Source organism: Hemicordylus capensis, chromosome 2, assembly GCF_027244095.1.
Source record: "Hemicordylus capensis ecotype Gifberg chromosome 2, rHemCap1.1.pri, whole genome shotgun sequence".
NCBI classification, from domain to species: Eukaryota; Metazoa; Chordata; class Lepidosauria; order Squamata; family Cordylidae; genus Hemicordylus; species Hemicordylus capensis.
Window position 1 is genome coordinate 391271798 of NC_069658.1, and position 214237 is coordinate 391486034.

At 44.4% G+C, this 214237-nt stretch overlaps 1 protein-coding gene and 2 long non-coding RNA genes across 8 annotated transcripts; 1 reads left to right on the forward strand and 2 right to left on the reverse strand.

The window, feature by feature from the left end:
• Nucleotides 1–44637: 44637 nt before the first annotated feature.
• Nucleotides 44638–72115, reverse strand: LOC128343352 (uncharacterized). 2 transcript variants are annotated; one of them, XR_008315490.1, is made up of 6 exons: nucleotides 71904–72115; nucleotides 66668–66772; nucleotides 65982–66253; nucleotides 48140–48190; nucleotides 47721–47853; nucleotides 44638–46608 (listed from the first exon to the last, which is right to left on the reverse strand). It is a non-coding gene; the product is annotated as an uncharacterized LOC128343352 (long non-coding RNA). The 2 variants fall into 2 exon arrangements; XR_008315491.1 differs by lacking the exons at nucleotides 65982–66253; nucleotides 66668–66772; nucleotides 71904–72115 and adding an exon at nucleotides 55206–55466.
• A 14083-nt stretch (nucleotides 72116–86198) lies between these two features.
• CYGB (cytoglobin) lies at nucleotides 86199–189441 on the forward strand. 5 transcript variants are annotated; one of them, XM_053292266.1, is made up of 5 exons: nucleotides 86199–86383; nucleotides 93855–94016; nucleotides 139645–139876; nucleotides 147273–147436; nucleotides 186723–189441. In XM_053292266.1, the coding sequence occupies exons 2-5, from the start codon at nucleotides 93874–93876 to the stop codon at nucleotides 186775–186777; spliced, it is 594 nt and encodes a 197-aa protein (XP_053148241.1). In that variant the 5' UTR covers nucleotides 86199–86383; nucleotides 93855–93873; the 3' UTR covers nucleotides 186778–189441. The 5 variants fall into 5 exon arrangements, with proteins under 5 accessions (XP_053148241.1, XP_053148242.1, XP_053148240.1 ...); XM_053292267.1 differs by lacking the exon at nucleotides 86199–86383 and adding an exon at nucleotides 93397–93475; XM_053292265.1 differs by lacking the exon at nucleotides 86199–86383 and having other exon boundaries at nucleotides 93482–94016.
• Nucleotides 143560–212472, reverse strand: LOC128343353 (uncharacterized). The gene is made up of 3 exons (XR_008315492.1): nucleotides 212345–212472; nucleotides 184390–184464; nucleotides 143560–143673 (listed from the first exon to the last, which is right to left on the reverse strand). It is a non-coding gene; the product is annotated as an uncharacterized LOC128343353 (long non-coding RNA).
• Between the last annotated feature and the right edge of the window lie 1765 nt (nucleotides 212473–214237).

The window sequence follows — 214237 nt, forward strand, 5'->3', positions numbered from 1 at the left end:
GATGTGTTGTTGCATGGATGAATTTATAGACCAGAAATGGGAAATGAAAATGAGTGCTGGCAAAGTGAACGGTTTTCCATGTGTCTTCTTCATGTATATATACCATCCAACACTTGACAAAAGAAAACAGATTATCTGGTTGTATGCTATGTGAATGTTTGACAAACGAAATGAGTGGGCCTCTTCAATAGGATTTAATGGGGGTAGGGATAAGTACTGTATCCATTAAACTAAGTACAGTTGGAAGATGAGCTACTATAGATTGCAAAAATTGGACTGCTTAGCAGCTCGGTCACAAGTAACCTAAAGGATTATGGGCAGACATCTTGACAGCAATCATGGCAACTAGGAGCTGTAAGGTTAGCAAAAGATATCTCACTTTCCTTGCTTTCAAGAAGCAAGCAAACAGCATAACTTCAGGCACTCCTGGCAACAGATGCCTGCCTGCATTGTCACTTCTTTTCAACAAAAACAATTCCAGCAACTAAAAGTGTAGTGCAGCTTAAAGGTTTTAAATGTCTTCAGCTGCTTCTGTCCTTCCACATTTTCAAGCATTTTCCTTTTCCCCCACAGCTGTCATCTAAAACAGTCTCGCTGCTGAAGACAAGTGGGAGGGAGGGAAAGACATGCATCATGCGAGATGGCTGATCTTTTCTGGCATCTGTGTTTGTTTGTGAAGGAGAGGGGAATAACTCACAAGTGGCATCCTCCTCACTCTCCTCTCCCTCCCCCAGGAGATAATGCCCTAACAACCATCACTCAGCATAGCCATTTGGGGGAGAACAGCACTGCTCATTCATGTTGTTTGTTCCAAGAAATGCTCTCGAGGATTTGAATAAGAAATTTGCTTCTAGCTGGGTGCTTGGCTTTGGAGAATCCACAGATTTGTCCTCTGTTACCCTGTAATTAAAATCAGGCTGCTTCTCGATGCTTTCCTCGTGCCATGATCCCCCAAATGGTGGGCCACATTTGGCAGTGGTGGGTCATACAAGCTTTACAAATGGATGACTGGTCTTCCATCAGTAGACAGGGTTGGAGAGCTGGTGTGATAGCAAGCACCAGGATTGTCTCCTTTATTAAGCAGGGTTCACTTTTCTTTGCATTTGGATAGGTGTCTGCATGTGAGCACTGCTATAAGATATTCCCCTTAGGGGATGGAGCCATAGCTCAGTCATACAGCATCTGCTTGCATGAAAAAGGTCCTAGGTTCAAGCCCTTGCATCTCTAGGTAAGGCTGGGAGATACTTCTGCCTGGAATTTTGTAAAGTGTTGGGATTTTGCCATAGACATTGTCTCAGTTCTTTGTATGGGGCATGCTTCTCTATGTGAATGTCTCTTTGTACTGGCTTGCGGGGTGGAGTCATGGTTAGTCTGCTCCTTACTTGCTGTTTCAAATTCAAACTGAGAGGTTCACCCTCTCTCTGCATAAGAAACTGTTTATTGTTTCCTCAGCCTATGTTTAGTTACAAATAAATATCAAACTATTGTTTATCCGTTAAAGTTGTCTTCCTGTTCAGTTACTTATAGATAATTAATTACTCTGCAACATTGGTTTATGGGCCCAGTTGTGAAGCAATAAGTTGTGAGATAACAAAGAGTTTGTAGGCAAGAATGCTAGACAAGATGACTACTTTTGCATCTGTGGAGAGGCATTCCACTGTTGCTCAGTGAAACAAACTGCTCAGTGAAACAAAGGACAGAAAATGGTCCTTCAGAATGAAGATGTTCCTAAATACTCTTGGACTATCTTATGTTCTGGAGGAACAAAGACCAACAGAGAATGAAGAGAAACAGCAAGAATGGGATTCTGCAAACAAGCAAGCCATGGGATACATATCTTTGACTGTAAGTGATCAGTTAACCTATCATATAGAAGAGAAAAATACAGCAAGAGAGATTTCAGAAAGATTGAGGGAGGTCCTTCAACAAATAACAAATAATCAAGTTTCTCTTATGCTGAAGTTGTGTAATAAAAGATTCAAAGAGGGATAGAGTTTGCAAGAACACATATGCTCATTTTTTTTTAAATACTGAAAGAGTTGGAACTGCAGGAGATAAATATGACTGAACTAGCAAAAATTGGACTTTTGTTTAATCCATTGCCTAAACAATATGAGAATATTATCACATTTCTGCAAATTAATGAAAATGTGACTTTGAGTTTTGTGCAGGAGGGTATGCAAGAATTTGATTTGAAAAGGGAAATAGAAAGTAAGGAATCAGTTAAATGCTTCTCTGAGGGAAGGCAGGATGCCTCCTTGTCTTAAGGATGCAATTATTAGACCTCTTCTAAAGAAGCCTGCATTAGATTCTTCAGAGTTGAGCAACTATAAACCAATTTCCGATCTCCCATGGCTGGGCAAGGTAATTGAGAGGGTGGTAGCCTCTTAGCTCCAGGCGGTCTTGGAGGAAACTGATTATCTAGACCCATTTCAAACTGGTTTTCGGGTGGGCTATGGGGTGGAGACTGCCTTGGTCGGCCTGATGGATGATCTCCAATTGGGAATTGACAGAGGAAGTTGTTGGTCCTCTTGGATCTCTCAGCAGCTTTCGATACTATCGACCATAGTATCCTTCTGGAATGTCTGAGGGTATTGGGAGTTGGAGGCACTGTTTTACAGTGGTTCCGCTCCTACCTCTAGGACAGATTCCAGATGGTGTCGATTGGAGACTGTTGCTCTTCAAAATCTGAGCTTAAGTATTGTGTCCCTCAAGGCTCCATACTTTCTCCAGTGCTTTTTAACATCTACATGGAACCTCTGGGAGAGATCATCAGGGGATTTGGAGCTGGGTGTTACCAGTACGCAGATGACACCCAGATCTACTTCCCCATGTCAACTTCTTCAAGAGTTGGCATATCCTCCCTAAATGCCTGCCTGGAAGCAGTAATGGGCTGGATGAGAGAGAATAAACTCAAACTGAATCCAGATAAGATGGAGGTACTTGTTGTGAGGGGTCAGAATTCTAGAGGCAATTTTGATCTACCTGTTCTAGATGGGGTCACACTTCCCCAAAAGGAACAGGTTCACAGTCTGGGAGTACTTCTGGATCAATGTCTTTCCTTGGTTTCTCAGGTTGAGGCGGTGGCCAGGGGTGCTTTCTGTCAGCTTCGGCTGATACGCCAGCTGCGCCCATTTCTTGAGATCAATAACCTCAAAACAGTGGTACATTTGTTGATAACCTCCAGACTTGACTTCTGTAATGCGCTCTACGTGGGGCTGGCTGCCTTTGTACATAGTCCGGAAACTCCAGTTGGTTCAGAATGTGGCAGCCAGGTTGACCCAGATACCCTGGGTCATCTTGGAGAGACCACATTACTCCTCTGTTGATGGAGCTACACTGGCTGCCAATAGATTTCCAGGCAAAATACAAAGTGCTAGTTATAACTTACAAAGCTGTAAACGGCTTAGGCCCTGGGTATTTAAGAGAGCGTCTTCTTCGCTATGAGCCCCACCGCCCATTGAGGTCACTTGAGGAGGTCCGTCTCCAGTTGCCGCCAACTCGTTTGGTGCCTACACAGAGACGGGCCTTCTCGGCTGCTGCCCCAAGATTGTGGAATGCACTCCCTGCTGGGATACGAGCCTCCCCATCTCTGGCAATTTTTAAAAAACTTCTGAAAACACGTCTCTTCGACCAGGCTTTCTCAGCTTTTAAAAACTTGTTTTTAAATTGTTCTGACTATTTAATTGTTGTTTTATGAGGTTTTTAATTGTTAATTATTGTTTTATGCTTTTATAATTTTTGTTTTAATTATTAACTGATTTTAATGGTGTTTTAATGTAAACCGCCCTGAGCCTTTTGGAAGGGCAGTATAAAAGTTTTAATAATTAAATAAATAAATATCAAGCCTACAAAGTTGCTGATGGTAGGCAATGTTTTATATGTGGAAGCACCTTGCATTTAAGGAATGCATATTCTAATAAAAAGCAAAGGGAATATTCTAGGCAGAGAAAAGCAAATAAGACTAAATTCCAGAAAAATTGACTTTCTAACAAATAAACTTGCCTATGCAAAATTGAAAGCAATGAAAATAATGCTGAGAATGATGAAAAATTGTGCGCTGCAAAAGAAATCATCTGCAGGATTGAACCAAGTCAAAGTAGAAATAAAATATATTTAGGTAGTGGAGCTACTTCACATTTCTGCAATAATTTGCAAGATTTCTCTGAAATAAGTATGGACCATAAATGTCCTATATACCTTGCTAATGAGTAGCACATTTTTTCAGAAGGAAAAGGGACAGTTCATCTGAAGTGCAATCATGGTGTAAATAATATAAAAAACAGCCACAAGGCTTGGAAGTAGAGTTCTTTTCAAAAGGGACCACTGCCTTTTTTTCAGAGAGCTTTCATCAGAAAGCTTCTGATGAAAGGCATGTTGAGAGATGATGAACAGTATGAAATAGATTGCAAACGAGAGCAAGCTAATGTTGCAAATGAGTGTGCACATAAAGATTGCATGAGTTTATGGCATTGCTGATTTGGGCATTGAAGCTAGGAATGCATTTCAAAATTAGTAAAAGAACAATCGGCACGAAACCTACAAGTTAAAACATGCTAATCTGAAGTCAAATGCATTGAATGTGTTAAAGCAAAAGCAACAAGGGGCACGTATTCATCAACCACAGAAAGACAATCTAGTGAGGTTTTGGATTGGATTCATAGTGATATTTGTGGGCCCTTTCCAGTAAAGAATTTCTATTTCCTGACTTTCATAAATGGTTTTTCTCACTATACTTACACTTATAAGTGTAGGTGTTGCTAAAACTTCAAGAATATGTGGCTAGAGAAAGCAACACATTTGGAAGAAAAACCTAAGACTTTGTGCACTGATAATGGTGGGGAATATGCTGAGAAAGATATTGAGTAATACTTAAAAGAACAAGGAATTAAACGTGAGAACAATACCTTATACTCCAGAGAAAAATGGAGTAGCAGAGAGAATAGACATCCAACTAAAACTAAAGGAGTAACAGCCTTTGAACTTTGGAATGAGACAAAACCTAACTTAAAGCCTATTAGGGTATTTGGATGCAAAGCATCTATATATTTAATTCTTTTAGGCTTACCCATCGCTAATCCCATGCAGGGCAGCTCTCGCAAGAGAGCTGCCGATTTGTGACGGGGGACTGCGGAGGGCGGGGAGAGAAGTAGAGGCCTGGAGAATGGCTGGCCACGGGGTGGGTGGGTGGGAGACTGGTGGCTGGCAGGAGTGGCTGTGACCGGTGAGCAGGTCCAGCAGGCAGGCAGCCGCGAATGTTGGCTGCGAACAGCAGGTGGGACCGGCAGGTGGGCAGCTGCAGTGGCTGCAACCAGTAGGTGGGCAGCCGGAGTAGCTGTGACGACTCCAGTGGGCGGGCAGCCAGAGTGGCGAATGGTGGGTGGCCGAAGCGGCCATGAATGGCAAGTGGGCCCGGCAGATGGGTGGCTGCAGCAGCTACAACTGGTGGGAAGGCAGCCGCAGTGGCTACATCCAATGGGCGGGCCCAGCAGCTGGGCAGCTGGAGCGGCCGCAGGAGACCAAGCGGCTGCGAATGTCAGGAAAGAAGATGAGGGCAGGGGCAAAGAAGAAGGCGGCTGCAGGCGGGGGGAGAAGAATTGGGGCAGCTGGGAAGAATGTGGTGGGTGGGGGAAGGAAAAAAAAACAGTGAGGGATCAGCTAGTATGCATATATTTCTAAATAACTAAGAGGAGAATTAGACTGCAGAAGTGAAGAAGGAATATTCATAGGTTATGCACTGAGTAGCAAAAGCTACAGAATACTAGATTCTATCACAGAGACCACCAGACTGTTAGATGTGCACAGTGTTGCATATTTTGACGAGAAGCAAAAGCCAAATGCCAATGAGATGTCTGACTGTGACCTGGATTTTCCAATAAGTGAAGAGGCTGAACAGCAACCACAGCAACAAAATGAACAAATAATCATAGACTATGATATAATAGAGACTCAGTTGAGAAAAAGAAATTGAGATGGAACCAGAGAGATCCAATCAAGAAGGGGAGACTGACATGTAATAAGAAGTGAGACGCTCAAGCAGAATCAATAAAGGGGCCCCACCTAAAGATTGTCAATGGCAGCGGGAGCGGGGAGGGGGGGAGCCAGAGCCTACAGACTGACATAAAATTGAAGGCATGCCAGATTCAGAGACAGATAAATTGCTGCAATCAGGAGAATAGATTGCATCAGACTATAAAATAAAATGTGGGACTCAGAATTCAGGAATTCTGAGACAATGAGAAGGGGAATGTTGGGATTTTGCCATAGACATTAAGGCTACACAAAACTTACTTCCCCCCCAGATTATCCAGCATTGGTGCTGGGAAGCACGGACCACACTCCCACATGATCCACGCTGCTGCACACGTAAGTAATTACTCTGCAACAAGATGAAACAGTGGTCTGACTCTGTAGTCCCTATGATACTGGGCCCAGTGCTGGTGCAATCCCAGTACCAAGAGTGATCAAGAGGGGGTATTGAATGAAGCTGCTATATGATTACTAAATTGGGTATGAATTGAACTGAATGGAAAAAAAACCCACTTTTTAAAAATTTCTGTGTAGAATCCATTGTCCTAGGAATGTGTGGAATCCATTTCCTAGTAAATAATTTTGAAGAACACAATGTTTTCAATGAAACCATGAGCGAATGATTTTCAAGTGTAGATGCCATGAGGTCATTCACACAATCAAAAACTGTGTTCTACCTGGATTTGGGGGCTGTGTTTGCTCCTAAGTTTCAGTTGTGTGGAAGCAAGGTCGAGGAAAACCTGGGTGGAAGTGATTGTGTGGAAGCTAGGTGAAAAATCTGGGTAGCTTTTCCTCCTAAATTGCTTCCACACAACTGAAAATTGAGAGTGCACAGCTCCCAAACCCAGGTAGAATACAATTTTTGATTGTGCAATGACCTCCATGAGTCATAAGAAGCCAGTTCAGCTACTGACGTAATGTGCTCCTAATGAGCTTCAGAAGGCAGGCCACAGCATTCTGCTTCAGTTGCAGGCTTTGAACCACTATCAAGGAGACGGTGGATCACTGAGAGCATTGCTATAGTCTAACCTTGAAGTTGCAAAGGCACCAATGGTGTTTGTTAAGTCTGCATCTAAAAGAAAAAGAGATGCAGCCTTCTTACCTGGTGAAGCTAAGCTAGTAGAGCACATTCCTAGTCCCTGACACCAGGGTTGTGCATGGAGCTGCTTCAGGCAGTTCAGTTCAAATTCGAACTGAATTTGAACGGAACTGACGGTCCATGAGCTAGTTTATTAGAACCAGCTGGGGGTTCAATTTGTGCCATCGGGTTTGTGCACTCAGGTTTGATTTGAACCAACCTGGTTTGACTGGTTCCGCACACCTCTACCTGTCACAACTTGGGCATCAGTTTTTAGCAGTGATGTCAAGACTTTAAGTATGGCCTTCAGATAATCATTGCTCAAGTGTTGTTCAGATTCAGTTTTAATTGGCTGGCCTGCATCCAGTGCGTAATATGGTCAGATATACCTAACAACAGTGCCACAATAATCACGAGTGCTGCTGAGTATAGATACAGTTGAAAAAATGAGAAGGCAGCAGTGTCATTTGAGTGCCGTGCAAGAAGGCAAGAGGAAGGAGGGGGAGAGGGAGAGAGATGACTTGTTTTGCATGGTAAGGAAATACTGTGTTGCATGTGTACAGGAAGCCCAGGCTTAGCCAGGATAAAAGGGTCACCAGGGGCAAGCATTTAGGGTCATGTAAACATGATTGGAGTGCTGCCAACAGTCACTCTTGAGGATTCACCTACTCTGAATCCAGCCTAGGTGCCTTCCTATCCTATCTAAGTAGAGCTGGGTAATCTGTGAATTACAGGCCTTATAAATCCTCCCAAGCATTGTGTGTGCCTCAGAAGCTATTGTTAGGATTCTGAGAATCAAGTGTTCATGATGTTAAAAGCTGTACTAGTGCGAGAAGGGTAGGGGGAGAGAGGACATCTCCAGAGAGAGGGAGGGACAGGGAGAGGGAGGGACACCAAGAGAGGACAGAGAGAGATAGAGAGAGAGGACAGGGAGGGGGGGAGAGAGAAGAGAGAGAGAGAGAGAGGGGACACGGGGGTGGGGAGAGGACACCTCCAGAGAGAGGGAGGCACTGAGAGAAAGAGAGAGAGAGGACACACAGAGGATAGCAAGAGAGGGGGGGAGATGAAACCCAAAGGGGGGGGATACTGAGAGAGAGGACAGAGAGAGGGGGAAAGAACAGGGGGAGGGAGAGAGCGGACATCAAAATTCTACGTTCTGTATGGGAAGATCAGTAATGAGATGTTGAAAATCATCACAGCTGCTGTGAGAGAAATGGCATACTACTGATTTGGTTGTGGGCAGGAGTGTAGCAAGATTGCAAGTGTCCTGGGCAAAGATTTAAAGATGGCCCTCCTGGCTCCACTGCCCACCTGGTGGCCTTCGCCATCTCCTGGCCAGCCACTTTCACCACAACCATCCACTACGCCATTGCTGCCTGACTGGCCACCTTTGTCATCTCTGCCACCTTCACCACTGCCGCAGCTACCTGTTTCATGCCCACGCAGCCTAATAACATCATGGGCTGCATGAATGCCAGTGAGAACCTGCCTGCCTGCCTGCCTTGAAGGAGCTGTTTTTGCTGAGATTGGGGCGACTCTGCGCAGCTCAGTGGAGCAGCCGGTGGAGTACCTGGTGTGGGAGGAGTGTGTGGCAGGTGGCGCCCCGAGAACTACAGCTCCAGCCAGTCATCCCCCCTGCCACCCCGCTCAATTGTACTTACACTACATGCCTGGTTGAAGGTAAATCTAGGACGGTGCCTAGGAACAGGAGGACTTTGTGCTTGTGAAATAAGGGCTACTGCTTAAAACAAGAGTTGTTGAGGGGCAAACCAGGAAATACACCTATTGTACAACTGGAGCCTGTGTGCTTGATTTTTCAAATGTGAATTGTAGCTGCATGGATCGAGACTACAGCATACAGGGAGGGGGTTATTTAACCCTTTGCCCTCCCACAGTCCCATCAGTGGTCCCTCTAATTTTTTTCCTCTCTGTGTGGAATGAGTTTTATTCTGGGCGATAGAATCAAGGCACTGTGTGGGCACATGCATTCAGAGTAGGGCCTTCCTAAATCAACCTGAGTGGGTTCTAAAATTAACTGAGCTGAACTTCAGAAAACTTGTGAGCGTGCGCATGTGTGCACACCTTAGAGGGAACAGTGAGTCCCAATCTGAATCGGGAGGACCCCTCGTAGACGTTATTTAAGAAGGGGGGGCAATCCCCCATTGGTGCCTGTTTCCACACAGGATTGCCCTTTGGGCATACAAATGTAATTCTTGATTCTTTTAATCACTTGGAAGAGGAAACCAAAACAATAAATAAAGACAATAACAACCCGCAGAAAAACAAAGTGTATTCTTTCCTTGGGCTCGGAAAGGTTTTTAGATCAATGGCGTGAGCAGGGGAAAGCGACAAGTGGTGACAGTTTGGGGAAAACAAAAATGAAGGGAACGCTCTGACATTGTCAGGAAATCTGAAAGGCAGGTTCACAGTGGCACCGCCAGGCTTTTGTCTCCTTTTGTTTCTTTTAAATGTTTCTGAAAGAAAGAAGACTAATATTAGAGGATGGCTGGTTGGGATTATTATTTGAGGGAAGAGATGAATAGTTTAGGAGAGGCAGAGCCTTTATGGTGGTGGTGGTGGTGGTGGTGGGGGATGCCAAGAGGAGTCCCCATGGTTACTTCTCCAAGGGCCCCAGGCAGTTTGCTTTTAGTTGAAGCTAGAAGTAGCATATCTGCTCTGATAGACTGGGATGGGGACTCCACCTGGTGGGCAAGAACAGTTTGGATTTTCATTCTCTCCATGCTCTTCCTTCCTTTCACCTGCAGCAACCTAAGCGCTGTAATTAGAAGTATGCAAATTAATGAGCTAACCTGGGTTGTCTAGCCCAGGGGTTCTCAAGGTTGGGTCCTCCCCAGATGATATTGGACTTCAACTCCCATAATCCCCAGCCCCAGTGGCCTTTGGTTGGGGATTATGGGAGTTGAAATCCAATAACATCTGGGGACCCATCGTTGAGAATCCCAGGTCTAGCCCACACTGTTCTGAGCACAGAGCTTGTGATTTCTTGGCACCGAGCATGCCCTGCCCTGAATACAAAGAGTGCCCTGGTCACACAGCATCCTTCCCCATAAGGGAACCTACCAAACTTGATGGGATGCTGAACATAGCCGGTCCCTTCTCCTGAAATGCCATGGTTTAAAATGAGTGATGGAGGAGATACTGCTTAGCTTCCTTCATTTCTAAGCACCTTCTTGGTATTATTTCTATCCTGTATGGCTGCAGCAGCATCTCCATCAGTGGTACCAGCAGCAGTGATGGAGTGAGTTCCTTTATAAGAAAAACTGGCCATCTTGGTGCCTCTTGCCATGAAGCTGGAAGTCTCTTCCTTGGGCTCCATAAAGGTGCCATGTTTCTTCTTACGTATTTTTGTAAACAAAAATCCTCTAGGTGTGGGGGCAGCTCATTATGCTGTGGGGGGGGGGAACCTTTGGTTAGTAATGCTGACCATAGTAAAAATGGTCTGCTAGCCAAACAAACCTTCCTCTGAATCTACAGCTGCTGCTGCCTTCAGTGACTGGATTGCCTTTTCCCTCTCGTGGCTCCCAGAGACAGTGGCTTCACTGATGAATGGCCATCGCTTGCAAGAGCACATCTGGCTAAATAAATTAATCTTTAAGACACTCTGACTTGGATGGTACAAAGAGTTTGGTATTCCAGGCATTTCTGGAAAGGCATTCATCTGGTAAGAAAGGAAATAGGCCTGGGCTTTCATGAATGGAGGCAGGAAAATTCATCCATTCCCCACTCCCCCAACTCCAGTGAGCCGGGACCGTTCTCAACACCCAGTGCCACAAATGCAGAGCGTGTGCACTACAGGAAGTGTTTATTGGGCAACAACTCCCAGATTACTCGTGCAAGTGAACTACTCTGCACTTTTCAGAGTAAAGCAAAAGCCTCTGTTATAGGGATCAGCAACAGAGAGCTCTTGGACCAATTCAGTTCCCTTGAAGGATGCAGCCTGGCCTTGATGCCAATACAGAGGCAAAAGAGAAATTTGGAAGGACTGGCAGGTGGGTCAATGGAACTTACGTATAAGCTACTGAGCCACCTAAAGTGGCACAGTGGGGAAATGCTTGACTGATAAGCAGAAGGTTGCCGGTTTGAATCCCCACTGCTACTATATCATGCAGCCGTGATCTAGGAAGATGCTGAAAGGCATCATCTCATACTGCGCAGGAGGAGGCAATGGTAAACCCCTCCTGTATTCTACCAAAGACAGCCACAGGGCTATATGGGCGCCAGGAGTCAAAATTGACTCGATGGCAAACTTTACTGAGGGATGGGATCTTGGCCCACTGTCTTCTGCTCCATCTTCAAAGTGCTCTTCTGATCAAACTAATTGCTAACTAACTAGGTCTGTATCAGTAGTTTCATAACTGTTGTATCCTGCTATTTATGATAGCTTTTAGAAGCCCTGGTGAATAGTGGCCCCTTTTGGTGTACAGTGGCTCATTCCGTATGCTGTAGCTAGGGTTACCACTTTCCCCCTTACAGGGCTCCTGTGCTTTTAACAGTTGCATATCAGGCAGACGTTCAACTGATGAAGCTTTTCCTAACATGACACATCAGTTATGGGGAAAGCTTCAGTGTGATTCCACACACACACACACACACACACACACACACACACACACACACACACACACACACACGAAGCTGCCATATACTGAGTGAGACCCTTGGTCCATCTAGCTCAGTATTGTCTACACAAACTGCAAGCAGCTTCTCCAAGGTTTCAGGCAGATGTGTCTCTCAACGATGTCCTGGAGATGCCAGGCAGGGAACTTGGAGACAAGTTCCCACATCAGACAATAATTGAAAGCACAGGTGCTAGACAGGGAGAGAAACATGACATTCTTATCTGTAACATGTTTTAATTCCAAACTGTAAATCTTGTATATATTTCCTCCTCTATTCAAGCTGACAGACTGGAGTGATAGATCTTGTAAGTGTGCTGGAAGGGGTGGACTGGAAGCCATCTGAGGTCCTTATTATTCTGCTAGACAACATCCTCTCTTTTGCTAATATCCTACCCACATGGTGCTATCTGCTCTCCCATATCCTGTTAATTCCTTTTTCAATCTCTCTTTATTTTTCTTATAAATCTGTTCCATTCACATCCTCCCATCACCTCTAAATCATCCTTTTTCTTCCTAGTAACCTCTCTTACGTTCATCATCTCCCCCACCCCCGGCCCCGGCTCGCTTCCCAAATCAAAAGTGGCAGCTGTTTGATGTATAGCTTGCCACTCTGCGATGGTTCTCAATCTTTGTTTATCTAAAAAGCAAGACTATTAATGGCAAGTGAGTGGATTCCAAACTGAAGCAGAGCAGGTGGAGGAAAAGAGGCCAGCGGACAAGTCAGAGCAGGGGAAGGAGGGTGGGAGGCAGAGATGATTGATGGGGGGTATTGGTGGGGGTGATAAATAGACCCCAGAGAATGGCTGCCAGCAAGGCTATAGCCTGATGCACTGCGAGCAGATGTTGGGGGATCTTGGGTGGCTTTTCATCTCTGTTTCATAGCAGTACAATGTTCTTTATATTAGCAGGAGTGCAGAGAGACAGCAAAGATTCTATGGAATGTCGGAAAATTAGAGAAAACGTTTCTCCCTCCATTTCCACCTCACTTCAACACACACACACTACACACGGCACAGGCCTACTCTTGGGATTGTTTCTCAGGTCAGCTAACCCCAACCCTCCCCAGCCTTTTCCTGAGGCTGATCTGCCACCTTGCTCTCAGTTTCCTCTCTCTTGCCCTGCTCTGGTCTGCCTCATTTGCCGGTGCTTCGCCTTCAACAAACTTCAGCCACGATTGGTTAAGCACTGAACCACACCTAAGGGGAAAGGTTCTACAAGAAAGAAATATCAGCTACTGTGGGGTTTCTGAACCATCACTGCCATTTTAGACTGCACCACTTAGAGCTGCCAGCTGTTTTACTGGCCCTGCTTCTATATCTGACTGACAGAAATTAAGCAGGTGAAACTTTTTCTATTGCTATAGCTCCGTATGCTTCAACTGCATAATTTCTATGTTAAAAACATCAGAAATACAAACACGGGCCAGTAAAAACAATTTGTCAGGTATGTATGTATGTATGTATTTCTATGGTCAACATGATTTACAGCCCTCGTGACAGAAGGAAGACTGCATATCCACAAGCAGCCTTCAGCATCCCTCCACTGAAGGCTTCTTTCTGCAGGGGACTGGGTGCAAAGCTTTGCCTCTCTCCACTCCCTCAAAAGCCCTTTCCATTGAGGGATGTGTGACACTCAAACAGATTTATACAAGTCGAAAGGGCTTGCATACGTTCTTTCGAATTCAATGTAAAAATGGACGGGAAACATGCTCCTCCTTCCTCCTCTGCATCCAGTCCTCTGTGGAAAGGAGATTCAGTGCAGGAACGCTGAAGGCTTCTTGTGGACCCACAGCCCTCCTTCCACCACTGGAGTGCTGCGGATCATGTTGGCCATTATTATTACTATTATATTATTATTTTAAAACAGTCATCTCCTTTACAGCACTCAAGACAGCTTATAGTCTATTATATGTCTTGAATAATTTGTTTGTGCAAAATAAGGTCATACTTCCCGAAGACCTACAGATGTCAAATTTTGCATAAGCAATCCTGCCATGGAAATTAGATGAATGCACTACTTTATACACTGGAATATGTCTGGTGAACATTTAAGTAATATTTTTGTTAGGTTTTTTTTTTCTTGAAGAAATTCTGAATATCATACTTCCCAATCACCTACAGACACCAACTTTTGCACGAACAATCCTGTCTCTTACATTAGCTAGATGCACTACTTTTTACACCAGGATAGGTTTGGGGAAAGGTTTAAATTGCTTTTTGTAAAAAATTTTTTTTGAAGAAATTCTGAATATAATCATCATATTTTAACACCATATTTTGTTCTCAGCAGTTTTAACACTTAGTAATCAGATCAATAATTCCATAATGGCTTAATGCCCAAGAAAAGTAGAAGGTCTTTCTCAGATTCAAATTTACTACCATTTAAATTTACCACAAATGGTCATTATTCAATAAAATGAATAATGTTTGAAGTTGATATCCTAAAAATTTCAAACTGTTCTTTTATTTCCCTTTTGCAAGCACATTAATAAAACTTTCTATTACATATATTTAATTTCTTGAATTTTCCTATATGTGTAATCTACACAAAATGACTTTAACAGCACCAGCTAAAAAAAACCCCAGACAATCCAAATCAAAGGTGAAGCAGAAGGAAAACATTTTGTTCCCCTTCAGCAGGCCATTAAAGAGGAAGAATTGCTTACCTCTGATGGTAAAGTATAAATGGACAAGTTATCTAAATGGAGGGAAGTAAGATGTGGGGTCCCCCTGGGATCTGCCGTGGGACCACTGCCTTTTAATTTATTCATGATAAATTCATAAATGATCTAGAAATTGGGGTAAGCAGCGAGGATGCCACATTTGCAGATGATACCAAACTATTTAGGGAAGTGAAATCCAAAAGAGATTGTGAGGAGTTCCAAAAGGATCTCTCCAAAATGGGGGAGTGGGCAACAAAATGGCAAATGCGGTTCAATGTCAGCAAGTGTAAACCACTGCATTTTGGGGCAACCCCCCCCCCCAACTTCCCATAAAAACTGATGTGGTCTGAGCTGTAGGTGACTGACCAGGAGAGGGATACTGGGATCGTGGTAGACAGCTCATTGAAATTGTTGACTCAATGTGTGGCAGCTGTTTAAAAAAAAAAAGCCAATTCCATGCTTGGAATCTTTAGGAAAAGGACTGAAAATAAAACTGCTAATATTATAATGTCCTTATACAAATCTATGGTGAGGCCACATTTGGAGTACTGCATACAGTTTTGGTCACCATATCTTAAGAAGGACATTATAGAACTGGAAAAGGTGCAGAAGAGGGCAACCAAGATGATCAGGGGCCTGGAGCACCTTCCTTATGAGGCAAGGCTACAATACCTGGGGCTTTTTGGGATAGAAAAAAGATGACTGAGGGGAGACACGATAGAGGTCTATAAAATCATGCATGGTCTGGAGAAAGTGGATAGAGATTAAAAAATGTCCTATCCCAAAACTATAGGACCAGGGGTCATCCCATGAAATTGATTGCCAAGAAATTTAGGACTGACAAAAGGAAGTACTTTTTCACACGATGCATAATTAATCTTGGAATTCTCTTCCACAAGATGTGGTGACAGCCAACAACCTGGATGTCTTTAAGAGGGGTTTAGATAAATTCATGGAGGACAGGTCTAACAATGGCTACTAGTCTGAGGGCTATAGATCACCTCCAGCCTCAGAGGCACGATGCCTCTAAATACCAGTTGCAGGGGAGTAACAGCAGGAGAGAGGGCATGACCTCAACTCCTGCCTGTGGGCTTCCCAGAGGCATCTGGTGGGTCACTGTGTGAAACAGGATGTTGGACTAGATGGGTCTTAGGCCTGATTCAGCAGAGCTTTTCCTATGTTCTTATTCATTCCACAGCCTTGGGGCCATTGATGTGAAGTTCCTGTTTCCCACAGTGAAAATTCACATAAAGTTGGAACTCAATAGAGGGCCTTGAAGATGAGGAAGCCAGCATGGGATCTACATAAGAAAAGATATTCCATATCCTGCCAATTTCCAGTCTGCCATTTAGAGAAGCAGAGATCAGGATGGGGTTCCTTGCAATCACTGAATCAGCTCAAAGCCTTTTTAAGAAGCAACCTTGAGCTGTTAATCTGACACTGTAGCTCAAGTTGCATTTTCAGAGTCTCTGGGCTGGTTCACCCAAGAGCCCATCAATAAGCCTCCACTAATCAGAATCTTCTAGTGACTCTCAGTTATGACAATTGCTTCAGCCACCCATGGGGGCTTTCCCTTGGGAAGCTCTGTCAGTAATGCCACTCACCCTCCAGCAGTACCATCTTCTTGCCCAGCACTGAGGAACAAGGAAGCAGTCATAAAAGAGACGCCTCTAAGACTTCCTTGCTCCTCTGTGCTGCTTTTCCTTGAAGCAATAGCTGTCGGGGTGATAGCAGCTGTCAGAACCAATGACAGCTGCAGTCACCTGGAGGCTTCTGAGTCTGACCATGGGAAGACTCACTGATAGACTCCTGCATGAACTAGCCTCATCACAGATTTATGTTCTGGACTGCCCACAACTAGAAATGAAGTAGATACCAACCAGTTAACACACCAGACTGCTATGGGTTATGTGTGAAGTTTCTAGCTAGGTAGAGACACATCCCAAAGTAATGCCAGCCAAAAACCTACAATAAAATTACCCACTACCACCAAGGCAGTGAAGCAGAGCATTTTTCAGCACCTCTGGGCGAGGTGTGAATGGCTGTGCAAGGAGCATAAATGGTTTCAAAAAGAGCCACTGGGATAGATTCACACAGGCATACACAATACTTGACATCTTGATATGTTTTTAAATGAAAGGTGCTATATCAATGTAAAAATAAATACATCTTATCATTGGATAATTCTCCATGATTTTCAGCTATATTCAAAAGCATGAGATCTGAGGTGTCACCCTCTACACAAGGGGTGCACAACTCAAATGCCCTGGTGGGCCAAAACCAACCATGACTTGGTGTGTGGGGGCGGAGGTCAATTTTCAGCACACTAATTATTGCATTAAAATTAATTATTAAAAATATTAATGAAAGTAAGGGGGCAAAAGGCTGGAGTCAGGGGAAAAGGTGTGGGAAAAGAGGGAAGGTGTCAATGGGCTTCAGTCCAGGGATGAGGGACATCTGATCTCAAGCAGCATTGAGTTGCATTGAGTTGTCACTGCTCATCAGCAGACAGGCCAAGAGCTCTTCATGGCTCCTGCTGCAGGATATGCCTACCTGGGGGCCAGACATGGCCCCCTCAAGTTGTGCAGGACTACACAAAGGTATCTAGTTGAATCTTTTGTAAATTTCCACACAGATCTATTTCCCTAACATGATCTGCAGATCGCGTTGGTGGACTTGGTCTCCCTGCTCCTTCAGATCCATAAATACAGCACTGTTGATGTTGATCATGCTTCACCCATGACAGGCCCATTGCAAGTGGCTGGTGCTGGAAATAATCCAGCACAGATATTGAACAGAGCCCACAGGTTCTGTTTTCTGCCCACAGCTCTATCTGCATCTATCCAGCTCTTTTTGCCGGGTTTAGCAAATGAGAAGTGACTGAATTAATGACAGGGTTATGGAAACATCACAAGAAATCAGTCATTGAAAGTTTCAAGACAGTTAAAGACAGTTTTCAGTCAAGCACTGCTTGCTTTGAAATGTCTGGGAATTAAAAATAAGGGAAATGGACGGGAAAATCCCCTAGGGAACGTGCCACAGCCGTTCTAAATGATAATGTTTCATTCAACATTAAACAATGAGGCATTAAAGATTGCATTTGAAAGCACACGTCTGTGTTTGCTACAGCTTGTGGAGGGTGGGGAGCTGAAGGAGAATTCATAAATCTTCTTTGAATGCCCACTTGGGAATGGAACTGCAGACAAAATTAACAGTGTTTTGACAGCAATTTCTCCTCATTCTGCTGGAAGAGCTCTGGGGTTGGCCTTTCATAGGAGCTGGAGTGACAGAATATGCCGTTGCTTAGTGCTATGCCTGGTCTCTCTTTATCACATTTTGGGTGCTCTAGAGGTGTGCTTTAAGTGGACCTACAATTGCTGTTAAGCTACAGTGGTTAATCTATTGTGACTGAGGGCTTTCTTGCATTAGTGTGTAGGTAATCTACAGAATGGGTGAGCCTATCTTTCCTGTAGCTCTTCTGCAAATCAAACCAGGAGCTTCAGAAGATCTGCATTGTGCAGTCTGGGTTGAATGAAACCATGCTCTTCTATTTGCTAAGCAAGGGGTGTGTTCACACTTTGCTATATTGTGCACACAGAAAATGCCTCCTCAGTGGTAACAGTAAAGCACATCTACTGCAAACCTAAACTGATTTTAAACGGATTTCAAGTGTCTGTGGAACGATAATCTCGTCAGAGTGGAGAGATTATTGATAGGGTCTGTTTGTGGACATAATCAAGATTCAGAGCTTGTTATCCTGCAATAAGAACTCCTGTTTACATTCCAGGTTGTTTCATCCACAACCTTTTGCTTCATTCGGTATGTACCTCAATGTTTATCAGAGCCGCTGCTGAGTCTTTCTGCTAATGGCAATTTTTTATTCACTCCTTACAAATGTACAAATCAGACAGGCTAATAATGGATTCAGAGACTGTTATCCGAATTTGAATCACTGATCATGAAAACTGGTCCTCTGACATCAATAGCTGCCCTCAACACTGACATTTTGCAGGATTCTTTGGGAGCAGAGCTGCCAGGTTGCAGTCTGGAGGCTGCACCTGTACCTTAGCAACTTGGGAGTGAGGGTATGTTCCATCTACCCTGTGATCCTAGCCTGCTGCAAAAAGCAAAGCAGGACTGCAGATGTGTCAAGGGGTCAGGGGCCTAGTGCACCTTCCTTATGAGGCAAGGCTACAACACCTGGGGCTATTTAGTTTAGAAAAGCGACTGTGGGGAGACATGATAGAGGTCTGTAAAATCATGCAGGGTGTAGAGAAAGTGGATAGAGAGAAAATTCTCTCTCACACACACAACATTAGAAGCATGAAATTGGTTGCCAAGAAATGTAGGTCCAACCAACGGAAGTACTTCTTCACACAACGCATAATCAGCTTGTGGAATTCTCTGTCACAAGATGTGTTGTTGGCTACTAGTTTGGATGGCTTTAAGAGGGGTTTGGTTAACTTCATGGAAGAGAGGTCTATCAACAACTACTAGTCAGAGGGCTATAGGCCACCTCCAGCCTCAAAGGCAGGATGCCTTTGAATGCGAGTTGCAGGGGAGTAACAGCAGGAGAGAGGGCATGCCCTCAACTCCTGCCTGTAGGCTTCCAGTGGCATCTGGTGGGCCACTATGTGAAACAGGATGCTGGACTAGATGGACCTTGGGCCTGATCCAGCAGGGCTGTTCTCATGTTCTAAGGCTTTGGTGCCACAGAAGCCATGAATGCTGGTCTAAGACTGTCAATAAAACCTACCTACCATACTTGCTGTAATTGTCAGTTTCTTTTTTACCAGTGTAGATAGGTTTCTTCCTTATATCTAGAACTGGTAAAAGTGATTTACTGATCTCAGAACAATTAAAATCAGTGTTTGGGACCTGTGCAAACTCTACAGCTTGGATAGAATTGCTAAGATGGCATCGGTGCCCTTTGATATCAACCAGACCAGAGATGTTCCTAGAATTGCACATGGATGGTGATCTGGAATGTCTTTTGGAGAGCAAGATTCCTTAGCGAGTGAAATGACCTCTGGATGACAGCTGAGAGCACTGACCAGACAGGACACCCATGCTGCGTCTTAGCCTAGACTACGTATACGAGCCAAGTTACATACAGCATTTGTTCATTAGGGCAGTGATCCCACATTTCTGAGTAATCTTAAAAATTGTGGGCTGTTCCTGTTGGTGTTTCAGAATTAATGAAGACAAATTAGACATGGCTCAAACAGTGATAGTTATGAATGTACTCACCCCTTCTCTTTTATTCCACTTGAAATGAGGAGGTTTCAAACAGAGTGGAGATGATACAGTTCTGACAACAGGTATCATTTCAGAATTCAAACGGAAGGTTTTGAATTGCAAACGCCTTCCAATTTTACTTTTGAAATGTAACTTTCAAAGATACTTCTTTAAAAAACCAAGGGGACAACCCAATGAACCAGAACTGCACAAAAGCATGTCTGTGCCCTTGATGCAACTCCCATCCGTTTCAATAAAGCTTGTGTGCACACATTTGAACATATGAAGCTGCCTTCTGCCCAGTCTTGCTCAGTAGTGTCTGCATCAACTGGTGAGGGCTTCCCAGAGTTTCAGACAGGGGTCCCTGTGGTGTTTGGTCTGAGTCAGGGATGTACTCTATGTAAAGTTTACTTTCAGTTGTTTTTCACCTTAGATGATGTTAATGTGTGTGTGTGTGTGTGTGTGTGTGGTTTCTTTACCCTGATAACAGGGCTTTGCAGATGTGAGGAGGGCTTGTTACAGAAATCACTCAGTCAGATGTACTTTAAAACAGAACAAGAAGAATATTTATTTAAAGATGTTATCTGAGGCTTGTTTGTTTCACTACTGATTAGCAGGGCTGAAATCTTGCTTGGTTATAAAGTTGAGGATTTGAACTTCTCACAGCATTAGTTACTTTACGCACACTATACAAGGCTTTTCACCTTTGCACCCAGTTCCTTCCCAGGACTGTACTTCACAGTCTTTATTACAGACACATTCCTTTATTTTTTAGACTGCCTTATTTTTTGAGTCTCAGAGCAACTCCTCTTTGAGACTGTTCCTCCCCAGACCTGATTCCCCACTCCAATTGAACTTCACTTCCAGCTTCTGTCACTCTCTATGATGGACAGCTCCAAAGAGTTCTAAGCCAACATGCATAAAAGTAGTCCTGCACCATTTCATCACAGTCCTTCCCAGCCACACGTCGAGATGCCTGGGATCTTCTGCATGCAAAGCATGCACTCAAGTCACTGTGCTACACTCCTTTCCCCGAAGGGAGAATAGGAAAGTTTTGGATTATAACTGAAATTTTGCTGATATCTATTATGGCGATATTTATTTATTTATTTATTTATTTATTTATTTATTTATTTAGCACATTTTTATACTGCCCTAACCTAAGAACAATTTAAAACAAATAATAAACAATCAAAAATTTAAAAAGTTGAAAAGCTAAAAAGTTAAAAAGCTAAAAAGCTTGGGTAAAAAGATAAGTCTTTAGACCCCTTTTAAAAGCCACTAGAGATAAGGAGACTCTTATTCCCACGGGAAGTGCATTCCAAAGTCTTGGGGCAACAACAGAGAAGGCCCGTCCCTGGGTGGCCACCAAACAACATGAAGGTAGCCACAGACGAGCCTCCCCTGATGAACGTAGTGGATGATGGGGATCATGCAGAAGAAGACGCTCTCTTAAGTACCATGGGCCTAAGCTGTTTAGGGCTTTATAGGTTATAACCAGCACTTTGTATTTGCCCGGAAACTTATCGGCATCCAGTGCAACTCCTGTAATATAGCAGCGAGTGCAACTCCTGTAAGTATGAACTTGCTAAATTGTGTATTTTACACCTTGTTTTTCCTCCCATTTTTATGTTGGAAGTGATGGACTCTGCGCTGTCTCATGCCTCAGTGACAGAGGGGGGCAGATTAGTGAGTCAGAGGGTTAGAGGGGTCAAGACACTGGTCATCCCTTCTCTACTGCTCTGACACTATCCCTTTGATATGTAGGTTGCTACTCTCAGGGACTTCCTGCCTGCCTGCCTTGTCATCTTCCTCTTCCCCTTTCTTCTCCCTTGCAACACACATGCTTCTCTCTCCCTGCACCATGTGTGCAGAGATGCAGAAACCATCTCTCTCCATCCAGCTAGCTAGCTAGATTAGAGATCCTATCTCTCTACTTTACTATCTAGAATTGAGTTCACTAATAAAGACTCCTTATATTGATTGGAAACTATGAACAGGCTCCAAGTTTCTTTTACTCTCAACATACACGCATGCCTGGGCAGACTCTGCTGTGTTTTGCCTCTGTGCACTCTGCTGTTATAGAAAGGTATCTCTTACCAGAGAGAATTCCCAACATTTTAAACAAATAGCATTAAAAAAAAAAAACCAAACCCCTTAAATCCAACAGCTTTCCACACTGGAAAAGTGGAAAGAAATTTCAGATGGAAATAATATTAAATTTAAGAAAAATTACGAGCAAATCGAAGGTAGGGCAATTTGTATTTCCAAGGTCATTTCAGCTCTAGGGGTTCTCCACCAGAGTTTTTGCTGATTCCTGCAGAGTTCAAGGAGAGAGGAGTTTGACCTGCTTTGTTTGTCCTTACCAGCTCCTCTTTCTAGGAAATGCATCCAGAAATATTCATTTTACTTTGCCTAGTATTTCCCAGTTTATCCTCTAATTTCTTCAATCTCTGTTTCTCTCTTTGGCGCTTTCCAGATTACCTGTTCAGCAGTGGCAAAATGCTTTGGTTTGGGCAAATCACATTCAAAACATTATTTATTTATTTACATTTATATCCCACTCTTCTTCTGAGGAGCTCAGGGTGGTGTACATAATTATTTTTATCCTCACAACAACCCTGTGAAGTAGGTTGGGCTGAGAGATACATGACTGGCCCAGAGTCACCCAGTGAGTTTCATGGTTGAATGGGGATTTGAACTCGAGTCTTCCTGGTCCTAGTCCAACACTCTAACCACTACACTATGCTGGCTCTCCATAGCAAGATAGCAAAGCGCCCAGCAGGGGATGCAGTCTCACAAAAACTAACAACCAGAAAATTCAGCAAACTTTTTATGCCAGACATACAACGTTATAGCAACAAATCGCAGTGATTAAATCCGGAACAAGGCATTGGAAATGTGAATGGCACCCTACTGTCAGTGTAGGGACTGCGGTGTCACAACACAGGAAGTGCGGAAGCACACTTCAGATATACATCATGACCCCGTTGCAGGGTCTAATCTGGAAAGTGCCCTAGTTCTGCATCTCCACTTACACCATTGGTAATTGCTGCAGCATGGGGCTGTATCCATCTCCTAGATCCAGGTGTCACAACCTGTTTCTCATGTGTTCACGTGCTACTTTATCTTGTGGTCTCTTCACATGGAGGCTTCACAGTGCAAGATGGTTAGCAAGGCAAGCCTTCTGTGAATGCTATACCAGTCAGTGGTGTGATGTGGTAAGCTTGTCACTTGATTATTACTAGTTACAGACATTATGCTTGTCATACAAACTGCCAAAGATATATCATTCATTTCCTCTGCCGGCTGTGATCTCATCAACAACCAGTTGCTGCACACAAAGAGTCCCAGCTGGATTACTGGGTGGGTAGCCATGAGAGCTGCCAGACCAGCATTCTGATTGGTTATTGAGTCTTTCAGGACTGCCAGCTTCAGAGCTGTTCAGCAACTTTAGAAATCAGGTACTCTTGCATCATATAGCTCATGTTACTTGTATCATAGCATCTGCCTTTCAACAGTGATTCAGGCTGTTGTAGAACCTTGTTGCCCTGCTCCTTAATTCACAGCCTTGGTTTGTTGTTATAATAATAATAATAATAATAATAATAATAATAATAATAATATAAATAAATAAATAAATAAATACCGCCCTTCCAAAAATGGCTCAGGGTGGTTTACAAAGAGAAATAACAAATAAGATGGCTTCCTGTCCCCAAAGGGCTCACATTCTAAAAAGAAACATAAGACACACACCAGCAACAGTCACTGGAAGTACTGTGCTGGGGGTGGATAGGGCCAGTTACTCTCCCCCTGCTAAATAAAGAGAATCACCACATTAAAAGGTGCCTCTTTGCCCAGTTAGCAGGGGTAAATGTTATGTGTGCCCTCTCCTAAGATCTGACCTTCAGCTCTGTATACTGGCCTGGGGCTTCCATTTCCTTCTTGCGCTTCTTGGGCTCTGGTCCCTGATTCTCTGGCCTTTAACCTGCACCCATATTCTTTCTGGTTCTGCTCATTGCCTCACCTCTCCGTGAAATGCCCCTGTCAGACTCCAGTACTAGCTCTGCAGCCTGGCCTTTTTCCCTACCCAGAAGCCATCCGCAGTTTTCTACTTTTTGCCAGGGACTCGGCACCAGTACTGGCTCCTCACACTTCAATACCACTTTACTTTTAGAGACATCATCTAAATGGTTAATGGCTGCTGGAACCCATGGCTGTGCCTCTCCAGCCATCCCTATAAACAAGAGTACATATAAACCTTACACTCTTATTATAGTCACAAAGCATTTAGAGTTTCTCATTTAGTATAAACATTTTCATCTCCACTAGAGCATGAATAGCAGTAAATGGGAAAGTTAAAATGTTTGGGGCCAGTCATGGTCCTGGCGTCATTCCAGAAGATTTCCACAAGGTATACATTTCATTTCCTCCAGCTATAACTGTTTTGCCCCACCCCCACCCCTGAGGCATGAAATCCAACGCCGGCAATTCATTCTTTCATTCAAAATAATCTACCGCTGGGCCAGATTTTCATTTAGGGTAAAGTTCTGATGTTTTACACTAAGTTCCAGGCCTGTAGCCTCACTCTCTTCTTATTCTGCCTTCACATTCTGTGTGAGGGATTGTTGGCAGGGTACAATGGAGACCTCCAGTCAATGGCTGCCTTTTATTTAGCCATTTTGTCGGCTTTATCTAGCCAGAAAGACACAAATGAGCTCTGAAGCCTCACAGCAGCTCTTATGCAGAGTAAAGGGCAAAGGTCAGGAGGCTAGTCTTTCTCCTTGGCATATAGCCAGGTAAGTGGGTGTTCATGAGCATAATGAAGATTCTAATCAAGATATGAAATCGCTGGCAAACAAACGTACAGGGTTGGAAGCCATCTGGAAGTCCTGCCCTCAGCCTGTCACTCACACTCCCGCCCCGGTCTTCACACTTAGAGCAGCCTTCACCTGAAGAGACAGATGCTGTAAGCATGTCTGCCTCTGTATCTGTGATCAAGAGCCTGGAGCGCCCCAGTCTCCCAGTCATGGAAACAGAGGCAGGCACACTTACAGCTCATCTCTTCAGGTGAAGGTTGCTCTAAGTGTGAAGAGAGTGAGTGACAGCCTGGGGGTAAGACTTCCGACCTCCTTTCAGCCTTGTAAGCGTGTCCACTGGCATTCTCTCTGAACACTTAAACAGGGCTAGAGACAACTCCAGGTTTCAGGGGGTCCTCAGAAAACTGCCCTCCTCCATTCTGGGTGGCCCTGAGAGTCTGTATTTCTCTCTCCATCTACATAGACAGGTGTGGTTCTGGAGGGAATGGGAGATAGCAGGAGAGAGAGGGAAAGAGCCAGGCCCATAGCCAGCCTAAATGTTTTCTTGGGGCGGGGGAGCACACACAGAAAAAAACAGCAGTGCCAGGTTTTACCACCTTAGTTGTTCTCCATGACATTACAATATAGCATTTTAAAAATTATTTGTTTGCAAAAATGGGGGGGGGTGCACTGGCCCACTCACACACCCCCTGGCTATGGGCCTGGAAAGGGCAAACTGCTGCTGGCTTACTGGTGCAGCTGTTCTGGGGAGGTCAGCAGGCGCGTAACAATGATAGGGCAAGGGGAGACAGTTGTCTGGGGGCCCCACTGCCTGGAGGGGCACCCCAGAGGCACCTCATGTGACTCCCCATTGCCCCCTGCCCAGCCCCATAGCCTCTCAGCCACTTGCCCTCTTGGCCGTCTCTCCTGCTTGTTCTGCTGGCCCGCAATCGAAGCAGCAGGCAAGCTGCAAAGAGCTCCTTTTCTCCCGCCTCTCAGCTGATCGGCGGGTGGGCGGGGCTTCCACGGAGGCCTCCGTGTAGGCCGCAGTGAAGCCTGAACTCGAGTAGGGCCCAAGCAAGCCAGGAAGGAGGAGGCAGCCAGAGTGTTCTCTGCAGCAGAAGACCCCTTGCTGCCCTGCTTAACCCAGACCAGCATTTGCCAGGTAGAGTGTGAACTCCTTTTTGTGGTTACCTTTCCCGCCCCCCCCCCATATATAGGGATCTGCTTGCCATAGGGCTTGAATATGGGGGGTGGGGGGACCGAGAAGTCTCTGAATATTTATTTTGAAACAGCTTGGAAAATTTGCTGACTTAAAAAAACTGTCTAAAAAGTCCTATACGTGGCTTGTTTAATGGCAGAAAATTGCAAAAACTTCTGGAACAGTATTTTATTAATTTTATTTATTCATTCATTCATTTAGAAATGCACTTATGTTCAAGTTGTTTTGCAACCCAGAAGGTCTGAGTGAGAACTGTGAAGCATGTGTGGTGCTTTTATTTTATTTTTCTTGTGTGTGAACTGCTCCCCAATAACTTGCAGGGACTTCAGGGTAAATCTGGCCAACATGTGAATGCAGCACCTCCATTCCAGAGGAGAGGTGTGTTAAAGGGCTTTAAAAGCCTCCTGTGAAAAACCTCCTGCAATCAAACTTGACTGAATTTGTTCAGAATTCTGAGAAAACAAACATAGGCTCACACTGCATGGTTGAAAGTCTCCTTTGCTAATCTGCAGCGAGGGGCCCATTTTAATAATTCATCTTTCTAGTGTGTTCTAGGCATTAAAAGTAATACAAATGTATAGTACTCAATGTATATCACTATATATTGTGACGCGCGCGCGTGTGTGTGTATTCAGTGAAATGTATTTGCAGGCAGCATACTTATTTTGGAATATCAGACTTAAATCCTTGGGGGCCTGGGGTGTGCGGAGGCCCTGGACTTTGGGGGGGGGATTTTAAAATCTTGTCTCTGGGCCCACTCCAACCTTGCTACGCCCCTGGAGGTCAGGCAGATGCCTCTTCCAAAGGCACACTGCCCACTGCCTCTCATGAGGCATGCTGTGCAAGCAGCCAGCAATGGCAGTGTGCCCCTGAGGCTGATGACAAGGACGAAGACAGTGGCACTGAGACATGTGAGGTGGGTATGTGGCTGGCAAGGGGATAGGGTGCCATTAGCACTGCCTCCCACCCAGGGGTGGAGCTAGCGATGAGTACAGGGCAGTTCATTGCCATTCGTCTGAACAGCTGCTGCAAGCATGCTCAAGAGGAAAAGGCAATGGAGGGGGTGGAGAGCACATTCAGCCACCCCAGGAGTCCCCTAAAAGTGCTGCCTTAGGCAATTGTTATAAAGAAGTCTTCCCTCCACAGTTGTCCCTCACCAACCGTGAGGGTTCCGTTCCTGGAAACCCTTGCGACTGGCAAATTTGTGGTTGGAGAGCCATTGAAAACAATGGCAAACAGTGGATTAGGGGAATAGTGGTTGCAAAAAGACTGTAAAAAACAGGAAAGAAAATTGATAAAATCACCCCCCGACCCCTGGAAATGTCCCCCTGACCCTTGAAAATGACCCCTGACCTCCAGAAATGACCTCTCCAACCCCCCCAAAATCCCCTGGACCTCCCCAAATCCCCACAAATTGCCCCTGACCCCTAGAAATGACCCCTGAATCCCCAAAATGACCCCCCAAAACCATTTTTTAAAAAAACTTGCCAAAACTCAGATACTCAGGTTGCAGTGAGGGCAGTCACAATTTCCAAGTTGTGGATACTCAAGTCTGTGATTGGGAAAACCATGTTAGAGAGAGTTGACTGTACTCCTTTTCCTTTGCAATTAACAAAACATCTGGGAGGGCCAGCTTCAAAGCTAATTTCCCCATTGGCTTGAACCAAATCTGCAAGTCACATGAAACCCTGCCTTTAGAACTGATTGGCCAAGCATACCAAAACCTCTCCAAAAGCTTCACTCAAAACAAAAGTGAGGATCAGAAGTTGCCTATCCTGTGGGAATGCTGTGAATCTTCAAATGGATATGCAAGTATGCTGCCTGTCTGCCTTTCCAACAAGTCTTAGAGCTAGTTCAGCAAACTTCCAGCCATGCAGAGAAGTTATAATTCCCCTTTTGAATCTTATTTTATTTTCTAAATTGCCTATGCTCATTGATGCCTTTATCTCTCTAAAAATACCCGGTTTGTTTAAATGTTCTAAACCAGTCTGTAATGATAGTCAAGCTTGAGGGAGGACTAGGCCTCAATTAGAGTAACTGCTTGGAAGGAGGGCCTCTCCAAACAAGGAAGAAAGCCCAAGAGAATCAAATCCCTGTGGCCCAATCCAGAGTGAAGGGCAGGGTTTACTGGACAACAGCTTATAGAGAAGTAGGGAAGGGTGTGTAACAGTTCAGTTCTTCCCTAGAGGCCTCTCAGTGAGGTATGATCAGCAACTACTGTAAGAAAAAAAAAGGAGTCGTGGGCTGGGAATCAATTGGAAGTTCCTTACCTAGAAGTAAGTATGAATATAAATATGATGAATATTTATATACCACTTTTCAACAAAAGTTCCCAAAGCGATTTACATAGAAATAACTAACTAAAATTAAATAGCTAGATGCATCAGTGAATTTAGTTTTATCCAAGTGCTTGGATCTGACTGCGGATAAATTGTTAGCATTGGAAGAGGCTCAGAAATTAAGGCAACTGTCCACTTTTCCCATGTACTTTATAGAGAATCAATGTTTGTTGACTACAAAAATGGTGATAGCAATCTTTGAAGACATCACTTCCGTGAGTAGGAAAGTGGACCTATTAATGACATCTTCTAAAAATTTTATTCAGTAGTACTTGGCAAAGACAGACTCTGTAACTAACTAAATCCCCTGCTAACTCAGCAAAGACTCACCTTTTAAAAGTGTTGATTATCTTTATTGAGCAGGGGGAGAACACGTCCCTATCCAACCCCAGCATAGCATTCCTCCAGTGGCTGTTGCTGGTATCTATCTTGTGTTTCTTTTTAGATTGTGAGCCCTTTAAGAACAGGGAGCCATCTTTATTTATTTATTTTCATTTCTCTACATAAACAGCTTTGGGAACTTTTGTTGAAAAGTAGTGTGTAAATATTCATAGTAATCGTGCCCAGTTTCAGCGAGGCAGCAGGCTCAGATAAGCAATGAAAACAACCGGCTTGGATTTTGGCCAGCCTGCCACTGGAGATGGAAGAGCTGCAGTTACAAACTGTAACCAGACATTGCAATTTAAATCTTATACTTTATGTCTATCTGAATAATATTAACAGAAATTGGCACTTTCACAGAGAAATAATTTGTTACTTAAGCCGGCTCTTGAGATGTGGGCCTTAATTTATTGATCTCGTTACCACTAATTGATCTTGTTACCACCAATCGGCTACCTAGCCCTCCAGCAACAAAGAGAGTTTTGTTAACTTTTAATCAATCCACTAGTCCACATATGCTGTTAAAGCTGAAATCCTTCTTGCATGCATTCCAAATCACACCTGCTTGTGTGCTTCCGTAACATGCTTCCGTAACATGACTGTAAAGCCACTCTTCCATCAAGCTAGCTCGAATCTGATACCTCTGACTATAGATAAGCAGCCTAGCATGGACTCTGTTGCCATTTCTAATCAGTCCTCAGCCTTGTCAGAGGCTAGGGAAGAACGACATAAAAAGAAATCGGCTCTGGCCCACAGCCCAAAAAAGGATTTGAATGTTTCAGCGGAGGAATGTCTGATTGATTCCTTTGGAATATTGCCAAGAAATGAACAGGATGAGATTATAGGCAGGCTAGAAAGCCTCAAGAATACACTGATCTCCCTACGCTCTTTCACTGAACCACTCTCAGCATGTCTCTCTTCTAAAGAGAATTACTGTCAAAAGTGTACTATTGATGACCTACTATCGATACAAGAACCATGAGACTCTCCTTTCTCCACTCTGCTGCTGCGTGGTAGGGAGGGCCACTTGAGAGGAAGCCAAGGTGGGGGAGGTGGGGACAGCAGCAAGAGCTTCTTCTCTGAGCCTGCCTGCCTCTCGAATGACATATTGGGCCATTTTGGGCCCATTTTGGGCCTCCATGCATGTGTGGATGGTTAAAAGTAAAAAACAAAAATATTGAAGTGGCAGGGTGAGCACGGGACAGCAACAGGGCTCTGGGGCCCCCCCAAACATTTGGAGGCCCCCCAAGACAGGAGGCCATGGACCTAATCCCCAAGGTCCATGCTAAATCCGCCTCTGAACTTAATTTCTGGGGTGAGGGCCAGGAACTGTGATAGACTCCTTGAGGCGGATGCCAGCTAAGATGCTGGTTTGGTCCAACATTCAAAGTTCTCCATGTGGTATCCTCACTTCAATAAAAACAGATTGCAGTACCTACTCAACCTCACCAGTGCACCACTAAGGAAGGCATTTACCAGTTTATGTTTTCAAACTATGCCCTCAGCATATCTTGAGGGTAGATTTCACAGAGTTTCCATGGAACAGCATCTCTGCCCCTGTGGCCAGGTACAACATTAAACATTGCATCCTATACCACTCCTTTTACGGAGCAAAAAATAGAAAAAACACTGGGTCAGATTATTGATAAATTCACAGGTTCTGAAACAGAAGAATATATTAATTACTTGCTGGCAGATGTGTTTCTTTATGTTAGTTATCAAGTGGCCATTTTTGTTTTATTGCCTTTTAAAATTAGGAAGAGAACTCTGCCTGCTAGCCCTGCTACCCATCTGGCTAAGTTGTAGTTCCAGGACTAGTTCTCTCATTCGGGTTGTATCCATCAGAGTTGTAACTACAGTTAGGTATCTATATATTTATTTCTCCTAGGTGTACCTGTTGCTAATCCCATGTGTGGCAGCTCTCGCGAGAGTTCATGAGCAACTGCCGATTAGCGAAGGGATGGGGGAGAAAATAGGGATGCAGCCGCTGGCGGGCCGCCTGACCACCGGGAATTGGCAGGCAGGCAGGCAGGAGGGAGGAGGTGGCGGTGGACCAGCTTTCCAGCTGGCCCACCAGCCAGAAACCACAGGTGGGCGGGCAAAGAAGCAGGCTGCTCCTGTCAGTGGCCAGCCGGCCAGCAGGAACAGTCAGCAGTGGGAGCAGGCAGCGGTGGGCTGGCCTGGCCGCCAGGAGCAACAGAGGACAGTTGGCCAGGCCCACTGCTGGGAGCAGGCAGCAAGCAGGCCCATCTGCCAGGAATTGGTGGGCAGGAAGGTGGGAGGAGGTGGCAGGCCAGCTTTCCAGCTGGCCTACCAGCCAGAAACTGGGTGGGGTGGGGGTGGGGGGAGAAGTGGGCCGGCAGAGGTGCAGATGCAGCTCTGGTTTAAGATTTTTATCTCTTTTTATCTTTGTGTATGTTGTTTAGCTCTTTATGTTTTTTACTGTCTTATTATGTCTTATCTGTTTTTGTTTAAGCATGATGTATTAGCTATTATGTTTTATGCTTTGTGTGTTTTGACCTGTGTTTACAACTTACCAGCTATGGAGTATGACATTGTGATGTGAAGAGTATGGGAAGCACATGTTAGTTAAAACATGCTTCATTGATATGATATCTTTGATGTACAGCATAGTGTAAACATGCAGCTATATTTTCATCTTGGGGAGGTGGGAGGAAAGGGATAATCTTACATCTCCAGGAAACTTTTCAAACCTAATCTCTTTATTAATTAAGACATAAGTTTAGAATATCTCCAGAAACTACTCTTCCCACCCCAAACCCATCTTTATCGTTAATTACGTGATGTTCACAAACCAACACCTTCCCCATAGACAGAAAGGCATGCTTTGCTTTCTTTATATGAAGTTGGGGAAGGGAACATTTTCCTTCTTGTGTATTTACTTCTCTGGATAAAGTGTGGTGAGAAAATGAGAGGGGTCCTGAAGGAAAAGTCTATGTGGGAGAAGAGGCAGTTGTTTAAAAAGGAGGAGGAGGAGGATTCATTGTATTAAATTATAAGGCATTATTATCCACTGCTTTCCAAGGTCCAAGCTTGCTGTGTGGTCCTATGTCAAAGCATACATAAGCAAGATGAATAATCAGAATTATTCTGAGGAGGACTCAGCAAAGCATCTTCTTGGGCATGGTTTCCAGGTCTTGATATGAAACATTCTTTCCATCCACCCGCCTTTTCTCAGAGTAACATAAAACTGAAACAAGAACAGCTGAAGTGCTCCTTATTTAAACTTAGTCTTACAACAACCCCATTCAGGCATTACTGTAACTGTGTATCGTATACACAGTTACCTTTGGTATCTCCCCCCGTCACTGCCCACACGCACAGCATTCATGGTTGCGGAGGACAGGGTGATAGTTGGGGAGGGAGCAAGACTCGTCAGGGCCATTTGTACTTTGAACATTGTACACAGTTACAATAATGCCTGAATTGGATATCCTCTTGTTGCCAGTTACTTTTCATTTATGAGCGTTGCTTCTCATATCATATGTGAAAGGGATGATGAACAGCATGAGGTATGAGCTGGAGGTCCTTGGTTCATATCCCCAGTTCTGAAGGAAATACAGGATAAGGGACCAGACTTACAGGTAGCAAGAGGGGGAGTTGTGGTTTCTAAGGCAAGAAGCAGAATAAACAGAATCTCCCAGGGCAGACAGCAATGAGTTGGTATCAGGAAAAATGACAGGAAGTGTAGTCCGAAAGGCAGAAGAGCGGGCTGAAAGCTAGCTCTTGCAGTGACCCAACAACTTCTGTGAGGAAGCTCAGTCAGTACACACCTGCTGCCCCCAGTGGAATTCTGAAGCCACCTTCAGGCATTCAAATGAAGACAGGGAGAGGTGAAGGATATGATCAAGCTAGTGAGTCATGGCTCCTGGTGCCAACATGCTCCATGGCTATGCCTTTCTCTGCACTGGCAAGTAGTGGATGTGGGGAGACTGGGGGTTGTGGTAATGGAGCATGGTGGCATCAAGGGACGTGGCTAGCAGTGAGTTCCCATACACTTCTCCATGAGTTCATTTGAATGCCTGAAGTGGCACTGAGAACCCTTCCATCTCAAAGAACAATAATTTGGCCTGGTTTACATATACAACAGAATGAGGTGGAAGGACAGTACCATTTCAGATGGCAAGGATGACATCATTTTTTCAGATGGCCACATTTTTTCACTTAACTCACAGTGAGCAGCATTGCCTCTGAGAACAAGAAGCTTGGAGATTTGCTTAGTTCTTGTGGTGGAACCTATCAGACATGTGAGAGCCATTGGAGGTACAAGACATGTCTGAGCTCTGCTCCTTGAATAGATGACAGAAGTCTATTTGAAAGTATCTGGAGATCAATAGACACATTTCTAACTGAAGAAGCAAATGAAACCTTGCCTAAGTGCTGCAAGTCTCAGCCATTTGTCTCTTCCAGCATTCTGATAACTGTGTCATCACCCATTGGATTACTTTATATTGTTCAGCTATTTGTCTGCTTCAGCATTCTGATTTTTGTGTTATTACCCATTGGGATATTGTACACTGTATACTTCACTTATGTATATATTATCTTACCATTGATATTATAATATAATTGAACATCTATTAGGGATAATTCCATTTCAGATGGTAAGGGTAGGTGGAGGATAGCAGGGAGCCTGTAACAGGCTCCCTGCAAAGATAAAACAAGCATAGCAGGGAAACAGTCCTGTGCTTTGCTAGTTTTCTGCTTACAATGAGCTGCTGGTATTTTCTTTACATAGAAGAGCATTAAAAATATTCCCAGCAGTAGTCTAAAATTGTACCATCTGTTTTACCATAATATTGCATGGCACATGGAGATCCAGCCACCTTGGGTTCCTTGAAAGGTATAGCCAGTTAAAGTGGTTTATATTAATGGTGTAGACATAGCTTTAGAATCTATTTATGATACTTTAAAACCTCATAATTTAATAGCTAGTGAACTTAAATCTTTTAGGAAAGGGAAAGAACCCAAGGATTCGTTGGTATAATCAAAAGGAGGAAAAAAGAAAGAGGGGATGTATGTAAAATGAAGCCAATTTTTAATTTTAAAAATCCCATGGAGATTTTTTAAATTGCTGTATCACTGGTATTTTTCTACAGAGCTTCCTCAGATTTGAAGATGTGATGGCAATTGTCACATACTTGATCTGTGCCAAATTTGAGATGAATTGAACAGATGGTTTGGATGTTATACTTGAAAGAATGTTAAGATCTTTCAAAAACATTAACATGGGAAAGAACACTTTTTCCTCCTCATGTTATACTATACAGGCACCACTATGCCTATGTAATGAGCAATATAAGGCCTTAAATAATTTGTAATTTACTCATGTGTGTGGTAGTTCACTGGTAGTTCAGTTTGCATCACTGAACAGGGGAAGAGGACCTAGTGCTCCAAGCAATGGCAGGAGCACCAGTATTTGCTTGTATTTGTGGAGGTGCTTAGCTGCTAACTGAATAACAGAACCTAGTATAGGTGCAGTATGGATGACATGTAGTATGATATAGTATGGATGACATAACTAGCTCTCCTGCTATTACCTCCTGATGCCTTTTAGTAAGGATACAAGATAGCTTTCCTCTATTCAGTGGTGCTTTGTGATGGCAATAGGTAACCCACCAAGGAGCAGCCATATTAACTGCTTCTGCTGGCTGTTGTGATAACAGAATTTGGAGACATTCCCTTTTTCAGCCCTCTGCAACAGAGATGGGAGTGGCAGGATGAGCCAGCCTTACTGGAAGGTGAAGGTAACTGAGCGAATTGCAATGGCTGAAAACTCTTTTTTGTTCATAATTGTATTCTCATATTATATTCTCATTCATATATTTTATTTCCCTCACAGTCTCCATCATAGTTTTTAGAAAGCCAGTGAAATCTTGGCTCCTCCCCACCCACCCCAGCTTTTATAGGATTGTTTCTTTTGCTGCTGCTTTCTATTTTTTATTGTTATATTGTGCTTGTTTTCAATCTTTTTAATCAGATCTGTATTTTTATATTCTAGCGTAATATTTTAATCGTGTGATTTGTATAGTCTCATTTTAGCTTTTGTGTGAACTGACGAGATTGATTTAATGAAAGGTGGTATAGAAATTCAACAACAACAACAATAATTTTATTTAAACACACATAGATGGCAATGACTGGTGGATCAGCTATACCAAAATGCATGGAATTTCTAAGGAATTTATTTTTCTTTTAAATCCTTACAAAAACCCATTTTGGTACATTTAAAACTGTACTTGGATATTTAAAGGGCTTTTAAAATTATATTTTCATAGTTGTGATAGTGTCTCCTGGTTGTGATATTATCTCCTTGAAGAAAAGTACAGGCATGCCAAATGGATCAGAATTCATTTTGTATTTGTATTAAATTGTCTCTCTAAGCCTACTTGGTGAATGGTTGGTGTCTGCTGGATAAGTGGGTTCACCCTCTTGTCTAATTTCCTGAAAAGTATCGGATACCTTCCTGTGTTTAGTGCAGAGAAGGAAATGCAAGGAAAAACTGATAAAATTCTGACATGTCCTAGCAAGGATGCTTCTGAAGCCTTCATTCATGATAACCTCCATGTACATACACATTATTTGCAGAATGCAAAGTATTCCAAAGAAATTGCTTCCACTGTGGAGGCAAGAGCTGAATAGCCCTTTGACTCATAATAGAGCTGTAAACCTGCTTAGTCCTTAACTCTCCATGCTCGTGTACCTGCTCTCTGAAATAGTGATCAAATATTTTGTAGCTAAGGACAGCTATTTTCGAATATTCTGTGTAGTCTCCAAATTCTAAGCAGGCCTGATGTATGTTGAAGGAAGAGCCTGGTGGAATGCCAACAGTACTTTGTCTTACAGGCTCAATGGCATCGGTTTTGTTTTTCTCATGAAACTTGCCTGTGGTTTTGGCTGTTGGGGATGATGGGAAGATAGCACTATGGAGCAATTTCCTATTCCCACCCATCAAGGGCCTTGTGGGATGAACACAAATCTTAGTCCCAGACAGCAAGGGCTCAGAGTGGGCCAGGAACCCTTAGTCACATACTTCTTAAAACCAAATCCACCCACTATTAGCTCAGTTTCTGGCTACAGCTGATCAAAATAATACAGGACAAAAATTCCCCAAAGATCCACTTCATTATAAATCTGTGAACAGAGTACTGCTTTCTTCCAAATATTGGGAAAAAGTTGCTTCTGAAAAATGAACGTGGAACCTTGCATGGCTGGGGGTGGAGAATCAAGCATGTAGGGAACAAACACTTTTCTGCACTTGATTTGTGATCATACAGAGAGGACAACCAGAGCCATGTTGCAGATAAGAACATAAGAACAGGCTTGCTGGACCAGGCCCAAGGCATATCTAGACCTGCATCCTATTTCATAATGTGGCCCACCAGATGCCTCTGGGAAGCTCACAGGCAAGAAGTGAAATCATGCCCTCTCTCTTGCTGTTGCTCCCCTGCAACTGGTATTTAGAGGCATCTTGCCTCTGAGACTGGCCTATAGCCATCAGCCTTTTAAAGCCATCCAAGCTAGTGGCCATCACCACTTTTTGTTACCACTATTCAGCCTCATTTAAGATTTCTTTACTTCATGAGCTGAGCTTCAGTGAGCGGGGAGCATTTTAAAATCTTGTCTCTGGGCCCACTCCAACCTTGCTACACCCCCGTCTCCTGGTCAGTCACTGTTGTGGATTTCAGTACCCTAAATAGTTTAGTTGTTGGCTTCAGCACAGTGCTCTGGATCTCCACTGCCATGACTGTGATGCTTGCCTTTTTTCTTTTTTTAAAAGATGAATAAGGATAGGTGGGTACTGATCTTTGCTCTGGCAGTGACTAACCAGGTGAGTGCAATCAGAGCAAGGGTCCCAGCCAGTACAGATTCTCCTCCTTTGCCATGGGAGCATGAGCTCACAGCCTCACTGGACCAGCCAGCAGGACTTCACCTTGCCACCACTCACCCCATGGCTGGCCCAGCCACAAATTGAGCTATGTGCCACTTTCACAGCAGTGGGCAGGAGGAGGAGGGTGTGTAGGTAATGAGGAACACCCTCCCACTTGCCCATCCTCCCCACCACCACTACCACCTGCTAGTAGAGGTGGCGATGAGGAGGATGGACAAGCGGGTAGGTGTTCCTCATCATCCACCCACATGTCTTCCCACCCGTCCTCCTTCCTCACTGCTGCCAAGAGGTGGGTGGAAGTGGGGAGGGCAGGCACATGCTGCTTGTTGCCTGTCCACCCTCCTGCCCACCGCCTCGGTAGTGTTAATTGTGGTGGAGGCTGTGGCCAGGAGAGCACCCAGGCGGGCAACTGGCGTGGTGATGCACCCTTGCGGGCTTCGTTTGGGTCTCCCCTGAGCCTTGGGCTGGCCATGACTCACCCGTTCCAATGGGAAGGGCTTGATGACAATGGCTGTGAGTGATGGCCAGATTAAATTCCACACGTGGCCATGTGCACTCACACCCACCTCCAGACCTTCCCTCTTCCTGGTATGTGAGCGTGCATGTGTCTCACATATTCATAAGAAAAAGTTACCAAAGAAAAGCATAAAAATAAGTTGAGTATGGAAAAACTGAACGGGGCAAAGGAAGGAGGCTTTCTCTCCTCTTGTCCTGCAACAGATACCCCTGGCTCTAAGAAACTAGCCAGACCATTCCCCGCCCCCTGTTCAGTTGGCATCTTATGGGCAGAACAGAATGCCCCATAGCCTGGAGAACAAACCTGAAATGAATACATCTTGTAAGGTTTGCAAAAAAGCTTACAAAGATAAATGCTTTTGAATATGTAGAATATCAAATTAGACAGTGTAATGAATTTATGAAGTCTTTGTAATGTATAAATGTTTAAATTGCCACAATATGTCGTGTCTAAGCCAGAGGAAGCAATAACCACATACTTAAACCCAACGATTGTAGTGGGTTTAAGTATGATTAATTATATTGGATTGTAGCCCATAACTATAAAAATAAATGCCACTAAACAGAACTGGAGCACTGTTACCTTCCTTAAGGCCTCATAAGAAACAACTACATGTTTGGGATCAGATGTTAGGCAAGGGGAGTGCCCAAGTGCTAAGGAAATATGCATTTAGAGAGACTCAACAGAAACAATTGGCTTTCACACTTCATTCCCCCGCCCCCCGCGTCTATTTGTCAAACACTTCAGAAATTCTATGATTTTTTTCTGAATCCACAAAGATGGATACTTTGGTTTAATGAGCTCTTCTTTATTTATCATATTTTTATCATAGCTTAGTTCAGATATGAAGCTAATCTTGATATAATATTCCTGGGGCTATATCTAGTGTTTTGCTCCTCTCTCTCCTTTTAAAACAAATATTATTACAAATGCATAAATACAAAAATAAGAAAATGAATTAAAGATTATAAACAATTATTAATTATCCAATTGAAAGGTATTTATTGAACCTCATTTTCATGAAGTCCATAAAAGAAGTCAGGATGTCTCAAAGCTTTCTGAATATTGCTTGCCCTCTCTTACATGCAGGGATTCTCTTTGCCATTTCAGCAATTTTCTAGTTTTATATTGCCATTCAGTGGAGTAGTTCTGTGGATTTACACCATACATACGCTGCAATTTCTTTTTGATCACTGTTCATAAATTTCTTGTCCAAGAAAAACATTATTGGTTTTAAGGTACTGTATTACGGAATAATTTATCATCAGGTTGATGGTATAAAGGACCTTCTCACCACCCTGCAAAACACTCTAAATTTCAATAGCTACCAGATGTGATCAATCTATAGCAGATTTCTTACATATCTTCAATACTATTTTGTTCATGCAGATAGATAGATAGATAGATAGATAGATAGATCTATGCAGCAGATAAGAGTGTGAGAGACAACCACAAAATGCATAAGGTAGAGGGAAAGTGTTACGTTTTAAAAAATTGCGACATGGCATTAGTCCACAGGATTTAACTCCCCACACCACAGAATGCAAATGAGCCTTAATTGTCCTGCCTTTGCAGCCTTCCACTTCATATACACTGTTTCCCCTCAAAACCTATGATTGCCTTTTAAACTTGCTGGCTCTTTCCAATAGTCTATCTCTAATTAGGTACACCTTCTGTGTCCTTTTTTGCTTGTAATCAGCTGCAAAAATGGAAAAGGCCCCAACTGAGTAGCGACTTTGCTCCCTCTTGATGAGAAACATTATTTCCGGTCCAAGAAACATCATTAAGAAGAAGGAGCGGGGGTTGTAAAGACTTAATTAAATGCTGCAGGAGGAGCAAGAAAATCTTATTAAAAGAACTTTGTAGTCATTAAAGGCAAAATGTAAGTCCTGAGTTAAAGAAGTTAGGAAAATCCAGAAATTCAAAGGTAAACTTCTATCAATTCTCTGGCAGCTGGCTTCATTACTATTAACAATCTGTAACATTGCACCAAATTCGGTCCTGCCCACATCGCCTGTAGAGCATACTGTACAGTTTGTACTAGGAATTCAAAACTATCACGGAAAGTCCCTATCAGAGGCTATTTGAGTCTTCTCCAAAGATAATTTAGGGTCTGTAAATGGGGGCTTGTTGTGCTTCCGTTCTGGTGCCTTAGACCTAAACTGTAACCAACTTGCCAAAGCAAGAAAGAACAATGTTGCATTGTGGGATTTCCAATGATGATATAATTTCATGGGCTTTGTACTGCCTGTGGATGACCTGCACATCACCACAGCGGGGGTGAAGGTAAGAAAAGCCCTGCTGAGTCAGACTCAAGGCCCATCTAGTCCAGCATTCTGTTCCACACAGAGGCCCACCAGTTGCCTCTGGGAAGCCCCCAGGCAAGAGGTGACGACATGCCCTCGCTCCCTCCTGCAACTGGTATTCAGAGGCATCGTGCCTCTGAGGCTGGAGGTGACCTATAGCCACCAACTAGCCATTGATAGACCTGTCCTCCACAGATTTGTCCAAGCCCCTTTTAAAGTCATCCAAGCTAGTGGTCATCACCAGATTGCGTGGCAGAGAATTCCATAGATTAATTATGCACGGTGTGAAAAAGCTAGGGAGTACTGCTGGATCCGGCTCTGCTTTTGGATGTTCAGGTAGAGACGGTGGCCAGATGTGCTTTTGCACAGCTTTGGCTAGTTCGCCAGCTGAGTCCCTCTTTCAAGAAGGTAAATCAGGTCATGGTTGCCCATGCCTTAGTCACGTCATGGCTGGATTACTGCAATGTGCCCTACACGGGGCTGCTTCAGTTGGTGCAGAATGCAGCTGCCTCTGGAACAGCTCACTTGGAGTATATTATACCTATTCTGAAAGAACTGCACTGACTACCAATTTGCTTCAGGCTATTAAAGGTGCTGGTTTTGACCTTTCAAGCCCTAAACGTTTTGGGCCTTGGATGCCTGAAGGACCTCCTGCTACCAAGAGTTTCTGCCTGTTTGACAAGATCATCAATGAATGGGGGCTCTGCCCTGTGTGCCAATGGTGAAATTGGCTCGGGGCAGGGCCTTCTCAGTGATTATCCCCAGGCTTTGGAATGTTCTCCTGGCTGGCAGCCACACCTCAGCTTCCACCACAGTTTTTAGAAGACAAGTAAAGATGTGGCTATTCACCCAAGTTTTAATATGAGATTAGTTCTTCTTCTGGTGCCCTGTGTTGTGTATTATTGCTTTGTATAGGTTTTTGAATTTTTAAATACAGATCATTTTAATATGTATATTAATAGCTGTGCTTTCTGTATTTTAATGGTGTATTGTTTTAACTATATTGTAAACCACTTTGAGATTATTTTAATGAAAAGAGGTATACAGTTTAAACCGAATGATAAAGACTGGAGGTGGCCTATAGCCATCAGCCCTAAGCTATTCAAGCTAGGGGCCATCACCACATCCAGTGGCAAAGAATTCCATAGATTAATTATGTGCTATGTGAAAAAGTACTTCCTTTTGTTGGTCCTAAATTTCATGGCAATCAGTTTCATTGGATGACCCCTGGTTCTAATGTTGTGTGAGAGGGAAAAACATTTCTTTGTCCACTCTCTCTACTCCATGCATAATTTTATACACCTCTAGCATGTCTCCCCCTAGTCGCCTCTTCCAAACTAAAAAGCCCCAGATGCTGTAGCCTTGCCTCATAAAGAAGGTGCTCCAGGCCCCTAATCAACTTGATTGTTCTCTTCTGCATCTTTTCCAGTTCTACAATGTCCTTCTGAAGATACAATGACCATAACTGTACATAGTATTCCAAATGTGGCTGCACCATAGTTTTGTATAAGGGCATTATAATATTAGCATTTTTTAATTTTCAATCCCCTTCCTAATGATTCCTAGCATGATTTGCCTGTTTCACAGCTGCCACACACTGAGATGACACTTTTAATGAGCTGCCCACCATGACCCCAAGATTTATTTCCTGGTCAGCCACTGACAGCTCAGACCCCATCAGCATATATGTGAAGCTGGGGTGTTTTGCTCCAATATGCATTACTTTACACTTGCTAACATTGAACCGCATTTGCCATTTTGTTGCCCACTGACCCTGTTTGCAGAGATCCTTTTGGAGCTCTTCACAATCTCTTTTGGATTCCACTACCCTAAATAGTTTAGTGTCATCTGCAAATTTGGCCACTTCACTGCTTACCCTAACTTCTAGATCATTTATGTACAAGTTAAAAAGCACTGGTCCCAGTACAGATCCTTGGGGGACCCCATTTCTTCCCTCAATTGTGAAAACTGTCCATTTATTCCTACCCTCTTTTTCCTGTCCTTCAACCAGTTACCAATCCACATCTGAATCTGTCCCCTTATCCCATGACTCTTAAGTTTACTCAAGAGGCTTTGGTAAGGAATTTTGTCAAAAGCTTTTTGGGAGTCCAAGTATATTATGTCTACCAGACCACCTTTTTCTACATGCCTGTTGACTCCAAAAGGTTAGTGAGGCAAGACATACCCTTGCAGAAGCCATGCTGGTTCTCCTTCAGCAAGGCTTGTTCTTCTATATGTTTAACAATAAATAACACAAGGGTGGTATGCATTCCTTCATCTACTTTTCTCCTCACCAAATGTTTTCTAAAAATTCTAAATTTTGGAAAAAATCAGACTTTTGCAACTGGAATAAATTTGGAAAATGAAGCCATTTTTACCCAAATCAAGCAAATAGACATTTTATTCTGATTAGGCAAACCTCAAGATTTTTCATACAGTGAAAGATGTGCATGCACGTGTGTGTGTGTGTGTGCGCGCGCACATGTGCGCACACATACAGAGCAATAACCCTGAACATTCATCTGCAAAAACACAGGCCAACATCCTGACTCAGTGTGCAACCACATGCTGGGAAGAAGCATCCCAGCTGTGGACACCTTCCTGGGTTCCAAAGAGGCTATTGCATCCTTATGAGGCCATGGTGGCATAACTCTGGCAGTATTGTCAAACGGGGAGAGGGATAGGAGGCTACTATCTACCAGAATAACTAGTTTGGGGGAGCAAAGGGGTGGCAAAGAACATTATTAGGGGAGTGAGGATTTTGCTATAGATTACATACTTATAGAGGTAAGCTAACTAATCTTGTTGGTTTATCTACCATATTAATAAAGTTTGCTTGGCATGTTTGAATTTATTCTGAAAATTGGTCAGATTTCTCTTAGAAAATACTGTCTTTATGGATTAGGTCGAATGTTCCAGCTTGCTTTCCAAGCTAGTTTTTAATTCCTGTCCAAGACCATGTGGCGAGAAATACTGAGGTGGGAACAGAGATAAGTTCCAGGCAGCTGAAATCTACAGGAGAGATGTCTTGCACCCACCTGCACACACAGAAGCTGTTCCCATGACCAAGAGAGATTGGGCTGAGGGAGCCTAGCCTGATTTCTCCTGGTCGTCTGCTGCCATGGGAGCCTTGTGGCTCCCGGCAGCAAATTACCAAAATTATCCGCCCCCGCCCCCACAACAAGGTTAGTGGAGTGAGTGTTCCGCTAAACCTGTTTAGTTGATCGCATGCTGCTGTGGCGTGGCTCTTCACCACGACAACACATGAGGAGACACCCGCCGGGAGGCTAAAACAAGCTTCCTGGGCCTGGGGGGTCTCTCCAGAATGCCCCACATGCTCGCATGGGGCATCCTGGAACTTCCGGGGGCTGGCTGGTCCCTGATCTCCATCGCCCCTGCCAGCTCTGTGATGGAGCCAGCAATCATGTGGGCAACTGATCCAGCCTCCCAGGGACAGCTCCCTGCCTGTTTGCGGGGAGAGTGGGCTAAACCTGCTCTCCTTGCACTAACCCTAACGGCGCTTCACACCAATTGTGTGAAGCACCCCATGGTCTCATCCAGCCCAGTTTCTGGCCTGGAAGGAAGCTAAGAGGTTGTCCTGGCTCCTGGGAGGCTGGAGGAATCTCCTATCTACCTGGCTGTGCTGGCTTCTGCTGCCTGTTCTGGGACAGAGGAGTGAATGAGGCTTCTTTACACAATGGGAACTGTTAAAAACAATTCAAGCTACAGGGCCATAATATACTATGACTGTATTAGCTGACACTTTGCTGTAAAGTTCCAGTCTGGTGGATGGGGGAACAAAAGGGGAAGTGGGAAATATTTTTTTGAGGGAGCACCCTCTATCCCATAGAGCCATCCGTGTGGCTTTCAGGTGGCAACAGAGCACCAGTTTGGAAAGTGGGATAGAAAGGAAGAAGGGGAACACGAGTTTGGATATCAGATGATGTGGGAGAAGGGGTCAGTGGAAGGGCAGTAGCAAGGGAATTCATCTCAGACTCAGATTAAAATATGAGCTTGAGAAGAATTCATGGATTATAATGCTTGGTTTGCCTCATATTAGAGGCGAGAATTATGCGCTCCCGAGACTCCTGTCCAAGTGTTGAAATACAAGTTATTAATGGCATCACTAGTAAGGATGGGTTGCGCTGTCCGTAGGAGTTATAGAGTTTAGAGCATATAATGTGTGGCATTACATGCAACACAAAGCAAACACATTTGAACTGCCAAGTCACTGAGGGGTAGGGGGAGGGACACCACCTGAGAACAGCCATTCAGTGTGGATGGAAATGTTTATGCACTTCCAACCCCACCCCACTTCTGCATTCTCAAGCTCCCTCTCCTGAAGCAACCTTTTCTGTTCAAAAAGAGCTGCTGGGCTTCAGCTACATGGACTTTTACTTTAAAGTTTGATCCTTCGAGGTAAGGAAAGCATAGCTGTTATATGTGCAGATAGAGAGGGCAGGACAAAGAGCTGAAGATCCTTCTTGGCAATCTCCTTCAGCTAGGATTAAACTGCGATAACATCAGTTATACAAAGGAACATAGCAAAAATACACATTGTGGGGAAGGTGGTGGTGAAGAAAACAACATACAGCTTCGGGTTTCTCTTTCTCAGTCAGATTGTAACATATTCAGTAATCCAAAAACCTTCGGTTTAAGATGAGAATTAAAATGCTTTACATTTTCACCCATGCACTAAAAAGAATGGAATTGTAAGTTAAGGTGCCCATCTGGATAAGCTATAAGCATTATAGACTTTGTACAGTCTATAAGCTATAAAGACTTTGTACAGATAAACTTTATAGCCATATAGGCTATATAGGCTCTGTACAGTCTGGTATATTATGCTGGCTTTAGAAATGAGGCTCCATGGACCCACACTTTGCCTAGAGGTTTAAAAAATTATGTATGGTTTTGGGGTTTTGGTTTGGCTCTTCATGGTACTATGTATTATATAGTTTGATATGTGAGTTCTTCATTCTCTCACACAACACTAGAACCAGGAATCATCCCATGAAACTGATTGCCAGGAAATTAGGACTGACAAGAGGAAGTACTTTATCAAAAAGTGCATAATTAATCTATGGAATTCTCTGCCATGGGATGTGGTGATGGCCACCAACTTGGATGACTTTAAGGCAAGGCATCTGGTGAGCCACTGTGTGAAACAGGGTGCTGGACTAGATAGGCCTTAGGTCTGATCTAGGCACGGAGCCTGACCGCCAGCAGCCTGTCTGCATCCACGGCGGTGGCCCCACTGACCCCGCCCCCCGCGCCTGACGTCAGACACGGGGGCATGGTCTGGCTCCTGAACGGAGCCTTGAGGTTCCGTTCGGGAGTTGGAGTTCAACTCCCGAAGGGGCCACACGTCCCCTTTGGGAGCTAAACTAAGGCTGGCACTGTGAACACAGCACAGCCAGGAGCAGCTTAGCAGGGAAGAGACGCTCCTGGCTGCACTGTGAATGCAGCACCAGCCTTAGTTTAGCTACCAAAGCGACGTGTGGCCTCCTCTCAGGAACTGAACCAGCACCCCCGTGTCTGACATCAGTCTGACATCAGGTGCGGGGGGCATGTCGGGGTCACGTGGTGAGGCCCCTGATTGGGTGCGGCCCGGGTTCTTTGAACCCATTGGCTCAATGGTGGCTCCGCCCCTGGTCTGATCCAGCAAGGCTGTTCTGACCCCACTTTTCTTCTCTGAATTCTTATGATTCAAATCCTTTCTCTGTTACTGAAATCTTTCTAGCAAAGCTGGGTTCATGAGAGGGAGAAGATGGATGTTAACAGTTTTAGAGTGGGGAGGAGGGGATTTGGGAAGTTCCCTTACCACATTCTGGATCAGTTATACCCTATTATCTCCTGGGACAAGCTCTATAGAAGCTAGGTCTGCAAGGTTCAGTTTGAACCAGGAAAAAGCCAGCTGTGCAGGGATGCTGTCTGGCTAGCACCCATGCCATCTCCAGCAAACCTCACCACTGCTCCAAAGCAACTCTTTTTAAAATGTTTGTAAGGTGTTTTTTTTAAAAAAAAAAGATGAAGAGATGTGCATGTTCCACTTAATATTTGTGACATATAAATGCAAGAACCCACTTGAAGCATGAGGGATAAAGGATGGAATGGTGGCTGAAACATCACCTGACTAGCTGATAAGTTTGCTTCTCATGCAAACTGTGAAGTTAGGTTCACAATACAGGTTAAGAGCCCACTGTGGCTGTTACTTAAACACAACGGCCGACATCCTGGCTAATGAAGCACTAGTGCTATGTAAGATGTGCCAGTGCTGCTGATGGCTTTGACTTATGCAACACTGGCCGTAGCATGGGGGGAGGTGAATTTTGAAGACCTCCCCTTGCCCTGGGAGCACTTTGTGCCTCCCTAAAATATGTCCCTCTTTTCAGGTGGCACAGAGGGCTTCTGGGCAAAGGCGAGGTCACAGAAACTTGCTCCTGCTGCAAGTGTTGGTGCTGCATTTGTTGGAAACTCAATGCTACCACCAGCACACCTCACAGAAGCAGCAGCAGTGTTCAATTGGTCAAGATGTTGGCCACTGTTTTGTATTATTTGGCAGCACTTTTCGTCCATGGAAGTTATATACCTCATGCATAACAATTAAGCAGTGATCCTTCTTTCCTCCAGGCAGGGAAGCTGAGGCTCCGAGCCAACCAAGAATAACTGGAGTTCTTCTCTTGCAAACCAGGATTGGAAACTAGGGTCAAACCTTGGTTTCCATTCCTGGATTGCAGGGCAAGTGCAAATCATTATTTGATGGTCTGGATGAAGCAGCAAACTGTGTTATGCTTCCAATCAGGAAAGGAGGAAGGCAGTTGCCACACACGATCTGGAGAGTCCAGCCAGGTTCATTTATAACACAAACATGTGGTTTGGCATTAGGTCTGAACTGCTCCACTTTATCATGGTCACATAATCAGTTTACGGCGTAATCAAAAATTAACCCAGGCAATGAAATCCTCAGGGTGATCAACTAGTTATGGGGCTTGCTGTTGATGCAATTACTCCATAGGTACAGGAACTGGTTATGGGATCAAAGCTGCTGGCATCTTTTTTCTTCATTAGCATCTTTGTTCAAAAAAAATTTTTAAAGAAAGAAAAGTAAAGCATGTCGCTCCCTAAAGGCAGGAAATGGAAAATCCCTCCTGGGTGCCTCTTCTCACAACTTTGTAATAGCATCACATGCCGAGGTTTTCATGCAATTTCTTAGGGACATCATGAAGCTGACCTCCACCAGGCTGCATGCCATCTCTTCTCAGTGACTGTGCTGCTTTCAAAGAGCCACTTTCCTACTCCCCACTGGGAAAGGTGGCCTTGGTTTCAGGAAGTTTATTCAAATATAGCCAGTTGTCTTGATCAATTCCCCCCGCCCTTGGACTGTGCCCATAGTTAGCCTGAAGTTAAACATTTCTCCAGGCATGCTGAGGCTTTGGCATCATCAGGGCTTTTGGCCTGATCAGAGAGATGATCTAGTGGACCTGAAATGCAAAGCAAAATGAGGAGATTATTCAGTTTCAGGCAATCTGTGGAAACAGACATAATTCTGAGAAATATTTCTACAAGGCTAGGCCAAGCCGTAGTGTGTTCTAGCTTAAACTGCCAAGAACTTGGCCTGACAGCAAAGGAATAATATCCTGTTGTACTAATATACATTTCCTTTAGCATCCAGCTCTAGCTACTGTTAATGCTTTTGGGGTCATGCCCGATATGGCTGTTTTTATGTTGCAGATATTAACTGTAATGTACAAATTAAAAATGCAGTTCTCTCACTTGTGAAGGAAAATAATAAGGAAAAACAGTACTGCCTAGAATTCTTTCCTAGACTCTAGTAACTGCCTACTCTATAGAGGTTCTAGGAAAATGGGATTCTACTAACACTTTTGGTTAAGGCAGATACTCTTTACTGATTATTGATTAAGGATAATTAATCAGTAAGTCAATCAATGACAGGCTTGTTCAATGCTTTAATTCTGTTATCTGAACAAAAATTTGATTTTGCTGATGGAGAATGGTTAAGAAAATAATCAAGATATCACAGAAAAGGGGACCTCTTTCCCAGGAAAGGTGCACACGGCCATCCATTCCTCTGAAGAGCAACTATTTTAATATGTGCTGGCTTGGCTTTTCCAAAAGGGATAAATTACCTGAGAAGTTATTGCCTCTTTTTTGCTTGCAGAATTTTGATGCTGATTAATGACATGCTGTTTCATTACTGATTAATATACCCTTTACTGATTAATATACCCTACGTAGCTTGGTTATCTAAGGGAGGACCATTTGCATGTGGAAAGTTCCAGGTTCAGTCCTTGGCATCTCAGGTGGAAGGTGATGTTGGGAGAGATCTGAGAATCTACATAACTGCTGATAATCAGAGTAGACAACACTGGGATAAATGGACAATGGTCTGACTTCATATACAGCAGCTTCCTATATTTGATAAGGCCAATATTAGAAATGTCTGAAGAACTTCATAGAGAGAAAGAGAAAAGTTCTTCATAATCTGCACTCCATGTATCCTGTTATCATCTTGCAGCCCCTCTAATCTTCCTCCTAATAACCTCCCAGCTCGACCTTGTCTCTGCACACTCACTGTGATATTACAAAAGGGTGATGAATGTTTCAGCAACTGATGCCAGTATGCAGTGCAGCTCTTATGATTTCTCTTCCACTCATTTCTGGTTTGACTGCTTCCCGCAGGAATCAGAGCTTACTTGCTGGTTTCCCTAAACACAACACAACACAACACAACACAACACACAATATTGCTTACAGTCATTGTAGCCTCTTCAGCTGGACCATTTGCCTTTCCACACCATTTGATCTCATCTGAATGACTGCATAATGTTTATAAATGGCTGAAGTTCTACATCATTATCTTTAAATATTTTTGATGCTACTAATAGCAATTGTTGCATTCTAATAAAAAGTTAACTCTGAGCATCTAGAATGTCACCTGAGCAAAACCCACTAAAATGAATGAGATGTGTGCAAATACATCTCAAGTGTTACCTTGTGGAGAATTCTGATCCATCCTCCTGTTTGCTTTCCTCTGTTCTCTCCCTGAAATATATAAACAAAGCATTATCATTTCTTATGAACACATCTTCTCAGCAGCAACCAGAAACAACCTTTTCCTATTTCCCGGTGGGGGGAGGATTTTAATAGGTTTAGATTTATGTAAAATTCTGTCAGTTAAGTGCATTTGAAAATCCCAGCCATAGAATAGATTCTGTATAATTGTAAATAGTCTAGATTATAGGGTTGATGGATTATTTTCCTTTTTAAAAGTTTCTTCCCTTTTTGCAATAAAGTTAAAGTATATAGGCATAATCGAAGATGATGATAATATACATAATTATAACGAAAGAAAGAAAGAGAAAGAATCCCTTAACAGAGCTTAACATAATAGGATACAACCAATGCAGTAGAGGAAAAGAAGGGTTTAAAACAACAACCTTCTTCAAGGATATTTGACTTAGGTTTCAAAGCATAAATTGTTCATTGAAGTTTGACGAAATTGCTAAGAATTCTTCTTCTTTACCTTGATGATGAAAAAGAACCCAGTTCAAATGCAGAGAAAGAACACATATCAGTAATCCAAAATTGTAATTCAGGAGTAAATTTGTCCTTCCAGAGTTGTATTATAATCCTTTGGCAACACCCCAAGCACAAAGAATCCACAATTCCTGATTTAGTGCTAAATTCCATATGCTGGGGATGTACCTCAACAAAACATGAACATCCTTAATGGACAATGATAACTGCAACATCATATTGACTACTTCATGAATTTCAAACCAAAACAGTGTGATAACCAGACATGACCAAACCATATGTGTAAGTGTAGCGTTATACAAATTACACCTCCAACACATAGCAGTCTGCAACCATCCCTTATTAAACATTCTCTGAGGTGTCCAATAGACATGGAAGAAAAGGTTTCTGCTGTATTAGCAACATTTTAAGATCTAAAAAGGCATGTTTCAATGCCTTCAATGTGACCCACCATTGATTTAATAAAATAGGGTATTCAAGGTCATTATTCCAAAGATCTCAAATATAATCAATATCAATCTTATCAATGTCATTAAGTTTCTGATAGAGCAAGATTACAGGCTTAGGTACATCTAATAAACATTCTAAATCTATGTATAAAGATGGAATTTCAGAAGCTGCAATTGCATCAGGACCAAAGAGCTGTGACATTAAATGCTTTAGCTGGATAAACTGCCAGCTAGCATTTGAAGGTATATCAACCTCAGCTCTCAAAGTGTCAAAGGATTAAAAAAAAAAGCTTCAGAAGATATTAATTGATCTAATGTAATGATGTTGTGAGAGGCCCAGTTAGCCCAATAAAAAAGACTTACGAGCAATCTTCAAACTGGGATTCACCTACAATGTAAGCTTTTCATGCTGAAAAGGATCAAAGCCATGTCTTGAACTCAGGATTCTCCATATGTGCCTTGTCACTTTGACTACCAGTAGTGACCCAGATCCATGAACAAATAAGGAACTGAGCAACTGCCAAGTTTTCAGTGGGGTCAAATAGTAATTCTTGAGCTGTGCCCAAGGTGTAGCTGAGACCTAGGACTCATTGTTCCAGCCTAAAACTGAAGATAAAATAAATGCCCAATGATAAGCCTGAAAATGTGGGAAATTATATTTGCCTTCTTCAATAGATATTATAGATATTTGAAGTTTACGGAGTGAAAATCTGGGTGGGTGGTCTTGCCATGAGAGGTCATTGACTAATTTATAAACTTTAATATATATATATAAGCTTTGGCATTAGATTTATCTTAACCACATTTATTTTGTCCCAAATATTCAACAGGATCATGGCCCACTGATCTAAGTCATTTTTCATTTGAACCAAAAATTTGAAACAAATTAACTTTACTAATTGAGAAATTAGTACTACTACCAATTTACTAAATGAGAAATTAGGAGATTACTATACCTAAATAGAAAAACAACAACAACTCTGGGCACCACTTAAAAATCCCATAGCCTACACTCATCAGGAAAATCTATAGAGCCCAAAGGCATCAAATCCAATTCACCCCAATTTATGGAATAACTGGATCAATTACCAAACTTTTGAACCACGGAAATAAGATTGGGAATTGAGACCGCTCGGTTATCAATAAAGCTCGGTTATCAATATTAACTGCATATAAAATCAACGTGCTCATTTCAACCATGTAATACCCTTTATATTATCCAAGTCTTTAATAGCACAAGCCAGGGGTTCTAATGCCATATTGGAAAAAAGAGGAGATAGAGGACATCCCTGGTGTGTGCCCCATTCTATCCTAATTAAAGGGGATAATATCTCTTTGGTGATAACTCATGAATAGGGAAACCTGTATAGTATAATAGCCCAAGGCAAAACATTTGGGGGAAAGTCAAATTTGATCAAAACATATTTCAAGAACCCCAGATGGACCATATCAAATATCTTCTCCAAGCCCAAAGAAATTATAGCAGCCAGGTCTTGCCTCTCCAAGGATAGAGCAAATACATCAACAATCAACAATCTAATGTTGTCTGATCCTTGATGACCAGATATAAATCCAGTCTGAGCAGGATGAATAATGGTAGGAAGCAGAGGCGTATCTAGGGAAAATAGCGCCTAGGGCAAGCAGTGAAATTGTGCCCCCTGTCCAAACATCTGACACCCGTCTTTCAGATAACTTTACCATAATATCAGCTGAAAAATACAAGTCAAGCTCATTAATCTTTTAATATTTCAAAAACTATTTAGCAGTGGATGTAGCCAGACCAAAAAATGCTGGGAAACTACAAATTTCAGTATGCTGGGGCTCATGAAATACCCCAATACTATGTGGAGGTGTACTTGGAAAACTAAACAGAAGTGCCTGTCTAATTCTCTACTATGCATTGTAGCATCACTATTACATAAGTTTTAAAAATAAATGGAGAATTTGACTTTTCCCAGATACAGTGATGGCAGAACTGACAGAATAAATTTCAGGAAATAGGCAACAGGGATGGCATCATACCAGAGTAAGCAAAAGGAAGAAAGGAGAGATGGCACAACAATTTATTGCTGCGATAATCCTGATGGGTCTCAAGGAAGAACCTCTTCCTAGGGGCTGAGGGGATGTACACAAGAAAAGATGGAAGACTTCTCTGTGACGGGTAGCTGTTGTAAGAAGAAATTTCAGGGGGAAACTTGAAATCCACAATTGGCTATAATATGTCTCTTTTTTAAAAGAAAGAAAAGGCATATAAAGACTTGACTAAAGAAAAGGAAGTGCAACACCAAAGATTTTTGTGGCTGGAGCAGGAACTGGTAGCAGAGAGTAAAAGAACGCAGCTAAATTCTGAAAGATGGTAAACGAAGGCTTCATAGGGGTAGGGTAATGCCAAAAACAAAGGGGAAATGGAACCTTGTGCTGCACCACAGTTTTCTGGGTGCACAGGGGAGGAGGCAGCGCCATACTGTGTGCTGAAAGCATAGCTTGATGTCCCCTATCACACCAGCATTAATTGAACACATTGGAAGTAGTCCTTCTTTGTGCCAAATTGCCTCATAATCCCTTCCTCTCCACAGATGAGCTTGGCTGCTATGTATCAAAGAATCGCAAATGACTCATTATGGGTCTGTGGCTAATGCATATTGAAATCAATGGGAGGTGAAACTCCTGGGGCAAAGACATTTCCCATTGTCTTTAATGATCCAGTGTAAAGTTGGGAATCCATCAGAAGTAACCAATAACCACCCATTCCTATCAGTCTTCTGAAAGGAGTTTCCTTGTGTTGAGGAGTTGTCCTCTCTTCCATTTCTTTACTAACTTTACTAAGCATAAGGGCAAACTTGATACCCTTTAAACTCTTGATGGAAATATTTCAGAAGCATTTAAAAGCAGCATAAAATTTAAACAGATTACTTCAGTGGGTTCTGTCTTTCTTACTTAGCTTGGATAGCATTACTGAGCAGGGTAATTCTAGAGTTTTTTTGTTCAGGGCCTTTCAGAAGTCCAAAATGGTGCTGCCCACACAGGTATCCAAGTGAACCTGGAGCAACTCTAGCCCAGGCATCCGTGTCTTACGTGGGCATCAGGTAGAATTCAGCATCGTGAGAGAGAACAACCAATCGTGTCTGTTTTTAAAACATAAAACGTTCAAGACTGAGGAGAAGGGGACATTCTCTCCTTTGGGATGAGGAGCAATCAACACATTGCAAGTCAAAATGACTGCAAAGAGGCAGGACTTGGAGAAAAGCCATTTCAGGAGAGCTGTTCATTTTTCAGGTCAATTCAAATTAAGGACAGCAGGAAGAATATCAGATTTTCAGCTTCCAAAGAGTAGATTCATTGTTTGTCATTGAAAATGAATCCATTCTCATTTGCTACCAGAGAATCTACACTCAGAACACCTCTGAAACAACAATATCCAGTACCCCATGGGCTTGTAGGTATGGGGTGGTTGGCACCCTATGTGTACTATGCCACTACTCACTCTGGGCCACCCCATTGCCCCCCAAGTGGTGTTATGGGGCTTCTGAAACCCCCATTATTCCCTATGGGGGGAAAGCTTAAAGATGTGCAAACCAGAAATTCTTTAAAAATCAGCCCTTTGCCAAATTCCTTTGAAATGTGGGTGGTAGCAGGCACCCATTGGGGAACTACCACCCGACCCACTCTTCTGCCCCCCAAACCCCCTTTTTGCCCCGAATCTGCCCCAAAGACATGCCAACTTCAGTAATTCTTTAAAAAATCAGCCCTTTGCCCAATTCTTTTGAAATCTGGGTAGTAGCTTCTTTGCACCCATTGGGCACTACCATGCACCACAACCCACCCTGGGCCACCCTGGTGCCACCCCTGGGGAGTTCTAACTAAGGCTGCTGTAATCCTCATTATTCTCTATGGGAAAAATCTTAAAGATGCATGAAGTTCAAAAATCATTTAAAAATCAGCCCTTTGCCCAATTCCTTTAAAATATGGGTAGTAGCTTCCTTGCACCCATTTATTTATTTTTTTATTTATTATTGTTGGATTTATATACCGCCTTTCATTAAAAACCACCCCAAGGTGGTTTACAAAAGTTTAAAAAATACAATAAAATGACAGTAAAAACAATTAAGCTAAAATATAAAACAAATCTAATTTAAAAACTATAAAATACATGCATAAAAACTATAAATGGATAAAAACACATTGAAGCAGCAATAGAAACAGTCATGTAAAAGCCTGGATAAAAAGCCAAGATTTAAGAAGCTTTCTAAAAACTGTGATGGAGTCCGAGGAGCGAATGGCCACCGGGAGAGCATTCCAAAGTCTGGGGGCAGCAACAGAGAAGGCCCTGTCCCAAGTGCACGACAGCCGAGCCTCCTTCATTGTCGGCACCCAGAGCAGAGCCCCCTCAGATGACCTTGTCAAGCGTGCAGCAACCCTTGGGAGCAGGAAGTCCCTCAAGTACCCCAGGCCTAAACCATTAAGGGCTTTAAAGGTCAAAACCGGCTCCTTGAATTGGACCCGGAAACAAACTGGCAGCCAGTGCAGCTCTTTCAGGATGGGTGTGATGCTCCCACTGGGCAGCTTGAGATTAAACCCTAGCTGCTGCGTTTTGCACTAGCTGCAGTTTCCAGATATTCTTCAAGGGCAGTCCCACATAGTTACAGTAATCCAGCCGTGACGTGACTAAGGCATGGGTAACCGTGGCCAGATCTGCCTTCTCGAGAAAGGGACGCAGCCAGCGCACTAGCCGAAGCCGTGCAAAGGCACCCTTGGCCACCGTCTCCACCTGAGCTTCCAAAAGCAGAGCCGGGTCCAGTAGTACCCCCAAGCTGCGTATTTGCTCCTTCAAGCGGAGTGCAACCCCATCCAGAACCGGTAAAATCTCCTCATCCCAATTGGCTCTCCTACTGACCAACAGTACCTCCATCTTGTCTGGATTCAATTTCAGTTTATTAGCCCACATCCAACCCATCACAGCCTCCAGCCTCCGATTCAGGACATCCACCGCCTCCCTAGGATCAGATGACAAGGAGAGATAGAGCTGAGTGTCATACGCATATTGCTGACAACTCAGTCCAGGTCCCTGGATGACCTCTCCCAGTGGCTTCATGTAGATGTTAAACAGCATGGGGGACTACCACCCACCACACCCCACTCTGGGCCACCCTGGTGCCCGCCACATAGAACTATAAGGTTGCTAGAATCCCCATTATTCCCTATGGGAAAAATCTTAAAGATGCGTAAACTTCAAAATTCTTTAACAATCACTCCTTTGCCCAATTTCTTTGAAATTAGGGTGGTAGCTTCCACCCATTGGGCACTATCACCTCCCCCTTTTGGCCATGTGACCCTTTTTTATCCAAATTGATTTGGATTTGGAGTCAGAAAATTTGGGTACAAATCAAATCAGGGGTGATTTGGGGGGGCAGATTTGGACTCAAAAGAAATTGGGGTGTGTTTCAATTCGGGTACAAATCGAAACAAAAAACTGATTCGTGCACACCCCTATTGAGTACTCCCACTGAAATTAAGAGGACTGGTCAAGGAAACTTGTCCCAATAATTTCAGTAAGACTGCTTATGAGTAACTTAGTGTGGATGTGAGCCAGTGATTGGTCTAGCCTGTCTCCCTAACTGTAACACTTAAATTTGTGGGTAACATTTACACACAGTGTGTAACTGTAATATTGACATCTGTGCGCGCACACACACACACACACACACCCCTCTGTGGGGTGCCAGAGCTGAAAGTTTGCAACAGAAGGGGTACACTTGTTTTTTAAAAGGTTAGGAACCCCTGCTCTATGACCACAGTACAAGACAGGTGGCAACATATATCTTGTGTCTCTACCAATTGTTATTTACATGTACACAGTACAATGAGAAGATGTAACTGTAAAATGAAGTAGGGATACATTTGGAGAAACAAGGATTAATCTGTGAACTTAAAATTGGAGTAAGAAAATGGAAAGATTATTGCAGAAAGTCAGGAAAAAGCAGAGAGCAAGTAGGATCAAACAGAACCCATTCAAAGGAATAGGTGTGACATTTGAACACAAATCTTGATGGATGGGGGAGGAGTTGACAAACCTAAAGGTTTGCTGTGGGAGGAAGGAAAGAGGAGAGGACACTGTTGCTATGCACGACCGAGTATATCCCCCTGCAGTGCTCAGCCAGGCTTTGTGCCTAGTGGTACAGTTAATATATTTGTGGTGGCTAGGCTTTCGGGGCCTCAGGCATCGAGAGCACAGTGTAGTCAATTGTGCCAATTGTGTCAGTCCGACAGGCATGTCGGAGTCCAATTACCCTCTGCCAGGCACTGTTGGCAGGAGTTCTACAACAACAGAAGAAGACTCCACCAGTTGGAACTCTGACTGAGATGCCTGTTGTCATCATGGAATTTTGTCAGAGTTCCAAAATCTCTCTCAAAACCCTCCCTTGCCCTGGCCTTTCCTGCCTCTCCTTCCCCTCTTCTCCCTTCCCCTCCTTTCCCTGGGAGCTGGGTGGGGGCAAGGGACAGACTGCCTTGCTACCTGTTCCTCTCAGAACAAGAACTGAACTATCTGCTTGCTTTGCTGGGAGAGGCTTGGGTTTAAAATACAAGATTCCCTCCTGCCCATTTTAGCTGTCCTCTGGGTGGCCCAGGTAATCCTAGAAGCAGCTGGGATGCTCAGGCACCATGCAGGATAGCTTTTGTTCTCAAATCCTTTTGTCCTCAGATCGTGAAGGCACTATGTGTGAGCCAGCCTTGCCCATGCACAGTTAGGGATATGGACAAGCACATCCCACTCCTTCTTCCAGTGTACCATACATAGATGTAATATTTGGGTGGTTTGAACAAGCCCCACCCCCACGATTAGGAGAAGGGGAACAGTGTGCCAGAATGGGGAGAGAGAGGTGCTCATTCATATCCCATAATGGGTGCTCTGCTTAACTGCCTGGCCATCCTTCAAAACAATTTACTTAACTGTGTGACATATAGAGAACTATGTATCTACTGCATGGAGCTTTCCCAGACAGTAGACTTTACCATGGGTTTACTGCGAGGCTTTACTTTAGTTAGGAACATAGGAAGCTGCCATATACTGAGTCAGACCATTGGTCTATCTAGCTCAGTATTGTCTTTACAGACTGGCAGTGGCTTCTCCAAGGTTACAGGCAGGAATCTCTCTTAGCCCTATCTTAGAGATGCTTCCAGGGAGGGAACTTGGAACCTAGATGCTCTTCCCAGAGCGGCTCCATCCCCTGAGGGGAATATCTTGTAGTGCTCACACTTCTAGTCTCCCTTTCATATGCAACCAGGGCGGACCCTGCTTAGCTAAGGGGACAAGTCATGCTTGCTACCACAAGACCAGCTCTCCTCCCACTGTCCTCCTAGGTGGAGGACAGTTCAAAGTTGCCCCCCCCCAAAAAAACCCAAAGCAAAAAGTAGATTTTATTTTACCCTGGATATAAATCGGGCTGCACTCTAATGCACAATGAAAATCCCAAATTGTATGTGAAGTGCTCCCTGATAGCTCTCAGAGACTTTGGAATACGTTGGGCTGATATGTGAATGCGCAGTCTCCATTCTGGAGGAGATGCGAACTAAAAGCCAGGTGTAAAAAAACTCCATAGAGAGTCTGTCCCCAGTTTTGTTTACATGCTGTTTGTGATTTGAAAAAGACTCTTCTACCAACTCATTTTATAATGATCGTTGTATGTTTGACCCTGGCAACTTTGATGTCGACTTTGTCTGAAGTTTGCCATCTCTTGCTGTGTTTTGCCCATTCAAAAAATGCATGCAGGCTGATGATGAAATGGAACCCAGCTGCACATTTGACCTCATGTATGTGTACACAAACAGGTCAGAGCCTGAACAAGTTCTGAACCCCACCTGTGCCTCACCTGCCACTACCACTGCCCCACTGCACACAGCCACAGGGAGGCTATTCCCACGATCAGGCAAAATTGGGCTAGGGTAGCCTAGCCCGATCTCACCTGACTGTGAGAACCACCGGGCTCGCAGGTGAGCCCAGTGGCGTCCAAGCGGTTAACTTGCTTAAGTAACCCTCCCCTAAGCCCAGGTTAGCGGAGCGAGTGCTCTGCTAACCCAAGCTCTACGATTGTGAGTTGCTGCGGCGCGGCTCCGCACTGTGGCAACTCACGAGTAGACCCCCGACCAGGAGGCTTAAAAGCAGCCTCCCGGCTTGTGGGTCTCTCCAGCATGCCCTGTGCGCTCACGCAGGGCATGCTGGACCTAACCCGATCCCCCCAGCCCCCGCCGGCTCCGTAACGGAGCCGGCAGTTGTGTGGGCAGCTGGTTCGGCTGCCTGGAGCAGACTGACTGCTCATCTGCGGGGAGAACGGGCTTAGCCCACTCTCTCCGCAAACTCCACCCAGGCTCTTCTCACTGATTGTGAGAAGAGCCTCAGAGACTTCCAGGAGGATATAGGCTATCTCATGACCTGCCAGACTGAGGAACTCAGTTCCTCCTCTGTGGGCCTTTTGCAACATTTATGCCTCCTCCTCACTTAATATCCCAAGTTGCTGCTGCTGTGATTTCTTCTTAAATGAATGAAACTAACTAAGATGTTACACACAGTGCATTAGTAATGACTAGGACCCAGTTCTCTAGCCAGTGCAAACCACTGCTACCTCATTAGCAATGGCAAGTGACACTGATATAATCTCTCAGTTGAGCGACTTTGCCGACGTGCAAAATGAAAATTCTGGATAAACTGCTCGTCACTCTGTGGAACCCAAAGTGTGAGCCCTCCTAGATTTGCTTTGAATGGGACATGCTCTCATCTTATCCATGTTCAATTATCCCCAAGCACAATTATCCCCAATTTTAGACCAAAATTGGCAGAGGTAACATGGCTCTTTAAATGTCAATTTCACCTACTCACTTTCAGTCATACTCCAGGCTCAGCCGAAAAATAGATTTGCATGTCTGCAATGGAAAGTCATCACAGAGCCAGGACTCCTGTTTGCAGAGAAGAGCTGCACTCTCTGCAGAGGCGCCTTGTAATCAGGATTGCATTCTGCAGTGTCTTAAATGAACTGAAGTGACAGGTTTTCGTATTATTATTTTTAAACCTGTGCTTTTCTAGGCTTAGAAAATAGTTCTCTTTTTATGGCAGTTTCCCTCCTGAAGCAAATAAATCCATATTTTATTAGATCAGTGCAACTATGATTGTTTTAATGCTATTGCTGCTTTTATAGTGTTTTTATACTAGTTTTGTATTTTTGATATTATGCTTTATTGTTTTTAATTGTTTGCTTATTGTAAGCTGCCTTGTGCTTGTTCTAACATGGAAAGGAGGTATAGAAATTATTTTTAGGGCTGTATGAAGCAGCAGAAATTCAATCTGAGAGCTCCTTCAGTGCTTTCAGGCACTTTGATCTGTGCCTTTGGCTGAATATTATGTTTCAATTCAGCCTGATTTGGAGGGATCACTTCAATTCAGCTCCCAAGCCTCAGCCATAGATTATAATGGCAAACCACTAAAATGCCTATAATTTGTTCGTTTCTTGGCAGAATGTGATGCAAATTGCTTGGTTGATAGCACCTTCTGAGCACATGAAGTCATCAAAATGATAGACAAATTAGTCCAGGGGCTTTTGTGTTTTGTCTACCCCTTTTTGAGTTGCAACCAGAGGTGGATTAACGTAGTAAATCCCCACGTTTTTTAGGGCCCCGCATGCCTGGCTTCCAACTGGGAATTAAAGTTAAAACTTTACCTGTTTTATTTGGTCCATATTAGATAAAATATCCCTTTTCTGCTAAATGTGCCTTTTAAGAGAAGGCCCAGCACAGCATCTGTCCAGTGGCTGTTGCTGGTGCCTACCACATTTTTCTTTTTAGAGTGTGAGCCCTTTGGAGACAGAGAAGCATCTATCCACTGTTTATTTTTCTATGTAAACCACTTTGAGAATTTTGATTGAAAAACGGTATATAAATGTTCACTGTTGTTGTAGTAAGTGTGAGTTTGTGGCTTGGTCTCCCATACTCCAAAATATAGCAAATGAAAAAAATTGAATTACTTTACTATGCAAGTAAATAATTTACGTTTTAATATTTATGTGCATTAAAAAAATTTTTTTTAGGGCCCCTTTATAAGATATGCTACAGGCCCCGCACTGGCTTAATCCGGCCCTGGTTGCAACTGCAAAAACAATTATCTTATCCAGGGATTCTCAACGTTGGGTCCCCAGATGTTATTGGACTTCAGCTCCCATAATCCTCAACCCCAGTGGCCTTTAGTTGGGGATTATGGGAGTTGAAGTCCAATATCATCCGGGGACCCAACGTTGCGAATCCTTGCTCTGATCTATATTGATAATCAGTAAAATATTTATAACTGGGATAAAAATTCATGGGATTGTGCACTCCCTTGAGGGCATCATGCCTCCCAAATAGCAGATTAATAGGTACACATTTGTTTGTGTGTGTGTGTGTGTGTGTGTGTGTGTGCGCGCGCGCGCAAGGACACTTTCAAGTGTTAAAACTCTAAACTTCTAAAGTGCTGTGTTTTAAGCTGTACTTCCAGAGCCAAATAACTAGAGGACACACACACATCTTCTTGGCCATCAGCCATGATCCCTCTCTATGTCTTTCCATCCTCCTTCCTTTTGCTCTGGTTGACTCTCTGCTGCTGCTGCAATGCTGGTGCTGCTGAACCTTCCCAGGATGAGTCTTCCCTTCTTTGACTTGCCAAACATGGTTCTGCTTTGGAACCTACTCCCTACTGAAATAAGAGCTTCCCCATCTCTGACAATTTTTAAAATAATCTTTAAAGACACATTTGTTCACCCAGGCTTTTAATTAAATAGTGCTTTAATAGTTTTAACTTCATTTTAAAATATTGTTTTAAAGTTTTAAGTTCTTATAATGTTTTAACTTTTTGTTGTCATTTATTTTAACCAGTGTTTTAATTTGTCATTTATTTGTTTTAATTAATGTTTTAACTTTTTGTTTTCTTGTAAACCGCCCAGAGATGTAAGTTTTAGGCGGTATAAAAATATGTTAAAATAAAATAAAAGGGGCTGAAGCAAGGTTGATTTGCTCTGATTTAGACTCAACTGGTCAGCTGCCAATTTGGCCTGAACTGGTTTGCTTTGGACCTGATCCACCCAATGAAGCTGTTTAAAATGGTAGCTGGTGTCCCAGCCTACAGAGATCTGTGGTGCATGGAGAAACGCGAAGCATATGGGCAATGGGTGCATGGTTCTATGCCAAAGAGGAGAGCATCAATTGTCTGCAGGGACGGTAGGTCCATCCCTGCCTTCTCCCTTGCTGCCCTCCCTGCCCTTAGTATGGTAGTGTGTACAACCTTTATATGTGAATGTGGCAGATGCGTGTGTGAAAATAAGTGCATCATACAAGTCCATCATTTGGAAGTTAGCATTAGCTAATGGCGCAGTGGGGAAATGACTTGAATAGCAAGCCAGAGGTTGCCGTTTCGAATTCCCTGCTGGTACCTATATCAGGCAGCAGCGATATAGGAAGATGCTGAAAGGCACCATCTCATACTGCACAGGAGGAGGCAATGGTAAACCCCTCCTGTATTCTACTGCAGCTCACTAATGAATGTACATTTTGTGGCAAAACCAGGTTTGTTTGTGTTTAATGTGTGAAGTAGCCCTTGGTTGCAAGTTGTTCCAGAGGATGGCCATTGATAGGAACATAGGAAGCTGCCTTATACTGAGTAAGACCATTGGTCCATCTAGCTCAGTATTGTCTTCACAGACTGGCAGCAGCTTCTCCAAGATTGCAGGCAGGAGTCTCTCTCAGCCCTATCTTGGAGATGCTGCCAGGGAGGGAACTTGGAACCTTCTGCAAGCAAGCATGCAGATGCTGTTCCCAGAGCAGTCCCAACCCCTAAGGGAATATCTTACTGTGTTCACACATATAATCTCCCATTCAAATGAAAACCAGGGCAGACCTTGCTTAGCTTCGGGGACAATTCACACTTGCTGCTACAAGATCAGCTCTCCTCCCCAAGACTCCAAAGTTAGATAGGACTTCAAAGGAATTAGGCAAAATCATTCAGCATTCTGTATTCTCTGTTTTGATATTTTGCAACTTAGGCTATAATAATTTTGAATAGGGGAGAATCTACAAGCACTATAAAACCAAAGGATAATCTTGGTTAGGAGTTCTGTGGTATCATATTACAATTGTGATTATTTAATCATAATATTATAGAGTCTGTATTGATTGTTCGGAATTTGGAAACATCGTTATGCACCTTCCCAATAAATAAAATTAAATAAAATAAGTTTGAAAAGGAAAATGGGGCTTCATTCAGGCGAAGCTGTCATAATTGTCATGTGTCCCTATCCTGGCACTCTTAAAGAAACAGGTTCCTTTTCTGAATTACAAAACAGTATTATCCCCATCCACACTATGTCATGGGATGAAAACTTAGTGTCCAAGTGGCTGAGAGGCAGAGCATAGATATTAAAACAAATAATTTTTAAAAAATTAATCCCAACTCATACTGCACAAAAAGAATAGTTGCCAAGTACTGAAGAATCTTAAAAGGTAGCTGCTAAAAGTAGAATCCCATATTAGGATATGTTCCTAAGAGAGCCCTCACTATCTTTAGTGTGATCTCGAGGGTTTTTCTTGATGCTTTGGCACAGGAGCAAAGACATCACTGAACATTCCATGGTGTGTTGTTCAATGTCTTCCTCAATACAGCAGATATACTCTTGCTCACAGGGCCATTTTTATATCACTGGCAAAGTCCATTTATACTATTTATATGCAAGCCACAGCTTTATCCACCAGTCAAACAAGGGTTGGTAAGTATTAACTGCCAAATTGTTCTCATTAATTGTTCTAATTAATCAGTTTTATGGGATTGTCTCTGCTGCTGCCCTTTGTACTTTGTATTGCTTTTATGCTTGTGTTTTAATTTTTTAAATCAGATTCGTATTGTATTTTTAGCTTAATATTTTAATTGTGTCTTTTTTACAATCTTGTTTTTAAATTTTGCTGTAAACCGCCTTGGGATTGCTTTAATGAAAGGCAGTATACAAATTTAACCATCAATCAATAAATTAATTAGCCACTATTCTAATTTTCTTTTTTGTTCAGATATGTTATTGAAATAGGTGTAAAAGTGCAGACCACGTTGCCTCGACATTCCAAAAAAAGGACCATATGGTGTTTTTTTGGATATTTTAATCTGGTTTTTATATGTTTTAACTATTAAATTATTGGTTTGTTTTATGCTGCAAACCACCTAGAGACTTCAGTAGTGAGCGGTATACACATTAAATAAATAAATAAATATGAGTTTAAAATAAGTTGTTCTGATAAGTACTGGTCTGCCTACTTTCCTTTCACTATAATCTTAATTGATCATTACCATCCTCACAAGTTAGCCCCCTTCAGCCTTAAATGTTCACATGTCCGCCATCTTAAATTGGGGTGGATGACATTATCACAAACTACACTGTTGAGTTGTCCCTTTGTGTCACACACTACAACTTCACCAAATTTGATCCAAAATCAGTTAGGCAGTCCAGACGTTAGCCCACTTGTGCCTCAAACGTTCACACATCAACCATCTTGAATTGGGGTGGATGACATTATTACAAACTACACCTTTGAGCTGTCCCTATTTTCTACAGTTGTAGAAAATTTGGTTCAAATCAGTTAGGCGGTTCACAAGTTAACTCTCTTGTGCTTCAAATGTTCACTTGTCCACCATCTTGAATGGGTTGGATGATATCATCACAAACTATGCTGTTGAGTGTCCCTATGTGTCACTCACTACAACTGTTCCAAATATGGTTCAAATCAATTAGATGGTTTACAAATTAGCCCACTTGTGCCTCAGACATTTACATATCCACCATCTTGAATTGGGGTGGATGACATCATTACAGACTACACCACGGCAGCATCCCTATGTGTCACTCACTACAACTGTACCAAATTTGGTTCAAATCGGTTAGACGGTCCACAAGTTAGCCCACCTGCGCCTCAAACATTCATGCATCCACCATCTTGAACTGGAGTGGATGACATCATTACAAATTACACCATTGAGGCATCCCTACTGCTGTGTATGTACAGCTGTAGCAAATTTTGTTTAAAACGGTTAGATGGTTTACAAGTTTAGCCCACTTGGGCCTCAAATCCTCCTCCCCATCTCTGGAAACCCATCTTTTCACCCAAGCTTTCTCAGCTTCCTAAATTCTGGGGTTTTTAATATCTGGTCTATTTTAAAATTCAAAACCCCATTTGGGTTTTTTTAATCACTGTAATTGTTTGTTTTTTAAAAATGTTTTTAAATTGTTAATTGTTATATTGTTTTTTAATTTGTTTTAGCTTTTTACTGTTTTAGTGGTTTGTTTTAATTGGAAACCGCCCTGAGTCATTTTGGAAGGGCGGTATACAAATCAAAATCATAATCATAATCATAATCATAATACAAGTGTGCTGCATTAATAATGAACAGAGGGAAAATAACAAAAACAGAAGGAATAGAACTGCCCAATGGAAGCAAGATCAAGAACCTGGAAGAGAAAGAACCTTACAAATACTTGGGCATTCTCCAGGCTGATAACATAGCACACACTGAAGTTAAAAGAAAAATTGGAAGTGAATACATCAGGAGAGTTAGAAAAATCCTCAAGTCCAAACTCAATGGCAGGAACACCATACAAGCCATAAACACCTGGGCTATACCTGTTATCAGATACACTGCAGGAATAATAGACTGGACCCAGGCAGAGCTAGAGACGTTAGATAGTAAGACTAGGAAAATCATGACCATCAATCATGCTCTGCACCCCCACAGTGATGTCGATAGGCTCTACCTCCCTTGCAGCTCAGGTGGAAGAGGAATGCTGCAAGTCCATCAAACAGTAGAGGAGGAGAAAAGAGGCCTTGAAGAATATATCAAGGACAGTGAAGAAGATGCACTTCAAATGGTCCATAATGCGAAACTATTCAACACCAATGAAAGAAAGCAGGCCTACAAGAAAGAACAAGTCAAGAACCGAGCAGAAAAATGGAAAAATAAGCCACTGCATGGTCAATATTTGCACAATATAAGTGGAAAATCAGACATCACCAAGACCTGGCAATGGCTTAAGAATGGCAACTTGAAGAAAGAAACAGAGGGTTTAATACTGGCTGCACAAGAACAGGCACTAAGAACAAATGCATTAAGAGCAAAAGTTGAAAAATCCACCACAAACAGCAAGTGCCGCCTTTGTAAAGAAGCAGATGAAACCGTGGACCACCTAATCAGCTGTTGTAAAAAGATCACACAGACTGACTACAAAGAAAGGCATGACAAAGTAGCAGGGATGATACACTGGAACATCTGCAAAAAATACAAGCTACCTGTAGCCAAAGATTGGTGGGACCATAAAATTGAAAAAGTTGAAGAAAATGAAGATGCAAAAATATTATGGGACTTCCGACTACAAACAGACAAACATCTGCCACACAATACACCAGATATCACTGTAGTCGAGAAGAAAGAAAAACAAGTCAAAATAATCAACATAGCAATACCAGGGGATAGCAGAATAGAAGAAAAAGAAATAGAAAAAATCACAAAATACAAAGATCTACAAATTGAAATTGAAAGGCTGTGGCAGAAAAAGACCAAAATAATCCCAGTGGTAATTGGCGCCCTGGGTGCAGTTCCAAAAGACCTTGAAGAGCACCTCAACACCATAGGAGCCACAGAAATCACCATCAGCCAATTATAAAAAGCAGCTTTACTGGAAACAGCCTATATTCTGCGACGATATCTATAACAACTGACAATAAAATTCTGGCATCCCAGGTCCTTGGGAAGGACTCGATGTCTGGATAAAACAAACCAGTCAATGACACCTGTCTGACTGTGTAAACAAGAAATAATAAATGTTTATGTGTCCGCCATCTTGAATCGGGGTGGATGACATCATCACAAACTACGTGGTTGAGGTATCCCCGTGTGCCACTCACTACAACTGTACCTAATTTGGTTCATATTGGTCAAGGCATTGAGAAGTTAATAGGGGGATACTAACACACACAGGGAGGGACATATGGACTTATAAACACAATGCTGGGTGATCTCATAAGCTTACTTTCCTTAAGGAAAGTAGGCTAAAAATACAAAAGGGAATTAAAAGAGGACCATATGAATTTTAAAAAATACAAAAAGAATAAAGGGAAGGAAAAACATGTCCCTTACCTCAGGAGCCCCACCTCGGAGAACCACAGAACCCCAGTTATCTCTCACATTTGTCATATAACATATAAGCCCCACTATACCCAAGCCAACACTCACAGTCAGCTCCCTGAGATACACAATAATTCTTTTAAAAATTAACAGGTGTTAAAAGGCAACTACACCAGGGTTCAGATTACAAATCTGAGCACCCTGGTGATCCAAACTTTCCAGAAGCAGACTGAAGCGTCACTTGCTTTGGTTCGCATCACACCCTCCCAACCAAACCTCAAACCCTCTGCTGGTCATTCTCCCTGTCATGCACCGGCTTTTCAGTCGCACAAGAGAGCAGGAAGGACATACGGCTCGACTTTGTTGAAGAAGCGTCGGCGCAGCAGAAATGCCAGGGTGGAGATGACCAAGATGGTGGTGCACATGATCCTTCCCCCATTACCAAGGCAGGGGCATCGTTGGGCTATCTAGGGAGCATAAGGCAGAGTTGCTCCACCGCCCTCAGCCTGGCTCACCAATGCCTTGGGATGGGAACGAGGGATACAAAGCCACAGTGGGGGGGGGGGTCTGTTTTCTCGCCTGTCACCTGCAGGCTCTCATGACTGCTTTCAGAGGAGATTAGAGTAGGATCAGATGTAATTAAATGGGAAGGGAAATGAGGACACAAGTCTCCAACCTTAAGAGGGGAAAGAGGCCAGTCAGCTGGTGGACTGGGCATTTCCTCTTGTTGTTGTGCAATGGGCTTGGGGAGCATGTCCCCTTGTATTCTGTGCTCTCAGACGCAGATGGCAATCCTTCCTTCTCCTCTCTCCTGGGCATGCCTGAAAAAAGAACCCCACAGAGCTGGGGGCTTAGAATTCCAGGAGGGATGCTATGATACAGTTATCTTTCAGTCAGGGAAATTCCTTCTCTTTTGCAGGCTTGTGCTGTTACATAATAAAGAACCATCTGAAAAGAGAGGATAGGTGTATTTGTGAAAACCACTCATCTGGAATCTACTTCTCTGACAAAATTTCTTTGTTTCTGTCTCTGTTTTAGGGCTTCCTCCAACATTTGGTACACTAATTGCCACATTCCTGTATCTCTACTTGGATACGGGGCTTCCTCTCTTTCTGTCAGCACAGGACTTTAAAAATGAGCTTTGCTTTCCACTCCACACAATGCACTCTATTCTTTCCCCTTCTCTAATACCTCCCCTCCTCCCCTCTCCTCCCGATAATCTGTAAATCCCTCTGGGTTTGTGCCAGCCAGTTGATCTTTTAGACACTGTTTCACTGCCTTTCCTTGCCACTTCAACCCACCACCTTGGATTGGGGTTCTTCGATGAGAGAACAGGTTCTTCACACACCAATGGCATTTTACCTTTGTTAAGTAGGCACCCACTTTGTCCATCTCTGGCCAACATCCCTTCCCTTCCTTTGCTGCTTCTGCCATGCTTTCCTTAACAATCACTGCTGGAAGAATCAGCTGATGGGAAAACAACAGCAAATGTTTTCTTTTTGTCAGAGGAAGAATAAAATTCTAGATAATCTGCCATTTTCTGGTGCTGTAAGTGTCCAGTCCCATTATGGAAAATGTTCATGCAGAAATTAATGTGGGTACCAGCGTGCTGTGCTCGAATTAAATCAGTTGCAGCAAACTTGCCCACACACATGCCTAAAAAGGCTAAAATGATTACAAGTCTTGTTTTTTGCTTGGCCTGCATAGAGATTTAGGCAGGCTTAGGCATTTGGATGTCCTGTATAGATGCCCAGTTTGGGCCCCTCCCCCTTTCCTTCTTTCTCAGCACCTTGTATTGTTTCTTCTTTTCCTTCTTCCTCCACATTACCTTTCATTCCCGGACCTCATACCAGTTTCCATATCTCGGAACCACTTGCTCCTGCCTGTATATCCCCCTCCTCCTCCAAGAACAATGCTATCCCTTGACAGACTTCCCGTACAGATCTGACACCTAAGATAATTGCCCTTTTTGTTCAAAGGAGGAGGTGGTGGGAATTGCAAACAATAACCAAACAACAACAACTCTGGCTCTTTGAAATCAAAGGAACAAACTGCCACTCTCCCCCCTTAAGTAAATCTGCTTAAGACTCATGAACCTCTTCTTGTGTAAATTTACTTGAGGGAAGGAGTAGCATCTTCTCACTTGGATCTCAAAGGGCAGTGTGGTGGTGTGCTGCTTGAAGGGCACTGCAGGAAAGTCAATGAGGTGCTCATTGTTCCACTAGGAAAATCAGAAATAGTGGCCCAATCAGGCACCATTTATATCCTGGGACGTGTTGCATGTGGCTAGTGTGGCAAAGCACTGGAAAGAAGAGGGCCCTCTGTGGGAGCCATGAAGAAGGTTTTTCTCTTACAATGATGACAAAACAGTTCCTGCTTCTGCTCTGGATAGGAGTACAGGTGTAAATGGCTGGATAAGGCCCTGGGACAAAAGCTAAAATGGGCCCCTGCTCAACTTCTTTTCTTCCCCCACCAAGTTAGGGCTGAGAGAGATTCCTGCCTGAAACCTTGGAGAAGCTGCTGCCAGTCTGTGAAGACAATACTGAGCTAGATGGATGAATGGTCTGACTCAGTATATGGCAGCTTCCTATGTTCCTATGTTCCTAAGTATATCTATCCCAATTTCAAATCAGTGCAACTGTCAAGGTTTTCTCCATAGCCTGCAGTCGCCTGAATTTCCCTGGCTTTGCGGTTCTCCGTTTGTTCCTTGCAGTTTTGCATGAGTGTTGCTATCTCTTGGACTCTCTCCCCCTCACACAGCTTCTCACACCAATAAGGGGACAAATACACGTGTGTATTGCTAACTGGTTGAAGGACAAGAAACAGAGGGTAGGTATGAATGGAGAGTTTTCACAATGGAGGAAAGTAAGAAGTGGGGTCCCTCAGGGATCAGTACTGGGACCAATGCTCTTTAACTTTTTCATAAATGATCTAGATGTAGGGGTAAGCAGCGAGGTGGCCAAATTTGCAGATGATACCAAACTCTTTCGGGTAGTGAAATCCAAAACAGATTGGGAGGAGCACCAAAAGGATCTCTCCAAACTGGGTGAGTGGGCAACAAAATGGAAAATGTGGTTCAGTGTTGGCAAGTGTAAAGTGATGCACATTCGGACGAAAACCCCCGACTTGAAGTATACGTTGATGGGCTCTGAGCTGTCAGTGACAGACCAGGAGAGGGATCTTGGGGTTGTGGAGGACAGCTCATTTAACGTGTCAACTCAATGTGCGGCAGCTGTGAAAAAGGCCAATTCCATGCTAGGGATCATTAGGAAGGGGACTGAAAATAAAACTGCTAATATTATAATACCCCTATACAAAATGATGGTGCTGCCACACGTGGAATACTGTGTACAGTTCTGGTCACCACATCTAAAAAAGGACATTGTAGAACTGGAAAAGGTGCAGAAGAGGGCAACCAAGATGATCAGGGGCCTAGAGCACCTTTCTTATGAGGCAAGGCTACAACACCTGGGGCTATTAAGTTTGGAAAAAAGACTGCAGGGAAACATGATAGAGGTCTATAAAAATCATGCATGTTGTGGAGATAGTGCATAGAGAGAAATTCTTCTCCCTCCCATGTAACACTAGAACCAGGGGTCATCCCATGAAATTGCTAGGAAATTTAGGACCAGCAAACGGAGGTACTTTTTCACACAATGCATAATCAACTGTGGAATTCTCTGCCACCAGATGTGGTGACAGTCAACAACCTGGAAGGCTTTAAGAGGGGTTTGGATAACTTCATGGAGGAGAGGTCTATCAACAACTACTAGTTGGAGGGCTATAGGCCACCTCCAGCCCCAAAGGCAGGATGCCTCTGAGTACCAGTTGTAGGGGAGCAACAGCAGGAGAGAGGGCATGCCCTCAACTCCTGCCTGTGGCTTCCAGTGGCATCTGGTGAGCCACTGTGCGAAACAGGATGCTGGACTAGATGGGCCTTGGGCCTGATCCAGCAGGGCTGTTCTTATGTTCTTAATGGTCTGATTCAGTATAGCGCAGCTTGTAAGTTCTCACTTTCAATTGGCTTTATCTGGATTGTGGCCCAGAATGCTGGTGGGATTTCCAGATTTCAACTACAGCAGTGTTTGGGAATATCTGGTGCTTTTGATGATCCAGTTTCTGACACAACATAAACCCCAGGTTCCTGGAGACCCTGTAGCTGGCTAAGGTATAGTTTTAATCATTAAAAAAAAAAGTCACAGATGCTAACAAAATAGGGAAGAGGGGTTGGACATTGCTTGGAATGCAGAAAGCCAAACCCTTCATTCCACACTGGGCTGGACACATTCTAGAGGGATATGGATTTCTATATTTCTATCTTGTTGACATTCAATAAATTTAATCTTATGAAGTGCTTTGAGCCAGACTTGAGCATATCAATTTCAAACAGGCTTGACTGACACAGAGACACCCCAAGTTCAAAGGCACACACCATGTGAGCAGCCTAGCTAATGCTTCCTGCCCTAGACCTTGAAAGACCAAAGAGGGAATGGAAAGCCAGACTTAATGGCTTCTGAAGGCTTTTGCTTTTAAGATATGAATCAATGAATCTTTATAGGAGCATTAGGTACATGAGCTGAATGTGAAGTGGGGCCTGGCTTTGAACCTGAGCTAGGAGCCTTGACAGGACTTGCTTCAAGAGCCCGGGCCAAACACAAGATGACATGAATATCAGATCAGCCACCTGGCTCCTCAGCACTCCTCATGCCAGGTTCAGACCTGATTCATTAAAAACTAATATTGCAACAAAAAGAAACCTGTGAAAAGTGTCAGCTTGCTGCCAGTCTTTCCTTGCCAAGGTATATAACTTGGAAAAGAAAAATATTTACTGCCTTAATGGAATCAGGCTGGAATGAGGCTATGTGGGTCTGGATGCCAAATGGTCTTCTGATAACATGCGGTTGGGGGGTTGAAAACTGTCAGAGCCCCCAGTCCTCAGAGCGGTTGCCCTCCTAACATCCCAGTCTTAGTTTTCAGAACCTTTAAGTGAAGACCTTTACCATGGATCCATACTGGGAGAATGGAATGGAGGGGAGGGAACCCTGTCTGGCCCTGTTGCTGCCAGTCCTGAGATCCACGAGGGGTTCAGATGGCAGCTGCAGGAATGGGATGTGGCCTGCAGAAGGGCTGGCTCCTAGGACTGGATCCACTACCCTCCACAACCTTTTCAAAGCAGCCCTCCAGCAAAGCTGTTGCGGGACAGGGCTCTCTGCCTTTATGACAGATACGCAACAAGCAAACATTCAACAGGTACAGCTTTTCCTGCCATGGGGATGCCGCAATGCAGGAAAGCGTACCTGTTGGATTTTCTGCTCAGCATTTAAAGGCCCAAGAGCCTTGCAGATAAAAAGACAGCAACACTCGTTCACCCAGAATTTGGCTCTGAAAACAAGCCAAGCAGCAAGCCAGAGAGGTGTCATGAGGCCAGGGCCTGCCCCAACCCTCCCACCCCGGCACCTGAAGCCAGGCAGCGAGCTGCCATCCTCATCTGCCCCCGGATGCACAGAAGATGCTGCTCTTCCACCCAGCTCTGCCCCGCCTCCATTTTCCTGGCAGATACAAAGTGGACTGCTTTTGCCTTCCCCCAGCCCAGCTCGCCCCCTCCCAGCGGTCCACAAAGTGTGCCATTCTCCCCACCCAACCCTTGACTTACTTGGCACTGCTCTCCTCCTCCACTCCTGCCTCTAGTATTTTTGAAAGCCACAGGGGAAGGGAGTCGAAGGAAGAAGAGGGGAGGAGAGGAGAGGAAGGGGCTAGGCTAAAGGGGCATTCTCCTCCTTCTCCTCCTCGCCACCACTTCCTTCTGCCCCTCTGACTTCTGCAATGTCAAAGGTGGGAGCAGAGTGAAATGAGAGCAGGGGCTGCTGGTGCCACCTGAGGCAGCCACCCCACCCAGCCTCATTGGTGTGAGAAGCTGTGTGAGGGGGAGCGAGTCCAAGAGAGAGCGGCATTCATGCAAAACGTGCAAGGAAAAAAGGGAGGACCACAAAGCCAGGGAAATGCGGGCGACTGCAGGTTATGTAGGAGGGCAGCAGGACTGCAGTCATGCACAAAGTCATTTCCTGCAGTGGTGAAAATGGAGGATGTTCTGCAAGTGCACTTGATCTTTTTGGCACTGTGCTAAAGCTGGAAGGAGCTCCTGTCTGTCTGCAAAGCAGTTTGAAACTGACAAGACTCTGATCCCTTTGCTCCCTGACAAGCAGCAGGTCAGGCTCCTGTCATTTCCAATCCACTCTAGGCTCAGCCTTGGCAGAGCACGCTTGGGTTGCTTTTAAAGGGGGCAAGTTGTGGAGGCAAGAGACCCAGGAAGGAAAACACAGGGACATGGAGGTGAGAGATGCAGGGAACAGAGAGTGACAGCGATGGACAGGGGGCTTCATTAAAAATCCGCACAAGGCAGCGAGCGAGACAAACAAACAGAGTAGGAAGATCAAGACTGCAACAAGGAACGCTGAAGGGAAAGGGTAATGCATAGAAGGAACAGCAACAGAATGGGGAATAAGCCCAGGAAAACACGCACATTGAGTGCTACAGACACAAACATTGACCTTCAAAACCTCGGCTGCAAAAGTGTGTTTAGTATGTTAAATATACTAACATCATGTTGTTGGGCCAAGTGAAAAGATAGTAGTCATCTCTTTCTAGGTTTTCCAGTTGATGGTGAATATTAATTTCTTTCCTCACTAGCAAGCAATGACACTTCCGGTTAAGCTTTTTCTAAAGCCTTCTGTGGAAGGGCCTATGGAGTGGAGAGAGACATTGGAATTAGCTCACTGAAAGATGTGTTTGCTACATTTGCTACTAAAGAGCCTCAGCAGCTTGTCCTGATGGGTATGGTTGGCAGAGCCAGAAACAACTGTAGGGACCTCTAGGGGTGCTGCTGTTCCTTCAGAATTTAAGCTGCTTGGGAATAGGGATGTGCAAATCATTTTGACGTTGAAACGTTTCTACTCAAAATGGACCGTTTTGAGTGTCTCGACCTAGAAACAAAATGCCCTTTAAGCAAAGGGCCCGTTTTGAGCTCAGAACAAAAGAACCCTGTTTCAATTCAAAACGTTTTGACGTTTTGAGCATCATTTTGGAGGCCTTGCTCATTGGTTTTCTGGCACTGGCTTCTGATTGGCTTGTGATCTCCTTGCTTCTTGGTTGGCTTGTTATCATACAAATCAAGTGTGGTCATGGGCAGCTGTGCCCCCATTTGTTGGGGGAGGGGTAGCTGAAAGGGGGGAGTTTTGAAATGTAGGGATCCTATCTTATGACAGGCTGTTAAAATGTAGGATCCTATGGAGGTTTGGGGGAAAGGTTTAAAATTGGTTAAAAACTGCCTGCTTGCCCATTCCTTTTGTGGGTTGGTTGGTAGGTAACACCCATCATGCCCAACCCACTTTGGTGTCCCTAGGAGCTCCTCATGGGAACAATGGGGTGTTTCAAGTTTCCCCATTGTTCCCTATGGCAGAAGCGTTTGAAACATTTTTAGGTTTGTTTCACTGAAACAACCGGGTGAACCGCTGTTTCGATGAAATGTTTCGGCTATCTGTGTTTTGTTTCGAGCTTGAAACAAAATGTAAAGTTTGTTTAGTGTATATCCCTATTTGGGAACAGCATTACCTGCCTGTGTGTCAGCCTCCTTGCTACTTGCTCAGTCTGTACATTTGTAAATACTCCAGGCAAGATTCAGACTTAGTCAGTCATGACTAAGTATCATTGAAATCAATGTGACAAGTTAGTTATGACTCACTTCCCATTAATTTCGGCGGGACTTAGACATGAGTAACTTAGTCTTAGTCTCTACCACAATTTATGAGAAATAGCACCATAAGTCCACACTTCTCTCTCATGAAAGCCTGACCTGTAATTCTCTACTGCTCATGACAATGGGGAGGGTAAAGCATTACCATCCATGACATTCACATGGCCTTCCATCAGATTTCTCCTAGATTACTGAGTGTACACCTCCCCCCCGGCTTTTTGCTTAAAAACTGCTTGTCTAGTTTCAGATATAAACTTGCAAACACGCTAGCAATGACTGCTGATTGTCAAGTAGTATAAGATCACACACAATCTGTTATGTTCTTCAAACCTCACAGTTTTAAGCCACTGTCACAATTGTCATAATCCCCCACCTCCTCTGTTCTGCCATGAGGCCTCATTTGCTATCTATGAAGGGTTTGTGTCTTTTGCAGCAGTTTTTGTGGTGCTCTACTTATGGTACAATGTCTCTGGCCATCCCTCCAAAAAACATATGTTCAATGATAGTGAACATAACTACAAGGAACTGTGGCTTGACTTGGGGGATGAGGTACAAATAGTAATATTTGTCAGCAATCTCCACCATATAAAAAGAAATTTACCTTTAGAAGAGATCTCTGATTTCATTAAATTGTCTGTCAGTTACCATGAGAGCACTGGCAGGAGATCTCCCATCGAAAACAATTAGTGCTATGCTTTGTATGTGTTTTGCTTCAGCATTGTTGGCAGATGAATGTTGGATTTTCTGTCAGCAGAAGAGGTAACTTAAATTGAGGATATGCAGTTCTTCTTCCCTTTAATACCACTGCTGCAATTCCAGTCATAGCAACCGCAACACATTTTATTCCTTGTGCAGACAATATGTGTAACAAAGTTTGAGAAACAAACATTTTCCCACATCCCCCTAGAGCATCAAAAATATGCTTTTGCTCTATTGTCATGGCAATCAACTGCATGAAGGATTTCCCCAGTCCTTTCCAATTGCTCTGGATTTGCCTGTGCTTTTATAGACAGCCCAATGTGTGTTTTTATAGGCAATTCCGTCTCTTGTGCTGTTTTCTTCTCTGTTCATTGGATCCAATTTTGTTGGCTGGGTAACCCCACAGGCTCATTTGTTAAACCATGTGTTCTCAAGATGTCACATTTCTTTAAGTCTATCCTTCAAAGGCATTTTCCAGGAAGCATTCTCACAGTTTTGGGAAAATATTCTCACATTTTCAGTTTTCCCCACAGCTCACCTGTACATGTTTGTTTAAATGCACTGATATATGCAAAGACCTGCCTGAATTCAAAAGGTATGCTAAAAGATGCTCCTTCTTCCAGGGCCTTTTCCCATTCAGTATCTTCTGTCAAAAGACACCCCCCCCTTCCCCTTACTAGCTGACTCTTTCAGTGTTTCTAAAACGATGACCTCCTAGAGTTCTCTAGTCTTCAAATGACTTTGCATTTGAAATGTGAAGTAACAGAAATGTAAAATTGGTCAATATCTCTTGGAGGGTACAGTGTATATCCTTCCAACTACTTTGTCTACTTTTGCCTTATCATCTCTTCCTCCCCCCCACCCTTTTGGGGGGGCTGGGCTGCACAATTATATATGTAATCATTAGGTGTTTCCAGGTACTGGTAATCTTGTGTCCATGTCACAGTCATTTTTTTAAACTCCACATCTTCTCTCCTTGTCCTACATACTGCATTATGTTAATTAATTTTGGGTCATGATTTTAACATTTGGTTTTGTTTAGTTTTATTTCTAGATTGGCCACAGGCCGTAATAAATACAAAATATAATTCATGGAAACAGAACACTTATGTTTCAAATATTGAAGTGGGCGAAAGATGAGTGAAATATTTACTCTTTTAATATGGCCTCTGATGTGTCTGTTATCTCTCAGCCCGTTTCTTCATTACCTCCCCTCAAAACAATTTGTTGTTCTATTGGAAGAAGTAAAGAGAGTATTGGATATATCCATGCAAAGGGGAAGGGGAAGTGGGCGGAGGGGTGGGTGGAGTGTCTGTGGTCCATAAGAATACCATCACCCTTACGAGGGCCCCTGTAGACAGTTGACTTATTTTGAGTGCATTTTTGAGGCTGGGAACTAGGGAAAGATTGAGGATTCTGTTGGTGTACCATCCATCCCATTGCCCCCCGTTGCCCAGACTTGGTGGTGGAGTCTTGCAGACTTTTAATACTGGGGGACTTCAATATCCACTTTGAGGCTGACTTGTCTGGTGTGGCTCAGGAACTCATAGCAGCCATGACAACTATGGGCCTATCCCAATTAGTTTCAGGACCAATTCATTTTGCCAGCCACATGTTCAATTTAGTCTTTTGTTTGGATTGGGGGGGGGTGTTCTGTGTGTGGGGGATCCTGTGGTTTCCCCCTTTTCATGGACAGACCACTACCTGGATAAGGTCGGTCTCACAGCCACAATCTATCCCTGCAGGGGTGGTGGATGTATTAGGATGGTCTGCCTGAGAAGGCTGCTGGATCCAGTAAGATGCCAAAAAGGCTTGGAGGATTTTAAATACTAGAACTGCCAGTGATTCTGTCAATGCCCTGGTGGGAACTTGGAGTAGAGAACTCATCAGGGCAGTAGACATGATCTCTTCTAAGTGTTCCTTCTCCTATATAGAGGAGCTATGGGGCCTGAAGCAGCAAGGTAGGTGACTAGGACACAAGTGGAGGAGAATTCGACTCAAATCTGAAAGGACAAAGCATAGAGCCCATTTGAAGGTTTATGTGGTGGCGTTGCATGCGGCAAAAAACCAATTTTGGTCTGTGTGCATTGCATCTGCAGAGTTCAGCAGAGTTATCCTGGGTTGTGAGGAGTTTAATTCAAGCACTTTCTGTTTCGAATCAGTCCCCGGAGGAGGCTATGTTCTGCTGTAACAGTTTTAATGGGTTCTCTGTGGATAAAATATCTTTTATCCGGGCTGACTTGGACTCCACTCTTTCTGCAGAGTCTGTTAAGGGGGTGTCCAGTATTAAGGGGGTGTCCTCTTGTAGTATTAGATTGGATCAGTTTCAATCTGTGATGCCTGAGAACATGGACAAGCTACTTGGAGCGGTGTGGCCTACTACTTGTTCTCTGGATCCTTGCCCTACCTGGCTGTTTCTGTCTAGCTGGGAAATTGTTGGAGGTGTCCTGTTTATCATTAGCATCACTGAGGGAGGGTAGGGTGCTTCCTTGTTTGAACGAGGCAATGGTTAGACCGCTTCTTAAGAAGCCTTCCCTAGCTCCCTCAGCGATGGATAGTTATAGGCCAGTCTTCAACTTCTCATCGCTGGGCAAGGTGATTGAGAGAGTGGTGGCTAACCAGCTCCAGGTGGTTTTGGAGGAAACTGATTATCCAGACCCATTTCAAACTGGCTTTAGAGCAGGCTATGGGGTTAAGACAGCTTTGGTCGGCCTGATGGATGACCTTTACCACAAAGGGAATGTGTTGGTTCTTTTGGATCTCTCTGAAGTGTTGGATATTTATTTATTTATTTATCACATTTTTTACTGCCCCATCCAAAGGCTCTGAGTGGTGAACAAGAAGACCATTGACCATGGTATCCTTCTGGATCATCTGAGGAAATTAGGGATAGGAGGCTCTACTTTGCAGTGGTTCTGATCCTATCTCTCAGGTAGAATCCAGCTGGTGGAGCTTGGTGATGCTTGCTCTTTGAAACAGGAGCTATTATATGGAATCCCTCAGGGCTCCATTCTGTCACTAATGCTTTTTAATATCTACATGAAACCGCAAGGTGAGGTCATAAAGGAATTTGGTGCTGGATGTTACCAATATGCTGATGGTACCCAAATCTATTTCTCCTTGTCATCAATATCAGGAAATTCCATTAGCCCCTCAAATGCCTGCCTACAGCCAGTAATGGGTTGGATGAGGGATAATAAACCAAAGCTGAATACAAGCAAAACGGAGGTGCTCATTGTTGGAGGTCCTAACCTACCTCACAGGGTTATTGTTAGGACAAACATCACCATGTACTCTGCTCTGGGCTCCTTGGAAGAAGAGCGGGCTATAAATTTGAAAAATAATTAAAAATAATTAAAAATAATCTGCAAGACGGGACAGAACAATGTTACACTTCCCCAGAAAAAACCGCTGGATGAGATCATCAGGATATTTGGTGCAGGGTGTTATCAGTATGCTGAAGACACCCAAATCTATTTCTCCTTGTTGTTGTTGTCGTCATCATCATCATCATCATCATCATCATCATCATCATCATGAAATGGCAGTCATTTCCTAAATGCCTGCCTACAGGCAGTAATGGGCTGGATGGGGGGGCAACAAATTGATGCTGAATCCTATCAAGATGGAGATGCTGATTGTGGGGGATCAGAATTTGAGGGATGAATTAGAGCTTCCTGAGCTGGATGGAGTTACACTCCCCCAGAAGGAACAGGTACACAGCTTGGGAGTGCTCTTGGATCCATGTCTTACCCTGGTATCTCAGGTGGAGGCTATGGCCAGGAATGCTTTCCATCAGCTTCGGCTGATTTGATAGCTGCATCCATTCCTTGAAGGGAACAATCTTAAAACAGTGGTGCATCAGCTGGTAATCTCCAGGGTCGACTATTGCAATGGGCTATACAAGGGGCTGCCTTTGTACATAGCTTGGAAACTTAGGTTAGTTCAAAATACGGCAGCAAGATTGGTCTCTGGGGTAACCCAAAAAGATCATTGTATTTATTTATTTATTTATTTGAAATTTCTTATATACCACCTCCTCCAAAGACTCTAGGCAGTTGACAACAACAATACCAATACCAATTATTAATAATAATAAAATAAAGGGCAAACATCTGGTGGAACAGGTAGGTCTTAATAAGGGCCTTAAAAGCAGCTAGGGAGGGAGCTCAACAAATCTGGGGGGGAGTGTTCCAAAGAAGAGGAGCGGCTACAGAGAAGGCCCTCCCATGGGCCCAGGCACCACACACTACACCAGGGCCCAGGACACTAAGGAAGGTCAGCTGAGAACACCTCACAGGAAGGGATACAACTGGCCAAGAGAGTGTCACGCCCTTGATCTCCGACAGCGAGGAGGAAGGGGAAGCTGTCAACTTTCCTGCCGATTCAGGAGTGTCTGAGGGGCAGAGCCCGGCTGTCAGAGTTCAGGAAACGGCTGTGGTAGATCCAACTAATGCTTTAGAGCAGGCACAACAACCTGAGTCAGCAGAAAGCATAGGGACCAATCCGAAGGAGAGCTATGCAATGAAACACCACTGACTCCACAACAGCGCAGGATCACGCGGCGTAGGACGCAATTAGAGGCTGTTAGGAGGAGCAAACGCCTGTTGCTGAGGGCTGACAAGCCTTGAATTCCTACTAGCTGGGAGCTCTCGGCTTCCTCTATAAATCACATCTCCAGCCTCCTACTCATTGCTGAGAATCAACGTTCGTCAACATTCCTTGTCGACAGCGTTCAGCCAAGCCATATCCAATTTCAGCAGCTCCGCTTGCTTCGTGAACTTCCCTAGCAGCTGGCCACACCTTGACAGAGAGGCGATCCCGGAGATATACAGGTGCTAAGCCCATAAGGGCTTTTAAGTGAGAACCAGCACTTTGAATTGAACCCAGAAGTGAACAGGCAACCAGTGCAGCGAGCATAAAAGAGGTGTGATACTATCAAATCTACGGTCATCCATGAGGAGGTGGGCCACTGCATTCTGGACTAGTTGAAGCTTCTGGATCGTTTTCAAAGGCAGGTAGAGCTTTTGGTAGAGCATGTTACATCAATCCAAACAAGAAGTAACGAAGGCAAGAGTTACTGTTGCCAGGGCCTGCAGGTCGAGAAAAGGCTGTAACTGGTGAACCAGCCGAAGCTGGGCAAAGGCATCCCTGGCCACGGCCTCCATCTTCTGTTCAAGCAGGAGCCGCAAGTCCAGAAGGACCCCCAGATCATGAACCATCTCTCTCAAGGGAAGCGCAACCCTATCAAGAGATAAACTCACACACAGCAATTGGCCAGATCGCAAACGGAACAAGAGCAACTCGGTCTTGGAGGGATTGAGCCTGAGCTTGTTTGGGTCCATCCAGTTCCTGACAGCCTCCAGGCACTGAGCCAGCACATGGACGGCATCACCTGTTTGGCCAGGGGTAGAGATATAAAGCTGAGTATCATCAGCATATTGATGAAAACCTACCCCAAACCGATGGATGACCAGGCCCAGCGGCTTCATGTAGATGTTAGGAGTGTGCACGGTTCGGTCCGGGCACAATAGAAAAGACCGCCGGACCGGTCCGGAGGTCCGGATGGGCGGGGGACTGTTACTTTAAGCGGGGGTGGTGGTGGTAGAACTCCCCCCCCCCGCCACTCTTCCCGCTCCGGCGCTGGTCTTTTGAAAAATCTTCTTGGGGTGGCAGAGTTCCTCCTTGCCGCCCCTGCCCCCGTCGTTGTTTGTAAAGGCTTAAAAGAGACGGGTGCTAGCGGCGCGCATGCATCCTCCTCGGCGCACGCGCTCGTCTCTGACGCTGCCGCGCGCGCCGCATACATCATGGTGCGCGCGGCAGAGATAAGCGCGTGCACCAAGGAGGGCGCATGCGCGCCGCTAGCACTCGTCTCTTTTAAGCCTTTACAAACAACGATGGGGGCAGGGGCAGCAGGGAGGAACTCTGCTGCCCCAAGAAGATTTTTCAAAAGACCAGCGCCAGAGGGGGAAGAGCGGCGGGTGGGTGGGTGGGTAAGTACTACCACCCCCTGCTTAAAGTAACAGTCCCCCCCGTGCCAGACCGGGGGGGGACCGGACCATGCACACCCCTGGTAGATGTTAAAAAGAATGGGAACAAGGACCCAGCCCTGTGGAACCCCACAAGAAAGAGGCCAGGGAGCAGAAGACTCACCCCTAATCAACACCAACTGGAAATGCCCAGTGAGATAGGACCAGAACCACTGGAGAACAGTGCCCCCAAGGCCCAGCCCACTTAAGCACTCCAGAAGGATAGCATGGTCGATGGTATCGAAGGCCGCTGAGAGATCAAGGAGAACAAAGAGAGGTGAGCATCCCACATCAAGGTTACAATACAGGTAATCCAACAGGGTGACCAATGCCATTTCAGTGCTGTGCTGCGGCCTAAAACCTGATTGGCAAGGATCCAGGAAATCAGTTTCCTCCAGGACTCTCGTCAACTGAGCACACACCACCTTCTCCAAAATCTTACCAAGAAAAGGAAGATTGGAGATTAGACGATAGTTAACCAGATTATCAGGGTCAAGAGAAGGCTTCTTCAGAAGAGGGTAGACTACCACCTCTTTAAGGACTGAAAACAGGCATATTATGCTTGTTTTAAAACAGTTGCACTGGCTTCCAGTATGTTTCAGGGCAAAATACAAATTGCTGGTTATTATCTGAAAAAGCCCTGAATGGCTTTAAAGCCCAGATTACCTAGAAGAACAACTTCTTCTATATTATCCCCACTGCACGTTGAGGTCATCTGGAGAGGTCCGTCTTGCCACATCTGGTGGTGACTCAGAACTGGGTCTTCTCTGCCTCTATTCCTGGGCTGTGGAATGCACTCCCAGCAGAAGTTCATAGTTTGGGCTCATTGATGGCCTCCAAGAGAGCCCTGAAAATATATTTGTTTAGCCTGGCCTTCCAATGATTTTAAATTGTTCTTAAATGTTTTTAAACTGGTTTTAAATTTGTTTTTAAGCTGATTGTTTTAAATGGTTGTTTGTTTGTTTGTTTTTGGTTGTTGTGCACCACTCAGAGCCTTTGAATGGATAAGGTGGTATAGAAATGTAAGAAATACATAAATAAATAATAAATAAATATTCAAATATTCGGATAGCTTTAGTAGACTAAATATAATCTAGCTTTATTTTATTTTATCATGTTGGACACCATCTTTTCTGTTCTTGCTGATGTGGGCCCATGGATGTCTGGAGGGCAGGGCAAGAAGGGGCAATTGCCCCACTCTTGATCAAGCCAGTTCCCATTGAATTCAATGGGGCATACTCTGGCGGGGGGGCGGGGATATTGGATTGCTGGCTTTGCCCTCCCACTGGAAATGTTTTGCCCTTCCCCTGGGAAAAGTCCTGTGGATGCCCATGTGTGAGCCTTAAAGACTTTTAATGAATTTGAGTGTAAGAAACTATGCATCTTTCATCTGTATCCACAGATTTCTGCTGTGCTATGTTCAGTAGCATTTATCCATTTGCTTCTGGCAAAGAAGATGCACATTCAAATTTGGGTAAATTTTCAAAACTCTCTGGTAACTGCTAAATGTACTTTCTGGTTGGATTTCATGTAAAGTTGTTAAATTTTGTGTTAAATTAGATAACCTCAGGCACCACCTTCATCCAGCTGAACCCACCCAAGGATTAAAATCAGCATTGGGATCCTGATCTCTAAGTCCATTTTCATTGGTCATGATTGGCTGGTACCAGAGACAGGACCTCTCAGTGGTGGCACCACAGTTGTGGAATATAGGGAGAAGGCCTTTTCAGTGGTTGCACCCCATTTATGGAACAGCCAGCCTCCCCAGTGAAGTTTGCCTGGTGTCATCGCTTTGTTCTTTTAGACACCAGTCAAAGAATTTTTTGTTCACTCAGGCCTTTTAAATTTAGATTTTAAAATCTGATTTTTAAGACTGATTTCAAAAAATGTTTTTGCTTTGTATTGTATTTTGTATCCCCCACCCTTTTGATCTGTTGTGTTTTAATACATTACTAGCTGATCCAACACAGAACTTCTACACCCCTAGTTCTCCCTATCTCTCCTCCCTATCTTCATCCCTCCACCCCCACTTCAGCCCCAGTCTGTTCTCCCCCTCCCAGTCAGCCTTCCCTCGCTGGCCATCCTGGCCGGCACTTTCTAGTTCTTTCCGCCACCGTTTCCTCACTCTCCCCATCATTGCCACCATTGTTTTTGTGCTCTGAGGTTCAGAGTGTCAGACCAGATTATGGTGGGCTTCATTATTTTGTATGTGAGCCAGTAACCACCACCACACACACCCAGCCCTGCCTTCTTTTGGCAAAAAGAATCAAATGCAAGTTGTTGGTTTAATTTACCTAAACTGTCTAGCTAGTCAGTGACAAGACACAAAGTGCAGCTGTGTATTTCTTACCTTAGTTTGTGCATTCAAATTATGATGCCATCCTGAATTGTCATATCGGAAAGCTAATATATAATTGATCACAATATTGACTGCATAGATTCACTGACATTGGCCTTTCCTGCATTGCATTTGCAACACAACTCCAGTTTGTTGGTGGTAAGGAATCACATTCATTTTGGAATGAATAAAACATTGAACCAAATTGAGCTCTTTTGGTTCAAATTTCCTTCCTATTGAAATGAACACACCTCGTAACACATGGGTGCAAATGAGATTCATTTTCAGAATCTCATTTGCTACAGATTTTATGCTGTAGTTTCAGCTGTTTTCCATTCTATCAATCTGAATTTTATTCCTGTCTTCTGAGGTGTTAGTTTAGCTATCCCTTACAGTTTTGTATTATCTGCAGATCTGAAGAGGATTCTCTCCATTCTTTCATCTAAGTAATTGATAAAAATTCTACACAAGAATATCAGAACAGCCCTGCTGGATCAGACCTATCTAGTCCAGCATCATCTTTCACACAGTTGTCCACCAGATCCATCTAGGAAGCCCACAGGCAAGAGGTGAAGGCACAGCTTCTCTCCCACTGTTTCACCCCTGCAACTGGTATTCAGAGGCATCCTGCCTCTGAGCCTGGAGGCAGCCTATAGCCATCAAGACTAGTAGCCACCGATAGATTCATTGTCCTCCATGACTTTGTCTAATCCCCTTTTAAAGCCATCCAAGCTGGCGGCCATCATTACACCCTTTGGCAGAGAATTCCATAGATTAATTATACACTGGATGAGAAAGTACTTCCTCTTGTCAGAGCTAAATTTCCTGGCAATTTTGATGCCAGGAAAATTGCCAGTATCAGGCCCATGACAGAGTCCTGAGGTGCCCCACTTGAAACCAAACTCCAGTTTGAGGAGGAGCCATGGAGGAGCAGCCTATGAGTATGGTTTCCCAACAAATTGTGAATCCAGCTGATTTATCATCTCATCTGCATTTGATCAGTTTGCTAGCCAAAATATCATCGAGAAATTTATCAGATACTTTAATGAAATCAAGATAAATTACACCAGAGAATCCCCTACAATCAACCAAGCTAGTAACCTGATTTTAAAAAGTGATAAGATCAGTCTGCCAGGATTTGTTCTTGACAAATCCATGTTGGCTTCTATTAATCACTGCATTGTTATCAAGATGCTTACAGACTGATTGCTTTAGATGCTTACAGACTGATAATCTGTTCAGTATCTTCCTTGGTATCAAAATTATGCTGACTAGTTTATAATTTCCTGATCCTCTTTTTTACCATTTTGAAGACTGGGACAACATTAGCCCATCTCCAGTCTTCTGGCACCCTACCCATTCTCCACAATTTCTCAAAGATGATAGACAGACGTTCCAAGAGTATGTCAGCACATTCTTTTCATACCCTAGGATGGCTTAAACTCATTTAAAGCAGAATGACTTGTCAAGCTGGTTCTAAGGAGAAGGCAGAAGGGTGAACGGAAAAGTAGATATGACTATAGATACATTTCGTTAGGCAGTTTCTGATTGCAGAATGTAGAGTTTCATAGTGAGAAATAGCTGGACTCCTCCTGGTGGTAACACTTTATAATCAGCTCTGCATAACTGAATGAAAATACAAATCTTGCTAAATTAAAAAAGCAAAGAAAACTGGAAAGAATCCCAGTAGCTTCCCTAGAATTTAACCCATAAAGTGAATGACTGGAAATTTTCCCTCAAGCTAAGTATGTTGTGACAATACAGTATATACTTTGACCTATGTTAGTGGTTTGTTTGTTTTTTAAAGCAGTGACCTATATAATCCATAAAACTTTTGAAAAAACTAGGTCATGCGCCTTATTTGATAACAACAATGACAAAGAGGCACTGCCAACCTTGAGGATTTTATTTTCCCTGGCTGCATCAGCATGTTTGCCTTTAATGCATGCCAGCCCAATCCATGTCATTGACCAAGGCCAAAGTTCTTTTTTGTAACTTTATCAGCATTTCAGAATCACATTTGACTTTTTGAAAAATCCTCCTTTGTGCTGTGTGCTAAACTCTCAAACAAAACTGAAAACAGACGGCCAAATGGGAAAGTTACACAAAAATTAAATGTTCACAAATGCACTTCACAAAAAATGGAGAAAAGTCCTGTGCTCTCTAATACATTCAACCACAGTTTCCCCAAGGTTTGAACTAGCCAGCCCTAAATGTAATCTGAATTTTTGTTCATGACTGTTTAATTTTGGTTTTTCTCTTCAAAATATTCAGACTTCAAACATTAATATCTCTTAATACAGACATAGGCCATGTTTGGACATAATGCCAAACCAGAGGTAAACATGGCAGGAGTTTGAATTTGTGGTTGTCCAAATGCATGAAACTGTGGATTCCTCACTCAACTACGGGTCCATTTTCACTCCCAAATCTGAATTTGAATCTTCAGTTTGTAGTGAGTTTTGCTGTTGAAACCTGAGATTAGAAGGCAGCAAAGTGGGGTTCCATCATAGCTACATCAGGAACACATCTGTGGAAAACCCGGGTGTGGCAACCTTCCTGTGGGTCAGTCCATTAAAGTGAAAACATGTCACCTCACAAATCTAGTGTCTATGACTGTCCATTTCACCTAATCATCAACAGTGGGACTGGACTGAAATGAAAATGGGCATGTTCAGTTTTGTGCCCCCTGAACATACCCCTGGCTTGGATCAAACCCGAGTTGGTTCGGGGGTTCTAGGTTTAAAAAGCTTTTTTAAAAGACTCATTGCTGGGTCTGGGTCATCATCGCTGGCAGCTGTGGGAGGGTCTCTGCCCTCCCTCCCCCCGCTGGCCTTCTCCCACTCGAAAAAGGGCTGGTTCAGCCCATTTTCAGGCCATTCCAGCCTTTTCTCTGGTGGCAGTGGCCATTTGGGAGGCTACTGTGCATGCCCAATGGGCCTCTGCATGGCCAGGTCAAAAATGGCCAAAATGGCCACCACTACTGGAGGAAGGTCTGGAACAGCCAAAAAAACAGGATGAACTAGACCTTTTTGGAGCAGGAAAAGGCCAGCAGGGGGAGAGGGAGATGGCAGAGACCCCTGCCCACCCCACACCCCCCGGCTGCCACCACTGACCTGGACCTGGCCCCGGTGGTGAATCTTAAATTTAAAAACAAAAATCTTAGAACCCCCAAACTGGCTCTGAGCCGGTTTAAAACTGGATTGGCTCCAATCTGGCTCAGGAGGTTCATCCCAGTCAAGGGTGAGCCCTTGAGCTGGCCCGGTTCGATGGTAAACCAGCTCAATCTCAAGCTGGTTCGCACACTCCGTAAGCCATACTAGGGATGTGCAAACAGGTTTGAACCCCACCCCTCTGGTTTGGCTCAACCTCCGACCAACAACCCCCCCCCCCAGGCCACGACCCAGGCCATGCAGAGGCTTTGTGCACACCCCTAAGCCATACCTCATGAGTGGAGCCATCCAATGGGACTAAATGTACTATAGATGCTTATGCCCTTCTCCCAAGGACCACTCTCTCATGAGAGTGCCTGACCATGGAGACCATGGAGCCAAAGAGCTGTTGCTGCCAAGTCTTGTTGCTAGTTCCATGCAAGTCCCAGGGAAGGGCCCCTCAGCAACACCTTTCCCAGTCCCGGCATCCGCTGCAAAACAAGAGTGTGAGCACTCCCTCTGACAGTCTGGTCTCCCTGTAACACGTATCTATCCTCTCTCTCTCTCTCTCTCTCTCTCTCTCTCTCTCTCTCTCTGCCCCCCATGGCCATCTAGCTAACCAGGAATCACACAGTATCCTGCCCCAAGATGCCCCATGGAAGCCAGTTTACATACACCACAGTGCCGATATCAGCCTGGCCTGTTTAGCTCTGTTTGTAGGATCCATCCCTAGTCCATAGGTGGAACTGGGGGGGCAGGCAGGGCACATGCCCTAGGCGCCACTGAGGTGGGGGCGCCACGCCAGTCCCTCCCACCCCCACCCCATTGCTCACCTGCCCAGCCCCGGGGCCCCTCAGCCACTTGCCTCCAGCTCCGGCCTAGGATCGGCAACGAGGCCTAGGATCGGAGCAGCCTGCAAACTGCAGAGCTCTTCTCTCCCCGCCTCTCAGCTGATCGGCGGGTGGACGGGGCTTCCAGAGAGGCCTCCGAGTAGGCCTCCCTGAAGCCTGAACTCGGCAGGCCCCAGCAAGCCAGGAAGGAGGCTGGCAGAGCTCCCTGCAGCAGACCCTCCCTGCAGCAGACCAGACCATCCAGCACAGCTTTTGCAAGGTAGGCTGTGAATTGCTTGTTGTGGTTACCCCCGTATATAGGGATCTGCTTGCCATAGGGCTTTGATATGGGTGGTGGGGCGAGACTGAGAAGTCTCTGAATATTTAATTTAAAACAGACTGAAAAATGTGCTGGCTTTAAAAACAAAAACTATCTAAAAAGGCCTATAAGTGGCTTGTTTCATGTCAGAAAATTACAAACACTTCTGGAACAAATATTTATTTATTCATTCATTCTTTCATTCATTTATAAATGCACTTATGTTCAAGTTGTTTTGCAACCCAGAAGGTCTGAGTGAGAACTGTGAAGCATGTGTGGTGCTTTTATTTTATTTTATTTTTCTTGTGTGTGAACTGCTCCCCAGTAACTTGCAGGGACTTCAGGGTAAATCTGGCCAACATGTGAATGCAGCACCTCCATTCCAGAGGAGATGTGTGTTAAAGCGCTTTAAAAGCCTCGTGTGAAAAACCTCCTGGAATCAAACTTTACTGAATTTGTTCAGAATTCTGAGAAAACAAACATAGGCTCACCTTGCATGGTTGAAAGTCTCCTTTGCTAATCTGCAGCGAGGGGGCCATTTTAATAATTAGCGTTGCTAGTGTGTTCTAGGCATTAAAAGTAGCACAAATATGTAGTACTCAATGTATATCACTATATACTGTGAAGTGTGCATGTGTGTATTCAGTGAAATGTATTTCCAGGCAGCATACTTATTTTGAAATATCAGACTTAAATCCTTGGGGGCCTGGGGTGTGTGGAGGCCATGGACTTTTTAGGGGCTGGGGGCCCATTTTAAAATCTCATCTTGGCCCATTCCAACCTTGCTATGCCCCTGGCGGTCACTACACATGGGTTTCTGCACAACACCTGCACAGAAGAAACTTCTATGTAGAAAATGTGTCTCTTGTAAATTGACCCTGAATTTTCCATCCATGACTGGGATATTTGAGAGTTAGAGTCCATAAGAAAAGAACAGCACACTGCTTGTGACAGGAAGGGGCAAATTACAATGATTTCTTAGTCTGGCAGGGGCTGGTTTTGGCCCTGGCAGAACTTGGCTGTCTGCTCCTGTTGCAAATGCCTCTGTCTAGTGTGGCAAACTAATGTATCCTCCTCCCTCTTGGTGTCAAAGTAAGCACTGGTGTGGTCAATGCACATATACCCCATCATGAGCCAACAGTCATCATAAGACAAAGGCTGGCAGGAATCATTCACTGGTTTATAGACCCCCCCCCCGCCACCACCACCTTCTTCTTCCCCTATTTTGCTAGTGGCTATTTGGGCAGGTGATCCTCTAGGACAAAGTCATGTTTTTTAAAAAGAATGAGATGAGACAGAGAAAATGACACTTGGAATCCTTGCATAACTCCTGACTGTTGTTCTAAGTCTTTTACAGAGATGGCTCATGTTTTTAGGTTTTGTTCAACAACCATGTCTAGATGGTACAGTGTTCCTTTTAACAAGGATTTCCAGATATTGTTGACTACAAGTCCCATCATTCCTGTTTGGACAGGGGCGCAATTTCAGTGCTTGCCCTAGGCGCTATTTTCCCTAGTTACGCCTCTGCCCTAGTCTTTCCTAACTCTTCCCACCCGAAACCACTTGGATACATTAAGTGAATCAGACCCCTTGGAAGTCTGGAAGGGTTGAGTGAAGAGGGGAAGGTATGGAGGATGAATTCTATTTATTAACCAGAGATACTAGGAGTTCCACATGAGTGGGGTCCCCTATAGTTGGAAGGTCTACCTCATGAGAGACTCAGAATAAAGCAGGATATGAAACTAATCCAAAAGGTAAACCAAAGCAATACATAAGATCAGGAATAACTGCAATTTGGTCCTAGGTTAATAATATGTGTTAGTAGTAAACTACAAAAGATAAGAATATAAATAGGTATTTCAATAATAAAAGTTAATGATGCTGCATAAAATTTAATAAGGATTGTTTTAAAAGTCATAATACATTTCCTCATGCATATGCTGATGAGGTACTTGGTTCAAATATTGTAAAAGTCCTCAGACGTATGTTGACTGGATTGTGTCGTATTGTGATTCCAGGTGATATTGTCCTTATAGAGCTTTATAAAGTCTGACATATTTCGATTCAGTTTTCCTCAGTGACAGGGGCGTAACCATAACAGGGCAAGGGGAGACCGTTGTCTGGGGGCCCACTGCCTTGGGGGCCCCCCCAGAGACAAGTCATATGACTGACTCCCCCAGCCACCCACCCCCCCGGGCTTCCTTCTGTTGTATTCATCCTCCGAAATTGATGTGAGTATTAAGATCTGGAGCTACCAGAACAGCATGACTTTCTCTAGTACCATTAAATGACTTGCATCGTCCACAATTTACAAATACTTTAAAAAATTTATTTAGGATGATGTTCTATTGTGGCACATAGGAGAGAGAGAGAGAGAGAGAGAGAGAGAGAGAGAGAGAGAGAGAGAGAGATGGGGTGTGTGTGTGTGTATTTTACTATGCTTTTTGTTACCACTATTCAGCCTCATTTCAGATTTCTTTACTTCATGAGCTGAGCTTCAGTGGTGGGGGGTGCATTTTAAAATCTTGTCTCTGGGCCCACTCCAACCTTGCTACACCCCTGCTCAGTGACTTTCCAAGTATTGTTCTCATAAGGGCATAGCACCTCCAGACTCCTTTTGATCCAAGTAAATTTTCATACTGTTTTCAAGGTCCTTTTCTCAATCAGTGGCACCAAGTAACTTCTATATAGTGTTGTGCCCTTATTATAAAAGTTAGAAAAAATGAAAGCCACTTATCCAAATGTAGAAGCTTAAGTTAAGGTTCAAACATCTTATATAGAGTTTACAGGGCAATGAGGTGAACCACACTCATCCTCTTTTATCTATGATAAAAACTGAGGACATTTGAACCAAGTACCTAATCAGCATATGTATTATGACTTTTAAAGCAATCATTATTAAGTGTTAAACAATTTTATGCAGCATTATTTACCTTTATTATTATTATTAAAATACCTAATTATATTCTTAACTTTAGTAGTTTATATATTATTAACCTAGAACCAAATTGCAGTTTTTCCTACCTCATGAGTGTGCAGTCCACTGGATAGCTGAAGCACATGGTGCATTGTCCCCCCGCCCCGAAGGATCGACCCTCGCATGAGAGGGCTAACCCCCAGCCAGCAAGCTGGCATGGGTACAATAGTGTGTTGAGGATTCCTGGACTGCTTGGCCTGGGTCTGCAAATCCAAGAGCATCCTTTGTCACAGTGAACCAGACCCCAGGATCCTTTGCCTGCCCTCATATACACATTCCCTCCTAGGAAGTCAGTAAGGTCCCTTCCTGGAGTAACTGATAACTAGTCCTGGACTTTCCTCTGGTCCGGTACCTGGGATCCTCCCCCAGGATTCATTGGCACATCCCTAGTTCCCCCACCTCTATGTACATTTACACCACAAAATGAAAGCTACATCGCAATATAAACTCCATTGCAAACAATGCAAACCACCAAACCACCATCCTTTCACCTCAGTTTCTTGGTTGCTGTTGTCATTCTCTCCCCTGAGACCCCATTGCCAACTGCAAGTGCCCCTCACCACCCCCCAGTCTCAGTCATGGTTCTTGTGCGATACTATATCGCTGCAGAGCTCTTGCAAAGGGAGTGGTGCATGTGGTGTGAGGAAAGGGTTCAAATGTCTTTACCCTGCCAAGGGTGGGCAATTTATGCCGAAAAGGCACGTCCGTACTGAGCATGCCCCCTCAAAGATTGTGGCTAATGGTTGCCACTTTACTAGTGTCCTGACACCTTGCCCACAGTCTGGTGACATGAGTGGTATGGAGCTTGCTTCAGTGGACCAGGAAGAGGGAGGAGTTCCTCTGCCCAGAAGCTGGAGGTTGCCAGACCGTGGTTGATTGATCATCTGCGGCATGGTTCTTGGCTTCGCAGATTAACTGCGGCTTTGTCTACCAGAAGTTTCACACTGTGTCTGAATGGGACCATAATTTCACTTCATAAATGGCTACAAGATATCATGGATAGGTTTGTAACATATCCAGCTCTATTGTTTGTCAAAATGGCCCACACTGCAGCTGACAATTGGTGTGGGGCAAGTGTCCCACAAACAGCGGCTGGCTGGTATCCAGAACAGCATCATAATCTCTAAGCATATTACCTTAGTGAGCAATACTGATTCAGTGCAGATCTGGCCAGGGAGAGACCCCGGCCAAGGATATATACCTTAGTAATGCATATATATTCCACAGGGGTTTATATTCCAGACTCTATTGACATAAAATATAGTGAAAGCTTCTATGGAAATGGCTCTGACAGTTTAACTGTCAGACTTTAATGTAGGTACTTTCAATTCACCATATAGTTGGACTTGTAAAACCTAATAGATTATTTATAGAATAATAATAGAATATTTAAATTCCAATGTGGTTATCCCATTTTAAACACACAGTAGCCCTGTGTGTAGGTTAGGGTGAGAGGGATGCCCCAAATCTCACAGTGAGCTCTGAGGTTGCGTGGAGGTTTGCCCTCGGCTTTCCATTCTGGTGCAGATCCACACAACTACTCTTTATCAAGCTGTGATTAGATGACTGGACTTTCTGCATAGATAGTTTTCTGGTATTCATAGGAGAAAGTTTCATATTTTGTTAGGAACAAAATTCTAGTCCCTTCCAGAGGTTGTTGGCGCTAATGAAAAGAGGGAGAACGGAACCACATTAGCCCATGATAAGTGTCAAAGAGGGAGATTTCATAGAAGCAAAATGGCCATGAAGCGTAGGGATGTTGATCGCCAATGGTGCCAGCCCATGGCTTTTTAATACCTGAACCAGAGCACCAAATGGCACCCCAACCCATTCCCACCCTTCTCCTTTTCTTGATTAAAATTGTATCCTCACACACGCTTTCCTTTCTTCTTTCACATCTATCCCTCTTCCTTCTTGTTCTGTTGGGAAGGGAAGAGAAAAAGCAGCATGAGGCCATTTTGCCTTCCTTCCTCTGCAGACCATCCATGAGTGTGGGTGCTGGGTGGGCTGCCCCTGGGAACTGGCCCACCATCTACTACATGAAGCAGCTCATTGCAGGATGCTTCATGGCAGGCGGAAGCAAGAGGTGCCCATTTCAGATTTCAGTAGGATGTGGAACAGAAGGAGAGGCGAGAGGATTAAGTAGCAGGGAAGATTCTCAATAAGGTTTTAAGACCTACTTGTGGACATACCTAAACAAAGCAATGTATTTGTATAACCCTTATTGCTGTTATTCTAAAATATGACTATAGAATTTTTGATTTTGATTTTTTTAAAGCAACGGATTTTGTGCCAATGGCATGTATAGGCCTTTACATTGTTTATAACAATGGGCACCCTCAGTGCGTAGAACTAGACAATACATTGGCAAGACCTTTATAGGTGTTCCTGCAGAATAACCTTTTTTGTTCTGAAACTAGGTAGTGATTGGGAACATTCCCTCCTTTTTGGCCTCACTAAATGGCACCATTGAAGCCCATCCAAATTGGTCATGTTGACAAAGGTACATCTAGTTAATTTTGGAGCCTGGACCTAAATGCCTTTGGAGGCCCCCCTCCCCTGCAAATTAAGCATCATCATGCTCTGCCTGGTGACCACGATACCCAGGACAGACAAAAGAGGATTTGGGGGCCCCAAGGGGCTGTGGAGCCCCTGGACCTGGGCCCCAAAGTCCAGGAGTAAGAGCGCCTCTGCATGTTGAACTTATTTAGTGTTTATAACCTCTCTGCTTCTTGGCCCAGTACAATCAAGAAATGAAACTGGAACATAGAACATAGAAGTGCCATAATACCAAGTCCGTCCATTGGTCCATCTGGCTTAGTATTGTCTACACTGGCTGGAAGCAGCTCTCCAAGGTTTCAGGCAGGAGTCTTTCCCAGCCCTACCTAGAGATGTCAGGGACTGAACCTGACTGAAACCTTCTGCATGCAAAGCAAATGCTCTATCACTGAGCTACAATCTCATCCCCTAAATTGATCTAGAGTATCCAGGAGTAGCTATGCCTTCCCTAACCTTCCCTAACCTTAGAAAGAGAGATCCACTGAACATTTTTAGATAGCTGGATGTATGTAGCAAATGTGACCATCTCCTTGGGTATCACTTTTTATATCCCTCTGAAGGATTAATCATATTTACTTTAATGCTTATATATTCTCTCTCTCTCTCTCTCTCTCTCTCTCTCTCTCATATCCCACTTCAGTGTATTTTCTTGTACTTTCTGTTGTTACACACACATACATACACAGCATATTGACTGAACTTCAGGAACAATATTTCTAACCTGAATTAGTTGTACTGTCATACAAACAGATTGAACCAGACACAAAAAGCTACACAGCTTTCTTCATAGCGGCAAAAAGATGCATCTTTCTTTGCTCCTAATCCATTCTTTTACTCTTGCCAGGGGAAAAAAGTACTACCTAATCTTCAATCTAAATAACAAAAAAGGTCAATGAGTTAATACACCAATATGTTTCCTTCACAAATGCTTTAGACCAGATTATTCCTTCGCTATTTGATCCATAGACAAGATAAAGGGGGGACCTTTTATAATCAGAAACATTTCCTTGGAAGTAGGATATAATTCAGTGTAGAGATAAACATGTATTGAACAGAACCTTTTTTCTCTTCTCTCTATATACCCAGCAACTAAAAAAAATAAATGACACAGAGTAGCACCGTGGCAAGGGTTTTTGCTGCTGTTAAATAAAACAATTTCTTAAGTGTTGGAGGCGCGCGGCAGAGGGGGGGCAATCAAAAATCTCAGGCAGCTCAGCCAGCTGTTGGGATAAGTTTAACTATTCACTTCAGATGCTGCATTTTCTCAGAGCTGTTTACAAATGGTGAAAAAAAACAAAACCGGCAAGTCATAAAACACTCAGAGCAAGAGCTTTTGACACTCAAGAGTACCTCTATTAAATCTCTCTCTCTCTCTCTCTCTCTCTCTCTCTCTCTCTCTCTCTCTCTCACACACACACACACACACACACACACACGGAGGAGGGAGGAGGAGGAGGAGGAGGAAAGAAAAGGGAGGAGGCGAGGAAAGAGAAAAGTGAGCTCACATTCACACATTGGTAAGAGGCTGGTCTTGCAATGCCTTTGAATATTTTACTTTTAGTCAGTTTCCCTTCAGAGTCAAACACAGACACACACAAATGCTGAGCTGAAGTGAACCACAGCAATGGGCTCCACTGGAAGATCTAAAATCTGATCACACACAATCTCTCTCCCTGATTATCTCTATGACATACCTCTGTCTGTCTTTATAGACAGACATATACACACAGAGAGGGAGGCAGGAACACTATCAGCTACACCATCACTATAAACAGAACACCTTATCTCTTCTTGCTACACACAAACACACACACACAGACAGAGAAAGACAGAGAGAGAGAGATTGAAAGAGAGAGACTCACACATCTCTTTCTCCCCTCCTGGCTTCCCTGGAAGATTTTGCTGGCTGTTTTTCATGGAGAAAGTCCAAGGAGAAATGGAGATTGAGAGATGGGAAAGAAGCGAAGAGATGTCAGACGCAGAGAAAAAGGTGATTCAGGAGACATGGAGCAGCGTGTATGCGAACTGCGAGGACGTTGGGGTCTCCATACTGATCAGGTATTTACAATGGCACAGAAGAAGACAAAATTAAAGTAAAATTGATTGAGGGTTTGGGTGGCAGCAACTGTTTCCTTTCATGTATTGACTCGGATTGGAGATGATTTTGCTGCATTTTGGTTTCTAAATGTTCAAGAAGATAAACAGAGGGGGAAATACCTTTGTTATTATAGTTTGTGAGAATCAATATTTCAATCAGAAAGGGTCGCCTTGTTTTGTGTGCACAAAGTGGGGCTTGAGGAGGAAGGGACCGTTGTGTGGCATTCTGCTCAGTGGTTCCGACTTCACTCTTTGCTAATGGAATGATATATACACCAGATTCCTGGGTGAAATAATGCAACTTATGAGCCAAGATAAATCCCAAACAGGGCTGCCGAAGCTTGTCGGTGCCATCTGCTCATCAGCTGGGCTGCAGTGTCAGTATAAAAGCTGAAGTTGTCTCCTGGGGCTGGCCTGAACGTTGCCAGCTGGAGGGATGGAGTGAGACAAACACTGACAGGTAAATGAACACCGGGTGGAAAGTGGCTTTACTGTACTGGAAATGTCATGGTGAAATTGCCACACGGCAATGGATGGTGTGCGTCACAGGAATCTATCAGACAGGCAGGTGAAAGAATCAATGTGTTTATATGTGGCTATCCAGGTAGAGAGGCAAGAAGCTGAGACCTTCCGTTTTAAAATGGATCCGAGTTTGTATCCACGTGACCCACAAATAATTAAAGTCAGGTCCTTTTCCTTAGCTGATTGTAGTCCTATTTACTATAGTGGGGCTCCCTAACTGTAAATATATCCCCTTAAGTGCCCTGTGGATTGTGGCCTTCTTTTAGAATGTCCCTAAATATTTTTTTCAATATCTGCCTTGTTCTGTGTTTCTGAAACTCCGAGGACGACACAGCACAAATGCAAGGAAGGGACTGGCTCTTTTCTCACGGACAGAGAAGATCAGTGCAGGTGAGAGGAGGACCAGGCCTGGGCCAGGCAGAGGGTCAAAGATGGGGACAGCAACAACAAGCAATATGAATGGATTTACGGAACACTTTCTGGACTTGGATTTAGAACTCCAGTTCCAAACACAATATGACTGTCTGTCTTTTCCCCCAGTGAGTGTAATAGCGGATTCAGTCAGTGAGGAGAGGATTCTGATTGGGCGGCGGGCGGCAGGGGGGAGTGCAGCGGAGAAGGGTTATATTCCTGTCTCTGGTACTGCTGCTCCAATCTAATTTAATGCCCCCGCTGCTTTTATGCGTGTGTTTCTTAATCAGGAGATCCAATAAGAAATTTCCGGCATCACATGTAGTCTGGCTCTGAGAAGATAAGTGAACCCACACCCAGAAATGGCCAGTACCCTTTCCTTATTTATCTCTTCAGATTGACTTCCCTGCCCCCAACTGTAGTTTCAGCTATCTGAAACTTTGTGCAAGTTTAGAGTCCTTTAAGTAAGGCGAAAGGAAGGAGCTTGGGGTGTCATCAGTGTTCAGAGAAACTAGATAGATAGATAGATAGACAGACAGATAGATAGATAGATGATTTATTACAGTCTTTGACCAGTACAGAAGCAAGAAAAAGAAATTCAGAAAAACAAAGAGTATTTACTACAATCCAGGAGTATCTGAATTATCTAATGGGCTGAATTAGCCCAAGAATGGGGCAAGTTTAGGATATTCCACTTACAGCAACACACATTCATTCAAATACATACAGATGATTCATTCTCAGATTTCATGTTCTCTGAAGCTTTCCAGTGGATTTTTTTCTGTGCAAAACTGGAGTGGATGTTGTTAGGATGTACCCCTAAAGAACTCCAAGGCTGCAATCCTGCAGATTTGGGCTGTATAAATCCAGTTCACTACAATGAGATGTAAGGAGCACTCACCTTTATCTATATTTACAGGCAAACCCTGTTTGAAATCTTCTGGTGAGACTTTTTCTCTCAAAGATCTTCAGCAACTCCTATGAGATCTGAAGAGCTTAGTTTAGAGATGCATGACGTCCTCTGTTTTAAGGTCTGTCTCTTATTTTAAACAATTGTCCCAGCATTTCATAATGAATACTTGTTTCTGAATGTTCTATGGTGCTGCTAATCTTTGGAATATTGACCTACAAAGCCAAGTTTAGGCACACACTCAATCAGAGATATCCTTCCAACTCAGAATTGAAGACCTCTCAGAGTTCACATTCAAGTAGCTGTGTTCAGCTTTTAAGTAGAACAAAATGCCCATATATCCACATGTATCCCATGAATTCACACAACATGACTTTAGTAATTGGAATGAAATCTGTTGAGAACCTTCACTTTTTGTCCATGCTTTGCTAGGGTAGCCTATTGGACTAGGCGATCTATTAGGATCCTTCTATCATTTGTGTGATTCTGATTTCTAGCACTCTTGAGTGAAGAAAGACAGTGTGAAGTCAGGAAACCTCCTGATAGTTCTCTGCAAAGAATTCCCAGATTTCAGTTGGGTTTTCCATTTGTTTCTGTTGACTTGCAAGTATAAAACTAGCAAGTAACAAAATTAGCAATTCCCTTCTGTTAATTAAGGTGTATAGAATATATTATTCTTTGCTTTCATTGCTAAGGCACAGACTCTAATGGTTACAGCTTCAGGAAAACTAAAAGCTGTAAGCAAAAAATCTTAGAATTAGACCCACACTTGAGCACATCCAGCAAAATGGGCTAGATAGCCCATGTCTACACTGAGCAAAATCCTTCAGTTTTTCTGAGCGGTTTATTGTTACTGAATATTGATTATATTCTTGGTGCTGAATCAGTTGTGTGGAAACTCTGGGGCCAGAGCTGCGACCACTCAGAACTAATTTTAATCCAGGTGTATTCAGTAGTCACACAGCAAACACACAACAATATGGCAGCAAGTAGGTTTTTGGTAATCACTCCTCAAAACTGTAGATGATTGCTCTCCCATTCTCCACCTTGACATGATCTTACCACATACTTGGAGGACACATGCACACTATTAAGCTGTTTTTGTTTTGTATGGGGGGTTTTGCCAGTTAGTGTCCTTTGGTGATAAGAAATGGTTCAACTATATTGGAGAGGCACAATCTTTTATGGTCTAAGTTCCAACATTCTAGCTGACAGCACGGGGTTCCCTCTTTATGGAAGCACAAAAGCTCCTGGAGAATAGGCAGATGAAGTAAATATTAATAGTTCTTTGCAGACAGACAGACAGACAGACAGACAGATAGATAGATAGATAGATAGATAGATAGATAGATAGATAGATGCCTCACAGAGGTCAGCTTTTATTAAAGTTACACAACCATTTGGGTCATCAGTCATAAAATGTGTAATAGGTGACTTTTGATCCATTAGTCATAAAATACAAAACACACCACCTTGTTAAACTGGGGCAACCTTGTAATAGTTCTGCAGAGCCAGCAACTCCAGATCCTTAGATACTGGGTTCCTAGATTCCTATCAGAGCAGTTTGCTTTCACTGGTCTGAAGGCAGCTGCAGGTTATGTTGAACTAAGGTAATGTCAGCAACAGATCAATCTTCTATTGTGATATGACAGAGTGACATTACACACACAGATCCAATGACGACAAATTGAAGAAACCAAAAGTGGTGCCCTTTAGTAAGGAGAACTGTGCTTTCTTAGAGGGCAGCTAACAAATAAAGATGATGATGATGATGATGATGATGATGATGATGATGATGATGATGATGATGGTTGATGATTGTGGTCTACAAAACGGAAGTATCTGATCATAGTAAAATCATTGGACGATTTTTTTGCTATGTGCTGTGAGCAGTGAGGGGTTGTTGCCCTGTGCAGTGCACTTGTCTACCTAAGCTCTAAAGATTCTTAAGGAGTGGCAGAGGGAATGCTAAGGATGTGCAAAGTCCACCCTCTTATTTCCTCAGGGTTTTCTACTTTGCCTTCCCACACTCTTAGATAGTCATGGAATGTCTAGGATAGCTTGCTTGTCTGAAAAACTTCTGAAAAACGTACGAGAGAATCTTCTCTGCGCTCCACTCCAAAACAGCAGTTATGCAAACTGATGTGCATTACAGAGTGGGCCAGAGCATGCATTTGAACATATACAATATCAATATCAACAGAAATGTACAAGACTGCTGGTTGTGCAACAATTTCCATTCCATTTTGTGCTGTGGTTTGTGGCATGAGTAAATGCACACTTTGAAAAAGGGAGAAGAGCAAAGTTGGATGTGCAAGAACATGCACATAGATCATCCCAAAAAGAGCCAGCTGCAGGCTAACCAGAATCTTATTTTGCTTGTTTTTGATGCACATTAAGCTTTACCCATATATGCCCCAATCCAGCTCAGCTGCTTGCACTTACATGACTAGTTGCACTAGAGAGACATCAGAATGGTGTGCACTAGTGTGCATTTCACTTTATTTTATTATTTTCATTATTTAGCATATTTGTATACCACCTCAAACTTGCATCTCTGGGTGTTTTACAATAAAAACAACACTGAGAGTAATGCAGTGCCAACAGCATTTGTATTTGGATGCACATTCCAATACAAATTCTAATGTGCATTGAGCCTGTTTATCCCCCCTCTCCAGTTTGCACAAGAATTTGCTCATCCAGTTACTGTTTTTCCCCCATCAGAAGAAAATAAATTGGAAAGAATCAGACATAAGGAAGGATCAGAATAATTGCCTGCAACAGTTGTACAACCACCATATTGATGTTTTAAAAAATGGAATTTGGCAAGTGACTGCAGCAACCGTACCTGATTAGCTTTGACTGGCAAACCAAGCCAACCCAATGACCTGGACATTTTCCAGACTACAAGATTTGCAACAGGTAAAGCGTTGCAAAGTGTGACGGAACATTGCAATGGTTTAAAACCGAGAGTAAAGTGTTGTTAAATGCTTCATTGTAGGCTGGTGGCCATGCATATTTTCCATCCATTGCAATGTGTTTTCAAGGCAGGACTGTCCATATTCTCCTTGAAATGTATTTATTTGCCCCCTTCCTACTCCATTTGGGTCAATGGAGTTGCGGTGGAGGGCAGGCGACGTCAATTTTTTTTTTTTTTTTTGGTAACTTCTCAGCTGCCTTGCACAAGTCTGCCAGCAGGGGGAAGCACCATTCCAAAACAAAAATCTTACTTTGTTTTGCATCATTCCAGTTTTGCGCAAGCAATAACTGGGGGTGGGGTGGGGAATGGTGCTTGGGGTGCATGAGGAGATCCTTTGGAGTGACAATACAAGGGAACTGCTTGCGAGGGGGAGCAAATGGGAATCCTGTGGCAAGCCAGGAAGGGGAAAGACAGGATCTGGCACACCTCAAGAGAAATAAATAAATAAATAAATAGGAGGGAAGAGGCAGAAGGGAAGCAAGCACTTTTCCAGTGAGGGCTGTGGGATTGCACAGAAGTAAATGAATCATGATTCAGTTCCACGGGCCTCCTTTTAAGTAAGTGACTGTTCTCTCTCTCTCTCTGATCTTTGCCTTGTAGTAAGCAAGTGGGATTGCACAGAAGTAAACGATTTAGTCCAATGGGCTCCCTCTTCAGTAAAAAGTGCACGAGAAAGGGTTGAATTCAGAAATCTGCTCAGCTGCTCTCCCCTTCCCTTCTGTGTTGCCAAGCTCAAGTTATATTTGAAGCAAGTGGAGGAGGAGGGAGGTGTGGTATTTGGGAACTGTGGGGAGGAAAGGAGGGGAAAGCCAAGATTTCTCCATGCCTGTTTCTCTCCCCACGGCAAGGGGGCGGCAAAGAACTGTTCACACTGCAAGATGTTCCAATGCATAAAATGCAGGGCAAGGCTCCCTATAACTGAAAAATACAACTACTTTCCTGCAGTGCATTTACAACACATTTACAATGCATCATTAAAATTTTAATCAAGTTATGGGAAATATGAACGGCACCCTGCTGAGAACGCAGCGACACCGATGTGGAAATAAGGGCAATACGGAGGGGCGCTCAGCGGACACGTTGCGAGTACGTTGCAGCGTGTAATCTGGAAAACACCCAGAAGCTTTACAATGCTTACTGCTTAGGCGGAGAAAGGAAGTTGATGGCAAACTAACCCCAAAATGAGAAATGGGTCTGGCAGATAGAAACATTGCAGTCTATCTTGTTTTTGCAGCACTCCAGCCATGTTGAAATTTAATTTCCAAGCAGGGTTCCACACAGATGCCTAAGGAAGATGAAGTGATGCTGTTTGTGGTGTTGCTCAGCAGTGGAGAAAGAAGAGGGAAGATAAAACTGAGTCGGGATATGAGCTGTTTTCATTTTAGATTTTTCAGATACAGGTTGAGGGGTTTTATTTTTCTAGTCATTCTTTCTCCTCCTTGAATCTTGCAAAAGTTATTCCTAAAGACAGCAGAACATCATTGCTAGGTCATTATGCCAACAGGAAAGTAGTTCCTAACAGAAACAAATAGTGAAGAAAGTAAAGTACATATATTTCACAATGCATCCAGAAAAATGTTGTGTTAGCAATGTACAACTAGGAGGAGCGGGGGTAGAGGGCAATATGATGGAGTGGGCAGGTATTTGCTTTGGCCCCGAAGACTCCAGTTCAAATCATTGCTCAGCTGCAAGAGTTGCTTTATTCATTACTTCTTAACCAAGCTGACTTCACAGGGTTGTTGTGAGGATAATAAAAGGTAAGATTTGTAATGGGTTTTTTAAATACCAGAAAATGCTATAGAAATTGTACAGTCAGCTCTAGATAAAGGAGATATTTCTCATCAGCTTTGAGAGGCCTGTTTTATAGCTGCTTCCCTAACAAACACAAAGTAATCTTATATAGATTTAACTACTACTACTACTGCTACTACTATTATGATTATTATTATTAGTAGTATTACATTTATATCCTGCTCTTCCTCCAAGGAGCCCAGAGCGGTGTACTACATACTTGAGTTTCTCTTTCACAACAACCCTGTGAAGTAGGTTAGGCTGAGAGAGAAGTGACTGGCCCAGAGTCACCCAGCTAGTTTCATGGCTGAATGGGGATTTGAACTCGGGTCTCCTCGGTCCTAGTCCAGCACTCTAACCACTACACCATGCTGGCTAAGCATTTATTAAGAAACAACTCCATTTTCTGCTTCTCTTTTCCCTCCCTTTCCCTTTCTGACTCTACCTCCCCCCCCACACACACACACTCAACTGGATCCCCACTGGGACAAACTTGTAAACAACAAAACATAAAAGATACTGGCTAGAATACCACAAGGCCTACACCCTGATGACTAAACACACCTGTTTCCAAGTAAGGCTTAGTGATAAGAATGGAGCCATTCAAAGGAAATGGAAGGTGTATATGTCTCATTACAAACCCATCATTTTATCAACCCAGTCATTATTTTTTTTTTTTGGCAAGATGACAGGTAGCTATCTATGTGTGCTTTGGTCTTATGAACTTTGGTCTTGTGATTCAGCAACCACCATGCAGATCACAGCAAATGGCTATAAAGAATTGGCTTTGAATTTATGTAGTACATGTACAAAATTCTGCTGTGCCACTGATGCATGGGGTTTCAATACTAACACTTGCAGTCTTGAGGCATAAAGGGCAGAGAGGTGCTAACATGTAAGCACCCATGCTTCAGAAGCAGGAACGCATCCTCTGTATGCATACTTCTTTTGACTGCATGTGTGCAGCATTAAGATGTCAGCAGCTGATTGTGAGTTTTCAGGGATTGTATTTGGAATCTCTGCCTCTTCCAACAGTTCACCAGACCCATCCTCTTATTCAGGGGCTAGTTTGCCTAGAGGAGGAGCCAGCCTTGAGGCTCCTCCATGTAATTGGGAACCCTGTTGGTGCAGGCTTCCTGATTGTGAAGAGGAGTGAGGGGGCTAGCCATTCCACTTACTGAGCATGTCTGAAAATTTGGGCTTTTTCAGCAACTTGAACCCACTGGAATAATCTCAATAGGAACTTGCCTAGCTGTTTTCCTTAACAGATATAGACAATGGCCGAATTTGCACATAATGTGAAACTGGAGATTGACAAACCAGCGATTTCAATTTGAAATTGAAACCCTGAATCGCATTGCAGACGTTCATCCAACCGCAGTTCAGCAGCCTCTGGTTTCAGAGCAGGATGACCCCTCCCTGCTCTTGGCTGCTGAAGCTGTATCCCAGCAAGCTCCGTAGCCAGACTGTGGACAAAATGTCAGCACATCCCCAGAGCGGCTGCGACTCGCCACGATCTTGAAGGGGGCATGCCAAGCTTGGCCATGCCTTTTCAGAACAGTCCTCCCATCCTTGGCATGGAAAGGACATTTAAATCCCTTTCCATGCCATGCCGTGCCAGCGCTTCTTCTGACAGCAACGGCACTGCTCACCTCCCAAGAGCCCCACAACAAAACCATCCTGCACAAGCACAAGTGAGTCCAGGGGAGTTGGGGGGGTATGGGGGGGGCTCTATTTCTGTTATTCAGGAAAGGGAAGGGAACATGAGGGCAAAGGATCTGGAGGGTGCGGGGAATCTTTACCGCCATGACCTATTGCTGCTGGTAGCCTACTCCAACTCCTCTCATGAGAGGGCCAGTCTATTGGGGAGGACCATTGGGCTAAACACCCTTGGTCTTCACTCGGACTGCATGCTCATGAGTTGAGCAAACCCAACAAAGAGGCCCCCACTTGTGTGAGGCCCCCACTCTCTCTGGTTAAAGATATAATGTTTGCACTGCAGCCCCCTCCTCCCCGGGAAGCCTTGGATGGACTCAAGGAAGACTGTGATGCTCCATGTGATAGAGCCTAGCCACATGTGTGGACGAGGGAATACCAGGTGTGGGAACAGATCTTAACTCTCTTTCAAAATTCCCAGGTGCAGGGCACCATTGCTCTGTATGCAGATATGCCACCATGGGAAGTCATGATGGGGAGCCCCGATTTCCAGCTACCCAAGGAAAGTGGTTTTGTAGCACAAGCAGGGGTGCATATGTCCACATGGGTGGATGGGCTGGCAGAAAGTATGCTTTAACAGCTACCAAGGCAGGAGAGCAGTTCACAAGGTACCCATCCCCATGGCTTTTCTGCATATAGCAACCTGGCTCGATATAGAGGCCCCATGGCCTGACACTCTCATGAGAGAGTTGTACATGGGAGAAGGGGTTGTTCTGTCGTTATGCATTATTAGCAGTTCTGATCCATGCCCCGGTCCCCACAGATGGTTCTTCACATGAGTTGTGATGGGGTGGTCCCCATGGCCTTACGCTCTCATAAGTGAGCAGTCTGCTTAGGATCAGCATCTGTTGCCATCACACATGAAGAATCTCCCGTCTCAGTGTCATCAATGCTGTTCCTGCTGCCCAACCCTTCTCATAAGTAAACCTAGGGAGTGCACAGGTCCCCCAAAAGGAAGGGGCTGGGCCCCGCTTCCCCATCTTATTTGTGATAAAAATCAAAATTGGCTGTTCAGTGATCCCTGGTTAGGGCTGCCTTTTAAACCCAACCCCGGGAACTCCCCCTGACAAATTGTCCCATCCCGGTGCTGCAGTGGGGTGCCCCGTTTATGTTGCCACTTGGAGGGTTTGTGCTTATGGACATTCATCATTGTTATTTTATTCTCAGGGAGCAAAGTACTTAGTGACCATCCTGTCATCCCATCCCCTTTCCTTCCTGCTCGCCAGGAGGGGGGGGAGCAAGGGACAGAGTGGGAAGATGGAATGCCCCTGTGTGACTTTGCAGCTTGACAGGCTGACAAGCTTGGAATGGCACGTGGCAGCATCCTTGTTGCCAGGCAACTGCATTGCTGCATTGGAGACTGGAGGGGCAGGGCAGGGCTGGTGCTCGGAGAGGCAGCCAGCAAGAAGCGCCACAGGCATGGAGCGGGTGCAATCCCAGACGGGTCTGCACTGCTGTCTATTATTGCGGTTCCAAAAACAGCACAGAACCTTGGTTATGGCGCCATCCGCATTTTGACATAACGCTTCGGAGGCCAAACCTCTGATCTCGGTGATGAACCTTACTGCAAACTGAAGGTTCAAACTGGAGTTTGGTGAGACAAACCATAGGTTGATTTTGCCATGAAACTGTGCTATTTGGACGTAATTGAGTTCCAACCACTGCCCCGTTTAACTCTGGTTTCATGTTACGTCCAAATTTGGCCAATAAGTCTTCTTCATAGTCTTCACAAAATTTTAGTCACATAATGCATCTTCATCCTCCCAGAGAGGCAGGAAACCACCCAGAGATGCAGGTTTTGGGTGGTATAGAAATATTTTAAATAATTAATAAATAAATAATATAAAATTATTTTATTTACTTAATTTATAATTTTGCAAATATCATCATCACCATATCATCCGTGTAAAATACAGACCAAATTATGTACATTAGAATCAGTGTAGCATACAAAAGATCAACTAAAACACCTGAATGGGCTCTTAGAAAACTCTAAGGATGCAGCCTGTTACAGACAATCACACCACCCAAGTGGTGAAGCATTTTAATAATCTTTTCAAAAGCCATGTCACTTGTTCTCACAAACTGGGGCCAGATTCATGATTGGAACCCTGCTTAGTGGAGGCCTTTTCTATGGAGCACTGTGACTGGGCTGACTGCGTCCCATAATATATAAGGGAGAGTAAATGTGGTTGCACATGTTTATGACTTGTGTATAAACTTCTTGATCATTGCTTGTGGGTTCAAAACGTCCAGTATGTGTTAGGTAAAAACCAGAGCAGATCTTCATGTTGCCAGTGGTTTCCATCAGGCTGAGGAAAATGGCACCAAGACCAAAATATCTATATTTTCCAAGAAGCACACCATTGCCAAACAGAGATGGTACATTTTCCCTCACTATCATTATAAGTAACATAGCAGGGATAAAAGTAATATGAAACACACAAGGTTAGCACTTACACAAACTTTAACTCTTGACTGTAGTATCAACTAGTATTGTGCGAAACTTTTAAGATATTTGATTTTTAATGTGAAAGTTCTTTTTTAAAAGAACAACTTGGAAGAGCTTCTTCTCTATGTCAGCCTAGCCAGTCGGGGATCATGTAGAACATATGATGACTCCATGGTGCCACATATGAACAGCAGATCTGGCGACATGATTGCATCACGGAAGACAACTGAAACCCTCACATTGCACTCATTGTGCATCTTGCTTCACGCCTGTCAGTACTGCATGATCAGGGTTTTGCCCCAATCCATATCACTAGTTGCAACAGAATGTATGAGAAGTTAATGACTCTACATGGATGGTATATGCCTTTGGAAATACATCCTAAGGCACATCTTACTGAAAGTGAAGCAACAGGATTCAAGGATTTATTCTTATAAACATTTAAGGCGTAACAGTCTGCAAAAGCATAATGTGTTTTACATGAACACATAGTTGCTTTTTAAAATTTCACAGTAGCTAGACATGTAGCTGATCCGGGGGAGTAATCAGAGGGGGGGGGGCAACTGTTGCCTTCCCCCAGAATGGGCTCACGGTACATTCCTTGCAACCATAAGGTTCCAAGTAACTGTTAATCTCTTGAAAAACATGTCCAATGCTATGTAGATGTGCTAAAATAGACAATTTTCATCTCAGAGGGAAATAAGCGGTGCTCTCCCCCAGTACAAAGGATCTATATTGGGATTGGTGCTGTTTGTACTTGCTCATCGATTATCTTGAGTGAGGAGCCAGCAACAAAATGGCCTAGTTGGCAGATGGCACCATCCTATTCAAGGTGGTGAAACCAAAGCAGATTATGAAGCGCTCCAGAAGGATCTCTCCAAACAAGGGTGAAAGGGGAACAAAAGGGTGAAAGGGGAACAAATGAGATTGGGGGTAAACAAATGCAAAGTGATGCATATTGGGCAAAACAAAAATGAATAAATAAATCCTAATTTCAGAACTGTACACACTATTCCACCCATGGCTTCATTGTACATTTATATGAAAGCAGTAGCAGCCAGTGCGGCTGCCACCAGAGGCGGCAGCAAGAGTCACCTTTAAGCATAAATTAGGAGCTGTTGACCTCTGCTCTGGAAGCATCTGCAAGCTGCTCTGAGATGCCGCGCACTGCCCAGCACTCCCTGAAGTGGAGGATCCACTCCACCACTCACCTGGCCACTGGTGGGGAATCAGCTCCGCAGAGGCCAGGTGAGTGGTGAAGCCAATCCCCCGCTGCAGGGAGTTCTGGGCTTGCAGGTGCTGCCCCAGCGGAGGTAAGCACCTTCTAACTTATGCTTAAAGGTGACTTTCGCCGTGCCCCTGGCAATGCCCGCATCAGCTGCTACTGTATGGCAGTTTTATACCAGCAGTTTGATATTCATTCCCTTTTCTGTACTATACTGAACTATCTTTCCTTCCTTCGTTCTTTTCTTGCTATTCACACGACTGGGAGGGCGGCGGGTGGGGAGGCTGCTCCAACTCACCTTCACCTCAGACCATCAAATAAGTGCTGCTGGGAGCACAGACCATGCTCCCAGACAATCTGCAATGCACCCTGCAGTGCAGAGTCTCCAGAGGACAGGATGATATGTCCTGCCAGCGGCCCCCAGTCGGATATCCTACAATGCACTGCGCCATGAGCGCGATGCATTGGTGGGATCCCCCGTCAGACGACCACTCTAGGCACTTGTCTCTGTGTCTCCTGGGGCTGCATGCAGCCCCAGGAGACACACAATCCCAGCAGCCAGGCCAAGGAAACCCTTGCTCCCTTAACCTAGGCTAAGATCCGTGCTTAGGAGCGGGGTTCAGTTGGGCAGGAGCTCCAGGATCTGCTTGGATCCCAGCGCTCCACATGAGCAGCCTAGCCTAAGCTAGGCTGCCCGAGCCCGGGCTAGGTTGCTCATGAGAACAGCCTCTTTCTTTCTTTCTTTCTTTCTTTCTTTCTTTCTTTCTTTCTTTCTTTCTTTCTTTCTTTCTTTCCTGCAGCTGCACACACCGAGTTGACATTTTCCATGAGCTCTTCTGCGCGACCCCAAGATATCTTTCCTGGAAAGTCACAGACAGTCCAGGCCCCATCAGTACATACGTGACCTGCTTTTAAGCTTCCCAAAGGCATGTGTTAGGCCACTGTTGGAAACAGGATGCTGGGCTAGATGGACCTTTCATCTGATCCAGCAGAGTTCTGACAAGAACAGACCAATGAGAGGGACTTGGGGTGAGAGGAGAGAGTCAGTGAGAAGAAAAAGCACAAAGAAATCCTAAGTAGGAAATACTTTACTTCCCGCCCCCGCCCCCCGCAACTTCCCTGAATTCACGTAGGAGCTGCCCTAGCAAATGTATGTGCAGCCTTAAAACAGAATGTCTGTGGTTTGAAACTAACAGAACCTGTGATAGCAGCCTCTCGCCCAGCTGGCTTCCTCACTCATGCCTGCATATTTCACAGCTGGATAATTGATAATCACTCCCCTCCAGGAGAACTAGGTCATGTGGAGAGGCTGTTGGGAGGCACGTCAAGAGGAAAAGCAGTTGGAATTGTACACAGCTTGCTTTTGCAGTTTTTTCATCAGTAAATAATTCAACAGCTCAGCTACTACAAGTTTGGGAGAGTTGTCTGTGTCACTGGATCACCTGTATGCATGTATGTAGCATGCCAAAAGATGATCACAGGAGAAGCAGGGGGACCTGATTGAGAGAGTGCTGTGCTGAGCCTTGGGTTCAAATTTATTATTATTATTATTATTATTTCTTGTTTACACAGTCAGACAGGTGTTATTGACTGGTTTGTTTTATCCAGACATTGAGTCCTTCCCAAGGACCTGGGATGGCTCAATTTTATCATCAATACTGTTGGTTGTTATAGATATCGTCGCAGAATATAGGCTGTTCCCAGTAAAGCTGCTTTTTGTAATTGGCTGATGGTGATTTCTGTGGCCCCTATGGTGTTGAGGTGCTCTTCAAGGTCTTTTGGAACTGCACCCAGGGTGCCAATTACCACTGGGATTATTTTGGTCTTTTTCTGCCACCGCCTTTCAATTTCAATTTGTAGATCTTTGTATTTGGTGATTTTTTCTATTTCTTTTTCTTCTATTCTGCTATCCCCTGGTATTGCTATGTTGATTATTTTGACTTGTTTTTCTTTCTTCTCGACTACAGTGATATCTGGTGTATTGTGTGGCAGATGTTTGTCTGTTTGTAGTCGGAAGTCCCATAATATTTTTACATCTTCATTTTCTTCAACTTTTTCAATTGTATGGTCCCACCAATTTTTGGCTACAGGTAGCTTGTATTTTTTGCAGATGTTCCAGTGTATCATCCCTGCTACTTTGTCATGCCTTTGTTTGTAGTCAGTCTGTGCGATCTTTTTACAACAGCTGATTAGGTGGTCCACTGTTTCATCTGCTTCTTTACAAAGGCGGCACTTGCTGTTTGTGGTGGATTTTTCGACTTTGGCTCTTATTGCATTTGTTCTTAGTGCCTGTTCTTGTGCAGTCACTATTAAGCCCTCTGTTTCTTTCATCAAGTTGCCATTCTTAAGCCATTGCCAGGTCTTGGTGATGTCTGATTTTCCACTTATATTGTGCAAATATTGACCATGCAGTGGCTTATTTCTCCATTTTTCTCCTCGGTTCTTGACTTGTTCTTTCTTGTAGGCCTGCTTTGTTTCATTGGTGTTGAATAGTTTCGCATTATTGACCATTTGAAGTGCATCTTCTTCACTGTCCTTGATATATTCTTCAAGGCCTCTTTTCTCCTCCTCTACAGTTTGATGGACTTGCAGCATTCCTCTTCCACCTGAGCTGCGAGGGAGGTATAGCCTATCTACATCACTGTGGGGGTGCAGAGCATGATGGATGGTCATTGTTTTCTTGGTCTTACGATCTAGCGTCTCTAGCTCTGCCTGGGTCCAGTCTATTATTCCTGCACTGTATCTGATAACAGGTATAGCCAAGGTTTTTATGGCTTTTATGGTGTTCCCGCCATTGAGTTTGGACCTGAGGATTTTTCTAACTCTCCTGATGTATTCACTTCCAATTTTTCTTTTAACTTCAGTGTGTGCAATGTTATCAGCCTAGAGAATGCCCAAGTATTTGTAATGTTCTTTCTCTTCCAGGTTCTTGATCTTGCTTCCATTGGGCAGTTCTATTTCTTCTGTTTTTGTTATTTTCCCTCTGTTCATTATTAATGCAGCACACTTGTCTAGTCCAAACTCCATTGCTATATCGCTACTGAATATACGGACAGTGTTTAGCAGTGATTCGATTTCTGACTGGGACTTTCCATACAACATCAGATCATCCATGTACAGCAGATGGTTGATTTGACTTGATGTTTTAGATGTTTGGTATCCGAGGCCTGTTTTGTTTAGTATTTGTGAAAGTGGGGTCATGGTGATTACAAACAACAGAGGGGATAGTGAGTCCCCTTGGAAAATGCCTCTTCTAATGCTAACCTGTCCAAGTGTCTCGCCATTGATTGTTAACTGTGTACTCCACATTCTCATTGCTTTTTTAATAAATATCTGAATGTTTTTGCTGACACCAGTTGTTTCTAAACATTTTAGTATCCATGTGTGAGGCAATGAATCGAAGGCTTTCTTGTAGTCAATCCATGCAACACTTAGATTTGTTTTTCTTCTCTTGCAATTTTCTAAAATCATTTTGTCAATCAGCAGCTGGCCTTTTGTGCCTCTGGTGTTTGGGCAATTTCCTTTCCGTTCAACTGGAAGCTGTTTGTTAGTTAATAAGTGTTGCATCACTTCATCTGCTATTATTCCAGTTAATAATTTGAACATGGTTGGCAGACAGGTTATCGGTCTATAATTACTTGGAACTGCACCTTTTGCTGGGTCTTTCATGATGAGATGAGTTTTCCCAGTTGTTAGCCATTGTCCAATATCACCTCCTTGCAAAATGGGATTGAACTGTTTTGATAGTTATTTATGAAGGCTTGTTAGGTATTTAAGCCAAAAGCCATGCAGTTCATCGTCACCTGGAGCAGTCCAATTTTTAATTTTCTTTGCTCTTTCACTTATTAATTCTGGTGTTATTATTAGATCTTGCATTTGTTGGTTACATTTTTGACCTCTTTCATCAAGCCTGCTTTTTTATTATAATCTATTGGATTGTCCCATAATTTCCCCCAGAATTGCACTGTTTCTTCTTTATTTGGTGTTTCTATGTTTCTTGCTGTTTCTCCTTCTATGCTTTGGTAGAAATGTCTCTGATTCGACTGGAATTGGAGATTCTGCCTGTGTTGTGTAGTTCTGGCTTCATATCTGCTAATCTTCTTTGACACTGCTGTTATTTGCTGCTTTATTATTTCCAGGACTTCTCTAATTTTCCTTAATTTTTTTAATTAATTATTTTATTATTATTATTATTATTATTATTATTATTATTTTATATACCACTTTTCAACAAAAGTTTCTAAAGCGATAGATAGATAGATAATACAAAAAAAAAAAAAAGTAAATCATAGGGACTATATCAACTTCCATGCTGATCCCCACTACCCCAAATGGCAGGTTGGGTTTGTGCAATATCCAATACTTTGTATCTCTTTTGGAAAGTGAATAGAGTTCCTCCTTTATTTCCAGTTTAACATAAAATTGTATAACTGGCAGTATGGGGCCTTGATGCTGCTGTATAGAAATGTGATGACTTCATGATATACTCACGTGAATGCAGCTATATAAGCAGAACAGACGTATAAAATAGTAACGGAATGCAATGTAGGCCAAGACACATTTGCCGGAAATGGGAATACCGAGGGGAATTCGCTAATAGATGCTCGGAGCAGAAGTCCTTAATGTGAGGGTGACCCTAACTGTTGGAACCTGAGACCAGTCAACAGAGAAGAGACAGTGGCTGCATTTGCACAAACATGGAACCACAGTTGAATGGGCCAGCGGTTCCATGGATGTTTCATCTGAATGCAGGCAAATGGGATTAGGCGTTGTGGCAAAACCAAGGGTACAGATTTGGAATTCCAGTCTGAAGCCTTGGGTTGTAGTGAGTTTCATAGCTGCAGCCCAATGCTCCAGGCAGCCTGTGGTGTGTCCCAATTCAGAACTACAGGCTGCTTCCCCTGGAACCAGAGTTGAGGGAGGAAGCACCTCCCTCAACTCCAGCATGATTGACTATGCAGGCTGTCCTTCAGCAAAGAAGGAAGCCCACACAGCCAGCTCCCCTTCTTCTCTGCAGTCTCCCTTACTGCAAAGAGAGAGAGAGAGAGAGAGAGAGAGACTGCTCTCCAGTACATCCAAATTTGGATGGCGGGTCCATTGGACCCACATTTCCACGTTATGTGCAAATGAGGCCAATGTCTTTTATGGGGTAGCTGTGTTAGTCTGCTGCAGAAAGAAACAATGGTTGGTTTTATACACTTATCTCTAGAGAAATGTAGTTGCAACACTGGTTTCAACTAGGAGGGCTTGTGGTGCTCGTAATAGCCTGATCCTCACCGAGCCATTTGATAATATAGTTTCTTTAATATAAAAACCCGAGAAATGTTCACAAGCACAAGCAGTTCCTTAATTGATGACAGATCTTGGCCATGTGAAAAATAACCACAACAAAAAGGAATTCGGATTCTGTCTATATTCTGCTGAAATCAGGTTCTCTTTCATTGCAAAATGAAATTGAATAATAAATAATATTTTTCAACTGCCACTTTGATTTTTTAAAAGTTTGGGAACTGTGGATTTCCCCTTCCTTCCATGGTGCTGTAGGTAACTGCAATGACATAAAGAAGGTTATATGTTTTACACTGTATGGTGCAGTAATGTGTTGGAGGCAGGGAAAATGTCTCAAAATAAGGGCAACCTGGAGGCCTGTCTTTTCTCTGGGCTTCTCCTCTCTGTGTCTTTCATAATGTCACAAAATTTAACCAGACATTTTTACTGCATTATATTTTTTTATCCCATGCTTCCTCAAAGAGCTCAGGGCAGGATCTCTCTCTCTACTCCATTTATCCTCCCAACAATCCTGTAAAGAAAGAAAGAAAGAAAGATTCACTGGCCCACAAGCCACGAAAGGTGGTATAAAAAATTGAAATGAATTATGAGAGATGCAGTATGAAAGGTGGGATGAATGAATGAATGAATGAATGAATGAATCAATCAATCAATCAAGGCATGATCTCTCTCTCTACTCCATTTATCCTCCCAACAATCCTGTGCAGTAGGCTAGGCTGAGAGATGTAATGGTTGTTTTTTGGTGTTTTATGGGGTGTTTTGTTTTTTTTTTACTGTTTCACTGATTTTAAGGTTTAAGATGTAACTTCTATGGAATTTTATAGTACAAGCCGACCCCGCACAGAGCATCTGTGTGCTCTTTGAGTGCGGCCGCCGCCAGCGGGCCGAGTGCCGCTGCTGCAACCGCCGGGCCGAGTGCCGCCGCCTGTTGGGCCCGCCGAGAGCCACTTGCCAGTCTTTGTGACCAGCCTCTTTGGGGCCGGCCACTTCTCCCCCCACCCCCACCCCCAGTGTCGGGGCCTGCCACTACTGCTGCCTCCTCACCCCTCGGCCGGTCCTCCTTGTTGCCACGCCCCTCGCATCCTCGCCCCTTGTACCACCCGTTGCCGCAAGGCCGGGCCCGCGCCGCCGGACAATGGTCCTCTCTCCTGGGTGCACCAGCCAATCAGGCGCCTCCGCAGCCCAGCCAATCAGCTGGGCTGCCAGGACGCATTTTGGAAAGCACACCTAGGAGAAATATATATATAGATTTTAACTTGTGTAAACTGCCTTGAGATGCTTTACGAAAGGTGTTATAAAAAATTGAAATGAATTATGAGAGATGCAGTATGAAAGGTGGAATAAATAAATAAATAAATAAGTAAGTAAGTAAGTAAATAAATAAAGATTCACTGGCCCACAAGCCACCCAGTGTGCCCGAATGGGGCAAGGATGGGCAGAAGCAATAGACAGAAGAGTGGGGTGGTGCCTATGGTGACTTGGGCTGGTGCCTTATTCTCATCCACTCACCCTCTGGCCAACCACTCCTGGGGTTGTCACGCTGGGCATGTGTGTGCTGCAGGGAGGCTGAGAGAGCAAGCGAGAGAGCCCTGAGGGAAGCGGCGGGATAGTGGAAGGCTCCAGCATCAGACTTCTCCTTCCCCCCGCGCACGCTGTCCACTCTCAGCAGTGCACTCCTGCAGCCCACTGCTGCTTCCTGCTGTGCGGAGCATGCTGTCACTGGGCGGGGGGAGCTGCTGCCACTGCCACTGCTTCTGCCACCACTACCGCCGCCACCTGGAGAAGGAACGTGCCACCGCCATGATAGGGAGCATGTTGCTGCCGTGGGGTGAGATGAGGCTGCCCGTGAGAACACAGGCTGCTTATGCCCTCTCTATGCCACTGCTCATTGCGTCTGCACCTGAGGCAGCTGTCTCACCCCACCTCATAAAAGGGCTGCTCATGAACAAACCTCTAGTCCTGGCTTTGAGTTTTGGTGCCCTCAGGCAGAGGGCAGCACTCAGTGAGCCCCTTTATCCTCAAAAAGATGGGATGTGCAAATTCAGAATTCTCCCATGTTGTGGCAGACCTTCTCAGGAACTCTGGGTAGAGTGAGAAGGGTACTAGTGCTGTGGGGGCAGTGAGCCCTCTGCTAGGGATGGGCCCCCAGAAAATGCCCACTCATGCCACACTCTCAAGCCCTAGGGAAAGGAAGCTACCCAGATGGGGTTTTTTTCTTGGAAAGGTAGCATATGCTATTTAAGGTGATGGCAAACTATGAGCCAGTCAGTGGAGGGGACCTGGATGCCCAGATGCAAACCCTGCTTCACTTGCTCCTTTACTCTCCAGAAGTCAGTCTCTCCCTCTCCCTTTCTGTTTCTTTTGAACACATTTTGATAGGAAGTCCAAGCCATGGCTGTATCCAGAGCCAGACCTGGGATGAGGGCAGGCTTTCCTCTAAGGTGTGCGTGTGCACACCGGCCCACATGCAGCTGTTTCTGGAGGGCACACAGTCTCTGTTGCACCTGCCACAGCTGCCCAGCTTCCCATTTCCTGGCCAGGAAGGGAAGGGAAGTATTGCTCCATTCCCCCCTCTTCCCAGCCGGGCTGCTGCTGCACCTTCTGTGCCTCCTCCCTCCCCCTGGCTGGGCCTCGGCCTACTCCTCCAGCCAGAGGAGGACAGAGGGAGGAAAACAGGTGGTGGCATTTGCTATCCCCCCCCCCGCAGCCTAGAGAGACCGGAGATGGGGGTCTGGGGGCAGGGGGAGGACAGGTGGCGGCTCCCCACCCCGGCAGCCCAGAGAGACCGGAGGTAGGGTTAAAAAAAGGTAATGTGAGGTGCATTAATTATTTCTGGGAGCCTGGAGAAGTTTTTTTTTTTTTTAAAGATTCTGTGTGTGTGCATGTGTGTGTCTATGTGTGATGTGTGCATACTGCCTTGATAGTGCCACCCAGAAAAAAACTTTTTCCACTCACTGGTGATAAAAATTAGAGGGAACATGGGATGGCGGGGCGGGTTCCAATACAGGGCCCACCGACACTAGAACCAGGAACTTGCGCTAGAGGCTGGGGCCAAAGCCAGAGCTCAGTCTTGGCCTGTGTTCAAATCCCTGCTCCTCAGCCATGAAGCTCATTGGATGGCCTTGGGCAAGTCCGTCTTTCTCAGGCCATCCCGCTCTCAAAGGGTCGTTAGTCACCCTGAGCTGCTTGGAGCAAGGGCAGGACAGACATTTTATAGATTAATAAACAGTTAAAAAGCATTGCTTCTGGCCAAGTCACCATGAGGAAGTATTTGAGAAATAAACAATTTCCTTTCGTAGGAGAACCTTCATCATGAGAAAAGATAATACCTCCTCCCTTGAGACCGCTATGTTTTACATTATTTTCTATTCACTACAATTTAAGCCTTAACAAAACTTAGGAATCTGCCTGATGAGTTCCATTACTGAACAGAATCTTTTTGACACAGAGAGCAAAGCACTAGCAACTTGGAATATTTATTATTTATTTATTTAAAATCGTTCTATACCGCCCAAAACTTGCATCTCTGGGTGGTTTACAATTAAAATTATATGATTAGAAGTGTCGAATAAGGTTCACCGGGAAGAAGGAGAGACCAAAACCTTCTTAACCATCATGACAAATTCTCCTGTTCATGGTTTATCTGGGCAGCATAAAAGCTTCTTTTTCTATGAATCACAGCCTGAAGTGCCACATACAATTAATTAGTGACAAAACAATAACCACCCAGCCAATACAGCAAACCAGGATTTCAAGGTTTGGGAGGTGGGTAGGTTGCAAAGTGAGGGTTTAAGCAGGCCTGGGAATCTATCCTTATATCAGCTGCTGGATTAAAAACGCATTTTTTAAATAACATGTATTTTATAACATGCTGGATAACATATATTTTAAGAGTTAAGCACCCAGCATTTTTAGATTATGTAATCTTTGTGGTCTTTTGTGTTTAAATACCAGGCGGTTTCAGTAATAGTGGAACATGATAAGCTTATATTTCTTTTTGGCTTAATTTAGTGTTTATTAGGTTACTCTTTGTCTTAACTTTGCAAAAGCACTTCAGAAAAACAAGTAACTGGAGAACTACCAAGAGAGCAATGAAAACATATTTTAAACATACAAATATTAGCTGACAACCAGACTAAGTTACTCAGTATTACTACTTAGGAGTTACTCTAAAGGACTATTCAACTTCAATAGGATTAGTCAGCAGTAATTTAGTCTGGGTGTCAGCCAGGATAAGGTCATTTTCATGACTGGCTCTACCCAGGCTAGGGCAGCCCTACCTGGGTGGAGCCGGTCGTGAGAAGTTCCAGGATCGGTTCTGATCCGATCCCAGTACTCTGTGACTGGGTAGCCCGGCCAGGTTTGGTATCTGGGCCAATAGTGGGGTAGAAGGGCACGAGCACACCCTTCTACCCTTACATGTGAACAAAAAGCCCGGCTTCACAAAGCCGGGCAACAAGAGAGCTCTTGGCGTGGTGCATTGAAGGATGCCAGAGAACGTCCTCTGCCAGCTCCTGGCTCCACCACTCACTGCAGCACCTCTCATGAACGATGGTGAGTGGCAAAGCTGCCAGTAAGGTGGCTATCATGTGCAAGGGGAGAGGTAAGAACCTACCTCCCTGCCAGCACTTCCCGGCTGTGAGAAAGTAGGTCATGAGAATGATCTTTATATTAACTTCTGAATCTAACTTTCACAAGGCTAGGGCTGACATGTGCCCCGGAATTTAGGGTAGCCCCCAGATTTTGGCTCCTCCACTTGGCTGCTAAATTCCACCCAGATTTACACAGATTTCAAATGCACTGCCTGGATTGCCCGAATTTTACTCTGGATCTGATCACATGGGAGGGCAGAGAAGGAGGGAGAAAGTATTCAAATCTATCAAGTAAAAATAAATAAATAAAATGCAAATTAGTTGCCACATAATTTGCATAATATGGCTGAATAATTTGCATAGTATGCAAATTAGGCCACCCAGATTTGGGGAGCTTGAATATGACAACCCGACACAAGGCCAAAATCAGCACTAGATCAGTCTGTTGCAAATGGCTCCAGAATTGATCTCATGCCATCTGTATTCATTCAACAACAACAACAAATATTTATATACTGCTTTTCAACAAAAGTTTCCAAAGCAGTTTACATAGATAAATAAATAAATAGATAAATAAAAAAGATGGCTCCCTGTCCCCGAAGGGCTCACAAGCTAAAAAGAAACATAAGATAGACACCAGCAACAATGATTGGAGGTACTGTGCGGGGGGTGAATAGGGCCAGTTAACTCTCCCCCTGCTAAATAAAGAGAATCACCACTTTAAAAGGTGCCTCTTTGCCCAGTTAGCAGGGGCAGAAAAGAACTCGGACATTCAAGAAAACACCTAAGAACAGTTAAGAATATGTCTGCTAACAGACAGACATACCTTGAGCAGTTAGTCCACAGTAGATCTCCGCTTTCCCTTTATTGGCTAGACTAGACATACAAACACCCTCAGATAATCATGTTGAGAAGCAACAGATTGTTCCTGTTCCCACTGGAAGCTAGCTCTGCTTATTGGCTGGTCTTTGTGGCAATCATAAAGCTATTCTCCCTTCTCCAGTCCAGAGCACAATTCACATTTTTAAAAACTGGGGAGGGCGAGATTTGATAAGTGTTTAATTGCATAAACATGGTAGGCAGCTGTTGTTGTTTTTGAAGTGAAGGGCTTTTAAAGTATGCGGGAGGGACAAATATAAGCACTGAATTTGAAGCCAGATTTTGTTTGTTTGTTTATTGTTCCATTTTTAAACCACCTTTCATAAAGCATCCCAAGGTGGTTTTGTTAGAGGTTGTTGATTTTTACCCACAATAGGTAAAACAGCAGAGCACTAAAGAATGAGCACACACTCCAGTTACAGAGTAGGTAGCAGAGGATGGTTCGGATATTGCAGCTGTTTAGAGAAAACACATGGAGATCCTTGTATGACTAAACACTAAATATTTATTGGTTAAATACACTTAGATAGGAAAGACCTATCTCTAATCTAAAGGACTACATAGTGGATAGGTAAGGAGAGAGAGAGAGATGTTTTCATCTGCTCTCTAGAAGGAAAGGAAGGATTGTGACTCAGCACAGGAAGTGCTGCAGAGTCAGTTCAGGGGTCATAGAGTAGGGACAGATAAGGAGACCCTGACTCACTGTCTCTACTCCCAATGCCCCTAGTGGTCATTATGACAGTTGGTGCAAAAGGTCAATGCACTGGAAGTTCATTTCCAACAGGTTTGCAAAAGTTAAATACAATGGAATTCCATAAAAATCGTTAAAAACCTTAAAATCACATTAACAGTTAAAACCATAAAACACCCCATAAAAACATCACATCACATGTACATTACATTACGTTATATATTAGAAGCCAGAGGAGGGGAAGCAGAGCTCCCTGCTGCCAGCAGAAAAAAACTACACCAGCTTCTGTAAGTACTATATTATTGTAGGTATCGTAGGAACTGTACGTACTATTACCACTCCGAGTTACCTCTCATCATTTGCTGCTTTGCTGCCAGGGCTCTCCTCCTACCCCAGTTCTGGGCTCCCACTGACATCTCACAGACCTTCTGCCGCTTCTTCTTCAGTCTACTTCCTTCTTTCTCCCTAGCTCACTGCAGACAGTACACTCCACATACTGAGAGCCCCCCAAGCTCAGCTTGGCACCCCATTCAGGTAGGTGCCCTGCTCACCTACCCCTAAGGCTGGCCCTGGTTATTCCAGATTTGGGAGTCCATTGTTTTGAAGGAGAGCAACTTATGAGGCTGATTTAGAACCACACAGTAAGGTCATTCACATGACCTGTGAGCAGGGTGGGCAGGGCAGGGGGAAGGCAGGATGGAGCCAGTTCCTTGCCGGACGATTCTGTTCCTTGCTTTGGCCACACAGCTCATGTACCCACATGAATGACACTTCTGGGAGCGGCGCAGCCATGGAAATACAGCCTGGCCTCCAGAAATCCCTCAATGCACCGCTTGAGCAGTGGTGGAGGATTGGGGGATTTCCCTAGAGACAGGTGCTCTAGGCGCTCGGCTCTGTGGCTGCTTGGGCTGGAGGCAGTCCAAGCAGACACATGCTTAGGTTGCCAGAACCTAAGGGGTATACTCGTGGATCAAATGGGCCGTAACCCAAAGTTTGGCTTTTAAAAAGCCAAACCTGCCAACCCCAGGGACACACTTGTGCCCTTTTACCATGGTAATAACCTGGAGCAAAACCCCAGGCTACTCAGTGAGGCAGCACCAGGATCAGGCTCGATCCTGGAGCTCCACGTGAGCAGCCCTACCTGGGTAAAACTCTGCAAACCTGGTTAGGGCTGCTTGTGTGAACAGTCACACAGAGTTTTACTTTTTGCTCTGCTTGCTCATCTGCTAACTCTCAGAGTATGCCAATACTACATAGAGAAATCAGATCTCCTTAACTCCCATCACTCCCAGCTGGAAAGCTCTGGTCACAATAACCTTTATGAAAGTATACTATGAATAAGTAGTAGTAGTAGTAGTAGTAGTAGTAGTAGTTGTTGTTGTTGTTGTTTTTTTTGAGGACTCTTAACAAAAAATTATCCAGGCTTCTCCTGGAGGAATTGGGTCCTCAGGTTACCACTTACCTATCCCAACTCTGTGTTGTTGTAAGTGTGCCATAGCAGCTGTGAAAATGAATGTGTAAAAATAAGTTTCAAAAGAAAATGGTCAGAAAAGAAATATGCACACAGTGCTGTTCCAACAAGATCCTTTGGGAGCAGAAATATATGGGTTTCTTAGCATGAGAGTAGATCATTTCTAGCCTAGGCTGCAGTAATTGCTATCATGTTTCCTATGCGGTAGGCACCTTTCACATCCATGAAAACTAAAATAGATCAGGCTTAGAAAGTCATAGAGTGAAAAGTTAGATTTATGAATCAAGGGAAGTTTGGGTCTCTGGCAATATCCACAGGTATAATGAAGACAGAGTGAATTCAAGGGCCATTATACCTCCTAGCAGAATGTCTTTCCTGTGGTGGTGAAATGGCAACACAGGACAAGATTCTGTAAAGCTGGTAATTACTTCAGAGCACAGCAGTGGCTCCTGCTCTTTGAGTCTAGCATCTCTGAAAGCCTTTGATAAATCAAAGCCAGGGCTGCTGCTGAAATCAAGATAACAACATTATAGAAAGGACGAGCAGCTGTCTACAGAAGGTCAACAGCAATGGCTTAATGCTCAGGCAGAAACGGAAACAGCCCTTCTGTTGCTAGGTTGTTCATATTTTACTGCCTTTTGAAGAGCTAGCACAAAAGATGGATAGGTGTGTGTGTGTGTTTATTTACGGCGGGTGGGGGTGGGGGTGGGGGAAATCCATTGCCGTGTGCTTGTCATGTATTCATAGAGGCTAGCAAGTCCCTAGATGATCCACATTAAAAGACATATTAGGCAGTTAGTTCACCTTCACATGTTTCATAGCAGGAGAAAGAGAGAAATTGAGGCTGTTGACATGAGCAGCCCTCCTCAAGCTTGGGCAGATCTATGTCAATGAAGTATATTGACATATATTTGTTTCTTTTACATGAGGTAATCCATGAACTAACTTCTGCTAGTCATAGCAGGGAGTAAAGAAATATGTAGGCCACTGAAGTCCTGCCTGATCAATGTGGCACACACATACCCTTCAGCTTCTGAGATTTCATCTGGTATGCTCATGTTGACTCTCTGTCAAGCTTACTTTCCCAGCCTTAAGATCTAGAAACGTGCCTTGGTTGGTTGGTTGGTTGGTTTTTCAAAGCTAAGACCCTTAGTGTGCTGCATTCTACAACTAGTAGAAGAGCCCCTGGTGGCGCAGTGGTAAAACTGCCGCCCTGTAACCAGAAGGTTGCAAGTTCGATCCTGACCAAGGGGCTCAAGGTTGACTCAGCCTTCCATCCTTCTGAGGTTGGTAAAATGAGTACCCAGAATGTTGGGGGCAATATGCTAAAATCATTGTAAACCGCTTAGAGAGCTCTGGCTATAGAGCGGTATATAAATGTAAGTGCTATTGCTATTGCTATTGCTATTGCTAGTACCCAATTCCACACACTTGCAAAACCACAAAAGACATAATGCACTGTTTATAGCTTACGAGCCCATGTTTTACTAGGCTCTTGAAGTAAACTTTGCTCCGAGTACGTAAACTTATTAGGATCCCTCTTAAACTGTTCCAGATGCACTGATAAAAGAAACAAGCTTGCCAAATATAGCTCACCCATTTATAAACTTGTTAGTGTTGGTATCATACTAGAAAGATGACAGCGATGCTAAACCCTGACAAAACATTTGATAATGAGTTCATTCCTCCAACATATTGAACAAATCTCTGATTCCAAACACACAGGAACCAGAGCACATTCCAAAGCTTTCAGCAATCTTACACCTTAATAACGTTATTTCCTAACTTCTGCTGTTGTTTAAGGGCACAGTCTAAAAATATAGGCTTCCTGAATGAGCCCCCACTGGTTTGACAGAAGCATGGCTCTGATGTAAAACCTTTTGGTTTCAATGTGTGTTCTGTCAAAGAACCTCCCAGTGGATCGTGCCCAAAAACAATGTTCCTGCAATGCTAAAAGAAGGGCCAAGAGGAAGACGGGACTGTGTTAAGGACATCTTGTCCATGTTTGTCCAGATGTATGTCCCAAGATGCAAAAGAGGAGGCTTAGAATGGAATTAATCAAAGAAGGAATTTCATGGAATCAGTATCCAGGCATCTGCTTTTTATCCATTTTCAGTTACATGTTATGCCATAGCAAATATTAGATTCTGATGCTAAGCCTGGATCCACATGTCTGTTTTCTCCCACGGAAGTGATTCCCAACCCCTGCCATCCCGTGATGAAACCCACAAGTAAGCAAGGTCAAAGAAAGGTCCAAAATGAGTTTGATTCCCTGGCGAGCATTCTATAGGCTGAGGCTAGTATACTTGGACTTCAGGAAAAGCAGGCTCATAGCATAGTTTATGGTCTTAAATAGGTTTTGCAGGAGTCAGATGCACATCGGAAATACATCCATTCCACACTTACAGACAACATGCACTGAAGTCTTCAGCATGTGCTGGTCCCCTGCTCAATTGTACTGCAAGCAGTGGTAGTTATGGAGTCAATATGAGCCATTGTAAAGTACTGGGAGAGAAACTCAAACAAGAGCCTCATTTTCTGTGCCACTGGAACAGAACAGCAATCAGGCAGAGCAACTTATTGGCTTTATTTACCCTTGCTGCCCTGCAGTGCTACCCAAATGATGGCCAGAGAGAGTACTACTGCTACTGTGCCCAGCTAGCACAGATGGTCTGAGAAACCAATCGGGACATGGCTGGCTCTATATAACGGTTACTGCAGGTTTGGTTTCTCAGTCTGAGCAACCCATCTGTATGAGAAGCCACACATTCTGGTGTCTTGCCATGCGCGCACACACACCCCGCCTCGCTTCCAACTGCCATCTTTGGGACTCTGACCATCTCCCTGACCTGACTCTGCACCTGTATCTGTGCCCTCTGTTTGCCAGCGCACCCTTCTACCCAGGTACTTGGTTGTGTGTGTACGTGGGCTGTAGGCAGTGTGAGCACACACAGAGCCAGGCAGCAACAGTGACTGGCTGAGAGGGAATCCCTCAATGCACCACACACCTGGCACACTGCACTGAGGGTTGATGGAGAACTTCCTCCTCTTCTCTGGCTCCCTGCTCTGCCACTTGCTGCAGCATGGCTCATGTGCCACACAAGTGGCAGAGCCTTAGAACTTAAATTGATCGTGTGTGCAGGGAGGCAGGGAGGAGCCTGCCTCCCTCCCAGCTCTCCCTGCCACCAGTGTTTTCAGTCATTTGAACCATCTTGTAGTGCAGCAATGAAGTAAGTAAAAGGTGAGTTGAGAAATCTTTGTCCAAATCTCATCTCCAGCATGAATAAATGGAAATTATTATTAATTTTATTATTATTATTATTATTATTATTATTATTATTATTATTATTAAAAAATAATAAAATGGCTTAGGCAAGCCACTATATCTCACTCAGCCTCTCGTCTGCCACACACCAAATACAATATTTATTGCTTTAGGTGACTTTATTTAATTTATTTATTTATAAAGCATTCTAAGCTGTCCTTCAAAGAAAACTTCCAGGGCAGTATGCAATCAACATCAAAACAATAAGTATAGCATATAACCAAATACAATGGTAGAAGAACAGCAATGAGTCATAAAATGTTAGAGATTAAAACCAGTGTAAATAACATTCTCAAATGCCTGGGGAAAGAAAAACATCTTTGCCCAGTGATGGGAAGACGGTAGGTTATTGGTGAATATCCTCTGGGGCAGCAAAGTTGGGGTAACCAAAAAGGCCCTCTTCCAGGTCACCTATCACATTAGCCCCATGACTGAGCGACTCAGAGGAGGGCCTTTGAGGAGGAGCAGAGTGTCCAGGAACGTCCATATGGTAGAAGGAGGTCCTTCAGATCCCTGGGCCCCAGGCTATTTAGTCGTTACAGATCAGATAATTGTGCCTGGAAACAAATTAGTCACCAGTGCAGTTGTTTCAGAACTGGTGAGATATGGTCCGTAGAACTGATCCCAGGTAGCAGTCTCACCGCAATAGTCTATACTAACTGAGGTTTCCCAGAAACATCAAAGGTTCTACAAAGGCAACCCCATGCAGATCACATCACAGTAGTCCACTCCCAAATATGGGGGAAATAATACTGGCCTGCTATTGGCCTGCCTTACAGGATTGTGTTAAGAACTGATGGGAAATAAAGTATGTAAAGTGATTTGGGAACATGGGGGGTGGGGGTGGGCAAATATAAAACTACTGGACACAATTCAGCATAGTGCTCAAGCTCATTGCCATAACTGCATTTAAATGAATTTAACAACTGTGTCAGATTGGGGCCACCAAGTATAGCAATGTCACATTGCGCTTGAATCACAAAAACCTGAATTCAAACCCATGTTCAGCCATAAAATGTACTGGTGACCTTGAGCCAGTCACTGTCTCTCAGCCAGAGTAGCTATGAGGATAACATCATGAGATAATTTTTTATACACTGCCCTAAATACCTTGGGAGACGGATGGGTAGGTATGCATACGATACATTCAGGGGAGCTTTGATTTAGATTTTGAGAAGGGAGAGAAGAAGACTTGCACTCTGGCAGTATGGACAATTGTTGTAGTCTTGCCTTGTAAGGAAAGTGCTCTAGGCCCCTGATCATCTTGGTTGTCTTCTGCACCTTCTCTAGTTCTAAAATGCCCTTTCTGAGGTATGGTGATCCGAACGGTATGCAATGTGGCTGCACTTTTGTATAAGGGCATCATTATAATATTAGCAGTTTTATTTTCAATCCCCTTCCTAATGATTCCAAGCATGGAATTGGCCTTTTTCACAGCTGCCATACATTGGGTTGACACTTTCAACAAACTGTCTACCACAACACCAAGATCCCTCTCCTGGTCAGTCACCAACAGCTCAGATCCCATAAGTGTATATATGAAGTTGGGGTTTCTTACCCCAATATGCATCACTTTACACTTGCTAACATTGAACCACATTTGCCATTTTTCTGCCTGCTCCCCCAGTTTGGAGAGATCCATTTGAAGCTCCTCATAGTCTGATTTGATTTTCACTACCCGAAATAGGTTGGTGTCATCTGCAAATTTGGCTATCGCGCTGCTTACCCCAACTTCTAGATCATTTATGAATAAATTAAAAAGCACTGGTCCCAGTAAAGCTCCCTGGGGAACCCCACTTCTTATTTTCCTCCATTTAGATAACTATCAATTTATACCTACCTTCTGTTTCCTGTCCTTCAACCAGTTACCAATCCACACAGGAACCTGCCCCTTATTCCATGACTGCAAAATTTTCTAAGTTTTGATGAGGAACTTTCTCGAAAGCTATTTGGAAGCCCAAGTATACTATGTCAACTGGATCACCTTTCTCCACACACTGTCAAAGAACTCCAAAAGGTTTGCGAGGCAAGATTTACCTTTGCAGAAGCCATGCTGGTTCTCCTTCAGCAGAGCCTATTCTTCTATATGCTTAACAATTTTATCCTTGAGAATGCTTTCCATTAATTTGCCTGGAACAGACAATAAGCTAAATGGCCTGTAATTTCCTGGACACTGCCCCTTCCCCCAGATCCCTTTTTGAAAATTGGTGTTACATTGGCTACTTTACAGTTCTCCAGTATAGAGCTTGATTGTAGGGATAAATTATATATTTTTGAAAGAAGGCTTGGAATTTAACATTTGAGTTCCTTAAGGATTCTTTAGTGGATGCCACCTGGCCCTGGCAATTTGTTAATTTTTAAATCTCTCTCCTCACCTCTGTCTTTCTGTCCTCACCTCTGACTCAGTTCTTAAGCCTCCGTCCCTGAGAAGCTCATTCAGGCACAGGCATATGCTCATATGCAAAGAACTTGTGAAGCTTCTCTGAAATCTCCATATCCTCCTTAATAATCTCCCTCATCATCTAACGAACAGACCAACCACCTCCTTGTCAGGGTTCCTGCTTCTGATGTATTTAAATGTTTTGGTTTTTCCCCTTGATGCTTTTAGCTAAATGCTCCTCAAACTCTCTTTTCACTTCCGTTGTTTTCTCCTTGCATTTCTTTTGCCATAGTTTATATTCCTTTCTGTTCTCTTCATTTGGGCATTCCTTCCAAATTCTGAAGGAAATCTTCTTCCCCTTTGTAGCTTCCTTTAATTTACTTGTTAGTCATGCTGGCATCCTCCCGGACTTGGTAGTACTTTCCCTCCTTTTTGGTATACATTCTAACTGAACTTCTATTATTATGGTTTTTAGTAAACTCCATGCATTCTGGAGCAAAATGACTCTCCTGATTTTCCTTTTCAGTTTTCTTTTCACCAAACTCCTCATTTTGGAGAAGTTTCCTCTTCTGAAATTCAAAGCATCTATGTTAGACTTCCATGGTGATTCCCTCCTTGCATATATGCTGAATTTGATCACACGATGGTCACTGTTCCCTAAAGGTTCCATGACACTGACATCTCACACCAGGTCCTGGGTTTCACTCAGGATTAAGTCCAAGGTCACCTTCTCTCTGGTTGGTTCCGTGACCAGCTGTTCTAGAGCACAGCCATTCAGCGTATCAAGAAATTTGGCCTCTTTGACCTTACCTGATTGTGAATTTACCCAGTCTATGTGTGGGAAATTGAAGTCACGCATAATTACAGCTCTGTCTCTCGTTGGCACCTCCCTGATTTCCTTCTGCAACTCCCAGTCAATGTCCACATTTTGATCCGGAGGGCTATAGCAGGGGCATAGCTATAATTGAGCGAAAGGGTTCAAAGAACACGGGCCCCCAGCTCTTGAGGGCCTTCCAGCTCCACCCCTCCCTATTTTCTTCATTATCTCCCTCCTTCTGGGGGGCCGCCAGAGAGAGGGATGAACACGGGCCCCCTCTCTCCTAGTTACGCCCCTGGCTATAGCATGTCCCTAGTACCACATTTCCTTTCAGGCCTTGTATTGTCACCCACAGGGTTTCTGTGGAGGACTCTGGTCTTCCTAGGTTTTCTACCTTGTTAGATTCTATCCCTTCTTTAACACACAGTAATAATAAAATACAGGGTTAGTCCACCCGCAATTCGCCCCCCCCGTCCTTTCTATAGAGTTTATTACCAGGAATAACCATGTCCCACTGGCTCCACTGTTCCACCATGTTTCCATTATGCCCAATATATCTATGTTTTCATTAGCATCCAAGCAGTCCAGCTCATCCATTTTGGCCCGGAGGCTTCTGATATTGGCATATAAGCACCTATATGCTGAATCACTTACCTGGTGTGTACAGTCTTTTTTTGGGGGGGGGGCATTTGATTTCTTTGCCAGTTAGCACATCCTTCTCTTTATCTGATTCTACTCCATCCCCTTCTGGTTTATCTGAAACATTTATACCCTTGCACCTCACACCTTAAGGGATGGCATTTGCTGAACTGGATACTGTCTAGCTCCTGTTGGCTATCCCCCGGGCATCATTTTGAAAGCTGCTCTGAAACCTTTTTGATTTTAAGTGCCAGCAGTCTGGTTCCATCTTGATTCAAGTGGAGCCTGTCCCTTTTGTACAGGCTCATCTCCCAAAATGTATCCCAGTGCTTAACAAATCTAAACTCATCCTTCCAGTACAACGGTCTCATCCATGCATTGTGACCCCTCAGCTCTGCCTGTCTTGCTGGCTCTGCACGTGGAACAGGTAGCTTCTCTGAGAATGCTACCTTGGGGGTCCTGGACTGCAATATGCTACTTAACAGCCTAAATCTGGCTTCCAGGTATGAACCATGCATGGGGGGGATCACATGGAATGTAGAGGAAGCCTATTACAACAACACCAATGTGAATGGCCTCCAGGTTTCTCCAGATTATTTTACTGTGCTTATAAGCAGCTAATATATTTGTTTTATTTTTATTTTATTCAACACATGTCTATACTGCCCCATACACATGTCCCTGGGCAGTTTGCAATCTAAAAACACAACATTAACACAATTAAAACAGTTTAAAATACAGATTAAAACTCTAAAACTTAAACTTTAAAACTATAAATTAAAAGCCTGACTAAACAGGTAAGTCTTCAGGTCCTTCTTAAAAACATCCAGAGAAGGGAGGCTCTAATTTTGTTAGGAAGCGCATTCCAAAGTCCTGGGGCAATTCTAGAAAAGCCCTGATTTCTAGTCACCACCAACCAAGGCAGTGGCACTGGCAACCTCAACAGGACCTCTCCAGATGATCTTAAAAGGCGGCGGGGTTCATGAAGAAGGCATTCTCTTAAATACCTTGGACCCGAGCCATATGCCCTCATAACTTGCTCTACGTTACTTCACTTAATCCTGCAGTAAAGCCTGCCATCTGGGAAAGGCCATGGATGGAACTGGTCAGGCTACACACAAAAAGTGTCAGGTACAAATTCTATCCTTCCTGGAGTTCCCGGATTAAATGGTAATAGACTTTTTAAACTTAGAAGTTGTATCTCATGCTCAGTCCTTCTCCCCACTAACAGATCTGGTGCATGATATCACATACCTTGCGTGTTTCTAATTGGCCTAGAAACCTGGAGCTATGATCTAATTTGCCTAGAAACCTGGGGCTGGGGGAGGAAACTGCAGTGGCAGGATTTTCCTTCTCCCTCTTCCAGCTCTTTGCCTGCCTAAAGCCCTGCATGAAGTGCAGATGGTTTGACTGGAACTGCTCCAAGTCAAGGGTGGCCCAGAAACCATGCAGCTGAGGTCATAGACTTTGTGAAATGCCCTGAGAAAAATGACTTTTTGGACAGGGGTGTAGCAAGGTTGGAGTAGGGCCAGAGACAAGATTTTAAAATGCCTCCTCCCTCACTGAAGCTCAGCTCATGAAGTAAAGAAATCTTAAATGAGGCTGAATAGTGGTAACAAAAAGCTTAGTAAAATTACACACACACACACACACACACACACACACACACACCTATATATAACCTTTTGTAAATCGTGGAGGACGCCAGTCATTTAATGGTACTAGAGAAAGACATGCTGTTCTGGTAGCTCCAGGTCTTAACATTCACATAAATTTCGGAGGATGAATACAAGTGAAGGAAGCCCGGGCGGGTGCGTGGCTGGGGGAGTCAGTCATGTGACTTGCCTGGGGGGGGGCAAGGCAGTGGGCCCCCAGACAACTGTCTCCCCTTGCCCTATTATAGTTACGCCCTGTTTTTGGAATGTATGAACTGGGGTCCTGCTTGGTAATCCCAATTTAGCCAAGCAGTGAAGAAAGGCATCTGCCCAGGTGATCCAGTGTTTTGACCACTTTTGTCCACATGGATACATTTGTACTACTTGCATGTTACAAAATAATCAGCCTCGATTGCTTAGCTGCCTCCCCTGCTTTGGGGATTCTGTGTCTAGGGCTGCCTGTCTCCCCAGAAGAATTAAGGCAGGCTGGTGACAGCTGTTGAAACACAGTCCTTGCTAGCAGAATAAAGCACTTTACAGTTGGAAAGAGCACTTCACATCTCTGTAAATGGACTAGGAATTTAAGAGCAGTAAAAAGAAAGCCTGCATATGTGCACTCCTTACTCTGTTGAAAGCAAACTGGATGGATTGGCATTTGGGTTTAATTTGGAGGAAGGCTAAAGAAGAAGAAGAAAAAGAAAGAGAAGCAGTTTCCTTTCTGCTTAATCTTTCAAACCACTTATTCCCCCAGCCCTGCCGCTTCCCAATCTTTAGTCTTTCTCCTCCTTTTGCTGCCACACACTCTTCACACATCAAAACCTATTTTAGGCTGACTGATGAATCCCAGATGTCTAGGGAAGGCAGCAGGAGCTACGGTTATTCCATTCGTGGCTTCACACGGCTTTCCTGGCAACCTCCTCCTGTGTGAGATTCTGCCAAGTGGGAAGAGCAGAATAAAGTGGGAAATGAAGGAGTCTGCTTCTCAGTAACATCACGTGTGCAAGAGGGGTGGAGGAGGAGGCGAGGATCTTGAAGTGACTTTGCTGTGGAGTGTGGCCTGCATGTGCATCTTTTTCTGCATGCACTAAGTGAAACAGGAGACTACCTGGTGGATCTAGCAAAGTGTTTGTTTGAAGTGTTGACACTGTCAGCACTGGGGTGGGGGGGCCCTTGAAGCTATGTCTAACATTTTCTGGGCGGGCTGCCTTCCTATGCCACACACACACACACACACACACACACACACACACACACACGAAGTTGCCACAGCTGTGCAATATATCCTGATATTTGAAATGGGGAGGACAGCACAGGAGGACATCTGAAAGCACTCCACTGAAATTCTAACTCACACAGGCTTCTGTCTTTCAAGCAAGTAAGAGACTCTCATCAGTTTAAAAAGTGGCTTAGAGTAGTGTCTGAATCAGCCTTGGTGGGTATAATTCTCTTGCACAAGCCCCCCACTGAAGTGCACAGGAACTGTGTAAGGGCTTCTTTGTGCTCTTGTAAAACTCAAGTCTGCATGGATGAGAAGTTATCTAATTACCAGATTTTGTTTATCCTGTAATAAACCAGAGTATGTAAGAATCATTATTCTTCCTTTTAAAAATATATTTGTATATTACATACTGGCATGTATTATATTGCCTCTGATCCAAATATGTGCATCAGTGTATACAGAAGTCAAGGGTCTAAAAGAGCTCTTCTCTTGGATCCTGCTGTTGTGCAGGATTATATGGGCACAGTAGTGCCAGGATACTTGACTCGAGGAGTGTTTTCAACATTCTGCAATTATAAGCCTGGAACATTCCATTGCTTGCAAAATCAAAAGTATATATTGGATCCCATGTTTTATTTTTTGTGAGAGCTAGTGTGGTGTAGTGGTTAGAGTGCTGGACTAGGACCGGGGAGACCCGAGTTCAAATCCCCATTCAGCCATGATACTTGCTGGGTGACTCTGGGCCAGTCACTTCTCTCTCAGCCTAACCTACTTCACAGGGTTGTTGTGAGGAGAAACTTAAGTATGTAGTACACTGCTCTGGGCTCCTTGGAGGAAGAGTGTGATATAATGTAATAATAATAATAATAATATTTAATCCCCATGAAAGTTTGCAGACATCAACTGGGGGATAAGGGAGACCACTTCTCCATCTTTGGTGTGAATCCATTGCAAAATGGCTGAGAAAAGTCCATTGTGAAATGGCAGTAGTTTAGGTTTTTAACTCATAAAAAGATGGTTCGAAGCATTGGCCATGTTTTTCACCAGAGCTAATGCATATTTTTAAATGTTTGATGCCTTTTTAGCATTCCCCCAAAATTCAGGTCCATCCTGGACTGGTGCCTTTTGCCGGTTTGAAAAACAGATCTAGTGATTTTTGAGTAATTATTGTTCAAAATCCCCATAAAAGGGAAAATAACTAAGGGAAAGTTAGGTAAGAGGCAGGGGTGGAGCCACCATTGGGCCAATGGGTTCAAAGAACCCAGGCCGTGCCCAATCAGGGGCCATGCCTCGTGGCCCCAGCCCACGACACACGCCCCGCGTCTGACGTCAGACGCGGGGGTGCTGGTTTAGCTCCCGAGTGGGGGCCGCACGGCCCCTTTGGGAACAAAACTAAGGCTGGCTGCTCTGCAAACGCAACACCAGCCTAAGTAGCTCCCTGTCGTAAATCTGTTAGCTCAGCTAACCCAACAGGATTTACAACCCCCTTCAGCACTCCCCCTGTAAGATAACAGAAAGCAGCAGCGAAACTGCAAGAAGGAAAAAGGCTCACAAAGAAAATAGTAAATGAATTAAGTCCCCTGAACTGAACTAGGTACCCCCCTCTAACAATAACTGAGTAATAAGTGAAAAGAAAACACAACGCAAGGAATGAAACAAACAAAGGACACCAGAACAAGGAATTAACGGAACAAAGCAGGAAAGCAGAAATAAGGCAAACTGGAACTCGGACAAAGTTTGGAATTCAAACAGCACACTGTCTGCGGCCAATGAAAGTTGCAAACAACATCTGAGCAATTGAGAGACTGCTAAATATATATGGCTCAAGAGAACAAACAGCCAATCAGGCTTCCCTGAGTCAGCACTTCGGCTTCCTCTCTTGTGATCTCTTGCGCCTGCGTGACTTCCACTGAGCTTGCCTCTTGAGATGCCTTCTCAAAACAGGTGAAATCCCAGGCTCCTCCGCATCAGAAATCATGACTGGCAGCTGTTGCAAATCCTCAGCTCCAGAGTCTGGGCTCCCTGCCAAATCCTGTTGCTGTGCTTCTGAGCCCTCACTAGCAGGCGAATCCTCCTGCTCTGACTCTTCTGAGTCAGAAGTCTGAGCCATGACACTCCCGAAGGGGCTGTGCGGCCCCTTCTGGAGTTGGACTCCAACTTCCAAACGGAGCCTCCAGGCTCCGCTCAAGAGCCAGACCATGCCCCCCCATGTCTGACATCAGACGTGGGGGGCGGGGTCAGCGGGGCCGCCGTGGCCGCTCATGGGTACTGGCAGTCAGACTCTGCACCTGGTAAGAGCATAATTGAGTCTGCCCACTGAAAATTCTGAAGCCAAAGTTGGGAGGGGCAACTTTGACCTGGCAATTTCTAGTGAGTGACTTCCTGGTTCTGAACATAGGTGCCTGATAAGGACATGTCTATGAGCACTCTGGCACTTGTATATTTAAACTATCATCCCACCCCCTCCCTTTCCTTTCATGGGCTTTTGTTTTCTCCCTGTGCCTCCTTTCTCTCACCTCCCCCCACCCACCAAAGCAGGGAAGCAAAACCCCTCAACAAAGCTTGGAAAATTACTAGAAAGTAAGCCCATTGATTTCACTGGAGCTTACTTACAAGTACACACACATAAGAATCAGGGCCAGCAGAGATCCCAGGCAAGACTGTGGGCTCTCTTTTTCTTCTTCCTCCCAATCCCTCAACAAAGCATAGAATAAATTACTGAGGGGGGAACCCCATTTATTTCTTTGCAGCTTACTTCTAAGTAAATGTGTATAGGATTGGGACTAAGGTCCCCATGCTAGAAAGTTTCAAAGAAGTAAAGGTAAAGTGTGCCATCAAGTTGATTTTGACTCCTGGTGCCCAGAAAGCCCTGTGGTTTTCTTTGGTATACAGGAGGACTTTACCATTGCTTCCTCCTGCGCAGTATGAGATGATACCTTTCAGCATCTTCCTATATCGCTGCTGCCCAATATAGTACCAGCGGGGATTCGAACCGGCAACCTGCTTGTTAGTCAAGCATTTCCCTGCTACACCATTCCTATCCAGCACCAAGAAACCATTATTCTGGTGTAGAATGTTCTTGTACATAGAGGTTCTACATCAGAGCCAGACTCTCTGCAGATATGGGCATGGATATGGAAACTTCACTTGACCATACTTCGGAAATGAAGCCTCCACATTCACAGGCAGTTCAGCTCTCATGTAGAGCCTCTATGTTCAAGGGCAGTCTACACCAGAATGATGGTTTCTTGGTGTTGGGTGGGAATGGTTCCTGGGATTTCCTTACTGTGCTTCCTGGGGACTTTCTGCAAGCATTTGGCTGACCACTTTGAGAAAAAGGATACTGGGCTAGAGTACATGTGCCTTTTCCAGCAGTTCCATTAACACAGCATTTTAATAACTGAGCCTCCAGGTCTACATGCAAGTAAACTCCATTATACACAGTGGGGCCTGTTTCTAAATAACAAGGGAACAGTTGAACAATCCCTTAATAATGGTGTTGGGTGGATGGGTGGTGGTGAGGGATAATGGTAACATGCTTTTAAAATAGTGGATGAGAAACAAATCATTCCCACACAGTGGAAATTCCCTACAAACAACTATTTTGGTGTAGGCTTTACATGGAGGTTTTACATCAGAGCCAAACTGCCTGTGCAAATAGAAGCGTCACTTGACCATACTGAAGGAATGAAGTCTCCATGTTCACAGGCAGTTTTGGTTTCCTGTAGAACCTCCTTGTTCAAGGACAGTCTACATCAGAATAGTCATTTGTTGTCATTGGATGGAAATGGATGCAATTCTTTATGCATACTTAGAAGAGCGTAAGGTAAAGGTAAAGCATGCTATCAAGTCAATTTTGACTCCTGGCGCCCACAGAGCCCTGTGGTTTTCTTTGGTAGAATACAGGAGGGGTTTACCATTGCCATCTCCCGCACAGTATGAGATGATGCCTTTCAGCATCTTCCTATATCGCTGCTGCCCGATATAGCTATTTCCCATAGTCTGGGAAACATATCAGCGGGGATTCGAACTGGCAACCTTCTGCTTGTTAGTCAAGCATTTCCTCACTAAAGGTGGACCTAGAAGAGAGCAAGGTCCATTAAATCCAGTGGGACTTGCATCAAAATAAAGAGGGAATAGTTAAACAATTCCTGAAAAATTCTATTGGGAGGAAAATAATAGAAATATCTTCTTTAAAATGTGCGTGGGAAACATTTAAACATTCTGTAATGTAAACCCACAACCACTATTATTACCCCACCCAGTGCACCACCTGTCCTTACAAAATCTGACATTATCCACAGCTTGCCACAGGGTATAGGCTATGTTTGTTAGTATATTTAAGAAAATAATGCCAATAATTAAGCCAACAATTAACCCCTGTTAACTCGGCAAAGAGGCACCTTCTAACGCAGTGATTCTCCTTATTTAGCAATAGCAATAGCAATAGCAATTACATTTATATACCGCTCTATAGCCAGAGCTCTCTAAGCGGTTTTACAATGATTTTAGCATATTGCCCCCAACATTCTGGGTACTCATTCTGGGTATTTAGCAGGGGGAGAGTAACTGGCCCTATCCACCCCTAGCACAGTACTTCCAGTGACTGTTGCTGGTGTCTCTCTTATGTTTCTTTTTAGATTGGGAGCCTTTTGGGGACAGGGATCCATCTTATTTATTTGTTATTTCTCTGTGTTAACCATCCTGAAGAGATTTGACTCAAGCGGGAGAACTGTGAGATTTGTGGGAAATTTCTGGGAAGACAACCCTTTAGTTTTATGATTGATTGATTGATTGATTAAGTGCCATCAAGTCAGTGTTGACTCTTAGCGACCACATACAATAGATTCTTTCCAGGATGATCTGTCTTCAACTTGGCCTTTAAGGTCTCTCAGTGGTGCATTCATTGCTGTTGTAATCGAGTCCATCCACCTTGCTGCTGGTCATCATCTTCTCTTTCCTTCAACTTTCCCCAGCATTATGGACTTCTCAAGGGAGCTGGGACTTTGCATAATGTGTCCAAAATATGATAATTTGAGCCTGGTCATTTGTGCCTCGAGTGAAAATTCTGGATTGATTTGTTCTATGATCCATTTGTTTGTTTTCCTGGCTGTCCATGGTATCCTCAAAAGTCTTCTCCAGTACCAAAGTTCAAAACCGTCAATACTTTTTCTATTTTGCTTCTTCAAAATCCAGCTTTCGCATCCATAGAGCGTCACGGGAAAAACCATTGTCCGAACAATTCAAATCTTTGTAGGTATAGACACATCATGGCATGTACATATCCTTTCCAAGACCTTCATTGCAACCCTACCAAGTGCTAGTCTGTAGTGTATTTCTTGACTGCTGGATCCTTCACTGTTGATGGTTGATTCTAAAAGGCAGAAACTATCCACCACTTCAGTGTCTTCATTGTCAGTTCTGAGTTTTATACAATAAGTCTAAAGCAGTTGTTATTTTTAACTAACTGGGATTTTTCTTATGAAGAACTAGGCAAGGCTGTTCCATTTATTTACTTTTATTTACAATTCAGGTTAGTAAACTGTACAGCACTCTTGAGATCCTGCTTCTAGTGAGAGACTGAGCCCTTTCTCACAAGCAGTGAGAAAGGGCAAAAGGGTTAGCAGGGAAGAAGCCTTTAAAAAGCTTGCCTCCCCGCAGATGATCTAGGGCTACCTCTTCAGTGGGCGGAGCACCAGATCCCTGCCATCAACCAGCCATGGCTGCAAGCAGACACAGCTGGTAGGCGATTGCAGAAATGAGGTTAGGAGAGCACTCCTCTCTTAACCTCGTTTTAGAGAGTGGCTGCCTAGGTGGATTTGCCACTGAGGCGCAGCCAGGATTGGGCCCGATCCTGGCGATGCATATGTGCAGGCCAACCGGGCTGGGCTTCCTTAGCCCAGTTTTGCCTGTGCGTGCGAATAGTTTCACTATTACTTGCACCCCTTTTATATTCCATGATGTTTCTTTCCAAAACCTAACTTGAATTCTTAGGCTGATACCATTACTATCATGAAGTTCCAGCGAAGTAATGGGGGACTTTGCGAAGCTACACAAGGCGGTGGGAGCAGGATGATGAAGGGGCTTGTGAAGGCATACACCTCTGATGTAGAACACAGAAATTCTGATGTAGAACACACAGCTATACTTCCTATGAATATGGATGCTCCACTTAAACAGCATGGATAGATGAAATGTTATGCTACTATTAGCTACAGTGCCTGCCTAATCAGATTTTCCATTTTTAAAACCTGGGAATTCATTAATCCAAAAACCTTCAGTTAAAGATGAGAGTTAAGAAGTTTACATTTTCACTTGTGTTCTAAAAAGCATGGAAATTTGAAGGTGCCCATCTTAACTTCTGCACCATATAAGTCTGGTGCAGTCTGGTATGCTATGCTGGCTTTAAAAATGAGACTCCATGCACCCACACTTTGCCTTGGTCTTTCAGCTGGGCAATGGGCTAGGGAAGGATGCATCCAGGCAGACACTGAACAGGGGCAGCTTCCTCAGTCACGTCCTAGAGATGCCCCTGATGAATTTCTGCCTGATACACCTCTACAAGTCACAGTGCTGGCCTAAAACGTCATTGACACCGTTCTCAAATAGTCTGCACTGGGTGCAACAATAGGCATTTTCAGTCCCAGGAAGTCTAATTGCTCACACCTCAGCCAAAGCTGAGGAAGACTAGGGGGCTAGCTGTGAGGCTGGGGACTCTTTTTTCTCTGGAATCTCCTGGCCTGAGCCAGGAGATTTGCTGAGCCAGCCCTGCCTCCTGCCTCCTGCCTTCGGCCTTGACCAGCAGAGAAGACCTGCTGATGGAATTCCTTCTCCCTGCCTGAGCCGTTGTCCTGATCGCCCTGACGAGCTGCAGCTGTGAGAGCCAGTTCATCAGCCAAGCTCCAGAGCCCATGTGGGAGGTGGAGTCCTTGGGAGTTAGGGCAGCAACGAGCCAGGGAAGTGGGCCACCGAAGCCAGGGGCCAAAGGGGGCTGGCCTTTTGGTGTGGGACTGAGGGGAAGTTATGCTCAAGGCCCTCCAGTTTTAGGGCGGTTTTTGTTTTGTTTTAGTCTTTTGTGCCAGGCTGCTTACAGAGATGAGTCTGGGCTCTCTTGTTAAGGAGGGAGCAGGGGGCACATTTGATGAGGCTGGGGTGGTGGTTTTGGTAGTGGTGGAGAATAGAGGATTGAGTGTTGACAGGCCAGCATATTGTTACAGGGGAAGGGAGTCCAGTAATTTAATTACTGTTTTCCCTTCTGGCTGCCTGTCAGCTCTTAGGCCTCAGGGAGTAGTTCCAGCTCCCCACTGAACTAAACCATGCTCCTTTGTAATGCCAGGTTGGTTCAAAATAAGATCGAAATCATTCATGATTTGATTGTAGCTGAAGGAGCCGACCTGGTTGGGGGAGGATAGTGGTCCTGCATGGGCCCCGCCGGGGGGTACTCTGTTGCTGAGCAAGTTAGGGGAAATGGGCAGGGCGGCTGAGTGGCTGTGGTCCATAAGAATAACATCTCCCTTACCAGGATCCCTATTGGAGAATTTATTTCTGTGACAATACGTGCAGCAAGGAAACAATTTTATTCTGTGTGTATTGCGCCTGCAAGTTCTCACCTAACAGAGTTCCGGATTGTTAGGGGGTTAACCCAAACCCCTTCTGTTTCACATCTGTTTCTGGAAACAATGTCTCACTGTGACACATTCAATAAGTTCTTTGAAGAAAAAGAAGCTCTTCTCATGATGGGTGAGAAGAGCTTCTTCCAGGTCTGCAGGAAGAGCGGGCTTAGACGATCAAAAGGCAACCCAAAAGGCAACCCACACGACTGCCAGCCCCATCATGGAGTCGGCGGGAGCTGCGGGGATCGGGAGCTGTGTGGCCCCAGGAAGTTCCAGGATGCCCCGCATGAGTGCACAGGGCATCCTGGAGAGATCCCTGAGCCCAGGAGGCTGCTTGCAGCCTCCCAGTCAAGGGTCTACCCTTGTGTCGCCGCGCGATACACAAATGAGTACTCACTCCATTCACCTTATTTAAGGGGAGGAGAATTAGGCAGGCTAGCCTCTTTGGGAGCACCGGGCTCATCTACAAGCCTGGTGTTTCCCACAATCCCTGGAAAGCGGGCTAAGCTCCCTTAGCCTGCTTTCCAGGGATCGTGGGAATAGCCTCAAAATATCTCACATTCAGGTTGATATGGACTCCAATATTTCTAAAGGGCCAGTTAGGGAGGTGTCCAGCAATCCCTCATGCAAAATTAGATTGGATCAGTTTCAGTTTGTGACTCCTGAGGATGTAGACTAGCTGCTTGGAGCGGTACAGCCTACCACCTGTTCTTTGAATCCTTGCCCAGTATGGCTAATTTCATCTGGCAGGAAGGTTGTTAGAGCTGGCCTAGTTGAGATCATTAATACCTCATTGAGGAAGGGCAGGATGCCACCTTGTTTGAAGGAGGTAGTGGTTAGACCCCTTCTTAAGAAGTCTTCTCTGGATCCCCGATGATGGATAATTATAGGCCAACCTCCCATGGTTGGGTAAGATTATTGAGAGGGTGGTGGCTGACCAGCTCCAAGTGGTCTTGGAGGAAACTGATTATCTGGACCCATTTCAAACTGGCTTTAGGGTGGGCTATGGGGTTGTGACAGCCTTGGTCAGCCTGATAGATGACATTTGCCAGGGAATTGACAGAGGAAGTGTGTCTCTGCTGGTTCTTTTGGATCTCCCAGCAGCTTTTGATTCCATGGACCATGGTATCCTTCTGGACCACCTGAGGGATTTGGAGATAGGAGGCACTGTTTTACAGTGGTTCTGCTCCTGTTTCTCAGGTAGATCTCACAAGGTGGCACTTGGTGACAGTTGCTCTTCAAAACAGGAGCAATTATATCGAATCCCTCAGGGCTCCATTCAGTCATCAATGCTTTTTAACATCTACATGAAACTGCAGGGTGAAGTCATCAGGGGATTTGGTGCTGGGTGTTATCAATATGCTGATGATACCCAAATCTATTTCTCCTTGTCATCAATATCAAGAAATAGCATTAACCCCTTAAATGCCTGCCTACAGGCAGTAATGGATGGATGAGGGATAATAAATCGAAGCTGAATACAAGCAAGATGGAGGTGCTCATTGTTGGGGGTCATAATCTGCAAGGTGGGATAAAAAGAACAGGTTTGTAGCTTGGGAGTGCTCTTGGACCCAAGTCTCACCTTGGTGCATCAGCTTGAGGCTGTGGCCAGGAGTGCTTTTTACCAGCTACAACTGATTTGACAACTCTGCCTGTTCCTTGTGGTGAACAACCTGAAAACAGTGGTACACCAGCGGGCAACTTCCAGATTGGAATACTACAGTGTGTTCTATGTAGGGCTGCCTTTGTATGTAGTTTGGAGACTTCAGTTAGCTCAAAATGTGACAACCAGATTGGTGTCTTGGGTATCCTGGAGAGACCACATTATACCTGTTCTTAAACAGTTGGCGCTGACTGCCTATATGTTTCAGGGCAAGGTACAAAGTGCTGGTTATTACCTTGAAAACCCTGAATGGCTTAGGTCTGGGTTGCCTGAGACAGCGCCTTTCTCTACAAGATCCCCACTGTTCATTAAGATCATCAGGAAGGGTCCATCTTCGGGTGCCACCAGTTCAACTGGTGGAGAACTGGGATCGGGCCTTCTCAGTTGTCGCCCCTGGGTTGTGGAATGCACTCCCCATGGATATAAGAGGATTATCTTCCTTGAAGGCCATCAGGAGAGCATTAAAGACCCATCTTTTTAGCCTGGCTTTTAATGATATCTAGTTTTAGTTTTAATTTGGTTTAAATGTGTGGGGTTTTTAAAATGTTCTTTTATTATATGCTTTTGATTTTAATGTAAACTGCCCTGAGCCACCTTGAGAAGAGCAGTATATACCTCCTCCTCAGTGCAGCAAACATGTAGAGCCGGGGGGGGTGGGGGTGGGGGAGCGGCCGAAACGAATCCCTTAAGTCACTGCCTTCTTCATAAACACCTCACACACTGACTAACCCTGAGAGGGGAGGGAGGAAGGGATTGAGCAGAGAGGAGGGAGGAGAAGGGGGAGCCTCCTCAGCCGTGGCTGGGTTCTTCTCTTCCCCCACAGCCGCCATCGCCGCCTCCCTCTGTGGATGCGATTGAGGTGGGGCAGGGAGGGGATCACTTGGTCACAGTGAGTTGGTACCGAGAAGCAAGGAGCAGGGGAGGGGGAGAGAGAGAGAGAGAGAGAGAGAGAGAGAGAGAGAGAGAGAGAGAGAGAGAGAGAGAGAGAAGGAGTCTCCGTGAATGTGAGTGTTGCTCTTACTCCCTCTGTCAAACTAACAACAACAACAACGGTCTCTGCTTGTGATTGGTTGGATACAAAACCCAGAGCAAGCGGTGGGAACATGCATGGAAAAAGACCTGCAGGGATTGCAGAGAGGAGCCGAGCCTGTGTGAACTGTCCATTTAATTCCCCGAATTAAATATCTGCGAATCTGCTGTGAAGCAGATTCACTCTTCAGATACCCCACGGCATGAAGGCATGTGTGAATAACTCCCTGGTGGTGCAGATATCCTTACACACAACGTGCTTCTCTAATACTGACTTAGCTCCCCCCGCCCCTTTCCCTCTCTGTATCTTCTCCATGCAGGTTTTTTGTCAACTTCCCATCTGCCAAGCAGTACTTCAGCCAGTTCAAGCACATGGAAGACCCGCTAGAGATGGAAAGGAGTCTGCAACTGCGTAAACATGCCAGGAGGATCATGGGGGCTATTAACAGTGTTGTGGAGAACATCTATGATTCAGAAAAAGTCTCCTCCATCCTCGCCTTGGTGGGCAAGGCACATGCTGTCAAGCACAAAGTGGAGCCGGTCTACTTTAAGGTAAAGATGAGGCAAAGCCTTTGATTATTAATAGCTAAAGGGGAGGCAGCTGGGGACTTCAGGGATATAAGATGAAGGGCTACGGTAGGGGACTGTATGTCCATTTTGGCTGGCAAGCTGTTATCAATGGCCTGTGATATAGGCAAAAACTGAGGCTAAACTGTAGCTCATGCTTGAGGATGTTTATGCAAACCTATTTCTCTGTATATGGGGTGTCCAGACTTGAAATCTGAGAGCTTGCCTACCCATGTGACATGCTCCCATCCCTTCTTGAGAGCTACACGTCCCCGAGGACCTTAGTTCTAACTGTTCTGCCAGTTCCGCGGGTCTGCATAATTGAAGAGGCCTTGCTTCTTCAGAGATGAAGTTAATAGGTTTGTTTAACATTCTCAAGGACTAACACATACATCAGGAGCTTCTGAGACCATCAGCCATCTGTTTCCCCGAAAGTAAGACCTACCCCGAAAGTAAGACCTAGCAGTAATTTCTGATGTACCGCTAATTGCCCTAGTGCATTTTTTGGGGCTAAAATTAATATAAGACACTGTCTTATTTTCGGGGAAACACGGTACTAACATCAGGAGCTTCTAAGACCATCAGCCATCTTGTGTTTAACACATACTAACAATAAGGAGCTTCTTCTTCCCAGACACCTCTGCTGGTAAAAACCCCTCCTACAACTATTAACCTTTCCGTTCCGACAGTACTGTTAAATATATTTTATTACAAGTGTCTACAGGTATTTCCTAAGCACAGGAAGGGAGAGCCAAGTGGTATGGCCTTCGACTGACAGCAGAAGGGGAGGATGAGCACCATAATTATCAGGGACCTGAGATGCCAGGATAGTGGAAGCCAGGAATGAGCATGAGTAGAGAAATTAGGTTCTCTGGAATCCAGGCTTCTGGTTCCTCGAGCACATAGAAAAACTGGCACTAGATCATAGGGCTAGGGAGCTGTATCTAAGAGACTTTTGCCATTTGTATATAATTAATATACATGCGAGCCATGCTGCCATGGATGGCTTGTATGTATATTACAATAATGAATGAGGCAGTCAGAAACATCAGGACTTTAAATCATGGAAACTAAATAAGCTAAAGGACACCAAACAATCTTCCAGGTCTTCCATGCAGGGGCAGGGGGCTCATGGCACAAGCTCTTTTTAGGCCTAGAGAAAAGCTACACTAATAACCAGATTCTGGTTATTACTGGTAAGGAAATAAGCCCCTCACTGAAACCAGTGGGATTTACTTCCCTGTAAAAATACTAATTTTTACTGTTACTAGCTGTAATTGATTTTGCAATGCCTACTCTGAATAGGGAACAAGTATGTCTTTTTAGTGCTTTCAGAAGGATTCCTGAAACAGTGAGAGGATTGTTTCAAGAGAAGGAGGAAAGAAGGCTGTAACAAGATGTATGCAAGAATAAAAATCCAAAAACAAACACACATAAATGGAGCAAAAATATAGAAATATTTGGAGGAAGTATGTGGGAATGCCACTGCAGAGGAGAGAAGGATAAGCAAAGAACATGTGTAACTGGGGAGGAGGGGAAAAGGAAAAGACCAGTAATGGAAGAACCATGTAGGAAGGCGGAAAAATGAAAAAATGTCACTGCTTAATCGTACCTTAAATGTACTAGGCACTGTGTACTGTTTAAAAATAGGAGACAAATGGATAGTTGGCCAGGTCAAAGAGCTGGGAAATGATTTATTATCTACGTATTTAAGGATTGCCACTAGCCTATCTTTGAACTAGCCTGACCATTCTTCTGCTATCCAGCAGGGGTGCAGACAGAGGGAAAGCTTCAAGAGCAACGCCTCACTTAATTTGGGGGGTGGGGAGGGAGAAAAGACATTTTGACTGGAGAAAAATGTGCTTTTGGGGTTGAAGATATGGGCTATTCAGTTTGGTCAGTAGGGGGAGTTCAGTAAAATGTGGGGAGGTACTCCTCAAATGCTTAGGGTGGGATCTGATCTGGACCTCTGCTATCCAGGTAGGGATTTCTTCGTCCAGGAGCATAGCAAGGTTGGAGTGGGCCCTGGCGAAGGCTACCCGCCCCCTCACACACACCTTCTTCTCCCCGCTCCCCAAATTTGCCATGTCTTTGCTGCAGAAGACCTATGTGGACATGGTGGAAACCGAAATATTCTCGGCACACCCTTTATTTCACTCCTGTGCAAATAATATTACACACTCCCCACACATGCAGACACTTTCACACACATACACTTACATGTTTGCATTCCCCCGGCACAGAAATATATATTTTTAACATATAGACCTACTACCCACATACTGTACATACCTCCTGGAGAGAGCTCATTTTTTGAAGCTGAGAAGATGAATCCTCCAATCAAGAGCCAACAGCTTGCCTGTGAGTGGGGGAGATGGGAGGGAGAAAGTGAGTTGCCACCCCGCCAGTGCCCCCACTCCCCCAGGGACATTGTCTCCCCCACCCCTTGCTGGATTGTGGCTATGCCCCTGTCTTGGTCAGCATCCTTGCTGGTAAACTACTAAGTTCAATTAAATACGTATTTACTGGTTTCCCTTCAGAAATCCTAAACCAGTTACAAGAAGCACCACTTTTTTCTGCTCAACTCACCGCTTTAAATGCCCCTTTTCTACAGCTCTCTGCCCTTCCCTTCAGGATCTCACTTAGAGCTCTTCATTACTTGTAGCTTCCCTACAAAGCATGAGTTGAGAGTCCAGCGGACAGGCCCTTATAACACACCATTTGGGGCTGCCTTCCCTTTCATGTGTATAGTGTCAGAGTAAACTTTCTTCCTCCTGTTCCTGAGGGTAGAACTAGAACCAATGGGCTGAATAAGCAGATGTAGGGCATTAGGAAGGGTTTTCTCACTATAACACGCTGTTCAGTGGTGGAGCAGCCTGCCGCATCATGCAGTGGTGGGCTCTCCTTTGCTGGAGGTTTTCATGCAGAAGCTGGACAGTGGGTAGTCATCTGTAAGGGATGCTGTGGCAGTTTTCTGCACCGAGCAGGGGGTTGAACTTAGGGGTGTGCATGGAACATGGTTCAAGGTGCGGTCCAAATTTGGACTGGTCCAGCTAACCAGTTTGGTCCGGTTCAGCCAAACCTCGAGCCGCACCTTTAAAAGTAAAGTGTCAGGTCCTTACCAGCGTGACTCCTGCTTCGGGCAGCTTCTTGCTGTGGCGCCGGCATGGCTCTATCACTCAACCGGCCTCTGTGCATGTGTGGAGGCCACATAAGTAACAGAGCTGCACTGGCTGCTGCTTAAAACTCTATTTTTAAGGTGCTGCTTACTGCCCGCCCCCACCACCACCACACCACCCCGGTGCCGCCTCAAACTGCCGGACTGGTTCAAGGTTTGGCCAAATTGGTTTGCCGGACCATGAAGTGGTCCGAATTCTGACCGCACTTCAAGTGGTCATGAACACCCCTAGTTGAACTAGTAGACCTCAAAGGTCTTTTCCAACTCTAAAAGCCATGATTCTATCTAAAAGTTCAGCCAATAAAAGAGTGTGATTATATATACATATTCATACATATATATAAAAGCTTCTGTTGAAAAAACTGTATACCAGTAATTGTGAACAGAAAAATACAGTAAAGGCTGGAACTAAATGCATAAAAGCATACAAATCCAAAACAAACACACTTAGAAGGAACATAAATATAGAAATCCAGTGTTTATACTCAACAGTGCATGTAAATGTATTCATCTGTGATGAATTCACTGATGCAATCTATTGTGGGTTCTCAGAAACTTAAGATTTCAGTGTTATTCCAGTTTGCTGATGTAATCTGTTGCCGTTCTGGAAGACAAAGAATCCCAGTCTAAGTCTAATCATGGAATCAATAGACAATTTTGCTGTGTGGTCACCAGTACTCGGTTTACTAAGATTTCTTTCCAGTGTTTACTTATTAGAAGCTCCCATATGCAGGGGCGTAGCTAGAGGAGAGGGGGCCCATGTTCACCCCTCTCCCTGGCAGTCCCTCTGAGTGAGGGAGATGAAGGAAATAGGGAGGGGTGGAGCTGGGGGGCCTTCAGGAGCTGGGGGGACCTGGGTTCTTTGAACCCATCTGCTCAATCATAGCTACAGCCTGGCTCATAGGGTTAGTTCAGATGGAGTATCAAACCATGGTTTGATCCTACATGTACATGTCCCGCGCTCACATGGTGCTGCTTCTTTTCTCTTCCCTTAGTGTACTGTACTCAATCAGTAACTTCCTGGATTTCAGCATGCCAAAAATCAGGAAGTTACTAATCAGCTGGAGTATGTAAAGGGAAGGGGAAGAGTGTGTGCACGGAGCTCATTCACTACATTGGCATTACACCTGGACTGACTGACTGACTGACTATAGACTGTAGATACTTACGTTTCTTTTTATTCTTATTTGTGTTTGTTTTGAAATGCTTTTCCCCTTGGGCCTGAGATGTGGTTTCATCTAATACATACATATACATGGGGACAGGAGCTGAATTTACTTGAGGTACCCCAAGCCTGGGATGTATGTGAGGGAAAGGGCAGAAGGAAGGTGGGTGGAATCATACATCTTCCTCTTTTTCACTACATAGAGGGAGACAGCAGAGCCAGACTTGAATCACCCTCTCTCTTCCTGGGCAGCAATTGTAAAGCATCTTCTGCTCAGTCAGGAGTAGATTTGTCTGCTTTCCTGGCTAACCTGTTTGAAGAAGAAGGTTGCAGGTGCCAATTTCCAAGGGTCACTGATTTATGTCTTCTTCTAGGCTAGGCTTCCCTTGCTCTTACCAGACTTCTAACTCCATGGAACTGCATATACCACCAAATACACCACCAGTGCTTATTTGCCTATGCTCTTGCCCAGGCTTCCTCAAACTGCGGCCCTCCAGATGTTGCTGAACTACAACTCCCAGCATCCCTAGACACAATTTTATGTGGCTGGGTATGCTGGGAGTTGTAGTTCAGCAACATCTGGAGGGCCGCAGTTTGAGGAAGCCTGCTCTTGCCCATACAGTTTGGACATAATCCCTAGTTTAAAGGTTTAAATTCAAATTAAATTTTGAAGCATCCTTCAGCTTTGCACCTCTGTTTTCTCTCACCTTGATCTCTGGATTTGTCATCTGGCTATATTCTGGTTGTACCATTGGTTTGCTGGTTGATACCTGTTGTGCTGATTTTGCTGGTTCTCCCCACAATATTAATTCCAACCAGTATCCAGCATCCATATTTGTTGAAGCCCAAACAGCTGGGTAGGAAGAACCATGAAGACATTTCATCTCCTTAGTTTTTAGAGGGCCATGGAGTTTCAGCCTCCAGTGGGATTTAGTGAAAGAGAGAGAGAGAGAATACTTTTTTAAGGTTTAGGATAGGGAAAGCCTGTTATAGTAACAAGCAACTGAGATTGGATAAATTAGTTTGTTTGTCACCTGATTAAAGAAGTCTTACTTGAGTTATCAGATGAATGATAATCGATTAAATCTGCATGAATTTGCAGATTAATAAAATAGTATTATTATTTGCCCCAATTCATCAAAGATGCCTTTTTGTCCATTTAAAAGGGTTTTAATTGATCACTCTATGATTGTCCTGCATTATATGCACATTCTTCCAAAGCAAAATTGAAACATACCCTGAGAAGGGACCATAAGGTTTTTGAGTCCAAACATTTGCCCCCAAAGCTGGGACATTTCATCCAATAGCCCCCAACAGATGCACCTAGCACAGACTCAGATCACATACTGTACAACATTACATCATCTTAGTAATGTTGTATTTGCATAGTTTGTTCAAATTGGAAATAATGGGTTTACTCTTGTGTAATGCAATTTGTGCAAACATAACATTACTAGGCTGGTGTAATGTTGTACTGTATCTCAGCAGAGAGCAAGTGGCGCAGAAAGTATCAGCAGAGGAAATAGCTCCAGGTGACTCAAACAAACAAGCCTCAGCCACAGTTTTGACTGTCACTGTGTCTGAGTGCTTGATAGATTAAACAATCTATTCACCTATACCTTAGTCCCCGTACCCTACTGTTACTAAGCTTAAGCACGTGTAACTGAAATAAATGCATACTCTTCCTCTTTTTATCCCTGCCTCCATCTCCCTTCTTTTCTTCTGTTGTCTTCCCTATAACAAATTTTAGATTTTAAGTTCTTCAGGCAGGGGCCTATCTTATTAATAATAATGCTCTTAAATTAGGGGGATGTATAGGATAAATGGAAAGGTTTAAACTCCCCAGCCAATGTTGTTATTGATTAATAATAATAAGTTAGTATTATTAATCAACAACAACATTGCCTGGGGAGTTTAAACCTTTCCATTTCTCCTATTCATTCCCCTAATTTAAGATCATCTATGGCCTGAACTCATCAGTATGGTTCATACTACTGCAGGACCTAATAACATCAGCCATACCATATGATTAGGGGCTCATTCACCTGCTCATTCTACAACCTGAGAATCACAATTTTTCAGCTGCAACAGCAGAACATTCAAAAGGAGACACTAGCTTGAGATTGCTGAAGTAGAATGTACAGTATTAGCAAATTTTATTCTGTTTACAGTATTTAGGTCTTCATCAGGACCATGGGTTTGTCTCTCACTCCAGGTGTTAAATTAGCTTAGCCAAGCTAGACAGATTGTATTATCACCAATTACTGCCGTGAATGTTGACAATGTTTATGTTATTCTTTAGAGCTTTGTATAGAAATGTCGCACTTTCTGGATGTCTTACATTTAATGGCCTTTTGCCCCACTATTTTACAGTTTGGGGGCTTTTGTTCATGAAAGTTCATGTCACAATAAATCTGTTAATTTTTAAGATGCTATAAGACTCTAGGTATTTGTACCACAACAGTTTAACACAACTACTTCTGTAGAATAGGATCTATCTGTACTTTATGTTGGAAACAGGTCTGAAGTTGGTTTGATTGTAATGGTTTCCAAATCACACGGAGAACCTTAAACATGACAGTTCTCTCAGGTTGCGGACAAATGGTTTGTTAGAGGTCTCTAAGCCCTAACAGAATTACAGCACTCATAGTTGCTTGGTTGGGAGCCCTGACAGTTTAATAGGTTTGACACTGGTTTAAATTAGTGTTGACATACATGGTGTGCATCTAAATATTTGAATGAGCCAAATGCTAGAAGAGGACAACAGTGAATGCAGTACATGATTTAGTACCTCTGCTGTTGTAAACATCCAGATGTTAGCTATATTACATTGGGCTGAATGAATCATTTGTCAAGTTCAGTAAGCACAGTCCCATTTATTTTATTTTGAATCTCTAATCAAGTGTAATTTCAATTATAACAGTAAGTAGCTGAATGAATGAATAATGGAGTCCTAATGGTAACTTCTTGTTTTAAAATGCTAGCAGAAAGCTGGGAAACTCTGTCCTAACTGTTCCTGCTGCTGCTTCTTCTCTCAGATTCTCAGTGGCGTTATCCTGGAAGTGCTTACAGAAGAATATGCCAATGAGTTCAGCGCTCCAGAGGTTCAGAGAGCTTGGGCCAAGATGAAGAGCCTCATCTGCACTCATGTGACTGCTGTGTACAAGGAGGTGGGCTGGGTGCAGTATCCAAACTCCACGATGTGAGCGGACCAGGGAAATGGGGCAGGGTGGGTTCTGGGTATGCTTCAAGACTTCACTACCTACCATCGCTTATTACACATTCAGTAGGATCATAGGCATAGCTCTGTAGCATTGTCATAAGTATTCTGCCACAGCGATAAGGTGAATACGGTAGCTAGGAAATGCTGTGCTTGGTAGTTTAGGGGTGATTGCCTAATTCACTCTTGAACAATCTATTTGTAGAAGATCTAATGCCATCAGGTCCTGCCTTTAGGGCACATGTGCTTGTGTTTTCTAAAGAATGCAGACGTGTGGTGATGTACTTCCAACAACTGTAAGTGCAATGGTTAACTTTCCATTCCTGTTAGCCCACAGAGGGAGATTAGTCAATTATCTGCATTGGCCCTTCCAGTGCTTAAACTGGGGGATGGGAGTGAGGAGTGCCTTTTTCCATATGCTTTTCATGCTTCAGGTTTACGGCTGTGCTGAATCGGTACCTAGTGCAACGTTTGGCACTTCATTAATAATATAATCTGAATAATAATACAGTAATAGTATGAACAGCTGTCATGCAGTGATGCTTTTAGCTGTGATCTAAGTGCTCCCTAGGGGTATAGGGAGTACTTGGGTGGCTGGAGGACATAGTCCTGCCAGTGGCTCCCCCAGCCCCTGTGATTTTGGCACATGCCAAAAATCTGATGTCAGATGCAGGGGGCGTGCCTGCCGTCAAATGCAGGGGGCGTCCCTGTGTCTGATGTCAGATGCAGGGGGCATGGCCGCTGCATGGGAGAGGGTCCATTCGGACTCTCTTCCATCCTCCCCAGTCAATGTTTCAGTGAAACACTGACTGGGAAGGAGAGGGGTGTGCCTCGCGCTCCCAGCCAGTGAGCACTTTTGTTCACCGGCTGAGTGCAGGAGGGGGTGCCAAGGGCATGGGGCTGCCTTGGTGGCCCCACCAGTCCCTGGTGGCCAGAGGATGGTCATCCTCCCATGTTCAGTGGTCCCTATGCCCCTGGCTGTGACTTTGAGGACCCACCATGTTTGGTACTAATGATCAACTTTCTCAACCTACAAAATATGGTTGACTTGACTACAGAGAAACCTACTGTTTTCAGTTCTAGCCCACAGAACTACAACAGACCCCCAAATTAACTGTCTAATCCTGCAATGCCTCCACTGGTCACTGGGCATCATTTCTTATCATTTTCAGGATCCAGGAACAAGCCTTTTCTATGATACATATTATAAGCTAAACATATGTATTCTACCTGGGGAGATTCTAATAATCCTCAAGCCATTCTCTAATAGGTACCCTGCTCAAAATGAAGTCCTCCTAGACTATAAATTATGGATAATAGGGCAGCTCCTGCTCAATCAGTCATCCAGCCTCATCTCTCTCCTAGCCCATAGATATATTTGCTCCTCCTTGTTGCTGCTGATTCATTTACATAATGCTTGGAGGCTGTGAATCACCTCAGCTATCTAACTAGGAGATGAAGCATGTCAGTTCTGGCCTATTTTCAGAAAGAGCTCAGGGATGTTAGACGAGTGTGCTGGGATTCCCTCTCCAGTCTTGATTCATTCTGGATTAGAACAAAAGATTAGTCAGCCAGATTGATGCAGGAAGGGATTTGCCAAGGATCTGGATACTATCCCAGAGGCAACCCAGTCTCAGCAATGAATCAGCGCATAGTTGGTAACTCATTATTTAGCCAGGCAAGTATGTAAAACAGCTGCAGGAATTGGGGAGAAAGCATAATGATGATGTGTCATTGTTTGGTTGCTTCTCAGCTATTAGGAAAGGTCCATTTTGGCTGGTCAGATGGCTGGCTTCACTGATCTGATAGAGAATAGGTTTGTTAAAACTGAGAAATAAAAGAATAGATTGTTAAGCTATAAATATATTTTTGCTTCTAATTATCAAAGTGAAGTTGTCTGCTGCAAACCAGTTGACCAAATTGGATAGCCCCTGACAAACACACTCTTCTGCCACTGAGTGCCACACAACTGGCATTCTTTTAACACGCATTAAGTAAAGCAATATCTCCATCCCAATGATAATGAAATGAATACCCAAGGCATGTCACTGTACATTTCTATGGACAATTAACCCTACCTCACTTTGAACGAAGCCAAAGAGGCAGCAAGGTTATTAGGCATTAACAGATGTGTATTGTGGTTAAAGATGCCCTTACATAAGAAAATAAGAACAGCCCTGCTGGATCAGGCCCAAGGCCCATCTAATCCAGCATCCTGTTTCACACAGTGGCCCACCAGATGCCACTGGAAGCCTACAGGCAGGAGTTGAGGGCATGCCCTCTCTTCTGCTGTTACTCCCCTGCAACTGATACTCAGAGGCATCCTGCCTTTGAGGCTGGAGGTGGCCTATAGCCCTCCGACTAGTAGCCGTTGATAGACTCTCCTCCATGAAGTCATCCAAACCCCTCTTAAAGCCATCCAGGTTGTTGGCTGTAACCACATCTGGTGGCAGAGAATTCTACAAATTGATTATGTGTTGTATGAAAAAGTACTTCCGTTTGCTGGTCCTAAATTTCCCAGCAATCAATTTCATGGGATGACCCCTGGTTCTAGTGTTTTGTGAGAGGGAGAAGAATTTCTCTCTATCCACTTCCTCCACACCGTGCATGATTTTATAGACTTCTATCAAGTCTCCCCACAGTCATTTTTTCCCTAAACTAAATAGCCCCAGGTGTTGTAGCCTTGCCTCATAAGAAAGGTGCTCTAGGCCCCTGATCATCTTGGTTGCCCTCTTCTGCACCTTTTCCAGTTCTACAATGTCCTTTTTTTAGATGTGGTGACCAGAATTGTATGCAGTACTCCAGGTGTGGCCGCACCATAGTTTTGTATAAGGGCATTGTAATATTAGCCGTTTTATTTTCAACCCCCTTCCTAATGATCCCTAGAATGGAATTGGCCTTTTTCACAGCTGATGCACATTGAGTCGACATTTTCAATGAGCTGTCCACCACCACCCCAAGATCTCTCTCCTGGTCAGTCACCAACAGCTCAGATCCCATCAGTGTCCCACCTCAGTTGGCCTCATGGGGGAACGAGCTGCTCTCATGGATTCCCTTTGTTTTGTAGTGATTTAGAGCCTGTTTTTCTCCATCTCTTTCCCAAAAAATACGACTGCTTCAGATCCTTAACCTCAATCTGTAGATAAAGTTTGTCCACATTCTCATGCAGGATTCATTGATCTGAAGCAATCTAGTGAAGTTTTACTGGGGTCTTCTTAGCCTTACTGTCAAAAGCAGGCACTGTGGGTCAGACATCTACCTGTAGTTAAATGCATTTCCATTTAGCTAAATGTGGCTCCATTGTCTCCATACTGGGAGTCTGCCCTGGTGAATGTCTCAAGCTATCTTTGAATCCTGCCTCACCATTTCCCCCATCTTGGATAGAAATTAACATACTGTTTTTGTTTTAAAGAGTGGTAACAAATAATCCAAACATTTGATAAGAAGGTTGTAAATGAACTGATAGGGACTTCAGAAGACTGGCTTCAATTCAGCTTTATCCTGTAAGAACAGGAACCTGAATTCTGTCTGCATGCCAGCTTGGGACTTACCAAGAGCTATTTTCAACATTCATACAAATATTGATTTGCTCAAAACAGTGGGGAACAAAGGTCCTTTACTTTTACTATGCCTATAACAGCAATGCAAGCAACAGCAGAACTAATCTTTGGCAAAATGTCCCTAGCAGATTAGCTGAATGTGGGGACTGTTCCACTTGCATTAACTTTTGTCTGCAGAAAGCAGTTGAGTGATCTGAGTCCTGCTGACCTTGCAAGCTGCCAGCGTGCTTGTAAACATGATGCTTTCTCAACATGTCAGCTAATGGAAGTTTGAAGTGCTCCTACTGACATGGGTTGTTTCAAAGTTAGTTGGAGTCTGGGGACGACACTGCAGTTCTTCTTGAATTCTTTGATTCTCAGGTTTTCTCATACCTCCACTATTTTTCATTCAGAAACAAGTAACTGGCTCCCATGGTTATGTAGTTGGGAACACACAATGGGACGATGGGCTAAAGTGGTGATCTTCACTATTTTTCAGGCCAGGACCACTTTGGCAAAAACCCCTCAATATGAGAGCCATTTCCTTTGCAGAGTACTGCACTTTTCTCACTGCTGGGAGGGCCCTCTAAGAGAAATGGAGCTCTGTGGAGAAAGCGCTGGAAGGGCTACATGTCTTTCAAGATGTGCAGGGGCTCAAGTGGGCTCAGTTTCCCTTAAAAGAGTCCCACCAGTGCTGGGCAAAGGGCAGCACTGAACGGGGAGAATGGTTGCCTCCACATGGCGCCAGGGGGACTGTGCCGAGTACTCAGCTTCAGTTGAGCTTTGTATGGGTCCAATAAATAATCAGGGAGCCACACTTAGGATTGATGGGGGCCGCTGCTGGGCCTTACAGTGAAGAACACTGGACTAAGGGCTCAGAAAAGCAAATGACAAAGGAAGGTTCCCCTTTAGAATATTGTACAAAAAAAATAATCACTGGTTGAACTATGAGACTGAAAAACCCAATTTATGTTGTTAGAATAAGTTATTTATTATAAGAAGAGTGAGGCGATTGCCATGTTCCAGGGTTGGATTTTTTGTTTCTTTTTGTTTCTTGCTGACAGGCAAATAGGGCAGACATGAAGAAGGAAGGCTGGGACTCATTGATACATTTGGCAATAGAATCAGAGAAGTATGAGGTTGCTTCCACTCATGCATGGGTGCTTTTCTGATTTTCACTTCCATTGACAATCCCAGCTTTCCTTCTTCCACCTTCTGAAAGATGAAGTTGTCAACAAGGGAGGTTAAGACCTCTCACTCTTAGCAAACTTCCAGGAACTATCCAGGTAGTTCACGCCCCACCCCCACCCCCTTTCAGGATGCTCCAGGATGCCAGTTGGGGGGGGCAATGTTAGGAGTGGGGGCAAAGCTTCATCTCCTGCTGGTGGGCTTCCCAGAGGCATCTGCTAGGGGAAAGAGGATGCTAGACTAGATAGGCCTTGGTCCTGATCCAGCAAGACTCTTCTGATGTTCTTATTATTACTCATTCCTGCCTCTTTGAAAATTTGGTAATCTGTCTAAGGAAATAATCTTCCATATCTTTCACAGTAAACTCCCACAATCAGATCACTTTTATTTCTCTCTCCTTTTATGTTTACCCATATACCTTCCATTAGGTTCCCTTGCTCAGATTCATGGATTTCTGTGTAGGTGTATATGTTCTTTACATATGCTCTCCCTCCCTTTCTGTTGGTTCTATTCATGTTTTACCCTTCAAGCATCATACTCCAATTATTTCTTGTTTACACAGTCAGACAGGTGTTATTGATTGGTTTGTTTTATCCAGACATCGAGTCCTTCCCAAGGACCTGGGATGCCAGAATTTTATTGTCGATGTTGTTGGCCAAGGCTGTGGCAGAAAAAGACCAAAATAATCCCAGTGGTAATTGGTGCCCTGGGTGCAGTTCCAAAAGACCTTGAAGGGCACCTCAACACCATAGGGGTCACAGAAATCACCATCAGCCAATTACAAAAAGCAGCTTTACTGGGAACAGCCTATATTCTGCAACGATATCTATAACAACTGACAATAAAATTCTGGCATCCCAGGTCCTTGGGAAGGACTCGATGTCTGGATAAAACAAACCAGTCAATAACACCTGTCTGACTGTGTCAACAAGAAATAATAATAATAATAATAATTCATATATTTTTTTCGGTTAAGCGACGTTTCTTCCACTAACCTTGCAGTCTCCAGCCCTGGCTGCTCAACTGAAGATCCTGAGTCCTGTTGCCCACTTGCCACCAGATGTCCAGGGACTATTGCACCTGGCGCGGTCCTTGTTGACCCAGGCGACAACCGATCCGGTATAGATTTATTAAAGTTACATCTCACCATATTGTTGATGGGAGAGGCACTCTTTGTCTGGCTCCTCTGGTGAGACCTGTCCAGTATGGTTGGACCTCTGGCATAGCTCTCACCTTCCTCAGAGCACACAAGCCCCACAACCACGCCAAGGTAGTGCTCTGCACCCCCGCAGTGATGTAGATAGGCTATACCTCCCTCGCAGCTCAGGTGGAAGAGGAATGCTGCAAGCCCATCAAACAGTAGAGGAGGAGAAAAGAAGCCTTGAAGAATATATCAAGGACAGTGAAGAAGATGCACTTAAAATGGTCAATAACGAGAAACTATTCAACACCAATGAAACAAAGCAGGCCTACAAGAAAGAACAAGTCAAGAACCGAGCAGAAAAATGGAAAAATAAGCCACTGCATGGTCAATATTTGCACAATATAAGTGGAAAATCAGACATCACCAAGACCTGGCAATGGTTTAAGAATGGTTACTTGAAGAAAGAAAGAGAGGGTTTAATACTGGCTGCGCAACAACAGGCACTAAGAACAAATGCAATAAGAGCCAAAGTCGAAAAATCCACAACAAACAGCAAGTGCCGCCTTTGTAAAGAAGAAGATGAAACCGTGGACCACCTAATCAGCTGTTGTAAAAAGATCGCACAGACTGACTACAAACAAAGGCAAGACAAAGTAGCAGGGATGATACACTGGAACATCTGCAAAAAATACAAGCTACGTGTAGCCAAAAATTGGTGGGGCCATAAAACTGAAAAAGTTGAAGAAAATGAAAATGTAAAAATATTATGGGACTTCCGACTACAAACAGACAAACATCTGCCACACAATACACCAGATATCACTGTAGTCAAGAAGAAAGAAAAACAAGTTAAAATAATCGGCATAGCAATACCAGGGGATAGCAGAATAGAAGAAAAAGAAATAGAAAAAAATCACCAAATACAAAGATTTACAAATTGAAATTGAAAGGCTGTGGCAGAAAAAGACCAAAATAATCCCAGTGGTAATTGGCACCCTGGGTGCAGTTCCAAAAGACCACCTCAACACCATAGGGGCCACAGAGCACCTCAACACCATAGGGGCCACAGAAATCACCACCAGCCAATTACAAAAAGCAGCTTTACTGGGAACAGCCTATATTCTGCGACGATATCTATAACAACAGCAACAACATTGACAATAAAATTCTGGCATCCCAGGTCCTTGGGAAGGACTCGATGTCTGGATAAAACAAACCAGTCAATAACACCTGTCTGACTGTGTCAACAAGAAAAAATAATAATTCTATTATTATTATTATTATTTCAATTTCTATACCGCCCTTCCAAAAATGTCTCAGGGTGGTTTACACAGAGAAAGGGCTCACATTCTAAAACGAAAAAAAAGATAGACACCAGCAACAGTCACTGGAAGTACTGTGCTGGAGGTGGATAGGGCCAGTTACTCTCCCCCTGCTAAATAAAGAGAATCACCACGGTAAAAGGTGCCTCTTTGCCCAGTTAGCAGGGGCACATCACCATTCACATCCCATCACCAAGTTTCAGTGACAGATCATATTTGCCTTCTTGTGTTAGTGCTTCAAGTTTCTCTTGTTTGTTTCCCATACTCTGTGCATTAATGTATAAAGAAGCAAGTACTGGTGGTTGCACACCAAGACCTTTGAAAGTAATTGGGATGGAGAGTTTCTGTGTGCCTTAAGTTCCCCATATCTGAGGCCATAGAAAATTTAGGGTAGGGCAGCGCTAGCCTGGTTAGGGCTGGTTGTGAGAACCACTGGAATCAGTCCCAATCCCGGTGCTCCTCAACTGGGTAGCTTGGGTTTTGTACCCAGGCTAAAAGTGAAGTAGGAAGGTACTGTTCATGCAATGCATTGTGGGATATTTGGAGGCTAAGCATCCCTCCCCTGATCTCTGGATGGCACGCTGCTCGCTGCAGCACCGATTGTGTGGGCATGTGAGCGGCAGCACCCAGTGGCACCTGGAGCGGCAATGATTGTGTGTGGGGTAGGATGGGGGGTTGGAAGGTAGGTAGGTTGATATGTGATCTCAAGGTGAGACTTGATGTGTGAGCACTGTAAGATATTCCCCTCAGGGGATGAAGCCGCTCTGGGAAGAGCAGAAGGTTTCAAGTTCCCTCCCTGGCTTCTCCAAGACAGGGCTGAGAGAGATTCCTGCCTGCAACCTTGGAGAAGCCGCTGCCAGTCTGTGAAGACAATACTTAGCTAGATAGACCAATGATCTGACTCAGTATGTGGCAGTTTCTTATGTTCCTATGCAGGGGCGTAGCTAGCCCGCCGGCGGCCCGTGTGCAGCCGCGGCGGGCGCCCCGATAGCCCCGTCCCCTCCGTCTGACGTCAGACGCAGGGGATAGCCACGCCCCCGCATCTGACGTCAGACGTGCGGTGTGTGGTCTGGCTCGCAAACGGAGCCTTGAGGCTCCGTTCGGGAGAAGCAGCTTAACTGCTGAAGGAGCCGCGCGGCCCCTTCGGCAGTTAGATGAAGGCTGGTGCTGCGTTGCAAACGCAGCACCAGTCTTAGCTCCTGAAGGGGCCGCGCAGCCCCTTCAGGAGCTAGTTAGGCTGGCGCTGCGTTTGCAGTGCGCAGCCAGGAGCGACTCTTCCCTGCCTTTGCAGGGGAGAGCCGCTCCTGGCTGGTTCTGAGAACGCAGCACCAGCCTTTGTGTAGCTCCCGAAGGGGCTGCGTGGCCCCCGCTCGGGAGCTAAACTACCACCCCTGCGTCTGACGTCAGATGCAGGGGGCATGTCAGGGTCACAAATGGCGGCTCCTGATTGGACACGGCCCGGGTTCTTTGAACCCGTTCACCCAATTATAGCTCCGCCCCTGTTCCTATGTTCCTGCCTTCTCCTCAGCCCAAGCAGTTGTGTGAATTACCTTCTAGACTTTTAAATATACAGAAGCAGGAGACAAGGCAGTCATGACTCCTTCTGCCCATGTTCCCTCCCATACTTCTTTTCCAGCCATGCGGAACACCAGGAGGTATAGGCAAGGGGTGAGGTGAGGAGTGTGCAGACAGTAGCTGAGGGGCATGAAGACAGTGGGACTTGGAAGGGGATGGGCAAGCCACAGCTGCCTTGTCTCCTGCTTCAGCAGGAAGTGTAAGGGTGTTTTCTTCCAGTGTCCAGAGTGCAGGGTGACAGTACTAGAGTCAACTCTAGTGTCATTCTTGGAAAGGAAGTCATGAACTTAAGGTAGTTTGGCATAAAAAGGGATCTGCTGGAGCAAGAAAGAGAATAGCTGCATCATTTTAAACTCTGATGAGGAGGACATTGAAAGGCCAGTGTTAACTTACATAAAGTATTCTAGCGAGCTGAAGGAAATGTAATCAGAATAGGGCGTTTGCTCCAATCCTGAAAGATATGCAAGTCTGATAAATGGAGCAATACTATCTGGGAATGCCTTCTGCCCTCTGAGGCAAAGAACCAGAAATTCCTAACTTGAGTTATTAACACCATGATTGATTTTAGCCTGCAGTTATGGGGAAATGTTTTTCAGTGTATTAGATACTTTGGTTCCTCCCAGTTCAAGTAAGGATACACAGCACACAGCCTTCAGAATACTTGTGTATGGTCTACAGACTAGTTACAACTCCTATGTTTTCTTTTCTTTTCTTTTTTTTAAGTTTCTAGTCCTAAAGAGATGATTTAAGATAAGCTTGACACTGGAATGGCAACATGTGTTAAAAGGATCAGAAACTACAGCTTAGTTCTCACAAATAGCTTTCTAAGCTGATTCTGGGTTTTAGCACTTCAGAATGCAGATAGGGACTGACATAATTGAATGCTCCTCCATTAAGATCTATCACCTGTTGTCTGAGACCCAGAAAGGAAGCTCCATCTAGTAGGAATTTGTTGTCACCCTTTGCCAGGAGTCCTCAGATTCCGATAGGGCATTTCTTCTTACATTTAATTTGTAACAAGAAGACTGCTATCTACATGGACAGGGACAGCATGCTCAGTTGGGTCCCTGTGGTGTTTAGTGTCAGACCAAGGAAGTGGGTACTATTTTCATTCTTCTCTTTTCTTTCTTTCCATCCCATCTGGAATTAGCCCTTAAAGGGAAATCCTCCAACTTTGGCCTCACGATTATTTTTACTAAAAGCTTCTCAGATATTAGAGGCAGAGCTACCAATGTTTGTCCCTGTTCAAGGCGCATGGGCCCCCGGGAGGGATGGGGGCTTACCACTCCTCCTCCCACTCACCAAGGCTGCTCCTGCTGCTTGCCATGGCTTATTCCACCCACTCTGCACCTTTTGCCCCCCACTGCCTCGCCTCCACCACCACTGCTCTTCTTGCCCCCCACTGTCACTTGCCATTGGGCTAAGTGGGAGCTTGGAAGCAAGGAGGGTCTGTTCTGTTTCTCTCTCCAGAAAGAAATGGAGCAGGGCCTCTCTCCTTCCAAGTGCCTCCCAAGCCTGATGGGAATGGAGAGCATGCGTGCGCCCTGTCTCCTCTCTGGAGAGAGGAATGGAACAGTCCCTCCCTCCTTCTGAGTAAGTTCCCCACTGAGCCTGATGGCAAACAACGGTGAGCGGCAGGAGGAGCTGTGGTAGCAGAGGTGTGGCAGTGGGTGGTAGAAGTAGGTTCCCACTGAGCAGCTGGTAATGAGGGAAGGTGCACACTGCCACTGCGGGGGGGGGGGTTGTGTGTGCATGCACACTGCATGTGTCATTGGGTGGGTGGGGCAAATACAGGCCCCCAGTACCCTAGCTAAGCCACTGTCAGATAGGGACTACTTCTGCTTGCAAGAGTCCAGGTCTTTCCCCCAGCATCACCCCAGCCACAGGTTCCTCCTTGCTCTACCTTCTTGTCCTCTTAGCTACTCATACAGGGGCGGATTATGCTTTTTGCCGCCTATAAGCAAAAAGGCTTTTGCCACCCTTTTGCCTTAAACAAAAACGGTTTGCCTTTTAAAAAAACCAAAAAGGTAAAAGGGGGGACTTTCTCCCAGCCCACTCCACCCTTGCTGCAGCCACTGCTGCCCACAGAGCCTTTGCCTCTCTATTAATCCACCACTGTACCCATAGTTCTAAAAGGAGCTCCAGACTCCTATACAACCATGTACCTTTGGTTGGGTGACTACCTCAGCCTTAGGGGCTGCACCTGGTCAGCCTATTGCCACTGCCTGATGCCTGGCATTAACCCTCTCCTGCTGGAGCAACTCAATTTGCTGGACGCTTATCCCATGCCACCTCATCTTCTATTTGTATGCAATAAAAAGCAGATTGGTGGGGGTTTTTCACCAAACATCATGTTTTGTTTTGTTTTTAAATGAAAAAATTAGTATGTATTGTGGCCACCCATCAGTGTTCTCTCTAACAGAGATTCCCAGATGTTGTTGACTACAATTCCCATAATCCCCAAGCAAAAGCCATTGCAGCTGGGGATTCTGGGAGTTGTAGTCAACAACATCTGGGAATCCCTGTTAGAGGGAACACCGCCACCAACTCAACAAAACTGACAGGCAGTGGTGACAAAAGAAAGTACTTCTTCAGATAGGCCACACAATGATGCAATGGTCCCTGGCATAAATTGTTTCAGAAAACAATCAATTACATTCATAGAGGTCAGTTGGCATCTATAAGCCACAATGCTTCCATACTCAGACAGCCAGCACCTGAATGCCAGGTACTGAGGACAAACAGCAGAAGAAGGAACCTTGCTCTGCTTGTGGAGTTCTGTGGAACAGCTGATTGACCAACACTGCAAATGGAGTGCAGAGCACAAACACCAGGACTGTCCTGTTAAGTTAATGTTCTTTTGGAGAAAGAAATGAACCACTGTATGCACCCCTGCTGCATATCTAAACTTCTTTCCCCACCTCAGGTATAATGGATTTAATAAAGCTGTTCCTTTCTGTGAGAGGTCCCCAGCTGCCATTTTGAAGAGGCAGAGCAGTATTCAGTGACAGGAGTGACTAGCTCCTTCAAAAACCACCCAGTTTGAATTTGCAGTCCCTGTATTGGGAAACTTCACAGTCGGCTAGAGAAGGATAAAGGATCTGAGCCCAAACATGATGGGCCTTTAGATGAGAATCCAGTGTGGTCCTGAACCTATGCCATGTTCTCATGGAAGATTTATTTACAGTTTTGAAATGTTTCCAAAAACAACTGTGGAGTGAAAACCTGTTATAATGCCATCCAAGCTTACAGCACGGCTAGAGGGATTGGAAGTAGTAGGACATCAGGAAACTCCACAGGCTGCCTTGAGTATTCACACTAAGTTCATCTTGATATGTAGGACCTCCAAGGGATTTCATCCATCTCCCTAGAAGCTGTTGATATGTTGCATTTTCAGTAAAGAGAATAACAAATCTCTCCAGAAGAAACCCTGTGGTTTTTCAGCAGGGTTCCAGAGGCCAGGAGTAGCTCAGTTTTGATTCTCTTTAGATGTTCTCTCAGCCGTGTGGGAGCTGCTTATCTGTGAGCAGCTCCCACATGGCTGGGAGAATGTTTAAATGACCCAAGGGTTGTATGGGCCAATTGCATGGATCTTTCCCACGAAATCCACACTGCTCCTGAACGGAAATGCTGGTTTATGGGAAAGACCCTATCTACATGGTTGGGTCATTTAAATGGTCTCTCAGCCACGCAGACCCACTCATGGGTAAACAGCTGGGAGAAAATCTAAAGGTATTTTGGCATTGACTACAAACAGTAGTGACTCAAGACCTCTGTGCACCTGAGGGAGTGCACCAAATGCCACCCCCCCCCTCTTATGCATACCCTTCTTCCTCAATTTTACAATGTTTAAAAAAGCAGAAGCAGGAGGGTATCTTGCTGCCCCACTGGTACCCCCATAATCTGCTGCATGAGGTGACTGCCTCATCTTGCCTCATAGTCAAGGGCTGCCCCTGACTACAACTGACAAGTTAGGAAGATGGATGCACGTAGTCAAAAAGATTTCCATTGCTACCTAATCCTGGTGCCTGATGCTGTAAGAAAGCTCAGGGTCAAGGTGTTTTTATACAAGGTCAAATTAAATTTCAAATGGAGGCCATTTGGCAACAGAACTAGGGAAAGACACGAGGTAGGAGGAAATAATCATAGGCCTGTCAAATTAATGTATATTTCACATATTTGGCTTTTGGGTTCCTGGCCAAATTGCCAAAGTGAACGGCAGACCTTCACAAACATAATATAGAAATGTGGTAATGGTTGGTTAATTGTTATTGTTTTTCAGACATTCATTTTTACTAAACAGAATCCAGATGTGTGTGGCTGCCATCCCTTGGGCATCAACCCAATAAATAAAATTGAAAGTTACTAAGATAAAATATGTACAAAAACATGTTTTTAGCTACCTAAATTGTAAAAAATAAAGCTGGGTTGTTGAACAAAACTGATAACATGCTAGGGTCCTCCCTTCTCTTCCCCCTCCTTTCTGAAACCTGTCATTGACAACATTATGACTTAGATATATCAAGAGAAAACAAAAGTCCAATTGAAAAACTGGATAGTAAATAATTTAAGAGTAAGGGAGTGAAAAATAGAATACAATAGTAGAAAGAAAGAATTAATCTTGATCCAATTTGTAGTTCTCCCTTAACACGCACAAACAGCTGCTCCATGTTTCACACAGATTTAATATTTGGATCCCAAGTGCTTTCCCGTTCTCTCTCTGACATCAAAAGCAACAAACATTTTATAATTGAAGTTCTTGGAAACCTTATTTCATTTATCTTTTCTGTTTCCCCTGTGCCCGGCAGATATGTTATAGATTGCATCACACCATGTTTATTCTGCTGAATGCCTTGCATAGTTCTAATGACTTGAATCTAACACACTTTGACTTGAACTAATTTGATTGTCCAAGGACCCATAGGCTGCAATTACTCAAGCAAATTACAGCACTCAGAGGATGGAGAGAACACCTCTCAAGTGCCTTTGCTGTGTGATTCTGAGAACTGGATTCCAATTCCTCTTAACGCCATGATCCAGTTAGAGGCCATGCTGCACAGAATCTGATCTCTCCACACACATGCTAGCTGGATGGAAAATTGCACATGCTGATGGTGTTGCACTACAACCCCCCCAGTCTTGTCAGGTCATCAGCAATTGTACTGATCAGCTGTTCAGAAGAGTAAACAGGGGGCTGGATTTAGTGTCCCCTGCCAAACAGGTGGTTGGCCAGATTGCTGCATATGGGCTCAATTGCTGCAAGGATTGCTGTCTTTGCCCCTTGTCAAAATGAGCCCAGCAAAGGCACAGTCCAAAGTGACCACCATCATCAGGGAACCCTGATACTACTACTACATACTACGATGACGACGACTACTACTATGAATATTTATATGCCACTCTTCAACCAATGTTCCCAAAGCAGTTTACACAGAAAAATAAATTACATATTTAAGATGGTCCTCTGTCCCCAAAAGGCTCACAATCTTAATAGATAGATAGATAGATAGATAGATAGATAGATAGATAGATAGATGGATGGATGGATGGATGGATGGATGGATGGATGGATGGATGGATGGATGGATAAGGTAGTCACCAGCAACAGCCACTGGAGGGATACTGGGCTGGGGTTAGATAGGGCCAGTTGCTCTCCCTCTGCTAAATATAAGAGAATCACTTAAAAAAGTTGTCTCTCTCAGTTAGCAGGGATTAGAAGAGGGAAAGAGAAAGATGATTTCTCATTTCTAGCCTTTGTTGTCTGGCCATCAGAACACAAAGAGCTAGTTAATGGGCCTGGAGCACCTTTCTTATGAGGCAAGGCTACAGCACCTGGGGCTTTTTACTTTGGAAAAGAGGCGACTAAGGGGAGACATGATCAAGGTCTATAAAGTTATGCATGGAGTAGAGAGAATAGACAGAGAGAAATAGTTCTCCCTCTCTCACAACACTAAAACCAGGGGTCATCCCATGAAACTGAAGATCAGGAAATTTGGACTGACAAGAGGAAGTACTTTTTCACACAGCACATAATTAATCTATGGAATTCTCTTCCACAATTTGTGGTGATGGCCACCAGCTTGGATGGCTTTAAAAGGGGCTTAGACAAATTCATGGAGGACAGGCCTATCTATGGCTAGTCTGGTAGCTGTGGGCCACCTCCAGCCTCAGAGGCACGATTTACATTTAATATCCCACTCTTCCTCCAAGGAGCCCAGAGCAGTGTACTACATGCTTAGGTTTATCCTCACAACAACCCTGTGAAGTAGGTTAGGCTGAGAGAGAAGTGACTGGCCCAGAGTCACCCAGCAAGTGTCATGGCTGAATGGGGATTTGAACTCAGGTTTCCCAGTCCAGCACTCTAACCACTACGCCATGAAGCCTCTCAATACCAGTTGCAGGGGAGCAACAGCAGGAGGAAGGGTATGCCCTCACCTCTTGCCTGTGGGCTCCCCAGAGCCATCTGGTGGGTGGGCCACTGTGTGAAAGAGGATGCTAGACTAGATAGGCTCTTGGCCTGATCCAGCAGGGCTGTTCTTATGTTCTTATGTAATATTGCTTTATCTATTAGTGTAGCTTCTCAAAACATCATTCCATTGGTTGGGGTCTTTTTTTAACATGGCAGCTGCTTTTATGCTTGTGGATGCATCTTGTTTTTACATGGTCCACTAGGTCTATCATCTTCTGCAGATTTCCCCCACAATGTTAATCTGCCCATTTAATAAGGAATCAGAGGAACTCTATAATTAGCAGAAGTATAGAACTGGTAAATCCTGTTACTTGCCTAGCAGCTTCATATCTGTAATGATTATGACAATAACTGAACAGGAGGAAGTTTTGGAATAGTGCCAGTAGAATCAGACTCTGTCTCTGACAGGCTTGGGAAGCTATACACACAAAAAAGTAGTTAAGTCTTTATTAAGTAAGCAGCTCACTGTTTTGGAAGTGGTTTGTGATTAGGACTGTGCCCAATCTCTGTGTGTACATGCAGTTTTGAGGCAATCAGCAGGGCCAAAATGGTCCCTGAAATGACCTTTGCTTATCTCTTTTGCCTTTGTTTTGAGGGCTGTTCTCTGCCTATTCAGCAGCACCTTTGGTGAAATTTTGTTTCAAATTGACTTCTTCACATTGGCAATGTGATTCCACCCAGTCGGGGATCACGTTTTTGTAGTTATGCCATGACATTCCAGTGATGGATCATAGCCAATTTAGAGTGAGGGAAGTGCTTTCTGAACTCACTCTGGACATCACATAGCCTGTCAGCTGTGAATCCTAAAACACTGAAGCCTGATTCATCCGAATAAGCAGCATGGTGTTGGCTGGCTGAGATGCAGCTGTGTGGTGATGGCTCACACGCAGTGGCTAGTCCAACCAGTGTTTTGTTGTCGATGTGAACTCTCCAGATCTATCCACCAACCACTGCTTATGAATTGCTTGTTGAATGCAGCAGCCTCAGTGCATTGTAAAACAGCTGTCATGCTGCTGTTTGCATGAATTTGGCCAAAATAGCAGCTTCATTGTTTGTTTGTTTGTTTAATGTCTAGTATTGTTGGAAGTAAACCATAAGATCAACAGTGCTGAAGACAGTAAATGGAGCTGAAGGAAGTCTGACAATGGCTATACCAGGAGCAGAATGTGGATGTGGAACATGGAAAGTAACTCCTTAACCCTTTTCCAGGCTAGAAAGCATACTGTACACTTTGGCAAACCTAGGTTAACAAGCCACATGTTCCAGCAAGCACTGGAGTAACACTAACAAAATATGTACACCTGTACCATGAGAGCTGTGTTGGCAAGTTCTTTGTGGTCTCTGTGCATCACGCTTGGGTTATGCGCCTGAACAGAGACCAGGTTCTGGAACTTTCCAAAGCTTCACCATAAAAGGAAAAAAGAGTGAGAAACATAGCTCCCTCTGTAGGACCAATGCTACTTCAGTCTGATATAGAGAACTATTCCGAGCCGTGTTTCGTTTCTGCAGCCCAGTTTGTATTGTGGACTATCTTCCTGGACTTCCCTTCTGGGTGGCCAGATTGCTGACAGCGAGAAAAATGCAATCAGGATCTACTAAACCGGACCATGGGCAGCCTGCTCCCTCAACTTGGACACGGAAGTAGCTATCTTGGCGCTGATCGCCACTAAACCACCACCTGCACCCACTCCTAAAAATCCAGCGCCACCTGCTGTCATCACCAAGAGCAGAGTGCTGTTGATTGCCGCGGCGTCATCTGGCCCAAGATCGGTACCCTCGGTTTCAGGAGCACTGTCGGGCTCGACATTGTTGCTGGGTGTGGCGTCGCCCAGCGTGCAGGGCAGGGCTCTGCCCGCAGTATCCTCAATGCCGTCCCCAAAACTCCAGGCGGCCAGGTCATTGGGAGCACAGCCAGCTGCTCCAGCGCTGAAGCTGCCAGGCCTGAAGCCACTTGGAATGCAGCCTGCAGCTTTGGTACAGAAAACTCCACTGGGATCCAGGAGTCTAGGCGCAGCTACTTCAGGGTCAAACCTGGCATCGGGTTTGACAGGACAAGCACCTAAGAAGTGCACAGAGCCTAAGGGGGCAGCGAGTGGGGAGCCAACTACCACCAAAACAAAAAACAAAAACAAAAAACAAGTAAGGCACAAAAGTTGCATGATGTTGTGAAAGGAACAGAACCCAAAGAAAAGTAAGAAGATATACACAGTTCCACAATCACTGGTACCTAGCTCAATTCACTTGTCACCATTTAAGTCGCAATATAGTGACTCCTCTGACTCCAAAACCCCCTTAGACCCTCCCCCCACTGAGTCCACATTCATCTTCAGAGGGCAAGGGGATCCCTCTGAGCCCGAATCCTCCAGTGAGTCTTGGAAGGGATCTCCATTGCACCCACATGAGTACAGAAACTGACCTCTATATGGTGACAGGGCTCACAGATTTTGGGATTATGGCGACCAGTATGCCGCAGACAGGCACATTCCCCACGTGGCTTATGATTACTATGATGACCTGGAGGGGAAGAGCTGTATGGACATCAGTCATGCCACAGGACATACTATGGGCACTATGCTGCTGAGCCCAACTTTGTGGACTACCCATTCTACCAAAGGCATGGAAGCAAATGGTGATCATGCTCACACTCCCGATCAAAATAACCAGCCAGCCCTGGCTGTGCTTGCAAGAAGGCTAGCAGGAAGCGGGGTTCTATGTCCCAAAGCCCCCTGGCACACAACCCACCGGCCCCAGTGGCTGATCCACCGCCACCAGTGGCACCACCAGCTGAACAAGTGAACAAGGAGTTGACAGAAGTAATGGTGCAGCCACTGGAATCACCTGAAAGGGACGTGGTGGAGGATACGAATATGAATATTTATATGCTGCTTTTCAACAAAAGTTCCCAAAGCAGTTTATTAAATAAATAAATAAATAAATAAATAAAATGGCTCCCTGTTCCCAAAGGGCTCACAATCTAAAAAGAATCATAAGATAGATACCAGCAACACCCATTGGAGGGATTCTGTGCTTGGGATGGATAGAGCCAATTGCTCTCCCCTTGCTAAATAAAGAGAATCGCCACTATAAAAGATGCCTCTTTTGTTCAATTAGCAGGACTCATGCCGAAAATGACACAAATGACCAACCTGAGGAAAACTCATCTGACAAGTTGAAGGGCTATACAGAACAACTTTGTGTGGCTACCTCGTTTGGTCTGGCAGTCTTCATCTTTAAAAGATCCCATCTTCGGACTAATTCAGTCACAGAATCGGGGTGCGGTGGACCTTCCTATAGTCCCAACGATCACCCAGATTGTCAGGTCAGCATGGGAGAAACCCGCTTCTTTTCCTCTAGCCTTGAAAAAGCTGGAAAGCATGTGCAGGGTGCAGCAGCAGGAAATTCAATATTTAACTAAACATCCAGTACCAAATTTGGTTGTGGTGGAGTCAGCTCAATCTAGGTCAAAGCAACACCTTCTATCGACGACACCTTCTGTCAAGGAAGAAAGAAGCTAAATGCAGTGGGTAGACATATCTACTCCACTTTAAGCCTCCTGCTCTGTGTTGCTAACCGTCAAGCTTGCTGGGCTAAATATCAACATTTCATCTTGGAAAAACTGGCCCCATTCCTCAGCCAACTCAAACAGGAGCAGAGGGAAGAAGCTACCATCCTCCTCCAAGAAGGCTATAGAGTGGCAAAACAGCAGTTACATTCAGCACACCACGGTGGGTCCTGAACCATGGCCAGGAGGCCTTCTCCCCAGTTGCCAGCTGCCTCACCTTGGACTATGTAGGCATGTCCAAAGATGATGATGATCATCATTATCATGTTAGAGGATCAGAGATGCATATGTCTAGAAGCTGTATCTATAATATAAAGTTGCTTGGGCCTCATTCACTCACTCACTCACTCACATGAAACTCCCAGACCAAACCACAAAAGACAGAAACATAGAAAGATAGAAACCCATTTTTGCATATAGGTTCCAGACCTCTCCCAGACTATGAAAAAATCAAAGCCCCTGGGAAAATGTATTAATGTCAGAAAATGTGGGAAACACTCCCATTGGACAGCACAGGTCATGAGAACCTCATAGAGCTAGAAAAAGACTAGAGTTAGACTAGAGTTATAGCTACATAAGACAATATACTTGCAAACTGCAAGCCATTTTACGTGTGTGGGGGGGGGGGCGGGGGAAGAGCGCCTATGGCATCATAAATAACCTTCTAATAGTAAAAGCCTACATTCAAGTAGTATAATATATTCAAATTAAAGTTATATCAATGTTTTAAGCAATCTTAATAAAATAAAAGTTAACTGTACAACTTTTCCAACCTTCCATTTTGTGGCCAATAAGCAGAAAGGTATTGGGATGACTGACACACTTGTTTGTCTAATTTTAATAAAACAAGTGTGTCAGTCATCCCAATACCTTTCTGCTTATTGGCCATAAGGTAGAAGGTGGAAAGAGGTGTACCATTTTACTGGGGAACACTGGCTAGAATTCTAAGTATCGTTTGAGAGAGAGAGGGAGTGGGGGCATACTTTATTCTTAAAAAAACAAAATGTAAAAATTCAGGGGAAAGAGCCAGGATATTCTGGAGGAGGTGAAGCCCTCTGCAAGTCCCCTGGGTTACAGCCCTGGGGCTTAGTTCCCCAGCTAACCACAATGGTGCCTCTGATGCTCATAGAAATCTATGCTTAATGTAGTAATCTAATTTTGTGATTTCAAAATTAGCCTCTGCTCTTCCCAGCTGTACCAGACAAGTCATGGCAACCGCCATCTGTTTTCTCCTGTTATGCATCAGCACCTCAACCGAAAAATAAATAAATAAGGAAACAAAGTCTCTTGATCAGCCTCAGACCCCCAGCCTTGGCCCTTGCTGTCTGTTCACTGGAAATAAGTTAAATAAATGCCTTAGCATGTAAGAAGTGAATTCTGCAGGTAGTAACCGATAGGTATGCAAACAGCGTGTGTTTAATTCAAACCCTAGGAGGTATCTCTCTCAGTTTTAGATTAAGAAGTGAGAATCAACTGTATTGCAGCACACACCTACAACCCAAAACCTGCCATAAATGAACAGGTCATGAAGTGTTTAAAGAAAAAGCAGAATCCAAGTACATGCTAGGGATGTTGGTAGCATACTGTCTCTGAAAGCAATTTCCTCTGCTTTCAGAGGAATTGACCCTCCAATTCTGTCCAAAGAGGCTGCAAAGTGGCTTCCCTGAGGGTCTGGCGGGTTTCCCTGTCATTTCTTTCTTTGGTCAGAATGGTGACACACAGGCTGAACTATGACCTGACATCTCTGAGGACCTACTGTGGGCTCAAGTGTCAACACTGACTCCTTCCTGTGAATCTGCTGTCAGCAGCCCAAGCCAAATGAGAGGAGCTGTGCATGTCTGTGTCTATAGCCCACACTTAGGGCCAAACTGGATGTGGCAATGGCAAACACACATTTCCTTTCATATGTCTGCCCTGTTCACCTATTGAGCAGAAAGGAGGAGGCTCCAGTGAGTCACAACAAGAGAGAGTGGTTAGCGCAATGGACTTAGGGGAGGTAAAATGCAGAAAGGAGGGAGAGGGTTCAGAACTCTGATAGTTTGTTTTCAACATATCTGACTTGCCCTTCTGTGGTGTTTTCAGGGTGGCTTACAAAAATAGAACAAATGTAACCATAAAATCATAATATCATAAAAACACAAAGCACAATCATGAAACAGCAATTAAAAACAGCAGATTTTTTAAAAGTTCATTTAAAAGGCCTGGGCATATAGAAAGGTCTTCACCTGGCACCAAAAGGACAACAGTTTTGGTGCCAGGCAAGCCACTCTGGGAAGATTTCATTTACTTTCATTCACTTACTTAAAATATTTATACCCTGCCCCTCCAGTACACTAGTGCTTGGGGTGGCTCACAACAATAAAATAAATACAATATACAATAAGAGTAATAAAATTAACCAAATTAAGTAAACAAATTAAAAGTCAGGTGAAAAACCACAATCAGTATTAAGTTTCAAATTAAGTTATTTTAAAAGCAAAAAACTAAGAATTATAAAAACTAAAAACTAAAGAACCTACCAGATATAACCAAAGATGGAGCATTAAAAAGCCTCTTTTAAACGATGTTTTTATTATTTAAAAAAAAAAAAACACTGAGGGAGGGAGCATGGTGAAGCTCTTCAGGGAGGGTGTTCCCAAGCTGAGGGGTCACAACAAAAAAGGCCCTGTCTCTAGTCCCCGCCAACCGGATCTCTGTTAGTGGCGGGGCCATGAGCAGGGCCTGAGACAATGAACGGAAGGCCCTGGCAGGTTCAATTGGGTGAATATCCATAAAAAGATAATTTTAAAAACAAATTATAATTTACAATTATAATTTACAAACGTATGAATGATGCTCCCTAACTGTGCCTTTAGCTTTCCTGATGCTTCCCAATGTTTGCACATAATGAGGACTATGAAGAATGAACTGGAAAGCAGCATTAAGTATATTGCAATTTTTCCACCCTTCTCAGATGGACTACTTCTGGTCTCAAGTATCAATCTAGGGATAGTGGTACCTTTTTGGAAAGAAAAATATGATCTGCTAAGTTGCCAAACCTCTCCAAACACTCCTATATCTCACCCAGATAGTATCGGAGTCCTCTTCGATTACAGTCTTCAACAGCAGTTTTCCCCCAACTCTTTTCACAGAAGTAGAGAGAGTTCAGTGGCTAAAATAATTCAAAAGTGATCACTTATTTCTCTCTCTCCTCCTTTTCCACGTGTCCCTGATCTTCCCTTCTGTAAATGCAGTAACAGATTGTACAGCCAAAACAAGTGAATGAGTCAACAAAAACATCTTGAAGGAACCATCAGGGGATGGGGGGAGTATAGTTACCCAGTTAAACCTGTATTTTTCACTTACCCCCATCAGACAGAGGAAAAAGTATTTCCATACAGTAGATGTGCTTAATATGCAGACACAATCCTTTGGGTCCTTACCACATCCTGTATAAACTTTTAACACATGGAGGAAATAGAGCAATATCAAAAGCTCTCCCAATGGACAGTATTTTTGTATGGATGGGAACAAGAAAGCTCCAGGGAGCCTTTGTTAAGATAGAACTTTGTTCTTATATAAACCATTAGTTTGAGTCCAGCTAGGATCAGTGGGACTAAAGGCCAATTCACATATCATGCTTCCATATGTATCAGCTCAGTTACAAAATGTATGCATCCATAGTCACCTTCTGTACATTCACAACATCCTAGCAATAACCTGATGATGCTGCATGGGCTGGTATGTCACTGCATTCCTAAAAATTGCTGACCCCAGGAAATGGGATCATGAGAATCTGTGGACAAAGGAGTAGTGGTGAGCATCCACACATGTGTCAAGCAAAGCCAATCACCTGAAGGCTACATTGATGGTGCAGTGACCAGACAGATAGATTTCAAAGGGTGAGGTGGGCATCCTTAAGTGGATGAGAATAGAAAGTAAGAGCACTTCCAGATGTGCTCCTTGTGGTCAACAAGTTGTTGCTTTCTCACTTTCAGTCACTTGCAGAATTGCACCATTCCCTCTCACTACAGTAGAAATAGTGTGCTTGGGGTAGTTTCACTGCACTATGGCCTGTCCACACTAATGGATGGTGTATGGCTGTACCATGGTTCTTAAAAATAAAAATAAGTCATGTTTTTCAACATTAATAAATGTGGTGATTTAAACATAGGAAAAATGCAGGTGGACAGTGGATGGATGGCAGAGACATAAAGAATGAATGAACAAAATGTGACAATTCCAGATTGAGCACTGTATCTAAAAGTGTTCTAAGAGCAACATGTTCTTCTTAGTGAGCCCTTCAATCTCAGTTGTGGTTGTGCTAGCACCCTCTTCCAATCATCTGGTGGAATTTTTGCCTCTTTAGATTCTCTTCTGCATTTATCTTACCAGAAGTATGTCTGGCTACACAAACAGCCTATCTGTTGAAAGGTTGTATAATCCATTTTTAACTTGGATTGCAGTCTACACTTTATTATTGCTATTGCTCTCTTAAATTGCAAATGGTTTTGTGCCATTTATTGTGTGGCTCTGTGAAACAGGGCATTGCTATTCTTATTTTACAGGTGGGGTACTGAGGCTAAGATAGTGACATGTTCAAAGCCGCACAGCAAGTCCATGACAGAAGGTGGATTTCCCAGCTCCAAGCGTAGCCACACTGGAAAGCCTGGGTACAAATCCCACTTCTGCCAAGAACTTTCTGGGTGGCATTGGGCTTTGAGGAAATATAACTTTCAGCCTTATTTCCCCATCTTTTAAATGGGAGGACAAATACATTACTTCATGGGCCTGTTGTGAAGATAAAAGAGATGATTAGAAAAGCACTCAAAAGTACATGCATTCTAACAAAAGCTAAAGAAATGATCTTATATCTGTTGTAAGCATTCTTTTACACCAGGACTAAATGGTAAGCTAAATTGTATTTGTTCAAACTACAAGCTATTTATTCTTATAATTCACTGCTGCAATGCAATGATGACTATTAGCTTAAATTGCTTTAAAAGAGGATTAGACCAATTATGGAGGATATGTCAATTAACAGATGTCAGTCATGACTGCTAAATCGAATCATCATGTTCAGAAGGAGTATATCACTGAATACAGGTTGTAGGGGAGCAACAGTGAGAGAGGGTGATTCATGATCTACTTATGGGCCTTTCTGAAGCACTTTGCTGGCCACTGTGGGAAACAGGTTGCTAGATGAGATGGACTTTTGGTTAGGGGTGTGCATGGAACCAGTTTGCCAGTTCAGTTCAAGTCTGAACTGGATTTGAATTGAACCATACCTGGTCCGGTTCTACTGCCAGACCAGTTTGAACCGGTTTGCAGACTGGTTTGGGGGTCTACTGGTAAAGGGTAATCTGGTGAGGATTCCCCTTTACCAGTAAAGGGGGGGGGGGCTTCCCTAAGGCTAGAGAACAGGTGGGAGGGGAGTCAGGGGTACTGAAATGTGTGGCAGTGGGGGCAGTGACAGCTCCCCCCCCACCCCTACCAGCCTCCCCCAGAATAGGCTGGGGCAGCAGCAGTTCGGTTCAGGCCTTCTCCACCCTATTCTAGGCCTTTTCTGGCCAGTTCTTGTGACCTCCATGGGAGGTCACTAGAATGGGCTGGAGAAGGCCTGAACTGGGCCACCACCAGCCTGGGCTACTCTGGGGGAGGCCGGTGGAGATGAAGGGGAGCCCCCACTGCTGGCCACCACAAAAAATGAGTTAAGTACCCCTGACTCCCCTCCTGTCCCCTCTCTAGCCTTAGAGAAGCCCCCCTGCCCCTTTAAGGGTAATAGACCCCTGCCCCTTTACCAATAGACCCCTAAACTGGTCCGAACTGGTCCAGTTCAAACTCGGACTAACACACACACCCTTTTGGGAGCCGGTCTGGTTCTAACTTAGGCCAGCCAAACCAGGCCGGTTCAATTCGAACTGCAGATTGAATCGAGCCGGCTCGCACATCCCTACTTTGAGCCTGATACAGCTCTACCTATGTTCTTATATATGAATATGGGTATTTAAATCCCAGCACTCCAGAACCTCACACGTGCAGCAAGATGCATCTTGGTTTACAGCAAAAAAAAAGTGACTGGAGAGAGGATGAAACCTCCACTATACATACCTTTTCTGCTAAAAAGTGCCCCTTCCTGAAGCTGCCTTGGCATAGAAGCAGCCGCCACTGGAGTTTTAAATAGCCATATCTGCATATAACATAGCCTGCAAAACTGAAATGGTGCCGTTCATCAGGGACAAGGAACAAGTTTTGCACTCACCACAATGGTCTCCCCAATTGCACTGGTCCCGTCCCCCCCCTTCCGCCCTTATACGGGAAAGGTTGCCATTCTCTTCTATAGGGCAAACCACAGAGTTGCATTTGGGGCCACCAGAGCAGTGTGAAGAAGCATCTGTTTTCCATCCTTGACCCTGGATGGCCTGGCCTCACAGACAGAAATGAGACACATGGAGCTCTCTGAGGAGGCCCTTCAAATATACAAGCCCTCCCACCACCGCCCATCCAAATGATGGACTCTTTCTAGTTACTAATAATGAATACATGGAGAAGCTAGAACACCTATTGATGGAGGGAAGCGTGTAGCAACCTAATTATGAGAATCCTTGATAAAAGGTAGTTACAGCATGATGCACATCATGAGGTAGCATCATTCCAGCAGCATTTGGGGAATGTCAGATGGAGCTATCTGCCAGAAAAAGGCCTAGTGAGATCAGCCCTGCTTCTGCCACTGCCTGCAAAGGCACAGCATAAACTGGGAAAGAAGTGGGGGGAGGGGGAAGCATGCCTGTTATTGCCATCCCCAAACCGCAGTAAGCCGCCTCCCTCAAAACATTGGTTCTTCCCCAACCCTGAAATGTTCCTGTTCTTTTTTCCTTTCCCTCAAACCTAACGTTTTGTCAAAATGGCTTCTAGGAGAATGTTCAGATTAGCTCTCTTTACACAGGGTTTTCCCCCAGCCCTATCTAGAGATGCCAGGGACTGAGCCGGAGGCTTTTTGCATACAGAACAGGGGCTCTTCCACAGAGCTACAGCCCTTGCTTTGTTTTTGGAGATGTCGACTGTTAGGCAAGAATAAGGACAAATTGAAAAGGGCAAGGCAGGACCCATTGCATGTGATAATGGAATTTTAGCATCCATGAGAACGTTATGTTCAAGTACCCTTGGGCTTGTACTCAGTTTTCTGTGCTAAAAATAATAATTTCTGTTTGACCCCCAAACCCAGATTCATTGGATTAAACAAAGCATGCAATTACATAACATAAATATGCTCATTTGCATACTTTATTCAGGTTGCAAAACTTTTTCTGAGGACTGGAATGAAACACTAAGGTTGAGCAACATGTTACACATAAATGCATGTAACAAATCCCGAAAAACCCCTTCTTCTTAAGAAATCCGGCATGTGCTTCCCCCTAAAACTCTCCTTCAGTGGTTCCTCACCACAGATGCCCATATTCATCATGTTTGCCTTACAAACACCCGCCTGGAACCCTGTGTGAGGGGAGCTGAAGTGGCTTGGTGGGGAAAGTTTCAGAGGAAAGGGGGCTGTCAGGGAAAAGGTTCACCATACCCTCTGTATCGTCCCTGCTGCAAATCACCCCTCCCAAAGGAGCCTGGCATGGGAGAAGCAGCTTCCAGGCCAATGTCACATCTGGCTGCACGGTAACATTTCAATTTGCTACTTGGTGCTGAACATGACTTGAAGAACATGGTCATCCTGTATGATTTCCTTATGCTCATAAGAGCTTCTTGCTCATGGTGCTCAGGTCATCCAATTAATCATGAACAGAAATTGCTATTTTAAAAGCTGCTACTCAATTGACATTGAGGAGGTTCTCTCATGGCCAAGATGACAATCCACCACAAGCACTGCCACTGTGGGCAGCATAAAAGAGCACCCACCATAAGCTATGTGCTTTGGCCCTCAGCAAACCTCTGGTCGTTGCTGACTTGCATACGCCAACCATTTTAAATGTAAAATTGTCCACTGCCACATTTGGAAACTAAGACCGCATTCTCACAGTGACAAGGAACGTGGTTAAAGAGTTAGCCGCGATTGCTGAGCCCCGCATGCTCCTGCAGAGCATGACATGAGAATCTTGAATTTCTGGCCAATCTCAGTCAAATTGCTACTGTTTTTAAACAGCACAATAACCAGAATCTTGGTTGTCAATTGTGGTCAAATGCTGTTTAAGTGCAGTGGTTTGATCAGGATTGCCTGCAAATTCCAGGTTCTCATATCATGCTCCATGGGAGATTGTGGGACTCAGCAATCATGGTTAATTCTTTAACTGTACTCCTCACTGTGCTGTTAAAAAATTAACCATGAACTCAGCCTCAACCAAGGGCAATTTTAATTAGCAATTCAGCTTATATTTGGATTGAATTTAGATGGCCCTGCACCTCAGTTCCTTTCCCTTTGGAATGAGAACCTACAGTGCCTAGCGGGAAGATTAGCTGAGGAACAGAACAAGTTTCTTAAGAAAGTTGTGGAAGTCTCAGCATTGTAGGTGAACAACAACCCCTTATTGCATGGCTGTTACTTTAAAAACATTCCACTTGCTGAAGATGATTGACTGAAAGGGTCATAGTGAATTGGATGGCATACCACATTCTCACTTCCCCATTTTTGGTGTCATGCTCAGCTTACCATGAGGTCACATCCAAAAAGACAAAGACAATCAGCAACCCATGTGGTTTTAGCTGCCACTTGTGACATTATGAAGTGGCCATTTGATAATAAATGATTGTGTGTTTCCATCCTAAAATGAGGTCTCATGTGGAACTGACAGTGGTGATTTACATATAGAATGAAAGAATGAATGAACGAACAGATTTATTTTGGAGCATCAAGTATAATATATAGAATTTCTAGGACATGAAAGGAATGTGGTCCTTGCTGATGTTCTGTTGCCAACATCCAGTGGTCCCTTATCATGCGTGGTAAGGTTATCATGCTCCATCATGGTATTATTAATATGGAACAGAAAAATTGTCAGGTGTACTGATTTGCATTCTAGGAATGCAAGAGCACGCAAGAAGAATTCAGACAATAATCTCAACACAGTACATCTATTTACTTCTGTTCTCAGGTGAGAACAGCTATATGCTTCTGAATATCAATCAATACTTTATTACGGTCAGAGACCAGCATAAAATTAATACAGGTTAAAAAATACATGTTATATGTTATGATGATATGATGGTATGGCTAAAATTAAGGATGATTGCAATTTTTAAAAGACAAGTTAAAATACATATTAGTACATATCATCAAAAGGCTAAAACTAAGAATGATTGCAGTTTAAAAGGTAAAATAGAATGCACACGTTAATGCTAAAAAAGCTAAAAACCTAAAATTACTAAAGCTAAAAGAGATAAAATATAATAATATAGTTTCTATTATAAAAATGCACAGAAATGATGAAAAGGGGAATATAAAATTATAAAAGCCCAGATTTAAAATTATAAAAAGCAATAGAAGGAGTACAGGACTACATTGTACATGCAGTACAATGCAATAAAACAATGGGTATGGAGGCATGGGCAAGTGCAAGGTCAATCTAGAGTAATCAAGAATCAGATTAAGGGAACGTGCTTCTGAATAAGATGCAGATGGTTCCAAAGTCTATATGCCTGATCCAATCCATACAATATCCTTTTTGGTGTGCTTCCACCTCTGGATCAGGCCTGTGAAGCTACCATTTTTGGACAAGACCTATAGCCAGCTTAAATAGGCTAGCTTCATCATGCCAAGAGGAGCTCCAAAAGCTTAACATCAGCTGAGAATATGGTCTGGATTTTCTTACTAGGCTTCTCGGAGAAAACGCGGGAAAGGAAAGGGAAAAAGACAGATTCCGTGCCATGATACTTGGGCAGGAATGTGAGCTGGCCTCATCTGCCTCTTCTTCATCTGCTCAGAGCAATATGGTTTATCTGAAAAGTGCTTAATATAAACTCTGTCAGCCTGAACCGAGATTAATTCTCCAGTGTTTGGCAGCAAATAGATTAAATAATAGGCAGTGGGGAGGGAACTGGGGGTGTGGGAAGCACACACATAACTGAAATGGGGAGGGGGGTTAGGAGCTGTTTTATGCTTCATCTGTTATCACATGTTCAAAAACTAATAGCCAAAAAATAAAGCACGAGAAAATACGTTCTGGAGTGGAGAGGTGGGTGGAGAGAATCTGTCTTCAGTCCCTCACTTCCTGCTCTGTCTTTCTGCATAGGGAAAGCCAGTTAATGACCAGAAATTGCACCGCATAAATCTTCTCATTTCACAGAGCAATGGAGCATGGAAAATTCCATTTCTCTCCCCTCTGTGCAAAAGTCCTGCCAACAGCCCCCAAGGGATACCAGAGTCTCTAAATATAATAAAATCACCAACCTGTCATTTTGATGGACTCGGTGGGTTCCTTAATTCCCCCCCTTCCCCTTCCAAAAGGAAATATTCTTTCTAACCTGTACTAATAATAAATCCTTATTTGTAAATATATATCACTTCATTAATACCCTGTTTTGTATCTTGTTCCTGGCAAGGAGAAAACAGCAGGAAAGACTTGGACACGAACAAGTTGCTTATTCACAAACTCTTTCTTCCAGTTTTTGTCTCTTTTTGCTCCATTATTTCTTTCCTCCATTATCTTATTTCTAGCACCTCCTTTTATCAGGGCCACATAGGGACAAACCTCTAAAAATCAAAGAGGGAAGCAACTACAGCTCCATTTGTATGTAACACCGAACCGGAGTTGAATGGGGCAGAGGTTGGTATTTGTGTATGTCCGAATGTGTGAAACTGCAGTTTCATGGCAAAAGTGATCTATGGTTTTCCTCAGCAAACTTCGATTTGAACCTTTGGTTTGTAGTAAATTGCATTGCTCCAGCCTGAGGTTTGAATATGACAACATTACATCTGAATGCAGATGCCACCATAACCGCAGTTTCATGCTGTTTCTGGAACCAACATCATAGAGAAAGCAGCCCAAACCTGGCCAAGAATATGCCAACTCCATGCCTGCTGCACTTCTTGCTGGCCGTCTCTCTGAGCACCTGCCCCACCCACTGTCTCCTAAGCCTGTCAAAGGGAAAAGTCACATTGGGGATGCCCACTTTCCACTGTCTCTCTTGTTCCCCACCCCGGCAATCAGAAGAGAAAGGGGATGGGATGGCAAGACAGGCACTATGTGTTTTTCTCCCCAAAAATGAATTGATAAAGAAGTATGTTCACAAGCACATGCAGTCACAGTGGTACCATAAACCAAATTAGATAGCTGCAAAGATAGCACATGGCAAGTCAGCAATACCTGAGGTCGGGTTGAAAAGGCAGGCCCACCCAGGAATTCTTGAATGGTTCTGCTATATTTTTTGTACAATAAAAAAAAATTTTTTTTGATAGATAGATAGATAGATAGATAGATAGATAGATAGATAGATAGATAGATAGAGTTGGGGAAGGGGGTCCCAGCTCCTTCCCCTTAGGTAAAAGCATGCAGTCTCTGGCATTACTCATGAGAAGAACCGTCCAGCAGGTGCAGTATTGCCTCCAGTCAATGGATAGATTCTTCCTGTGTGACGAGGCTGCTCCAGAGTGGATCGCTCCCCCTTGTGAGAATAAAAGGCCATGGAGAGACCCATGCACTATACATGAGAAGAACTGTCCAGGGGTACACAAGGATGGGGCAGAATAATTAATAACTAGTGGGTCCAGGCGCAGAACATCTGCCCCTCTAGTTGGGCCCAGCCATCCCCCGTTGCATGCCGGGCTTTCTGGCTGGCTGGCCGACCGCTCCCCCCACCCCGCCCCCATCCCCTTGGGCCAGGCCATCCCGCCGCTGCCTCCCACCAGTCAGGCTAGGCTGGCCGCCACCGCTTCTTCAATGTGGCCGGACCAGGGCCTGCCACTGCCGCCTCACCCCAGGGGCAGGCCGTCCCGCCGCCGCCTGCCTCCTCCTCCTGGCCGCCCACCTCCTCACGGCCGCCATTATTTCTCTCCGCTGCCTCCTGCCGCCTCCTCCCAGCTGGTGGGGATTCACCCGCTGTCCGCCCACCTCTTCAGGCCAGCGGGGCTTCGCTGGCCAGCCCTCAGTGTCCGACTCCTTTCCGCCACCATTATTCCTCTCCACTTCAGTGTTGGAACTCTTGCGTGCTGTAGAGCATCTGCGCGCTAGAACTTGATTGCTCCCCTCACCCCTTGCCACAGCCCCCCTCACCTCAGAGATCTCCCCACCCTCCTGCTCCTCCACCTCCATCCAGTTGCTTCCACCCCCCTCACCCCTCTGGGTCACTCCTCCATCCCTTAATTCCGTCCCCTTCACCCATCTTGGTTATGGCTGCAGCGTTGCTGTTGGCCAAGCTGCAGCCTCCTATCCCCAGAGACCTCCCCACTCTCACCCGAGCCCCACGTCTGCTCCTTCCCATAGAAGCAGCAGCAGTGGTTCACTGGGCCATTCCTCGCTGCTGCCACCACCATGGCTGCTTGTTCTCCTCAGGCCGCTGACAGGCCCGGGCCCATCCCTTGCCTGCCTGCCTCCCTCTGACAATGGCCTTGGTAGCCCCAAACAGCAGCAGTGGTTAACTGGGCCCTTCATTGCTGACAGTGCTGCCATAGCCTCTCATTCCCCTCAGGTTGCTGACAGGCTTGGGCCCGTCCCTTGCCCTTCCTTTTGTCTCTCTTCCCCCCTCCCTTCTTTTTCTCTCTTTCTCTCTCCTCCACTTGCTCTAACTCTTTCTTCCCTCTCCCTTCATGTTTTTTCTCTCCTTCTCCCTCCCTCCCTGAGTTAACAGATCTTGTTCATCTTGTTTCCTCATCTAATTCAAACAACAGCAGCCTCCTTTTCCTGAAGGGGCTCTTTTCTCCCTCACAACCTGTCTTTTCACAGGCCCCTGTCTAAATCTATATCTATATATAGATTCCCCTCCTCTGCAATCAAGAACATCTTCCGACCAGTAACAGTTGCATTCCAACTGACCTCCTCCTCCTTATGGAATCCCCACTGCCCAATCACCACGGTGCCACAGGCTCCTCCCCACTATCTGCATATGGAATCTCCACTGCCCAATCAGGTGCCAATTGCCTCCTCCCCCTTTGCCAGCCAATTGCTTCCTTTCTGCCATGTCCCCATGTATCCCATCTTGGAGAATTAATAATATAGATGTGCGATGATGCCCCTTCCCCCAAGGTCCACTCTCTCATGTGAGTGAAAGGCCGTGGGGACACGCATGTGGGCCAGACAGCAGCTACTGCCCAGCTTGGTTGCGCAACACAAGCGAGCCATGGAGACAGGTACCCCAGCAACACCTTTCCTTGTCATGGCGACTGCTGCAAAGAAGCAATCCAAATAGTTCCTCTGCCAGTCCGGTTGTCCATTGGCACATATCTTTGTTTGGTTTTGCCCACAACAGCCATCCTACTTTCCTGGGGTCGCTGATAATCAGGGCTCCCCTCATCTGCGATTTCCTGCAGCGGCCAATCTGCATATGCTGCAATGTTGGTCCAAACCCATGAAATATGAATGAGACTAAAGATCTATCCCTGGTCCCGGTGTTTGCCTAGTCTGCACACCCAGTACCGCCCAGACAAATGGAACAGACACTACTCCTTGTGAGTATGAAAGGGTTGCCTGAAGAGGAGGGGGTAATGGTGTACAAGTTCTATAATTTACCAGAGAGAATGGGGACCCCACGCAAGTGGGGCCCCCTTTATTTGGTTGGCCTACCTCATGAGACCACAGTCTGACAGAGGGCTGAAATTCACTGAGCCTCTGAAGCTCCCAGTAGACTGGCCCTCTCATGAGAGAGCTGATCCCCAGTTGGCAAGCCAACACGGCAACAGGAGTATACGTGGGTGTTCTTGAACTGCTTTGCCAAGGTCTGCCATTGCAGGAGCCTGCCCTTCAACCAGAGGTTGCTGGGCTAAAGTTGGGTGAATGTCTGTAATGCGATTCGTGGTTACAAAAATTAATCTTGGGCGTGGTGTAGTGGTTAGAGTGCTGGACTAGGACCAGGGAGACCTGAGTTAAAATCCCCATTCAGCCATGAAACTAGCTGGGTGACTCTGGGCCAGTCACTTCTCTCCCAGCCTAACCTACTTCACAGGGTTGTTGTGAGGAGAAACTCAAGTATGTAGTACACCGCTCTGGGCTCCTTGGAGGAAGAGCGGGATATAAAATGTAAAATCATCATCATCATCATCATCATCATCATCATCATCATCATCATCATCTACCCGCGGTTTGCCATTATGTGCGCATGCAGCCTACAACTTAAAGGATATAACACTTGCCTCTTCAGAAGGGTAATGAACTGGGATCAAAACTTAATTACAAAATCCTCAAAATCTTCTAGACTGTCTCATTTGTCTTGCATATCTTCTCATGGTTGGAGAGATATTTGAAGGGATGAAAGGTGGGATAACTTCTGGGACCAAGACATCCTCCATCATCAGTGTCGTTGAGCTTTCTAGTCCAAAAGAGAGTCTAGCATCCTCCTCACCTGCTGCTTGCTGGGCCTTAGCAAGTCTTGAGCTGTTCCATTTCTTTCTGTCTTTTGAGGATAGCTAAATCCCTTCCGATGTTTACCATTAGTAAAGTATGTGAATACCTGGGATGTGCTTTTCTGACACTGTAGTTTCACTAGAATGAAACTGTATCAAAAGGCTTGCATGTCAGAGTCAGTGCTAGTCAGGTAGTTAGCCTTATATTGGCATTACATCTCAGTTCAAAGGGTTACATCAGTTCAAAGGGTTATACTCCTGTCATAGTCCTGTAAGCAAAGAGTGTCTCTTGTAAGGAATCTTTCCATGGTACTATTTGCTGTCAAGCAAATTGGAGGCTCTCTTTTACCTGTCTGTTCATTTTATCAATCAGGCCCTTGTTCTTGGATTGTAAAGGAAATTGTTTTGAGTTTGATACTGTTACTGTGGAAGTATTTCTGCAGATTCCTAGAGGTTAATTGAACTGCATTATCTGTTTCAAGTTTTTTAGAAAACCCCTGACAAAAATGGTAAACACATGGCTTTAGTCACTGTTTCTGTGGTGACATTTTGAATACCAGTCCACCATTATTACAGAAAATATTTGTTCTGCTGAATGTTCATCAAATGGCTTCATTATATCAAGGTCTAACTTCTAATACAGACAGCAGAAGTAGGCAACTAGTGTTAAAGGTAAAATAGATATTACTTCTGGCGTCTGGTACACAGTTCCTACTTACCTCAACTTGGTTATCCATCCATGATAATCAAAAGGCTTGTTGTATTTAGTTAAACCTATTCTTAGACTTCCTTCATGGGACAAGTGAATCAAACATTTCTGCTGGAATGATGAGACTATGAGACTATCATTTCTCAAAACCTACTCATCTACTTGAGACAAGTTCCACAAACCATGCATAGGGTTTCTGGTATATTTTTTCTTTTTCTTACAAAGCCATCCTTTAACTAAATGGGCCTTCATTTAATTCATTGCTTGGTCGTCCCTTACTGATATTGCCCATTCTGAAACTGGAATTGTTTCTTGAGTATCAGTAGTTATCTGGTGTAACAATAGTTTCCCCTACATCATCCGATTTCATTTCATCCTCTTGGGATGAAACCAACAGCCACATTAGCAATAGCAATAGCACTTACATTTATATACCACTCTATAGCCGGAGCTCTCTAAGCGGTTTACAATGATTTAGCATATTGCCCCCAACATTCTTGGTTCAAGGAAAATACACTGGCTGGCATTCAAATTAACCCTCCACTGATGCACCAGGGTTTTCTGGGGTGAGGGCAGAGGGATAGTTTTCAATTATATTCTCTTCCCTCTGCAGCCACATGTGCCTCCTGACCCTAAGGCTGTTCTCACAAGCAGCCAATACTGGGCTAGCACATCTAAGCCTGGGCTTGGCTGCCTGTGGGAACTGCTGGGAGCTGTGTGGCACTGGCAGCAAACCTGGCTAAGAAGCCAGGCTGTTAAATGACGTTAAGGGAGTAAGCGTTCCCTTAACCCCGTTTAATTGACCGTGTGTCAGTGCTGGCAGCTTTCAGCCAGCACTGAAACAGTTACGGTCACTGGGGGATCCCCACAATAAACCGCATACCCTGTGCAGTGTATTGTAGGATTTCCAGGGGTTGGAAGTATACATCCTGGCCCCTGCGCCTCCGTGCTGCCTAGGGCAGCAGTGGAACATCTGGGCCTGTGATCCTCATGCCCATACCTGGCACCAGGATCATATGTGGGGAAAGCAAGCTTCTGCCAGCAAGCCCACTCACACGATTGTTAGATGGAATCACTCTCTTCTTGAGGGTACCCCAACCCTCAGGGATATAATTTCAGCAGGCACAGGCAGCTACTGAGGAAAGGGGAAATTGCCAAATATCCTCCCTCCCTCCTTATATGACAGAAAATCCTGGCACATCAGCAGAAGGTTAGCCTAGATGTCAGTCATGGTTTTAGAATCAAAGTCCAACCTTTCACAGCCCATTTAGAAATTCTTGGGTGGCTCAGCCAGAAACCTTTGTGGTAAAAAGGGATGACAGAGGTTTATGGTAAAATCTTAAGACACGTTTTCTACCCCATAAATGTAGGGGAAGAATGGCAGTTCAGTCCCCAAATAGCAAAGCAAAATCAGTTTAGTGAGGAAGCAGCAAAGCAAGAGGTCTTGAGACAGTTCTTTAGGATTGAAGAACAACAAGGATTTATTTAAGAACATTACAAATACATAGAAAAGGCCTGCAGCTTCATTTCAGCTGTAGCTCATGAATGAAGAGAGAGACCGAAACGAACAGCCATGTCTGGAGAGACAAAATGGAGACTAACACTGGAAGAACAAAAAGGGGAGGAATCCAGCACTTTTATCCATGACCCTAACCCCTCCTCCAGTGGTCACTCTGAGACATTGCTGCTGAGGGTTGATGCTGCCAGGGTCCTAGCTTCAACACTAAATAGCTCCTAAAATGTCTCCCAGACCAGAAACATGACAAAGCTTCTTCTTAAGCAATTGGCTAAAGGTTGTTGGGTTTTTGTTCCTCACGGGATTTAGAAACTGGCTGCTAGAAGTGCAATGCTTAATCGTGTTGATACCTTGTTGATATGTATGGTGTCCCATGGCGATTTTACATCCATTTTTAGCACATGGTCCAAGGGAGCTAATTTAGTAACAAATTACTAAAGCACTTCCTGAGGGGGGTGGGATTAGAAGTAGGCATGAAGAAAAGTGAGGACAGAAATCTGTTATATCAGTGAAAATATCACTACTGAGGGTTGTGATTGCTAGATGAGTAGCACAGAGGGAAAGAGGCATTATATTTATTACATGTATATCCCGCTCTTCCTCCAAGGAGCCCAGAGCAGTGTACATGGTTATGCTTATCCTCACAACAACCCTGTGAGGTAGGTTAGGCTGAGAGATGCATGACTGGCCCAGAGTCACCCAGTGAGTTTCTTGAGTGAGTGGGGATTTAAACTCAGGACTCCCTGGTCCTAGTCCAACACTCTAACCACTACACCACACTGGCTTAAATCACATTTTAATGTCATTCACACAACTTTAGGTGCTTGGGCTGGGGAGGACTGGGGAGGAGGGAGGCAGGAGCCTACCTGCTTTACCCCCACATAATCTGAGCCTGCAGGGGGCTCCATCACTCATCCACCCACACAAGCAGTGTGGCGGCGACCAGTATGGCAAGCAGGAGGCAGGGGGAAGATAGACTGGCCACCAAATATCCCATAGGGCACTGTGGGAGCAGCGTGGTACATTAGCTGCCAGGACGCTCCTTCCCCTGGCCTCTATGGTAAGTATGGATGCTGGCACCCTGAAAGGAGTTGCCGCACAATCCACACAATCAGACATTAAGGTAGGAGGCACGTGAACATCCTCCTACGTCACTATTAGCCCAATTTCAAACCCGGGTTACCTGGCAGAGGAGTGCCAGGACTGGAAACGATCCTGCCGCTTCTCATGATTAACACTACCCAGGCTAGCACTGCCCTGCCTGGGTAGGGCTGGTCGTGAGAACGACCTCATTGCCTGATGCAGCTTCAGGCAGAGATGACAGTGAGTAAGACTTAAGACAGATTTAAGACAGGTTTAAAGACTTGTTCCCAGAAAGGAGAATACAATAAACAAGACTTGAACAAAGCTGTTTCTTTCTTCACAAATTATTTCTTACCACTTTTTGTCTCCTTCCTTTCTTCCCTCCATTGTCTTCTTTCTCCCTTGTTCCTTTCTCTCATCTGGGGCTTTTCTGCTGAAAAGGAAGAAGGAAGGAACTATAACATTAATAAGTATACAACACCCTTTCCATCCTCAATGGGCTAAATCTAGAGAAGACTCTTTATGATATTGCTGTTATTCAATATTTCAACTATTAACAATAAAATGTTGCATTACATAGATAGCACACAATTCTTCAGACAAGAAACAGCAATCCCCAAACCTAGCATCTGCCTTCGAAGCCATGATACCTAAACAGCTTTTCTTCCCATTTGCTAATGTACCCAATTACATTAGATTTGGGACATGTTTGCCTATTATTCATCCTCTGAATAGAATTCCAGGAATTTATAAATGGGTCTCATTTCCCCAAAATTCAGTGTAAAGTTGCTGAGCCTAAACACAACATTTACTATGTGCTTCTTTTGTTCATTATCATTCAATATTTAATCTCACACCAGAAGAAACCTTTTTTCTTGGCAATAATGACTCAAGCTGCTGGCAAGAGAATTCCCATTACTAATTCTTTAGTAAGTATGGTACATGGTTATCCAGCTAGCTATCATACTGGATAATCCAGATTTGAGTCTATGGACCAGAACTGTAGGACCAGAACAGAGCAGAAACTCATACCCTCCACATCCCAGTGGCTAGAGTGCTGGATTTAGACTGGGAAGAATCAGGTTCAAATCCCTACTCAGTCATAAAGCACTGAATTCTGTAGAGGCGTTTGGGTATTATTCATGTATAATATCCAAACACTGGGCCAAACTTGACCCAAACATTCTCACAGTTGTGAGAATCAAAAGGGAAAGACGGTGAATGCCACCCCGATCTCTTTGCAGGTAGGGTGGAATAAAAATATAATAATATCCAAACACCTTTACAAAAAAATACCAGTGTTACCTGACTAAATTGCCTCCCATCCTGTTGCACCAGCTGAATATGCAGTAGTCTCTTTAGAAAAACTGCAGTAGATTATTCTAAGCACCAGTTTGCGTAGCAGAGTAAAAGAGAGCTGGAATAGTGTAGTGCATAAAAATGCAAAGTTTCCCTTTCAAATCTCAAATTGGTCACTGAAACTCACCTACTATGAACTCTCGGGCTCAGCTCCCCTTCTGCAATATGGGGATAATAATACTGATATGCCTTATAGATTTATTGTAAAGATTACTGAGACAAAATATATGAAGTGCTTTGAAATTATGTTATACAAATGCTAAGTATTGTTTTTATTATTAAGATTTGCATTAGAGACAGGTTTTCCAAACTTGGAGAAATCATAGCATTTTAAATTCTATAGAGCATGTCAGTATTTAGCTCCCAAATAAACCTCTGGCACAGTGATCAACAGAGTAGAAGCATCTTAAGAGCAGCCTCACATTTGAAAAACCATAAGGCAAGGTTTTCCAAACTTCTGATAGCTAATGGCATGCTTTTTTTCTGTATTAAAAGTCACACAAATTGATTCTGAATGTAAAGTTAGACTTCACATGTGAAACAGACTTGTTCACAGAAGTCACAACTTGTGAATTAAAAGTCCCCCTTCACAGTTACAAAAGATTTATTTTTGAGTGGTGGGGGGAGAGGCTGGCCTACTCGTTTGTCCTTTTTGCCACCACCTGTTTTCCACTGGCACTCCTCCTGGCTGGCAGCCACCATTCTTTTTCCCAGAATACCCCCTTGGAATAATACCAAGTCACCACATAGTGGTTTCCCAAGAGAGATTCTAGAGAAGAAAATAGTGTCTGCCAGCCAGGGGCTACCAGTAAGTTTGCCCCTGAAAACTGCACCCCACCTCACCCTTGGAAATCACCAACATGCACCCCCATCACAGCCTGTGAAAGAGACTGTGAGAAGGGGAGGCAACCCCAGTGCTCACGTTTTTGCATGTCACTGTGCTGGGCATGCTTCAGGCAAGCCTAGAATAGTGATTCATACAGAGATGCAAGATGCTGCTTCCTTTGTGGGAATTCTTCTTCATTCCAGTCACACCTGATGCAAAAACATGGCAGCATGACTCGTCCCCCACAAAAGGTAATTGGAAGAAGGCAAGGCCAGAGAACTCAAACATGCAGAGACACAGCAGGCAGCCTCCTGTACTTTGGGCTCACCAGAGCTCAATTATTTAATTAATTCAGCTTGGGAATCGCTGCATACCTATCCACACTTCATCATATGAAAAAGACCTTTATTTGCATGGAGATGGCCTCTCATGGTCTTCCCTGACCCATCAAGAATCCGCATAGTGAATCAGACTAGCAGGATGCATCCTTTGCTGTTTTGCAGGAACCCCCAGGTGACGGCGGTGGCGGCGGCAGCAGCAGGAGCAGCAGCCAAGTGACAGAGCCCCTCCCGCAGACCTGAAATGCTGTTTCTCAATGAGGAATAAACTGGCACCGGAACATGAGAGCACCCAAGAGAACTACATCTGTCTCCTTTAATTATCCCGTGTACATATTAGTGAGTGGAAGTGCTTTATGATTTCTATAGCTAAGGCCAGCAAAGCTATAGAACACCCGATGTGCAGAAGCACTCTCCCCAACATATAGACAGGCAAATTTAAATCACGTACACTGTGACGGGGGGGGGGGGAGGGAATATCTTTAATTTCCCCAGGGGGAAAAATATACATCAACTTGATCAAGACTGTTACAGTTCATACACGTTTATAGCTCTGGAGACTTGCAATTTTTGTCTGCCTCGCAGAGCATGTTCCATCGAACGGCACTGAATCTGTCTGTTTCCATCTTTTGTATGAGAATTTAAAGCTCTAGTATTTGAACTCTGCACGTACTTTTGTGCTCATAGACCACTTCTGGGTAACTCTGTGCCCATGTTTTATTCAAAACACTGGTGATGTGTGCATAAGTGCTTGCAGGATCTAGGTCCAGAATTGTATCTGCATGATCTGTTCAGAGCCACATCCTTATGGGATACATTTGATCACAGTACATCTAGCCTAGATTTGAAATCTTAACTATGGGTCAAATTCTAGTCTTGTCTGTCATCTCTGCTTTTCTCTGCTGTTAACTCCTCTAGACTGGAGTTTCTCTGGAATTATATCAACAGTGTTTCCAACACTCACTGTTTTGTCGTGAGTGTCGTATTATCTAGTGTTTCCTCCCCCTTATAGATCCAACTCCAGGATTCATGAAATTACAGGAGAATCTTTCAAGGGGGTTTAGCCAAAGTTTGAATTTGTAGAGTGAGTGCAACCAAAAACCAAATGATATATTAGAAGTATATATCACTATATGTGTTTCTAGACATCTTATGATGTCTTAGACATTCTCATAATTTGAGAGGGTGTTATGATTTTTAGCTGATCTTATAAATCTTATAAATAAAGACTTAAGGCCGCTGAGTGCCATGGGGCTTTCTCACAAATAAGTGTGCATTGAATTGCAGTCTTTATTACACGTTTAGGCCAGACCCCAGGGCCAGTTATAATTCCCACTGGAGTCAATGAGACTCATAGTGGTTTAACTGTACACAGAATTCAAGCTTCAGAGCTGGCAGTACTGCACCAGGATATATTCAAGTGTATCTATACATTAAACTTTTCTTTTTTGCTCTTATAATTCACTATGATTAGATTTGGAAGTATTTGTTATTTATTTTTTTGGTGAAATCCAGCAGGTAATGTGGCTGTTTGACCAGAAAAGAAACAGTCTGGCTGCTCCTGTGAACATAAGGACAGCCCTGCTGGATCAGGCCCAAGGCCCATCTAGTCCAGCATCCCGTTTCGCACAGTGGCCCACCAGATGTCACTGGTGTGCTCATGGTGTCTCCCCTGCCTTTAAAACAGAAGTTTGATCTGCAAAAATCAGTAAGTGAAGTTTTTCACAGCATGGAGATAAACATTATTACCTGATAGCAGGTGATATCCAGGCTAAGTTATCCATAACTAAGTCCCATTGAAGTGAATGGGACTTAAGTCAATTGAGACTAATTTGTCTCATTGATTTCAATTGTATTAGTCATGACTAACAAGTCTGGATGTTGTCCAATGTCTGCAGAGTAATCTGCTGTTACAGACACAGAGCAGGGGACAGTAAAAAAAAAGTTGGCAATCCTACTGCAGGTATTTTAATATTTACAGTTTTTAAAGTTCAGCTACCAAAAAATTGTGCATTAACCACACACACACACTTATTCAAAAGTAATGATCTTGATGGCTGAGATTTGAAACTCATCCAGAATTAAACTATGATCATGTGCCATGATCTAAATGTACTTTGGAAAAGAAAGACCACACACACACACACACACACCCCTATTAAGCAATACTTCAGAATTTTTCTTTCCAGCCCCATAAATTTTAATTCATAACAATTCCTCTTGACTTTTCTGTTTTTTCCATGATGGCAATGATGGGCGAAGCCTGACTGTTACAGTTTCCATACACAAAAAGCAGCTATGTATTGCTTTCTCTATATATTTTTGACTGAAGCAATTTTATTATAAATGAGAATGAAACCACCAAGGAAGAATTGATTTTTTTAAAACAGCAAAATCACAATGTGTGCATCATCTTGCCTGTCGTAAACCAGAGATGGAAACTTAAAAGCCAATGGGAGGCAGTGTAGGCGTTTCGATCTTGTGAAAGAGAGTGCAAGGAAACCATACAATGTTGCTCTTTACTGACTCCCACCAATTCCAATCCATTCCTTCCAACCCTGTTTAAACTGTAGGGTCCCTTGGGGCAGGAAGCTGTTCATCATTTGGATTGTTTGTTAACAGCCATGCACAAAAATGGCACTGTATAAATAATAAATATTAATACCTATGATTTAACTGTGTATTTTATAAAATAGGCTTTTGGTGCTATGAAAAGTGATTTGTGAATGTTCTCCTCCTTTATCGTATTATATCCTCTTGTTTACTATCCATCGTACTGGTTGATCCCTATTGTAATTTTCCTCTGTATTATTTGTATGACCTATGTATGCTGCCAATATGCTGTCTTGTGGTTTTGTTTAATCTTTATACATCTGTTCCTTGTTATGAGTGTCACCATTGTGTGTTTGTTGAGTCTCCGTATAATACAGCATCATGCAATCAGATCAAGTGGCCCAAAGAATGGGATGGACTAGAGCAAGGATGAGCCGCTAACACTTTGTGACTATTAATTCCACATCAGTGCATTTACATGAGGTTGGGGCTCATCCTTTAAAAATACACATGGAAGTGCCATGTAACTAAAAATGTTTTTGGAATTAGGATTTAGGCTTCCAGCTGTTGGGCTGTCCTTGAAAAAAAATTACAGCTGGCATTCAGACTAACAAAGCGTTAGTGCAATGACAGTGCGTGTACACTTTGGGGGAGGGATGGTTCTCGTTGATCTCCCCTTCCCTCTGAAGCTGACTGTGACTCCCAAAAATATGTCCTTGAGAGTCGCACAGCCCTCAGAAACATATTTTCAACAATTGCAGGGGGCTTTAGAGTGACAGGTAGATTGACAGCAACCAGCCCTTCCCTGAAGCATGCACAGCAATAGCTACACCAGCGCTTCATCTGGATGTCAGCCAACAATTTTTCAAACATAATGGGAGCTTAATATGCAGAGGAGCCGTGCATTTAAACAGAGCTTTGGTTTCATTTAGCAGCTGAGCTCTTGCAAAATTTACCTTGCTTTTCTTAACTAACAAAATTATGTAGGAAACATCAAGAGGACCTAGAGAGATTTCTACCTATCTAGCTAGAGTTCCACAAGGACACTAAAACCAAAAACTGCAGAATGGCTGTACCACTGCACAGCAAACATACCATCCTAGTGGCCATCCTGCAACCTTCTGGAAAACGCTTTCCTTTGCATGGTGATGCCTGCTAGTTTTGCTTCCTTCTTCTTCCACAGCAACAGTCTGGCAAAGCAGGGCCCATGGCACCCATAGCCCATGTTCAGAAGCAGTAATCCTCTGATTGCTGGCCAGGTACTGATAGCAAGGATGGCTAACTCTTTCATGCCCAGCTTGTGATACTGCACAGGGAGCTGGCTGGCTACTCAGTCTTGGAGACAGAATGAATCTGTAATCTGGTCCAGGCAGCACAGCAGTTCTCATTCTTTATCAGTCAGGATGGGATTTACATTCCTTGTAAATTACAATGAAAAAATAAAGGTGTGGGGTCTCTTCTGTCCAATCAGGCTAGGGGCATAGCTCTACTGCAGACAAACTTTTAAAATAGTAATTTCATCTCCCCAGGGACGGGAACTCTGGGGGCTGTAGTTCAATGAAGGGACCTAACAGAATTCTCAGCCCCCAGTCTACTGTCTGCAGGATTCTGTGGGGAGGCCACATGACAAACTGGCATATCAATGTATGTTGATAGTGTAGACACTCCCTCCATGTGTCCTAACCAAATTTAGCATTTGTATTTTCACCCTGTCCCCTTGACAATAAATGGCTCATCTGTTCTTCATAGATGGGAAGCGAGCTAATAACTTGCTGCAATGTAGGGAGGTAGCCCTTTTGTTTCCTCCGCCCGCGTTGAGCTCCCAAGCTGTACAGGCATAGTAGGGCATAGCCTCCAAACAGTTTTAACAAATGAATAAATGCCCAATATAAATAAACCTAGCCTAGTAAAGCATGTTTGAGAGACCTCACTTCAGATATCGAATTGCAATGTGTTTTTCAATGTACATGTATTTTGCATCCTTCCTCCCTTCTGAAAATGGATACAAAGGCTAAGGATAGGTTATCTTACAAAGCTAGGGCTCTAGGCTGCCTATTGCAAGGCACACATCCCCTCTTTTGGAAGGCAGACCCAGGCAGACACACAGAGACTTCAGATGGTACAGATTATATCCTGCTTTGGACTACATAAATCATATTTCAGATTACATATCAAGATTGTATACATGAGCTTGCAAGGAACAGCATAGAGAATAATGATTAGCAACTACACTTGCTTGTTTAGCATACTATTGTGCATAAAGTGTTCCCATCCCATGTGGAGCAAACTATCTGGGAATTAAACCACATTCAAAAACAGAGAGAAGTATTTTTCCCAACAGAGTGAATTAATCCTATCAGTAGCAACTTGTAAACACAGCGGTCTTCCATGAAATGTCCCAACCAGTAGGTTCACCACCTCTGGATAGGACAGTAACTTCTGTAAAAACAACTAGAATAATCTCTCTACTGGACAGTTAGAGCTTGCATAATTGATACAACCTCCAATTTAAGAGCATTTTAATTTGACAATAGACCCCTATGGGCTTGACAGAAACCTCCAGCATGCGAGGCTGTAGCGAATAAATATAGATCCAAGTATAAATCCATGGGAGCTGAGCAGGTGTTCAGACTTCAGATGGAGAATTATGTCATAAATGTACATACTACACATAATTTGGATATCTAAATGCTCAAGTGCATTATGGCAGGAGTTTTCCAACTGGAGTCCGCAGATCTGCAGCCACAGTGGCCTTTGGCCAAGTTTGAGAACCCCAAACAGTGTTTTTTTAACATCTCTCCTGCCTCCCTCGAAAATGGGCAACAGAGTAGAACCCGTGGCTGACATTCTCTGCTGGGTAATGTGAACAGTACAGCCCCACCCTCTGTGTGCATCTAAAAGACCGTCTGTGGGGTTGCAGTACAGCCCTGTTCTGTTATGAATTAAAATTGCACAATTACAGTTGTACCATGCAACGCTGATTGGAAATAATGGGCATTGCACTGTGAAACTGCAATTGCATAGTTTTAAGTTGCAGCAGAGCAGGGCCATTCTGCAACACCACAGGTGGTATTTCACACCACAGGTGGTACACAGGCAGGGCCATGGGAGAATGTCAGTCATTCTTCAGAACTGAAATGTAGAAACTGATCTACATTAATTCATTCATTCAATGTTCAAGAACATTATCATGTTATAAACAAAACAAAACAAATGCCAAATAAGCTAGTTAAATCAAAGGGCTCACTTCACCTAACCAACAAAATGTTCATAGAATATTTGAACAAAATATTCATAGAATAACAGGACATTATTCTGTATGTTAGCTTTGCTTACCGACATCACTTTTTTGTTTGATATACCACTGGATAAACACTCCTGTGCTGAAGCTGAATAAGTTGCTAAGAATGGCATCTTGAAGAATTGCATTGAAAAATGTTCTGAACAGACATGCATGCCAACTTGCATTCTGATGTCTCACTCTTCAAGGCAGATATCAGATTATAGTGTGGTTTACATCTTTTCCAGCACCCTTGGAAATGGGGTCAGCTGAGGTTCAGACTTCAAACGTAGAAGGATATCCTGAATGTACATACTAGTTTTTATTCCAATATCTCAATTTTCAAAGCAGAGATTATATTACAATATATTTTCCATGTTTCTCTCCCTCTTTCAAACTGGGTGCAGGAGCTGAGCTGATGTTTGAATCTAAAATGTAGAATTGTGCCCTGAACATGTACATCAAAGTTTATTCCAATGTATCAGTGTTCAAAAGTGTTATGTTAAAAACAAGCAAACAAATTGAATGCTGAATGGTCTAATTAAATCAAATGAAGCTCAGCCAACCAAATGTTCATGAAATGGCAAGACATTTCTGTAGGATTCCGATTCACTTGCTGTTTTAAAACTTATAACAGCAAGTGAATCGGAATCTGATGAGTCCTCCTGAAACTGATGAGTACCCCTGTGATGGAGTTGAAGAAATTGCTAAGATGACATTTGAAAATAAAACTATTGTAAAGGTACACAGAACACTGCAGATATGCAGTGAGAAAGCAGTGTTCTTTATCAGGATGCACAACAGTTTGGGGCACTTGTGCGACCACATTTCATATGGCAACTGCAATGAATGTGCTACCACTTTTTTTCACTTGTGCAAAATAGCATGTCAGAACATAAAGTGTTTGCAGAAGGCCTGTGTGCAAGAAGTTAGCAACAAATGTATATCTGTTGCACAATAAATTCATACAGTTTAAAACCTCACAACAAACAGATTGTTTGATCTGCAAATTGGTGTGGAGATATATGATATAGTTCAACTGCTGAAGGTAAAGGAAAGAGTCCATAAGCAGCTCCTGGATAAGAGAGCACCTGGAAACTACCTGCAAATAGCTCTAAGCTGCTTGAAGAAAGACGGGGGAATGAATGTAATCAACAAGGACATATTAAGAGATTAAACCAGTCTGAAGGAAAACAGGGCTACTAGAAATCACAGAGACTGGACAGCCATAGGAAACTAGGTTGGTGTTAAGAGTGGACATTGTGCAGACAAAATTGTCAGGTCTTGCACTCGATGGCTACAGAGTGCCTTTGACTCCTGACTGCCACTACAGTCAGTCAGCAATACATCTGCAGTCACAAATGAGAAGACAGGGCTGGCCCAAGACATTTTATTGGCTTCTACCCCACCCCTACCCCCACACTGCTCTGCCTCCCCCCAAATGTTTACCCCATCCCAGCATATGTGGGCAGTTGGCAGTGATGGGCTGACTGGCCAGCGTGTGGCTTCTTCCTTCCACAACCCCCCTTGGCAAATGCAGAGGGGGCCGTGGAGTGTGAGAAAGCATCCACAGCTCTTCTTTGAAGGGTGGGAGAAGGCCTTTCCCTCCAGAGTCCTCTGCCGTACAGAGAACTCTGGGAGGGAGTGCAGAGTAGAGAGGGGAAGGAAGCAGGATGCTGCAAGAGACTGCCTCCTCAGGCAGATAATCGGGAAGGCAGAGGGTGTTGCTGCCAAGCGGGCAGCTGTCTCTAGCTTTTGTGAGGCCCAGAGCAAATATAGTTGGGGGAGGAGTCCCCGAAATTAACCAATATTATGCCAGAACGAAAAGAGCCTCTGCTGTTATGCAGGTCCCTGTGGGTAGGAAGGTGCATGGAACCAGTTCAGAGGCCCTTTGTGGCCACCTTTATTCAAAGAACAGGCGGTCCCACCAGTTCGAAGGCAGCGGGGGTCCCCCTTTAAGAGTGGGGGAGGGTGCACTTACCCCTCCTGCCGCTTCCCCCCCCCCACTGGCATCAGGTGTTTTTTTAAAAAAAGTCCATCGGGGCGGCAGTGTACCTCCCTGCTGCCCCGTTGCCCTCGTCCTTCGGATATGACTGGAAGTCGCCAATGTGCCTGAGCATACCAGCATGGGCACACGCACGCCACGCACATGCGCACACCCATGCTAGCACACGCAGGCGCATCGGTGACTTCCAGTCATATCCGGAAGATGAGGGCAACGGTGTCACACCCTCGTTCTCAGATAGCGGGGAGGAAGGGGATGCTGACAGCCCTTCAGCTGATGCAGGGGTGCCTGAGGGGCAGAGCCTGGCTGTCGGTTCCCAAGAGACGGCTGAGGCAGGTCCAGTTGATGTCTCAGAGCAGGCACAGCAGTCTGAGGCAGCAGACTGACGAACAGGAGGATGAGCTGTACAGGCAACCCCCATTGACTCCACAGCAGAGACGGGTCACAAGGCAGCAGGCACAGCTAGAATCAATCAGGAGAAATAAGTGCCTCTTGCAAAGGGCTGATAAGCCTTGAATCCCTGCCAGCTGAGAGTTATCAGCTTGAACCATAAAGCACGTCTACAGTTTGCAGTTAGCCCTGGAAGGCAACGTATGTCATCCCTAGTGTCGACAGCTTTCAGCCTGAGCCAGAGAGAGATTTCCGAGCTGTGTTTTGCTTATGCTACCCAGTTTGGTCTTTTGTGAACTATCATCCTAGACTTCCCTACAGGGTGGCCAGATTACTGACAAATAGGGCAGGAGGTATGCTGCCGCCCTGATGGGCTTTTTAAAAAACTGATGCCAGTGGAGGGAAAGTGGCGGGAGGGGTAAGTGCACCCTCCCCCCGCTCTTAAAGGGAGACCCCTGCTGCCTTCAAACCACCCCGCCGCGGTTCTGTGCACATCCCTACCTGTGGGCACAGGATCTTGGGCAATTGCCCCCTTAGTCAACACCACCCCACAGCCCCGGCTGCTGCCTTCTCATTCCCTGATAATTCACCACCTGAGGTGACTGCCTGTTTTCTTCATTATGAGGTGAGCTCTGAGAGAAGAGAAGCAAGAGAGCTCACACTTCCTGTGGCAAATTATCCATGTCTCTTCAGGAAGTCATTCTTCTCTTCTTCAACAACTCTTGATTTTGTACAATATTCTGATAGAACCCTTATTAAATCAAGAGCAGAAAACAACTGGCAGTTCCTATGAGCTGCCTAACCTGAGCATAGCCAAGGCTGGCTTAAAATGATTGTTTTGGAGAATAAAGGTTGAAACTCTTTCTGAGCTGCTTTTCTAATCACCCTTTGCCATGCTAATTCCCATCCCCAGCACACCAGCCTAGGGGGCAAACAGGCCTTGGCAGTTTCCACATCATTGCTTAAGTGGCTGTAAAGTGGCAGAAGGTAATTTAGTCCTTCAGCGGCTCCAGCTCGATTAGGCGGCTGCCCCTCTTTCTTTTCACCTCTGCATTGTTCGTTCCCAAAGAGACAGCCAGGGATAATTGGCTGTCAGAAGGGCAAGGATGCCGATTAAGGAGGACTGAAAGTTGGCAACAGAAGGGATCCACCTGAAGGAGAGCTGCTTTTTCAGCCTCAACATATAACACAAATCACCATATGGTATTACAAACTGCACTGCTGGATCAGAACAATAGTGGCCGGCCTGATTTTTCTGGAAAGCTCACAAGCAGGGCACAAGGACAAGAGCATTCCCCTTTTGTCTGTCTCCAGAATCTGGAATCCAGAAGAGAAAAAAAAGTAAACTGGTTTGGAACTGGAACACGGAGATCTCATTTAACTATCATGACTAGCAGCTGTTGATAGACAAATCCCCTATTAATTTGTCTAATCCTTTTTAAAAGCTAACTAAGCTGGCAACCCCATCATCATATCTTCCATAATTTAATTGTGTGTCATGATGAGACAGAAGTACTTGCCTGTGCTGAACCTCCTGCCAGCCAGGAACAGGAAACAGAATTTTCAAATATTATTTGAATTTTTATACCACCCTTTAACAGCAATCATCAGGGAGATGAACAAATAAAACCAACCAACCAATATAATAAAATAGATTATAGAAAACCATGTATGAAAACAGGGGAGTTAAAGCAGCCAAAATGACATTAAGGATCATCAGATGTTTAAAAGCCTCAGATATTAAAAGCCTTAGAAAATTAAAAAGTCTTTGCTGGTGCTAACATTTAAATTTATAGATTAGACCAATTCATTCTTTTGGCTATGTGAATTGATAATCAGTCCCAGTTGCATGCATGAAAATGAGGACTTCACCTTCATCTTCTTCTCTAGTCCTTCCACATGACAGCTGGTGTTACAGACGACTGTAGTGAAAATGAGAGTCTGTGATGGGATCCAGGCCGCAGGTGGGAGCAATCTGATGTAAGGGGCCAGAGGTGGGCATGCCAAGGAGTATATAGATATCCAAGCTGGTGCTTTATTGATATAGAGGCTGGGTTATCACTCTGCCAGTGGTCCTACAATCTGGGCCAGTACGGTAGGGGTGGGGTTTCATGGTGGAAGGAGGAATCAAGAAGAGTCACCTTGTCATGGCCAGCTCTTGCTCTTCTGCCACTATTGTGGACCTAAAGGGAGGCCCACTGGTCAGCACTGCAGGTGTACTCCCTCCTGGAGATCTCCTTGAGGCAACGAGAGATTTCCCTCTGCAGCTGCTTGGCAGGTTCCTTCAGCCCTAGTATCCCATGGGGCCTCATCCCATATAGGAACACTGGGCTCCACCTTCCAGATAAGCCCCCACCCTGCCTTCCTGCAGGTGATGCGCTTTAGTTCCCGCCAGCCCCAGGAATCGCTGGGGTCCTTCAGTCCGCCCTGCACTGGCTCTGCCACCAAATCCACTGGGGTACTACACAACTGCCACACACTGACCAGCACATAGCTCACAGGGTCTCTTCCGGCCGATCCAACAAGCAGGCATAATAATGGCTAGTCATTACAATTGAACCTAGCTACTGACCTGTGATGCACATCACCAGACCTGTAGAATGCCTGGACTACGGCAGCGTGAGGAAGTACTAAATGATTCAAGATGGCTGTTTATCATGATGATGCTCCATCCACCAAGCCAGCATTCTTAGGGGCCATTCACACGACCAGGGAGTGGTTGGATGTAGGTAAGGCTACATGAAGCTTACCTTCCCCCCCAGATGATCCATGTATTATTGCTGGAAGCACGAATCACACTCCCAGACGAATCACACTCCCAGCGGAGCTCTCGAGGCTGGGATGATGTGATGTCCGGGATGATGTGCCTCTAGGTATCCCAGAATGCTCCATGTGCTGAGCACCATACATTGGGTGTCTCCACAAGCTAAATGAAGCCTGAGGATACACATGATTCTGGAGTCCAGGCTAACAGTGCATTGGAGCCGTTAACCCAGGCTGAAAACTGGGCTAGGCAGCGCTGTCCCACTGGGATCGGGCCCAATCCTGGCTGTTCTCACATGCAGCCTAACACAGGCTGGGCTTCCCTAGCCTGGGTTAGGTTGCGTGTGCCAACAAAATCATATCTCAGTGTGTCTCTGAATACCAGTTTATGGGTGGTAAAGAATCCTGACCTGATCTTGTGCTTGTCTGATGACACCCATACCTGCATGCTCAGGCTGTCTCCACTAGAGCAAAGCCTGACTGAAAGCAGGGGTTTGCAACAGAAAGCAACAGAAATATATGTATCTAAGGAACCTAATGGTGCCGCGGAAAATGACTTGCCTAGCAAGCATGAAGTTGCTGGTTCGACTCCCCGCTGGTGTGTTTCCCAGACTATGGGAAACATCTATTTTGGGCAGCAGCAATATAGGAAGATGCTGAAAGGCATTGTCTCATACTGCATGGGAGGAGGCAATGGTAAACCTCTCTTGTACGCTACCAAAGAAAAACCACAGGGCTCTGCGGTTGCCAGGAGGCGACACCGACTCAACGGCACACTTTACTTTACTTTAATGAACCAAACCTAGGGTGACCAGCAGCAAAGGAAGACAAGACTCCACTTTCTTCTTTAACTTGTTTAGAAGAGAAGTTTTTGGCAGGCGCCACTTTTTTCATCCTTGCATGATGAACTGAGCCTGCCAAAATCCAATCTTTGACATAACAGTTAAACTAGGCACAGGAACTCCATCCATCTTTGCATATGACCACCACCCCAATCAAACCCTGAGACATCTGTTTTAGAGCATGTCTTCATTACTGGGCATATTTCTGTTTTAATCAAGTAATTACAGTCAAACAGAGGAGTGTACAAGAGAAAGGACTGAACCCTGTGACATGATTGCTCTTGCCACCAAAGACCTCCTGACCTTGAACATACACACACCCAATGCCTACAGCTGCAATGTAGGGGGTGCAGCAGGGGGCACAGTGCAAATTTCAAGGGCTGGGCGCACACCTGGATTTCTCCCAGCACAGACAGGGCATTTGAGAGAAAAGGGGAGATGGATGGAAGAGATTCATTATAAGAGAAGGCAGACTTCATCACATATTCTTAACAAGCAATCTCGGCTGATGATTGGGGATTCCTTCGCATTATAATTTTCCTTGCTGTGTGGTTAATGATGATGATGATTGCCCTGTCTTCAAGAAATGGGGCAAATGGACTGCATGTTTATATACTTCAGAAAGTGTCAGCAACTTGTTTCCACAGGCTTGTCTGAATTTGAAGCCGAAAGCTCTGAATGCCACTAAGTATTTTCATTAGCACCTTGATTACAATGTTTAGCTACAGCTATCTGTCAAGTAAAATTAGATTTCTCATTTGACAGAGGACAGTGAGGGGAGTGAACTGGCAAAGAAGCTCCTGTGTGCGGTAAAAGTTATTTGCATGATAGATCTTCTCTCTGTCTGTTTCCTGTCTCTTCAATACAGCTCAGGGATGGGCTGAACACCAATTTGAAGGAGAAAGAAACTCAGCAAACAGCAAAAACTCAGAATCATATACGAAGAAAAATATGACATATTAAAAGGGATTTTTCTCTAGACAGTTCTTGCAGTGTTGGTTCTGAAGAATAAGAGATATTAAATAAGAATATTACATAGTAATGTAGGACTAGATTCTATTGGCACTGCAGGCATGCGGCCTTTTGAGTTACATGCCTCCTAGCTTTCAATAAAAATGCTGAGAGTGAGTTAGTCTCAAGCCAAACATGGGGGCTTCAAAAGGATGGTCACAAATCAAAGGAATATGTCAGAAAGAGCTTTATTCAAGGCCTTGCATTGCTCCCCACTGTGGTGGGTCAGTGACCTTTCCTGTTAGCAGTATCCACTGAATACACACTGCTGTACAGCTCAGAGACTCCTGACCTTCTCTAGTCTTGCTTTGCCCTGCCCTGCCTGTGCAGATCTTTGCCGAGTTCTTTGTTATTCCCACCAGTCTTAGACTTCAGTTTGACCCAGCTTAGCTCTATTCAAACATTAATCCACCTACTGAGCAAAGAGGCACTTTTTAAAGTGAGGATTCTCTTATATTTAGCTGGGGGAGAGCAACTGGCCCTATCCAACCCCAGCATAGAATCTCTCCAGTGGTGGTTGGTGGTGTATCTTTGTGTTTAGATTGTGAGCATTTTGGGGACAAGGAGCCATCTTATTTTATTTATTTTTATGTGTCAGTTTCTTTGAGAACTTTTGTTGAGAAGCAGTATATAAATATTCATAGTAGTATCAGTAGTAGTATTATGGCATACTATAATACTATGTGGCATAGTATCATAGTAATATGGCATGTATAATTCAATAGTACAGCATACTACTGAACATGTATTCAGTAGTATGAAGTATGTGTGTCTGAATAACTGTGCATGTATTCATTTTAAAAGTGAACCTTTCAGATCTCTCAAATGCATAGTATAGGTAGGCAGTGCACTGCTGTATGTGTGTTCCTTAACACATGGATAACTGTACATGTATACAGATCTGTACATATGCACACTGTGCACAGATTGTATGTGCGCTGAACATGACATGCAAACAGGCTTTTGTCTCCCCCAGTCAGAGTTGTATTCCCATGTCTGTCATACTCCACCCCTGAGCCATCAAGCTGTAGACAGTGGCCGCTTTCGCACATAATGGGGGACCAGAGTTGCAGGGACCTCCAGTTTCCTTATATCTGAATGTATGCATCTCCAGACCCTTCCATTGCATGACCTGAGCTTGCGCTCAGGAGACTCCAGTTTGAATCCTCAGTTTGTAGTGAGTTTCACTGATCCAAACCATGGGTCCATGGGGCCTCCATTCCATCTGAATGGAGCACTGGAGGCTGCATTTGGCCAGACTGGAGTTGAGGGAGGAAGCTCCTCCCTCTCTCCCTCCCTGATTGGCTGTGCGGGCTGTCCTTCAAGCAAGAAGGAAGCCTGCACAGCCATTTCCCCTTCCTCTCTGCAGTCTTGCTGACAGTAGAGAAGACGCTCCCCCTGTCATCTGAATGCAGACGGTGGCGGGGGGTGGGGGCACAACCTCAGGTCCATTGGACCCGCAGTTCTGCATGGCGTGTGGATGAGGCCAGTGTCTCCTCCCTGAAGCACTAGGTACTACTAGCCCCAGCCCTGCCCCACCAAGTTCCTCCCCAATCTGCCAAGCACTGCTTCTTATCCCTCAAATTATTTCACCTGCCTCTCAGGGTCTTAGGTCCCAGAGACCTGGCAGCAAACTTAGCTTTGATCTGTTTCACCTTGTCCTCAGCCAGAGGCTTCAGCCAGGTGTCCTTAGAAGACCTGGCTGTTTGCAAATCTTGGTCCTTCTTTTCTCCCCTCTTGACCTTATCCCTGCAAGAGGACTCAGGATAGACACCTTCCTGGCCTCAGAGACACTGGTACTGTGACACAACCCTCAAAGTAACCATCATCTGGAATACAAGAGTTTTTCACTGTGTGTAATGCTCATTAAAAATAGGATATTGTAATACTAGTCATATAAAATAAATAATATATATCAATATATTTTATCAGAACATAGGAACGTAAGAACATAAGAACAGCCCTGCTGGATCATGCCCAAGGCCCATCTAGTCCAGCATCCTGTTTCACACAGTGGCCCACCAGATGCCACTGGAAGCCTACAGGCAGGAGTTGAGGGCATGCCCTCTCTCCTGCTGTTACTCCCCCACAACTGATATTCAGAGGCATTCTGCCTTTGAGACTGGAGGTGGCCTATAGCCCTTCAACTAGTAGCCGTTGATAGACCTCTCCTCCATGAAGTTATCCAAACATTTCTTAAAGCCATCCAGGTCGTTGGCTGTCAACACATCTCATGGCACAGAATAACACAAGTTGATTATGTGTTGTGTGAAAAAGTACCTCCATTTGCTGGTCCTAAAGTTCCCGGTAATCAATTTCATGGGATGACCCCTGGTTCTAGTGTTATGTGAGAAGGAGAAGAATTTCTCTCTACCCACTTTCTCCACACCATGCATGATTTTATAGACCTCTATCATGTCTCCCCGCAGTCATCTTTTTTCTAAACTAAATAGCCCCAGGTGTTGAAGCCTTGCCTCATAAGAAAGGTGCTCAAGGCCCCTGATCATCTTGGTTGCCCTCTTCTGCACCTTTTCCAGTTCTACAATGTCCTATTTTTAGATGTGGTGACCAAACATTATTACATGATCAAGGACATCAATGAAAAATTCAAATATTGTCAAATGAACAGAACAGCTGCAATTCACAATATCTGTAGGAATGGGATTAACCAGTGGATAGAGATTATCATCACATACTTCTGAAGTTTATGAGGATTATTAATATGAAATGGTGGTTTTGGAAAATGCCGCAGAGTGAACATAACATCAATAATGTCTGACATTTCTCTATAGCACTGAGAGTGCTTAAAAAACTAATTCACACACATTTTCTCAGTAATATTACAATAGCCCTATAAGGTGGACCGGTATTAGAACTTGATAAGGGGCTGACACTGACAGATAGGTTAGGTCTAGGGAGTTCACCCCGGGTGACAGTTGAACCAGGGTTTTCTCATCTCAGTTTTAGCCACTACCCTATGGCAGTTACAACCGGCTGATGGGGAACCATAGGTCCATCTCCCTCATAGCCTTAGTGAAGCAAGCATTACAGTGAAGGAATAGATTGGAAGCATCACTCAGAATTTGCTGGCTGAACTTGAATATATCCATGCAAAAGGCAGCAAGTGTTTATGGCACACTAAACATACACTAGTAGTGGCTTTTGTCATGGCCATCGAGAGACTGGGAAAAATTCTGCACAGTCTAACTTCAGCAGTCGGAAGCCATCTGGGTTGCTGTGCATGCAAGAGCCAGCGTGGTGTAGTGGTTAGAGTGCTGGACTACGACCGGGGAGACCCAAGTTCAAATCCCCATTCAGCCATGAGACTAGCTGGGTGACTCTGGGCCAGTCACTTCTCTCTCAGCCTAACCAACTTCACAGGGTCGTTGTGAGGAGAAACTCAAGTATGTAGTCCACCGCTCTGGGGTCCTTGGAGGAAAAGCGGGATATAAATGTAATAATAATAATAACAGTGGTGGAGGCAAGCGATTGCAAAACTCCTTAAATAGACTGCAGGCAGTTGCTTCATGTGAAATATATCCACTGGAAATAATGGAAGTCCTCTGAAGCAAGGGCCCACACACTGTTTTAAGGAGATTAGCAGCAGCCCACCCATGCAACTGCCCTGGGGAGGCTGCCTTTGGGACCCACTTCTTACCACTGAGGTCAGACTGTGCAGAATGTTGGGCATTATCTCCACACTTGTGGTTTGGTTTGGTTTTTGATCTGATAGCTAAAGCCATTTCTTAACACACACTCATGACAAGAATGGGGTTGCTCGATGGTTTTTGGTGGCTGGTGGCAACTAGCTATGCTCCATCTCACCCACTTGGGTAAGGGCTGGAGAGAAACAGTTGGGATGTAGCCAGCTATCTTGTCCTGGAGTCAAGAACAGGCAGGGCAGGGCAAGGCAAGATGGAACCCTGGAGAACTCCAAGTGAGCAACTTGCTCGGATGAAGTCCAGAGGAAGAATAAGATCTTAAATACCTCCAGCCTCAGACTACCCCACCCTGCCTGGATAGCAGAGAGATTTAAAGGGGCAACCTTCTGCCATGAGCTCTTGCATTCCTCCTCCACTCCTTCATGTTGCTCCTGGTCTGTTGCTAGTGCCAGTGTGCAAGCTTGCAAGAACATAAGGACCTTGGCATGGAAATAGGATTGCCATATTCTGGTTCTCCAAATCCGGGTACCCTAATCTGTATATTATGGAAATTGTTTTGCACATAATTTGCATGTTAGCAGGTATACTTTCCAGTTGCCTTGTATTTGTTCTGGATATCTACCAACAATAGTTGGGGAAGATATCTTTGCCTGACTATTTTCCTTGACCTATTAACAGGAACAGAACAGAAAAATGCACAGCTTTTCAGTTAAGGCTGCAATTCTGTACACACTTACTTGAGAGAAGATCTGATTGAAACCAACGGTGCATACTTCTAAGTAGGCATGCATAGAATGTAAAGCCAAGAAAGTCCTTAAATATTACAATACACAGCCTGGTAGGCAGACAGTGATTTACATCAAAAGCAAGCTATCCTCTCAACTGCCCAGTCCCCTGCTGATAAAAACAAACAAACACCAAAGGCAAAATTCCTCCAGTGGTTACTGTACTTGTGAACCCATCCCACCTAGCCTCCTGTGCTTTACTTGCCTTAACCCAAGTCCAGCAGTTGAGCAGAATAGTGACCACACATTTTGCTTCAGAGCTCCATTTCTACAAGGGCTAGAACTTATCTTAAAAAAAAAAAAAGAAAGCTGAAATTTGGGGGAATCTGAGTGGGCCAAGCAATCTGGATGACTTGCTTAAAATCCGGGTAAAGGTAAAGTGTGCCGTCAAGACGGTGTTGACTCTTGGCGACTACAGAGCCCTGTGGTTGTCTTTGGTAGAATACAGGAGGGGTTTCCCATTGCCTCCTCCTGTGTACTGCCCATAAAATCGGGGGAGATGGCGACCATACATGGAAAAGGTCAGTGGCCTCAGGCTCAGTGGGTGCTGGTTCCAGGGTTTCTTGCTGTGGAGTCTCTCAGCTTTCAAGCTCAGGCTCCAGCCTGGCATCAGCCTGGGGCTGGCTGCCCCAGCGTGGCTGTTCCCCCCTCCAGAGGGTCAGCTGTGTGTGCTACTGCTCATGAGTGGGGGGGGGGTCATGACATTGGCAACAGGAATGGACATCTGAGTTGTGGACTTGGCTGGGGTTCACCAAGCAAATGCTCTTTATTCTCGGAGAGCCAAGGCAGCTTCGCAGATTAGCACTGTCCATCTGTCTGGGGGCCGGCCTGCTCCCTGATGCTCTGAAACGGAACCTTCCCTGGAACTTCCTGCTGCTCAGGGGAGCTGAAAAGCAACATGAGGCCCTTCTTCAGCTGCGCCTGTGAAAGGAGTCATCTTTGTATCTGTCAAAAGGACTCTTTGCTTCCCTTCACTTCTCCAGCAGGCTTTCCCCATCCCTCTGGGAGGAGCTTTCCAAGCAACTAGATTGGAGCTTTCCAAGCAACTAGAGTGGAGCTTCTGTGCTGATTATAAATATGATCTTAATTTTCGCTGACAAAACACAGCTGAGGTTCTGGCTGTGCACCAAGGCAGAGTGGACATCTTCCGAGCAGTCTGGGGAGCATTCTCAAGATTTTCAGCCCATCTGGAAAAACACTCACTTGGGCTGATCTTGAAAGGCCTTTGTCTCTCTGCAGTCTCCCTTGGATGTCCAAGACATCACACTGTTGTATGGGGCAGCTTCCTCTCTATGACTCTAGCAACTGAATCTCCTAGTTAGTACTTGGCCTCTGAGTATGCAAGGGTTTTCGCCAGCTGAACTATCCCAAGGAAATGGGGAGAATACAGTCCAGATGGGCTGCATTCACACACAAGATTAGGTACTGCAGAATTAGCATATTTGAAAATGCCAGAGACTTCCGTTCTTGCTTTCTTATCTGTTTTAGGCCTTGCCCTACTGCAGGGGGTGGACGATCCAGATCTACAAAATCTTTTCAAATGAGATAGCTAATCCTGGAGCTAGTTTTGCATAATCCAGATATCAACAGGGGAATTCCAAGGGGAAGACTTATCCTTGCTGTGTACACTAGAATGGCCACCATTTGAGAAGAGCTAGAAATTAGCAATGACAGCACCAGGGAGTTATCTAGATATGGCTTCATGTCACGGGTTATCAGAAGAGCGAGTCTGCTTCTGAGCAGATTCGGAGCTGCTTAATTTGCAGCATTAAATGGAGCGTTTGCATTTCCTCGGCATTTCCTCAGTTCCTCTCCACATTCCTTGTAGATCTTTCTCTGTGTGTGTTCCTACAGCTTGCTCCAGGTTTTTTCTCCCACCAGTCACATTCCAGAGGAGGCGCGAGACCTCCTCCTCTTCCTCTTCCTCCTCCTCCTCCTTCCTCCTCCTTCTTCTTGGTTGTTAGTTTAACTAGTTAACACAGTGGCGCACCTAGGTCATTTTGGAGCCCAGAGCTGAAGGGCTTTGGAGGGTTCCCTTGCTACCGCGAGGCGCCCCCTCCACTAACACCCGCCCCCCGAAAGAGAGAGAGAGATGCAAGTCTTTTGGCCTGGTTAACTAGCCTGCATGCTAGTTCCTTTGATGTGACTTCAGCCTCAACCCCAGAATCCGAATGGTTGCTGCGGGGGGCGGGGGGAGAAGAGCCTTCCCTTTCAACAGGGACTCATGCATCAAACTTTAATTTTCTGGATGATTGAATTAGTAATTTTTCTCCCTCCTGAACTAAAACACACTTAAGTCTTTGGGATTAATTACCACGTTCTGGTCTCTCAGACGGCAGTATTAGTTATCATTGCCATGTCTGACATCAATCCTGACACCTCATAAAATAAGGACCTGAATTTCACTGATTCAACTGTCTCCCTCAACCCCAGCAGGAGGGGGAAACAGTGATTCCAGATGACACTCGCCAAACATGTCTCTCTGTCCCTCCCCATCCCAAGGCTCACAAAGCCACACAAATGGTGGCAAAAACAGATTACACAGAATGGTCTCTCTCTCTCTCTCTCTCACACACACACACACACACTTAATCACAGGGGTAGAAAGCAGAAGAAGCAGAAGTGAGGTGATGGTTGTCACCCCCTTAGTCAGAGGGCTGGAAAGCATGAAGCCTCAGAAAAGCAGAAGCAGCCCACATTTTGCATTCCCATTTGTGGGTGCTCTAACTCAGGAATTTCTTTTCCCCACTTCTGGACGGCCTCAGTTACGGAAGGACAGCTAGGCATTCGACTATGGTATATTTCTTTTTAACTTCCTCACTCCAAAATGCAATTTTTGGGGAAAAAAGCTGAATTATTGGCAATGGCCACTTCACACACCTCAGGACAGGCATCAGGGCATACCAGAAACCTCGGGTTTAAAAATTTTTTTTTAAAAGCTGTTGCAAATAGAGGACTTTTTTAACGCCGGACATAATTCGTAATTTGGGGGAAACCTGACTCGAGTGTGAACTAGTCCCTGATAGCCTGCTGAGACTTCGGGGTAAATATGGCTGATATGTGAACTCACACCCTCCTTTTGGGAGCGGATGCAAGCTAAAAGCCATGTGCAGAAAAGCTCCATGTTATGTATGTTGACTCCAAAGAAAATCCCACTGTGTTCAATGAGGCTTACTTTCTAGTAAGTGCTTTAGAATTGCAATTTAAGGCATACATCATTTGGAGGTGGCCATCTAAAAAGTAAAAGGCTCCCCAAGGACCATTTCACTGTTTTTGCAGCAGATGTTGGCAGTTCTTGGTAGACTCATTTGGGGAACACCAACACTTGAAGGGGGAGATGTGCATTTGCAGAACATTTAGTGAATAAGGATATTCACTGTGGAACTGCAGCCGAAAGCAACTCCCGAGTTTGTATTCATTTCTCACAAATTCTCAGGTGTTTAGCAATGTGTGTTTTCCTTTTGGCTGTTACAATGTTTACTGCGACACACACAGCGTGGAGTCACTGGAAATCAGTCTGCCCTCAGAAGCCTAAAACAGCCCTCAGGAAGAAAAGAGACTGCCTTACCCATCTTCCATGCTGTATTGTCAGGTTCCTGTTCTCTGTAGCTTCCTTGTCCCTCTTCTACCCTCCAGTTCCCCATCAAATTGATACGTCTGAAACCCTGTGTGAAGGAATGAGGCACAAACCTCTTCTTCATTGTAAATATGTATAGAATGTTGGCTGGTCTCTGTGTAGGGTCAAAATACTTGTTTTTCTGTAGTTTCACATTTGGATTAGCAGTTTGTCAGTTGATTATTTGGAGGGAAAAGAGATTTTTAAAATGGAGATAATTTTTGTTTGTTCTAATTGGCTGGGCTGAGGAACTGTTGGGCCAGAGAAGTGTATATATTGGGAGATTTTGAGAGGGTTTAGGCAGTGAGTCCAGAGGAGCAGTAAGAAGTGGAGCACTGGAGAATCCTGGAGAAAGTCAGTGGGCAAAGAGAAAGGGAGAATCTCTCTGAACCAGAGCAGAAGATTTGTCAGCAGATGCTGAGAGAGTCAGTATTGTGGCTACAAACAGAGCAGATATCAAAGAAGAAGCCAGGCTGGATTGAGCCCAGACCTATGCTGTGTCCAGGACAGGAGACTGCCCAGCAAGCCAGACACTAAGAGGAGAAAAAGTACTGAAAACCAGGGGCGTAGCTAGGAAAGAGGGGGTCCATGTTTGCCCCTCTCCCCACCAGTAGCCCCTCAGAGTGAGGGAGATAAGAAACTGCGAGGGGTGGAGCTTGAGGACCCTCAGGAGCTGGGGGGCTTGGGTTCTTTGAACCCATCTGCTCAATTATAGCTACACCCCTGCAGAGGTCTCTGTGCAGGGACCAGTGTAGAGCAAGGTAGCGGATGCGGTTTTGCAGCCTTTTATTTTGCCTGATATGCTCTCTTAATAACTGGTTTGAGATTGCATTTTTGCTGTAAAAGTAATGTTTTAATTGAATTGATATTTTTAAAAGTAAGCTTTCTTGTTATATAAAGATCAGAAGCTTGTTGATTTATCTCCACCCCATGGCTATCAGCCTTTCCACTCTACTGAGGGTTTTTTGGGTTTTGTTTTGGTTTTGGGGGGTAATATTTGATAAAGGTGAAAGGCTGTTGTAGTGGACCCAGCCATACAAAAAGTCCACTTGGTGGCTGGGGGAGAGCAACTGTCCCTAGCCATCCCCAGCACTGCATCCCTGTGGTAGTTGTTGCTGGTGTCTATCGTATTTCTTTTAAAGACTGTGAGCCATTTGGGGTCAGGGAGCCATTTTATTTATTTATATATTTGTAAACCACTTTAAGAACTTTTGTTGAAAAGCAGTATATAAATATTTGTCGTATTCAAATTCATCTACTGTTTGTTCCTGTTGTTGTGCTCTATAACCCATCAGTTAGTGCTAAGTGTTTGAAGCTGTCACACACTTGCCTGAGAATACAGTGGCTCACATGACGTGGCTCCCAAACACTGCACCCCAGGGCTGCTGCAGATTTCTAAGGCAGCCCTGATGCTGTTCAGAAGCAGCATGTCCACAGATTTCCCCATTCACAAAATGGAGAAACCTGCAGAAGAACTGCTTCCACAACTACAGCCTCTGATCAGCACTGGGGCTGCCCTAGAAATCTGCAGCAACCCTGGGGCACAGTGTTTCGAAGCTGTAGCCATGCATATTTCCCTTTCAACAGTTTAGCTGCACATTAGGGTAGCCACCAGAACTTACTTCTGAGTAAACATGTCTCAGATGGAGTTGCAAGGGCTTGCACAATAAAGCCCATCTGTTTGTCTGATCCATCCAAGCTCTTCTCACCAATTCCTTTCCTTCATCTTCCACTGCAACCCAAATCTTAAGAACATGCCTCCAGTCTTTGCAATCCCTATGGGGCGCAGGGCTGCTTTCCGTGATCAGGCCAGAGAGTCTATTTATAGCCACAATGTCTCACCGGGCAGACATTTATGTGGGAATAAAGATCAGAACATCTAAACCACCATCAAGCAAAATGTGCCAGAGGGAGCATGCTGCTTCTTAGCTTGACCTATCTCTCTTCCTGTTTAACTAAATACTATACTCCCAAAGTCCTGGCACATGTTTATTCTTTGGGAAAGCAATAAAACAAAAATATCCCGTGGGCCAGCCAATGTAAATCGTTAGTGTTTCCTTGCTGCAATGGATGTATGAGCTTGAGATCTGTGGACAGATGAGTGGTAATCTGATGGCTTCCATCAAAGGCTACAGGATGCTGGGCTAATTGGGGGCACTGGATGACTCTATGGGAGTTCAGCCCAGGAAGAATTGGCTGTCTGCTTCATCATGATGCACCCCGCCTCTACCTGCCATTCAACCCTCTTCTAATAGCTGTGTAGTGGTAGTGCCGTATATCTGGGCCAGGTTGCATGAAAACATCCAGGTTGATGGAACAAGCCTTCTCCTCCCCCTTCTCCCCCTTTTTGATCTTCTCTTCACATTGCCTCTCTTGAGGTAAACGGGTTATAATCATGGAAGTCTGAACACGGGAGCAAACATCCTGCTATAGACAAGGAAAGGCCTCATGAAAGCCAGCTTGCCAGTACTCAAGGCCTAGACAATGCTGGGAGACATGGTGCCATTGTCCTGGGGCGTGTGTGACTTTATGTTAGGGCATATTTACACTACAGACATATCCTTTTATGCCAGTTTAACTGCCCCCCCCCCCAAAAAAATCCCTGAGAATTGTAGCTTAGCAAAGATGTTGAGAATCCGGAGTCAGAAAATCCCTAGATCTGCTCACAGATCTACAGTTCCAAAGGTTCTCTGGGGAGAGGGAATGACTATTTCAAGTTTTAGTCTTATTTAGCAAATAAGTATTAAACAATCAGTATCTCCCATCTTGGTGTAGGATGCGTTTCCAGGGCAATTTTTATCTTTTTTTAAAGACTCATAAGAATTACATTCCCTCCCCCACCCCCCAAGAAGGCCTGAATTTGACAGAGCAGGAATGTCTATCTTTCCTTCTACGTTTGGGGGAGGCGAACACAGTGCTGCCAGATCACTGCAGTGATCAAGCCCCGCATTTCTGCATTGTCTCCTCTGAGCAGCTGTCACTGTTACTACTTTTAACAAGAGATAACCAAGGCTTCAAAAAATAAGCAGGAAATCTGGTTTTCAAACAAACAAACCGTCTTCCCAACTCCCTTGTTGAACTCTGAAGCAGGATTTATTCTAAGCGTTTATTTCCTACTGCAGCAGCAGCAGCAGCAGCCACCAGCACGGCACCCACCTCCTGCCCCCACCCCATGCTTTTTGCAACCAAGAGAAAGAGAAATTATTTTTTTTGTTGTCGTCTGTTTTTGTGCGATGTAGCACTTGTATACCTAGTACTGGCTGACCTCCAGAGCAAGGGAACGCAGGAACTCCTGACATGAATACCCACACAACACTGGTGCCCAGACTTTCTGAAGTGGGGGTAGATTTTGCTCTCTTATGCCAGAGCACAAATACATTTCAGAGCTCCCCTGTTCTTTGCAAGTGCTCTGTTACAGCAGAAGCACGTTGCTTAACTCTCTGCACCGTTGGAGGGGGCAAACTATTTGTCTGAGGGAGTGCTGACCCCCCCTCCCTTGCCACCCTCTGGAGCCATCCTTGCTATGAAGATGGAAAGGAAACAGTCTTAGTCTTTATTTTCTTTGTTGCTTTATTTTCTTACCTTGTTTCTAACCTTGCTCCTCTTCAACCCCAAACGCCCAACTGCACAAAAACATACTTCACACTGCACACATTTTTTGACACGACACAAAATGTGCTGAGCTGTATGTTAAAATAAACCATGCACTGAAGGGTACAACCAATAGCGTGTGGGGAAGGTCTCACGGAGAGGCAAGCACTTCCCCACCCCCAGGACAATCCCTTGGCTCACGGCAGGAATCCAGCCAGGGAGACTGTCCAGGGCTGGCCATACTTGCCCCACCATCCTCTTTATAACTGGTGGTGTCACTTAGCATAGGATGAAGCACTGTCTGATGAAGGCATAGGCAACTGTTGAGCATTAAAAGCTATGAAATGGCACCTCCAGTTAGAGAAGAATTAAATGCATTTTGAACATTAAAATCTGGAAAACCGCATCCAGTCCAAAAGCTTGTTGGACAAACTGCTACTAGATGACTGCCTAGGCTTCCTACTGACCCAGACGTGCACCTAGGTAATTTTGGAGCCTAGACCTAAAGGCTTTTGGAGTTCCCCCGCTTGCTGGAGCCCCCACCCCCATCAGCAAGTTAAACATCATCCCCCTACACATGCACACACTGTGACACACACAGTATTTTTAACAGGTGAGTTCTTGAGGGCAAAAGCAGCAACTGGACTCACAAGAATGTATAAAACAGGTATATTTATGCAAATATGAAACATTTCAACATGCAACATGCAACTTGACATATTTCCACCCCACATATTTCTTTCCACACTCCCCCCCCCCCCCCGCTGTCTCTAAAGCATCTGGCACAGGTCATAATTACACACGGCTGCCCGGTGCAGTGCGGGAGAGCAGTGACCACACCACCCAGGACAGATTTGTGGGCCTGCAGGGGGTGTGGAGGTCCTGGACTTCGGCTCCAAAATCCAGGGGTAAGAGCACCACTGTACTGACCAATAGTCTATCTCCATTTATGCTCCTAACAATGTGGTCTGAGTGGGGACCCTTCATTAGCAGTTACCCCTGCTAACTGGGCAAAGAGTCACCTTTTACCGTGGTGGTTTCTTTATTTAGCAGGGGGAGAGTAACTGGCTCTATCCACCCCCAGCACAGTACTTCCAGTGACTGTTGCTGGTGTGTGTCTTATGTTTCTCTTTAGAATGTGAGCCCTTTGGGGACAGGGATCCATCTTATTTATTTGTTATTTCTCTATGTAAACCACCCTGAGCCATTTTTGGAAGGGCGGTATAGAAATCGAATTATTATTATTATTATTATTATTATTATTATTATTATTATTATTATTACCCTACCTTTCTAGCATTGAAGCTGCCACAGTGCAGTTTGGCTCTTCTCCACTCTATGATGGCAACAACATCAGAAGCCTAGGCTCACACAGGTTGTAGCTAATGCTGCAACACCTCTCCAGTTTCCACACCAGCTTTGCCCCAGTTCCTGGAAGAAGAGATCACAGTATGGACTCCTCCTCCCATGTGGCCCCAAACTTCTGACCTTTTCTTGGTGTCCTAGGAAGGAGCTGTGCTGTGGCAGCTCTCGCCTTCCTTGACAGTAACATGAGAAGGCCCTGCATGCTCCAAGGTCTCAACAACCTTTTCAGTTTGAAAAGTGGTGCAAATGTGACCTGACTTTGAAAGTAGATGGTCCAGCTCTAGTTATTCAAAAATCTCTTAGAACAGTTTTGGGAAGCGTTCTGGAAATATGAGCTTTCATTTTTCCATCAAACACTGGCTAGAAATGGTTTCTCTAAGGGGCATTTATGTAACATCTGCCATGATAGCTGGAAAGGTTAGAAAAAACAACATTGATGGACTCTGTATTGCCAGAGCCACAGTGGAGGCATACTGCTCTCTGCTGTCCAAAGTGGGGATCAATGTAAAATGAAATGCCAGCACACTTACAAGACATTCTTTTCTGGAGAAAATGCCTATGGAAGGTGTCATCAATGCCACCTAGGAAAAGCCGCTAATGTAACAGGATGACTTGCGTTTTTTAGAGAGACCATCCAACTAGGGGTGTATATACAGGGGAGAGTTTCTGTTGTAATGGTTAGAGTGTTGGACTAGTACCGGGGAGGCCTGGGTACAAATCCCCATTCAGCCATGAAACTCACTGGGTGGCGCTGGGCCAGTCACGTATCTCTCGGCCTAACCTAACTCACAGGGTGGTTGTGAGGATAAACATAACTATGTCCACTGCTCTGGGCTCCTTAGAGGAAGAGCGGGATATAAATATAAATAAGTAAATAAAATAGGGGTGCTGTTTGAAAGAATTATGGGAAAACCTTCTCCTGAATGTGCAGCATGCTATGAATTAATCGTGAAGCAGTCATCTGAATACCTGAATCAACCCCAGCAAAAACATGACCTGTGTGACATTCTGCACACAGTTACTCATTACATGTTTGGCAGGGACTGGGATGCGATCAGGTCATCAAAGCAACATCTTTGCTGTTCCTTGAAGGTAAATGGCACATCCAGATTGTTCACTTTGTTTGTTTGTTTGTTTTTGCCAGTGTGCATGGTACTTTGCAGAGTTGCACAGGCAACACAGACAGGTCGCCACTCCCATGCAACTCACAATCTAAAATGGACAGTGGAGAAACAACAGAAGGAGTGAGGGAGAGGCAAGTGTAGGGAGGGGGAAGACAGCGGACAAATGCCTGCACACCTCCTTCAAGCTTGGTTCCAGCTGAGAGTAAAGATCAAGAGGATAAGGCAAGAGCCACACAGAAAGGTGAGGTTTGGGGGCTAGGCGAAGTGGTTGTACCATGTCCATGTCTAGGGAGGCAGTTCCATGCCCAGGGGACAGCAAGGGAGACGTTCCAGGGAACAGGGGACCTTTGATCAGCGGAGGGTGGCAGAACTGGAGGAGTGGAAGTCACAGGCTGGGATACAATAAGAAACCAAGACCAAAGATAGGGTGAGTCGAGGCCACACATCACTTTGAAAGTAAGCACAGGGAGCTTGCTCTGGCTACAAAGGGAAGCCAATGAATGGGATCCGAGGAGGGGTCACATGGTGTTTTTGTCACACATGGTCAGAGGAATGGGAGAGAAGAGAGAAGCATTGTACCAGCAGAGTTATGTATTGAGATGGCAGGACTGAGGTATGAGAAAGGAGGGGAAGAGAGAAGGTTGCAGTTGTCAAGGCAGTAAATGTCCAGAGTGTCTAGTCTGCCAGGTTTTG

What these genes read in the sequence shown, in the direction of transcription:
- CYGB (XM_053292266.1), top strand. Translation starts at nt 93,874, where the DNA reads ATGGAGAAAGTCCAAGGAGAAATGGAGATTGAGAGATGGGAAAGAAGC. An exon ending in TGGAGCCGGTCTACTTTAAG is followed by an intron (nt 139,877 to 147,272) that starts GTAAAGATGAGG and finishes TTCTTCTCTCAG; the next exon opens with ATTCTCAGTGGCGTTATCCT. An exon ending in CAGTATCCAAACTCCACGAT is followed by an intron (nt 147,437 to 186,722) that starts GTGAGCGGACCA and finishes GCTGTTTTGCAG; the next exon opens with GAACCCCCAGGTGACGGCGG.